This window comes from Rhineura floridana, chromosome 3 (assembly GCF_030035675.1).
Source record: "Rhineura floridana isolate rRhiFlo1 chromosome 3, rRhiFlo1.hap2, whole genome shotgun sequence".
Classification (NCBI taxonomy): domain Eukaryota; kingdom Metazoa; phylum Chordata; class Lepidosauria; order Squamata; family Rhineuridae; genus Rhineura; species Rhineura floridana.
The window spans coordinates 118546882-118823901 of record NC_084482.1 but is presented as its reverse complement, the minus strand read 5'-3'; the positions used below and the strand labels follow the sequence as shown (position 1 = coordinate 118823901).

The 277020-nt window shown below is 41.7% G+C and overlaps 2 protein-coding genes and 1 long non-coding RNA gene across 5 annotated transcripts; 2 read left to right on the top strand and 1 right to left on the bottom strand.

Annotated features, from left to right (window-relative positions):
• Positions 1-75450: 75450 nt before the first annotated feature.
• On the top strand, positions 75451-77810 carry LOC133382272 (zinc finger protein 470-like). Its single transcript, XM_061621957.1, has one exon. It carries the CDS (start codon positions 75782-75784, stop codon positions 77294-77296), a length of 1515 nt encoding a protein of 504 aa, XP_061477941.1. The 5' UTR covers positions 75451-75781; the 3' UTR covers positions 77297-77810.
• Positions 77811-102961: 25151 nt separating this feature from the next.
• Positions 102962-106321, bottom strand: LOC133380362 (uncharacterized). Its single transcript, XR_009761426.1, has 3 exons — positions 106202-106321; positions 103782-103906; positions 102962-103560 (listed from the first exon to the last, which is right to left on the bottom strand). It is a non-coding gene; the product is annotated as an uncharacterized LOC133380362 (long non-coding RNA).
• Positions 106322-130225: 23904 nt separating this feature from the next.
• On the top strand, positions 130226-258019 carry CLINT1 (clathrin interactor 1). 3 transcript variants are annotated; one of them, XM_061617495.1, is made up of 12 exons: positions 130226-130505; positions 200351-200455; positions 201007-201103; positions 202607-202715; positions 203579-203743; positions 206918-207095; positions 218761-219001; positions 231404-231476; positions 247542-247634; positions 250813-251108; positions 251919-252123; positions 256271-258019. In XM_061617495.1, exons 1-12 carry the CDS (start codon positions 130465-130467, stop codon positions 256633-256635), a joined length of 1968 nt encoding a protein of 655 aa, XP_061473479.1. In that variant the 5' UTR covers positions 130226-130464; the 3' UTR covers positions 256636-258019. The 3 variants fall into 3 exon arrangements, with proteins under 3 accessions (XP_061473479.1, XP_061473482.1, XP_061473481.1); XM_061617498.1 differs by lacking the exon at positions 130226-130505 and adding an exon at positions 189956-189973; XM_061617497.1 differs by lacking the exon at positions 130226-130505 and adding an exon at positions 191358-191501.
• The last annotated feature ends 19001 nt before the right edge of the window (positions 258020-277020 follow it).

Sequence of the window (277020 nt, the reverse complement as noted above, 5' to 3'; positions counted from 1 at the left end):
TTAAGTAAAAGCAGTGTCAAGATCACTCTTGTAGCTACTGCCAAGTGCTTGATAGTTGCATGCCTCTGCAACCTAAGGAGAGGTGGGTACAGACAGTGATCCCATTAGCACACAGACTTCAGCCTGCGCAATGCCACTTGCTCTTCCCACACGCACCCCATGCCTCCCCAATCTGCTCTGGATGATTGGGAGGAAACCCAAAACAGATTTGAGGGAGTGTACGGACAGAGAAGGGGGAGAGGAAATCCTACTGCACAGGTGGAAATCCTTGTGCTAGTGGGATGACTTTGATGCATGCAGCCCACAGCTCCTTACTGTGGGAATTCCAGAGTTTGGAGGCAAAAAGGCCCAGTGACAGGCTATCACTGAACATACTTCTCAGCTAGACTTCCCAGAAGATCTCAGTAGATGTTCATAGGAGAGATGTACAAAGCCAAACAAGTTATAACTTGCTGATACACAATGAGAAATGAACATGGATGCATGAATAAAGTGACTCGTTCTGCTACTAGCACCATTCAGATATAAATTTTCAAGACTCCATTGTTTTGGCAGCCTTTTTTATTCTTATGAAAGTCAATGCCTCAGTTGTTGTAAAAATCAAGACTCTTGAATGTTACACACACATATACCTTCATTCACCAATCTGTAAAATGACATCTGCTAATAAGCCTATCAATGCCCCATTGTGAAAGATCCCTACCTACTTAATGTCCATGGCTTACATGGTGTTTGTGAAGCCCCTTATAGTTCTGTGATAAAAGAATCTACAGGAGCACAAAGTAGCATTGTTCATTATTGCTGCCATCAAGTCTGTTAACTGCAGAACTACTGTAAAATGCTAGCAGGCCTCCAGCTGGAAAAAAAGGGGGGGGATGGCTAATTTCTCCCCCTTCACCCATCACTCTCAGATTAACAACTTTCCCTTGTTCGCTAGCACTTCCCTAACTTGCACTGTGTGCTGTTGCCGAATTCTTTACAGATGCAAAGCATTAGTAAAGCCTGCCATTCAGCATCCTGTTTTTCCAGCCACTCTTCCAAACTCCTCCACGTTTCTCAGAGGCTTTATCAGAAAGGACGTTCCTCTGAAACATTGCAGCAAGAGGAACTGACAGCTCTTCAGACACCAGCTGAAATTCATTTATTTTCCACTGCTTCCTGCATGTTCAAAGGTCATTAATGTTTCATCAGGATGGACTGATTAGGAGTTTGTGGTAGCACAGGCTGTGACTATTATAATACTATGGGTACTACAAACACATCTGCATATTAACCTACCCCATAAAAATGCTCACATACATGTCAACTATGTGATGCCCAAATCTGGCTTCCATCTAAACTTTGGGGTCATCCTTAGAATATCCATTGTAGCCTACAGGGAGGGTGCAGCTTATTCAGAAGCTGTCATTTTTTGGGTTTGGTAGTTGTTGTGTGGAGCCTGGGAAGTGATTACAGCTATAAGATTGGAATGTAGCATGAATGGGTTTTATCTGACCACAATGATCAAGAGGTATTTCCATTTATCAGGAATGGGGAAACTTTTCAGAACAAGAGCTGCGTTCCCTCTTGGCCAACCTTCCAGGGGCAGCATGCCATGCTGAGAAAGAACCAAAACTGGCATGTGCACAGACATGCAATCTCTTGCACCTTCCCCATCACCTCCCCTTTAGGCTAGAAAAATCATTTAGCTTTTTTTCAAGCCTAATTGCTGGAGGGATAACCTTTATGGAGACTTCAGTTGAGAGAGGATGATTAACCCTTCTTTCCATAGCTGCAGTATCCACAAAGGGTGCCTTTCCCATGCAGCTATTAGACTCTTATTTATTTATTATTAAATGTATATCCCATCCTTCCTCCCAAATGGAGTCTCCTGAAAGCATCCTTCCATGGGCACAATAGAATACTGTTTTCAAACACTGGCCATTTGGGGTTTACAGGTCAAATTTTTGAGTTGGGCTTAGAAGCACACTAGAATTCAGTAAAGTTCAGGACCTGTTGCTGAACAGTCTTCATAGGCAGCAGTACTTATAGTGCATTCCTACCCTGGAGCCTACCCTGTTTGTTTCCCCCTACCCTGGAGCCCTGATCTATTCTCCCCACCTTGGGGGGGTGGAAGCAGGTTGTCCACTACTTCCAGTGCAGGGCAGGGTCAAGCTCACATTTGATTAGGCAAGCATGGGGGAGATGGAAGGTGGTAGCTGTGGCTTCAACCAGTTGCCATACAGCTGACAATGATCATTGCTGATCACCTTTGTTAATAAGTTTTGGCCCTTATCACTTTAACCGAATACAAATATCTTGTAGGCATGACACAATAGTCTTACCAGGATGTTCCCAGAACTAAACAAAAATTTCTCAAAAGCCATTCTTCTGAGAATTATTTCAGATTTTTTTCATCCACCTAGAAAAAGGCCACTTTGCAGAGTTTTCTTCTAATGTTCCTTGCCATTTTTTAGTGATGGCTGCCATCTGTCCATGCCCTGGAACAATGCTAGGTCCATTGAGGATACAAAATGGTGGCCAGTCTACCAACACAGCTGCTGTCCCTACCAATTGCAATGTTCGCCAAACAAATGAGATCTTAGGGCAAAGAGAGAATTTGTTCTAATGCCACTGCTAATGGTGAGCCGCTCCACTGAGAAATATTTGGAGAATTTCTCCTTATCCTTACCTGCAGAAATCCAGTGAGATAGTCCTGCCAGTTTTGATGAAATCAATCACACCTACACCAAAATTATCTACATAAGATGAGACTGAAGTCCAGACCTTAACATGACATGCCTCTTGACATTTAAACCAACTTCAACTCATTTAAGACCACATCTAGTGTCAACAAGGGAAGAAACAAGAGCATATCAGCTGCAAGAGCTCAGGACCCAGCATAAAAACAAGATATTCTGATATATCCCCACAGCCTTATAAAACTGAATGGCACAGCTCAATGCAGAAGAAACTGTGAGTACTCAAGCATCTAGGCTTTTAGTGTTATCAGCCTTGTGCATTAATCTGCTAATTGCAAAAGAACAAATGTGTAACTAATTCCATGTAGTATAAGACTTATCCAAGTAGCAACAAGACATGGCAGTATCAAAACAGACATGACTGCATTCTTTTTGATATATTATACCACAGCGGTACAGAGTATGTTCTGTTTAAATGGGTTAACAAGCTGTTTCATTGCAACAACAAAAATCCAAGCCTATTTCTAATTTTCACACAGAGGCTGCTTAGTTTTACAGCCATTTATCTCCCACTAGGGGGGGAATTAGGCTGACTTTTTAATGTTAGAAACAAAACAAGGCTACACTTTTCTTTGTTGATTAGCCAGAGAAGCCTAAAAGAATTGTCCATCTTTTTTTTAAAAAAATACCTTTTGCTTTCAAAATCTTTTTTTGGGGGGGGGGTAGTTGAACCATCTGGTGGTTGCAAATGTTGTTTCAGCCCTGGTGGTGTGCTTTATATGTGTTTGATGTGTCAGCTGATGGAAACCACTCTTGATACAATCATGAAAGGCGCTGAGCAGCTTTTTATGTTGTGTTACACATTTAGTCTATGATCACACACTTCAGTATGGAGCTTTCTGTTTGACTGCAGAGATAAGAAATATCCTGAAGAGCCATCATGTCCCCTCATTTCTCCTACTTGAGCAGGGCAGAATTGCTCTGAAACTCTCCCAGTGTTGGCATAACGGCAAAGCTCTACCAGATAATAAATTATGTGAGTGCAGAAATAGCCTTGGGCAAGTAGAAGGCTGCTGCCAGTACAAAACAGAAGAGAAGTGGGAGGAACTGGGGTTTGATGGGGAAGAAGTCAGCCTTAGCTGAAATCCTAAGCTTGGCCAAGGGATAATACCACCCCAATGATGATGTAATGTTATGGCCTCCAAAGAGGTGAAATAAGTGAAAGCATTCCTCTGAAGAACCTCAAATGATTGCCATCCTCATCCATCCCTCTCCAACCCCCACAGGCACAATGGAGGATAGGATTCCAATTAACTTGACGATCACTGCACACCATCAGGAGTATATAAGAGTCAGAGAATATAGATCTCATATCAGGATACACAATACAATCTATTCCTGATCTACTCTCTCTCAGCATTTGGGTAAAGTTTCCTTTTTTCCTTACTGAGTAAGCATGAACAGTCTTAACATAGCCCTCAAGGCTACACAAACACAGTTTCCAGGCAATTTTTTCTTATGAAAGCAGCTGGAGCTTCTACAACAAATGCAACTGCTAAATTGGAGTTTACCTCACACTTGTCCCTATGACTCAGACTCGGGGCAAGGAAAAGGCAAATAAAAGAAGATATAGGGTAGAGACACACTTGTAATTGTGCTGGCTTCAGTGTGTTTCCACCTCCATTTTCTGAACACATGGACACACGATGGTATTCAAAATCCACCCCCTTTTACTCCAAAACTCAGAAGTTACGGCTCCAGTGCGCTTTAACTTGAAGGCAGCTTCACACAGTTGTCAAAACTGATTGGCCATTAATCCCGTTGCCAATCCAGGTGTGTCCAAAGAAAATGCTTTGCTGTGACACAGTGATTGGCTCAGTGCTTTGCTGTGGGCAGTCCTAATCAGCCGTGGGGAATGGAGATGTGTCCAGCCTAGGCAAAGTTGTTTCAAAACGCAACCAGAGAAAATGGTCTGGCTGCTTTTGAAGCAACTAGTGTGTCTGCAGCTATAGAGTTCTTTCCAAAGACCAAATCCACATTCAGAGAGCAATGAATGACAACCTGCAATTCATTCATTCATTCTATGCAGTAGCAGCTGGTGTGGGTGGGGCTCAATTGCTCTTCCCGTTTCCTAACCCCGCAGGCCTCTGCCATTGACCAAGAGGGGAAGGGTGAAGGCAAGGAGCTTGCCTCACCGCCACGTGTGGCAGCAAGACCATCATATTGGTTCTGCCACACCACACTGAGCTCCCTGCACCTTGCCCTGCTCCCTCTCGGGCTGCAGGAGCACCCTACAGTGTTGGGATACCAAGACAGCAACAGAGCCTCACTCTCAGTGCCTCACTAGCCGCTGCCCATTCATTCTATCTGTCTATTTAGTTACTAAACCATCCTTCATCAGTTATGGTTCCAGAGTGGTTTACAGTCCCAATGCCGATACAGTTTAAAAAATCCAGTAATTAAAACCAATATTAGTAGGAATATAATCAGCAGGGTTCTTTGCAGAACAGAGGTTGATAGCGAAAGTACTGGCTCAATAATTGACTAAAGCTGCAATCCATTGGATTCAATAGGACTGACACCTAGGTAAGTGTGTATTAGATACAGCCTAAAACTCAAGTCAGCTCTCAGTTGAGTCTGTCCAGTGGTGTTTTTTTAAAGGACTTGGGCTGGAGAATGTCCTGCAAGTTAGGAACTCAGAGTCACCACCTGCTCACCTAGGGAGCAATTTCTTATTGCTAGTGGTAACCAGGGACTGACAAGCTTGGCAATGTCACTCTTGTATAAAAAGAAAGGATATAATTTCTTTGGATTTTATTTCTATGGATTTATTTCTGTAGATCCAGCCAACAAAGCTGGCCCCAGAACCCACCAATTTGGGCAGTAGTGGCAAAAATGAAAAAGAAAAAAGTAGATACAACATTGGGGTTTAAACAGCTCAGTGCCCTGATGCAGGATGCAAACTGTCCCCTTCCTAGTCAGCAGATCAATAACTTAATGAGTGGGGAAGGGTAATCACCCCCTTCCCTAGCTGAGCCACATGAATCAGCTGAGAAGGGGGCTGTGCCTGTGAGTGGGAGGGAGGGAGGGAGGGAGAGTTGGATGCAGCCCCTGGAGGGATGGCCAAAGGTGAATGCAGCCCTCGGGCAAAAGAAAGGGGGGGAGTTTGCTACCTCTACTCTAGAATATCTGATTCTGTATAACCCTATTTCTCTTTCTTTAGTTCAAAATAATAAATACTATTCAGCAGAGATGTAGTCGTCTGGGGGGCAGTCTTAGACTGCTTACTTTTTTGGGAGCCAGGTCCCAGCAGGGTCCCTATGTCTCCAGCATCCAATGAATCAATCAGCATGAAGGGAGAGGTGCTAGCCACTGAGAAGAGTCTTCTAACATGCTTCCTTGTCTTTCCCTGTTGATTGGAGCCAATCAGAGTGAAAGGAGGTGAGTCAGCCACCAAGACCATTTTCAGTAGCTAACACTCTCCTCTTTCATGATTATTGGCTCCTAGGGACATCTGTTGTTATGGGAGAAGGCATTGACAAGAATATCATTCTCAACCCAGTAGCAAAAAAAAAAAAGGTGGGGGAGTGAATATGACCCCGCACTTCTGAATTTGCCACTCAGCTACTGCTACTCAGATGACAAATTTAACAGCAGATTACAGGGTCAAAGTGTATGTATTTCTTGTGTTTGTAGCGAAATGCATCATCTTTCTAAAAAGAGGGAAGAAACCCCTTAGGGGAGAAATAGCCAATAGACTGGATTCAATAAATTTATTTATTTTTAATCTTTATTTATGTTTAATCTTTAAACAGGATTCGATACATTTATTTATTTCAAATACGTATTGTTATGCCATACCTTGTAACTTTCTTGGGGCTGCTTTCACAAAATAAAAATAAATTTGAAAATACAATAAATCATGGGGTTGGTAACCCTCAGATCAGGGGCCTGATCTGGCCCCCAAGCAATTTTGTCTGACCCCACCCCCCAAGGTCTCAGCAGTGGCTTTTTAAAAAAAATAAATAAAAGTGATACAGAGCTGAGATGAATGGAGCCCAGCACCCTGATAGGGATTAAAATCACCACCTCCCCGGTCCTCAGATCAATCTTTTGATGAGCTGAGAAGGAATGATAATCCCACTCTCAGCTGATCTGCTGAGGAAGGGGGTTTTGTACCTGGGTGCACATGCAAGAGTATACCACCTTTTGCCCACGCCTACTATTTGTATTGCCAAGAATGAATGCAGCCCTCAAGCCAAATAACATTAGCCACCCCTGCCATAAATTATCCAAACCTATAAAGATGAAATTTAGAGCAGGAATAAATAGGGCTCAAGATAGGTGCTAGGTGTACCTCTCTTGGAAGGGCATTTCATAGCTGTGGTGTGACCACTGAAAAGACTTTCTCCACCCACCTACATCTCATCAGCAGAAGCATCCAACAGTGGGCATAGAAAGCTGCCTTATACTAAATCAGACCGTTGGTCCATCTAGCTCAGTATTGTCTACATTGACTGGCAGCAGCTCTTCAGGGTTTCAGAAAGGGGACATTTACAGCTCTATCTGGAGATGCTGAGGATTCAACCTGGGACCTTCTGCATACAAAGCAGATGCTCTACAACTGAGCTACCACCCTTTCCTGAGCTACTGCCGCCTGCTGCTGCTGCTGCTCCTACTACTACTAATAATAATAGCACATGGAGAATAAGGGCCTCTGAAGGAGAGGTGAGGTATTCAGGCAACCAGCTGATCTTTCAGGTAACCTAGTCTGAAGCAGTGAATGCTTAAAAGATCAAAAAACCTCTATGAACTGAGCCCAGAAACCCACTAGGAGACAATAAGGTGGTATTTATGAAGGATAAAGGCTATTAGTAGATATTCATCATGAAAACTAAATGGAGCCTCTTGCTTGAAGGCATTATAGCTCTGAATACCAGTTACTGGGGACAAACAAAAGGGACTGTCCATTACGTTCATGTCCCACTTGATGTCTAGAAGCATCTGGCTAGAAACAGAATACTAGCTGGATGGCTCTGATCCAATCCAGCACAGCAATTCTTGTGAACTTATGGCAAAATGCATCAATGTTTTCATTTCAATCCTATTTTAGGCACCTCCAAGTTTGGAAATTTTCTTGCTGTCCTTTCCAAATGTGGCATCAGAAGTTTGACATTTGTAACGATGCTTATAATGAAAATTCCAACTGAGCAGGTATGCTACACCAAATGGTGCAGTTAGGTAATTTTAGAATTGGACTTAATGGTCTTGCACCACCTACCTCTTTATTGAATAATGGGTATTCCGTCACTTAATTCAAAATGTGATCAGCCAGCCTTGCTGCATTTGAGGGCCCTCCTGCTTATTCTCCTGAGTGGGGTCCGGATGTCTGCCCCAAAGTCCTGCTCTGATGGTACCACTGGCTACACCAGTGAAGCTTCAATTATGCACAAAGGGAATTTGTTATGCATCTTCTGTCCTTTTTATATGCCTACACTACCATATCTTTTCTACACTTTTCCCACTCCTTCTCAGTGCTTATAGTGCAATCCTAAATACGTCTACCCAGACAGGTCCAATTTAATTAAATAGGGCTTACTCCCAGGTAAGTAGGGTTAAGATTGCCACTTCATTCTTGCTTTCTCTCTAGCTATTATCACATTTAAGGCGACATAACTCATGAAGCTGAGATGAAACCTCTTTCTTTTCAAAGCAGAATGCCCTTATCAGCATCTCGCTATCCCTGAGTAATTCCATCCCTCCAGGTAGTGCTCTACCTCACTGTGAGCCTCTAGTACTACCATTGCACAGCCATCCAAGAGCCTAGTCTTCAGTTTGAAACATTATATCCAAATGACTATTAGGAGATTTATGTCAGGTTCTGGAATCCCATGTTTAATTTCCACATACATCATCATCTTTAATATTTGTATAGCACTTTCAAGTATTCAAAGCACTTCACATGCATTATCTACAGACCTGTAAGTCAGGGATAGGGAACCTGTAGCACTCCAGATATTGTTGGACTCTAACTCCCATCAGCTCCAGCCAACCTGGTTAGCAGGTTTCCCATCTCTGCTGTAAGCTAAGCCAGTATTATTGTCCTACATATTGCAGATGGGAGGACTGACTTGTGGCAGAGGTGAGATCTGAACTAGGGACTTCCTAATTTGCAGCTCAGATGTAACATTATTACTGTTGTTGTTTGTTGATGTTGATGATGATGATAACAATAATTTCTGTTCCACCTTTTCACCAACATTGGCCTTCAAGGTAGCTTACAATTCATACTGATAACCCCCCTCCCCCCAAAAAGTATTAAACCAGCTTAAAACTAAAGGGAAGTCACTGCCCACCTGATCTTCTTGATTCATGATAGCAGTAGCAGTAGCAGTGCAAGCAGGGGCTACCACTGCACTCTAACATGGCAAGAGGCAGAGCCATCTGAGCGAACCTCTGCTAGTTTTAGCTGCTCTGCTGAGCCCAAAGGCAATGACAGGAATACTAAACTGAAGATGGTAGACTTGGCATGAAGTGCATATGTGATGAGACTTAGAGACCAGAATTTCTGGACAGCATAAAGAATGTATTATCATTTTAGTCACTTTCAGCTACATTGGTCTGATTACTATCTGTCTTCATCCACTGGTGCTTCAAGAATTAATACAAAGATGGAGAACATTCCCCCCCCCCTGAAGACGAGTCATCAGATACAGGCAAGGAAGCAGCTCTTCATGTCTACGATCCCACAGCACCACAGGATGGAAAATAAGACAAGATCCATTAGGTCCATTCAGTTGAAAATAAGGGTTCACTTTTCAGTTGAGCAATAATTCTCTTTTCAAGGTGGGTGATATTTAAGCAATCATCCCTACAGAATTGGTCATTACCATTGGCTAATGACCAATTTCTCAGCTAATAGCCCAAGGTGAAGTCAAGGGCAGCAAATGCTCTGGCAAACCACTTGCTGACGGCAGTATTAACAAATTTCAAGGGCATCATTGCTATTATAAACTATGTTCATTGATTTATAACAACACTATTAAAAAAAAAAAGACCAGGTGCAGTGAGCCAGAAAAATTAATGGCTTCCTGCTGCTTCACAGCTGATTGTCCACCACACACAGTCCTAGCGTAAAATGTCAACTCTAGAATCACTTAGACTGGAAAACCAAGAACCACAGAGGGAGACTGAACGGAGAGAATGTCCTGCCCAAACTTGAAGAACTCAGACTCGGACACAGCTGTGGTTTTTTCTTTTATTGTAATAACAGACCGTTTCAATTCAGTGCTCTTCATGAATCTACCTATGGCTTACTCAGAACTCAGCATCTCTCTAGGTCTAACTAGGCACAACTTTGCAGTACTAAGACGTTGACTCAACAACTACTCCCCTCCCCACTCACTCGGCTTAAGTAAGGCTGGGAGGGCACCCTGCTTGCATGTGCCAAATGTCACTGTTGGGAGCACACACGCAGGTGAAGACTCTGCCTCAACTGTGTCTGTTGAATCTCCCACTGTATTCACCTCCTGGCACAAGGCGAAGGCGGAGCCTCTGTCACCATCCTTTCTTCCCCCTCCAGGGCTGCCTGCTGGCGTTGCAGGAGTAGGGAGAGGGCAAGCGTCAGGCTAGGAAACAACTGGCTGGTCAGGCTGACTCTCCAAAAGGGTATCTCGAGCTGCTGTCAAAGTCCAAACAGCACTTTCTGATTCCCACTCCATGCTCGGCCCTTCCCCAGCACAAACATCCCACTCTAAGTCCTCCTCCTCTTCATTCTCGTCCATCCTGTCCAGCTGCAAAGAGAAACTGGGCGAGGGGATCAAGGCGGTGGTCAATGCATCCTTGAAGGAGGGTGTAATGCCATTAGCCCTCAAGGAGGCAATTGTAAAGCCCATCTTAAAGAAGTCCTCCTTGGATCCCCAGGTTTTGAATAACTTTCGCCCAATTTCGAATTTACCATTCTTGGGCAAGGTCATTGAGCGAGTGGTGGCTAATCAGTTGTCGACACACTTGGATGAAACGGATTATTTGGATCCATACCAATCGGGTTTCAGGACTGGACATGGAACTGAAAGAGCCTTGGTCGCTCTGGTCGATGATATGAGGAGGGCATTAGATAGGGGAGAATTCACCTTTCTTATCCTCCTCGATCTCTCAGCGGCTTTTGATACTGTTGACCACAGTATCCTTCTACATCGCATGGAGGGATTGGGAATAGGAGGCACTGTATTGCAGTGGTTCCATTCCTTTCTTTCCGATAGGCATCAACAGGTAGCATTGGGGGAGGAGGTTTCAGACCCTTGGCCTCTCGATTGTGGTGTGCCACAGGGCTCTATCCTCTCTCCCATGCTATTTAATATCTATATGAAGCCGCTGGGGGCAATCATTAGGAGATTTGGGCTGCAGTGTCACCAATATGCGGATGACACTTAGCTCTATCTCTCGTTTAAATCTTCGCCAGAGTTGGCTGTGGAGACCATGTCCAAGTGTCTGGAATCCGTGAGTGGATGGATGGGAAGGAACAGGTTGAAGTTAAATCCCGATAAGACTGAGGTGCTGCTTGTGGGAGACAGGTGAAGGTTGGGAAATGTTGACCTGATGTTCAACGGGGTGAGACTGCCCCTAAAGTACGAGGTCCGCAGCCTTGGGGTTGTTCTTGATTCCAAGCTGTCCATGGAGGCTCAGATTTCGGCAGTGAGCCGGGCAGCTTGGTATCAATTACACCTCATTCGTAGGCTGCAACCCTACCTCCCTGTTCATCAGCTCCCACTGGTAGTACATGCCCTGGTCACCTCTCATTTAGACTACTGTAATGCGCTCTACGTGGGGTTACCCTTGAAAACAGTCCGGAAATTACAAATGATACAAAACGCTGCGGCTCGACTACTCACAAATTGTCGCTGCCGGGAACATATCACCCCAGTGTTGTTCGATCTTCACTGGCTTCCTGTTGTTTTCCGGGCTCAATTCAAGGTGTTGGTATTAACCTTTAAATCCCTACACGGTTTCGGCCCAGTTTACCTGATGGAGCGCCTCCAGCGCCACCAATTATGCCGCCTGACAAGATCAGCTACTCAGGGCCTTCTCTCAGTCCCACCAACTAAAACAGCTAGGTTGGTGGGGACTAGGGAGAGGGCATTTTCAGTGGCGGCCCCCACTCTCTGGAACTCCCTCCCATATGATCTTCGGCATGCCCCTTCCCTGAATGTATTCCGCAAAGCCTTGAAGACCTGGCTCTTCAGACAGGCCTTTGGGATTTCCGGGGAGGGTTAATTTTTTAGGACTAATCGCCTATTACTCTGAACTGCTATTGTTCTTTATTCATAGTTTTACTGTTATATGTATTTTATGTGTATTTTATTATGATGCATTTATTGCAACTAAATTGTACGTCGCCTAGAGTGGCCATCGGCCAGATAGGCGGCTTATAAATTAAATTATTATTATTATTATTATCCCCTCTCTCCAGTAGGGCTCACGACAGGGAAATGCAGAGTATTTGAGTTTCTTTGTTTTAAAAAAGTTCCACCCACCTAGTAAGCTCCACCCACCTGAGTCTTTCATCCCCATAAGATATTGCATACCACAAAATGATGGTTCTTTCTCTTTGTTTAAATTACCCATTTGAGATGCTCTTATACAGAAATATAGATTAGTAGTTGGAAGGCGCCTATAAGGCCATGGAGTCCAACCCCCTGCTCAATGCAGGAATCCAAGTGAAAGCATGCCCGACAGGGCCAGAGCCAGCCATGATTGGGCCCTTGGGCACCAACCTGCCCTGAGCCCATGGTGCCCACCCGCATGTGCCACCTACCTCTGCCACTGTGGTGAATGCTGGCCACGCTGTGTGTGCATGCCTGCCATCAACCAAGATGGTGGAATGGGCAGCAGCCTTTTAGGGAAGCCTCGGCTGCCATCTTAGTTGATGGTAGGCATGTGTGTGCAGCGCGGCCAGCATTCACCACAATGGGGGAGGTAGGTGGCGCATGCAGATGGGCATCGCAGGTCTGCATGGTTGTAGGGGGGGGTGCCTGGGAGCTCCCTCTCTGTGATCCGTGGCAGGGTTGGGAGCCAATGCTGCTGCAGATCATGGAATGGGAGCTGTACCCACCCACCCTAAGGACGGGCCCTTCAGGAGCCCTTGGCCAGGGCCCAACCTGGCCCCCCTCTTGTGCCAGCCCTGGGTGGCTGTCCAGCTGCCTTTTGAATGTCTCCAGTGTTGGAGAGTAACTAGTTACTCTTTAGTAACTAGTTACTCTTTAGTAACTAGCAGCTGTCATTGTGTGCCTATAACTGTTTAACAAAAGGGCAACCAAGGGGATGGAGCGACTCCTATATGAGGAAAGGTTGCAGCATTTGGGGCTTTTTAGTTTAGAGAAAAGGCAAGTAAGGGAGGAAGAACATGATAGAGGTTTACAAGATTATGCATGGTGTGAAGGAAGTGCACAGAGTTTGTCTCCCTCTTGGGGCCATCCAGTGAAGGTGAACGCTGGAAGATTCAGGACAGACTAAAGTACTTCTTTTCACAGTGCATGCTTGAACTATGGAATTTGCTCCCACCAGAAACAGTGATGGCCACAATCTTGGATCCTCTTTAATTTTGTTTAAAAGAGGACTGGACAAATCCACGGAGGATAAGGTTTTCACTGGCTACTTCCAAAAATAGTCCCAGAACAGACCTCTGCCTAATGTTACCTCGCTTTCAAGAACTAGAGATATCACTTCTTTTTCACACTACCTGTCACAGGATACTTTCCTCTCCTTACCTCAGATCTTTTACCCTGTGCAAGGTAAGATGGAGGATCAATAGCTTGACATATTGGAATGCTGAAAACTTCTTTATATGCTATGGTCCATGAGTTTGGCTGGCTGACTACTTATGTCAATCATTAAAGGGATTTAAAGGATATTTTTGCTACCTGCCTGGTTGTTTATTTTACATTATTGTGATTATTTTGATTGCATTTGTATTATATTTTATGATATTTTTATAAACCGCCTTGAGATGCCCACATAAGAGGCAGCATATCAATATTTTAATTAATAAGTAATAATATTCAAAGGCATCATTAAAACTAAGCAGTGGCTGATGACACTTGCCAAACTGGCTGGTTATATAATATTTCATCTTTCAGTTTTCCTACTCTGTTAGCATCCCTGTAGTAGAGTTTGACAAATGAAACAACGGTTAGGATGATCTGGCCAATTCTTATATATTTTTCCCACAATGTTGTAAATTATTATTGTTGTCATAGAGGAAACTCGAAGTCCATTCAAATTATTTGCATTGGGATCATGGATTAGATTTCATCATGACCATTTTCCTTTTACTGTAAATGGGAACTATTCCAAGAAAAGTACAGGTTACAAGAGGCTATTTCTCCAGATTAGCATCACAACATGGCGTGTCGGTATTTTGAGTGTTCTCAGGGGGCTCTTGAGAAGAATCCATCATCATGACTCATGAAAAGTCCATCAGGAAGAGTATACAAAATGAACATCAACAAAAATGTAGACTTTACAGCATTTAGCCTTTCCTCACTTGGCAGACTGATATATTTTGGAAATTGCTGCCATATTTAACACAGAGAAAGAACAAGAAACATTTGACAGCTGAATCAAGGATGATTGGCTACATGGCTACTTTTACATATAAAGGATTTTTACTACAAATAACTCTGATCTTTTTTTGTACTGACTCTTCAAGTCAGATCTAAAGGAGCTCAGAACTGGAAAGATCTGGCTCACAGGTTCACCACCCCTGAATTAAAAGAAGGAACCCAATCTGACAACTAATTAAATCCTACTTTCTGTACTTCAAACTTCCAGTTTCATAAAGCTTTGCTGTGATACAGTAATGGTTCTTATAAGTGCAGGTTAAAAGTCAATGGCTATGAGATAGATGTCCATTATGTCAGCAGTTGATTGTTCATGACATAAAAAAGTAAAAAGAATCTATGGCCTTAGTCTGAACTCAGCATAATGTGAAGGAAGGCCAGTGAGGGAGCAAATAAGACAGATGAATTGCTGCCAGAAACAACCAACAAATGTGTCCTGTTGTGCTATTCTATATACTAAGATGTAGTTCCTGGGTGCATTCTACAGTTACCTGGTTCATTGGACTGACCTGCTTCTGACCCTCACTAGCTTTCCCTCACTTTGTATGGAGACTTGCCTATGCTATGGTCCCATATCAAGCCTGCCCTTCATGATCAGGGATCAGTATCCATAGTGGTAACGGACACAAAGCCAACCCAATTGAAACAAAGTCAAGTGGGCTGCTGCTGGTGTATCGTCCACCCTGCTGCCCGGCAGCTTTTCTGACCAAGCTGGCAGAGGTTCCAAATCCTCTCATATGCTGCTAGGGGGACAATGTCATTTTCTCATATACTTACACAACAAATAAAATCCCACAAACAAACAAAAAATGTCCCTCCTGTCTCAATTCTGTGTACTATCTTTATCAGTCAATTTTTCCAGGAGTGCTATCTCCCATACCACCCGGTACGAATATTCCTCAGTTGTCCCTTCCAACTGTTTTCAAAACCTTGCAACAGATAGGTGTGCTGCCAGTAACAGGAGAGTGATCAAAGGTTTATTGGGCAAGTTCATATCTTCATTCAAAAGCAAGTTCAGCATTGCCAATTGAGGTGATGGATCCAATCGCTCGTCCATTATTAGTCCTATCTCCTCAAATATTGCATTCCAAAACTTTGCCAGGAGGAGCCCAGAACGATAGTGCTGGGTGATTTCAATGTCCATTCTGAGGCTGCCTCTAGTGTTCTGGCTCAGGACTTCATGACCTCCATGACGACCATGGGGATGTCTCAAGTTGTTACTGGCGCAACACATAGGGCAGGGCACATCCACGACTTGGTTTTTGCTCCAGATGGAGGAAGTGGTCTGGAGATGGGGGGATGGATGTCACAACCCCATTGTCATGGTCAGATCACTTCTTGGTGAAGTTTAGACTTACGGCTCTGATCCTTCCCTTCAGGGGTGGTGGACAGATTAAGATGGTCCACCCCTAGAGCCTAATGGAATCCACAGGATTCCTGAATGCCCTGGGGGTGTTCCCAGTAGACAGAGCAGGTGACCCTGTTGAAGCCCTTGTCACACTGTGGAACAGTGAGGCACATTGGGCTCTTGACACGGTTGCCCCCAAGCACCTTCTCCGGTACACCAGTGAGCTAAGGGCAATGAAACAGGCTGGACGACAGCTAGAGTACAAGTGGCAAAAGAGGCTGATCGAGCACAAGTAAAACATCATAACCATGCCTACTGTGTGGTGGTGAGTGCAGTGAAGAAGGCCCACTTCTCTGCCTCCATCGCATCCTCAATTAGCCGTCCAGTGGAGTTTTTCTGTATTGTCAGGGGTCTGTTGACGTCAACTCCAGGAAATGGAGTTTTAGACCCTTCGGAGGCCCATGGTGAATTGTTTGCAAGGCACTCTGAGGGTAAAGGTGCTTGTCTCCGTAGCAGTCTTGATGCCCCCTCCACATCTACTGTGGTCCCCAGTGAGGTGTCCAGTGCAACGTCTGCTGCAACTTCTTGGGAATTGTTTCAGCTGATGCGGCCTGATGACATGGACAAAGTGCTTGCGATGATGCGGCCAGCAATGTATCCTCTCAACCCTTGCCCTTCTTGACTTATTAAAGCTTGCCGAGGGGGTTTGACCGAGTGGATCCAGGGTGTGGTCAACGCATCATTGTGGGAGGGAGTGGTTCCAGCCACCTTGAAAGAGACAGTGATCCAACCACTCCTGAAAAAGCCCACCCTGGATCCATTGGTTTGTGACAACTACCGACCAGTTGCAAATACCCCCTTTTTAGGGAAGGTGATTGAGAGGGTTGTGGCACAGCAACTGCAAGTACTCTTGGATAAAACAGATTATCTTGACCCATCTCAGTCTGGGTTCAAGCCTGGTTATGGGACTGAATCGTCCTTGGTTGCCCTGATGGATGACCTTTATCAGGAGAAGAACAGGGGGAGTGTGACCCTGTTATTCTTACTTGATCTCTCAGCGCCTTTTGATACCATTGACAGTGGTATCCTTCTGCGCTGACTTGGTCAGATGGGCATTGGAGGCACTGTTTTACAGTGGTTCCGATCCTATCTCCAGGGTCGGTCTTAGAGAATAGCATTGGGTGACTGTCTTTTGGCCCCCTGGCAGTTGTGCTGTGGGGTGCCGCAGGGTACCATCTTGTCCCCCATGCTGTTTAACATCTATATGAAGCCTTTGGGAGCAGTCATCAGGAGCTTTGGGGTAAGGTGTCAGCAGTATGCTGATGATACCCAGCTCTATTTCTCCATAGCATCTGAATCAGGAGAGGCCATGCAAGCCCTGGACCGCTGCCTGGACTCAGTGGTGAGCTGGATGGGGGCCAATAAACTGAGGCTGAATCCTAGCAAGACAGAGGCACTGTGGATTGGTGGTTCCCGAGTTTGGATAATTGGTCAGTTGCCTGCTTTGGATGGGGTCATACTCCCTCTGAAAGAGCAGGTCCACAGTCTAGGGGTGCTCCTGGATCCATCTTTGTTGCTATAGGCCCATCTCCATGGCTAGGAGAGCCTTTTACCAGCTTCGGCTGGAAAGACAGCTGCGGCCGTTTCTGGACCTGGACAGTCTGACCACTGTTGTCCACTCACTGGTAATCTCCAGGCTGGATTACTGTAATGTGCTCTATGTGGGCCTGCCCTTGAGGTTGGTCTGGAAGCTGCCGCTGGTGCAAAATGTTGCAGCGAGACTGCTCACTGGGGCAGGGTATCATCAACCCCTCTGCTGAAAGAATTGCACTGGCTGCCCATTTGCTACCTGGCTAAGGTTCTAGTTTTGGTGTACAAAGTCCTATACAGCTCGGGACCAGGATACCTGAAAGACCGTCTTACCCCTTATATACCCAGTTGATCACTGCGCTTTGCAGGTGAGACCCTCCTGCAGATACTATCTTATCAGGAGGTTTGTTCTGAACAATATAGGAAACAGACCTTTAGTGTGGCGGCACCTACCCTGTGGAATTCCCTCCCCTTAAATATTAGGCAGGCGCCATCTCTGCTATCTTTTCGGCACCCTTTGAAGACTTTCCTCTTTCAAATTCTGCAAATTACTTGGGAAGACAGATGGACTAATAGCATTTTGGAAGAAGAAAAGACTACCAGTGTTGAAACAATGATCCTTCAACATCAACTTCGCTGGACTGGCCATGTTGTTCGAAAGCCTGATCACCATCTTCCAAAGCAGCTACTTTACTCCCAACTTAAGGATGGAAAACAGAATATTGGTGGACAGCAAGAGAGGTTTAAAGATGTTCTTAAAGTGAATCTAAAAAAATGTAACATGAGCATCGAGAACTGGTAAGTCTTGGCCCATGAACGTCCCAAATGGAGGTTGGCTATTATCAAAGGTGCTATGGACCTTGAAGAAGCACAAATACAGGGCAAACAGGACAAACAAGCTAAGTGGAAGGCACGTCAAACAAATCCTCATCGTGACCATCTTCCATCTGGAAACCTATGTCCTCACTGTGGGAGGCTGTGCGGATCCAGAATTGGCCTCCACAGTCACTTACAGACCCACTGTTAAAGACCTTATCTTGGAAGACAATCTTACTTGGCCACGAGTGATCACCAATGAATGAATTATCATACTTTCACTTTCACAGTTTTAAAGTTCAAGCTATGATTGCTGTACTAAACCTTCACTTGGTTGCACAAAAAAGCATGAACAGGAAGTATGTGGGAGTGGCTGCATCATAAAGAAGCAAGTGCAATTTGGCACATTGCCATGGTGCACAGTGCATCAAAGCCAGCAATAAAAAAGGAGCATTTTTAGTATGAAAAGTTTTGGGATATTTGTTGGAAGCTACAGCCCATGTATGGATTGCTACTGATTTATTTATTTATTCCATTTGTATCCTATTTGTCCTCCAAGGAGCTCAAGGTGGTGTTCATGGGTCTTCTCCCTCTCCATTTTATTCTCGCAACAACCCTGTGAGGAAGGTTAGGCTGAGAGATGGTGACTAGCCCAAGATCACCCAGCAAGCTTTAGGGTTGAGTGTGGGATTTGAACCCTGGTCTCCCAGGTCCTAGTCCAACACTCTAACCACTACACTATACATACTTATGATGGCACAGAGGAACATGAATGCAGGAGCATGTGTGACCACCCCAGTACCATCAAGAGCACAAATCATCCTGAATGCACAATAAAAAGGATGTCTGGAGGGGCCCTAGTTCACTTACGGTACAATCTTATGCACACTTATCTGGGAGAACCCCTATTAAACACAGTGGAACTTCTGAATAAAGACAAACAATATTGTTAATCTGACTAGTTCTGGCCCTTATTCTGGACTGCTGATTTAGGCTTCGAAGCAACATTCCTTACTGGTACCCCTTACTAGATCTAACTGTGCAAGAATAGAGATCCAGCATTCTATAACGCTTAAAGAATTTTCTGTTCTGATTATATTGTGAGACAGGCCAGCACTCCTGTCCTATACAGAAACCTGTATAAAAGAAAACTTGCAACACAATCTTGTATGGGTCTACTCAGAAGAAAGGTTCATTGAGTGCAATGGGGCTTGGTCCCTGGAAAGGAGGTACAGGATTGTAGCCTCGCAGAACAATCCTTTGCATTTTTTCTCAAAAGTAAGTCCCATTTTATTAAATTGGGTTTAGTCCTTAGTAAATGTGTATAGGACTGCATCCTAAGAAATGTTGAGACATGAGAAAATTAAATTTACATGATCACCACATGGTGATGTATAGTAACCCCATAATGGATTCCACATGCACTCTGGATTTGTAAAAAGATCAGCCATGCATAACTCTTGATGAACTGTGTTAAAAAGTTAATTCCACAGCTGGTGTCTTATACAAGAACTCATGAAAGGTCACAATGAAAAACAAATTTATAGAGAAACGGACAATGTTTATATTAGTCTGGAGTATAGATAGATAGATAGATAGATAGATAGATAGATAGATAGATAGATAGATAGATAGATAGATAGATAGATAGATAGATGACACATACATACAGACAAACACACTGATTCATGGGGTAACAGCAAAAGTCATTTGATGGTGGCAGACAGTTAGAAAAAATTAAGATCATACAGGAAGAGTTTTGACTTAAGCCTTAAACTGGTCACTGATAGATTTGCTCAGTTTATTACAGCCTATTACTATCCTGATATTCTGATATATTTTGGCATAAATTAACATCAGCCCATGACTGGACTCTCAACTTCAGTTACACACTAATTTGAAGGTCATCCGGTGAGAGGCCACTGGTAGTTCCTCTCACTTGCCCCTGTAAATCTCCAAGGGACAGACCATTTAACCAGAGATTTCAATATGTACATTTTGCCTGTAAATACATATCAATCATAATAAGAATTCCAAGTGGACATTTCAACCCAGTAATTTTAATGGAAATGAGGCTCTAAATCTGTATTATCCTGCCAAGAAAAATGAAGCTGTTTTCACTTTTCAGTTACCTAATGGACTAGATACACATTTTCCTTTGTCTTGAGGAATGAGCTGCAAGTGACAGACTTTGCTTTGGTTGTTAATGGTGTTTTATCCTATTGGCTAACTCGTGACAGTCTGTAGAGAGGCCTGCATAAGAGCTTGTTTATTTATTTCAGAAATTTCTAGCCCGCTGTTCATTAGAATAATCCCAAAGTGGGGTACAATATAATAACATAATACATAAGAAAACCAAGTGACATAAAACCTGGATCACTTTATAACAATAGCACCAAAAAAGACCAGTGAAGGGCTTACAAAGAATTCTTTTTGAATTGCATTCAAAAAAAAGTATTCTTTTTGAAGCAATGGTAGTGACTTTCTTTGAGCACCATGTTTGCTGATCCTGTAACAGTTGCAAACTAGGAGTTCTACAGATACAACAGGGAGGGCCCTTGCGGTGCAGAGTGTAAAGCATAGGGAACCATGCTCTTGGGGAAAAGCCTAAGGCGGCCCTTCTTCAAAGAGGGTGGGGGAAGAGGTCAATTACTGGTTTTTTTTTCCTTTTTGAAGGGTTTATATAATAGAAAAGTATGCACATTTTTCAGAACAAGAAAAAATGGTTGATGAAAACTCTTTTTTAAAGTATGAAAAGTAGAGCCAGTGAGGAAAATGTTTCATGTTTCTCATGTTAATAGTGATGGCGGCTGCAGGGGTTATCCAATAAATACCCATGCACCAAATTCTGCACTAGAACTCACATAATGGTTTCAATTGGTAGAATCTCATGTCATAATAACTGCAATTTACAAGGTGAGTGCTATGAAAATACAGTTTCCCCCTTACTGTGAGTCCAAGAGGGAAGACACCTGTATCCTTCTAACCAAATGGCTACAGGTGTGACTTGTAAATTAAAACAGAGTGGGCTAAGGTGAAATGCACATGGTGAGATGATCTGATCACTTTGCTCACCCAGGTGATTAGCTCATGATAAGCCACTTGCTCTATGTGGGGCTGCCCTTGAGGATGGTCCAGAAGCTGCAGCTGGTACAAAATGCAGCGGTGAGACTGCTCACTAGGGCAGGGTATCGCCAACATGTCACCCCTCTGCTGAACGAATTGCACTGGCTACCTATTAGCTACTGGGCTAGGTTTTAAGGTGCTGGTTTTTGTCCAGCTTGGGACCAGGATACCTGAAAGACCATCTTACCCCTTATATACTCAGTCGATCACTGTGCTCTGCAGATGAGGGCCTCCTGCAGATACCGTCTTATCAGGAGGTCCGTTCCACACAACATACGAAGTGGACCTTTAGTGTAGTGGCACCTATCCTTTGGAATTTTCTCCCCTTAAATATTAGACAGGCGCCATCTCTGTTATCTGTTCGGTGCCTGCTGAAGACCTTCTTCTTTCAACAAGCCTTTTAAGTAGAGACCTTATCCCTGTCTGCTTCTGTGTTGGAATTGCTTTTTAATGCATTTTTAAAGCTTTTTTAAAAGAGATGTTTTTAAAGCTTTTTTTATTGTAGTGCCAGAAATGTTTTTAAAGATGGTTTGTTTTAATATGTTTTTAAGGATGTTTTGTTTTAATATATTTTAAAGTCTGTTTCTATGATGTTTTAGAGTGATTTTAGTGATTTTGTTTGCTGACCTGGGCTCCTACTGGGAGGAAGGGTGGGATATAAATCTAATAAATAAAATAAAATAAATAATATATAAATAGCCACCACACCAACAACAACAGGAGAACCAAGCCCGTACACCAAAACCACAGAAGTAAAAAGTGTGGACATTGTGCACCCAGATGAAGAGGGTGAAGAAGAAGTCACAGAAAACATCGGGGATGAACAGGTTGCCTGAAGGGAGTCCAAGGACTGACCTAGCATGACATTAAGTCCCACTACCATGTTCCTTTCCACATGAATGAAGAGGTACAGGGGTACCTGACAATGTGTGTTTTTGTTACGCTTTTCATTCATGCTCCTTTGTCCCCAACCCTTTTTGCTATAATTTGGGTCTTGAAGTTTAAATTATTTAACTTTATTTGAGGTTAAATATTTGTGGTGGGATATTCACATGCTTAGTTGGCACCATCTTATCAGAGATGCTAGACTATGCAAATTCCATTATTCTTTTTGTCCCTGGACCACATTTACCTCAGTGGTCATTTACAATAGCAGACAGCACATCTACAACTCTTATCCACAACCATGTCAATTCTTGAAAACAGCAGAAGCTTTGCCTGAACTGAAGCTGAAGAATCTGCTCACATTTGGGTAAAAATGGAAAGCATGTTTGTAGGCCCCTGAGAATCATTACACAAGGCATTCTAAAACTGGCCCATTCAACAGAACTAATAAAGAGTGTTGACTGCAATTAAAGAGCTTTGACGAGTAAGGAAGACAATTGGAAGCATAAATTCATTCTGTTGATCCCGGCTGGCACTCTAACAAACATTTACTGCTTTTTATTCCTCATTTTTCATGGAGCACTTGTTTTAAAAAGAAAAATGACAAAGAATTAACTGTAAGCTTGCAGTTTTATTGGGTTTCCTACAATTTATTGTAGTGCCAGAAATTAATTTATGGATAATAGCAAGCTTGGGATCAGAAGGACCTTGAGGTAAAAAAAAACAACCCTTGGAAATGTTCTAGCTGGCAAAACAAAAAACAAAAAAGGCCTAAACTGTCACCTTCAATGGCAAAAAAGAAGAGCAAATTTTCTATACGGTTCTAAAAATTTATTTTGCACATAATTGTAATTTATAATACTTACAATGCTACCTTTGTCTGACCCAAAAGTCTGTTGGCTTTTGCTCTGCTGGCTATAATAGGTTTGGTTGACTTGGAAGTTGCTTTGCATTTGGGTAGTTTGATTTTAGTAATATTACTTTCTGAAAGAAAATTGTTGGTTATCCTTCCTTTGTCTCTCTTGAGTACTCAGGGGGTATTATTTGGCTTTCAGATAATGAAAGATCTATCCCAAGTGACAACTAGACTCAGCGGTGGCTGGTGATCACTGGACTTGGTAGGGCTGCTAGGAGGTCACAGGGGCATGTCCAATGGGAAGTCATGGGGGTCTGTCCAACATGTTCTGGTTTTCTCCCCATCTTCCTCCCTTCCAAAGATACTGTGGACAGTTGAGCATTGGTTCAGAAGCGATCCCTACTGATACAGTCACTTCTCTGCTAGGAGAAATGTTGTGCGGCCCACACCTGTTCTGCTTCTCTCCCTATCCTTCTACTTTGCAAAGAAACAGTGGCTACTTAAATACTTGGTTCAGAAGGGGTCACTACTGTCACAGTTTCTAATGTGAATACATGCCACAATAACGGTACATTACTCAGAAGCAAACCCCACTGAATTCCATGGGATTGCTCCCTGATAAGTATGTACAGGATTGCAGCCTCAGTTGGTTAGTCTTAAAGGTGCCACAAAGGACTGTTAACAAGGAGCCCCATAAATCTCCAGACCTGTGGGGGATTCCCCCAGGTTATTAACTTCTGCATTTTTTTTCCAGAATGTGGGATTGGGTGGAGGGATATTAAGTGAACTAGAATCTGGGAGATCAGAGTTAAAATCAGCTATTAAACTCTCAGCCTAACCTACCTCATAGGGTTTTTGTGGAGATAACATGGGGAAAAAGGATGATGGAGAATTTTCTCCTTTGGGATCTTTGACTGGGGGTCCTTGAAGAAATTTGAAGACACAGGCTTGAAGCAAAAAGGTAGGCCTTTATTCTTTACAAGCATATGCAGGGTCAGCCTCTCAGAGACATCCAGGAGAGACTACAAGGAGACACTGTGTACAGGCTCTTTTATTGTTGTTGTTATGTGCCTTCAAGTCGATTATGATTTATGACGAGCCTATGAATCAGTGACCTCCAAGAGCATCTGTCATGAACAACCCTGTTCAGATCTTATAAGTTCAGGTCTGTGGCTTCCTTTATGGAATCAATCCATCTCTTGTTTGGCCTTCCTCTTTTTCTACTCCCTTCTGTTTTTCCCAGCATTATTGTCTTTTCTAGTGAATCATGTCTTCTCATTATATGTCCAAAGTATGATAACCTCAATTTCATCATTTTAGCTTCTAATGATAGTTCTGGTTTAATTTGTTCTAACACCCAATTATTTGTCTTTTTCACAGTCCATGGTATGTGCAAAGCTCTTCTCCACCACCACATTTCAAATGAGTTTATTTTTCTCCTATCCGCTTTTTTCACTGTCCAACTTTCACATCCATACATAGAAATCGGGAATATCATGGTCTGAATAATCCTGACTTTGGTGTTCAATGATACATCTTTGCATTGGAGGACCTTTTCTAGTTCTCTCATAGCTGCCCTCCCCAGTGCTAGCCTTCTTCTGATTTCTTGACTATTGTCTCCACTTTGGTTAATGACTGTGCCAAGGTATCCTTGACAAGTTCAATGTCCTCATTGTCAACTGTAAAGTTACATAAATCTTCTGTTGTCATTACTTTAGTCTTTTTGACGTTCTACTGTAGTCCTGCTTTTGTGCTTTCCTCTTTAACTTTCATCAGCATTCATTTTAAGTCAGTACTGGTTTCTGCTAGTGGTATGGTATTGTCTGCATATCTTAAATTATTTATATTTCTCCCTCCAATTTTCACACCTCCTTCATCTTGGTCCAATCCCGCTTTCTGTATGATATGTTCTGCATACAGATTAAACAAATAGGGTGATAAAATACACCCCTGTCTCACACCCTTTTCTATTGGGAACCAATCCGTTTCTCCATATTCTGTCCTTACAGTAGCCTCTTGTCCAGAGTATAGATTGTGCATCAGGACAATCAGAAGCTGTGGCACCCCCATTTCTTTTGAAGCATTCCATAGTTTTTCATGATCTACACAGTCAAAGGCTTTGCTGTAATCTGTAAAGCACAGGGTGATTTTCTTCCGAAATTATTGTTCCATTATCCAATGTATGTTTGCGATATGATCTCTGGTGCCTCTTCCCTTTCTAAATCCAGCGTGGACATCTGGCATTTCTCACTCCATATATGGCAAGAGCCTTTGTTGTAGAATCTTGACCATTACTTTACTTGCATGGGATATTAAGGAAATAGTTCAATAATTACTGCATTCCCTGGGATTCCCTTTCTTTGGAATTGGGATGTATATTGAACGCTACCAGTCTGTGGGCCATTGTTTAGTTTTCCATATTTCTTGACAAATTTTTGTCAAAATTTGGACAGTTTCAGTCTCATTAGCTTGTAGCAACTCTATTGGTATGCCATGTGTTCCTGGTGATTTGTTTCTTCCAAGTATTTTAAGAGCATCTTTTACCTCACATTCTAAAATTTCTGGTTCTTCATCATATGGTTCCTCTGTGAATGAATCTGTCATCCTTGCATCTCTTTTATAGAGTTCTTCAGTGTATTGCTTCCATCTTCCTTTTATTTCATCTGGGTCAGTTAGTTTGTTCCCCTCTTGATTATTCAACATCCCTACTCTTGGTTTAAATTTCCCTTTCATTTCTCTAATCTTTTGGAATAGGGCTCGTTCTGCCCTTTTTGCTGTCCTCTTCTATTTCTATACAGTAACTATTGTAATAGTTCTCTTCGTCCCTACGTACTAGTCGCTGTATTGTTGCATTTAGGGTTCTGACTGAGTTTCTATCTCCTTTTGTTTTTGCTTTCCTTCTCTCTTTAACCATTTGAAGAGTTTCTTCAGTCATCCATTGGGGTCTTTCTCTCTGTTTAACTAGAAGTATTGTCTTTTTGCATTCTTCTCTGATAACGTCTCTGACTTCATTCCATAGTCCTTCTGGTTCTCTGTCAACTAAGTTTAAAGCCTCAAATCTGTTCCTTATTTGATCTTTATATTCTTCTGGGATGTTATTTAAATAGTATTTTGGCATTATGATTGCTTTGTTGGTCTTCTTTGGCTTTACTCTGATTTTCGAAACGACCAGTTCATGATCTGTACCGCAGTCTGCTCCTGGTCTTGTTTTCGCAGAAAGTATGGAACTTCTCCATCTTCTGCTACCAATTATATAATCAATTTGATTCCTATATTGACCATCTGGTGATGCCCACGTGTACAGTCGTCTTTTCTGTTGCTCAAAAAATGTGTTTGCAAGAAACAAGTTATTGGGTTCACAGAATTCAATAAGTCTTTCTCCTGCTTCATTTCTGTCTCCTAATCCCCATTTCCCCACAATTCCTAGTTCTTCTCTGTTCTCTGCTTTTGCATTCCAGTCCCCTATGATTATCAGCACATCTTGTTTTGGTGTGTGACCAATTTCCTCCTGTACTTCTGTGTAAAATCTCTCCAATTCTTCTTCTTCTTTGTTTGCCTTTAGAGCATAGACTTGGATTATGGTTATGTTAATAGGTTTCCCGTTTAATCTCATTGATATAACTTGCTCAGACCTTGCGTTGTAGCTCCTAATTGCTTTTGCTACATCACTTCTCACTATTAAAGCAACCCCATTTCTTCTTGATTTCTCATTTCCTGCATGATTTACTTTGTAGTTGCCTGATTAAAAATGTCCCATTCCCGTCCATTTTAATTCACTCACGCCAAATATTGTAATGTTGATATGTTCCATTTCTTGCTTGACAATTTCTAACTTTCCCTGGTTTATGCTTCTCATATTCCATGTTCCTATTGTGTGTGTTGTATAACTCCGGACTCTCCTTTAGCATCTGTTATACAGTACTAAATATGCATGTGACATCCATACACCAGTCATAAAAGTTCCTTCCCACATAACACAATAGTTCCTCCTCTCTGCAATCTTTCCAAACCAATCAGAAAGCATTAGGTAACTCTACTTCTTATTCCAATATTCTGTCTCTCTTATTAACATCACCATTGTTCTGCCATCCCTCAAAACTAATGTTCTTTCAGGCCTATTGAAACCAGTTACTACCATATATTACATTCTACTATTGTGAATGGGCTTCCATGCATACCCAGTACTTCCATTGTTCCATTGTTTCTGATCGATCAGGCTGACCCAGGTACACCTGCTTGGGTGTGCCTCAACTTAGGGTGGCTGAAATTTCATGAGCACCACAGTTTTAATAGTTTGTTATAGGGGTTCTTATTTCTTACATTTTCTTAGAAATCACATTCCTAACTGTAAAAGTACATAGCTATGGAGGAAGGGTTATGATTAAGGTGCTGTACTATGCCTGGAGACCATACATCTAAGACAAGGCACTGGGTAATCCTGAACCAACTACTGTCTCTCAGCCTCAGAGAAATGGAAAAGGCAAACCACTTCAAAATACCTTTTTACCATGAATATGGACTTACAAAGTTGTATTCTATTTATCAAAAGTGAAACAGAATGCAATGAGTTATTTTAAAATTCAGTATTAAAGCTCAAAGTTTCATCTCATTCCTGCTCTGCTAAGGTTATAAACTTTCTCCAGGAGTTGGGGCTATTGCCCTACAGAATACTAAAACAAAAATATAATTGCCAGGTATGTTTTTCTTTAACAATATAATATATCAATCATAGGTTATATGCTCATTGCTCTTAAACAATACACTTATTGATTATTGTCGGTCACGCACAGGCCTATTCCTGGCATGAGCAGGAGTTCACTGTGAGGTTATTTTGACCTGTTTTCCAGGCCTTTCCTCATAGGCCTGAATTTAAATGCTAAGATTTTAGGGTAACCTAGGCCTGTGAGTCTTCTTTTCTCAGTTCTTTGTGATTTTAAAATATATATCTTCTAATATCTATTTTTATATGTGTGGATATATAAAACGTCTCCATTGAGGAGACCCATGAATGCCACCTTGAGTTCCTTGGAGGAAGGGTGGAATGGATATAATTGTAATACTGATAAATAAGGAATAATCAAAATAAGTCTTGCTCCAGCCTGCCTGCCTCCAATTTTGAATTGGGTGAGGGGGGCAGATTTGGAATCATGAAAAAAGCCCAACCTAAAAACCAAAGAAAAAAAGGGACACAACCGGGATATTCAAGTCTACAAACATTGGACTTTGCACATAGGTCCTCAGCAAATCCAATGTGTGGCAGTCTACTGGGACAGGCTTGCCTGGGTAGGGTGTGCAGGCAAGGTGCTGGTCCTATATGTAGGCTCTGCACAGAGTTCTCATCTGAACCATCCTCTGCACTATCCTACTTTTTGTAATAGAATTTTGGACTTGCCAAAGTGTTGTATAGTCTTTTTATCCTCACAATCACCATGTAAGGTGCAATTTTAGCAAAACAACAAAAAGAACAGTACTAGCATCTTCAAGACAAATTTATTATGACATAAGCTGCCTTGGGCTAGAGTCTCCAGATGCATCATTCTTGGTAATCCACAAAAGCTTATGCAACAATACATTTGCTGCCTTTAAAGTGCTTCTGGACTATTGCCTCCCCAATGTGGAATCTCTACTTGTTTTAATAAGATGATTCAACAGTAACTACAGCCTGAAACGATACATGAAATCACTGCTATTCTTTTATCAAAATGCCAAGGAAAAAAACCAGAAGCAAGTGGCTCTAGCACTGTAATGTTAAGGAAATTCAGCCTGAGCCTAGAGCAGCTCCAGGCCTGCTAATGTTAGCTGAAGTCAGGAACCGGTGTTATACTCCAGCCAAGGAAGATGTGAAAAAATAACTTGTTTTCTTGCAAAACTGTTCCTGCCATTTAACAGAGGCCTAAGACAGGACTCAACAGTGTGTCCCAAAAGTCCACACTTCCCTCTGTTTCCCCAGAGCTCTATTCAGTTAAAAGACAGGCTCAGATTATTCACAGCTAGGCCCTGAGGAAGTTGGAGAGACAGATGTCTGATGGGATTTTCTCATGCCTAATGTCTATTTCAGTTCTAAATGAAATGGTTTGGTTACTATCCTTTGTGTAAAGAATACATCGAGGCCTGGTAACAGCAGGTGGAAAAGTTGGGCCCTGGCCAAGGGCCCTGACACTGAGAGCAGGCCCTACTGCTGTGGCTGGGTGGGTGTCACTCCCATTTCAAGATTAGCACTAGCATCAGGTTGCGGAGTATGCACCTTGCCCCCTATGCTGACACAGATCACGGAGCAGCAGCCACCCTCCCAGGTACCCCCCACTACCAACGGCACATACTGGCCACACAACTTCCTGCAGCGCCACATCAATGAGCACATTCTTGCCATCACCCAAGATAGTGGCGGAGGGGCCTGAAGTCTGTACATCTTACAATCGCCACAGTATTATTGTTCTGTATTCAGTCTCCCCACACCAAACTGATAACAGCAATCAGTACACTTATACAATAAATAATCCCAGGTTAAATCAATCTGCGAGCACCATTTCCATCATCAACTGTATCAACAAGTTGGCAGACTCACAGAATCCAAAAAGACACCCAAAGAACTCTTTCTTGTGGTGGGTGAATTGATAGCAATTTTGTGCACAGAAAGATATTATACACCAGCTATTCCCCTGATGAAGGCCTATGTATAGTGGCTGAAATGCGTTGGGTTATTGAATAAAATATTTTTTTTCTAGCATCTTGGGGTTCCCCCCTTTTTTTCTTTTTTCTGGTTTTGGTTGCTATCCACTTTCATCGGTCAATGATGCTTATTCACACAAATAGGCAGTTCAGTGAAATAAAACTTCAGTAAATAAAAAAATACGCAAACAAATGATCAGGGAAGACAAACATAGTCCTGGGGCCTATTTAAGGCTGTGTGGGTGTGGCCTTCAAGGAAACAGACCTGAACATGCCCAGACTGAAATTTGAAGCAGTCCTACTATGTATGTTAAAGTTGCTACAACAGATGGAGTAGGAGCCTTCCCAGCAGGGGCTAGAATGTAGGCAGACCCCCCCCAAGTCACATGGCTTTTCTGCTTAGAGACACATGGAAGGGACCTCTTTGCCATAGCTATACTTTCAGATTTATATTGTCTAAGTGGGACAGAGACCTGATTGGCCTGAGAAGAAGAGATTGACAGAAATGCCTCCCCAAGCCTCTGGAAGTTCATTGAAATATAAAATGCCTGTGGATCAAGAAAAAGTGTGTGGTTTAGAGATGGGGGGCTTGAAAAAAATGCTTGACATTCTCCTTGTTCACCAGCAGTCCTAGTAGACCAGCCTCCACTGAGTAGCCCAGAAACTCAAGATGCTTGCTACTCATACCTAATGGGTTGCCTCTGCTATTTGAAAGGATCAAAAGAACTAGTTCTGGTCAGAAATTTCCTTCTTTTTCTTTTTAGAGCTTGTATCTACACTCTACAGTGCTTTTATTTGATCAATGGACTAGTTTTCTTTTTTGTCCCTGGACATTCTTTCTTTCATTCAAGTTAATTCCAAAATGCAAGCCCATTCCAGAGAATTCTAGTGTGTGAAATCTATACATGCACAAGCCATTCATACACCCAAATCTTGTGTGGAAATGGCTTGTGAATGTTGCAGACTTCTCCACTTTCATGAACAGCATAGCTACATTGTATCTTTAGGCAGACTGTGTTTTTTAAAATCTTACAATGTGGTAAACAGTGAAACATCTTGACCCACAATCAACAACTTTGATAGACACTGTGAAACAGCACATTTATCTTTACCATTAACATTAGATTCTCTTTGGGGATCTGATACTGTTGAAATAGGATAGTAATATATTTCAGAGGAAAGGTAATTTGTTCTTCATTTGAGCAAACATTTGGTATTTTTTAATATTTAAACATGCTGCACATTGCCCTGCTTTTATGAATAGTGGAGTATATATCAAATTAAAGAAATGTGTATTGGAATTTTACTTCTGTTTATCATTAAAGGATGCTATGTGTTAACTTTCAGGAGCTTTCTTTTCTTTTTAATACTGAAGAGTCTGCAAATGCCACTAAGGTTTTTGGCACAGAAAACAAAAGTTGCTTTGACTTGACATGTTTGTGATCTCTTCTCCATGCCAAACTCCTCCTTGCCAGCTCAGTGTGAGCATAGTAGGGGTCCAGATCAGAACAGAATCATTTTTATAGAGGAATAACAGAATATGGAAAACTGCTCCAGAGATAAGCAGCACAAATGCCATGGAAGGTCTTAGGAATGCCATTGATACTGTTGAAGTGAGCTCTGCATTCATGATTTGTGGATTCATTAAAACCTAGTAATTTTTACAAGGTATGTAGACAAAGGCATCTGACCCTAACAATAGGGCTACCTCTCTTGCTCTTGCACAGCTAATCCCAGTTGATAAAAATCAGCTTCATCCTGCCTCAAGGGATGACTGACATATCTCCCTCGGCTTCCAGACATAATAAAGCCAGAGACAGCAGAGGTGTGGACATCACCACTGATTGACAGAATGAATCTGTGCATTTTCTCTGCTTTTCTGTCTCACTAGGTACCAATCCTGATGTCCACCTTTTCCCTCTTCCATCCAATGAATGACAAGTTTCCCCTAGCATGAGGTTCAGAGAAGTCAAAGTCACTGTGCTATAGCATCCATAATGCCAGTGGGAAATGCAGGAAAGCTGTGAGGAACCATTATCAGCTCCCTTCCATAGCATGGTGGCTGAAGATAGGGTGGTCAGATGCCTTAGAGGACAAGGTTCATCCTGTACCTTTAACAGTTATGTTGCAGAAGAAAGTTCAACAGGTACAACTTCTCATCTCTCCCCCATCTTCCAACAATCCACACCTCTCAAAGCTTCCTTTTCTGCATAGCTATTAAAGAGAGAACGGAGGGGGCTTTAGTTCTTCATTTATAAAAGGTACTTCAGCATAATAATGTAGGTATTTTGCTTGCTAAAAGTGCACACTGGTATTCTGAGAATTCATGAATATTGCCATTTTAAAGGTGGAAAAGAGGCTGATCAAGATGGCTGTCTTCATAGATTGGGGCTGGCCATGAATTTGAACTCGGATCTTCAAATTCCAATGCCTTCTAGAAAATGTGGGGTTGTACTGCAAATATGTATTTACTCTAGGACATTGTATTGCTTTTTTAGACCTTTTTCATGCAGATAAACAAACAAAACTTGGAAAAGAAGGAGGGGACTCAAATGCTTTTAATGTAAGGCTTGTCAATATAGTTATACATCTGTCAGAGTCATAAAGGAGTAATGGAGCAATCCAGCTCTTGCCCAGATGAATTTCCCATGACAGATGATACTGGCTCATCTTTTCTGCTGATGTTCGGACTCCCAGTATTTTCCTTTCACCAAAGCATGGGTAAAAAAAGCAAAAGAGCTCTTGTTTTCCTTGGGACATTTGTTTCTAATTTTGCAAACACCGTGAATGTGGTTATTTTTATAGCCCTGTTATGAAAGCAGGCATTTGAGTCTTCATCTTGTAGTTAATTATAAATCATTTCAGAGCTGCACTGCCCACAACAAAGTTCTCAGACCCTGAAACTGGATCGTTTGTGATCGCTACTCTCTCAGCTCCCTCCTGTCTCATGCTGTCAGATCCTCTTTGAGGAGGGAGAGGGCGTTATTTTAAGATGTTGTTATTGGCTTGGAAATATATAAAGTGTCAGTTCCAAAGGCTTTTTTTCCCAGAGCAAGATAAACTCCTTTGGATCATCCATCATTGGGCTTTTGCCTTACTTGACAGGACCCCACATTTAAATGCCTTTGCAGAACCATATCTGATGGATTATGGGAGGGTTGTCGTTTTTCATGAGGATACATCATGAAAAGCCCCTTTCAGAAGTATTGGGCTTAGTCCCAGGCTTGCTTCTTTAACACTGTGAATAGCAACACTTCTTCTCCTCTGTATTTTAAAAAAAACCCTATCTTACTTGATCTCTACTGATTTAGGTATTAAAAATTGCTACGTGAGGTCCCCTCCCCCTCTGATAATCTGTTGCTTTTGTTTTTAAACAGTCCACTCTTTTGAGGATTTTACTGCTATGTTAAGCTCACACACGCTCTTTAAAGCAGTTTAATTGGTTAAAAATTCAGGTCAGGAGATCGCATTAAGTTCTGCTGAAGGAAGTTTGTTAAAGCTCTCCCACTTGTAACCTACTTCACGTCAGCTCTGATTAGAGAGCATTTACATTAGTAGGGAACTTAATCAGATTCTCTTCCTTTTATTTAAAAACATAGAAATCCAGCTTCTCTTCAGATTTTCTTTGAAATACTTTTAAAAATCAGTAACTTTGTTTTATTTGTTATTTACAAGAGATGTGTGAGCTCTAACAAAGATGGCAGTAAGCTCCAGTCACAGCAATATGCACCAGAGTAGTCCCACTGAAGTCAATGGCAGTACAGCAGTGTAAGCAGTTTGAAGGTTGTGGTCATAAATATTGTTGTAATTTGCAGTTTGAAGATTGTGTGTCCTAGTTTAAATAGATGCCTAGTGAACCCAAGGCAAGAAACATCAGCAGGGTCAGCTCCAGGTTTGAAGGAGCCCAGCACAAAGTGTCCTCTGACGGGTCTCCTCTTTGTGGTGGCAGTGCTCCAAGCAGTGCCAGGCAGCTGGGTCTCCTACCCTTTTAATTTCCTACAAGGTCCTACAGCAGGGATAAAGAATCCTTTCCAGCCCAAGGGCCGCATTCCCTTCTGACCAATCTCCTAGGGGCCACATGCCAATGGTGGGCAGGACCAAAGGCAAAAGTGGGTAGTGTAATGAATGTAAATGCTACTTTTATACAGTATGCTAGTTTCTACAAGTACACATACTCTACATATACTCTCTATCCTCTGCCCAAGCAAGCAAGAGTTCAAGGACTCATTCCAGCCAAGCAAAAAACATTCAAGGAGGGTGCAGAGCAGGACCAGTGAGGGGCATGGCCTAGGGAGAGGGGGTGTGATCTGAGGAAGGTCACACATTGGGGGCCCAGGCCTGTGGTTCATCCCCCATCCTAGAGCAACATTATGTTGGGGGCTCTGTGGGAAATAAAAAGGGTTGCTAGATCAAGCTGCCTGCATTGCTTAGAGTGCAGGGGCTGGGGGATTAAATGTGGCCAGGGGAAGCAACAGCAGTGAGAGCTGCTAGGGGTCTTGAGCCCTGGCAGTTGCCCAAGGATGCTAGGTGCTAACATGAGCATAAAGCAGCGTGGCTGGTGGCTTCATGTCCGTGGGGCAGTGGAATCTGCTCTGGGCTTTAGTTTGAACTTTCAAGGAGCTATGCACGGTGCTGAAACCTATTTCCTATTTCCAGGTTCAGCACCCTGGACTTTCTTGAAAGTTCAGACTATAACCCAGAGCAGATTCCACTGCCCCACTTAGATGGAACCACGTAAAGCCATGTTACTTGGGAACATTGGGAACATTTAGCTTTCTGTGCTTATAAACAATGATGCAGTTAAAAATGATAGATGGTGGATGTCCAAACTGTCCTGGATGGGGTTGCACTCCCCCTGAAGGAGCAGGTTCGTAGCTTGGGGGTTCTCCTAGAATCATCTCTGTCACTTGAGGCTCAGGTAGCCTCAGTGGCACGGAGTGCCTTCTACCAACTTCGGTTGGTGGCCCAACTACGTCCCTATCTGAACAGGGATAACCTGGCTTCAGTTGTCCATGCTCTGGTAACCTCTAAATTAGATTACTGCAATGCACTCTACGTGGGACTGCCTTTGAAGACGGTTCGGAAACTGCAGCTTGTGCAAAATGCAGCAGCCAGATTGGTAACAGGGATCAGACGGTCTGAACATATAAAACCGATTCTGGCCCGCTTGCACTGGCTGCCTTTATGTTTCCGAGCTCGATTCAAGCTGCTGGTATTGACCTATAAAGCCTTACACGGCTTGGGACCACAATACCTGATGGAATGCCTCTCCCGATACGAACCCACCCGTACACTACGTTCAAGATCAAAGGCCCTCCTCCGGGTGCCTACTCCGAGGGAAGCTCGGAGAATGGCAACAAGGGAGAGGGCCTTCTCTTTTTTTATCATTAATTTTTATTCAAATTTTCAAAAACAAAACAAAACAAAAATAATTAAACAATAAAATAAAATGTTGACTTCCGATTTGTCGCAGATCAGTTATAGGTCTACAATATATAACAAACCTGTCTCTTAAATTATATTACAAAATCACTTTCCTCCAGTAGTTATCTTAATTAATCATCAAATCTCATAAACATTACTTTATTCTTTCCACAAAAAGTCAAAGAGAGGTTTCAATTCCTTGAGAAATATATCTATCAATTTTTCTCCAAATAAACATGTTGATTAATCCATCTCATCAAATCTGTTAGGTCCAATAATTTCAATAGCCATTCTTCCATTATCAATGTTAATTCCATCTTCCATCTTCAATAATCCTGTTAAGTCCAGTAATTTCAGTAGCCATTATTCCATTGTCAATATCCCATAATAATCTTGCTGTCATAGCCATAGTCATATAATAAGAGTCTGATGGGAATTTCCTTTATCACAAATATTTCCTTGCCATCAATTCTGAATGTGTTGCTGAAATATTGTTGTAAAGTCATATCTCTGTTCTTCTTTTTTACAAAATGCACTGGCACATCTCTTGAGAGTTTTTCCATTGTCACATATCTGTAATTAATTCCATAGATTTTTTCTATGTCAAGCTCCATCACATCATTCCAGTCCAGAAATTTATCCAAGACATTAATAGCTTTATCTCTAATATCTTCATTAATTTCTTCAGAGACAACGTTGAATTCCAAACAGTAAATTTTATCTCTAATATCCATAAACTCCAAGTCTTTTTCCAGTTCCACATTTGTTCCAATCTCCAGGGCTTGCATCTTCCCTTTAATTTTTCTTTTTTCATCTTCTAATGCTTGTCCAGTTGTATCTCTGATCTCATCAACCTCCTCTCTCACAAGATCCCCTATTTCTTTAAGCTCCTGCTTCATTTTGCCAAATTCAATTTTCATCTCCTGTCTACCCTGTCTCAGGGTTTGTTTCGTTATCTCAATCTCATCCATTATTTTCTGAAACATAGTTACTTCCAGGATCTCAGCCACTTTCTTGATTGCCATTCTTAAAACCACGAAGAAAAAAAAAACCACTTCTTATTCCAGCAACAATTGGGTTAATATTCCAAGCCTGATGACATCACAGTGTAGACAGCACAGCCTGCCTTATCTCTTATATGTTCAGGAATGCAAAACAAATTTAGTTCACAGCATCAAAACAGTTAGTGGCATCGTGAACAAGCAGATTCGTCAAAATGAAATAGACCAAAAAAAATAGTCCCAGACATATAATACTCCAAAAGTTCATAAATCAGATTTGTTTATTTTTTTTCTCCTCGGAATAGAAATCCCTCATCCGTTTGTATCTTTAAAATGCAAAAATTCCAGGCCAGCTTTTTGCAATAATAACAAAGATAAGCTTTTTCAATTTCTTTCCTCCTTAATTTTGTGAATGAAATAGAAGAGTTATAACTCACCCAGGGATTCTTTATAGCTGATTCATTGACAAATCTCTTTTTGCTGCAACAGTTTAAACCAGATGATAAAAATAGAAAGAAGGATACTTGCCTGTTAAAATCCGTTTTCCTTTGAAGAAAAAATAAACGTGTCGCTTAATCAGTTAGAGCTTGTTTGGAAGTCCGTCCGGCACTGCTGGCTGAACCTTCTCTCATAAACTAATGAAATCCAGTCCTCCCAACAAACACAGGCTTTTGTGGTTAATCTCTATGTTTCTCCCTGCCCGGGAGAAAGTCTTTACCAGTAAAAAAAACCCGTTCTGACTGATTTTAAAACTGAAAAAGCTTCCTCTGAGACGAGAGCTCATCTCAAAGGCAGGCACAGGTGAAGTCACCTTTCCCGGAAGTCCCGGAGAGGGCCTTCTCAGTGGTGGCCCCCAAATTATGGAAGGATCTTCCTGACGAGGTGCACCTGGCACCAACACTGTTATCTTTTCAGCGCCAGGTCAAGACTTTCCTCTTCTCCCAGGCATTTTAGCATGTGTTCTATATTGTTTTAAATTTTTAAATTGTGTTTTAAATTGTTTTTTAAAAGATGTATTTTAAATTGTATTTGTTTTTAGTTATTGTAAACCACCCAGAGAGCTTTGGCTATGGGGCGATATACAAGTTTAATAAATAAATAAAACTCATGTGCTATATGAAGCTTGTTTTCTCTTCAGGTTCATTTCTCAAGCCTGCATCAATTGTTTATTATACTTCGAACTTTCATTTGGGAAAATGTTTTTGGACCTAAGAAAAACCTGCATGTGATAGGAAGATGAAGGCCACACTACAAAGCAATTTCTGTAATAGACTGAGGCAGAGAAGGTGGGGTCAGAATGAGACCAGACGCTTTACGGTAAGGTAATTGCTTAGACTTAACACAATCCCTAGCAGCGACATTGAATAAAATCCCTCGTGTTGTGAAGGCTGAGAATCATTAAGGTGTGCTTGTAATGTGCCCTCAGAGCTAGAAGATCCATGCATATAACAGAGCTTTCATAACACTTTAATTTAAATGCATCTATTTTTGCTTATGAGGAGAAAAGCAAAGGTAAGGCTAGACAAAGGCATGCCACACACTTAAATAACAGGATGGGAAATTATTCTCTTGACTTTTCTTAACTGTATAATCAACCAGATTCCCACCTCCAAGCCAGACACAGCTCCATGGCAAATGTCACCAGTCTTCACCGACATGGTGTCTTCTGTACTAGCTGGGGCTGATGTGAGTTGTAGCCCAAAACATTTGAAATGCCCCAGATTGATGAAGGCTGCCCTAAACCATGAGAGAGACTGTCTCCAAGGGTGGAGAAAACGAACACCTCCCCACTAAATGGCTTTTGGGGGGGGAGTGCAGAGGGAGAAGGCCCTGCTGTCACTGCAATGGTGTCTTGCCATTTATCATCCGCTGAGGCCAAGTCAAGCTCCGGATTAGAGAGGTAAACAATCTCACACTCCCTTCAGCTCCCAGAGCCATTGCAGTGACCAGTCAGGCACAGCCACAGGTTTTCTGCTCTGGCCTAAGCATTTCCTTGCTTGGCTTGAGCAAAAAGGCAGCTATCCACAGAGCTGCCTACATGGAGCCAGGAGGTCAGTGTGAGGTGGAGAGGGAAGGTAAAAGATGTGTATGTGCTTTCTTTTCCTCCGCACAATTTTTCCCACGGGTCTACCCATAATTGCTATTAATAACAATACATTCTCTTTATTAGTTCTTTTTATTTATTTCAACAATATATATATATACCTCTTAATACCCTAGTTGCTGAACAGCATATAATGAGGCATACAATCTTCCTGATGTATGCAGAGTTGCTGGGGCTGCAAGCTTGTAGCCCCCAATGGATAATTGGTGATAGCACTGGTCAGCAGTTTGGGGTCAGAGAGAGCAGGTGGGTTTAATTGCTTGTTGGGCTTGCTGTCAGCACCAATCAGCTCACTGATGCTGTTAACAAGCCCCATTTGCAAAAGAACAATCAGGAGTTCACTAAGTACTCAGTGTTGCAGTTGCACCCTTACCTGCCTCATAACTGATGACACATATGATGTCAGGTGTGGGACAGGTGGATGTGGTTTGGGCCAAATTGGAACCCATGTCAGGCTTGATTAGGCCTGCAGGCCAGAGATTTCCCATCCCAGTCTAGAAAATTTGGTTCCCTGCCTCAAACATCTGGTAGATACTATTTCCATTTATCTGAGAAGGGCTATCCAACCACAGCCCCCTAAGTTGACTAGTTAGGAAAGCTGACTAGGCTAGGAACCACACACACTATCAGATTGTAGACATGGTTCCTTATTCAGTAAGGCGTGTGCATGTAAAAAAAACCCAACAGCTTTTATGCAAGAATGCCCTACAGCTGGATCACTGCGACTGACTAGATCAGCCTTTCCCAACTAGTGGGCCACCAGATGTTGTTGGACCACAACTCCCATCAGCCTCAGCCAGCATTGCCAATGGTCAGGAAAGATGGAAATTGTGGTCCAACAACATCTGGTGGCCCACTAGTTGGGAAAGGCTGGACTAGATGGTTGCTTTATAAACAAAAACATAAAGCGATATGAAACCAAAAACTTGTTCATATGCATAGTACATGTGGCTCCAAAGCAATGTGAAACTACTTTTGTGAGTCCCAGGAAATTTTAGACTTGTTTTTCTCAAACAGCAACATACACACTCACGTGCGCGCACATCATTGGTTACATTGCAAGCTGCTTTTGAAGCTTAGGGAAGTTTCCAGTGTTGTTTTTGATACGGCATGGTTCAAAGCAAAAAAAAATTCAGACAGTCCACCAGGCTTTTCTCTGGATCCCAGTCATGGTTTAGATCATGAAATTTAACTGAGCAGAACATTTTCAACCTAAATCCTCTCAAACTGCACTAAGTTTCTTTCTGCCTGCTGCCCAATAATAAGGCAATAAAATTCCAGAAACATCATTACAAATTAGTGCTCTCAAAAGTAATATGTCTAGACAAAGCAAAAGTGACAAAGATATCTGTTCACACTCTGACATAGTTATTGTGTGCAGTTATTGCCATTCAATATAAATAGGAAAATTGAAGCCAACAGCTAAACTATACAAACAACAAATTTGTACAGCCAAAGGAAACTTTTGTCCCCGCCAGTATGTAGTTACAGAATGTAAGAATAACCTCTTTTCTGAGTCAGAACAACAGTATACAGGCATACTCCGCTTTAATGTTCGCAATGGGACCAGAGAGTATACTTTAAGTGAAAATCTACTTTAAGTGAAGCAATTGTCTTCATTTGTACTGCACACAATCACCACTAGATGGCAGCGGCATCATGCCAATAAAATGTACGTTATTGCGAAGCACGCGAACGTTAAGTGGGGTATGAGGACATATGCAGCATGTACGTTATAGCGAGGCAATGTTATAGTGAAGCAACATTAAGCGGGGTATGCCTGTATATCCTTTATTTGCACAGATCCAGATTATTGGGGAAGTGTGTGACATCACAGTGAAACAGCATTCCTTATTGTTTGTTCCCAAATCCCAGTACTTAAAGGTTTGAAGACAACTTAAGCTTGACAATATCTGGTGTTGGAATTTCTTTTTAATGTGTTTTTAAAGGTTTTTTTAAAAAAAGTTTTTAAAGCTTTTTTTTTAAAAAAAGATGTTTTTAAGATGTTTTGTTTTAATATGTGTTTAAGGATATTTTCTTTAAATATATTTTAAAATCTGTTTTTATGATGTTTTAGAGTGTTTTTTTAGAGAGCCAGTGTGACATAGTGGTTAGAGTGTTGAACTGCGACCTGAGAACCAGGGTTTGAATCCCCACACAGCCATGAAGCTCACTGGGTGACCTTGGACCAGTCACTGCCTCCCAGCCTCAGAGGAAGGCAATGGTAAACCCCCTCTGAACACCACTTACCATGAAAACCCTATTCATAGGGTCGCGATAAGTTGGAATCAACTTGAAAGCAGTCCATAAGTGTGTTTAAGTGCTTTTGTTTGCCACCTTGGGCTCCTACTGGGAGGAAGGGCAGGATATAAATCTAATAAATAAATAAATAAGCACATTTTCATGAACAGGGTTATCAAACTTGTAAACTGAAGAGAGAAAAAAACTCTCCCCCCCTTAAACCAGTCTCTTCAAGCAGAAACCCATGGGGCAGGAGGTGAGATGAGTGGTAGGTGAAGGGGTAAACCCAAGGGCAGTTCTGTCAGCACTGTGCAAGTGTGTGGCTGAGGAATGACTAGCAAGTGCCCAGGATGGCCACTGCCATCAACATTCCATCCAGGTCACTGCTGGCTATCCAAACCATGTGTTTCCATGCCGCTGGAAGAGCTGACACTGCTTCAGCTGTCACATGACATCTCCCTCCAGTTACGCATGTCATGGTCTCTTCCCTGCTTGGCTACTGGTCAGCTGACTGTCCCTCACTGATTGTAGTCCTAATCACAGGAGCTGTGCCCCATCTCCTGCATGTTCAATAGGACTTTTTCATCAGCACCAAATGCATGGATGTTGGGAGTTAGGCCACCGGGTGTGTGAGCATTGGCCAGAGGGTGTGATCCCACTTCCCCCTCAGGCATGCATTGGCACATGAGGGGATTCATACAAACACCTCTCTTGTTGGTGACTTTAAGTGGAAAATATTTTCCATATTGGTGACCTGGCATCCTGATGCAAGCATCTGCTGCTGTATTAACAATTCTGCAGTTTATGAGGTTTAGAAATGTATCCCTTTGGGGGCAGGGGTGGCTAAATCATGGCCCTTTAGATGTTGTTTGACTCCAAGTCCCATCACCCCTAGCCAGTATGGCCAATAGTTTTAGGGATTATGGGAGTTGTAGTCCAGTAAAATCTGGAAAGCTAAAGGTTAGCCATCCCTTCTTTCGAGTTTCTGTGGTGTGACCCTCAAGACTCAATTTCCCACTATGCTCGGGGAGCAAGGACAGGGGGAAAGGGAAGGGAAGGGTGGAGGAAGGAGAAAGGAAGGAGCTATAGAAAGAGCACAATAATAAGGCAAAGTTTTGTGTTCCAAATCCCACTGAACTCAATAAACATGCAAATGATCAAACCTGTTCTTCTCCTCCCCTCCCCCTCTTGCCTGCTCCCATCCCCCTCCTCTCCTCTGCCCTTCCTCCCCTCTCCCCTCCTCTTCCCCTCCCAATCCCATGTGGTCAGTTTCACCTATCATCAGCATGATTGCATGGGAGTAAATCCCACCAAACTCAATAAGCATGCAAATGGTCGATCCATTCTCGGCAAGCTTGCACAGGAGCCCATTTCTTACCTCCCAGATGAAAAAGCAGAGAAATTCACTAATAGGCAAAAAACCTACGTACCTATAGCCCACAGATATTTCTATCCAACTTTAAAAAGCAGGAAAATTGGGCAGCTATAGTGAATGCACCAGGGGAGCAGGAGACCTGACATCCTCTCTGAGATTTTGTACTGCCCTACAAATTTGTCAAAATGCAAACACCATTTGGGTTGGTGTTTTACAGTCCAATCCACTTGCTGTGTAGCTTGGAAGAATTTCGTGCCTCTGAGCATGTCTATTTCTGCCTCCCTTTTCCTACACTACAGGAAACCATTATCTGTTCTCCCTCCCGATCTATGATCTTTGACACTTTCAACTGACTGCAATATATTTCACAAGCTTCAAGGAAAAATTTGATATGAAAGCAAATTAATTTATTATTTATTTTATCTTATTTATTTATTAGATTTATATCCCACTCTTCCTCTCAGTAGGAGCCCAGGGCGGCAAACAAAAACATTAAAAACACTCTAAAACATCATAAAAACAGACTTTAAAATAGATTAAAACAAATCATCTTTAAAAACATCTTTTTAAAAAAGCTTTAAAAAATTATGGCATATCTGAATCCCTAACAGCAACTCCCCTCATCCCTGACCATGTTGACCTGGGCTGATGGTAGGGCCACAGATTTCCCATCCTAGCACTAAGCCATCATGGCTAATATAAACCTTACTGGGAGGAAGGGTGGGATATAAATCTAATAAACAAATAAATAAATAAAATGCAAAAGGGGAGAGTGGACCAATTAACATGAAGTATATACTTAATAATCTGGAATATGTGAGAGGTATAACGCCAGTCAGAGTCTATTTTTGCCATGAAGCCTATGCAGATTCCTAGTTCTCTGCTGCTATGTAATTGCTTCTGTTGTCACCTACCCATATCTGGTAGACAGGAAGTTCACATTGCAAACACACAGTTGTCACTTCTGCAGATAAACTTATTCAACATTTGGTCACACTACAGATATCTTAATTTAATTGAGATTTTTAAATAAAACTGCTACAGCATGCTAATTAAGAATAGATTTGATTGTTTAAAAATATTGTGAAGTTTGTGTAATTGGCTGCAACGGAACTGAATTAGCACATACTATCTGTTGCTCTTCTCCTATAATTGGGCTTTTACTGTGCTTAAACAAAATTGAGATTGATGACTTAAAAAAATGAAATTTTCTCTCTTCCATAAGCCACAGCAGTTCTCTTTAATAGGAGCAGGTGTATTTCTTCCAGGTACTGAATAATGATCATGCTAGTCTTAATTAGATACTTCCCCCTATAAGGAAAGCCTGCAACGTTTGGAGGCTTTTGAGTTTAAAAATGCTGGGGAGGGTATATGATACAGGTGTATAAAATTATGCAAGGTAAGAAAGTGGAATTAATTTTTTCTCCCTCTCTCATAATACTAAAACTCAGGGTCATCCAATGAAACTGAATGCTGATAGAATCAGGACAGATGAAAGAAAATATTACCACCCCACAATTTTGTGTACAAAAACCAAATGGATGGCAGCTGAATCTTACTTCAACACTGGTGATGGGACAGTGTCCTCCATTACACCTGGGGCAGCAGCCTAGCCTAGAGTGTCCAGAATAGGCCATGTGGCAAACTGCTCCAATAACACCTCACCTCTGTTCCCCGATGTCAGCATTTGTTATCTCAGGTGGCCACCTCACTCTGCCTAATGGTAGGGCAAGCCCTGAAGTTATCTGTGGCTACTTGTCATTACTGTTATCTGCTACCTCCATGGTCAGAGCCAACATGCCTCTGACTACCAATTACTGAGGAACAAAAAGAGAAGTTTATTTCTCTCATGTTCCCAGTTGCCAAAATTACTTGGCTGGCCTTGGTTGCTGTGTACCTTGATGTATGGGGTGGGCATGCCATATGCTATTCTGCCTCATGGCTGGGGTGGGGAACCTCAGCCTTAAGGGTGCTCCAGTTAACATTCTGGCTGCTGCATTTTGAACCAAATGCAATTTCTGAACTGTTTTCAAAGACAGCCCCACATAGAGTGCATTACAGTAATCAAGCCTCCATGTCACCAATGCATGTGTCACTGTGGCCAAGTCAACTGCCTCCAGGAACAGAAGCAGCTGGTAGACCAGTTTGAGTTGGCGAAAAGCACTCCTGGCTACCACAGCCACCTGATATTCAAGCAGCAGGGCAGGATCCAGGAGGACTCCCAAACTGCAGACCTGCTCCTTCAAGGGGAATCATAGAATCATAGAATAGTAGAGTTGGAAGGGGCCTATAAAGCCATCAAGTCCAACCCCCTGCACAATGCAGGAATCCAAATCAAAGCAACCCCATCCAGAACAGGTTGCAACCCCATTCCTGGTGCAGTTTTTCCCTTGACCAGCAGTACTTCCATCTTGTCTGAATTAAGTTTCAGTTTGTTAGCCCACATCCAGCCCTTCACAGCTTCCAGGCACCAGTTTTGGATGAGCACTCCTTCCCTGCAATCAGGTGGTAGGGAGAGATTCAGAGAGAAAGAGTTTCAGATTTCTGAGATTTTAAAAATGTTTGTGGTTTATTTTTTTAAAAAAATTACATTGTATACTTTTATTGTTGTAAGCCACTATGAGACCTATACAGTGAAAAAGCAGGATATAAAATTTTAAAATAATTAATTGATTAATTAATTTCCCCTGCATAGGTCACTTATTAAATGAAGCTGAGCAGCATCTCTCTGATGCATTTGAGATGTGCATTAATCTATCCAATTTGCTGGATGGGGGAAAGGATCCCCTCAACGGGGTCACAGCTTATACTTTAGAGATTAAAGGCCCTGGTTCAGTTCCTAGAGGAGCCTGGGAAAAGGGGAGCCACCCCTTTTATAGTGATTGATGAATGGCTTGGTAGTTTGGAGATGCACCTGCTGAGCAGAAGCTTGCTGTCCAATTTATGTTGCAGGGCAAACGTGCAGCTCTTTACTCTTGGCAAGGGCACATAGCACATAGGGGTAGAGCACATGCTTTGACTGCAGGAAGGTACAAGCTTCACTCCTTGGCGCTTCCAGTTAAAGAATCTAAAGTGTCAGAGCCAGAGCTTGGAAGTAACTCGTTATTTTTAACGAGTTACTTGTAATTCGTTACAATTTCAAATAACGAGTGGGTAATTCCATTACATTTGGCAAGTAACGGAACGACTAGTAATTTCCCTACTTTTCAGCTGCGACTTTAACGTTTCCATGTTAGGTTGGACGTTACTTGGGGGCGGGAACAAGGGGAAGTCAGCTCCTGGCTGTGATTGGTGAACACAAGACATGTGCCTCACACTGATTGGACCTCTGCGCAGACTCTCTCTTCCCTCGTGATGGTGAATAGGCAGGGCCTGCTAGCGTCTGAGAGGAAAAAATGGACGCTGGAGGAAAAAGCCAGGGCAAGGACAATGGAGGAGAAGGCAGCAGCAGAATGGTGAAGAGCTGTGGAGGTGAGTGACGATGATTTGTGTGTGTGTGTGTGTGTGTGTGTGTGTGTGTGTACCTCTCCTTACCTCGCTGCTGCCTCCGCGGCACCTTCTGCCCCCCCACGGCCTACTTCTCTTCCTTCCCCCCCTTTTTGAACTCTCCCCCTTGTTCCCATGCATACCTGTGTGCTGTATTTATCCAGACAGAGCACTTCTGCCTTTTAAAATGCCGGCTAGCTTTTTATTGTATATTTATTTGAACTCCATCTTTCTTTTTATTTGTATTTTTGTCCTGTTTAATCACAAGACTGAATTGTATGTGGGACAAAAACTGTCTCAGTAATAATAATAATAATAAAAATAAAAAATCATTAGGCATATAATAAATGGCTTAAGGCTGATTTTTTTGTTATTGGCAGAGATGAGGTGAGAAGTAGGGTCCTTGCAGCTCCTCCTCTCAGTCCCCCAGCTCTCAAACTCATGTTCTGTGAGAAAGAGAGAGATTCCCAGTTCCAGAGAGAGACAACTCCTGTAAACCCCATTCTCTCCAACAGCATCCCCAGGCGGGGTACCTGTGAAGATCACCTCTTGTTGAAAAAAATCCATTTATTGCAGCTGAATATCTGGGCAATGTAAAATCAAAATGTTTAACTGATTAATCCTCTCCCTTTCAATAAACTGATCAATTACATTTCAATTGATTTGCTTATCACCAAGACTTCAAATCTATGAGAATTTCCAGAATATAATAATTAAAAGGAGTGCAAGACAATGAAGAATTCAATACAGAAGCTCTAGGGCACACAGTTAAAAAAAATCAAGGCTGATCTTTGTTATTGTTTCATGCATTCCCCGGTACAGTAACACACAAAATTACTCTAAAAACAATAAACAAGTGTCTCATATTAAAACTCATTCTTACCAATAAAAATAGGCCCCACTGATTAATCAACTCTCCTTTTAGTTAATTAATCTGCTGAAAATTAAAGCTTGTAGCCCTAGAGTTGGTTTTTTTAAAATAAAAATCATTTGACCAGGAAGACAAGTACCGTTCAGTTCGCATACAGTGAATTTCAGAGTTGAGATTAATCTGTTCTCATCACAGCCCAGGCTTGTGTATTTATGTGCAAGCCCTTTCTTGATGACATTGCCATGTGGTGACCAAAGCAAGGAGGACAGAAGTCTCAGGCTGTGTGGTGCAGTCACTGCAAGACAATTGCTGCCTAGAAAAGATTGTGCAGGTGCAAAAAGCAGAAGCTCAAGTAAGCTTCAATAAGATGAACAGTGTCAAAGCTGCACAGGCTGCAATAGGCAATGTTGAGGGGTTTCATCATTACTGCTTTTTAGGAAGTGAAGGTCAACCACTGTCAGTGCCGCCCTGGGCTCCTACTGCAAAGAAGGGCAGGATATATATAAATAAATATATATATATATACAGAAAGAAAGAAAGGAGAGATGTAAAGGGGAGTATTTCTTTAGATGTTACCCTACTTTCCATTTTTGCTTTCTATTTGCTTCTAGCCCTATTCTGTCACTCTCCAGTACACATGAAGAAGGGGCAGTGAGGGCAACTCCCAAACCTGGGTGTTGCGCCTCCAAGTTAGTTACTTAGAACTAGGTATGCCTTTCCTATCTACAATGTATTTCTATAAATGAAATAGCTTTTCTTATTTTACTAAGTCTTAAGTCTCAGTGATCTCAGTGCAGGGTAAAAGCCTGCCACAAACACACACATTGGCAAACACAAGACTGTTGACAATCTCTGCTAATATCTATACAAATGTACATAACATGCATCACCTGAACTCACATGATCTAGAGTTACCTTAGATCTTGCAAGATTTGCAAATGAGAAGCAATAGGGTTTTATATTAGTTCTGATTGTCTATTGGGCTATCATAGGTTATATGTTTTTTTCATTTTCTATGGCAAAAACTCCAACTTCAGTGGAATTTATGTGATGTGTTCTAATCATTTGAATTTGGCTAATGAATGCTTTATTCTTTCATCAGAACTTTAGCAGTAGTACTAAAATATTAATAAAAAAGAAAAGGGAAAGAAAAAATACTTTACATACATCATTCAGCTGTATTGCTAATTATAGATATAGATATAAAAGATAAACGGCATTTTGTCAAAAGTATTTTTGTCTACATTTTATACCTCATCCTTGGTTTTCCAAGCTTGGCATGGAATGCTTCTCATACAGAATTAATTTGAAATGCTGCATATTTATTATCATAATAATCATATTCAAAATAAAAAATATATGTACCGCCTTCAAGTTGATTCCAACTTATGGTGACCCTATGAATAGGGTTTTCATGAGGCTGAGAGGCAGTGACTGGCCCAAGGTCACCCAGTGAGCTTCATGGCTATGTGGGGATTTGAACCCTAGTCTCATTTTGTTCTCACAACAACCCTGTGAGATAGTAGGTTAGACTGGCCCAGGCAGGGTTATTCAGTGAGCAAAACTGATGCAAATAGGATCTCTTTTAATTGTGCTATCGACCTGCTTACTTCCACTCTGACTGGGGGATCTTGCAGCATGGGGAAGAGATGGGGGCACATCACAGCTGAAGTTCACCCATATAGGAGCATTATCTCTTGTTTATTACAGAGACGCCTGTTGCAGGTTTTGCTGCTGAGAGCAGCAGTCAGTTAGTGCGGCCACTTGAGTCACAGCTTGTTGATCCTGAGGAGGCAAAACTAGAAAGTGAGGTTCAGAAAGGAGGCCCTGTGCACGAGGAGGAGGAGGGCATGAAGCAGTGCCAGTTGCCCACAGCCACATCTGCAGAACAGCAAGTACCATGGTTTGGCTTTGAGAAAGCTTGTACATTTGTGAACCAGAGTGGGGAAAATGTTGTTGTACGATGCAATTACTGCCTTCCAAGGATCAAAAATCTGAGATCAGCTGTTTCTTCTCATCCAATGTGAAGAAACATTTTGAGGTAAGCCTTTGTCATGCTGGCCCTCAAAGAGTGTCCATTGTCTATTTATGTTTAAATTGTGAAGTTCCTCTTCCATTTTTTCTTGGATTCATGCTTTGTTCTTCTTCCTCAGAGGGCACACCCTGAGAAGCTGAGAGCAATTGAAGAAGCAATAAAGACAAGGAGACGTGGCCTTCCTGAACCAATGCATGACACCCCTCCTCCCAAAATGCTGAAGCAGCAGCAGACAACCCTTGAGAGGTGGGGATCTGGCAGGGAGCCTGTCACCCAGAGCAATCTCGACAGGAAAATCATTGATTTCATTGTAGAGGAGACATTACCACTTCAGACTGTGGACAAACCATCATTCATTAATCTGGTTCGCATTGGACTCCCCAAAGATCTCACCATCATATGTGCCAAGACTCTGAGAGACAGAATTGAGAAGAGAGCATGCCACATGAGAGAAACTCTTGCAAACCGAATGGGTGCTGTGGCATATATAGCAACCACTGCAGATTGTTGGACCAATGGCAAGAAGAGTTACTTTGGGGTAACAGCCCACTGGATCAACCCAACTACCCTGAAACGTGAGGTCGGGGCCTTGGCTTGTAAGCGTCTGAAGGGGCGCCATACATACGATGTCCTTTCAAAAGCACTGCGTGATGTACATGTGCAGTACAGGATCCACAATAAAGTTATGTGCACTACTACAGACAATGGCTCCAACTTTGTGAAAGCGTTCAGAGTTTTCATGGCCAAAGAACCAGTGGAAGCTGCAGGCACCAGTGACAATGATGGTGATAACCAGGAGGAGGAGGAGGCTGAGGTGGAGTTTGTGCCTATCTGTGAGATCCTGGACACAGGACCTGAGGCAGAGGAAGAAGCTGCTGACTCAGGAGAGGATTTTGTTTTACCACCACACCAGAGATGTGCTAGCCACACCCTCAACCTTGTGGCAACACAAGACATAGAGGCCATGCTTTCTGACTCCTCCAAAAGTAGTCTTCTTGGTCCTTTCAAGAAACAGTTTCGTTCCTTGATGGGAAAGTGCAGCAAGTTGTGGTCCAAGCAGAACCAGTCAGCCCAGATTGCTGAGTATATCCGTGCGCAATGTGGTGTGTATCTGAAGGTACCAAATAAGACCAGGTGGAATTCCACCTTTGATGCGTTGAAGCAACTACATGAGCTCCTGTCAACTGTGCCACTAAAAATGCATGCCATAATGGACCGCTGCTCCTTGTCCAGGATCACAGCTGCTGAGATTGAAGTGGTACAGGAATACACAGAGATTATGGAGCCACTAGCCCAGTCCCTAGATATCCTGCAACGGGAGAACGGCATGTTCATGGGGTATTTGCTACCAATGCTCTGCAATCTGGACCGCAAGTTAGAAGGACTGGAAAACAAACCTGAGAGGTACACATACTGTTTTCAGCTGCTGAGAGGTGTGCACAAAGCCCTAAGAAAGCGGTTTGCAGCTATCTGGGAGGACAAGAGGCTTCTTCTGGCAGCCTGCCTACACCCTCGCTTCAAACTAGATTGGCTGGAATCGTGTCAGGCCACCACCCATACCAACAAGTAAGAACATTAGGGAAGCCCTTTGGGTGGATTACTCCAAGGGAAATGTTGTCTCAAGGGAGGCATCAGAGGGCTTAAGGTGGTAGGCAGGGGCTGGGCCTTTTCTTCCTGGGGCTCCTCATCACAACCTTGGGTTGCTGCAGGTAATCCTTAAGGGTCTGCTGTGCTGCCCCATGAGTGTGGTGACTTGGTCACCTTCCTACCTTCCATGTCATCATCCACAGGCTCAGGCTGGACCCTGAACCAGGGGACATGACAAGCATCAGGAAATGAAGAGCAGATGATGGTTTCCTAACATATATGTGTTAACATATCCTCTCTCTTTCTTAGATACACAATGGAAGCCTTGTTAAAAGCTGAAATAAAGGTGAGTGTACTTAATGAGGACAGTGATCAGTCTTCAGATAAAGACCAGGAAGGAGATGACTTAGCAGATGACTTCTTTAACTTTCTGCCCCAGGGCAAGAAGTCAGCAGTGGACACTGCTGAGGAGGAACTGGTGAGGTACCTGAGGTCTCCCAGCAGGGAAGTGTCATCACTCCATGGCTTTCCACGCGTGCTGCGGTGTTTTTTGCAGCACAACACAGGCATGCCTTCAAGCGCCGCAGTAGAACGCCTGTTCAGTACTGGTGGCAACGTAATGACTGTAAAAAGACATTCCTTGTCTGACATGCTCTTTGAGCATCTTGTTCTTTTGAGACATAACAGAAACATATTATAAAAGCATTTCAAGTGTAAAATTTGATTTCAAGAGTTGGGGTATCATCATTGCTTGGGGGGATGTGAGATTCTGTTATGTCGTTATGTTAATCTTCAAGTGTTGGGGTATTTTCATTGCTTGGGGGGATGTGAGATTCTGTTATGCCATTATGTTAATCTTACAGATAATTATTTTTATTCTACTACCCCCTGTGTGTGTGTGTTTATTTTTAATATTGTTTTAGGCCTCTTAGATGTGCAGCAGCCAAGGCCAGCACCTTGTAGGAGTTTTTTTAAAAAAGTAACTGAAATGTAATTGTAGTGATTACTTTTGAGAAAAAGTAAAGTAATCAGTTACTTTCAGAGCCATTGTAAGTGTAACGGTAATTACTACTTTTTTGGATCAAGTAATTGTAACTGTAATTTATTACTTTTTAAAAGCAATCTTCCAAGCTCTGGTCAGAGCTGGGAAAGAGTCTGCCTGAGACCTTGGAGGACACCCACAGCCAGAGTAGATAATATGGGGCTAGACCAGATGGGCCAATGCTACAACTTTTAAAGTGTGTATGTATGTGTAAGTGTTCACAAAGAAAAAGAGACACCAGACTACAGGGCTGAAGTTATCTCATAGTTGTAATAATAATTTAAAAAATCAAACTAACGATGAGTAAAAAGTCCCAGCCTTGCTGGCTACGTGACTCATCCAGAGGGATGCTGCATGCACATCTGCTGCAAACAAGACCATATGACACAAGATCATGTTAAGTTAGCAGCAGGAGCCTGGTTTCCCTGCTGAGAGAAGATCTATTTTAGATGAGTCCAGTGAGCCAAACTGTAGAGTTAAAATAGATATAATGCCTCTTTTATCTGTATTTGGGAAAACTGAGTTGCAGGATATTATTAGCTTTCTAATGTCCTTGAGGATGGAGAATTACCTCATTAATTTATATGCGGCACGTATAACCATGCCTGGTTTCTCAGGAGTAACCCTATGATCAGAATTCCTCCCATGAATTAGTTGTGAAACTTGTGTGTATGTCTCTTCCTGCCAAAAGAATGTGCAATGTTATGTGTGAGCCAAAATGAAAAAGATCAATAGTGAGCCAGTTTCCACACCTTGATTAGAGATGTACAGAAACATGCTTTAAATCCTTTCATAAGAACATGGTACCCTGAGATCAGAAGGCTTGAGACTGCATCTCACAAGAGTTTCATTATTCTGTTTCTAAAGATACAGCAAAGCTGAGCTAGTTAGGCTGCATTAACAGAAGCATAGTTTCCAAATCGCTGTCTCTGTCGTCTTTTTTGTGCCTGTTGACGATGTTCCTCTTTCAACAAGCCTCCTAAGTGGAGATTTTTATCCTAGTCTGTATCTGTATTAGTTTTGAAATTGTTTTTATATGTGCAATTCTTGTATGCATATCTTTATTGTATTGTGAAATCACTTCAAGATGCTTCATAGGAAGTGATTTGTAAATGAAACAACATCTGAAGGATACTACATTGGGCTGTGGACACAATCCGGTCAGAGTAAAGCATTTTTGAGACAACACTGTTTCACTGGAGACTTAAACATACACTTTATCACAGTGACCCGCTGAAATCAATAGGCCTTTAAAGTGCTAAACTTTGGCTGGCTTGTGCCCTGTGTTTATTGTGTGTGACTGTTCAATATCTGTAGCCTTCTGAATCTCTGATACATTTTTAACTATGCCAGACCTAAAAGATTATACTCCTGCCAGCAGAACTGGGAGAAGTTGACGCTTAACAGGGCTGATTTGGTTCAAGCAGAATTCTGTTTAGTACCGTCATTTCTTATATAGCTTTTAAGCACAAAGGAAACTGTTACGGTTGTGTTAGTGATTATTAATGGAGTAAACAGTTTCGTAGCAGCACCACTCATTGAAGCAAGCCTTTGTTTTACATCTGTTGTCATATTCCAATTGCTCCACTAGATGTCAGCGCAAAGCACAGAAGCAGCCCAGATTTTAATAACATCTTCTTACTTGCTCAACACTTTCTTGTGGCCACTGACACATACAGGACTGCTGTTCTCCTTTACCCTCTTCTGACATCAACTATGTTGAAACCCAATTTATAACTTGTGTGCTTTCTGTGTGTCACTGGAGAAATTACAGAGGTACTCTTTTTACAAGGTTTCTAGAACAAGAGATTTGCATGGTTGATTGACTCCGGCAAGGACAGTAGAGTTAAGTGTCCGCTGAATTCTCCAATACACACTGGCTGCTAGGAAACCATAGAACCCCCAGCCAATACGTTGCTGCTGGTGGCACACAATCAACATTAATAATTTAGGTCTCAGCTATGTTTGCAGCCATTTTATTATCTTGCCTTCTTCAAAAGGCATGTCTCTCTGGAAATGCCTTAGAATGCACCTCTCTCATTCAGTATACAATCTCCATTTTCAAGGTCCTCGGATACTACAGTGAAAAATAACAACCGAAGGGGCAACACCAAAGGGAGTTGCTCTTTGGGGAGCCCCTTAGAGAGTCCCAAGGGTGAGGGCACTACCCCCTTCTTTTTAAAATTTGTTTTCAGTTAAACCAATCTAGAGGACATTGGTGGTGAGGAGGGTGTGTGGTGCATGTGTAGTTCCTGCACAGGGTGGGTGCCTGTGCAGTGAACTGAATGATAGGAGAAAGTCACCAGATGCCTTCAGAGTGAGAGTCTGTAACTGGCAGAAGGCCGGCCGTCCCTGGGTGTGAGACAGGAGGGGGAGTAGATGGGCCCTGTGTGAAAAAGTTTGAATGGGTATGACTGTTCCTAATCCTAGCAGAGACCTACTGGGATAATTCGCTCCGGCAGGTTTTGTTGGTGGGCTTGCGTTGGGTCCATATCAGGTGTTTAGAAAGAGTCGTAGTACGGAGGAACATGGGTGATGCCACCCCAATTTCAGTGATTACATGCAGAGGGAAATATAGCCATGTGGGGTGGTGGTGAATTACCATAGAAGACGAGGGCAAGGCTATCTACACCTTGTTCCTCCCTCCCACTCCTCTCATGGATGGGTTCCTCGTTGCTCACCTGCTGTGCCCATTGGCCTGTGTGTGTTAACGCCAGATCGGTACACAATAAGACCACTCTCATCCATGATTTGATTGTGGATGAAGGTGCCGATTTGGTGTGCATTACCGAGACCTGGATGGGTGAGATTGGTGGAGTTGATCTGACCCAACTTTACCCACCTGGATACTCGGTGCAACACCAGCACAGACTGTAGGGATGGGGGAAGGAGTTGTTGTGGTCTACAGAACTTCCATCTCTGTCACCAGGAAACCACTCTGTCTTGGAGCTGGCTGTGAGGGCCTGTACCTGGTGTCGGGCAGAGGAGATAGTAAACTAGGGTTGCTGCTGGAGCATCATCCACCCTGCTGCCAGGCAACTTCTCTGACTGAGCTGGCAGAGGCCATCTTGGCTGTGGTGTTGGAGGAGCCCAGTACGATAGTGCTCAGTGATTTCAATGTCCATGCTGAGGCTGCCTCTAGTGTTCCAGCGCAGGACTTCATGGCCTCCATGACGACCATGAGGCTGTCTCAGGTTGTTACTGGCCCAACACATAGGGCAGGACACACCCTCGAGTTGGTTTTTGCTCCGGCTGGAGGAAGAGTGGTCTGGAGATGGGGGATGGATGTCACCCCATTGTCATGGTCAGATCACTTTCTGGTGAACTTTAGACTTATGGCTCTGATCCTTCCCTACAGGGGTGGTGGACAGATTAAGATGGTCCGCCCATTGGAGGCACCCTATCTCCAGGGTCGCTCTCAAATAATTGCATTGGGTGACTGTCTTTTGGCCCCCTGGCAGTTGTACTGTGGGGTGCCACAGGGTACCATTTTGTCCCCCATGTTGTTTAACATCTTTATGCAGCCCTTGGGAGCAGTCATCAGGAGCTTTAGGGTGAGGTGTCAGCAGTATGCTGATGATACCCAGCTGTATTTCTCCATAACATCTGAATCAGGAGAGGCCATGCAAGCCCTGGACCACTGCCTGGACTCAGTGGTGAGCTGGATGAGGGCCAATAAACTGAGTCTGAATCCTAGCAAGATGGAGGCACTGTGGATTGGTGGTTCCCGAGTTCGGATAATTGGTCAGTTGCCTGCTTTGGATGGAGTTGTACTCTGAAAGAGCAGGTTCGTAGTCTGGGGGTGCTCCTGGATCCATCTTTGTTGCTAGAGGCCCAAGTGACCTCAGTGGCTAGGAGTGCCTTTTACCAGCTTCGGCTGTAACACAGCTGTGGCCATTTCTGGACCGAGATAGCCTGACCACTGTTGTCCACACACTGGTAATCTCCAGGCTGGATTACTGTAATGTACTCTATGTGAGACTGCCCTTGAGGTCGGTCCGGAAGCTGCAGCTGGTGCAAAATGTGGCAGTGAGACTGTTCACTGGGTCAATGTATCGCCAACATGTCACCCCACTGCTGAAAGAATTGCACTGGCTGCTCATTTGCTACCGGGCCAAATTCAAGGTTCTAGTTTTGGTGTACAAAGCCCTATACAGCTTGGGACCAGGATACCTGAAAGACCATCTTACCCCTTATACATCCAGTCGATCACTGCTCTCTGCAGGTGAGGGCCTCCTGCAGATACCAACTTATCAGGAGGTTCGTTCTGCACAAGATAGGAAACAGACCTTTAGTGTGGCGGCACCTACCCTGTGGAATTCTCTCCCCTTAAATATTAGGCAGGTGCCATCTCTGCTATCTTTTCAGCGCCTTTTGAAGACTTTCCTCTTTCAACAAGCCTTTTAAGTTGAGACCTAACCCAGTTTGCGTCTGTGTTAGAATTGCTTGTTAATATGTTTTTTAAAATGTTTTAACCCTTTTTTAAAGTTGTTTTTAACGCTTTTTAAAAATGTTTTTAATGTTGTTTTGTTTTAATGTATTTTAAGGTCTGTTTTTATGATGTTTTAAAGTGTTTTTAGCGCTTCTGTTTGCCGCCCTGGGCTCCTGCTGGGAGGAAGGACGGGATATCAATCAATCAATCAATCAATTCCCTCACCTTAATCTTATGGGTCACTTGAGGGTACTTGGACTCAGATTTTCCACACCCCTTTCTGCTTAAAAGTGGTTGATGATGAGTGTGTTTTTAAGAACATTTTGTTGTAGTTTTCAATAACAAATATAAAAAGAGCATCATTCTTATAGGCCAACACCAATGTTCTTCAGATGTTGACTGTGGCTATGAGGGTAGAACCTACCTTTCAGTCTTCGAGGTCCTCCTCTGGGTGCCCCCTCTGAGGGAGGTTCAGATGGTAGTGACAAAGGAGAAGACCTTTTCAGTTGTGGCTCTCTACTTGTGGAGTGGTCTCCCTGGTGAAGTCCATCTGGCATCATCATTAATATTCTTTCAACTAATCTCTTTCTCCCAGACATTTGATGATAAATGTTTTACTGTTTATTGAGAAAATGTTTTCTGTTGCTGAAGTTTTTCCTGGGTCTGTTTATGGGTCTCTGTAATGGGGTTTATTGTAATGTATTGTTCTGATTTGGTGCTATGCCTTTGGCTCATAATATTGTCTGTGCACCATAAATTTAAAACACATGGCTTCCCCCAAAGAATCCTGGGAACTGTAGTTTACCCTGCACAGAGCTACAATTCCCAGCTTCAGTTCCCAGGATTCTTGCAGGGAGGGTATGCACTTTAAATGTACTTTAAATGTATGGTGCGTACGCAGCCTTTCTTGTAGTAAGTGACTAATAATCCAAATAAATAAATAGGACCTTCTCCAGTGTCTGACAGCCGAAGAAAACAGTCCCACAGTGTTTTGAATACAGTAGGGCCTCATGTTCCAGACCCCCACCTAAAAGCGAAACCCGCTGAAAAGTGGAACTCCGTCAATGAAATAATGCCTGACGCCTGAAAAATGCTGTAAAAGCAGAACAAGCGCCGTATGAGTGGGGCCTTACTCTAATTGAAAGCCGCCATATTAGCAGAATGCTGAAAAGTGGGCTGCCAAAAAGCAGGGCTCTACTGTACAATCACACAGACTCAGATACTGTGTTTACGGTTGCCTATTGTCTCCTAATTCCTGTATTTAGGACTGCTGAGAAGATGCCCATCGATGGCAAGGCAGGCGGCTACCAGGAGCAGGATCTTTTCCATAGTACCATGAGTCCTGTGGAGCACCCTTCCAGGTGAGATCCATCACACCCCATTGTATTCCTTGAGGCATTTTGACTAAAGCGTGGCTGTTTAAGAAGGCCTTTATTTCAATGTTTGTTTAATGGTGCTCTCTTATATGGTTTTCCTATGTGCTGTTTGAAGTGCTGTTTTTATATGGTTATTCCATAGCCCTGGAATGCACACTGGCCACTAGGCTTGACTTTGCCCTCTCTCCATTCTATTAAACTATTACTCCACTGTGTCCATTATCTTCCACCATCTTGTCAGCCCAGTCTGTAAGTTTTGGAAAATAGCTGGCAGGTACAACTTCTATCCATTGCCCATATCATTGTGGAGAAAACTCACTGTTAAGCAGCTATTAAATGAACAAGTCCTCCCTTCCTGTTGAGCGAGACATACTGGCTAGGCTCAAGAATGTTGGTAAGTCAATACTCTGAGACCCTTCCCTTTCAACTCAAATATGTAAGGGCCCTAGTTGTGATAAAGGGGTTTTTCACACATTAAATTCAACAAATATAAAATCTGTCTACTTGCGTACACAGATAGTTGAGTTGTACACTCGTAAAGGGATTCACATGCAACATGGTGTAGAATCTGTGTGTATGTAGTTGACCTGTACTAATCAACAATTGTACATTCTTTCACACAAACACTTGTAGCTGTGTGGAGAAAAGCCTGCACCTGTGTTCAGTGCAACGTGTGATCAAGCCTTTACTCAGCAGTGAAGAAGATTAAGTCAGCATACACTTCTGTATTTACCATTTTCCTTATTCTCAATTTCTAGACCAGGGCTCTGCCATTAAAACAAACAAACAAACAAACAAATAAGAATTAAGCCCTAGACACACCTGGCTCAAGTTAAATCTTTGGGCCAGGAATTGGCAGTCATGTAAGAACTTCTCCCAATCACACACACACAAACCTGCTATTCTGAAACAGCATAAATGTGAAGAATCTGAATTCTTTCATGGTGTGGTGGCGGGTGGCTTTTTTGCCAGCTATGTGACAAAACGCTTTGTATTCTAAAGGTCAGGTCCAGGATGACACCCAGGAGTAGCAACTAGCAGCATGTCATCTCGGACTTCACTCTTTCCTCATGCCTGGGTGCCCAAGCCTGTCCCGGCTCCCCTACATCTGACATTCCAGCTCTTCTACACACAGGAGATACATGCTAAGAGTCCTAGAGTTAGCTGTCAACTTGAAAACAGCACAGGTGACACAGGGAGTATATTGATGTGTATTAGCCCTTTTATTCAAGGTCAGGCTGTACTCTTCACTCAGGGGACCCCCCCTTCCAGCAAGAATGCTACGTACAATCAAGAAGCAGCTTCGCAATCCCAGCTCCTGAATTGTTATTCACACAGAGAGAGAGACCCTGTATTTGGTACTTGCAAAAAGAGACTGCCAGAATGGTGTACACACAAACACAGACACACACACACACACAGAGAGAGAGAGAGAGAGAGAGAGAGAGAGAGAGAGAGAGAGAGAGAGAAGCAGAGATATATTTCTTAATGCTACTGAACAGTCACTATGGAATGTGTAGGGGAGGAGGTTTCCAAGAGGCCTCTCTACCTACTTTCCAACAGGCTATAATTCATGCAAGGAAACACCCGGAATTATTTAACTCTTTACATTTCCATGAGGGAATCCATTTTCCCCAGTGACCTGCTTTGACAATTCATCTATTAGCAGGTGTGAATCTGTCCCCAGCTTCCCCTCATTTTCTTCCTCCCAGAAGCCCTAGGGAGCCACTGATCACTCTCTTAGCAGGAGGAAATGTGTTGTCAGAGGCAAGGAGGGAGCAAAAGACTCCTCAGGAAAAGAAGGAATGTTTTGTTAGGGTCCCCCCCCGCCCACCTGCTCTCCCGCTCCCTTTAACTCAACATAATGGCAAAACATATGTACAGAGAATTGGATGTCCTGACTGAAAGTCAAGGAAGGACTTTCGCTCTGTGACAGTTCTTCCTTTAGAAAAAGTGCATGTTCTGATGCTATGGACTCAGAAAGTCCCCAGAATTTCAGGAGAGGCTTGGGTAACTGCTGCTGTTCAGCCTGTTTTTCATCCACATGTTGGATGTTTGAGCTCTGAGGAATTACTGGACACGGTTTTCAGATATATGGCTGCAGCAGAAGCGCTAAGTAACATTGCTGCATACATTGTGGGACTGGGTCCTGCATCCTTAAAAAACAGGGGGGGAAGGGCTGTAGCTTAGTGGCAGAGCATCTGTTTTGCGCGCAGTAAGCAGGGCCGCTTCTAAAGGACAGCCAGGTTGGGCACTGGCCGAGGGCACTGGAGCCTCACAGGGCCCCATGTCCCCTTCATAAGGTTGCCAGCCCTCCAGCATTCCTCTGGAGATTCCGGCTTCTGCAGGTGCTCTCAGCCCTCTGGCAAAATCACCCCCCTGTCCCTGGATCTCCGGTTTTCTGCTCTGGTGACCAGCCGCACGTGTGTGTTCTAGTCTTCCAGCCACATTGGCAGTGGAGGGCCAGTGCGAAGGGAGGGAGGGGAGGGCTGGCGAGGAGAAAAAGGTGGAAGCATCACCATTTCTGTTTCTTCTTTGGATTTTCCTTCCTTCCTTCCTCTGCCGCCGCTGCCCAAAATCCTTGCTACGTCACACCATGGCCACTGAGCAGGCGCGATGAAGCCCCTCCCTCTTCCAGAGCCGGGTGACTTGGTCTGCTGCCTAGGGTTGTCGCAGAGAGAGGCTTCACCATGTGGCGGACCTTCTTCTAAGCACCTGCCAAATGCCGACACTTCCCACCTCCACCTCCTCCCATTCCAACGAGGGCCGATCAGGATACCAGTTCAACATTTGCTGAGGACTTGATCCCAACAAGCTAAGGTAGTTTTGCCATTTGGTTAATTGCCCGAGAAGAATTACAACGTGTCCTAGCCAAATAGTGCTAAATTACAAGGCAGAATTCTTTTCTTTTATTCTGAATGTGTTTAATTAAATGCTTGTTTGGAAAATGTAATATTTAATAGTCACAAAGATTATCTACATCTGCATAAGTTTATTACCTACTCCTATAAGTGCAAATATCATTTAAATCACACCTAAACACTTTCTGAATTTGTGTACATTTTTATCTTTCCTTCCTGTCCACAATGAGAGGTACATAATACACTCAGTGATAATGGATAATGATAATGGATGTGAAAGTTGGACAGTGAAAAAAGCGATAAGAGAAAAACCAGCTCATTTGAAATGTGGTGTTGGAGGAGATCTTTGCAGATACCATTGACCGCAAAAAAGACAAATAATTTGGTGTTAGAACAAATTAAACTAGAACTGTCACTAAAATGATGAAACTGAGGTTTTCATACTTTGGACACATCATGAGAAGACATGAGTCACTAGAAAAGACAATAATGCTGGGGAAAACAGAAGGGAGTAGAAAAAGAAGAAGACCAAACAAGAGATGGATGATTCCATAAAGGAAGCCACAGACCTGAACTTACAGATCTGAGCAGGGTGGTTTATAACAGATGCTATTGGGGGTCGCTGATTCATAGGGTCACCATAAGTCGTAATTGACTTGAAGGCACATAACAACAACAAATGTATGTTCACAGAAGGCACACCATTTACAACAGCAGACTGGTGATAATTAGGAACATAGTAAGCTGCTTTATATCAAGTCAGAGCATTGGTCCATCTAGCTCATCATTGTCTATTCTGATTTTCCAGAGTTTCAGACAGGAAATGTTCTTAGTCCTGCCTGGATTTGCAAAGTAGATGCTTAGTTTTTAAGCTATGACCTTTCCCCAAAAGCAATCAGAAAAGTCCCAGAGTATGGCCCGGAGATAAATGGGGCCACTACCTTGTTGAAGCCAAACGAGTCTGGACTAATCATCATGCGCTTTACCACTGATCTACATTCCTAAGTGTATGTCTTTTGCACTAGGTTCTTGGTGGATTTTGGAGTGCTAGTTTAAAGCAAATTAGATCCTGCAAGCCTGAAGTCTAGTTTCCCCTATATTAAGATATGTGGTGGAAATAAGATCTAAATGCTCCATGTAGGGAAGAAGGTGCATGGAGCAGAATTCTTGATGATGAGCATAATTCAGATAATTGCTATTGGTAGCTAGCATAATAACGTCAGGAAATGGGTTTGAAGTGGACTTCATTTGATGTGACTGAGATTGTGCCATGACGCCAAACTCTGGTATCTTTTGCAGCAGCCCTTACTTAAATGCATTCTTTCAGTAGACACAATGGATCCTAAGGAGTATATCCACCAAGGATCAACACCTGCAAAGAAACACAAGTCTGGGCACCAGAAAAGAAAGGAAAAGGGTTTACTGGAAAAGAGATCCAAGAAGGCAACATCATCCATTGACCGCTTCCTTCAGAAGAGCAGTGTGCTTGAGAACACCGAGGGAAGTGGATGTTTTGCCTCCACCAGCACATCAGATACTTCACAATGCATTCCACAATGTTCCTACACTGAGAAGAAAGTCACAGCTCTGCCTTCTGGTTCTTGCCAGCAACCCCAGATCCACCTTTCTGAACCATTTCCAGAGTTCAGCGATGATCCCGCAGAGTGGCCAGAGACCATCAGTGATCTGCCGTCTGGTTCTTGTCAGCAACCCCAGATTCACCTTTCTGAACCTCTCCCAGAACTCAGTGATGATCCTGCAGAGTGGCCAGAGACCATTAGTGATCCGCTGAGATGCCAAGCCATCAAAAGAGGTCCTAAGCAGCTGAAAGGCTCTGATATGCCAAATGGAGACTTTCCATTGAGTGACTTTCCTGATGGTTGCAAGAGGAGATTCTCTTCTGCATCTTATTACAGAACTGTGGCCATTGGTTGCAAGGTTGAGAGAGACTGGCTAGTTTACTCACCACTAAATGATTCTGCATATTGTTTCTGCTGCAGATTGTTTGATGCAGATGCTAAGTCTACATACTCAAGTTGAAGAGGATTTAAAGACTGGAAGCATCTCTCTGGCAAGGGGTCTATGCATGTACACAAGCTCTCTAGCTTTCACCTGAATAATTACTATAAGTGGAAAAAGTTGGAAGCTAGTCTAAAATCAAACACTACTATTGACAAAAACCTGCACAGACAGCTCCAGTTTGAAGAGCAGTGCTGGCGTCAAGTATTGTGGCATTTACTGGATGTGATTTGCTGTATGGCAAGAAACAACATAGCCTTCAGGGGGTCATCAGACAAGGTTTTTACAGAACATAATGGACTTTTTCCTACAGCTCCTTCAAGTGTTCTCAAAATATGACACTGTTTTGGGTGAACATTTGCAGCGTGCAGCTAAAGAGAGGACTAATGTCCGCTATCTAAGCAAGAACATATAGAATGCATTTCTTTGTTTGCTTGCAGCTGCAGTAACAGAGACTATTATTAAAAGAGTTAAAAATGCTACATATGTCAGCATCATAGTAGATTGTACCCCAGACATTTCACAGCAGGAACAACTCTCACTTGTGGTCCGATATGTTGTCAGTGGTGAAATTAACAAATCAGTGGAAGTCAAGGAGAACTTTCTGGAATTTCTTCATGTCACAGACACCACAAGAAAAGGTCTAGCCACTGTTGTGTTGGACACATTGACTAAAAAATATGGGTTAGTGCTGTGGCCAATGCTATGACAATGGAGCCAATATGAGGGGACAATACAAAGGAGTGCAAGCCATTATTTCAGAAAAAAATCCTCAGGCTTTCTTTGTACCTTGTTCACCCCACAATTGGAATCTCGTGTTAGTGCATGCTGCAAGCAGTTTTAGCCTAGCAAGAGATTTTTTTTAAAAAAAGTTGAATCAGATTTATGTGTTTTTTTCTGGAGCAACAAAACGCTGGGAAGTGGCCTCAAAACATTTGACAAAGCTGACTCTGAAAGCTTTCTCAGACACGTTAGAGTGCTCGCCTAGATGCAGTTAAATCTGTTCTGTTGCAGTTGCCACAACTTGTCAAAACTTTAGAAGAGCATACACATGGTACAATTCTTGATCAGGATGGGTGCTCTCAGGCAAATCATTTACTAACTTTCATTTGTGAATTTAGATTTATTGTATGTTTATGTATATGGTATGGCATTTTGTTCCATGTTAAACCAAATCAGCCAGGTTCTACAATCCAAAAATATAGATCTCTCAAGTGTTATTCCATAGGCTGATTCTGTGGCTGATGGTGTCAAGGACTACTTACAGTCAGGTTGGAAACAGGCAGAAACCAAGGATGCAGGTATCTGTGAGCATCTTGATGTTCCTGCTGAGTATCCAATAAGCAGACAGCACAGAAAAGTTAGGATATGCTCAGACAAACATTGTACAGAGATAGTATGCCAGCAAGCAGATATGCCACAGTTTTCTGATGCTGCAGCAGAGTTTGAAGAAACATTATTCAGGCCCCTACTTAAAACTGTCCTGGAGGAAATGGATACAAGATTTGCATTTTTGAAATCATTTACTTCTGAGTATGGATTTCTTAATGATATTAAGAAGTCCATCTGTGATGTGACTGAACTTCGAAGCCAGTGCTTGAATTTTTCTGATCCTGCAGTTGATGGGGAGGATATGTTGGAGGAACTGATGACACTGGGCAGAATACTGCCTGAACGTTTGTCTCCACAGGAAACTGTACAATATATTTTTTCTCAGACTGAGCCGGGCATTTCCCAATACTGCTGTAGCTTTGAAGCTGTTGCTGACAATTCCAGTGTCAGTTGCATCAGCTGAAAGGAGCTTCAGCAAACTTAAACTTATTAAGAACTAGCTGAGGTCACAGATCTCCCAGGAACGACTGAATTCTTTAACAGTCCTGTCAATTGAATCGCAAGAGGCAGAACATGTAGATTTTGATTCTGTGATTCACCGTTTTGCTACTGGAAAAACTAGGCGGAAAGTGTTTTAGTTCAGCTGCATGTTAATTTTCTGGAAAATGCAGGGTGGTGGTTAAAAATTATTACAGTTGTTTACAATATGCACATTTTCTGTTTACATCTAAGTTATGTCTCAAGTTCTACCTCTGACAGTGCATTCCTATGTACATGTCTAGTCGGGCGTAAGTCCCTATGAGTCAGTTTATGTTATTTTATTTATTCATTCATTCAGTTTATATCACACCCTTCCTCCCAAAGGAGCCCAGGGTGGAAGGTAAGTGTGCATAGGTTTGCAGATTAAGTTATACTGTTGACAAAAAAATTTAAAAAGCACCTAATGGAACACTTACAATTTGTTTTGTTTTTCTTTGACAATAAGGGGTTGTCACATAAGTCAAAATGTGTTTAGTTTAAAGGGGAGGAGCCAAGATGGAGTGGTGTGGTTTAAGAAGGAAAGGGTATGGCCAAAGGGCCCTCTGATGTCCTCTCCCCAGGGGCCCAAAGAAACCTGGAGTCGGCCCTGGTAAGTCTCAGATTCAATCCCTGGCATCTCTAGGTAGGGCTGGGAATGTCCCCTGCCAAAACTCTGGAGGCTACTGCCAATAAGCTGAGCTAGATGGACCAATGGTCTGAATTGGTGTAAGTCACCTTCCTATTTCCTATGTAAATCTGTAAAGAATTTTTTGAAGTGCTGCTGCACTCACATAGTTGAATGATAAACAGCAGTTTTAAAATAAGTAAAGTATTGCTCACTTGCCAAGATTTCTCGATTACTGGCTCATAACTAATGTTTTTCAGCCGTTCCTAGTTTGCTGAGGGGCTCTTTTTTAGGCCTCATCTACCAATAGGGAAGCAGGAAGTGCCAGCCAATCTGGACCAGTAATGTGCTATGCCATCTAAATAGACTGGAAAGTGTTCAGAAATAAGGAATTCTTTCTTGTGTAGGGGCCTTACATTATGTTGCTTCTTTTAGAATTTGCTTTCAACATAAATTCCCAGGGCAATTTGCATAAATGGAAATATAATAACTGAAATGTAGGTAAAACAAATCAACAATATAAGAAGGAAGAGAACAGGGTGGTATTTTTTTTTTTGTCTTAAGAGATATTTATTCAGAAATAAGAATGTAGTGGCCTTATTTTACCAGTGTCAGGATAACTGAACTTCCTACACCTTTAAGCATGTAAGCACAGCTCAAAAAAGTATGAGACTTGCTCATTGAACAGATGATAGTGGGATAGGTAAGCATGCCCCTGATGTCAGTGCGCCATTCTGACTGCACCCTAACGTTCACATGTTCAGTTGAAGGAGAACGTACACACATAGACCTCTATACTCAGGGGAACCCTGATTGCATGGGATTCTGGATCCCATGGAAGCTCTTATTCAGCTGTATGGGTTCGCATATTCCATTGAAGACAGAGATGTCAGGAGACTCGTGGCCAGAGCACAATGTCAACATGAGTGGTGCAGATAGCACAGTCTGGCTCACTCCTCACACTTTCACTGACTGTATGAGGTGTCTGAGGTTTGTGGGGGAAGAGTGCTATAGTTTTGTTTATTTATTAGATTTATATCCTGCCCTTTCTCCCAGTAGAAGCCCAGGGCAGCATCAAAATGTATTCTAAAAGGCTACTCTGTTTAAAATCATGCTGTATTTTGCTTTTCACCCCACCTGCATGCTGTATCTGACCAGTGTTCACTCATAGGTTGAGAGTAACTTTTGCTGGTCTGAGGTATTAACATATGGTGAGGGTTGTGTGGCCCTTTGATATGCCTTTTTGCTTGTTTTAGTCCACAAAACATGTTTGACTGACTTTGGTGAAGTCTGAACAGATATTTTGTTCCAGACAGGAAATTTGGGTCTCCCTTTTACAAACAATCCTTTTAAAGGCAGGCTGCAATAATAGCCAGGAGGAGGGACTCCCGTTGATCATAGTGGGACTTACTTCTAAGTCGGAAAGGGGGAGAAATTTGATTCAGTTCACATTTAAAGGCAAATCTACCTAATTTGAACTTTCCAAAACAATGAGAACCAAAACACAGCCATCCTTTGAAATTTGCACTTCTCCAAATTTTGCAAGACAGTTCTCCAGCCAATTAATGTGAACAAAAACACAGATACAAGGGTAAAGTGTGCTATAAAAATGTAAATGTTAGCAAAATAACATACAAAAATGTGTTATATTAGGGGAAATTGCTATGCAAATATGTGTATAAGTACACAAAATTACATACAAACCTTTGTATATTACTAGAAATGCACATGAAAATGCTAATGAATTTTCATGAGGACTTTTTTTAATGCAAACTGTTGTGGAAACATGGAGAACTGAACTTAAGATTGAAAAAATGAGAAAGTAAGAAACTATCATTAATGGATTCACCAATCCCTACTTCTGAGTAAATACGCACTGCACATGATATAGTTATGTACCTCAAGTTTTTCTCTTCTGGTTTAAATCTTAGAAGATTCTAAGAGTCTCCCTTTTCTTATAGCGACTTCTCCTTTTATGATTCCAACTTGTCTTCTACTCCTAATCCCCATTTGTCTTCACCTGAGGTTTTTTTTAATGCTTATTGTTTCATGCATTGCCAAAGAAGAACAATAGTCAGAAGAATGTAAGATTATTTATGGCTTCCAAAATCTTATGCTAACACCATCCTTTATAAAAGAACTTGTGTCCAAATGAACTGATTTCAAGCATGTATATAATACCTGTTGGCCGGGTGGATTAAAGTAGAATGTAGGTCAAAGGCACAGAGAAAGTGAAAACTTCACGTCCTAATTAAGGCTGCCATTCTAAAAGCACATTTACCTGGGAGTAAGCCCTAATGAACACAGTGGATTGCACTGCTTATCTAAATCATCTGAGAGAACCTGCAAGGTAAGTGAGAAGGTTCAGTTCTCAACCACCCTTTCATAGGAAATAGGGACTAGGGGTGGGGGGAATGTCATTAATGATGCAACCCTATATACATTCGCTTGGAAGTCAAGGCTTAATGCAATGTATAGGATTGAAATCTAAAATGGTGGTTTGGGGTTTGTTTGTTTTTAATAGAATTATCTAAAAACTATGACTCACAGTGTTTCCAGATAGGGGCTTAAACTGGAAACAGGTCATGAAAATATCACAAATGGGTCATTGGCAACAGCTCTTTTTACTTATTAGATTCCCCCCAGAAAAGGCAAATCCAAATTAAATAGGGAAAACTATTCCCCATACAGACTGGCATTTTGATACCATTGACAGTGTGCCGATGCCATGAGTGGCCAGGATGGTGGCATGGAGCTGCCTTTCTGACACCAGCACCAGCAAAAATTTCCTAACTGTTTGAGCCATACGACAATGGAACCAATTACCTAGAGATGTAGTGGGCTCTCCAACACTGGAGCATTCAAGAGGCAGCTGGACAGCCATCTGTCGGGAATGCCTTGATTTGGATTCCTGCATTGAGCAGGGGGTTGGATTCGATGGCCTTACAGGCCCCTTCCAACTCTACTATTCTATGATTCTACTGGACGGTGATGATGGCCACTGGGCAGTGCAAGGCAGGACAGGTTGCAAGGACAGGGCTGTGCAGGTGCAACAGCATCTGGTTGACCACTGTGAGAACAGGATGCCACTGGCCTGATTCAGCAGGCTCTTCTTATGTTCTTAAGAGCAGGAGTGCCCATTTGACTCTACTAGTATGCCAGCACAGCTCTGAGTTCACCAATGCACTGCTCCTGCACCATCCACAGATGATCTTGGCTGGTTCTTCTGCTGACCATAGCAACCATCAGAGGCAATCATTTTACAGTCACCCAAAGGCTTTTGTCCATGTAGGACTATGGACTACAGTGAAATGCAGGATTCTGGCATCTTCTGCTGAAACAGCAAGGTGCAATTCTGTCACTTCCATGCTTCTTTAATATGATAATTCTTTGTCTTAAGACCAAGCCTTATGCCAGAAACGTAGGGGTAGTTACAACTCCACAGTTGCTCAATTGATTTTGCAGTCAGATCCTGATATATTTCATAAATACAAATGTCATACAGAGCTCCAAATTATAATTATTGGCATTCTTCATCAGTAATAGTAATTGAACATCAAACTCAGCAACCTGTGGTAAGGCTCCTGTAAATGGTTTAATGGTTTATTATGACTCCAGGCTGCCAATCTATCTCTTTCTCTTCCTACTTGAGTCACTTTTATGTTTGCAGTCCACATGTAATGTGTTCTTTTCTGAAAACAGCTTTTCTCCTCCTTTAACAAGCCTCCAAGCCAGCAGGAACATGCTGTAAATGAGATATGGCATCTCAGTGTGGCCATCCTAGGAACACATATTCAATAAATATGCAAATCAATTCAGATATACATCTCTCCTCAGGTGGGAAAAGGTGTGTGTGAATACAGTCAACTTTCATTTTAAATTGCCTTTGCTGTTGAATAGAATAACACTTAATAAAAAAAGAGTTTAGGATGCAAAGGAGAGGAAATTAAAGTTGGTTGAGGGGGAGAGACAAAAATGGGTCCTATTACTCTATGCATTTTGTACTAATACAAAAAACTAGTTTGCTGATGAATAGAAATCCCCTTGAGAACTATTACTGGCAAGACAGTGAGTGTCATCCTAGTTGTCCGAGCAATGGGAATGTGAAAGCAGTGAGAAGTCTTCACTAGTTCTCAACAATGTCATGTAGACAAATCTCAGACTATATGGGATCAAGGGAAGAAGAAAGAAATCCTAAAAATTGTGATGATACAGAAGCATTTTGGGATTGCTAAAAGGCATGAAAAAAGCCAAAAAAGCCCTCTAAAAATGTTCAAGTGAAAAACTTCAACAAAATACTGTAATCAGACTATTCTAAACTTAAGCATTTCTAAACTCTATTCATATTTTGTGCCTTGTTCCTAGAATAGAAGCCTTGCTGGGTATACCCAAACACATCTTCTATCTGCTTCACTGTACTTTCTTAATCCTAAACCTCACTTTTACCTTTCCCTCATGCTGCTCCAAGTAACACAAATATTTCAAATGCCTTATGCCATCACAGTTCCTTTAGGACTGACCTATGTTGTGGACCCTAACTATCCTGCCAACACTGGAGGGCTGAAGAAAAAGGTTTTCGCCGCAGCCAGGTGACAAAAGGCCACTGGGAGGCTGCACCTGCTACATCCCCTGGAAGGAACATTGTGGCAAGGGGTAGATCAGGTTTGCCTCATCCATCAGCCAAAGCAGCAGCAGCTACATGAAGCTTGCTAGCATGCCTTTGAATGCCTGTTGCTGGACATCACAAGTGGGGAAATTGCTGTTGCATTCAGGTCCTGCTTCCCATAAATATCTAGTTGGCCACTGTGAGAACAGGATGCTGGACTAGATGGCCTTCAGTGATCAAGAAAGACATGTACACTTGGCTCCAACGAGAAGTTGCCTTCAGACTGCAGACCTGAAAGGAAACACACTCTGGCCCCTGCCACCAGGGCCCGAGCTAAGAACCGCATGGGTTTGGAGCAGTGGTATGGCAGTAAGTGCTGAAGTGCAGGGGCTCTTCATGATAACCCCTGTAGAAACACTCCCATAGCCACACACCCAAGACTATGCAACAATGCAGACATGGTGGTTTCTATATCCACCCAGCTTTTTTCTCTCATGCACACCCCTGCTTTGTTTAATATCCAGCCTGATGAAGAGTTCTGGTGGGCTCAAAACATTGCTCGCCATTTTGTGACATTTCGGTTGGTCACAATAGAGGGACTTTGGAATAAAATGTATCCCTTATTATTATTATTAACTTTATTTATACCCCACCATTTTTCCAGATTGGAACTCATGGCGGCTTCCAGATAAAAGACACATGCAATTAAAAACCTATCAAAAATAAAAGCATGTAATACATAAATGAATAAGTATAAACAGATATAATTAAAAATGAACTCTAGTTTAAAATAGCATTAAACTGTTTCTAATAATTAAAAACCACAATAATAAAATCAGAATAATTAAAAAAATAAACTGGCAAGAACAATATAACATCCTTTTGGGCCTATCCTTGGCCGCCTTCAGAATCAAAGGCTTGCTGAAATAAGAAAGTTTTTAACCGTCGGCGAAAGGACTGCAGGGAAGGGGTCATTCTTATCTCCCTAGGGAGGGAATTCCAAAGCCTAGGGGCCACCACCAAGAAGGCCCTATCTCGTATTCCCACTAGTTGTACTTGTGAGGATGTAGGTATCGAAAGAAGGGCCTCTCCTGAAGATCTCAGGGTCTGGGCAGGCACATAGAGGGTGATGCGATCTGACAAATAGCCTGGACCCAAGCCATATAGGGCTTTATAGGTCAGCACCAGCACTCTGAGTTGTGTCCGGAAACAAACTGGCAGCCAGTGGAGCTTTTTTAACAGGGGAGTTGTATGGTCCCTGTAATCAGCCCCAGTTAACATTCTGGCTGCAGCACGTTGTACCAACTGAAGTTTCCGAGCAGTCTTCAGAGGCAGCCCCACGTAAAGCGCGTTACAGTAATCTAAATCCCTTAGCCATGCATGCTAACATAGCCTACCTCTATTCATTTAGCATGCAGAAATTTGGCAAGTAGCACTCTGAATGATAACATCAACATCTCTTGCTGTGAAATAAGTCGTGGTACTTTGTCCCTGCTCTGCTACACTACTGGTTTAGGGTTCGTATGCACATGTGTATTATGACAATCAGTTGTAAGCTGCGTTGTGATCTAAATAAATAAATCATCCTGTGAATGCAATAGTGTTCATGTTCACAGAATGGAGCTTTCCTGGTCCTCCTTTTCCTCTACAACTCCCTGTGCCTCTCAAAAATCTGCTTCTATGCGTTGGGGGATTCTGCTATGTGGCAGATGGTGGGGGAAGGTTGCAGGTGGAGTGGGGGGAGTTGACAGAAATAGCCCTCCCCCTTATGTTAACAGAGGAGCAACTTAGCATGCAAACCTTTGTATTTGAGAGCTAGAAAACTTTGTAGGATCCTAGGGCATTGGTAGGGGCTTAAATCCCAAGTCTTTTGTGCTGTGTCCCAAATTTCCAACCCCTTCCTCCCTTTTAATTGTTTTTTAAAAAAACTTTGTATACAGAGCTATCAGACATGCTGCAAAGCCACCTACTATTTTTATTTGTGCGGAGACCTAAATTAAGTAAGTAAGTAAAAAGTAAGTAAAATTTAATTTTTGTGTTGCCTATCTGGCCGAAGCCACTCTAGGCGACGTACACATTGAAATTGATAAAATACAATATAAATACAGAATAAAATACAATGCAGTCAACCATAACCATTTTAAATAGCAGCAGTATAGAACAATGTAGGGCAATCAATAAACAATTTAGAACAATCATAGAAAAATTAGCCCACCCCGGGGATCCCGAAGGCCCGTCCAAAGAGCCAGGTTTTTAAGGCTCGGCGAAATGTATCCAGGGAAGGGGCATGGCGGAGATCGAACGGGAGGGAGTTCCAGAGAGTGGGGGCCACCACTGAGAATGCCCTCTCTCTAGTCCCCACCAACCTAGCTGTTTTCGTTGGTGGGACTGAGAGAAGGCCCTGTGTGGCTGATCTAGTCGGGCGGCTTAATTGGTGGTACTGGAGGTGCTCCTTCAGGCAAACTGGGCCGAGACCGTATAGGGATTTAAAGGTTAACACCAACACCTTGAATTGGGCCCGGAAAACAACTGGAAGCCAATGTAGATGAAATAACACTGGCGTGATGTGATCACGGTGGCGGCTGTTTGTAAGCAAACGAGCCGCCGCATTCTGCACCAGTTGTAGTTTCCGGACTGTTTTCAAGGGTAACCCCACGTAGAGCGCATTGCAGTAGTCTAATCGAGAGGTGACCAGGGCATGTACTACCAGTGGGAGCTGATGAATTGGGAGGTAGGGTTGCAGCCTCCGTATGAGGTGTAGTTGATACCAAGCTGCCCGGCTCACTGCCGAAATCTGAGCCTCCATGGACAGCTTGGAATCGAGAACAACCCCAAGGCTGCGGATCTGATCTTTCAGGGGAAGTCTCACCCCATTAAGCTTCAGGTCAACAACACCCAACCTTCCCCTGTCACCCACAAGTAGCACCTCGGTTTTATCAGGATTGAGCTTCAGCCTGTTCCTTCCCATCCACCCACTCACGGATTCCAGGCACTTGGATAAGGTCTCCACAGCCAACTCCGGTGAGGATTTAAAAGAGAGATAGAGCTGCGTGTCATCAGCATATTGGTGACACCGCAGCCCAAAACTCCTGATGATGGCTCCCAGCAGTTTTACATAGATGTTAAATAGCATGGGAGAGAGGATAGAACCCTGTGGCACTCCACAAGTGAGGGGCCAAGGGTCTGAAACCTCATCCCCCAATGCTACCTGTTGGTGCCTGTCAGAGAGAAAGGAACAGAACCACTGTAAAACAGTGCCTCCTATTCCCAATCCCTCCAGGCGATCCAACAGCATACCGTGGTCGACGGTATCAAAAGCCACTGAGAGATCCAGGAGGACAAGAAAGGTGAATTCTCCCCTGTCTAATGCCCTCCTCATATCATCCACCAGAGCGACCAAGGCTGTTTCAGTACCATGTCCAGTCCTGAAACCCGATTGGTATGGATCCAAATAATCCATTTCATCCAGGTGTGCTGACAACTGGCTAGCCACCACTCGCTCAATGATCTTGCCCAAAAATGGCAAGTTCGAAATGAGGCGAAAGTTGTTCAAGACTTGGGGATCCAAGGAGGACTTTTTTAAGATGGGTTTTATAATTGCCTCCTTGAGGGCCGGTGGCATTACACCCTCCTTCAAGGATGCATTTACCACCGCCCTAATCCCTTCGCCCAATTTCTCCTTGCAGTTCATAAGGAACCATGATGGGCAAGGATCAATCAGGCAGGTGGTAGGCTTCACCGTTGAAAGTACCTTGTCCACATCCTCAGAAGGAAGAGGCCGAAACCGATCCCACTGAACTGGATTGCAACTGGTCAACTCTGGATCCTCTACTGCATCCACAGTGTACGGAATCGAGTTCTTCAGGTGTTCGACTTTATCGGCAAAGTGCCTTGCCAATTTGTCACAGGAAGCCTTAGAATGCTCCAAGGGTTCCTGAGCAACTGGACCGACCAGGCTTCGGACCACTTGGAACAGCTTCCTGGGACAGCACTCTGCGGATGCAATAGAGGCAGCAAAGAAATCTTTCTTTGTTGCCTTTATTGCCACCTGGTAGGCAGCTATTGCTGCTCTAACCTGTGTCCGAGCATCTTCAGAGCGGGATTTCCGCCACCGGCGTTCTAGTCGTCTCACCTCCTGTCTCAGACTTCGCAACCGGGGTGTATACCACGGTGCTGTCTGAGTTCTGTTTCGGGGGGAGAGGACGTTTCGGAGCCACCTGGTCTAATGCCGTGGTGATTCCCTCATTCCACTCCATCACCAGAGTTTCGACTGGGCGACCTTCAGCAGGTTCCAATTCCCCCAGCGCAGTCAGGAATCCATCCGGATCCATCAGGCGCCTGGGGCGGACCATTCTAATAGGTCCTTTACCCCTGCAGAGGGTATGTGGCATCGAGAAGTCAAAATTCACCAGATAGTGATCTGACCATGACACAGGGGTGGAAGAAGCCACCCCCAACTTCAGAACACTCCCCACCCCTCCCAGGACAAATACAAGGTCGAGGACATGACCGGCTACATGGGTGGGCTCAGTGTTACTAAGGTGCAGTTCCCAGGAAGCCATGGTTTCCAGGAAATCCCGAGGGGCTCCGATGAGAGTGGTCTCAGCATGTACGTTAAAGTCCCCCAACACTAATAGTTCTGGGGTCAATGTTCGCATCCATACAGATTAATTAACAACTGCAAAATTGGTATGCCAATGTGTGTGCCCCCAGGTTTTTTAAGTATCTAGTGATGCTCCTGGTAGGACCATTATGGTCATATCAGAGTCAATGGGATTTGAGTTTCCTCTAAGATATCAGCACCCCAAACTATTAGCAATATCATTGTTTATGATGATAAAACACTGACATAATGCCCTGTCTTGTGGCTCTCCACTTGGGTTGTGTGCATGTACATATTTTGATACAAGTGCTTGCATGCTAAGAGAAAACACTGGGAAATCATTCCCTTACAGATGCATTGAGATGATGAATACATCTCAAACTGCAAGAAGCCTGGGTGATTTGGTAGTGGATCTTCTATAACATAGCATTTATAGGCAAGATATAAGTCTCTCTGTGTAATAAAGAAAAATTGTTAAGCTGTGAAATTCTCTCCAGCACTACTTTCTCCAAGACAACAAGTTACACAAGCTATTCCTTACAGGTATATAACTTTTTAAGGTATTGATCATATAAAATCAATGTGGGCTCTTTCTCTCTTCTCCTTTTTTCCATGGACAGTAGCTAATATGTTTGCAGTTGTCAGTCACTGGACTGTGATGTTCAGTTCAAACAGCAGAGTTGAGAACAGCTATAACTCTCAGAGAAGCTGCTCAGTCCTTTCTTCACACATATACACACAGATGCCAGTATGTGACTGGATTGAAAAATATGCTACTTTTTCAGGATGTTCTAATAACCCTATCTGTACAGATTTCTCAGCAGCCAACTCATTTCCATATTTGCCAGTTGCTTGCTATGTTAATGTCAATTCATTTGAGGGCAAATGAAAAAAGATGCTACTGAAGATTCCAAACCCGATGTATGTGACATGTTGCCAGAGAGAATAACTGGAACAATGGGTTGTATATGAATTCAACATCCCTGTAATGGATCTGAAACCAGATCTAGCAGTTTCAGAAAAAAACAAGGTGGGCAGAGCAATCCTAACCTGGGCCTGAGAATAACAAAATGGTGGATGGTGTGGGGCAGATTCTTTCTCTCTCTCTTTCTTTTCTCTTCCTTTTCTTTTCAATATAGCAGCTCTAGGCTTGCACAGCTGAGCTGTCCAAGGACTGGGCCCCTCAGTGAATTCATGGGTCTTTGGATTCAGCATAAATATATTGGAAATGTGTAACCTTATATGGGACACATATTATCTCTTTACAGTTACTGAGATTATATTACAAAAATGTTAAATTTCTGAAGAAGCACTTGCTGTGAAACAGGATTACACTGGGATCCTGTAAAGACCTACCTTCACATTAAGACCAATATTTACATATCTGTATACAACATGTCTATCATTAAAGTGGTGTCCAACCCATTTGTATAAAGCATGGTTTAATTTTTGTATATGTGTGTGGATTTCATCAATGTTTTTGAAGTCCTAATTCAGTATTTGTTCGTTATTCCCCATATTTTATGAATTATATATTTATGAATATATTATTTCTCAATCTGTGTGCTTGTTAACATTAGTGTTTTGGTTTTACATTCAAGTGGTACCCGTTTGTGTTAGTGCACCACCACCACCTTGCCCAAAAGACCCCATTTCAAGGCTTTCCACACTGAACCACTACACTGGGAAATGCCTACTACTTATTCAGTGGGTGGCTGAAATATTCAGATATGAGGAGTTCCATCAATCGACCCACGTCAAGTTCCTCCAACACTTTCTCCCTGGCTGCTAGTACAGAGAGGGAAAGGCGCCTGCTTTCTGCTAAAGGTGATGCCTGGCTTGTCGGCAGCTTATAATAGGAGGACACAAACTCCACATTGCTTGGGAGGGCAAGAGAAGTGGTGCTGCCACCCTTGCTACCCCTCACCTGCTACTCTATGTAAAGTCACACTTGGGGTCCTCAGCTCTGAAACAGAAGGATACCTCCTCTCTCCCTGAAAAATAAGAACAATCCTTTAATGTCTTCACAAGCATGGAGGTTTTAAATGTTTGGTGAATAGTTGCACAGTGAGCACAGTTGCTATTGTATTTTTTATACTTCAATTTTATTGTAGGGCCATAGGCCAACACAAATACAATACGCAATGCGAGAATATAACACAATATTATCATAATAGATCGGTTAAAATTGTTGGCTAATTTGCCAACACAAGTACAATGTGCAATACTAGAATAAAACTCGGGATTGACGTAGTAGAACAGTTAAAATCCTAAACCTGATGAGATGGGGCCTTCACAGATGAATCCTGCAGGGCAGGGCAGATGTAGGAGTCAATGTCCAGGGGTTGTATTTCTGCATATTTGAAAGTTCATGAAATTAGTTTATTTACTATCTCCACCTGGATGGAAAGAGCCTTCTGTAATGTGGCCCTCTGGATGTTGCTGGGCTACAACTCCCATCATCCCTTTGCCTGAGCTGGATTTAAATTTGAAGTCCTACAAATTCCAGGGCAGGGGGGCACAAGTGATAGCTAAGACACCAGGGAGCCATTTGTGATGTCATCAGAAAAAAACTAAGCAGGAAATATGAAAAGTGACATTTTGAAATCAAAGGAGACCTAAGAGGCACAAGAGGAGCTAACCAAGTAATGGGATGAAGAAATCCTCAAGTTCTCGGGGTGCCAACATCCATGAACTCCTAAATGCAGATGATCATGAAGGAAAGAGAAGGAAAAAGGGCCCAGTGTATGTGGAAATATTCAAAGACAAATCAGTATTAAATAGACATTTCAGAACACAAACAAGGGAGAACCCACTGAAATGCATGCAGTATGGAAAGAGTAGAAATCTCACTACACATCAAAGAACCTACACAGGGGAGAAGCCTCATAAATGCATTGAGTGTGGAAGGGTCTTCAGCCAGAGAGGAAATCTGAATATACATCAAAGAACCCACACTGGAGATAAACCATATAAATGTATGGAATGTGGTAACAGCTTCAGCCAGAGTGGAAATCTAAAGAAACATCAAAGAACCCACACAGGGGAGAAACCATATGAATGCTTGGTGTGTGGAAAGTGTTTCAGTCGGCGTGGTGCCCTTACTTTACATGAAAAAACCCACACAGGGGAGAAACCATATGAATGCTTGGTATGTGGAAAGAGCTTCAGTCAGAGGGTACATCTTAATACACATCAAAGAACCCACACAGGGGAGATGCCTTTTAAATGTGTGGTGTGTGGAAAGAGCTTCAGTGACAGCAGCCATCTTGTCGTGCATCAAAGAACCCACACAGGAGAGAAACCATATAAATGTATGGAGTGTGGAACGAGCTTCAGAGTGAGCAGCCATCTTGTCGTGCATCAAAGAACCCATACAGGGGAGAAGCCATATAAATGCATGGAGTGTGGAAAGAACTTCAGTCGGAGTAGTCACCTCAATTTACATCAAAGAACCCACACAGGAAAAAAACCATATAAATGCTTGGTGTGTGGAAGGAGCTTCAGCCAGGGTGGAAATCTTAAGAAACATCAAAAAACCCACACAGGGGAGAAATCATATCAATGCCTAGTGTGTAGAAAGAGCTTCCGTGAGAATGGAACCCTTGCTTTACATCAACGAACCCACACAGGGGAGAAGCCATATGAATGCACTGAGTGTGGAAAGAGCTTTCGCCATCGTGGAACCCTTGCTGTACATCAACGAACCCACACAGGAGAGAAACCATATGAATGCATCGAGTGTGGAAAGACATTCATTGATAGCGGTAGTCTTGCTAAACATGAAAGAATTCACACAGATGAGAAACCATATGAATGCTTTGCGTGTGGTAAGAGCTTCCGTGAGAGTGGAGCCCTTACTTCACATCAAAGAACCCACACAGGGGAGAAGCCATATAAATGCATGGAGTGTGGCAAGAGCTTCAGTCAGAGTGGATCACTTGTTCTGCATAAAAGATCCCACACAGGGGAGAAACCATATAAATGCATGGAGTGCGGAAAGACATTTAGTGATAGCAGTTCTCTTGCTAAACATCAAACAATTCACAGTGGTGAGAAATCATATAAATGTATGGAATGTGGAAAGAGCTTCAGGAGTGGTACCAACCTTACTTCACATCATAGAACCCACTCTAGGACACAGTCATATAAATGTGTGGAGAGTTGATAGTTGATAGGCATTACCATAAGAATACACATCATATGGGACCCCAGGGTATCCACATAAGTGGGAAGACATTTAAGTGCATGTGGTGTGGAAGGGGCTTGAGCAACACTCAAACCTTATTAGAGATTACAGACCCCAGTCAGGAGAAAAATCAGTAAATAATGGGAGATCTTACTAGCAGGCAAACCATAGAACAGCTCACTCTGACTAAAGCTGCTGTGGGAAACCATGACTGATTTTCTATTTCACCTTCCCTCTGTGGAGAAATACTTTATATATGTCTCCACAGTGTGTTCCTAGGCCTGGAACTTCTGGGAAGATGCAAGTAGCAGAACTTGCCCTCTGAGACCATGGGGCAGGGCAGTGGTGGATGTATGTAATTTATTCTGAGTTTCTTTCCTGGACATTTTTTTTTCTTAATAATGTTATTTGGTATTTAGGTTAATTTTTGTAAATTGTATTGCTTTCATTGATGTATTTTTATACTTGTGTTTATTTTTCTTTGTAAGACGCCTTGAGGGCCTTTGGCCGAAAGGCGGGGTATAAATACATTTTAATAATAATAATAATAATAATAATAATAATAATAATAATTAATTAATTTGATTAAATTTAATTTAGATAAATTAGTTAGTTGCCTAAGACAAAGATGGCTCTTAATTTCTGAGCCGCCAGAGCAAAGAGGGATACCTTATGTGTTATCTCATGATTTAAATCAGATAATAAAGATAATATTTTTTCCTCATCTGTAAGGATCTCGCGGGAATCAAGCCATTTCTGCAAAAAAATTACTCTCGGGTTCTGATAGATTGGGCAATATAGTATAATATGCGGGAGATCTTCCGCTCCGTCAGAGCCACAGACACATTTTCTTTGGTCCTTTGGGGTTTTGGATATTCTGCCCTCTCTATCAGAATTAGGTAATGTGAAAAAACGGAGGGCCGTGAATGCACGTCTGAGAGGCACTGGTAAAGCCTGTAAGAGGTATGGAGAGCAGACATGGTCTTTTTTGAATTTCCAATACCATGTGGCAGTGCTACAGTTAATTAAAGTCAGATGGTCTAAATAGTTACAGTGGTTAAAAATTAACTCACGAAGTCTCTTGTTTGTGTCTATATGGGTAAATTGCTGGCGAGTTATATGATATCTTTGTAGAATACCTTCAATTCTACTATTCCAAGTAGTGTGGAAGAGAGGGTGAGCAAAACATATATTAAGTAGTTCCCTGCCTTCGTTTAAGGTGGGCGATCTCGTAAATTTTAAAAGGGCTAAATGTATTCGCGCACTCAGTGGTGGGAGGCCAGTTTCCGCTCGGAGCATGGCTGCTGGTGTTCCTTGGGGTAAGAACAGTAGGCGCCTTAAGAAATTGTTTTGGATCGTCTCTAGGGTTAAAGTTGCTTTTTCTGCCCAGCCCCATATCATTGCGCCATATAGAACTTGAGGGATTACTTTGGCCTCGTAGGTTTTTAAGGCCGGGAGGATCAAATGGCTTCTCGGCCTTTTGGCTAAGATCAAGTGTAGTGTAGTTGCTATTGTAAAGCCATAGTGATGAACTGGGCTTTTGAGCTCTGAAGCAAAGTGAGAAGTACCTGTACCCTCTCTCTGCATGAAAGAATTGGTGGCTGGTGCTCTGAAGGCTTTAAAGTAGGCAAGGTGGTATAGTTTGTACAGAGCTTGGAAGTAACTCATTAGAAATAACTAATTACTTGTAATTTATTACTTTTTACAGTAACGAGTGGGTAAATTCATTACATTTTGCTAGTAACAGAACGACTAGTAATTTCCTTACTTTTTAGCAGTAATGGTAACGCTTCTGGTGTTACTTTAGGGCGTTACTGGGGGGAGGAGAAGCAGGGGAAGTCTTCTGCTCCTCTGACTGGTGCAAGAAAGACGTGTCTTGCACTGGGCTTCTGCGCAGCAGCGCTCTTCCTTCATGCTCTGTGTTAGGAGGCACGAGGGAGGAAGCAGTGAGCAGACTGCACAAGAGGGCAAGGATGAAGTAGGAGAAGGCAGAAGCAGAATGGAGGTGAAGAGCTGAGGTGAGTGACAATGGTCTGTGTGTGTGCCCCACCCGCTCACCCTGCCACCTACCCCTTTGCGCCTGTCACCTTCCCCCTTGTCCCTGCCATGCCTCCCCCCTCACACCTGCTGTGCCTTGCACCTCCCCCCTCGTGCTTACTGCCACCTTCCCACCCTTGCACCTGTCGCCTCCCCCCTTGCACGTACAGCCACCTTCTCCCTGCACCTGTTGCCTTCCCCCTTGCACCTGCCACCACCTCCCTTCTCACACCTGCCGCACCTCCCCCCTTGCGCCTACCGCTGCCTCCCCCTCGCGCCTGTCGCCTTCCCATCCCTCATGCCTGCCACCTTCCTCCCCTCGCGCCTACTGCTGCCTTCCCCCTCACGCCTGCCACCTCCCCCCCTCACGCCTGCCACCTCCCCCCCCACGCCTGCCACCTCCCCCCCTCATGCCTGCCGCCTTCCCCCCGCTCCTGCTGCCTTCCCCCCTCATGCCTGTCACCATCCCCCCTCATGCCTGTTGCCTCCCCCCTCATATCTGCCGCCTCCCCCCTCATGCCTGCCACCTTCCCCCTTCGCGCCTGCCACTGCTTCCCTCCTTGCGCCTGTCGCCTCCCCTCCCTCACATCTGCTGCCGCTGCCACCCCCTCCATTAAGGTAAGTTGATACATTACAATGCTCTGAAGAAGGACCTTTAAGGACCTTTGAAATTAATCTGTGGGACATGGTTCAGCCAGCATGTTTTAATCATATTTGGCTAATTATAGTGCATCTTTGGCCAATAGCCACTAATATTTCTAATGAAGGTATTGCCCAGCTGTGGATTTTGCCATTTCTTTCTTACGGACCAATCAGCACAACTACTTTTGCGTTTATTTTACACTTCTAATGTACTTGAATCTCATGAGTTCTTTTTAAGAACCCAAGTACATTACCAGCTATCACCCCCTCAAGAAGTAACATAACTTCATAACATAACATAGGTTCATAACTTCTCTGTACATGTTTGCCAGCCTTTGAAAATCATTGTCGAGCAGAATGGTATTTACTTTTTCTATCATATTTTAACTCTTTTAAAAAAACTGTGCCATGCTTACAAGGATGCTTTTTTCAGCGTTGAATACCAAAATGTTTACTCCTTAAAAAATGATGATCATTTAAGCAAGGCTTTATTTCTAGAGAAAAGAGGGGCTGAGTCTCTCAAAAAGATGGCATATCAGTTCCTGGGAGGATGGCATATCCTCACTCTCAGGGACACTTGTGGCCACATTTGGAATGCCCACACAAACAGCTACTAGGCTTTTAGCCACTTGGAGTAGCTGTTACCTCTGTGTGTGTGCGTGTGATTTTGAAATGGAAAGGCAGCACTTGGACCTAGGGAAGAATGAATCTGTCTCAGCTTCTCTCAGTTTCTCATTTTCCAGCCTTCAGTCCACTGCATTTCCACATTAATTTGTGAATTCATATACATTTTTGTGCAGCTTTCTCCTAATATACACATTTTTACAATCATTTTCCTTTAATATAATGTAGTTTTGCTCATTCTCTTTGCTAATCTATGAATTTTTGTGCACACTTTTTGGTTGGAGAACCGCATCACAAAATTTAGAGAAATGCTAATTTTTGAAAAATAGTGTTTCTGTTTGCTTATTGATTCGAGAAGTGCAGATTAGGTAGGTTTGCTTTAAAATGCAAACTGAACAAATTTATCTCCCATCCCTATTTAAAATCTGTATTTGATAGTTTTTATTTTTGAATCTTAATGTGGCATTTTGCTTTTGAAAGCTCTCAAACTATGAGACAGAATGGAATGGACTAGGATAGGAAGGAGTGCCTATGCATGAACGATAACACACATGTTGTTGTTATTATGTGCCTTCAAGTCGATTACGACTTATGGTGACCCTATGAATCAGTGACTTCCAATAACATCTGTTATAAACCACCCTGTTCAGATCTTGTAAGTTCAGCAGATAGTTCTGGTTTAATTTGTTCTAACACACAATTGTTTGTCTTTTTTGCAGTCCATGGTATCTGCAAAACTCTCCTCCAACACCACATTTCAGATGAGTTGATTTTTCTCTTATCCGTTTTTTTCACTGTCCAATTTTCACATCCATACATAGAGATCGGGAATACTATGGTCTGAATGACCCTGACTTTAGTGCTCAGTGATACATCTTTGCATTTGAGGACCTTTTCTAGTTCTCTCATAGCTGCCCTCCCCAGTCCTTTGTTGTTATGTGCCTCCAAGTCGACTACGACTTATGGCGACCCTACGAATCAGCGACCTACAAGAGCTTCTGTCATGAACCACCCTGTTCAGATCTTGTAAGTTCAGGTCTGTGGCTTCCTTTATGGAATCAATCCATCTCTTGTTTGGCCTTCCTCTTTTTCTACTCCCTTCTGTTTTTCCCAGCATTATTATCTTTTCTAATGAATGATGTCTTCTCATTTTGTGTCCAAAGTATGATAACCTCAGTTTCATCATTTTAGCTTCTAATTATAGTTCTGGTTTAATTTGTTCTAACACCCAATTATTTGTCTTTTTTGCAGTCCATGGCATCTGCAAAGCTCTTCTCCAACACCACATTTCAAATGAATTGATTTTTCTCTTATCTGCTTTTTTCACTGTCCAACTTTCATACCATACATAGAGATGAGAAATAACATGGTCTGAATGATCCTGACTTTAGTGTTCAGTGATACGTCTTTGCATTTCAGGACCTTTTCTAGTTCTCTCACAGCTGCCCTCCCCAGTCCTAGCCTTCTTCTGATTTCTTGACTGTTGTCTCCATTTTGGTTAATGACTGTGCCAAGGTATTGATAATCTATGACAAGATCAATGTCCTCATTGTCAACTTTAAAGTTACATAAATCTTCTGTTGTCATTATTTTAGTCTTCTTGACATTCAGCAGTAGTCCTGCTTTTGTGCTTTTTTCTTTAACTTTCATTGTCATCATGGTCTGTGGGTGGGTAGGAGGCGACAAGGGAGGAGGTGGAGAGTAAGATGGGTGGAGTGGAGAAAACAATTTTTTAAAAAAATGGAATGGAGGGAAAAAGAAGCCAGAGGACAAGAACATGGATAAAGGAGGAGAAGGAGGCAGCAGCAGAATGGAGATAAAGAACTGTGGAGGTGAAAGATGAACAGTGTGTGTGTGTGTGTGTGTGTGTGTGTGTGTGTGTGTGTGTGTGTGTGTGTGTGTGTGTGTGTGTGAATACTGTGTTTACACTTGGCACACAAAGTGGCCTCCACCACCCTCTCTGGCTACTGTGCTGCATTTGCAGTATTAACTTTTTTGCATCTCAGGGGAAAATGTTTGCTTGGGTGAGTGTCCCTTAGTTGGTGGCAGGGCAGGGTCCGGGAGGTGATTAAGTGAGAGAGAGTATGCTTACTGGCTGAGGGGGGGTGGCACTTGGTTTGACGTGCAAAGATCTGAGTAGTGGCCTCTGCCTCCCTCTCCACCTTCCTTACCAGCGGAGAGACCACCATTGCTATCATGGATAAAAAGAATAATTCTACTACCTCTGTATGTGTGTGTTTATTTTTAATATAGTTTTAGGCTACTTAGATGCGCAGCAGCCAAGCCCAGCACCTTATAGGCGTTTTTTTTAAGTAACTGAAATGTAACTCTAGTGATTACTTTTGAGAAAAAGTAATCAGTTACTTTCAGAGCAATTGTAACAGTAGTTACTACTTTTTGGGCCATGTAACTGTAACTGTAATTTATTACTTATTAAAAGTAATCTTCCAAGCTCTGAGTTTGTACTATGTGGATGTGCACACATGTGTATACGTAACACAGTCACACAATATGCACAACAAAGAACACAGCAAGTGGCCCACAAAACCACAAACAATAATGGCTACCTTTGTACTTGCGCACACATCCATATATTAATTTATCAATAAAGTGTCATCTGTTGATTCCTTCAAGAATGAAACACTTACTGTGACTTCAGTGCCAACTGAACAGAAAGCAAACAGAAAATCTCAAACAAGCCAATTGTTTGTTTTGCCATTATAGTTAATGGAGAATGAACTGAAGTGAGATGTCAGTCTGAAGCACTGAACCAAAGTAACTCACTATCCAAAGCACCTAAGTGGATTCTGAAGCATTTTCTTTTCTGTGCATACTCCTACAATTTATTCACAAAATTGTCCAAACACCTGAAATGGATGTCTGTAGAACAGAGGTGCATTTGGCTCCAATGCTGCAGATTTTAAGCAGGTTTTAAACCCATGCATAGCAGCCTGCCTTCTCCTCAGTAAGGCTTTCATTTGATAGAAAAGTTATTCATCTTAAAATATCTAAGACTGCTGGAATTTTATGTTTTTAGTGGGCCTCTGTTTTTAAATTATTGTGAATTCTGCTATTGTAAGGTTTTTGAATTGTGTTTTGATGCTGTGTAAGTTGCCTTGAGTGGACTATGCCCCAAAAGGGGGCCTATAAGTAACTTTATACATTATTTATTTATTTTTATTTAAATAAAATAATTAACTTCATGCAGACCAAGCAAAAAAGAATCACCCTGGCCGTCTTCGGGGTATATTTGTAACCCAACAAGATTTCCAATGGAAGGATGGGGTTGTCCCCCAGAGACCATTTTTTTCTTTGTTGTCAGCAGAAGTGTGCTTGACAATACCAAAGCACCTTGAACCAAATAACACTTATTCAGAGGAGGTAAATTTTTTCTGAACTGACCCCTTCCCCGTGCATATTGAGTAAACAACATAATTTGCCCTCAGGACTTTTTGCTGGGGTGTATATGGACCCCAGTTGTTGTTGTTTTGTTTTGTTCATTTTTGTGTTTTGTTTGTTTGTTTCCAGAAGGAAAATGACATGATAGAAGTGTATAAAACTATGCATGGCATTGAGAAAGTGGATAGAGAAAAGTTCTTCTCCCTCTCTCATAATACTAGAACTCGTGGACATTCCAAGAAGCTGAATGTTGGAAGATTCAGGACAGACAAAAGGAAGTACTTCTTTACTCAGCGCATAGTTAAACTATGGAATTTGCTCCCACAAGATGCAGTAATGGCCACCAGCTTGGATGGCTTTAAAAGAAGATTAGACAAATTCATGGAGGACAGGGCTATCAATGGCTACTAGCCGTGATGGCTGTGCTCTGCCACCCTAGTCAGAGGCAGCATGCTCTGAAAACCAGTTGCCGGAAGCCTCAGGAGGGGAGAGTGTTCTTGCACTCGGGTCCTGCTTGCGGGCTTCCCCCAGGCACCTGGTTGGCCACTGTGAGAACAGGATGCTGGACTAGATGGGCCACTGGCCTGATCCAGCAGGCTCTTCTTATGTTCTTATGTTAATGGTAAGTGGTAACTGGTTAAAATTTGGAGACATTGTACAGGTGACAGTTTGTAAAAATGTCCAGCAGGACAACCTGGTAGATCTACCCATGTGTAAAATACACAATAAAAGTGCACCTGAGGCAGAAATTTGCCCTGGGGCTTTTTGCTGGGGTGTTTTTTTTGTTTTGTTTCCAGAAGGAAAACAATAAGTGGTAACTGGCTGAAATTTAGGGATGTTGTACAGGTTAAAATGTGTGACAATGTCCTAGGAGGACAGCCCTGTAGGTCTACTTATGTGTAAATACACAATGAAAACTGCCTGGGGTCCAAATCTACCCCAGAGATCTATATGAATGCTACCAAATAGGTTCTGTATGTAAGGAACCAATGGATCTGTATTTCAGGCCAGACCTATTAGCAAGAATATGTATATTAAATCAGATTTGTGGCAAGTTGACATGAAGCTGGAGCGTGAAGAAACTTGAACAATTTCTCCATATTTCTACTGTGCCTTGCTAACAATGCATGTGCATGTAGTTCACTCACATGCACACACACACACACAACCACCTCTGTCAGACAGCTGTTCTGTTTCTGTATCAGTTCTGTAATAGTATATTCCCCTTGCAATGGAATGCCATTGCCTCTGGCAAGGTATCCCTTTTACCGAGGTGAATGTGAAGCTCAAAAGCCTTTAGGCATGAAAAAGCAAGTATTCTACTGGCGCCTACAGCTAGTTGTGCCTTTGTGTCTTTTCTTCATCACTGAATGTTCATATTCCTTAAAGATTCCAGTCAGTTCATCTCCATTCCATGGTAAAGTTGATTCATTACTGAACAGCACCAGGACACTGTGAGAGCAAACTGTAACCATATCATGAATTTAGCATTCAGTTTAGTAGGAAACTGTTGATTTCCTGCTAATTCTCATCCAATTTCTACACTTACATCTGATAAAATTCAATACAACATCCATTGACAGAATGATTGTATATCTCTTTGCAACATCATGGTCTGAACCCATAACTCTTCCAAGTTGATGAATGAAGAAAATGTTTTTTTTCTGATAATGTTATGTGTGTGTATGTGTCCTTGTCTATTATCTCTTTTCCTTTAATTTATAGATCAAGCATGTATGTTACACGTTATCACCTGCAATTAAATTGTGGAATAGGGACCACATTCAGACCTGCTGCCAGCCTTTATGGATCTTCGGACCCAACCCCACCTGGGGCTTCTGTACAGAGTGTGCACATGACACAACTGCTTGCTGCCACCACCAGTCACTCATCTCAGCCCCCTCCTCCCAACAGCTGTATATACTCAGTGGTGGATATTGCGTCCTGGAGAATCTAACAATGTGGCAACCCGCCACAGAATGGAGGTAAGTGTCAACTCAGCTCCCAACAGAAGCACTAGGGGGTCAATTTGGACCCTGATTTGGCACTTCCAAAAATAATCTATCTCAGTCCAAAATTTCAACTTGGGTCCAGGTCTGCTTCAGAACAACGAAGCTTCATTACTATCCCCATCATTCACTATTATATGGAAATAAAAATGCCTATATTTATTTTTCAGTTTGACAGATGTGGACAAAACTTTCAGGCATAGCAGGCACCCCATAAATAAAGCCTGCCAGATTACACACAAACATGCCGAGTGTGTTTTGTGTTGACCACCTTTAAATTTTTATTTCTATACACACACGGAACAGTCTTTAACATTTTTTTAGAAAAAAATGGCAGAATTGTATAAAATTTGCAGGCATGGTAGACCCTCTGAGAGGATGAATCCACCCAGCGTTTAGAAGGACAGCTGCACTGTTTTTCTACAAGGGCAGTCTTTAGGATTTGGAGATGGTTAAAAAGGATTCACTTTACTTCTCCTGTTGTTGCTACTAACATGATACATTTCTCATGATCAGACACAATAACGGATTGTTAACGATATGGGTGTGACTGTCTAACAATAAAGATGCTGAAAAGTGACAAAATGTGTATTGTGTGATGCTTTGCTACTCACAACAGTAAGTGCTTGTGCACACACAATAGCACTTCAGTAATGAATAGTACTGTCACACAAAAGACTAATTTTGATCCTATGGCAGATAAATTAATAAAATAATAACATCTCTGAAATAGAATATATACTTACAGTGTTGGTAGTACAAAACAAAATATTTGTGTGGAATAGGCACACACAGGCAAAGAATAATTTGATATAAGACACTACAGCAGAGCAATTAATAAAATAATAACATCACTTGAAACAGACTAAAAAAAGACTATGCCCTGAACACTCCCATAACTAAAGGGAAGGGAGGAGGCATCCACTGATTCTAATAAGAACAGACAAACAACACTCAAACAAAAATGCAAACCATAGCAAGATTAAATCCAAAGGAATAAATTAAAAATGGGGCAGTAATGATTTGGAGAGAGCCAGTGTGGTGTAGTGGTTAAGGTGCTGGACTACGACCTGAGAGACCAGGGTTCGAATCCCCACACAGCCATGAAGCTCACTGGGTGACCTTGGGCCAGTCACTGCCTCTCAACTCAGAGGAAGGCAATGGTAAACCCCCTCTGAATACCGCTTACCATGAAAACCCTGTTCATAGGGTCGCCATAGGTTGGAATCGACTTGAAGGCAGTCCATTTCATTTTTCAATTATTTGGAAGAAAATGAGTGGAATATAAAAAATGGAACTGGGTTGGAATGACGAGTGTCAAAGTAACCTCTCCAACATAACGCTTTAATGTTGCTGCTCCTCTGAGGCAGAACAACTTACACACAGCAAGAAGCAGAAGACCAAGAGGCTATTTTCTTTCTGTCAATATCCCTCCCTCACCCCCCAAAAAATCACTGGGATTGAAGATCCTGAATAAATAATTCCCTCTGATTCTAGTCAAAAACAGAACTCTTCCTCCTAACTCTCCCTAACGTGGCATTTGCTCTATCCCCACAATGGTGTTTTCCATATATGATTAAGTTTAGAGGCACTAAATTCACTTTTTCCAGGAACTTGTTGGCAGTGTTTTTGTTTTTGTTGTGCATTCTAGTTGCCCAAGGCACCATAAAGGTACCTTGTCAAGATTGCAATTTGCCTTGGACAAGCTCAGAAATCCTCAGAAGCATCCTGCTTTGGCTCAGGATTTGCGATTCATCTAAAGCTGCTGAACACCCCTAATAAGTACACCTGCCAAGGAAATGTGTCTGTGGGGAAGTGGTGAGTGACTAATGGCAGTGGTGACAATTCCAATGGCAGCAGGATAAGGGTTGGCAATGGGCCGTTCTGAGACCCCAGGCCCTCAGCAGGTGCTCAACCCTGGCAACCTCCAATTCCAGCCTACATTGCCTGCTTGATTCCACACCTGCTGCTTTTACATAGTTTTCATAGGAAGCTGTATTTATATCAGTTCATATTCTCTGAAGTATTCTCTAACTGGAATTCCTGCAGGGGTAGGAGCTAACTTTGACCAGCCATCAGCCTGAGTGATATCCACTTGTACAGAAGTTTTTAATGCACACAGTGGAACTCCTCTTCCTCTCCTGCCCTCTCCAGCCACCCAAACACCCTCAAAATCAACTCCAGAGGGTTGGGGGACCCTCCAGAGTAGATTTTGAGGAGCACGGGGGAAGAGACAAAATGGAAGTCCCATTCACAAGCTGAAATCTCCTGTTGGATAGAATCTCTTTAATGCTTCCGTTGCTGAATCAATTTAACAATCCAAGGAAGTCTGGATAAGGAATTTTTCTATGCCTCGCTTAGCTCCCAAGGACCACGGTATTCCCTTGCTTTAATGGGCATGTACATGAAGAAGTCTTGCTGGCATCTTGCAACCTGGACTGGACAAAACAAGCTTATGTTGCTTAAATGTTACAAAAATGCCATCTATAGACTAAATTTAAGCAATACTCTGTAGATTTTCACAGAAACTGGACATTCTTGCAGATTTTTACTGTTTGCTGAAGAAAATGCCTTAGGCCAATGAATAATAAGCATTTTAGAAAAAGGCATAAACTGTCTTGCAGGAGGATAAAATTGGTGCAAGGAGACAATACCTACTTTTGGAAACAGTTTACATGGTTAGGAGTGAAGATGAGGCAAGCCTTGCTGGATCAAACCAAACACCTATTTTCTCTAGGTTCTTGTTTTCCACAGTGGCCAGCCAGATGCCTATGGAAAGCCCATAAACCCACAAGCACAACAGCACTCTTCCCACTTGTGATTCCCAGCAATTCAGAGGCGTGCTGTCCCTGATACGGCAAGTAATATATGTACCTATCATAGTTGATAATAAAAAGTAAAAGATTAATTAAAGCAAAAGATTGACTATAAGCAGCATACTACACTGGCAACTTTGGGATTAACTTCAGGAGGTGGTTCAGCAAGGAACAAGAGCAGTCAATGAGGAGGGTCAGCACCGCACACCTGACCTCCTGGTAGTGGAGTCGCTGCTGCTTACTGGGAAGCAGTAGCATAGTGGCAAATTAAGAATAGTAGGCTCCCTACGTGATAGTCAAGCCACACCCTCTCAAGCCGTACCTGCTTCTAATATTATACAGCCTTCTACAATTCTAAAATAAAATGAGCTTTCCGTTTCTTACTTTGTTTGGAGTGGTTTCTCTTAGTGATGCATCACAACGATCAATCATCCCATTAGCCAGGGTGAGGCCAATGGGTGCACTACTCCCCTAGAGCTGTGCTTCACCCCCCTCCCCCGGAATTTTTTTCCAGAAAATTGTCTGTTTAATTTATGACATGACAGACAATTACAGCTTCCATTTAAAGAATGTCAGCTTGATTACAGATCAGGAGCAATTTAAGGATAGGGTCGTCTAAAAACATCAGTGAATTAGGAAGGGGAGTGCACAATAAAAGCCCCATTGGCAAGGTCCCGCTGAAAGTCTATTCGCTCAGGACTTTCCTGACTGAGGGTAGATTTTTCATGATCACAATCACCCTATAATTACTTAAGTAATCCCGGTGGTGGGGGAAGTAGCCTGTATATTATCATGACCCTTGAAGAGTTAAATAATATAACTTTGTATTATGGCTAGATGCAACTTCTTGGACTGTCCTTTGCTCTGCCTTTCAGTTTCAGTTTCAGTTGTGTTCTCTACTCAGCTAGCAATAAAGAAGCATGTTTGTTTGCCTGCGGTAAGAAGTAAAAGGTATTTTCTGCAGTTTCTGCTGAGTGGGACTGGGTGCTTATTGCTAAAGGGTGAAATAAAGAGATAACTTAAACTGACCACACACACTTTCTCCCCCTCTTGAATGTATTCTCCCCCTCCTCGTTCCTACTACTCCTGGCTACAAAACCACACATCTTCCCCTTTCCCCCCTTTCTTTTTGCTGCTGGGTTGAGAATAAGATCCAACAAACAGGAAGCTGTGCAGCAGAGAGAGAGAGAGAGAAACATCTCCTCAACCCAAATTCTCTCCTCCCATACCTCCTTTTCCACTTTACCTTGCTTGTGTGCTCTATGTCATCATCTCCACATTTCTTAGTCCTTCCTGTGGGTGCCTTCTCCCACAACAGTAGATATCCCTAGGAGCCATTCAGCATGAAAGGGGTGTGTGTTAGCTACTGAGATTAGCCTTCTCAGTGGCCAGTTCGTCTCCTTTCACTCTGATTGGCTCCAATCAGCAGGAAAAGACACTGAAGACACTGGGACCCTGTACGCAAAAAAGTAAGGGGGTTAAGACCCCCTGGGACCCTGGACAACTACACCCCTGCTGGGAGCGAAAGGGAGACATGGCAGGGAGGTCAGTATGGGCACACTGGTGGAGACAATCCCGCACTCCCACCAATGCACCTGCACAGCACCATCACATTGTTCTAAGTTTTAGCTGTCCATGTGTTCAAAGTGAGAGGGACATACTTCCAAATGTGCAGCAGCTTCAGTCTTCTCTGTATGAAGTGCATTTTGGGATACCATCTATACTATTTCTTGTTGTGAATAACTGCTCAGAAACCTCCATTTAATCCAAACATTGACCCAAAGCCACAGTACATTTTCAAGAATGTATTTTTTCTTTAATTCATAGATTTATCACCTGTTTTTCAAGAACAAAAAAACTTCATAAAGCGATTTACACATTCATTGCGAAAAACAGAATCAATAAAATATAATTTACTAGGGCTTCCGCCCCTGTGCACTCTGTGCACCAACCTCAGCACCTAACCCCAGAAAACCAACCCCACATCCCCAGGTCTTGCCAAACTCTTCCCTTAGATCTGACCAACCCTCCCTCCCAGCTCGTCAAGCACCCTCCCCCCTTTAGATCTTCTTCTGCGATGAAGAGGGGGAAGAGGAGGGAAGCAAAGGAGGAAGGCAACCGCCAAGACAAGCTGCACAGGAACAGCTGCCCCAGCCTGTCCTGACTACTCCTCTGTGGCTCATCTGACCACTGCCGCTGTCTCAGTCACTTGCCTGCCACACCTACCATGCCTGCTGACCGCCATCGCTCTGCAGCATCACCCCTGCTGTCTTGCTCACCCCCTGCCTTGATCATCACTGCCGCCATGCTGACTCACTCTGCATGCCCACCACCCACTATCCTACTCACCTACCCACAGCTTGGAAAAGTTACTTTTTTTGAACTACAACTCCCATCAGCCCAATCCAGTGGCCATGCTGGCTGGGGCTGATGGGAGTTGTAGTTCAAAAAAAGTAACTTTTCCAATCTCTGCACCTACCTCCCCTGCCCCTCCCACCACACCTACCCCACCAGCCACCCTGGATGGTTGTCACCTAAGAAAAATATAGATATAGGAAGAACAGCATTCAAAACATCAATTCATCATTCACATCACTAGTAAAAAGCCAGTGCAAAACTAGCAATCACCCAGTATAACATAAATCTTCATGAGAGTGGATGGTGAGCAAAACAAGAGAAAAGATGAGGTTTCATGCTATTTACCCCAAAGGCTGCAGTTTTAAGATCAAATGAGGAAGAAGTTGAGGTGGCATAATTGGATTAGTATTACTCACTAGGTACAAAACAGATTGCAGGTTGCACCCAAGGCTACCGGGACAAAGAAGCAATAATGGCTGTTCCCCAGTTTTATAATATAAAATCTAATCATTACTTGATTCTCTCTTGAGCCCTAATCAGAACACACAGACCCAATTCAAATAAATCCCAAAGTTTTCTGGTGTTCACCTTAAAAAAAAAAACACAGATTACTGTGCAAGTATTCAAAGTGAACTTTAAATGTTTTCATTAGCTATATAAACATTTGTCAATATGGCATTTTGAAAAATATATTCTTTTTTAAAAAAATTAAAGTTACTTCCTTGTGGAGGACATAAAGAAGAACAACCCCTTGCTCAAAATACATCAGGATGTTGGGGATTTCCTAATAAATATTGATTTGCACCATCCTGCAATCTCCTTTTCTGCTGTGTTGACTCTAACACTGCCAATATTTGCTAGTTTGGTTTGAGATCTGAAAATGATATTGCATTCAACATCATTAAAAGTCCAATATCCAACAAAAACACAAAAAGGATAAAAAACAAGTCTTTCAGAATTAACAGTCAGTCTTGAATTCTTGGCTTGTTCTTCATCATAACTATCTGGAATCTCTGTGCTGGGTGGAGCCTGTTTTCGCCACAACTTGCTGTTTACTGGTAGAGAAACATTTGCTGCCCAGCAAATGTTGCACATGGCTGCCTCTGGTCTTGGCAGCATCCCAAATATCTTGTAAATCAAGTTTCTCAAGAAGCCAATAACAAGTAGCAGAGTGTAGGTCAAACCAGATATGACGTTAACAATGTTCTTGAATCTCATTATTAGAATTCTCCTTTTTTTATAGCAGCTGTGGGGGGGGGGGAATCTGGAGTTTTGTTTTTTTTAACCCTCTCACCCTTCAGTACTGTTTTGCAATGAATTTTACCCCACCTCCAAACCTCCTATTTGCTACAAATAGCTTTGAGGACAATTTACAGCTGCATAACTTTCTGTGGGACAGGTTTGAAAAACCCCCTATAGATACCAAGGTCCTAATCTACATCAGGATTCCCCCCAAGGTACTCTCAATCTGAAGCAGATTGTCCTAACTGTGGGATGCAAAGGCATGTCTAATCTCTTTCTGGTATGACTATGTAAGTCACATCTAACTTTTAAACGGAAAACAGATGATAAAAGCTGATAAATTATTCAGCTAGTAAAATTATAGTTAAAAGCAAGATTGACTCTACTAGTCGAGGTAAACTAAACTGCAGGTGTGGGGAACCTTTGGCTCTCCAGACGTTGCTGAACTGCAACTCTCATCATCCCTGACCATTGGCTATGTTGGAAGATGTAGTTCAGCAACATCCGGAGGGTCAAAGGTTCTCCATACCTGCTGTAGTGGAAGGACGTAGGTCACAATCAAGTGCAGAGTTAAGTGCACCCAACACTATGCTGGATTACTACCATGATATGTATAAACTGTGCATATGTACAAATTGTCATACTAGCTTAACAGTCTTCACTGAAATTTTCCCTCTAGTTTTTTAAAAAATGTTTTATTGAAATATAATGTATGGGAGAATCTGCAAGAAAAACTTTAGCCAATTATTCAAATCAAAAATTCAAATCAGAAAATCCGGACAAGTGAGGATCTCGACTAATCCTAGCAGAAAAGCATCTGTTCAGACCCCTGGACATGTACTTCAGCCAGCAGCTTTGGTTCCCCAGGCAAGGATGGGGAATAATCCATTCTCTCCTTGCTAGGTGAGACTTGGGTAAGTCCCTGGTATACACACCAAGACCCCTTTATACTCACATTCAACTAAATTCGCATGCTCAGGCCAAGAGCACCCCCCAGGTCCCCCCAGGCCTGAACAACTGGCAGATACCTAAAGAGTGCTCTTAACCCAATAACACTTGAGCAAACCAAAATATTTTTCCCCACCTTCCTCTCCTGCCCAGACTCAATGCCACAAGAGGTAAACAGCTCATGCTTGTACACCTTATCCCAAACCTAACAAGACCAACAAACCCCTGTGCAGATCCTCCAAAAAGAAATGGCACAAATGAGTTGACAAATGGAACCCATCATCCTGAAATTAATGTGCCAATGAGGTGTGTAACACACATACCCAGCCACTACCTATTTTTTTATCACCCGGTTCAACCCCCCTGCCTCACCCTATCGATCCTATTGGGGCGAACCACTCCTCTCCAGACCCTGAGTTCTAAAAGTGCTAACCAGACCACTAGCACATCTGGGAAGTTGTGCTTGATCCAGCAGCGATCATAGGTAACCCTATGCAATGTCATGGCCCCGTCAGAGGACTCTTCAGATGAGGATGACTCGGGAGTAACAGCAGCAGACCCAGGAGCAGCAGGAGACACGGAGGAGCCTCCTGAGAATCCAGCTCCTTCTGCCCCTCAGCTGCAGAGCACCCCAGGGACAGCAGAGGCCCTGCAGCCAGACACAGACAGTGAACAGGATACTCCCCCCTCACCTGCAGAACGTAGACAGCAGAAGGTCAGGCAGAAGAGAGGCAGGCCTGTCTCCTTAAGGCCCAAACGCTGAGGGCTCACACCTGCTGTCCATCCTGCTCTTTATAAGGCACACCTTGGCTGCAGCTTGCTGCTGACTGCAACGTCAGGCGTGGCTTTGTGTAGACCTAGTTTCCCTGCAGCATCTCTTTGACTGACCTCCTTGGCAATTGATCCCGGACCTCCACTGACCTCGCTTCTGGACTTCTGACTCAGCAAGTACGCTTCGGATAGGCCTGGCAGATTTACAACCCGACTGCTGGCTAAGGACTTTCCTTCCCTGCCAAAGACCCAGGAATTTCCAGCCCCCCCTGACACTGCTGAGGCAGTGTAGAGCTGACAGGCAATAGATCCAGCCCAGTACGCTAAACCGACTCATTCTCCAGAATATTAACCAGATTACCAGAATATTAACCAGGCCTGCCTGGGACTGCCTTCAAGTCGATCCTGACTTATGGCAACCTTATGAATAGAGTTTTCATGGTAAGTGGTATTCAGAGGTGGTTTACCAGTCCTTCCTCTGAGGCTGCAAGGCAGTGACTGGCCCAAGGTCACCCAGTGAGCTTCATGGTTGTGTGGGGATTCAAACCCTGGTCTCCTAGCTTGTAGTCCAATATTCTAACCACTACACCGGGGACCCTGCAAAAAAAGTCAATACACTGTGGGCAGGAGTTCACTCTATAACATATCCTGCTTAGCCTTCAAGTGCACCATAGCCCTGGCAGAAAGGCGAAGCTATATTCCCATCACCAAAGAGCTTGCACACCTCAAGGCCCAGAAGAGAATGAAATGTCAACAAAGCACATCTTGAGCGAGATCCAAGAAACAAGGGAGGAATAATCAAAGACAGAAAACCAACTGCATATTTATCCAGGCCAACACTTTGCATATCGCTATCTGCCCATGGCCAGCTTGCAGAACACGTCAACAGAACCTGCCTCCACCAGAACAAGAAAAATTGCAGATCACTATCTGCCCATGGGCATGACCCCCAGACTCCATTAGAGCCGAACATAGGCCTTAAACACTGCACCTGAACAGTGCTTTCAGACACTTGTCAGTCATTGAAAAGTAAGGCCCTGTCAAGAGGTGTCCCACTTGGAACCCGCCAATAACTCAAGGGCTGGAAGGCTCCATAAAAAGCAGTCAAAGCCACACCCTTGAACAGCGTAGCCTCAAAGGCCTAGGAGCATAACCTAGTAAACTGTGACAGAAGCTGCAGAATAACATCAGGAATTAATGGTGGCTGCTTGTCTTGCACAGATGGACATTCCCTAGACCATCCCTCAAGAGTTTTGTGGATCTGGAAATCCTAAGTATTGTCCTGCCCAAAGTGCGAGACACGAGACAGAGGCGAGACTGGAATTAATTCCTGTTTTATTAGAGTAATGGTTACTTCAAAGGCAGTGTGTTTCATAGACTTAGCTATGCTCACTACAGTCCCTAGCTAAGCTACCTAGGTGTACTCTGCAGCATGTTAAGAAAGTTGACTCAGCAACCGAGTCAGGGGGGCGCTGCCTTAAGTAGGGAAGGACTTCGCTCTTAATCTCTGACTCCTTCGAAGTCTCACCTTCTCACTGACCCACTTCTCGCGGCGTCTCGCACAAGGCGAGCCTCCGCCAGCTCATCTGACAGTACAGGTTCAATATGTGCCGGCTCGGCTTCAGGAGGCGGGAAAGCATTTGAAGTGCCAGGCAGTGAGTCCTGGAGGGTGGAGTTGGAGGGCGTGCCAGGTCATCCCCCAATGTCTCTGTTGGGGAATCGGTAGGTAAAGTGAGGTTTGCTTCGGTGGGAGAACTGTCTATGGGAACTGGCAGACTGTCAACTACACCCCTTCCTTCATTGTCCTCGAAAGCCTCATCTACCTCTGATTCTTCCCCCTGCTCTATCTGGGGAAGCTGGGGCTCGACCGACTTCCCTCCCTGATCCTCCTGGGAGAGCTGGGGCTCAACAAGTATACTCAGGGAGGACATTCACCCGTGACTGGAAGGCTAGAGCAGACAAATGCCCTGCGAGTATGCTAACTGTCCTCTCTTCCACCTACAGATCAACCAGAAAGTGCCTCAGATGACCCGCTGGGATGGGCCATGTCTGCTGAAGGCCTTGGGAGACTTGTAATTCCCCAAAGACAGGACAACTACTCTGATAGGCCCTCCTGGTGCTGGGTGCCAGCATTAAGGCCATAGTAGCACTCGCCTCCACCTGCCAAAACTCCATTAGTTGGGCAGCAACTAGACCAGGTCAGAGCAGCACCTGGAGCCAGCTCCCAGAAATGGTCCATCTCAAAGCAAAAAAGGGCATCAGCTATGCTGTTCTGCAGACCAGGGGCATGGTTAGCCACAAATAAAATGTAAAAAAAACAGCATGGAAGCCCTCATCAGCCACATCACCCAAGATCAGCACGTCTGAGTATTCACAACACAAAGAGGGGATTGGTTGTCACACCAAAATTGCACCGTGCAATTCTAGCAGTCAAGATGAATGGGCAGAAAAATGGCAAATGCAATTCAATATAAACAAGTGTAAAATTATGCATATTGGAGCAAAAAATCTGAATTTCACATATACGCTCATGGGGTCTGAACTGGCGGTGACCGACCAGGAGAGAGACCTCGGGGTTGTAGTGGACAGCACGATGAAAATGTCGACCCAGTGTGCGGCAGCTGTGAAAAAGGCAAATTCCATGCTAGCGATAATTAGGAAAGGTATTGAAAATAAAACAGCCGATATCATAATGCCGTTGTATAAATCTATGGTGCGGCCGCATTTGGAATACTGTGTACAGTTCTGGTTGCCTCATCTCAAAAAGGATATTCTAGAGTTGGAAAAGGTTCAGAAGAGGGCAACCAGAATGATCAAGGGGATGGAGCGACTCCCTTACAAGGAAAGGTTGCAGCATTTGGGGCTTTTTAGTTTAGAGAAAAGGCGGGTCAGAGGAGACATGATAGAAGTGTATAAAATTATGCATGGCATTGAGAAAGTGGATAGAGAAAAGTTCTTCTCCCTCTCTCATAATACTAGAACTCGGGGACATTCAAAGAAGCTGAATGTTGGAAGATTCAGGACAGACAAAAGGAAGTACTTCTTTACTCAGCGCATAGTTAAACTATGGAATTTGCTCCCACAAGATGCAGTAATGGCCACCAGCTTGGACGGCTTTAAAAGAAGATTAGACAAGTTCATGGAGGACAGGGCTATCAATGGCTACTAGCCGTGATGGCTGTGCTGTGCCACTCTAGTCAGATGCAGCATGCTTCTGAAAACCAGTTGCCGGAAGCCTCAGGAGGGGAGAGTGTTCTTGCACTTGGGTCCTGCTTGCGGGCTTCCCCCAGGCACCTGGTTGGCCACTGTGAGAACAGGATGCTGGACTAGATGGGCCACTGGCCTGATCCAGCAGGCTCTTCTTATGTTCTTATGTTTTTAAAAAATTCCAGGAAGTTCAAATCAGATGTAATTCCAGCCTCTTGCCATTCCTCAGGCTACCACGCTGCATACCACCAAGTCCAGAAGGGGAGCCCAAGCCCAAGCCTTCTAAAAGAAGATCCTGCCTCCAGAAAGACACCCCCATTGAACCACCAAGAAATATAAGCCACATCTGTAGATCTTCCTGTATCCCCCTGGACACTCTTATGCAGTGGAACTGCAACTGGACACCCCACATGGTGTCACACAGAAGCTTGAGGAAGGCCCTGCTAGGGGAAATTATCCAGGAAGCAAACACCAGGTGGCTAATAACCTCCTGAAGGCACAACAAGATAAGTTTCTTGGCCACCACAGTGTCCTGCAGCCTGGCCTGCAAGGCCTAGAACTTATCAGCCGGCAGCCAAGAACACTGAGTCTTCATGTCCAATTCAATCCCCAGGAAAGTCCCCAGAAAAAAGGTATCCAGGCCCTCAGGCTTCTCTGGGGCCAAAGGAAATCCCAAGTAATTGGTAAGGGCCATGAAGGTATCAACCAAGTGCAAACACTGGGCAGTATTGGCAGGGCCAATAAAAAAGAAATAATCTAAAGAATGTATAGTGAGGGAGGACTCTGACCAGTCCCTCACTACGCATTCCAAGAAAATGCTGAAAGCTTCAAAGGTGGAGCAGGAGATGGAGCAACCTACCGGTATAGCCCTGTCAACACAGCACTGACCTTGGAACTGGAAATCCAATAGGTCCACATCCAAGGGATGGATCAGCAATACACAAAAGGCCCACTTTACGTCACACTTCACTAGCAATACCTCATGCCCGCCCTGATGAACCGCTCTAATAGCCTCATCAAAGGACGTGTACTGAACTGAAGCACTTTCCAGAGGTATGCCATCATTCACTGAACCCCTAGGAAAGGAAAGGAGTGAATGAGCCAGTATTCGCCTGCCTACTTCTGGAGGACAATCCCAAAGGGGAGACCCAAAGTTTAGGTAGGGAGGGGGTCGGAAAGGGGCCAGAGATCTTATTGGCAGCAATCTTTTTGGCAAGCTTAGTTTGCTTCCAAGCCCCAAACTGAATCCTGATTAGGAGAATGAAGGGAAATCCAAGGACCCACATATGGAATCCAGAGGCTCTCAGAGAAACCCGCCGAGAGATAAGCCACTGTCCCCTGATTGGGGAGAGTTGCAAGCAGCCTTACCAATGGGGCAATTTTAACTGGGCTACTGGCCTTGTAATATACCAGGTCCCCTGCCCGGCCCTCTCCTGGACTGGTGCTGGTCCCCACCAGCAGGCTTTGCCTGCCATGCTTTACTGTAGGCTGAGAGCTTGGAGAGAAGACTGCCATACGTGAGAGGTGTGGCAACTATTCAGTACATTCCAGTTAATTATGGTGAGTTTCTGTGGAATACAAATCCCCATTTTGTATACTAACAGTTTATTTTTATGTTCATTCTCCTGTTCAGTTTCATGCTTTTAAATTAAAATAGCTTTCTGCATTGTTTTATATTATAGATTATTTCCTGTGTTCACTGATGTTATGATTATTTTTTGTTGTTACTCATTTGGTATGTTGTGAGCCGCTTTTGGCACAAAATGTTTCGTTTTCTCTTGCTTTTTGAGATTTTGGTTAGATTGGGGTGTTTCTAATGCTAGTCCTACTCAGAGCAGACCTATTGAAGTTAATGACCATGACTATCTTAAGTTTATTAATTTAAATGGTTCTACTCCAAGTAGGACTAGTATTGGACATAACTCATGGCTTTTTAGCCTTAGCCTATTTTGTATTATTCTATTGATTTTTGTGGTTTTATTACTCATAACTTCCTGTTATTGTAATTGTGTTCTGTAATTTTTAGTAAGATGTTTGTGTATATGAACCACTTTGAGGTCACATGATGAAAACTGATACATAAACAGAGTAAATAAATATTTAATGATGGAGTTCACTGCCACAAGCAGTGGGGACAGCCACCAACACAGCTTTAGAAAGGAATCACACAATTCATGAAGCTATCAACAACTACCTGTCATGATAGCCATATGCTACCTCCAGGGTCAAAGGCAGTATATCCCTGAATGCCAGTTTCTGGGAAGCTACAACTGGAGAGGGCTATTGCCTTCCAGTCCTGCTAAATGAGCATCTGGTTATCACAGTCAGATATAGGATGCTGGATGAGATAGGCCTTTGATCTGATCCAACAGAGTTCTTCTTCATGTGGGGGCAGCTTCCCCCCCATCATCAGCCTGCCCCCTTTCTCCAGAAACTCCCTCTTCAGAGTACCAAAGGACTACCACCAGATGAAAACTCACCTTTTCATATCACACTGCTTTCCATTTGGGAGGGGGTGGTGGATCCAACCCATTGCATTAATATGTCTTTATTGTGCATGCTGTAAACAGTTTTATATATTTTTTAAAAAAAACAAGCTCAAACTGTTTGGGGGCAACCATGAAGATCTTTCTGGGCCATCTGATTATTATTTTTTCCTGAGATTGTTTGTGCTGCCCTGCTAATGGTTTTGAAAAGATAACTGGGAATCTCTTTGTCTTTCAGAGCCTGAGGAAAGCAACATTCCTCTAGCTAAAGTGGAAAGTGATGCCAGGTCTGTGTTCGTTGGAGAAGAGCAGTAGGCAGTTTGGAAAAGGCAGAGAGAAAGACAGAGAACTGTGAGATGACTGCACCTTGGGGATGTGGGGAAGCAGATTGTTAACTTTTTGAAGAAGTGCCTGCTGTTTGCTGTTGACACACTTGTAAATGATGCAAATGTTACAAAAATGCAAGAAGGATCCAGCCCTCTCTCATCCAGGATTAAACCCAGGAAGTGCTGACCCTGGAATTTACCATTCGGGGGTCTGCGGACTGTGCAACATTTAATACTATATAGCCCCCAGATATTTTTACACACATAGACCTCAGTCACAGTGCATGCACAGCTATCCAAGGCACTGTGAGTAATGGCAACATCTAAGGTCTTTATAATATTATAGAAATGTTATAGGGTTAAACATATTAATCTGTTTCAGCAAAAACAACACAGTGTCTTGTGGACCCTCAAAGACTAATAAACAGAGATACAAGTGAAGCCTGCCTAGCTCATGTATGAGCTTCAAGAGCTTTTAAAGTTTACCTCAAAGGAGAAGGGGTTTTCAAAGTCCCAAAATTATTCTGTCTTGGCTTTCTGGCTACCACAGAAAATTTCCAGCTCCCATCATGCCTTCCCCAGCAAACACTCTCCCCATCAGACCCACAATCCCCAAAACATTATCCCACTTCTCCTTAAAGTCTTCAAAATCAGCAATAGCACATGAGGGGAGGGGAAAATGAGGGGCTGTCCTCTCCCCATCCCCCATCCCTCTCCAGGGCATTTCCGAAAGGTTATTGGGATTTTTGTTCCTGAATCACAAGGTGCCAGAGAGGGAGAAGACAAGAGAGAGACCTCCTTCATTTCCTCTCATCACACTGCTGCTGCCGCTGGCTAGTAAATCTTTAAGTGGAAGAAGGGAGGTGCTCAGGGGTTTGGGGAGGGCAATGGGCTTATTTTCTAAATGTTAAATTGGCTCAGATTATTTAAAAAACAGTAATTTGGTTTATTTTCTGAGCCAATCTCTCATTAACAGGAGAGGCGTTCTGCTAATATATTGTAGCATTAGCTTTTCTGGGCCAAGGTCTCCTTTATTAGATGCCTCACTAAGTTTCAATACTATTTTAGTGCAATTCTAACAAAATTGTACTTTTGCACTTCAAATTATTTTAGGTAGAATTCAGTATAATGGCTCTGAACTTCACTAGCAGGCACCTAAACAAACTATTTAGCTGAAGCTCAAACCACAGGTTACATTACACAGATTTCCATTGTTGTGTGCCTCAACCTGGGCAAACTAACACTTGGAGCAGAAGAAGGGCGAATGGAAAGAGGCCGCTTCAACTTTTGCATCTGGTCCTTTTTCAGCTCAAAGTCATCCTCCCCAAGCTACGTTACTACTTTCTGTGACTGAAAGAGATGAAATATCTATATCTTCCCCATTTTCTTTATCTCACACATGAAAAAGCAGTTTGGGAAGTGTGATTTTGAGCTAGAAAATTACAGCAGAGGAAAGAGCTAGATACCTTTCCTGCCCAGATGCACCCTGCTCCAGGCTGATTTGTACTTTACAAAAAAAGAGAGGAAATGATGGGGGTGGGGCGAAATGCCATATAATGTGTAGTTTCAGCCTTAGGCTATAATCCAATACCTACTTGAATGGGAGTAAGTTATTGAACTCAATGAAGTTTACTTCTGAGTAGACATGTATAGGATTGCACTATTAATCCCTTAAAACCAACTAGGTAGTTAAAAACATGGAGCAACAACAAGAAAGGATAAACTTTTTTATGTAGTTTATGCAAGCAGTGGCTGAAACAGTGTCAGATTTGAGAGGTTTCTTTAACCGACACTTGAAATATGTGTTTGTGCTTCAGAACAGCTCCAAATGGCTCAGCACTTCTGATGGTGTCATTGAGGTTTGGCAGGGAAATACATGTCAGTGACAGCAAGCACTCAGTGTAAAAAGCCAAACAGTTTTGAAAGATCTGATTGCCAAATGCTTCCCTTTTATTGGCCATGTGCTTAATCCTGTGGATGCCTTCACTGGATATGCAACCATAAGTGCATTTGGTGACTTAAGTGCAGTCTCTTGTCATGATAGATTTTTCCACAAATGTACATTTTTCAAGTTTGCATGTCTTTTGTCAATACCTTAGCTCTCCAAGGGCCAGAACGTCAGCTTTCTACACTCTTATGTTTGACTCTTACTAAAAACCCGTCTGTGATGGTTCTCTGAAGCCTGTTTGATGCGGAAAGGGTTTTGACAACTACTGCCTCTCTAGAATTCTTACCTTGCTGATCCTCTTCTTCTTTTATTCCTTCTTCTCAATAACAAAATCTTTTATTCCAGGAGGCACCATTTATCATCATTTCCCCACTCCCTCCCAATGTCTCAGTGTGTACCAAAAGAGATGTGCAGCAAATAGGTTCCCCATCAGAAAACACTGGCAAACCAAGTAGCTTAAGAGATTAACATTTTTCCCTCGAGGTCTCAAATCTTAGAGGCTGAAGGCTTTAACTCTATGCCAGCATGAGAAGTAACAAAACCCATTCTATTTGAGGGCAAGGGAATTAAACCTATTACAAAATCATTGGGACTGCTGCTGTCTTATGAGCAGAAAGGCCGTGACATTTCTTCAGTCTGTATGGTTTTTACTGGATATGTTTTCAGGCAAGGCAAACCCTTGCAATAATACTAGACAAAAGGCTGGGCTGAGCATTGTTTTGCTCCATTAAAACAAAAACACTCTGGGACGAAGGCAGTGGGCTGTAGCAGTCCAGCTACTAAGTATTTGTTCTAGCCCCTACCAACAGATTCAGACTCAGGACTCTTGGCTCAATTATTGCCAATGGCTTTAATCCACAGTTTAGCACATAATTAGAACATCGATCAGATTACAGTTCACACAGAGTTAAGATCAGGACAAGGCACTACTCAGCTTAGCTAAACAAGTGAAGATGTTGTCACAACACTTGACATGCCCTCGAGTCCCCCTTGAGAAGGATGGGGTGGGCATGACTACTTGCATGGCATTCATCTCCCAGCTCAGGACAGGGCAAACCAATCAGCTCTCCCATGAGAAAGCTGGTTAACAGGCTTGGTCTGTTCATGCCTGCTCAGTCTCTGGTGCATCCACGGTGACAGAGATGTTGATGACCTGGTCAGATCTTCATCTCCGGCAGCCTCTCCTGCACTGGAGGTGGGTCAACAACAAGAGGCTGGCTGGAAGGTAGAACAACTGCTGGAAGCAGGGTAAGAGGAGGAGACGGAATGGATTGACAATTCAGCCCCTTCATTCATGTAGGCTGACACCTTGGGGGGGGGGGCTGTTAATAGGCAGATCACTTGACCTCTTCCCAGCATCCTCAGCCATCACTCCTCATCAGACTACTGGGCTCCTCCCCTGGATTCCAGATGTCCTCCTCAGACCAGTCCTGCCAAGAGTTCTCCACAAGGTTCATGGCAGCATTTTAAGTAGATTCATCAGCATAAAATCAATTACATTATAACACACACACACACTTTCAACAGTTAAGTTAGTAATTCACTCAAAGGGTGGAGTCCTCAACTACTCCAGAATCTTAAATATTCAAAATACCTTGCCAGGGTATTCAGACAACCAGAACTTCATAACATTGCAAAGGCTTAAACTTACCATGTCCTAGAACATGTCCTAGAACCTAGATGATTATTTGCCTTGTGAGTTGTGTGTCAGAAGCTAGTCTCCACAACACCCTGCCAATCGATGAAGAGATGTTTAACACGCTTGTATTACCTGCACTATAGTGGAAAACAGGGGAAGAAGGGAAGGGGCAAAAATTAACTTCACCACTTTGCAAGATGTTATAGGGGCTCAATACAGATGCACATTTCCCCAAGAACCAATTTGCCACAGTGATTCTCCCTGCCAAGTGGCAAGGCAAATTTTACTTTGCTTCTGTACCCAAACAGAAATGGAGTAGGGAGAAGAGCAGGGGAGTGGTAAAAACATCTGCAGAACATGGCAATATCTTGCCAACAATTGGACTACTAAATGGTTCAGACATACCACAGTGAGCAACCACAGAATAAATGATCATTGGTATGTGGCCAAACAACTGGTGGATTAACAGTTTGCATACATAGTATGGAAATTGTATTCTGTATTCATTCACCCAATGTAACGAGAACATGCAATGCAAACTTCAAAGCACAAATCCACAGGCAATTTGGAATTTTGCAAATGGATTCAGCACACGTGTTGTACCCATCCCCCAAAGGGTTATGTCCTGCATTGACAAAGTCTCTGCTCTTGCACTAGTCAGAGAATCCAACTTTCACTGATTCCCCCCCCCACTACAACTCCCCTGAAAAGCTAGCTGCTCCTGAGGTTTGGAGAGACCCTTAGTAACCATACATAGGAGTATGGGCTGTAGCACATTAAGTCAGAGGGAAGCTGCAAAAACTGAATGCCCCCTGCCTTGCATGAGCATAAGCACTATCTGCTAGTGCAAAGCCACCACTGGATAAAGCCCATTACCTTCAAGACTTGTACAGTTTTAAACTCTCAAACCCAGATAGCTTGAATTTGTGGACTGCACCTTAGCTACAAGCCCTTTCCCTTTTCTAGCCTAGTGTCCCTTTTTAGAAGATTAATGGACTGTTCAGTTAACTAACCTTTTCTCTGTCAGTCAGTAATTCTATGTTATCTATCACACACTTGGGCTAAAATTCTATGCACACACCTGGGAGAAAGCCCAATTGAATACAGTGGGATTCATTTCTTAGTAAGCATACATAGGACTGTTCAATACAAAACACATTGATTTGCGTACTGTAGCACTGCACAAAAAACAGGCATGCAAATCTGGTGACTAGGCTAAATTGTGTAGTGACTTAATTTACACTTTTAAATAAAAACCTCCATTTGACCTTGGCTATGAAACTCCTAGTGACTTTTCTGATGCTTCTCAACAGTCCATCCTTCAGTTTTAAATAATAATATTGCACGCCCCACGCCCCCCAATCTCCAGGGGTCCCTACACTTACCCAAGGCTTCGTTTCCTTGGAAAGAAGGTCAACGGAGACTGTAGTGTCTTTATGAAATAAGGTTTATTTATTTACACACATTCCAACCTGAGCTAAGATGGAGGAATGCAAAGCATCAGCAGTTCAAAAAATCTTGCTTTTCCATCAGGCTTACAGGAGGCATCATAAAGCCATGGTGCAGGGAGCCAGCCTCTCTGCATGTCTCCAGTTCCCATCCTTTCCTCAGACTCTACTTAAAACACAAGCCTCTCTTTTTGGCCTTGGGGGGGGCTGTGTTGAAAAGTTTCAGTAACAATAGGATCCCCCTGGCCCATTCACCAATTAATGGGCACTTGGCAGACCCATTAGCCCACCTGACCACTCTATTAGATTAACAAAAGATACTCGTCTGACCAGTACAGCAGGTTTCTCACCTCCAGGTGCAGGGTTTCAAATCAGAGGCTGGAAGGGGACTCACAGAAATCATCAATGTCAACCACCAAACCCATAACACATTGACGTGAATTTGTTGGTGGCTGATGCTAATAGGGCCAAACCAATTTAAGTTAAACCCGAGCTTGTAAGTAATTCATTAGGAAAAACGAATTACTTGTAATTTATTACTTTTTTGAGAACCGAGTGGGTTATTTACATTTTGATTGTAATAGAACAAGGAGTAATTTCATTACTTTTGAGCTGTAATTGTAATGTTTTCAGCGTTACTTTTGGGCATTACTTGGGGGGGGAAACAGGGAACACATTATGCTCCTCTGATTTGTGGATAAAAATCAAATGCTTCTGCGCAGTGTTGCACTTCTCTTGTGCTCTATGGGTTTTTAGGAGGTGATGAGGGAGGAGATAGAGAGTAAGACAGGGTGGAGAAAAATGGTTTAAAAATGGACAGTGGTGGAGAAGAATGGAGTGGAGGGAGAAAGGAGCTGGAGGACAAGAAGGCAGCAAGCAGAATGGGCATGAACTGTGGAGGTGAGAGATGACAATGACATGTGTGTGTGTATTTGGTGTGCAACGCTCTGAGCAGTGGCCTCTGCCTCCCCCCTCCCCTCTTACCAGTGGAGAGAAGAAAGCCAAAAGCCTCCTCACAGCTGTAGCTTCAGGGTGAGCCAGGGGCAGGCAGAAGTTGCAGCAGCAAGCAGCCAGGGTCCTAAAGAGCTGCTGCTTCCTGTTTTCTTTTCTGCCCTTCCTTTCTTCCTACCAACCAGAATGCATCGTCATCTTCTGAGGAAGGCATTCCCTGGAAGTTCTTTTGTGCAAATTAAAAAATCCCCCTCCCCATGGCAAATGCAAAGAGTTCCAAACTGGCACATGTCCAGGCACTTGTTAAAAATTATTGTATAGTTGACTTACAGTACAACGTATACAAATCTATTCAGAAGTAAGTCTCTTTATGTTTAATGGAGCTTACTCCCAGGTAAATCAAATTGGGTTTAGGATTGCACTAATTAGGCAAGATAAGGACTGGTTGAAGCCTTGAAGCTGCATTAATTTGCGGGGGGGGGAGAGAAAAAATATGACATTTTATAGTATAAAAATGCATCAATTTGGTTAAGGCAAGTAAAATTTGATGCCTATAATATAGGACTAGCCAGCAGTCCAATACATGTATACTCAGAAGTAAGTTCCATTGGGTTTAATGGGACTTACTCCCAGGCAAGTGTGTATTGGAGTACATACTTACCTGGGAATAAGTCCCATTGAACCCAATAAAGCTTACTTCTGAATAGACGTATTGGATTGCAGCCTTAGTTTCTTTTTGCAGCCATTTTAATTCTGTTTTCTGTATCTTCACAACAGCCATGTGCAGTAGGTTAGTCTGAGAGTTAGGGACTGGTCAAAGGCAGTAAATAAGCAAAAACAATTATGGGTAAAAAATTTAAATGTGAAAATGCTCATGTTCTGAGTATTTTTGTTGCTGTTTGTCAAGGCTTTGTATGTGTGTTTTTATGTCTACTGTCTCATAACTTTTTTTGCCCTGAGGATGTCGTATTTCATACTGTTACAGATGTTCTTTTTTTAAAAAAATATTGCCCAGATTCTGTGGTTGGGTTTTTTTCTTACTTACTTACCTATTGCATTTGTATACCACCCCATAGCCAAAGCTCTCTGGGCGGTTTACAACAATTAAAAACATTAAAAACAAATGTACAAATTTAAAAACACATTTTAAAAAAGCAATTTAAAAACACATACAAAAATGCCTGGGAGAAGGGGAAAGTCTTGACCTGAAACCAAAAAGATAACAGTGTTGGTGCCAGGCGCACCTCGTCAGGAGAATCATTCCACTGAGAAGGCCCTCTTCCTTGTTGCCGTCTGCTGAGCTTCCCTCGGAGTAGGCACTCCGAGGAGGGCCTTGGATGTTGAGAGTAGTGTACTGGTGGGTTTGTGTCAGGAGAGGCGTTCCATCAGGTATTGTGGTCCTAAGCCGTGTAAGGCTTTATAGGTTAAAACCAGCACCTTGAATCGAGCTCGAAAACATACAGGCAGCCAATGCAAGCGGGCCAGAATCTGTTTTATATGTTTGAACCGTCTGGTCCCTGTTACCAATCAGGCCACTGCATTTTGCAGAAGCTGCAGTTCTTTGCATGGTTTAGGATTGGAATTGCAGGAGATCAGGCTCTTGTGCATTTAACAGCTATGGGGCAGGTAGAAATTAAATGGAGTAAGCCTTTTCTACTACGGAAATGCAATTATGAAGAAAGCTTCACCTGTTAACATTCTGTCTGTCAGACATCTTATTACTTGTGTGCCCCCCTCCCCAGATTTACTTTTGATTTGTGAATGTCATGATCATTGCCATTCCCTCCCCGTTTATCTTTGCAACAACCCCGTGAGGTAGCTTACGTTGAGACAGTATGGGTACATAAGCAGCAGTTGGTAGTTGTAGCTAATAGTTGTAGTTAATAAAGTATAGCCCCTGAAATGCTGAAATGTATTCTGATGGAGTCCAGTCCTATATATGTCTACTCCGAATTAAGCCTCATTATGTTAAATGGATAAGTATATAGGATTGCAGATTAATTATTACCTCTGAAAGGAACGTGCTGTCAGACAGAATTTAGGAGACATACTTTTCTGGACATGTTTGAAGCAGGTGGGAAGGGAATTGTGTATCTAACTGGGTCTTCAACATAGTGTCCTCCAGATGTTGTTGGACTACAACGCCCATCAATCTCAGACAATATAAGCAATTATCAGGGATGATGGAAATTGTAGTCCTACAACATCTGGAGGGCACCACATTGGCTATCCCTGCACTGTAAGGCTCCACAAGTAACTTTTGTTGTTTGTTGCAATACATACAAGAACATAAGAAGAGCCTGCTGGATCCAACCAGTGGCCCATCTAGTTCAGCATCCTGTTCTCACAGCTGCCAATTGGATCCCCTAAAGGGAAGCCCACAAACAGGACCTGAGTGCACAAGCAGCACTCTCTTCACTTGTATTCCCAGCAACTGATATTCAGAAGCATACTGTCTCCGACAGTGAAAGTAGAGCATAATCATCATTGATGGGTGCTATATCCTCCATGATAGCTACATCCTCCATGAATTTGTCTAATCCTCTTTTAAAGCCATCCATGTTGGTGCCCATCACTGCTTCTTGTGGTAGCAAATTGCATAGTTTCACCATACGCTGAGCAACACTACATTTTTAATTGCGGGAGAAGGGGTAATGTTTATTCTGTTGGATTAATTTTGGTATGTGCATTTTCTGTTTACCTACGTTATGTCTCTTAAGTTCTACTTTTGACAGTTCAATCATGCATACGTGTCTACCCATTGAGTTCAATGGGACTTACTCCCAGGTAAGTATGCACAGGATTAAGTTACCTCTAAGTTAAACTGTTGACAAAAAAGATTACAAAGGCAACTAGTAAAGTACTAACGTTTGCATTTTTCTTTGATGATACGGGATTGCCATATTGATAAAAATGTGTTTTTGTTGAAAGGGGTGCTGTGTTGTTTTTTTGCAGCACAACACAGGCATGCCTTCAAGCACCGCAATAGAATGCCTTTCAGTACTGGTGGCAACATAATCACTGTAAAAAGACATTCCTTGTCTGATGTGTTCTTTGAGCAAAGATGAGACATAACAGATGAGACATAAATGTATTGTATAGCAGCATTTCAAGTGTAAAATTTGATTTCAAGTGAAAAGTATACGTGTGTTGGGGTATCACCATTGCTGGGTGTGTGTGTGTGAGATTCTGTTATATCATTCTGCTAATCTTATGAATAAAAATTGTTTTTGCTACCCTCTATGTGTGTGTGTTTATTTTTAATGTCGTTTTAGGCTAGCTGTGCAGCAGCCAAGGCCAGCACCTTATAGGCACTCCATTTTTTAAAAAGTAAGTATAATTGTAGTGATTACTTTTGAGTAACAGTAAAGTAATCAGTTACTTTCAGAGTAATTGTAATGGTAATTTATTAGTTTTGGGGGGCCATGTAACAGTAATTGTAATTTATTACTTTTTGAAAGTAAGCTTGCAAGCTCTGAGTTAAACTCTTTGCATTTCAGAGGCACATATTTTACCAGTACACTGAATGGTCATAGTAAGATGCAACCCCTCCTCCCAATTTCCTTATTTAAAAAAGAACATTCTTTTCCTAGAATAAAGTTGTATTCCTTTTCATGGTATATAATTCCAACATAACTTGCAGTGCTCTTAATTAAGATGGCCATGCTGTTTCACACCTGTCTAGTCTTGTTCTGTTGCTTCCAAATAAGCTATTTATGCCTTTGAAAGTCTTCTTATATCATGCAACAATTATACATATACCTATGCATGCTACCTAGACATGACAGAATAGCAGTGCTTGAATGATCATCAGTCATATGGCATTAAATCTCATGAAGGAACTTGCCTTCCCCCCCCCCTTTTTTTTTTGCTGCCTTTTATGACTGCCAATAAACACTTTTCCCCTTTCTGGCTCCCATTAATGCGTCCATGCACAGTAAGTAGCCTTAAATATGCTTATACCTTGACTGTGGCGGCTTCTAAATTTCAGCTCTTTTTTCTTTTAGTTTCTGGGAAATTTCTCTCTCCCGTAGTCAAAAATCTTTTCCACCCTCCTCCTAGAAAATGCAATAATTTCAGTGTTCATGTATATATATTTTAACACAAAATATAGTGCTGGTGAAAGACATTGGGCTGAAGCTGGATCCTAAGGCAGAAGCAGTGGTGGCTTTGGGTAGGAGGGGACAAACTGGGCAGCCTCCCGAGCCCCCAAACTTATCTTGTGCAAAATTCGGCCTCTCTGAAATACCTGAAAGACCACCTCCATCCCTACCCTCTTAAGTAAGATATGGTGATGGGGGCTCTCCTGGTACTTCTGCCACCTTAGAAGTGTGAGGAATGGGGCCCAGGGGAGTGCTTTCTCTGTGACAGCCACAAAATTAATTGTGGAACTTCCTCACCACAGAGTTGCATCTAACATCTTTATTGTATAGCTTTTGCTATATGCTGAAGACACACCTGTTTACCCCAGACTCTCACAGTTAAGGTATTTTGTTTTGTAGGACCCACCTTTTTTGCTGAATTTATACTGTTCTGTTCTGACTGGAATTGTTTTACTTGTTTTTATAACTGTAACTGTTTTATCTGTTTTTATAATTGTATATTGTTGTAACCTGGCCTGCAACCTTATGTTGATTGGTGTGGGTAAGACATAGAATCATAGAATAGTAGAGTTAGAAAGGGACTACAAGGCCATCGAGTCCAACTCCCAACTCAATGCAGGAATCCAACTTAAAGAACATCTGACAGGTGGCTGTCCAGCTGCCTCTTCAATGGCTGCAGTGCTGGAGAGCCCAACACCTCCCCAGCTAATTGGTTCCATTGTCGTACTGCTCTAACGATTAGAAGGTTTTTCATGATTTTAAACCGAAATCTGGCTTCCCACAACTTGAGCCCATTATTCTGTGTCCTGCAGTCTGAGATGATCGGGAAGAGATCCTGGCATTCCTCTGTGTGAAAACATTTCAAGTACTTGAAGAGTGCTGTCATATCTCTCCTCGGTCTTCTCAAAGTTAAACATGCCCAGTTTTTCTCCCTGATCATCCTTATAAATAAATAAAATATCACTTTAACCACACACAAAACAGCAAATTATACATTGAATTCAACAAGATCTTCCAAACTGCGCTTTAAAATTAATGTTTAACTTCAGTAACTCATTCTGATAAAGACATTTTTCATAGATATTTTATCTGTCTATGACCACCCGGTGTCAATCGCAGAGTATCAACACAGAGTATCAATAACATATTAATCATAGTAGAATTATATTTGTTATCAAAGACATGTTCAACACCATTACAGAACATGCGGTTTAAAAGAGCCACATAAATCCTAATGTTCTAACAGATCCCCACCATACACTCATCCTAACATTTTCACCAATCATTTCCTCTCTGCCAGGGCCTTTGCTCATAGAATGGTTTTTAAATTTGTATATTTGTTTTTAATGTTTTTAATTGCTGTAAACAGCTCAGAGAGCTTCGGCTATGGGGCGGTATATAAATAAATAAATACATAAATAAATAAATTTCAAAACAAAACCTTACAAAATTTATAGTTCTGAACTCTTGCTTAACAACTCTGTACATTTTCATGGTGATACATAGAACAGTCAGAGAGAATTGAGAGTTCAAAGTGTAAAAAGAGAGAGAGAAAAAACAGACCCCTTTTGGACATTTTTCTGTCAGAGTTCTCATAATTTGTTGAAATTAATTAAAAATGAGCCATGTTCACAGAGTACTTGTAATCCTATTACTGACATTGCCCCATATGCTGACCTTCATCTTCCGCAGTTTAAAAGTTTAAAAAATGCCTGGCTGATTTTAATTAATTTAATAAATAGCATTGAACTCAATGATAAGGCTAGGCATGCTCAGTAAGAACCAAGTATCAGTGTTCTAAAAGCCAGACTCACAGCTGCTGGGCTTGCCTAATCAGGGGGCCACACCAGACTTTGATTTCACATGAGACAGGCATAGCTTCCCTCAGAGAATCCTGGGAAGTGTCGTTTGTGAAGGTTGCTGAGAGGCGACTCCTATTCCCATGACAGAGCTCCAGTGGCTAGAGTGATTTAACAGTCAGCTGCTCTGATTGAAGCTCTGTGAGGGAAACAGGGCATCTCCTAGCAACTCTTAGCACCCTTCACTAGCTAAACTTTGCAGGATTCTTTGGGAGAAGCCATGACTGTCTAAAGCAGCCTTTTTCAACCAGTGTTTTTCCAAATGTTGTTGGACCACAACTCCCATCAGCCTCAGCCAGCATTGCCAATGGTCAGGAAAGATGGGAGTTGTGGTCCAGCAACATCTAGAGGCACACTGGTTGGGAAAGGCTGGTCTAAAGTGAAATAAAGGTCTGGTGTGGAAGTGGCCAGGGACTGCTTTGGTTGAAAATTTTTTGGGGGGAGAGGCTACATGTGCTTGCTGTAGAATAAAAAGGTGGGGGGCACCCTGAAAAAGAATGATACTGTTCACAATGTTTTCCTTTCGGAAAGGAAAGGGGTTTCCACTCTGCCCAGTGCACACCAATCCAATCTCCTCCCCTCCCCTCCCTGCCCTCCTCCTGGCCTCCCTGCCCTCCTCCTGGCCTCCCTGCCCCTCCCCCAGGTCAGTTTCACTTATCCTAAGCATGATTGCACAGGAATAAATCCCACTGAACTCAAAAAGCATGCAAATGATAAAATCGGCCCACCCTTCCTCCTCCCTTCTATCCCCTCCCTCTTGCCCCTTCCCTCCCCCATCCCCTTCCAATCCCCTCCTTCCCCCTCTCCCTGCCCCCGGTCAATTTTATCTATCCTAAGCATGATTACACGGGAGTAAATCCCACTGAACTCAATAAACATGCAAATGATCACACCTGCCCTCCTCCTCCTCCTGCCTGCTCCCATTCCCCTCCTCCCCTCCCCATCCCCTGTGGTCAGCTTCACCTATCCTAAACATGATGGCAGGGAGTAAATCCCACTGAACTCAATAAGCATGCAAATGATAGATCCATTCTCAGTAAACTTGCACATGATCCCATTTCTTACCTCCTGGATTAAAAAGCAGGGGAATTCACTAATAGGCAACAAAAACCTTGCAGTTTAAGAACGTACCCATAGCCCACAGATATTTCTATCAAACCTTAAAAAGCAGGGAAATTGGGCAGCTATAGTGAATGCACCAGGGAAGCAGGAGACCTGACCTCTCTGAGATATTGTATTGCCATATACATTTGTAAAAATGCAAACACAATTTGGGTTGGTCTTTCACAGTCCAATCCACTTCCTGTGTAGCTTGGAAGAGTTTGGTAACATGTGCCTCTGAGCATACGGTGAGTGGTGGCAACACCTGCAATCAGTTCAAATAACAGAAACAAGACATGTGCTGTGCTAATCTTTTTTTAGCGGGGAGGAAGCAACTATTAAAACAGTTGATAGAGTTCAGATAGTCACTTTAAATATGTTTGATTTACTTTGCAATTTTAGTGAAGTTTCCTATAGTAAATAATTTTCTTTTGCTTCTGTTTCTGTGAATATAGGAAGTACAGCAACATTTTGCAACACTAAAAAAAACTCCAAAACCAATTGTGGAATAATGGTACTGACTATTCTGCAGAATAGTTTCCAATGGATATGAAGAGTGTCTCAGTTTGCACAAGATAAACAGTAGGAGGTGAAATATATTCTAGCAAAATTCTAGGTGGGCTCTGTCTTTAATTGACCATGTCCATCTTTCCTTAAGTGAAGTAGTTTAAGCATAGCATCTTGGGCAGGCCAAGTCTGTTTTTTTCCAACAGCTAGAGTCATTGCTTAAGTAGCAACATATTGTAATCAGTCTGATTTTACATCAAACTGCAGTTTCAGATTCAACTGTTAATGCACCCAAAATAGAAATAGAGCATAACCTCCAGTTTGAAACACAAAAGGCTGTCTTCACCATCACATAACACTGACAAATATAAAGGCTTTGAAATTAATACAAATAAATTTGACACCAGTTTTTAGGATGAATAATGAGGGAAATATAACTTTCTAGGTTACATTTTCTGTAGAAATAGTAGTAACACGGAAAAGAAGCAAAGTAAGAAAAACACCAACAAACATACAAAAATGTAATTCTCCATCTTTGTTGATGGCAGGTATTGCCACCACTCACCATATACTCAGAGGCACATGTTATCAAATTCTTCCAAGCTACACAGGAAGTGGATTGGACTGTGACAAATGTGTTTGCATTTTTACACATTTTTCAGGTCTCCTGCTCTCCTGGTGCATTCACTATAGCTGCTCAATTTCCCTGCTTTTTAAAGTTTGATAGAAATATTTGTGGGTGATAGGTACGTTCTTAAACTGCAAAGTTTTTTGCCTATTAGTGAATTATATCATAGAAGAGGAGTTATAATAGCTGCTTAGTACTCCTGAACAGATAAGTAATACCTGAAGACAAATCATGGAATGTGTTGTTGACAAGTAGAATGGATTCGCATTCTCTTGGGATAGTTTTAATGCATGAATGTATATACTTCATTTCCACTTGTTTGCTATTTCATGAAAAGAAAGAGAGGCTCTTGCATGTATGGCATACATGATCCTGACAATTATTATTATTTATATTATTTTATTTATTAAATTTATATACTGCCCGACTAGCAATAGCTCTCTGGGTGGTGAACATAGAAATACAAAGCATAAAAAATACAATAAATAACACAATATGATACAAAATAACACAATCTAAATCAATGCAGTAACATTTTAAATTTAAATCAATTTAGATTAAAATGCTTCGGAGAATAAAAAGGTTTTAACCTGGCGCCGAAAGGAAAGCAGCATCGGCGCCAGGCGCACTTCCTCGGGGAGACCGTTCCACAGGTCGGGGCCACCACCGAGAAGGCCCTAGAACTTGTCATCACCCTCCGGGCATCCCTATGGGTTAGAACCCGGAGGAGGGCCATCATAGCTGAACGTAGTGTACAGGCGGGTTCATATCGGAAGAGGCGTTCCGCAAGGTAACGTGGTCCCGCACCGTATAAGGCTTTATAGGTTAATACCAACACTTTGAATCTAGCCCATGTTTAATCTCAATTTTTTTTTCTTTGGGGACTCAAAAATTCCAAAACAGTCTCAAAACTGTTTCTTGAATAGGTTCATGTCTTTTGAACTTCAGTATACCTATCCAGCTCTCTTCCCTCTTCCACCCATCCCTAATATGTGTCAACTTCAACTTCACCCTCTTATTCCTCCTTGTTGTATTGCTTGGACCAGTCACTGTTATGAGCTTATTTTAAGGACCAGGATTTTGTGACCATCATATTTCTCATCTGATATGAGGGGAAATAGTTGAATAGCTTCCCAACACTTCCAAATTAAAGTCCATCCTCTGTGAATGTAATCCACCAAAGTTATGAAAGTGCTAAATAAATGGAAGTTTGCAGACATAAACATCGGCAAAAAAAGACAGCTCCCTGCTCGCCGGCCTTACAATTTAAATGTTGATGGAAAAAGAGACAACTGAAGGAATGGCAAATGATGTTGATACACACTTTTCTATCCAGTTTTAACTACTTCCATTTCCCCCAAATTGTTCCCAGGTCACTTCTAATGCACAATGAAATGCTGCATACTAACCCTATGCATTTTGGAATGAATAAATAGTTGCTCTGAATCCCAGAAATGTCTGAATTCTCTAACAGTTACTAGTCTGGGGCATTCTGAAATTTGGCTCATCTGGCAGTAATGAAATCTGACTGGAGAAGTGCGAATCCTTCAGGGACAAATATAATTTAAGTGTTGTAAACCAGCAGTATAGTGACATTGTAAATACAAGCACAATTCTCTAATATGCATTGCAGCTGTGAATTTTTTCCTTGATAACACTATGACTACCTCCAGTTGCTTTGCAAATTCTTCTCTTTCTTGGTATCAAATCACATACAGATGGAATGTTTAAAGAAGAGGACAAAGTCAGTTGAAATAATCTAAAAGCCCTTAGAAGAAGTGAGGCACAATATAGTCTCATAACTCAAATGTTCTATGCTGCCACTGCAGTTACTAAAATGCTGAATATCTCCTGTAAAATCACAAAAAGGGACCCTTTTCAAATATGTTCCTCATGTTGGCAAGTGAAGGGTTCCTGAGAGTATTTTTTCCATGGCAGAGTTACAAGGCCAAGACGCTCAGAGTCCGTGCAGATCTCAAGGACAAGTATCCAAGGCAACCAGCTGGCCTTATCTATAAGACTTGGCAGATCTGGCCAGTTGGTGTGGGGGCAAGAGAAAGGAGAAAAGCGCTTGTATAGAGAGAGAGCTTGTACTGTATTCTAAAAACCTCTAATGTCAGTAAAAGTGACTCTTAAAACCTATGTCTTGTCTGGCTGAGTGATTCCACTGGGATCTAGCCTGTCACTATTCTGTTCTGCATCCTGGGCATCTGCTTGTGCCCGATCCAACATCCAACAAGTGGTAGCAGAGGATGGTTACCTGGTGCTGATGGTTACCTGGTGCTGAGGATTACAGAAAAGCGGCAGAGAAAAGCCAGAACTGCAGACCAGCGAGTAAAACAGCAGAGAGACGGAGAAACCGAAAGCTGAGCTGAAAGCTGTGAGAGAGCCGTGGGACTGAAGGACAGAGGTGAGAAGCTCTAATTACAAAGGCGGTGAACTGTGAAAAGTGAAAGTATGTCTGTTACGTTATCGGCCGGGATTCCCTTGGAAAGGCTGACAGGGAAAAATTATGGCACTTGGAAACAGAGAATGCAGGCTTTTCTAGTGAAAGAAGACCTGTGGAAAGCTATCACAGAAGACCCACCCGCCGGGGTGCCTATTCCAGCAGATTGGAGAAGGCTGGATGAGAGGGCAAAGGCGTTAATTGTTCTTGCTACTGATGATTCTCAATTACTGCACGTGCGTGATGCAACAACAGCTAAGGAAACCTGGGAAACTTTAAGAAATATTCATGTGAAAAAGACTGCCAGTTCTAAAATATATCTTGCCAGAAAATTGTATCAGATGCGCTTATCTGGAGATACAACCATGTCAGAGCATTTGTTTGAAATAAACAGACTGTTTACTGAGTTGTCAGAACGTGAAATTGAACATTCTCAAACACAAAAAGTGTATATCACATTATCTTCACTAGATTCAAGTTATGATAGTCTGGTGAGCTCTTTGGAAGCAATGGACGATGCTAATCTCAATATGGATTATATTGAAGGAAAACTTTTACAAAAATTGAAGTGCAGTTTGGTGTCAAAATACAGAGAATAAGATCAGATCAAGGAGGAGAGTTCTTAGGATACTCTTTTACTGAATACTTGGATAAAAGAGGAATAAAACAGGAGTTAACAGCCCCTTATAGTCCTCATCAGAACGGGTTAGCTGAACGCTGGAACAGGTTGCTTCAGGACTCAATAAGATCAATGCTGTGTGACTCCTCTTTAACACAAGGTTTCTGGGGAGAGTGTGTTCTGTATTCAGCTTACATTCAAAACAGAATATTCCATAAGGCCACTGGAATGTCTCCTTATCAGAAATTGTATGACAGAAAACCCAGATTAAAACATTTGATTAGGTTTGGAGCAGAATGCTGGGTACATGTTCCCAAAAATAAAAGGACAGGGAAGCTGCAAAGGAGAGCAGACAAAGGGTACACGCTGGGATTTGAAAACACGTATTACAGAATTTGGATGCCAAAACAAAGGTCTGTGGTGTTAAGCAGAAGCGTGCAAGCAATAGAGCAGGATTGGGAAGAGAAAACATATGTGGAGTTGGGAAACACTGAAGTTAGTAATGAACAAGAACAGGCAGATACAGTACCAATAAAACAAGAAGAAACAGGCAGCAGTAGTGAATCAAGTTCTAGCTCTGAGAGAGAAACAGAGGAATCGCCTGACACAGACACAGACACTAAGGCAGAAATACAACCACGCAGATCAGAGAGAACAACCAAAGGTATTCCACCTGTTAGATTTAAAATAAATTCCATTAAACATATAGACTTCAGTGACTGGAAAAAGTGGGATGATGGAAATCAGGAAGAGTAATGAAATATAATGACAATAATGCTGAGATTGCAATGGAGTAACTGTCTTACAAATGAAAGTGATGTAAACTGAAATAAAAGGAAATGTATCAGAAGTATAAAACCAAGAAATGTAAATGACATGAAAAGAAGTGAAAATGTGAATCTGTAACATAATCTGAAATGTATTGTTGAAATGTGATATAATGTGTGAAATGCTAAGCAAGAAGGCTATGGAAAAAATAGGTGGGGGAATGTTGGCAAGTAAAGGGTTCCTGAGAGTATTTTTTCCATGGCAGAGTTACAAGGCCAAGACGCTCAGAGTCCGTGCAGATCTCAAGGACAAGTATCCAAGGCAACCAGCTGGCCTTATCTATAAGACTTGGCAGATCTGGCCAGTTGGTGTGGGGGCAAGAGAAAGGAGAAAAGCGCTTGTATAGAGAGAGAGCTTGTACTGTATTCTAAAAACCTCTAATGTCAGTAAAAGTGACTCTTAAAACCTATGTCTTGTCTGGCTGAGTGATTCAACTGGGATCTAGCCTGTCACTATTCTGTTCTGCATCCTGGGCATCTGCTTGTGCCCGATCCAACATCCAACACCTCAAAGTGCCATCAGTCTTTTAATACACTGCAGAGATGTGCCTGTTATTGCTAAAGATATGAGAAGTAGCTATAAGATGAAGGGGTTAAATTTCACATAATAATTTGAGCCATCTTTAGTTCAAACTTTGGTAGAGGTCTATACTTGCAAAAGAATACTGTAGCTGGCTTGGCCAATTTATAAATGATATATGGTGCCATTTCCCAGCCATGGATGGTTTGTGAGCTGTGATGATGAGGGAAATAATCCCCATGCATCACAACTACCATGGGTTATTATTTATCAGGTACTCTTATTTGCGACTAAAGCACTTCTAGATAGTTCAAACCATTATGTGAAATTGGAAGGGACCATGGCTCACTGATAACAGCACATACATTATATGCCAAAGGTCCAAAGTGTAACCCTTGGTATATCAAATTTTTAAAAAGATCAGGTAACAGCTGATATGAAAGACATCTGCCAAAGACCCGGGAGAGCTGCTGCAGGTCAGGGTAGACAATAGTGAGTTAGATGGACAAACAGTTGATAAGACAACTTCTTATATTCTTAAATATAACCCCTTTCCCTGTTAGCTTCCTGCAGCTCTTGTCTCCCTGGCCTTCCAAACTCTGAAATTCCTCTGCTTGTCCCATCCTGCCGCAACCTCTTTCTCATATCCCAAGGCTTGTTGTGATGATTGCCCCTTTTATATCTTTTGCTTTGGAGCCAGGAATCTTGCATTCCTCTTTGCCTCCATCACCCATCTTTCTCTCAAGCCCATACTTCCTTTTCCTATACCTGAAGTTATCATAAGCATTCATTCACAAGGTACCACAGCAGACAAAGATATTATACCCATTCACCACAATAATATAATCTAATAGAAAAAAATCACAAATAAGCTAACTGCAACAAATTATTGTAGAATTTCAGCCTGGTGGTTGGGTGAAAGAGGCTGACTAAGTGTATATAAGAACAAAGAATCTGAAGAGAAAGGTTTAATGTAAACAACAGTAATAATGACATGAACAATCCAGTGAGAGCCAGTGTGGTGTAGTGGTTAGGGTGTTGGACTAGGACCTGGGAGACCAGGGTTCAAATCCCCACTCAGCCATGACAGTGGATGACCTTGAACAGTCACTGCTTCTCAGCCTAACTTACCTCACAGGGTTGTTGTTGAGATTGAATGAGGAGTGGGAGAACCATGTATGCCACCATGAGTTCCTTGGAGAAAAAGGTGGGAAGTAATTGCAGTGAAAATGGAAATGGACTGCCTTCAAGTCGATCCTGACTTATAGGGACCCTATGAATAGGGTTTTCATGGTAAGCGGTATTCAGAGGGGGTTTACCATTGCCTCCCTCTGAGGCTAGTCCTCCCCAGCTGGCTAGGGCCTGCTCAGCTTGCCACAGCTGCACAAGCCAGCCCCTTCCTTGTCTGCAACTGCCAGCTGGGGGGCAACTGGGCTCCTTGGGATTATGCAGCTTGCCCACAGCTACACAGGTGGCAGGGCACATAAACCCTGAGCCACTCACTGTGGGGGTGATCTTTAGCTGGCCCTTTACACCCAGGAGACACAAGCGGAGATTTGAACTCACAGACTATGGACTCCCAGCCAGGCTCTCCTCCCCACTGTGCTATACCAGCTGTATATAAATACACAAAAAATGCACTCTGGAAGTAGCTTCTATTGAGCTTGATGGGACTTAACTTCTCAGTAGGTATGTTTAAGTTTATAGACTAATAAAACCCAGCTCTAGTTCTAGAAAACAGGAAATATTTATTTGGCCGCCATCCCTCAAATAACAAATGTAGCAGGGCATACTCTATACTTGGTTTTTGCAACTGGACATGGAGATGGTGATCTGAATGTGGGGGGTCTTACATCAGTCCCTCTGTCATGAACAGATCACTGCTTGCTGAAGTTTAGACTTACAGCGGCTTTTCCCCTCTGCAAGGGTGGGGAACCTATTAAGTTGGTCCCCCCCCCGAGACTAATGGATCCGGATGGTTTCCAAAGGGCTCTGGGGAGTTTTCCAGCTGATAGGGCTGGTGCTCCTCTAGAAACCCTGGTTGAACTGTGGAACACAGAAATGACCCAGGCAGTTGACATGATTGCTCCTCAGCTCCCTCTCCTGCGTAGAGCTTGTATGGCTCCATGGTATACCCCAGAGCTGAGAGCGATGAAACAATATAGGAGACTGCTGGAGTGCAGATGGAGACGAACTCCTGGTGGATGCAATTACACACTGGTAAGTGCCTATGGTAAGCTGTATTTAGGGGCAGTGAGGGCAGCGGAAAAAAACAATATTTTGCTGCCACTATCAAATCATCAATCTGCCACCCAGCGGAGCTCTTCAGAATTGTCTGGGGGCTATTACACGCTGGCTCCAAGGACATGGTGGAACCATCTGAGGCCTGCTGTAATAAATTTGCCAGGCACTTCCAGGATAAAATCTATAGCATCCGCTAGGACTTAGATTCCAGTGTTAAAGCAGATGAATTGGGCGGGGTATCCAGAGCACAGCCCTGTCCCGATTTCTTGGATATGTTTCAGTTGGTACAGCCTGAACACGTTGACAAGGTGCTTGGACAGGTTCGTGCAACCACTTCTTTGCTGGGTCCTTGCCCTTCTTAGCTAATACAAGCTAGCAGGGATGGAACAGCCGGCAGGGCCATGGAAGTGATTAACGCCTCTCTACGAGAGGGGGTGGTCCCTGGCTGCCTGAAAGAGGCGGAAGTAAAACCACTCCTGAAGAGACCCTCCCTGGACCCAGAAAAATCTTAATAACTATAGGCCAGTAGCAAATGTTCCAATTAGGGTTGCCAGATCTCCGGCAAACGGACGGAGTCTCCGGCCCCGCCCTTGCCTTTCTCACCTCCAGCCAGAATTGCCTCCATGTTGTATAATCTCCGGTTTTCGGCTGGGGTCTCCGATTTTGGGGGCGGCCTCCAGCTCTCTGGCTAGCACCCCTTACTCTCCGGACTCTCAGCTTCAATTTAAAAAAAAATGTACGTTTCTAGGTGGTCAAGTTCCCGAGATATACACCAAAATGTCAACCGCCCCCCCGCGTGACTTTTTTTAACAGATCCTTGCTCTAACTACAACTCCCATCAGCCCAATCCAGTGGCCATGCTGGCTGGGGCTGATGGGAGTTGTAGTTTAAAAAAAGTAACTTTTCAAAGCTTTGGCTGTAACCCCGCCCTTTCAGAATTGTAGCAAATGAAGCCAGAGTTGTGACTTGTTGATCCAGGCATGCCTAGGCTGGACGTCAGAAAATGGTGGCTTTAAGTTTTTTGCAGTTTGCGTAAGTAATATGGCTTAATGTTTTTTTCCCTCTTCTGTCCAAGAGTCAGACCCTGGGCTATGAAATATGAAAGTATTTAATCCAATATCTGCTTTTCTGGGAGTAAAGTAATTTCTGGGAGTAAAGCATGTACCTGGAGTAAACCCCACTGAACTCCATTAGGACTTACTTTTGAGTAGACATGGTTAGGATTGTGCTGTAAATTAATGGAACTTGTGAGTAAACATAGCACAGACTTGTGTTTGTGTTGTAAATCTTTCTCTCTCCCTCCAACCCTATTTTTAAAAAATTAGGCAGGGTTTATCACAGTTTTTATTATGTAGGAAACTAATACTGATTTTTTAAAAAAATGAATGAAGTTTATTTATTTATTTTTATTTATTTATTATATTATTTATATCCCACCCTTCCTCCCAGTAGGAGCCCAGGGCGGCAAACAAAAGCACTAAAAACACTTTAAAAATCATAAAAACAGACTTTAAAATATATTAAAACAAAACATCTTTAAAAACATTTTTAAAAGCTTTAAAAACTTTTTTTTTTAAGAAAAGGTTTAAAAACATATTAAAAAGCAATTCCAACACAGACGCAGACTGGGATAAGGTCTCAACTTAAAAGACTTGTTAAAAGAACAAGTTCCTTATCACTTCAGGGTACAGTTTTCCCTGGTTGAGTAAGCCCCATTGAATACATTGGGACTTGCTTCTGAGTAAACAATCATAGGATTGCACTATAAATATCTTTACAGGTTGTATAAATAATAAACATATTTGATAGTCATGCTTATATAAATATTTTCATAGAATCACAGAATAGTAGAGTTGGAAGGGGCCTACAAGGCCATCAAGTCCAACCCCCTGCTCAATGCAGGAATCCAAATCAAAGCATTCCCGACAGATGGCTGTCCAGCTGCCTCTTGAATGCCTCCAGTGTCAGAGAGCCCACTACCTCTCTAGGTAATTGGTTCTATTGTCGTATGGCTCTAACAGTTAGGAAGCTTTTCCTGATGTCCAGTCGAAATCTGGCTTCCTGCAACTTGAGCCCATTATTCTGTGTCCTGCACTCTGGGACCATCGAGAAGAGATCCCGGCCCTCCTCTGTATGGCAACCTTTCAAGTACTTGAAGAGTGCTATCATATCTCCCCTCAGTCTTCTCTTCTCTAGGTTAAATATGCCCAGTTCCTCCAGTCTCTCCTCATAGGGCTTTGTTTCCAGTCCCCTGATCATCCTTGTTGCCCCCCTCTGAACCTGTTCCAGTTTGTCTGCATCCTTCTTGAAGTGCAGAGACTAGAACTGGACGCAGCACTCAAGATGAGGTCTAACCAGTGCTGAATAGAGGGGAACTAATACTTCACGATTTGGAAACTATACTTCTGTTAATGCAGCCTGATATAGCATTTGCCTTTTTTGCAGCCACATCACACTGTTGGCTCATATTCAGCTTGTGATCAACGATAATTCCAAGATCCTTCTCGCATGTCGTACTGCTGAGCCAAGTATCCCCCATCTTATAACTGTGCATTTGGTTTCTTTTTCCTAAGTGTAGAACTTGGCATTTATCCCTGTTGAATTTTATTCTGTTGTTTTCAGCCCAATGCTCCAGCCTATCAAGGTCCCTTTGAATTTTCTTTCTGTCTTCCACGGTATTAGCTATGCCCGCCAATTTTGTATCATCTGCAAATTTGATAAGCATGCTCTGTACCTCCTCATCCAAGTCGTTAATAAAAATGTTGAAGAGCATTGGGCCCAGGACCGAGCCCTGTGGTACCCCACTCGTTACTTCCACCCAGTTTTGTCATGCTGTGTTCCTATAAGTATCCGATTTCACACTATGGTTGTACAATACTTCCTTTACATTTTAAGTATGCCTTGGGGTGGTCATGGTTCTCCATTGTTTTCATCCTGAGGGGCAGATAGGCTGAGAGATGGTGAGTAGACCATGGTCACCCACTACAGTTTATAGCTCATTTCCATTTTGAAAAATTAATTAAAACAATTTACATACAGGCAAAATTTATGAAGTGGATTCACACAATATGTGTAAAGCACATCCAACTCGCATTTAAAGCGCATGACTTCCCCTAAAGAATTCTGGGAAGTGTCATTTCCCCCTCACAGTTATAGTTCTCACCACTCTTAACAAACTGCAGTTCCCATGATTCTGTGGTGGGATTCATGTGCTTCAAATGGGTGTTGAATGTGCTTTAAATGAATGGTGTGGATCTGCCCTAGGTATGATGTTCATTCAAGAGTGAATTGAAAAGAACAATTTTAAAAGATATTTCTTACTCTTACTCATTTCTCAGACGTCTTTCTGAAGTAAAGGGTCAAATCTGTAAAAACGTTTGGAGCAGCCACGTTAAAAGATAAGGGCAGGGTATTCCAGGCAGGGGGTTGCCAACCCTGCTTGGATATGGATGTCTTTGCGGAAGAACCCTTGTCAAGGTTTACCAACAGCACAGCCCAAACTATATCACTTAGAAGTCAGTCCTGTTGAGTTCTATGGGGCTTAATCCCTTAGTAAGCGTGTTTAGAATTGCAGCCTTCAGGAGCCTCCACCTTTACTCCCCAAAGCTCCCATCTAACATCTCCACAACACTAGGCTCCATTGTCTCTGCAGTGGCCTTCTGGTGACTGCCCTGGCCTGAAGGCACTTAACCCTTCTTGCTGAAAGCAGGTAGGCTAGATTAAATGTTCCCTACCCAGGCTCCATCTTTTAGCTAAGATATCTAGCTTAATTTCCAGTCAGATATTTTTTTTAATTGTACGCCCCAAGCAACTGTGAATGATGCTTAATGTATCATGCTTAATGACATCACTAGGGCCCGCCCCATGACATCACTAGGGCCCGCCCCATATCACTCGGACCTGCCCCATATCACTCAGGCCCACCCCAAGACATCACTAGGGCCCGCTCCATGACATCACTAGGGCCCGCCCCTCAAATCTCAGGTTTTGGGATGCTTCTGACCTGGCAACCCTAGTTCCAATCCTGGGCAAGGACCTTGAACGAGTGGTGGCATGCCAGCTCCAGACATTCTTGGATGAGACCGATTATCTGGATCCATTTCAGCCAGGTTTCAGACCTGGTTTTGGCACGGAAACAGCCTTGGTCGCCCTGTATGATGACCTCTGTCAGGAGAGAGACAGGGGGAGTGTGACTCTGTTGATTCTCCTTGATCTCTCAGCGGCTTTCGATACCATCAACGATGGTATCTTTCTGCGAAGACTGGCTGAGTTGGGAGTGGGAGGGACTGCATGGCAGTGGTTCTGCTCCCACTTGGCGGCTCGGCTCCAGAAGGTGGTGCTTGGGGAACATTGCTCGGCACCCTGGACTCTCCAGTATGGGGTTCTGCAGGGGTCACTTATGTCCCCCATGCTGTTCAACATCTACATGAAACCGTTGGGTGCGGTCATCCGCTGATGACACGCAGCTCTATTTCTCCTTTTCATCTTCTTCAGGTGAGGCTTTCAATGTGCTGAACCAGTGCCTGGCTGCGGCAATGGACTGGATGAGGGCTAATAAACTGAGGCTCAATCCAGACAAGATTGAGATGCTGTTAGTGGGTGGTTCCTCTGACCGGATGGTGGAAATCCAACCTATTCTGGATGGGGTTGCACTCCCCCTGAAGGAGCAGGCTTGTAGCTTGGGGGTCTCCTACAACCATCTCTGTCACTTGAGGTTCAGATAGCCTCAGTGGCATGGAGTGCCTTCTACCAACTTCAGTTGGAGGCCCAGCTACGCCCCTATCTGGACAGGGATAACCTGGCTTTAATTGTCCATGCCCTGGTAACCTCCAAGTTAAATTACTGCAATGCGCTCTATGTGGTGCTGCCTTTGAAAACGGTTCGGAAACTGCAACTTGTGCAAAATGCAGCGGCCAGATTGGTAACAGGGACCAGACAGTTCGAACATATAAAACTGATTCTGCCCCGCTTGCATTGGCTGCTGAGCTTGATTCAAGGTGCTGGTTTTAACCTATAAAGCCTTACACGGCTTAGGACCACAATACCTGATGGAACGCCTCTCCCGACACGAACCCACCCATACACTACGCTCAACATCCAAGGCCCTCCTGCGGGTGCCTACTCGGTGGGAAGCTGGGAGTCTGGCAACACAGGAGAGGGCCTTCTCAGTGGTAGCCCCCAAATTATGGAATTATCTCCCTGATGAGATAACACTGTTGTTATCTTTTCGGCGCTAGGTCAAGACTTTCCTCTTCTCCCAGGCATTTTAGCATGTGTTTTTAAATTGTTTTTTTTAAAATTAAATTGTGTTTTTAAATTGTTTTTTGTGTTTTAAAATTTGTATATTTGTTTTTAATGTTTTTAATTGCTGTAAACCGCCCAGAGAGCTTCAGCTATGGGGCAGTATATAAATGTAATAAATAATAAATAAATAAATGAGATGGGAAACTTGTGTCTAGACTGTACCACTTCAGATTGCAGATGGGTTCCCATATGCTTCAGCATTCCTCCAGAAAAATGGCTTACCATCTCATCCATTGTTTGTAAGAACAATGCCTTTATTAAATGGTCTGTCCTACACATCCTCTTACATTTCTCAGGTGAAAATGTGTACTCCTTTTTAAATAACATGAGGGAATAATTCCATATGGTGAAATAGAGAACAAATGAGGTCTGATAACTGTCTAGCCTCCACTAAAGGAATCTGAAAATGTTAGCTACAAATGTGCCTTCCTCATTACATGGTATCTAAATTTTAAACAAAATTATGCATTTTTTCAATTTCTCACGTAACTGAATGACAATTGTCAGATGTTATTATTTTACTTATTTTACTAAAACATTTGTAGTGTGCCGTTCTGTTGGACATAGGTGGCTAACATAAAGCAATCAATAAAAACAAAAGATTAAAAGAATATAACCAGCAACAGAGAAGAAGAAAAAAGTGGCCAGCAAGTCAACAGAAATATCTTTACTCCAGCCCAAAAGCTTTGTTGAAAATCGAGGGGTTGTAACCAGGATTTCCTCCCGTGCAATGAGGCTTCCCCTCCTTCTTCTTGCCCTCCAAATCTGCTCCAGAGGGTTGGAGGGAAAACCCCAGGTCAAATTGGGGGATGCAGGGGCGCATAAGGAGAGAGGAGAGGGAGCCGTTGTGCAGGTGGAAGTCCTTGTGTTAATGGGACAACTTTGTTGGCCAACCATCCCTCCCTTTTAGGGAGCCGTCAGTATGGGGACTGAAAGGGACAAAGTTGGAATCATCTGCGGTAGGGTGTTATTGGAAAGGAGGAAGCAGGGCGCACTGAGGAAAATGGATGAAAAGAGCTGAACAGATGGAAGTGACAACAGAAATGAACAGACTGTCAGTTGAAGACCTGAGGCTGTGTACACACCATACATTTAAAGTTCATGACTTCCTACAAAGAATCCTGGGAACTATAGTTTGTTAGGGGTGCTGGGACTTATAGCTCTGTAAGGGGTAAATTACAGTTCCCAGTATTCTTTGGGGGAAGCAATGTGCTTTAAATATTTGGTGTGTACATAGCTTTTAGTGTATGATGTGAACACAGCCTGACACTTTCTCTCTACTACCTTAAGTTATTTATTTTATTTATTTAAAACAATTATACTGCTATTCATAACAAAAATCAAAGTGGTTTGAAATGGTAATGGACTGCCTTCAAGCCATTCTTGACTCATGGCTACCCTATGAATAGGGTATTCATGGTAAGCAGTATTCAGAGGGGGTTTACCATTGCTTCCCTCTGAGGCTAGTCCTCCCCAGCTGGCTAGGGCCTGCTCAGCTTGCCACAGCTGCACAAGCCAGCCCCTTCCTTGTCTGCAACTGGCAGCTGGGGGGCAACTGGGCTCATTGGGATTATGCAGCTGGACCACGGCTGCTTGCCCTGAGCCACTCACTGTGGGGTCATATTTAGCTGGCCCTTTACACCCAGGAGACACAAGTGGGGATTTGAACTCACAGACTCTGGACTCCCAGCCAGGCTCTGCTCCCCACTGTGCTATACCAGCTGTCAAAATGGTTTACAGCAATCATATACAATAAAAACATGCTAAAAATTAAATTCAGAAATCATTAACTTACCATTACAGAAAGACATGTTCTTAATCGCCTGCATAATCCTGGTGGCGTACAAAAGTTTTGAGCAGACATTTAAAAGTTAAAACAGAAGGTGCCTGCTGAATATCTCTTGGCAAAGCATTCCATATGACTGGGCTAATGGCACTAAAGTCTTGATTTCTTGTTGCTGGCAAATGAGCCTTGCCAACTCAGGGGATAACCAACGATGCTCCTGCAGATGATCTCAGTGACTGAGCTTCAGGTCAGTCCCTAAGGTACCATGGACCAAAGTTGTTTAGGGCATTGTAAATTAATACAAGGACCCTGAATTTGGCTCTATAGTAGTAGATGGAGAGTGTGTGTATGGCAGCTACAAGCTGAAGGGTACTCAGATAGCTGAAGATGACATATGATGGTACATCTGTGCTTTGGTTCATGGCCATCTTATTCCTCAGTTCCTTCATGGAGGCACCTTTTGCCAATTTTGATCATAGCCCACCTCCCTCACTCCCTCTTATCCCCAAGAATCAGGTGGCATTGAAGGCTTCAAGCTTTAACCTGCAATGGCAGTTTTAACAACCTTAAGTTGTACACAATCTCCTCTTAATAATAAATACAGAAGACGATGATTCCATATCTTTCCTGGGCAACTTTGCTATTGTTGAACTCTTTGTACACATTTCCTGATATCTTAGATACATTTCATTCTATGAATTTTGAATCTTTGTTGTTTATGCCCCTGTTACTGGTCCTGGCCCTTTCTCTTCAGCCTTATAGGACTGTAGAGATGATATCTGTGAGTCCCCTCCCAGCCTATGTTCTGTGCCTGTGGAGATGCAGTTTGTATTGGAGAGACCTGCTTAACTGGTCATGAGTTTCCTTCCATGAGTTAATAGTTCTAGCGATGTCAGTCTGTGAGTTAATGGGCCTGTTGAGTCCCAATCTACATGTCAAAGGATACGGTCCAGAATAATCCTGTTGCTACAGGAACTCTGGCAGAAGAGTGATTTCCCCCCACCCCATCCTGGGGCCAGCCGCCAGGATGTGGTGTCTGTGTGTTGGTAGGTCAGTTGTTAAGATGGTAACACACGGAAAGGGTTCCTTCGCTCTCTGTGCTGAATCCCAAGTTATGGCTTGGAAGACTTCTCTAGAAACCTAATGGGGAAAGCAAGATCTGTTGGACTTGGATCGGTAACGCTGAGAACCTCTCAAACTTATGCTCAGGTTGTATATATGTGTAAATAAACCATATAAAGATACCAGAGCCTTTCAGCTGACCTTCATTCCAAGGAATCCAAACCCTGGGTAAGCACTAGAACCCCTGGAAGTCTCACACCACTTGGAGATTGGGGTGTGCACAACAATACTTCAACAACACTGAGGTGAGTTTCCAAGTAAGTATGAGTAGGTGCTGTTTAACACCTTATTTCCACTGATAATAAAATGAAAACAAATTTCCAAGTCCAGACTTCTATGACACCTCAAGGGCAGTATTCAACGAAATAGTTGCAGGTGCACAAGGACTACCATGAGCACAATGGGCCTTCCCCCCCTTCTCCCTCTGTGCTGCCCCCAAATTTCCTCAGGATTGGAGAAATCGCCAGAACAGATTTAGGGAGTGTGCGCAGGTAAGACAGAAGAAAGAGTTCCATTGCACAAGGAGAATTCATACTTAATAGTTCCTATCTTTGTTGCAACTGTATACTTCAGTAGTGATAATATATGCATTTTTAAAATTAAGATTTTAGTTTTTGTGCTTTCAGCAAAGAACTTCAGATCAATTAATCTGAGCAACCTGGAAACCAAAACACATTTCAGGAAATAAATTTCTTCCCACATTGGTTGCTGCAGACAAACATGGTCCTATAAAAGTTCAACTCCGGAAACGTTTAACCTATGGTTTTCCTATGGACGCCGCCACCGCTTCGTCTACGCTTCCAATAAATTCAAGTACTATACATCTACGATAAGATTCCAAAAAAACTCAACTCCCAGCAAACAATGCCGAGAATATACGTTTAAGTTTTTGCCTGGCCTGAAGGACTACAACTCCCAGGATGCTGCGCGACGGAATGCCTTTGCTTTTCTCTAACAAGGAACGGCGTTCCTACCGCCTTGCGGCCGGACTTCTTGTCCCAGTAGGCTTTGCGGCCATGAACTGCCGGTTTCCGGAGGCAGTAGCGAGTCTATCTCTCTCCCTCTCTCTCTCGCTGTGCCGTTGGCGAAGCTGAGGTGGCAGCGAGGCTAGACGGGCCTGGCGGTGCCGTGGCTGAGAAGCGGCTAGCTGGGCTCCTGGAGAAGGAGGAGACTGGGGTACTAACAGGGGCCTAGGCCGGGAGGGGATCTCTCGGCGCCACCACGACCAAGATGCTCAATATGTGGAAAGTCCGGGAGCTGGTGGACAAGGCGTGAGTATTATGGGGTGTTGGAGGAAAGATCTGGATATCTGCCTGGCTTCCCCCCAGCCCACCCCTCTTACTAAACTCTTACTAACCCCCACCCGCAATACCTGATCGCACTTCATTCCTCTTCCTTTCCTCCACTGTGGCTTATTTCTTTCTGTCCGCCTTTTTGTAACGTCAACCTTTACGCACCCAGCCCCCGTTCTGAGATCTCACGGTAACCTTCCTTCCATCTATCCACCCCGCCCCTGGTCCTGTTCAAGATTTCTCCCGTGCTGCCTCCTGTGCCTGTATTTCCTCCTCGCCCTATTTTAGGGCTCGTTGAAACTTCTTGCGTTTCACTTGCTGTAACTGATAGTTACCTGCTGGCTGCTTATGAGCTGATCTTTCACTTCTAGTCGGGTTTAAGCCTTTTTGAAGCTGACTCTTCCCTCTCCACCGAATGATCTTTTGTCACTGTAGGGATCTTGGCCCTTTTAACTCCCACGGACCTTATGTCTCTGTACTTGGGTCCTCTATTCTGTTCTCCAGCTGATCAGTTTCTTCCTCTCGCAGCACCACACTCATATTAGCATAATGGTTGTCTTATCTTATCAGGTCTGTTTTCTCACCAAGTATACTCATACTCAACCTTTGGTGGAAGCGCATGACTTCCTGAACCTTGGCACATAGAAAGGTGGCAATGCACACTCCTGTTGGAAATAGCCAGGCTACTCAAACCACCACTCCCACTCAGTCTTCTACCCCCAAGGGTGCCCTTTCATTACTGTGCCTTTCTGCCAAGAATTACTGGAGTGGAGGAGGAAAAGAAACGTAATGCAGGAAGTAAAATAACTTGGTATCTTAGCAGAGGTGGGGTGGAGTTTCCCATGTGTACAGATACCATTTTGAGACCATTGTATTCCTTTAGATTAACTTGTTTCACGCACAGCTGTCATAGTAACTCAAATCTGCTAGTAAAAAAATATGGGATGGGCAATCGCATGCTGGTTTGCACCAACCTTGCTTGTGGGCAGGGAGCAAAAATCTTCACACATACTCGCTCCACCTGAAAGCACAGTTCTTGTGTAATGCTTCTCAAAACATGATATTGTTAATGTAATTCTCAAGAACATTAACTTTCAGGAATCTGTGTCTTCATCAGTTTTAGAAATGGCAAAAGAAGCATATGTTGAATCCATCCTACTATCAGCACCTTGTACTAATTTGTGCAGTACCCAGCTGAGGCTTCTGTAGAGTAAGGAGCAAAGTTGACTTTTAGAGTCTTCTGTAAAAAAAAAAAAATTCCTAAACCAGTTTACCTTTACTTCTGGTGGTTCAGCTTTTGGCTGCTGCAGGAGGGATGGAGTTCTTTGTGCCTCCACTGCCAGCCCCCATCATGCTAGCAAATTTTCTTGCAGGCTAGTAAATTTTGTGGGCTTATTTATAAGGCTGAGCTAAGTATTGTCATAATGTGTTTCAAAGTTATATTGCCAAGGGTGTTCGAGAGACTCGATGTGATAAGAGAGCTCTTCCTCAATATAAATCAAGTGATAAAGAAAAAAGACAACATTTTCCCAATAAAATTTCAAGTATATAATGACAGCTGGTGAACTTTAGTGGTTACAGTGTTGACTGAATGTCAACATTTAAAGAGACTATATGGTGTTTAATACATTAAAATACATCAGTGTTTTAATAATTGTGATTTTCAGCTGCTCCTCTGTGGTGAAAACATATCAAGACAGTCGCGATATCAATTAAAACGTAAAATGCAAGAGAAAAAAGCCATAGTTTCTTAGCAGTCAAGCAGAGCATCAAACATTTCTGTACACATAGTCACACTGATAGTGGAATAATGTGAATGTTTTCAGATTTAGTATTTGCCTTGTTCATGCATCTATTATTTAGGTAAAATTTGAAAAAATATATTAAAGGCTTGATTTCTGTTCCTGTAGTGATTTGTATGTAAAGGTAAAGGTGTCCCCACACTTGTAGTGCGAGTTGTTTCTGACTCTTAGGGTGACGTCTTGCGACTTTTTACTAGGCAGACCGTATATATGGGGTGGGATTGTCAGTTCCTTCCCTGGCCTTTCTTTACCCCGTAGCATATGCCGGGTACTCATTTTACCGACCACGGATGGATGGAAGGCTGAGTGGACCTCGACCCCTTTTACAGGAGATTCAACTTCCTTCTTCCATTGGAATCGAACTCCGGCCGTGAGCAGAGCTTCGGCTGCGTTACCACTGCTTACCACTCTGTGCCACGGAGGGTACAGATTTACAAATACATTGTAAATGAAGTTAAGATATCATTGTCTGTAACTGTATAGTAGGGATGCAGAATATATAGCCCTCCAGATGTAGTTGAACCCCAACTCCCATCAGCCTCATCCACTATAGCCAATGTTCAGGTATGATGGGAGCTGTGGCCCTCCAGATGTGGTTGGATTCCAGGTTCCTTATTCCAGATGTATAGGAATGCTGAATCTCATTTGGGAAAAGCCTTGCCTCTCCAAAAATAACATTAAGAAACCCAAGACTCAATACAAGTCAGTGTGTCAAAACCTTCCCCAAAAAAGTTTGCAGAAGACATGTGACTGGGTTTTAGATCACTTCTCAGAAAATAATGCCTTTAACGCTGTTTGGGGCAGTGCAGAATATTATACAAAAAGAACCCTAAATTAATTTTAGCAGAATGTAGGTAACATTTTACTCAAAGAATACGCTCAGTTCTAAGTGAAAGCAACATTGCTTTGATATACATTGATACTAGCTTTAAAAGGCTTGCTTATTTTTAAACCTATTGTACTGTGGGCTTGAAACCACACAGCATATGTCGTACTACTTGCTATTGTATATTACTGGATTCTTATATAAAGTCATGGAAACAATGAATTTGAAAATATATAGATTGAGAAATGATCTCAGTGTGCCCATAAAAATAGTTTTTTTTAATATGTTTAATATTTTTTGCAAAGTCAGGGGTCTGACTTGGCTGTGCCTGTTAGATCCTGCATTTGGTCGGAAGATATACTAGATTGTGGACACTTGCATTATAATAAAAGAAACAAATTATCATAAAAACAATAAACTCCATATCAAAATTGGAACTACCAATGAAAGCTGCAAATAGCATATAAAAACTGAATAAAAATAACTTAAATATAATTAAAAACACAAGAACACAGGGCAGACTGAGTCTAAACACAATGAGAGGAAAATTCTACAGTATGGCCACCATCACAGAAAAAGTTCCCCTCACTGGTTGCCATCCACCTAAACTCTGAAGATGGGGTACCTGCAGAAGGACCTCAGACAGCTTATTCAGTTCATAGGCAAGCTCACATGGGAGTTGGTAGAGTTTGGTCTAAAGATGGTTTAAGAAAGGGGCAGAAGTTTCTGTTCTGTGTGCTTGTTACTTCTGGTTTTTTTTACTGTTAAACCTTACATTTGTGAAATGGTTTTATCTGCTCATATCCCCCAGCCGGGTATAATTCCTGTACAAATTCTGACTAAAGGTGGCTAATGTTGCTGCCTCCTAATTCCTTGAGGCTGCAATCCTGTTCATATTTACCTGCAATTACATCCCTTTAAACACAGAGATTGTATAAGTCATTGCTCAAGATGAAAATGTGCAGCTCAATTTTAACAATATACAGTACCATGTTGAGTAAGATTAAGCAGTAGCAAAAGAAATGCCACAATCCTGCACATGATACCTGTCACAGGATGGTATGGAGTAGTTTGGGGCTCCAACTAAACAGCTATGTAGCTCTGTTGCTATATATAATCAAGAGGATTTTGTATCTTTCATTTTATCCTGTCTGCTCCTAATGGAGTAGCTCACATAAGAGTGGAGTTTAGAAATAATTCATCATGGAAATAGTGCCACATACCACAAGAGTTATACAAGAATTCCTCTAATATGTTGATGTTAGAGTGAGGTAGTGTCTGTCTTAAGATGTAATTGATGTTTGCAATCCTTTCATTTGAGTAGACTTGTCTTTTCTGGGCTAAATTACAGTCTTTAAAGTTAATTTTAAACTTTAACATTTGAAAAAACATAACCTTTGATTTTACGAGCTTGAAAGAGTTTTTATTAACTGGGCAAAAATTCAAAGCAGGAACTAACAATGCAGAAATTTTTTTTTCCTAAGCTAAGTAGAGTGTAGCCAAGGTGATAACTCTTTCTAACCTACTTCATCAGGAATAGTTCAGGTATTGCATGCTGTGAAGATGGTTGGCTCATGCAGCACCTCCATGCTGAATACTGCTGTGCTGATCTCATAGTAGATTCTGTTAGCCGTACTGAAGAAAGATTTCTTTCCCCATTCTCATGCATTCCAGTTCTAGACTTTTGTTGCACGGTTATAGTTAGCATTTTGTAATATGTGTGTTTAGAATTTCCTCATTTTCAGACTTGTTGAGAAAGATACTTGCACTTCTGGGAAGGATGGCTTCGCCTGTGCTTGCTTTTTGAGACGAGCTCTCGTCTCAGAAGAAGCTTGTTCAGTTCTAAAATCAGTCAGAACGTTCTTTTTGACTGGTAAAGATTTTCTCCCGGCCAGGGAGAAACGTAGAGATTAACCACAAAGCCTGTTTTTGTTGGGAGGACTGGATTTCATTAATTTATGAGAGAAAGTTCAGCCAGCAATGCGGACGGACTTCCATCAAGTTCTTACTGATTAAGCGACATGTTTATCTTTTCTTCAAAGAAAAACGGACCTTAACAGGCAAGCATCCTTCTTTCTATTTTTTTTTTCACTTGGTTTAAATTGTTGCAGCAAAAAGAGATTTGTCAATGAATCAGCTATAAAGATCTTCTGGGTGAGTTATATATTTTTTTTTACAATAATTTTTATTCAAATTTTCATAAAACATACAAAACAAAATCATAAAATATTCAAAGACAAAAAACAAAACAAAACAAAAATGATTAAACAAAAAAAATAAAATGTTGACTTCCCATTTGTCACAGATCAAATCAGTTATAGGTCTACAATATATAACAATCCTGTCTCTTAAATTATATTATAAAATCACTTTCCTCCAGTAGTTATCTTAATTAATCATCAAATCTCATAAACATTACTTTATTCTTTCCACAAAAAGTCAAAGAGAGGTTTCAATTCTTTAAGAAATATATCTATCAATTTTTCTCCAAATAAACATGTCGATTAATCCATCTCGTTAATAATAATAATAATAATCTTATTGTCATAACCATAGTCCAAATAAACATATCGATTAATCCATCTCATCAAAATCTGTTAGGTCCAATAATTTCAATAGCCATTATTCCATTATCCATATTAATTCCATCTTCCATCTTCAATAGTCCTGTTAAGTCCAGTAACTTCAGTGTCCAATCTTCCATTATCAGTATTCCATAATAATCTTGCTGTCATAGCCATAGTCATATAATAAGAGTCTGATGGGAATTTCCTCTATCCCAAATATTTTCTTGCCATCAATTCTGAATAAGTTGCTGAAATATTGTTGTAAAGTCATATCTCTGTTCTTCTTTTTTACAGAATGCACTGGCTCATCTCTTGAGAGTTTTTCCATTGTCACATGGCTGCAGTTAATTCCATAGATTTTCTCTATATCAAGCTCCATCACATCATTCCAGTCCAGAAGATTATCCAAGCCATTGATAACTTTATCTCTAATATCTTCATTAATTTCTTCAGAGATAACGTTAAATTCCAAACAGTAGATTTTATTTCTAATATCCATAAACTCCAGATCTTTTTCCAATTCCACATTTGTTCCAATCTCCAGGGCTTGTATCTTCCCTTTATTTTTTCTTTTCTCATCTCTGATCTCATTCTCCTCTCTCACAGGATCCCCTATTTCTTTAAGCTCCTGCGTCATTTTGCTCAGTTCCATTTTCAGCTCCTTACTGCCCTGTCTCAGGGTTTGTTTCGTTATCTCAATCTCATCCATTATTTTCTGAAACATGATTACTTCCAGATTCTCAGCCACTTTCTTGATTGCCATTTTTAAAACCACAAAAACAAAACAAAACAAAAATAAAGAAGAACCACTTCTTATTTCAGCAACAATTGGGTTAATATTCCAGGCTTGATGACATCACAGTATAAACAGAGCAGCCTGCCTTATCTCTCTATGTTCAAGAATACAAAACAAATTTAGTTCCCAGCATCAAAACAGTTAGTGGCGTTGTGAAGAAGCAGATTCGTCAAAATAAAATAGACCAAAAAGAGAATAGTCCCAGACAATATAATGTTCCTCGGAATAGAAATCCCTCTTCTGTTTATATCTTTAGAATGCACTTCCAGGACAGCTTTTTGCAATAGAAACAGAGATAAGCTGTTAATTTCGTGAATAACAGAGAAGAGTTACAGCTCACCCAGAAGTTCTTTAAAGCTGATTCATTTGACAAATCTCTTTTTGCTGCAACAATTTAAACCAAGTAAAAAAAATAATAGAAAGAAGGGTCCTTGCCTGTTAGTCCGTTTTCTCTTTGAAGAAAAGATAAACGTATCGCATTAATCAGATAGAGCTTGTTCGGAAGTCCGTCCGGCATTGCTGGCTGGACCTTTTCTCATAAATTAATGAAATCCAGTCCTCCCAACAAAAACAGGCTTTTGAGGTTGATCTCTACGTTTCTGCCTGCCCGGGAGAAATTTCATCAGTCAAAAAAAAAATGTTCTGACTGATTTATATCTGAATAAGCTTCTTCTGCGGCGGGAGCCCGTCTCAAAAGCAGGCACAAGCGAAGTCACCCTTCCCGGAAGTCTGGGTGAGTTATAGCTCTTCTCTTTTACTCACGAAACTAAGGAGGAAAGAAATCGAAAAAGCTTATCTTTGTTTTATTGCAAAAAGCTGGCCTGGAAGTGCATTCTAAAGATACTTACGGAAGAGGGATTGCTATTTCGAGGAGGGAAAAAAATAAATAAATTTGATTTATGAACTTTGGAGTATTATATGTCTGGGACTATTTTTTTTTGGTCTATTTCATTTTGACGAATCTGCTTGTTCATGACGCCACTAACTGTTTGAAGCTGGGAACTAAATTTGTTTTGTTTTCCTGAACATATAAAAGATAAGACAGGCTGTACTGTCTACACTGATGTCAGCAAGCCTGGAATATTAACCCAATTGTGGCTGAAATAATTTTTTGTTTTTGTGGTTTTAAGAATGGCAACCAGGAAAGTGACTGAGACCGTGGAAGAAATTATGTTTCAGAAAATAATGAGTGAGATTGAGATAACGAAACAAACCCTGAGACAGGGTAGACAGGAGATGAAAATTGAATTTAGCAAAATGATGCAGGAGTTTAAAGAAATAGGGGATTCTGTGAGAGAGGAATTTGATGGGATTAGAGATGAGAAAAGAAAAATTAAAGGGAAGATACAAGCCCTGGAGACTGGAACAAATGTGGAATTGGAAAAAGATCTGGAGTTTATGGATGTTAGAAACAAAGTTTACTGTTTGAATTCAACGTTGTCTCTGAAGAAATTAATGAAGATATTAGTGATAAAGTTATCAATGTCTTGGATAATTTTCTTGACTGGAATGATGTGATGGAGCTTGACATAGAAAAAATCTATGGAATTAACTACAGATATGTGACAATGGAAAAACTCTTAAGAGATGAGCCGGTGCATTTTGTAAAAAAGAAGAACAGAGATAGGACTTTACAACAATATTTCAGCAACATATTCAGAATTGATGGCAAGGAAATATTTGTGATAAAAGAAATTCCCATCAGACTCTTGGAAATATTTCTGATAAAGGAAATAAGAACATAAGAACATAAGAAGAGCCTGCTGGATCAGGCCAGTGGCCCATCTAGTCCAGCATCCTGTTCTCACAGTGGCCAACCAGGTGCCTGGGGGAAGCCCGCAAGCAGGACCCGAGTGCAAGAACACTCTCCCCTCCTGAGGCTTCCGGCAACTGGTTTTCAGAAGCATGCTGCCTCTGACTAGGGTGGCAGAGCACAGCCATCATGGCTAGTAGCCATTGATAGCCCTGTCCTCCATGAATTTGTCTAATCTTCTTTTAAAGCCATCCAAGCTGGTGGCCATTACTGCATCTTGTGGGAGCAAATTCCATAGTTTAACTATGCGCTGAGTAAAGAAGTACTTCCTTTTGTCTGTCCTGAATCTTCCAACATTCAGCTTCTTTGAATGTCCCCGAGTTCTAGTATTATGAGAGAGGGAGAAGAACTTTTCTCTATCCACTTTCTCAATGCCATGCATAATTTTATACACTTCTATCATGTCTCCTCTGACCCGCCTTTTCTCTAAACTAAAAAGCCCCAAATGCTGCAACCTTTCCTCGTAAGGGAGTCGCTCCATCCCCTTGATCATTCTGGTTGCCCTCTTCTGAACCTTTTCCAACTCTAGAATATCCTTTTTGAGATGAGGCGACCAGAACTGTACACAGTATTCCAAATGCGGCCGCACCATAGATTTATACAACGGCATTATGATATCGGCTGTTTTATTTTCAATACCTTTCCTAATTATCGCTAGCATGGAATTTGCCTTTTTCACAGCTGCCGCACATTGGGTCGACATTTTCATCGTGCTGTCCACTACAACCCCGAGGTCTCTCTCCTGGTCGGTCACCGCCAGTTCAGACCCCATGAGCGTATATGTGAAATTCAGATTTTTTGCTCCAATATGCATAATTTTACACTTGTTTATATTGAATTGCATTTGCCATTTTTCTGCCCATTCACTCAGTTTGGAGAGGTCTTTTTGGAGCTCTTCGCAATCCCTTTTTGTTTTAACAACCCTGAACAATTTAGTGTCATCAGCAAACTTGGCCACTTCACTGCTCACTCCTAATTCTAGGTCATTAATGAACAAGTTGAAAAGTACAGGTCCCAATACCGATCCTTGAGGGACTCCACTTTCTACAGCCCTCCATTGGGAGAACTGTCCGTTTATTCCTACTCTCTGCTTTCTGCTTCTTAACCAATTCCTTATCCACAAGAGGACCTCTCCTCTTATTCCATGACTGCTAAGCTTCCTCAGAAGTCTTTGGTGAGGTACCTTGTCAAACGCTTTTTGAAAGTCTAAGTACACTATGTCCACTAGATCACCTCTATCTATATGCTTGTTGACACTCTCAAAGAATTCTAATAGGTTACTGAGACAGGACTTTCCCTTGCAGAAGCCATGCTGGCTCTGCTTCAGCAAGGCTTGTTCTTCTATGTGCTTAGTTAATCTAGCTTTAATAATACTTTCTACCAGTTTTCCAGGGACAGAAGTTAAGCTAACTGGCCTGTAATTTCCGGGATCCCCTCTGGATCCCTTTTTGAAGATTGGCATTACATTTGCCACTTTCCAGTCCTCAGGCACGGAGGAGGACCCAAGGGACAAGTTACATATTTTAGTTAGCAGATCAGCAATTTCACATTTGAGTTCTTTGAGAACTCTCGGGTGGATGCCATCCAGGCCTGGTGATTTGTCAGTTTTTATATTGTCCATTAAGCTTAGAACTTCCTCTCTCATTACCACTATTTGTCTCAGTTCCTCAGAATCCCTTCCTGCAAATGTTAGTTCAGGTTCAGGGATCTGCCCTATATCTTCCACTGTGAAGACAGATGCAAAGAATTCATTTAGCTTCTCTGCAATCTCCTTATCGTTCTTTAGGACACCTTTGACTCCCTTATCATCCAAGGGTCCAATTGTCTCCCTAGATGGTCTCCTGCTTTAAATGTATTTATAGAATTTTTTGTTGTTGTTTTTTATGTTCTTAGCAATGTGCTCCTCAAATTCTTTTTTAGCATCCCTTATTGTCTTCTTGCATTTCTTTTGCCAGAGTTTGTGTTCTTTTTTATTTTCTTCATTTGGACAAGACTTCCATTTTCTGAAGGAAGACTTTTTGCCTCTAAGAGCTTCCTTGACTTTGCTCGTTAACCATGCTGGCATCTTCTTGGCCCTGGTGGTACCTTTTCTGATCTGCGGTATGCACTCCAGTTGAGCTTCTAATATAGTGTTTTTAAACAACTTCCAAGCATTTTCAAGTGATGTGATCCTCTGGACTTTGTTTTTCAGCTTTCTTTTTACCAATCCCCTCATTTTTGTGAAGTTTCCTCTTTTGAAGTCAAATGTGACCGTGTTGGATTTTCTTGGCAATTGGCCAGTTACATGTATGTTTAATTTAATAGCACTGTGGTCACTGCTCCCAATCGGTTCAACAACACTTACATCTTGCACCAGGTCCTGGTCCCCACTGAGGATTAAGTCCAGGGTTGCCGTCCCTCTGGTCGGTTCCATGACCAACTGGTCTAGGGAATAGTCATTTAGAATATCTAGAAACTTTGCTTCTTTGTCATGACTGGAACACATATGCAGCCAGTCTATGTCCGGGTAGTTGAAGTCACCCATTGTTCCCCAGTGCCTAACAAATCCAAACCCTTCCACCCGACACCATCGTCTCATCCACGCATTGAGACTGCGAAGCTGGGCCTGTCTGGCTGGTCGTGCGCGTGGAACCGGTAGCATTTCAGAGAAAGCCACCTTGGAGGTCCCCATCAGACTCTTATTATATGACTATGGCTATGACAACAAGATTATTATGGGATACTGATAATGGAATAATGGCTACTGAAATTACTGGACTTAACAGGATTATTGAAGATGGAAGATGGAATTAATATTGATAATGGAAGAATGGCTATTGAAATTATTGGACCTAACAGATTTGAATGAGATGGATTAATCGACATGTTTATTTGGAGAAAAATTGATAGATATATCTCTCAAGGAATTGAAACCTCTCTTTGACTTTTTGTGGAAATAATAAATAATGTTTATGAGATTTGATGATTAATTAAGATAACTACTGGAGGAAAGTGATTTTATAATATAATTTAAGAGACAGGATTGTTATATATTGTAGACCTATAACTGATCTGCGACAAATTGGAAGTCAACATTTTATTTTATTGTTTAATTATTTTTGTTTTGTTTTGTTTTTTGTCTTTGAAAAATTTGAATAAAAATTAATGATAAAAAAAGAGAGAAAGATACTTGCATTGTTTCCCCACTTAACATAAAGCATTGTGCAGACATCTGTTGTTAACCTTTTCATCTTTTAAAATGAGATTCCATGGTTTAGTTCACATAAATGAAAAAAAATTGCTTCACTTCCGGTAGTAAAGTCCTGCTCAAATATGTTTCACCAATCTGAATTTGTATGTTTAATAGCTGGCATTTAATCCATGCAGTGACATTAATAGTGGAATGGTGGTACCAGTTCAAAATTCACTTTGTGAAAGTCCTTTTAACGCTCTGTTACTGGTTTTCAATATATAATTACAGCATTATTCATCCATGTGTAGTATCCTTGATGAGCTCAGTTTGTCAAAGTACAAAAAATACATGTTAACTTATGATAATGTGGTAGTTCACTCTGACCTATCAGTGTAAATTTTTTGAAAAAAACAGTCTTTGTGAGTTGATTGGTTAGATCAAGAAGAGTAAGCATGCTACTTACGTCACAGACTAATTATTTTATAATTTTTTTTTTTCAATAATTTTTATTCAGATTTTCATAAAACATACAAGACAAAATTATAAAACATTCAAAGACAAAAAACAAAATAAAAAATAGTTAAACAAAAAGAAAAAAAGAAAAAAAAATAAAAAATAAAGAGTAAAATATTGACTTCCCATTTGTCAAAGATCAAATCAGTTATAAGTCTATAATATATAACAATCCTGTCTCTTAAGTCATATTATAAAATCACTTTCCTCCAGTAGTTATCTTACTTAATCATCAAATCTCATAAACATTACTTTATTCTTTCCACAAAAAGTCAAAGAGAGGTTTCAATTCTTTAAGAAATATATCTATCAATTTTTTTTTTCCAGATAAGCATATCGATTAATCCATCTCATTACTAATTATGATAATCTTATTGTCATAACCATAGTCAAAATAAACATTTCGATTAATCCATCACATCAGAATCTGTTAGGTTCAATAATTTCAGTAGCCATTGTTCTATTATCTCTATTAGTTCCATTTTCCATCTTCCATCTTCAGTAGTCTTGTTAAGTCCAGTAATTTCAATATCCAATCTTCCATTATCAGTATTCCATAATAATCTTGCTGTCAAAGCCATAGTCATATAGTAAGAGTCTGATGGGAATTACCTCTATCCCAAATATTTTCTTGCCATCCATTCTGAATAGGTTGCTGAAATACTGCTGTAAAATCATATCTCTGTTCTTTTTTTCAAAATGCACTGGGTCATCTCTTAAAAGTTTTTCCATTGTCACATGGCTGCAGTTAATTCCATAGATTTTCTCTATATTAGGCTCCATCACATCATTCCAGTCCAGAAGATTATCCATGCCATTGATAACTTTATCTCTAGAATCTTCATTCATTTCTTCAGAGATAACATTGAGTTCCAAACAATAGATTTTATTTCTAAAGTCCATAGACTCCAAATCTTGTTCCTGTTCCACGTTGGTTCCAATCTCCGGGATCTCCTCTCTCACAGGGACCCCTATTCCAGTCTCCAGGGTCTCCTCTCTCACAGGGACCCCTGTTCCAATCTCCGGGGTCTCCTCTCTCACAGGGACCCCTTCCAGGGTCACCTCTCTCACAGGGACCCTTATATCTTTAATCTCCTGCTTCATTTTACTCAATTCAATTTTCGTTATCTCAATCTCATCCATTATTTTCTGAAACATAGTTATTTCCAGATTTTCAGCCACTTTCTTAATTGCCATTTTAAAAGAAAAATATAGGAAAACCACTTCTTATTTCAGCAACAATTGGGTTAATACTCCAAACTTGGTGACATCACAGTATAAACAGTGCAGACAGCCTTATCTCTCCAATAGTTAAGTAAACAAAATGCAGTTCCCAGGATCGAAACAATTAATGGCAATCGTCAAGAAACAGATTCGTCAAAATAAAATAGACCAAAAAGAGAGTAGTCTCAAAACAGTATAATATTTTTCAAAATAAAAATCTGGAATAGAAATCCCTCTTCTGTGTATATCTTTAGAATGCAAATCCAGGACAGCTTTTTGCAACAAAAACAGAGATAAGCTATTAATTAGTGCGTAGCAGAGAGAAGTTATGGCTCCCCAGTGAGATGTCAAAAACTGATCAATCTGGCAAATCTCTTTTAAACAGCAACAATTTAAGTCAAGTAAAAGAAAAATATAGAAAGAAGGGTGCTTGCCTGTTAGTGCGTTCTCTCTTAGAAGATAAGATGAACGTTCGCTTTAACAGATAGAGCTTGCTGTTGAAAATCCGTCCCACCTTCGTCGGCTGGACCTCGTCCCATAAATTAATGAGATCTGGTCGTCCCAACAAAAATAGGCTTTGAGGTTAATCTCTTCGTTTCTCCCTACCCGGGAGAAGTTTAATCAGTCAAAAAAAAAAGAAAAAACTGACTGATATATCTGAATAAGCTTCTTTTGAGGCAGGAGCCCGTCTCAAAAGCAGGCACAGGCTAAGTCACCCTTCCCGGAAGTCACTAATTATTTTATAATTAATGATGTCTTTCTCTTAACATATACAAGACATTATAACCCAGCATGCTTGTGTCTCTGACAGAGAAGCATGAACTCCAATGTTCACTATCCGAGGGTGGCCTGTGCCAGCCTTGTATTTAAGCACTTGCCTAGTAGCCCTAGGCAACGAAGGTGATGTGTTCCATCTGTCCTCTGCAGCCAGCATTGAAACCTCCCTCTTCTATGCCCAGTCCAAAAGGCTGCTGCAGGAGGGATGGAGTTCTTTGTGCCTCCACTGCCAGCCCCCATCATGCTAGCAAATTTTCTTGCAGGCTAGTAAATTTTGTGGGCTTATTTATAAGGCTGAGCTATGTATTGTCATAATGTGTTTCAAAGTTATATTGCCAAGGGTGTTGGAGAGACTTGATGCGATAAGAGCGTTCTTCCTCAATTTAGTGCTCTCCAAATGTTTTGGTCTATAAACCTCATCGACCCCAGCCAGCACAGCTCATTTGTAATGATGAGCTATACACCAGGTTGTATAAGGCGGTGATGTAGAGGAATACTGTGGCAGTGGGGTACAAGAGTAGAGTTACAGCTGCATCATACATAAGATACATGAATTGGGCTCAGCTTCATCTCTGTTTCAATTGTCTGCAAATCACTGAGCACATACGATTGCACTGTAGTAGCTGACTTGGCCTCTACACTGACTGAAAAATCTTTACTATTTAATTAATTAATTAATTAATTGAATTTTTATATTGCCCTGTAGCCGAAGCTCTCTGGGCAGTTTACAACATAAAATCAGTATGCAATATAAAATATACAGTTCATATTTGATACAATTGCTATTAAAAGGAAAAAACAATACATCACATTTTAAATAAACATAACTAAACAATAAATCTCAACAATGTACATAACATAATAACTGAATAAACAAAACAAACTGAATATAACAGTTATAAAAATATATAAAAATATTCTCCAATGTCCTATTGTGCTTCTCATTGTACAATGGAGTGGCTAACCTCTGGCTCTCCAGATGTTGGATTTAAACTCACATCAGCCCCAGCCAGCATGGTCGATGATCAGAGATTATGGAAAGGATGGAGGCTAGCCAGCCCTTCTTTAAGATTGTATCTGACTCATCTCCCACATGCCCTGCTCCTGCCTGTTACTTTGTCATTTAAAATGGCTGAAGACAGATAATAGGGTTTTTTTCAGTGGTATGAAAGAGCCATATCAGCCTGTGGTCAAAGCACTATTCCATCCTCCTGTGCCACTTTGTATAGCTTCCACTTACAGATAAGAGCAAAACATAATTTGTTGCGAAACTGGAATTAGACATTGGTTTGGGATTCCAGTTTATGGATATTTTAAGATTTGATAAAAAAACATAGGGCACTATTCAACTGTGCTAGTACAAGGATTAGGGCTAGTGCAGCGGGATTTCCTTTGCCGTGCCCTGCATGCGTTCTCCTCCAAGTTGGAGTGTTGGGGGGGAAATCCAGAACAGATTTAGGGAGTGTGCGAGAGGAGAAGAGGGGATAATGTTCTGTTATGCAAGGAAAAATCCTTGCGCTGATGGAATCAGCGACTTAACACTACATTGAATACAATCCCTTAATTCACTGCTAAGCAGAAGTTTCTTATCTTCTTTCAGATAGTGTTAGTCCAAGTTTTACTTGAGTCAGTTGATCAGAGAAAACAAGGAAATGCACTGTGAAGGTTGATGGCTATGTCATATTATTTCATCTTTCTGTAGAAACATAGGCCATCTTTGGTATATAGTTGCATCTGATAATTGTGGAGGCTCCTAGCATTGCAACACAGAATTGTACTGCTATGCTGTTCATAGCATCTTGCAGCTGCTTGCCAAGCTGATGTAATGTCACAGGTTGTGATTTTCAACTGGTATAGGGAAATGGAAAAATGATTTTAAATCCACATAAATTCAAGACTAAAATAATAAAAAGCAAGCATTTTGTAGGAAAGGCCAGTCCACGTCTTTCTAAGAAGTGTCCTTAGATATTAAAGGGGGGGGATGATCCTGTACCTCGTCATTCATTTCCTGGTATGATCAAGGCTCCTACAAAATAAGAGATGGAGAAAAATGCCTCCCCTTATAGAGTTTAACCACAGTTTGGAAACTCCTTAACAGAGATGTAGATAGATCTGTGAGGACTTGATAATCTGACCCCCATTTACATTAAGACATAATTTTCCATCACATATGGAAATTTAGGATTATATCCAACAAAGCAGTCCCATTGGCGCAATGACTTCTGCATATGCAGTGTAACTTTTCCTCTCCCTGTGTGCCCATCTCAAATCTGTTCTGCCCCCCAAGCCTTTGGAACAGATTTTGGGGGGTTACTGGGGGCATATGGGGAGAGGACAGGAGTCCCATTGTGCAGGCAGAAACCTTTGCACTGATGGGATAACTCTGTTGAATATAACTCTTGGAGTCTAGATTGTACATATTAAAGGCATACAGGCCTATACCAGATGGAGAAACTCAAGAGTCTTTTTCAGGTGCTCTTAAATTGTATCTGGGCATGCTACCTCCACTCTTGACCTTCTCATGATGAGCTGCGCACTGCTGATTTGGGTATAATTACAGGGAAGTGACAGCACTTTATGGAGTAGCATAAGGGCTGCTTTTTCTGAAGAGGCATTATTGCGGCTTTAAAAAAAGCATTTTGCTTTAGAATTTCTCAAGATACTGTTATTTCAAGTAACTTGTGTATCTGGGTGTTCACTTAAATTAATCAAAGACCTGATGTTTCTGTAAGTGAGCCCCTAAGAACTACAGCCAAGTGGGATGGTATTCTGAAGCAAAAGTTAACAAGTACTTTTTGGTCACTTATTAACCCTTTATGGGGAAGATAAAGTGCTTAGCAAATGAATTCTGTATCCTTTGAATTACAGTGCACTGGTATGCTCAAATATACCAAGGTACATTACCCTATCCCAACTATGGGATTAATGGTTGAAATGGGAGAATCTTGCCATTGTTTTTCTTCAAGAATCTTTTGTTTCCAAAATACAAACATACAGTGTAATCTCTAGTACTGTACTGTTGTGAAGTAGATTTGTGAAGGCCTGGAAAAACCTGAAAAACTTCAGGGAGGAATTTTTTCCTCTGTCTTCTGATGGCAGAAAGAGAAAACACTGACATTTTGGGAAAACTAGGGGAAATGCTCTCACATTTTTTTTACTAATGAGTGAAATAACTTTTTAAGCAGTGTTTTAAAACAATGATGTTAGCAATTTTATACTGCTGCTATAAAGCTCAGAGGCCCAAGATTCAGAGGTAGTAAAATCAACTACTGCTTTTGACTAGATTATGAAGTCAAGAACCCTCTTAAGTCTTGATGGTGGCAAAGTGCTTCCACACCAGAAGTGCAATCTATGAACCTGCCAAGCATATTTATTTGTTTATTTGTTTTTGCTTATTTATTTATTGCATTTGTATACCGCCCCATAGCTGAAGCTCTCTGGGCGGTTTACAACAATTAAACACATTAAAAACAAATATACAAATTTAAGAACACATTTTTAAAAAGCAATTTAAAAACACATGCTAAAATGTCTGGGAGAAGAGGAAAGTCTTGACCTGGCGCCGAAAAGATAACAGTGTTGGCGCCAGGCGCACCTCGTCAGATAGATCATTCCATAATTTGAGGGCCACCACTGAGAAGGCCCTCTCACTTGTTGCCAGACTCCCAGCTTCCCTCGGAGTAGGCACCCACAGGACGGCCTCGGATGTTGAGCGTAGTGTACGGGTGGGTTCATGTTGGGAAAGGTGTTCCATCAGGTAATGTGGTCCTAAGCTGTGTAAGGCGTTATAGGTTAAAACCAGCACCTTGAATCGAGCTCAGAAACAGCCAGTGCAAGCGGGCCAGAATCAGTTTTATACGTTTGAACCGTCTGGTCCCTGTTACCAATCTGGCCGCTGCATTTTGCACAAGCTGCAGTTTCCGAACCATCTTCAAAGGCAGCCTCACGGAGAGTGCATTGTAGTAATCTAACTTAGAGGTTACCAGAGCATGGACAACTAAAGCCAGGTTGGGCCACCAACTGAAGTTGGTAGAAGGCACTCTGTGCCACCGAGGCTATCTGAGCCTCAAGTGACAGAGATGGTTCTAGGAGAACCCCAAGCTACAAACCTGCTCCTTCAGGGGGAGTGCAACCCCATCCAGGACAGATTGGACATCCACATCCGGTCAGAAGAACCACCCACTAACAGCATCTCAGTCTTGTCTGGATTGATCCTCAGTTTATTACCCCTCATCCAGTCCATTGTCGCAGCCAGACACCGGTTCAGCACATTGACAGCCTCACCTGAAGAAGATGAAAAGGAGAAATAGAGTTGCGTGTCATCAGCATACTGATGGCAATGCACTCCAAAGCTCCGGATGTCCGCACCCAACGGTTTCATGTAGATGTTGAACAGCATGGGAGACATAAGTGACCCTTGCAGAACCCCATACTGGAGAGTGCAGGGTGCCGAGCAATGTTCCCCAAGCACCACCTTCTGGAGCCGACCCGCCAAGTAGGAGCAGAACCACTGCCATGCAGTCCCTCCCACTCCCAACTCAGCCAGTCTTCCCAGAAGGATACCATCGTTGATGGTATCGAAAGCCGCTGAGAGATCAAGGAGAATCAACAGAGTCACACTCCCCCTGTCTCTCTCCTGACAGAGGTCATCATACAGGGCGACCAAGGCTGTTTCCATGCCAAAACCAGGCCTGAAACCCGGCTGAAATGGATCCAGATAATCGGTCTCATCCAAGAGTGCCTGGAGCTGGCCTGCCACCACTCGTTCAAGGACCTTGCCCAGGATTGGAACATTTGCTACCGGCCTATAGTTATTAAGATTTTTCTGGGTCCAGGGAGGGTCTCTTCAGAAGTGGTCTCACTACTGCCTCTTTCAGGCAGCCAGGGACCACCCCCTCTCGTAGAGAGGCGTTAAATCACTTCCCTGGCCCAGCCGGCTGTTCCATCCCTGCTAGCTTTTATTAGCCAAGAAGGGCAAGGATACAGCATAGAAGTGGTTGCATGAAGCTGTCCAAGCACCTTGACAACGTCCTCAAGCTTGCTATTGTTCCTGGGCTGTGGTTGTAAAGGTTTCTGTGCAACACAGTTTCTGACTCTTGCATGCCACCTGCTCTTCCATCTTCTGTATCAGGGTCAGAAAAATAACCTGCTGATGAGCTTTTAAAAATATGTGCATATGCGTGCCTACATGTAAAATCACAAACAACCTATGAAGGAAAACATATACAGGTGAAAATTTCTGAGTCCACTAAGCTTAACTTCAGAATAAGAAGCTCTTTCAGATGCTTATTTCTCTAATTTGCTACTATGAGTTATGCTAGTATTTTCAAGGATATATTATTTACTTGGATGAGGCAGGATATAAATAAATATGGGTTGAGGATGGCTAATTTTGTCTGCAGTCACTATCACATTGTATACGATAATGATGTACTTACTGGAGCTCAGTCTTAAAAAGTTTAACTGAATACAGTATCCAAATTTATTGCTACTCAGTAACTGCATTATAGGAACCTTCTTTTATTTTTCTGTACTTTTTTCCTCTTTTTTTAAAAAAAATCTGCATGCATGCATTGTTTGTTTGTAAACCCAGATAATGATACCAACTTATAGTGCACAAAATGAAGCTTTTTATTTTCAGCTTTTATCCTGCTTCCCTCCATCCCTCAATATTTCCAAATGGCAAGACTAAGAAAGATGAGAGTTGCAAACCGTTGTGGGCGTAAGTTCCATTGAACTTGCTTGAGCTAACTTCTGAGTAGGCACTTACAGGATTGCATCGTAGGATTGTATCCAACTATGTTGTTCAGCTGATGTTAAGGCGTCTTTCAGTGGAATGGAAGAAGGAAGCAATTTTCAGTGTCTCTCCCCTCTCCCTGAGCACAGCTCCCCCTCTCTAAATGTAATCCAGAGGGTTTGGGGACTCTCCAAAGCAGATTTAAGGAAATTGACAGTTGCCTCTTTTCCTGTTCCTCTGATGGAAGCCTTATCATCAGCTGAGTAACAGTTCAATACAATACATAGAATGCAGCAGCACTATTTTTAACAATGGGTGTATTTGTAATCTGCCTTCAAGTCGATTCTGACGTATGGTGACCCTATTAATGGGGTTTTCATGGTAGAATCATAGAATAGTAGAGTTGGAAGGGACCTATAAAGCCATCAAGTCCAGCCCCCTGCTCAATGCTGGAATCTAAATCAAAGCATTCCCAACAGATGGCTGTCCAGCTGCCTCTTGAATGCCTCCAGTGTTGGAGAGCCTACTACCTCTCTAGGTCATTGGTTCCATTCTCGTATAACACTTAGGAAGTTTTTCCTGATGTCCAGTTGAAATCTGGCTTCCTGTAACTTGAGCCCATTATTCCGTGTCCTGCACTCTGGGACGATCGAGAAGAGATTCTGACCCTCCTCTATATGACAACCTTTCATGTACTTGAAGACTGCTATCATATCTCCCCTCAGTCTTCTCTTCTCCAGGCTAAACATGCCCAGTTCTTTCAGTCTCTCCTCATAGGGCTTTGTTTCCAGTCCCCTGATCATCCTTGTTGCCTCCTTTGAACCTGTTCCAGTTTGTCTGCATCCTTCTTGAAGTGCGGAGACCAGAACTGGATGCAGTATTCAAGATGAGGCCTAACCAGTGCTGAATAGAGGGGAGCTAATACTTCACACAATTTGGAAACTGTACTTCTGTTAATGCAGCCTAATATAGCATTTGCCTTTTTTTGCAGCCACATCACGCTGTTGGCTCATATTCCGCTTGTGATCAACGACTATTCCAAGATCCTTCTCACATGTCATATTGCTGAGCCAAGTATCCCCCATCTTATAACTGTGCATTTGGTTTCTTTTTCCTAAGTGTAGAACTTTGCATTTATCCCTGTTGAATGTCATTCTGTTGTTTTCAGCCCAATGCTCCAGCCTATCAAGGTCCCTTTGAATTTTATTTCTGTCTTCCACGGTATTAGCTAAGCCCCCCAATTTTGTATCATCTGCAAATTTGATAAGCATGCTCTGTACCTCCTCATCCAACTCATTAATAAAAATGTTCAAGAGCACTGGGCCCAGGACCGAGCCCTGTGGTACCCCACTCATTACTTCCACCCAGTTTGAGAAGGAACCATTGGGAAGCACTCTTTGAGTCTGATTCTGGAGCCAACTGTGGATCCACCTGATAGTTGTTCCATCCAGCCCACATTTAGCTATCTTGCTAATCAGAATATCATGGGGCACTTTGTCAAAAGCTTTGCTGAAGTCGAGATATATTATGTGCACAGCATTCCCACAGTCTACAAGGGACGTTACCCAGTCAAAAAATGAGATAAGATTAGTTTGGCAGGATTTGTTCTTCATAAATCCATGTTGGCTCCTAGTAATCACTGCATTGTTTTCAAGGTGCTTACAGATTGACTGCTTTATCATCTTTTCCAGAGTTTTCCCAGGGATGGATGTTAGGCTGACTGGTCTGTAGTTTCCCGGTTCCTCTTTTTTGCCCTTTTTGAAGATAGGGACAACATTAGCTCTCCTCCGGTCATCTGGCACTTCACCAGTCCTCCATGATTTTGCAAAGATAATAGAGAGTGGTTCTGAGAGTTCTTCAGCCAGTTCCTTCAATACTCTAGGATGCAGTTTATCAGGCCCTGCCAATTTAAACTCGTTCAAAGTGATTAGGTATTCCTTGACCTTTTGTCTATCAATCTCAAGCTCCAATCCTGCCCCTTCCACTTCATGTTTCCTGGGAGGATCATAGACCCTTTTTGGGGAGAAGACTGAGCCAAAGTAGGAATTGAGCACTTCTGCCTTTTCTTTGTAATCTGTTATCATTTTGCCATCCTCATTGAGTAGCTGTGCCACCATTTCTTTTCTAATAATAATAATAATAAAATAATAAAATTTTATTTGTGAGTCGCCTATCTGGCCGACTTAACGGCCACTCTAGGCGACGTACATTGCCATAATAAAATACAATATAAAACCCAAAAATACAATAATTAAAATTAAACAGCATTAAACTAAACAACATTAAAAGCTGACCCACCCCCGGAGACCCCATAGGCCTGCCTGAATAGCCAGGTCTTCAAGGCCCGGCGGAAACCTGCCAAGGAGGGGGTATGGCGAAGGTTGAAAGGAAGGGAGTTCCAGAGGGTGGGGGCCACAATAGAGAATGCCCGCTCTCTGGTCCGCACCAGCCTAGCCGTTTTAGCTGATGGGACCGAGAGAAGGTCTTGTGTGGCTGATCTTGTCAGGCGGCATAATTGGTGATGCTGGAGGTGCTCCTTCAGATAAACTGGGCCTGAACCATATAGGGCTTTAAAGGTCAATACCAACACCTTGAATTGGGCCCGGTAGACAACTGGTAACCAGTGTAGATCTACTAACACCGGGGTGATATGATCACGGCGATGGCTATTCTTAATCAAGTGCGCCGCCGCATTCTGTACCAGCTGTAATTTCCGGACCGTCTTCAAGGGTAACCCCATGTAGAGCGCATTATAGTAGTCCAAGCACGAGGAGACCAGGGCATGTATCACCCGTGGGAGCAGGTGAACAGGAAGGTAGGGTTGCAGCCTCCGTATCAGATGTAATTGATACCAAGCTGCCCGGCTCACTGCCAAAACCTGAGCCTCCATGGACAGCTGGGAGTCAAGAATGACCCCAAGGCTGCGAACCTGGTCTTTCAGGGGCAATCTTACCCCATTAAACACCAGGTCTATGTCTCCCAACCTTCTCTTATCCCCCACGAGCAACACCTCGGTCTTGTCGGGGTTCAGTTTCAGCCTATTCCCTTCCATCCATTCACTTACGGAATCCAGGCACTTGGACATGGTATCCACAGCCAACTCTGGTGAGGACTTGAACGAGAGATAGAGCTGGGTGTCATTCGCATATTGGTGACACCACAGCCCAAATCTCCTGATGATGGCTCCCAGCGGCTTTACATAGATGTTGAATAGCATGGGGGAGAGGATAGATCCCTGTGGCACTCCACAATTGAGAGGCCAAGGGTCTGTAACCTCCTCCCCCAATGCCACCCGTTGATGTCTGTCTGAGAGATAGGAACGGAGCCATTGTAAAACAATGCCCCCTATTCCCAATCCCCCCAGACGATCTAAAAGGATACCGTGGTCGACGGTATCAAAAGCCGCTGATAGATCCAGGAGGACGAGGAAGGTATATTCTCCTCTATCCAACACCCTCCTCATATCATCCACCAGGGTGACCAAGGCTGTTTCAGTTCCATGTCCAGTCCTGAAGCCCGATTGGAATGTATCTAGATAATCAGCTTCATCCAAGTGTGTCTGTAGCTGTTTGGCCACCATGCGCTCCATCACCTTGCCCAAAAATGGCAAATTTGAGACTGGGCGAAAGTTGTTTAACTCTTGGGGATCCAAGGAGGGCTCAAGATGGGTTTTATTACTGCCTCCTTGAGGGCTGTTGGCATTGCACCCTCTTCCAAGGATGCATTTACCACTGCCCTGATCCCTTCGCTCAGCCTCTCTTTGCAGCTCATAATGAGCCATGAGGGGCAAGGATCCAACAGACAGGTGGTTGGCTTCACAGTGGAGAGCACCTTGTCCACTTCCTCAGAAGGGAGAGGCCGAAACCGATCCCACCGGACCGGAATGCAACTGTCCGCCTCTAGCTCACTTCCTGTGTCCACGGCGTACGGAATCATGCTCTTCAGGCATTCGATTTTATCGGCAAAGTGTTTAGCAAATATGTCACAGGAAGCTTTAGAATGCTCCAAGGGTTCCTGAGCAACTGGACCGACCAGGCTGCGGACCACTTGGAACAACCTCCTGGGACAACACTCTGCAGGCGCAATAGAGGCAGCAAAGAATTCCTTCTTTGTTGCCTTTGTTGCCACCTGGTAGGCAGCTATTGCTGCTCTAACCAGTGTCCGATCGTCTTCAGAGCAGGATTTCCGCCACCGGCGCTCTAGTCGTCTCACCTCCTGTCTCAGACCCTGCAGCCGTGGTGTATACCAGGGTGCTATCTGAGCTCTGTTCAGGGGGAGAGGACGTTTCGGAGCCACCCGGTCTACTGCCCTAGTGAGCTCCCTATTCCACTCCGTCAGCAGGGATTCGACCGGGCGTCCTTTGGCAGGCTCCAAATCTCCCAGTGCATTCAGGAATCCATTCGGATCCATCAGGCGCCTGGGGCGGACCATCCTAATAGGTCCTTGTCCCCTGCGAAGGGTATGTGGCATTGAGAGGTCTATATTCACCAGATAGTGATCTGACCATGACACGGGGTTAGATGAAATAGCCCCTATTTTCAGAGCACTTCCCTCCCCTCCCGAGACAAATACAAGGTCAAGAGCATGACCGGCTACATGGGTGGGCCCTATACTACAAAGGTGCAGTTCCCAGGAAGTCATGGTTTCCATGAACTCCCGAGGGGCTCCAGTGAGGACGGTCTCGGCATGCACGTTGAAGTCCCCCAAAACCACTAGGTTGGGGGACAGCACCCGTACAGCCGAGACCACCTCGAGCACCTTGGTCAGGGAGTCTGCTGTGCAGCGGGGTGGGCGGTACACAAGCAGAATCCCTAAACTGCCCTTTGGGCCCAACCTCCAGTACGTGCAATCAACAAACTTGGTCTCATGGAGAGGGGGTCTGGCAAAAACCAAAGACCCTCGATAGATGACTGCCACACCCTGTCCCCGCCTACCAACCCTCGGCTGCTGTGCGTAACAGAAACCGGCTGGGCACATGGCCTCCAGCGTAGGAGCTGAGGCCTCATCCAGCCAGGTCTCTGTAATACACACCAGGTCTGCGTTCTCATCCAGGATCATATCATGGATGAGTGTTGTCTTTTGCACCACAGACCTGGCGTTACACAACAGCAGTCGAAGGTCGGATGGAGTCCTGCATCCCCCAGCCTTTGTCTGGTGATGGACAAGCCTGGAACAGGGGATAGATATGCATCTATCCCTTGTTCCTCTATACTGATATGGCCTGCCACCCGCACCCTTCCAGGATCTGCCGCCTAGCCTTTTAATATCATGGCTTCCCACCCTCCCCACGGTAGCTCTGTCTTTTACTATGGACATACCTGAAGAAAGCTTTTTTGTTGCTTTTAGCATCCCTCGTTAACCTCAGCTCATTCTCAGCTTTAGCCTTCCTGACGCCATCTGTGATACCTGCCTGAACTCTTCCTTTGTGGCCTGGCCTTCTTTCCACTTCCTGTATGTGTCCTTTTTTGTTTTCAGGTCCTCTCTAAGCTTTTTGTGAAGCCACATTGGCTTCTTCTGCTGTTTCTCGCCTTTTTTCCTTGTTGGAATTGCTTGCCATTGCACTTTTAGAATTTTGTTTTTTAGAAACTCCCACTCATCTTGGACTCCTTTTCTCATTAGGGTCACTTGCCATGTAACTGTACTTTAAGTTGTTCTGAGTTTATTAAAATCAGCTTTCCTGAAGTCCAGGGTGCGCGTATGGCTACTCTCAGCTTTTGCTTCTGTTAAAATCAAGAATTCAAGTACGGTGTGGTCACTTTTCCCTAGAGTTCCCGTAACTGCCACTTCATCTACCAAATTATCTCTGTTGGTTAGAATCAAGTCCAGGATAGCTGATCCTCTGGTTGCTTCCTCCACTTTCTGTAGGAGAAAGTTATCTCCAACACAAGTGGTAAGCTCTATTCAGAGGTGGTTTCCCATTGCCTTCCTCTGAGGCTGAGAGGCAGTGACTGGCCCAAGGTCACCCAGTGAGCTTCATGGCTGTGTGAGGATTCGAACCCTGGTCTCCCAGGTCATAGTCCAGCACCTTAACCACTTTGCCACACTATAAAAAGCTTTGATAAAATAAATATTGTTATATTTTCATAAATATGTGAAAATATTTTGTTAAAAATGTATATATACAAACACACAGGTATTATATTGTGTTGGTTTATTCTCCTCCCCCTCCGAAGATTCTGTTTTCAAAACAGAACCTGGGGAAAAGGTTGTTCAGAATTTGTGAACATGTTAAGATATATCTGTGAAGTAGTGGAGAGTATGTGGCAATATTCAACTACCATGTCCTGTCAGTGCAAGGATTTCCTCCTGTGCAGTGGGACTTCCCCCAGCCTCCCCCATGCGAACCTCTCCCCCAAACCAATTCCACATGGTTCGGGGAAATCGGGAAAAGATGGTTATGGGGGCATGGAGGGAGGAGAGGGAGAGAGCATTCAGTTGTGCAGGGAGAACGAGGGACTTAGCACTACGTTGAATTCCACCCATAGTATTCTTTAAAGCACCCTGAGATTTATACAATAGATCAGTAGTAGATTTAAGTTTGACTTCATAATCTCTTACTTTTTCTTTACATTTTCCTATGTTTTGGGCTGTACATGCCAGTAATTTTTCTTGTAACCATGTTTATTTTCTTTCAGCCACCTGTTACTAACTATACCATGGTTTGCCTCAAAGTGGGGGCTGCCTGTAAATTCCTTGTTGGTGACTGCAGCCATGTGGAGAACCAGTTGCCTTCCAACCACATTGAGAAGCCAATTTTACTATGTTCCTGCTGGTCTCATTTCCATGTACTTTTTGGGCATGATCAAATTTGCTTTGATGCTACCAACATCCAGTTCACCTTATAGCTATAGGTATCCTGGAATGGGGTATCATTGCATTAAAAACTGTTTTATGTTGTTACCCCAGTAGGGAGAGAGGAAGTGAAATCTGTTTCAGAAGATATTCTTCATTCACAGTTTTTACTTTTGAGGGCAGGTATCTCATGGAATTGTCTGCCTGGTATTATGCGCTATTCAGTGACTAAATTCTGCTTCTTGGTCTAGAAATAGTACATATTTAGATTATGAGTGATCTGTCAGATTATATTATTCAGCTGATTGTAAAATTATAGCTTCATATTTATCTCCTGCTATTTGACCTACCTGAAAACTTCCTTTTTTACAGGGTCATCTAATTTTACTTTGTATTCAAGATTTATTTTGGTCTGCATAAGTGGTCAGTCTTAAAGCCAGGGTCAGTTTTGATCATGGTAGATAAGGGGCATTTAACTCTGCTCTGTGAGCTATCCTCTTCAGCTGCTGATAGTGCTGAGGAACAATGATCTATTTTGGTGCTTTGAACAATGGTGCATTTACAAGCAAGGTGTTAGTTGGTGGTGTCTCCAGCCTAGTGATGTCCTCTCAGCTCTGCTGCAGCACAAACAAGAGAAGGAAATTAGTGTCCCCTCTGTAAAGAGATTTTGGAAAACACGTTAGATGATGCATGCAAGCACAATAAGTTTGTGTATAAAGTTGTTGTCACAGGCAGTATTTTTCTCAGGGTCCTTGTATTTGGAAGCTCAACGAATATTCAGTGTTGAGAACATAGATCTAGATAACATGTTGCAAACAAAAGTTTAGTTGTTCTACTAATAATAAGGGTAATACTTGGTAAAGCACTGACAGGCTGCTCTAAGGCTCTGGCACTTGTGCATGTGCTGCTTTTGTGACTACTTTTAGAAATGAAGTGTGTACACCTTGGATCTGCCGCTAAAATAAGAGGCTTTAACAGGTGGTTATGGTATGTGTGTGTTTTGCCGCCCTGGACTCCTGAGAGGAAGGGCGGGATACAAATTCAATAATAATAGTATTTCTTGGGCTTTGTTAAATCATGCCTCAAATTATATTCTCTCTGCAACCTCGACATCTCTTTGGTTATATTCACTAATAGGCAAAAAACTAATAGGTATGATTTAAGACATACACATAGCCAGCAGATATTCCTATCAAACCTTAAAAAGCAGGGAAATTGGGCAGCTATAGTGAATGCACCAGGGGAGCAGGAGACCTGACCTTCTCTCTGAGATATTGTACAGCCCTACAAATTTGTCAAAATGCAAACACATTTTGGGTTGGTCTTTCACAGTCCAATCCACTTCCTGTGTAGCTTGGAAGAATTTGGTAACGTGCCTCTGAACATATGGTGAACGTATCTGTTGGCTATAGGTACGTTCTTAAACCACTAGGATGGGTTGCCTATTAGTGAATTTCTCTGCTTTATCATCCAGGAGGTAAGAAACGGCATCCTGTGCAAGAATGGATTGATCATTTGCATGCTTATTGAGTTCAGTGGGATTTATTCTCATGCAATCATGCTTAGAATAGGTAAAACTGACCATGGGAGAGGAGGAGGGGGAGGGGATTTGAAAGGGAGGGGTGGGAGGGGAGGGCAGGTTTGATCATTTGCATGCTTTTTGAGTTCAGTGGGATTTACTCCTGTACAATCATGCTTAGGATAGCTGAAACTGACCTGGTGGAGGGAGGAAGAGGGGAGAGAGGGGAGGAGATTGGGTAGGCAGGCACTGGGCAGAGGGAAAGCCCCTTTCCTTTCCAAAAGGAAAACATTATGAACAGTATTAATTAAATATCAGCCATGCATTTTTTTACTTTTGAACTGCAGAGGATGAAGGTCAGAGTATGGGGCAAGGTCAGTAATAGGATTACAAGTACTCTGTGAACATGGCTGGTTTTTAATTAATTTCAAAAAAATACGAGACCACTGCCAGAAAAAAGTCCATCAGGGGTCTGGATCTTCTTTCTCTTCTTTTACAGTTAAATCTCTCGATTCTCTCTGAGTGTTTTGTGCATCGCCATGAGAACTTAGGTTGTTAAGCAAGTATTTCTGAGTTCAGGACTATAACATTTGGAAGATTTTGTTTTGAAAAGTGCTTATGGGAAGCAGCAGAATGGCATACAGGGTACTTTCAATTTAACATTGCGGAATGCAAAAAATCCATAGTGGCTATAGTATATAGCCACTCTCATGCCTGTATAATCTGCCAGGCTCCTGCATGCCCTGTGTGGCTTTTAGCCTCTGTTCAGTTCCTGTCTCCTTTAGTGCCACTTTACTACATATATGCAAGCTTTTCCTCTAAACCTTTGCACCTTAAGGCAGAGATCTTTTCATCCAGCTAGAAAATCTTGTTTGAAAAAAGTCTTTGATGATTTATGGAAAGTCCAGGTAGGGAGCACCTGCCATATCTCAACAGGGATGCTGTTCCACAGAACAGGAACAGCTACACTGAAAGCCCTGTCTGAGTTAACTGTGCAGTAGGCTTCTGATAGTTTTGGGACTTAGAAACCGGCCTGCAGAATGCAGTGACATCCTGGGCATATAAGGAGTAAGGCGATCTCTCCAATAGCTGCTGTTTGTTGTATTTCCTGTGTTCTAAATAAGCTTAAGCCAATAATCGGAGTCCATGGCTTTTATTAAAAAGCCACTTCTGGAAATCTAGCAGAATATAGTAGAAGCTTAGTGCTCATTTCCTTGTTAATTGCTTCTGAAAAAATCCATTTGCAACCCCATGAACCCAGAAAATTGTGGGAGTAAAGTGATAAAATTTGGAGTGGAATACCGGCATATAGTTCTTTCCCGCCAGTTTCATGGGGGAATCATGGAACAGAAGTGTGCATGTGTGGAAAGAGCGGAGGGATAGCAACATGTCCAATGATGTTCATTGTTGTGTCATACCACTCCCTCTGGTGTGAATGAAATTTAGCGAGACATGGCAGTATATCAGTCAAAAAGCCACAGTTCTACAGTATTACCAGTATTGCAGTGGAAAAGGAATGTTAGAAATTGGGACAGATGTGCTACCAATATAATCAGTAAAACTAACACAATAAACCCCATGTCTGAATGCTTCCATTGTCAGTTTCAGAACACCTACCCTTTAGTGCCTTGTGATGCAGTGCATTAAAATCTGGTGACAGGGGACATTCCAGGAAAGATCATTAGTTGACTGAAATCTTGATACGGGCTTGTCAAATGTCTGTCCCAAAAGAGTCATGATGCTTGTGGCTGGTTTTAAAATGCTGTGCAAGCCACTTAATAAGTATGCCCTCAAGTAGTTGTAGCACCTTATTACTATAGCTCAGGCCATCACATCTTGTGACCCACTAAGCTGAATGCTACTCACTTACCATTTATTATGATCTGCTTAGTGTTAGTAATCCCAGACTAATGACAAAATCAGGAGATCGGTCAAGAATCTGGTAGGCATAAGGTATATATGCCTGCTGTAAATGCTCTGGAAATAACCAATGAAAAGAAAAGTTGAAGTCGCTGGATAGTTACACGGCATTACATTTGCATCAGAGGCATGGTTAAACTTTGCTGAACCAGGAAATGGTTAATTCTTCCAAGTCATGTGGCCTTCTGCTGTGCATTGTAAGTAAGCCAGTGTGCACACGAGGAAGGCATTTGAGCATAACTAATTACTAGCATGTCTTTACAACAAACTTTCTGATTTCTAATCAAGGTTGTTATTTCTTTCGGTAAATATCGTCTTTGCAATCACTGGAGTTGTCTGAATTTAAGCTAAATAGTTTGACTTCCTCATGAAGGCTTAAATTAAAGGGCAGCACGGGTTGCGGAGTTAGTGAAAAGACTAGCTGTTAAGTTTAGATTAATTGATATGTGGCCGCATGAGCTGCTTTGTTCACTTTAAGTGAAGATGTTAAAGGGGAACATTAATTCTCCCTGACCCTTTATTGGCGAATAAGCTCTGTTATTGAGGTGAGAGAGTAGAATTTTTCATGGTCTGTTTCTCCCTGTAGTTTTTGGTAACTACATGATGATGGTTTCATGCAGCCAGCAGTGAACTCCTCTGAATGGCTTTGTACTGGCTTAACATTTCTTACGTACATCAAGGGGAGTATAAATCCCTCCACTTCTTGCTTAGGGCCTGTTTAAGAAACCAGTCATCTGTTCCAGGACTCTGGACTTCATGTATTTAATTTGACAGGTGAGAGTAAGAATAGTGGTGATGCTGATAGTAATGGCCTAACAGGACAGCATAAAACCACCGTGACAGTATGTGTGAGGTAAAATTAAAGGCCATCTGCTAGAAGTAATAATTTAAAGGGGATTTAGCAATACGCTGTTAACATGCAGAGTCATTTTCAAATTCATAATTAAAACTTAGTTGTCTTTATTTCTCAAGAATTCAAAACTAGTAAAATACCAAGGCATATAACTACTGAGTAAATAGTCTGACTTCATTTTAACATGCCACTGTTCTACTGAAAGTGTATACTCTTCTTTGAGTTCAGACCCCCCCCTTTCTTATGATACGCTGGCTTATTAGTATGTAAGTATATTATATTAGTATATTATACTACATATTAGTATATTAGTTATTCATAACTTTTTCAGATTAGTGTGCGGCGCTGGTAAATTCTTAGGGTTTTTTGTTCATGTTAATTTCATGAGTCCTCTGTACATTAGGACTTCCAAAAACCTGAGCAGCCCTAAAAACCCATAGTACCCTAGAGGGTCTTACAACCTTATGGCTGTGTTCTTATCTTCTGTCTTATAGCATAAAATATGTTTCACATTGTAGCCAAGGGAGAGATTGACTACTGAGTGTATTTCTTCATTTGACTAATGAATACTTTGGTGAATGAAAGGGAGCAGTTAAAAGTAGAACATTTCTTCAAGTTCAGTGCAAGTTGAAATAACAGCTGGGTAAGGAAGAAATTGTAGTAATGCTCCCCAGACATATTATGCAGGAAAAAAGTTGGGCTTGTGACCACCTGTTTCTGACCATCAAGTTTCCCCCAGACAAAATGATAATTGATTTCATGTGTGTCTGCAAATTCCCTCATGAGCTTGCTGCTGTCCCCTGGACAACTATCTTTATGGGATAGTTCTTGTGAGCTTTCCAGAAGAATCTGGAGAGAGAATCTTGAACCCTTGGTCTGAGATAGCTGTACAGTTTCTATATTAACATAAGTCCTCTATACGCATTCATTGTACGTGCCATGAACACACAAGGGGGTTAGCATTGCAGAAGTAGGCTCAGCCCCCTAACTGTGTATTCAGTGGCCTGATTCACACACACATCATGCTAAACTAACTATTTTTAGCTTGGCACAGCAGCTAGCCAAGGTTGGTCTTAACGTGTTGTCCAAACGTGGCATCACAAGCTCTCTCCTTCTTAACCATGATCTGGTACCAAGGTTTGCTCTTAGCTGTGTATCGTAATTAAAGAGCTTAACCACAAAGCTACATTTGGACAACATGCAAAGTCAAATCTTGGCCTAGCTGCAGCCCTGTGTGGAGCTTAAAGGACCAGGGATGAGCAAAGTGGCTGTGATCTCCTCCCTAGGAGTCAACATGTGCATGGTTTGGCTTAGCATTATGAACAGTGTAAGACAGTGTAAGAACTGAAAAGATCTTTGTGCGCTGGGGAACTCAGCTTTTCTAGAGTTCTTCAGTAGTTCTACATGTGGAGGTAATTTCAGACCTTACAGTGAGTGCACTTAAATCACGTGGTGAAGCCTGCCACTGTAATGTCTCCCCATTTCTAATTTTCATTCAGGTTCATAAAAGAAAGTATGGAAAAGACTTGAAAGAACTGGTGTGTTATGCAATTTCTCCTTGATGTAGTTTTCTCAATCCCAAATACTTGTTCTGAATAATTCATAATATTAATTTTACCATATCACATTCCTGTTTTCTCCAGCCACCCAAACATTGTAAATCGAGCCATTTCAAATTTCTTTTGAGCTAAGGAGAATATTGGCCTTTGCCCTCAGTAATGGAAATAAAGATGGTTCTAGATGGATAACAGTGCAAGTCTGTATGTGCCTCATGCTTTTTAGGAGGCCTTAACTCTCAAAGCATGCATAGAATTGCAGCCTAAGTTGTTCATCAGTGTGAAGTAAAGGTTCACATTTCTGAAATACATAGGTAGCTCTGTCCTAGCATTGTGATATGGAACACTTACCTGAAGGTATAGCGTGCATGTTTAAACCTTCAGTTTCAGCAATGTTATGCATTTCACTTTTGTGATGTATGGAGTAATTCTTATGCTCTTTTGATCCCCCCCCCAGCCCAACTCAATGCCTTCCTCTTAGAAATGGGCTTGAGGCTGAAGAGTTTAATTTGCTTTATCTTTATTTACTTTTGACTACTTTTATATTATGGCAGGCCCATTCCTGGAGATGGATATATTATGTATCTCATCATAACATTACTGCAAATGTAAATATTTCTGAATGAATGATGTATTTTTGTTATCTTCATGAGTATAGAACTTCTGTAGCATTTGTAGAATTGTTTCCACAAGATAAAGCAATTTCTTTTCCTCCTTATACATAGTCACTACTCTCCCCCCCCCGCCCCGGGGAAAAATCATTTCCCCCTGGATTAGTTAAGGGTGGATGTTGCCTTTGGAGGTGGGGGGAAGGCAGTAACATGTTGGTGGCTATATCTTTTAGGGGCAGCTGTTAATATACAAATTTTCAGTTGCACTGTGCTTTTCATTAATGACTACTTGAAGACTCAGAATCCCATGCCACACACAGAACTTCATGAGAAAAATGGAAAGTTCCTTATCTCATTCAGACGGGGCAAAAATTATACTCCTCAAATTCACAAAGAAAAAAAAAGTTCTTCATTTCCCTTATGGCGTTGGGAAGCAGAAATGTGACGTGGGATTCGATCTCTTTAAGTCATGGCACCCTCTTTATAGAACACCTTTCTTCTGAGATATAGTTGGTGCTGATGTTGAAGACATACCTCTTCACTAAGGCTTTTGGAGGTTGTTGATGTAATTAGGCCAGTTACTGAGTGTATTGCCTGCTGTATTGCTGTAAGACTTTTTTATCTAATATTTTAAAATGCTTTATATTGTTATGGTTATTATGATCCTGATTTGTTGCACATGCTTTATGTTATAAACCGATGAAGGGAATTGGTGCAGGACATGGCACAAATCCAAAGCTTGTCCCCATTCCACAAGGCATAAAGGGAACCAAGCTGAGCTCTGCCCCAAATTAAGCCTTGCACTTGGCCACTATAAACTTTCACAGAATTCTGTGAATGCTAGCCATGACGGCTATACTCTGTCTCCATAGTATGCTTCTGAATACCAGTTGCTGGAAACTGTAAGAGGGGAGAGTGCTCTTATGCTCAGGTTCTGCTTGCAGGCTTCCTATAGGCATCTGTTTGGCCAGTGTGAGAATAGGATGTTGAACTAGATGGGCCACTGTCCTGATCCAGCAGGCTCTTATAGTCTTATGTAATGAGGGCTATCAACCCTCTGGCTGGAAGCAGCTTGTAAATAACTAGCTATTCCTGAAGAATAAGAATTTGTCTTCAGGCAGCCTGCCTTTGGAGACTGGAATACCCTTTTGTTTTCCAGGTAGTCAATGTATGCACATCTTACATATTATTATCATCATTTATTACCCACCCTCCACCCAAAGGTTACAACAATTATAAAATACAATTTAAAAAATAATTTTAAAACAACCTAAAATCCCAAAATAGGATGGGTCCTAAAAATGCATGTCTCGGGTGTCAACGGCCAGGGTAAAGAGGTGCATCTTCAGTTTTCACCAAAAACTATACAGTGAAGTTGCCAGATGCGTCTTGGTGGGGAGAGAGTTCCACAACAGGGACCTCCACAGAGAATATCCTCCCCCCGGCCGCCACCACCCGAGCTTCTGAGGGTGGTGGAAATACCCAAAGGGCCCCCTCTGTTGACCTCAACACCCGAGAGGGTCCTTAGGGAAGGAGGCAGTCTTTCAGATATTTGGGACCCAAGTTGTTAGGGCACCTTGAATTGGGCCTGGAAACGAACTGACAAACAATGTAGCTGTTTTAAAACGGGTTATATGAGATTTAAAAGGAACCGCAGCCAGTTATCTGGTTGCTGCATTTTGGTCCCGTTGAAGTTTCCGAGTTGTCTTCAAGGGCTGCCCCACATAGACTGCATTGCAATAATCAATCTGGAAATTACCAGATCATGTATTACTGTGGCCAAGTCATCTCTGTCCAAAAGGGGCTAAAGCTAGCAAACCAAATGGAGCTGGAAAAAGGCACTCATAGCCACTGAGGCCACCTGAGCCTGCAGTTGACACTGTTGGATCCAGGAGTACCCCCAATCTGCGAACCTGCTCCTTCCAGAGGATTGCAATCCAGAACAGGCTGTCTCCTCAACTCCCAGTCATGAGAACTCTGGACACACAACACCTTTGTCTTTTCAGGATTCAACCTCAATTTATTAGTATCAAAAGTCACTGACATCCCAACAGATGTCATCTGCCAGAGCAACCAAGGCAGTTTCAGTGCCATGGCCAGGCCTGAAGCCAGACTGGAATGGATCCATGTAATCCGTTTCCTCTAAGCATGCTTGGAACTGGACCACCACCACCTTCTCAAACACCTTGCCGAAAAAGGGGATATTTGCCACTAGGCTGTAGCTGTTGTACACTTGCGGGTCTAGGGAGGTCTTAGTTGTACACACAATCCAGATGACCACTTGTGAGCAATATTACAACATACAGAATTGTTGGGGTGATTTTATTTATTTATTTATTTATTTATTTTATTACATTTTTAAACCGCCCTATAGCAACAAGTTCTCAGGGCGGTGTACAACAGTATAAAAACAAATTAACATACAAATGAGCGTGGGTACAATAGACTATAAAAGATACATAAAACAAGATTAAAACAAAAAAAATTAAAATTTTACAATGGTGACGTATGCTATTTTAAGGGGTGTTCTGAATTTATCCATCTTACCACACTGATAATATATTGCCTTGCTTGTGGGTCTATATCAATATGAAAAACACTAAAAATGTTAGATACAAGTGTAGAACTGGATTGGAATGTAAGCAAGTTTACACCCTAAACCAGCCTCTCCCAACCAGTGTGCCTCCAGATGTTGTTGGACCACAATTCCCATCTTTCCTGACCATTGGCAATGCTGGTTGAGGCTGATGGGAGTTGTGGTCCAACAACATCTGGTGGCCCACTAGTTGGGAAAGGCTGCCCTAAACTGATTACCATTGGTTTAGGAATTCCTATCATGGTTTTGCTTGGTTGACTATTGAAAGAAAACCATGAAGGGGGAGGAGGATCTGCCAAGCAGGGAAAAAAAGGTTGGAGACCTTAGACAGAGGTAAGGCTTCAATCACATTTCCACTTGGACAATTGGTCATTTTTTTAGTAATACATAATAGATGACACTGAATTGGGAAGACATTTCCTTGAGTGTTATAGATTGAAACCTTTTAAGGAACAGCATGTCTGTTTTGCTTTTTCTGCATGATTTTCAGATTTTCAAGCTCAGATTTCTATTCTAAATATTGCTTATGTGTTTTTCTTCAGTCTGGATGAGTGAGGCCTGTGTGTTTATGATAGATAAGAACATAAGAACATAAGAAGAGCCTGCTGGATCAGGCCAGTGGCCCATCTAGTCCAGCATCCTGTTCTCACAGTGGCCAACCAGGTGCCTGGGGGAAGCCCGCAAGCAGGACCCGAGTGCAAGAACACTCTCCCCTCCTGAGGCTTCCGGCAACTGGTTTTCAGAAGCATGCTGCCTCTGACTAGGGTGGCAGAGCACAGCCATCACGGCTAGTAGCCATTGATAGCCCTGTCCTCCATGAATTTGTCTAATCTTCTTTTAAAGCCGTCCAAGCTGGTGGCCATTACTGCATCTTGTGGGAGCAAATTCCATAGTTTAACTATGCGCTGAGTAAAGAAGTACTTCCTTTTGTCTGTCCTGAATCTTCCAACATTCAGCTTCTTTGAATGTCCCCGAGTTCTAGTATTATGAGAGAGGGAGAAGAACTTTTCTCTATCCACTTTCTCAATGCCATGCATAATTTTATACACTTCTATCATGTCTCCTCTGACCCGCCTTTTCTCTAAACTAAAAAGCCCCAAATGCTGCAACCTTTCCTCGTAAGGGAGTCGCTCCATCCCCTTGATCATTGTGGTTGCCCTCTTCTGAACCTTTTCCAACTCTAGAATATCCTTTTTGAGATGAGGCAACCAGAACTGTACACAGTATTCCAAATGCGGCCGCACCATAGATTTATACAACGGCATTATGATATCGGCTGTTTTATTTTCAATACCTTTCCTAATTATCGCTAGCATGGAATTTGCCTTTTTCACAGCTGCCGCACACTGGGTCGACATTTTCATCGTGCTGTCCACTACAACCCCAAGGTCTCTCTCCTGGTCGGTCACCGCCAGTTCAGACCCCATGAGCGTATATGTGAAATTAAGATTTTTTGCTCCAATATGCATAATTTTACACTTGTTTATATTGAACTGCATTTGCCATTTTTCCGCCCATTCACTCAGTTTGGAGAGGTCTTTTTGGAGCTCTTCGCAATCCCTTTTTGTTTTAACAACCCTGAACCATTTAGTGTCGTCAGCAAACTTGGCCACTTCACTGCTCACTCCTAATTCTAGGTCATTAATGAACAAGTTGAAAAGTACAGGTCCCAATACCGATCCTTGAGGGACTCCACTTTCTACAGCCCTCCATTGGGAGAACTGTCCGTTTATTCCTACTCTCTGCTTTCTGCTTCTTAACCAATTCCTTATCCACAAGAGGACCTCTCCTCTTATTCCATGACTGCTAAGCTTCCTCAGAAGTCTTTGGTGAGGTACCTTGTCAAACGCTTTTTGAAAGTCTAAGTACACTATGTCCACTGGATCACCTCTATCTATATGCTTGTTGACACTCTCAAAGAATTCTAATAGGTTACTGAGACAGGACTTTCCCTTGCAGAAGCCATGCTGGCTCTGCTTCAGCAAGGCTTGTTCTTCTATGTGCTTAGTTAATCTAGCTTTAATAATACTTTCTACCAGTTTTCCAGGGACAGAAGTTAAGCTAACTGGCCTGTAATTTCCGGGATCCCCTCTGGATCCCTTTTTGAAGATTGGCGTTACATTTGCCACTTTCCAGTCCTCAGGCACGGAGGAGGACCCGAGGGACAAGTTACATATTTTAGTTAGCAGATCAGCAATTTCACCTTTGAGTTCTTTGAGAACTCTCGGGTGGATGCCATCCGGGCCCGGTGATTTGTCAGTTTTTATATTGTCCATTAAGCCTAGAACTTCCTCTCTCGTTACCACTATTTGTCTCAGTTCCTCAGAATCCCTTCCTGCAAATGTTAGTTCAGGTTCAGGGATCTGCCCTATATCTTCCACTGTGAAGACAGATGCAAAGAATTCATTTAGCTTCTCTGCAATCTCCTTATCGTTCTTTAGTACACCTTTGACTCCCTTATCATCCAAGGGTCCAATTGTCTCCCTAGATGGTCTCCTGCTTTGAATGTATTTATAGAATTTTTTGTTGTTGTTTTTTATGTTCTTAGCAATGTGCTCCTCAAATTCTTTTTTAGCATCCCTTATTGTCTTCTTGCATTTCTTTTGCCAGAGTTTGTGTTCTTTTTTATTTTCTTCATTCGGACAAGACTTCCATTTTCTGAAGGAAGACTTTTTGCCTCTAAGAGCTTCCTTGACTTTGCTCGTTAACCATGTTGGCATCTTCTTGGCCCTGGCGGTACCTTTTCTGATCTGCGGTATGCACTCCAGTTGAGCTTCTAATATAGTGTTTTTAAACAACTTCCAAGCATTTTTGAGTGATGTGACCCTCTGGACTTTGTTTTTCAGCTTTCTTTTTACCAATCCCCTCATTTTTGTGAAGTTTCCTCTTTTGAAGTCAAATGTGACCGTGTTGGATTTTCTTGGCAATTGGCCAGTTACATGTATGTTTAATTTAATAGCACTGTGGTCACTGCTCCCAATCGGTTCAACAACACTTACATCTCGCACCAGGTCCCGGTCCCCACTGAGGATTAAGTCCAGGGTTGCCGTCCCTCTGGTCGGTTCCATGACCAACTGATCTAGGGAATAGTCATTTAGAATATCTAGAAACTTTGCTTCTTTGTCATGACTGGAACACATATGCAGCCAGTCTATGTCTGGGTAGTTGAAGTCACCCATTACTACCACATTTCCTAGTTTGGATGCTTCCTCAATTTCATATCTCGTCTCAAGGTCTCCCTGAGCATTTTGATCAGGGGGACGATAGATCGTTCCCAGTATTAAGTCCCTCCTGGGGCATGGTATCACCACCCACAACGATTCTGTGGAGGAGTCTGCCTCTTTGGGGGTTTCGAGATATTGATTTCAAGGTGTAAAACCCATTTTTTAGGGGTTTTGTCATCTTAAATTTTCTTTGTTCTGATCTTGATGTATACATATATGAGACTGCGGCGTGCATTTGTGAGATCCTGTTCATATAACATTCTGGGAATGTACTGTTGTACATTTCTGTAGATTTTAAGAGGAATGAAAACTGCATCAAAAAAGTCTGATAGTCCTCTGCTGTATAAACTTAGAGATGTGTGTAACCTCTTACCTGTGTTAGGGCCAAAGAAGAACTATGTCGTGGTTAGGTGAATGGTAGCAGCACCTTGTAGGCTGTTTCATCAGTGTGTTTTCTGCACTGGACCTAGAGATGTGCTATTGCAGATATGCAACGTGTTTGCAAAGATGCAGATGCTTCGCCTCAGAATTTCTGGCTTATGCTGATAAAATGTTGGGTTTTCATTAGATGATAGGGATCATTACGAAACAATACACAAATATTTGTGCTAAACAATGGAGTTGTCCCACCTGCACGTGCTACTGTTTTTATTTCAATGGATAATCAGATTCTTACATGTAGCTCCATTTATGTGCAGTTTTCTTCTGTACTGAAGCAGGGTTGATTTAATTTAAATCAAATTGATTTAAATCATGATTTAAATCACTTCTCAGGAGGACTCAATTTTAATGATTCAAAACACAGTTTAAATCACTAGAGAGGAAGATTCTATTTAATCATCATTTTTAGTAGAAGTACATTATTGTTTAATATGACCTTTATACATATTCAGAGATGTAGGCTTCTTTCAAAGGTAGGTACACACTAAGCAATTATTCTGAATTGCTTTCAAGTTAATTTTCATCAAAAATGGGATGATCATTTGGTCATTTTAGTACTAAAGCAGAATGAATTTGTGAAATCATTCAGGAGATGAACCTGCTCTAACTGTTCAATTACAGAGCAAACCAACTCAGGGGAAGCCAGTGCAAGAGGATCTGGTGGGAAGGTCCGCAGCATCCATTTGCCATTTGGAAGCCTCTGGGCCGACTGAATGTCGGCTCAGCCGGGAGCTGCACACGGGGACTGGAAAATAAAAGCCAGCTCTCACAAATACCTCTTTCAGGGAGTAATTACTCTCCATTGACTTCCATTGCAGTTATTTTCTTAGACCAACCTTTTTCCTGGTGTTACTTTTGCCTAGATCAGGACCTGCAGGAGTACTCTGAACATGAGTTGGACATGGCCTAAGTCCCTCCTCCTCCGACATGCCCTAGGAATGCCCTGTTTTCAGGGCTTCTGCTGGCTCCCCTTCCCCAGGGGGCCCCCACTGAGCCAGGTTAAGGGGCTTCTGCCAGCTGAGCCCAGCTGAGCCAGGACCCCAGCCGGCTCAGCCAGGGGTCCACCATACCCAACTCTCCCCAGCCCTGTGTAAATAGCAGTTGGATTGCACATGATTGATATTTTTATCATGATGTCACCACCACCAAACAGGCTTTTAAATTGTACTAACAACATTGTTTATTCTTCTAGTTATAATTAACAAAACATGGATTTTAAATGGTTAACTATTTCAGTTTTTAGATAAATGTAAAGTTCTTTAAAAAATAAATCTAGGCAGTTTCAACTAAGTCAACATGAGAAACTTAAAATGTTGAGTGGTATGGTTAACTCAGTCTTCTTCCTCTGCTTCTTCTTTGTCATTGTCCTCCTCCTCCTTCATTGTCTGGAAAAGATATTAAAACTTTCCTGCTTTTTCAGTTCCCAACTTATTTCTCAATTTAGAATGAATTAGTCCAAAGGTAAAAAAAATCTCCACCTACAGAAGAGGCTACTGCTGTTAAGAGCTGGATTGCCACTTCAGTGGTCTCCTCTTTGTTCAGATCTACTCCATCTCCCCAAATTTTCTATTAACTGACCTTCTCTATCTTTGCACTTGCAAGGCCTTGAAGGGGGGGGGAGGCAAGGCCTTGAGGCCAAGTGAGCTTGTACTTCATGTATACCACCTGCAGAATAGGACCGATCAGGTTATCTCCCATCTCCATAAAGTGCTGTTAACATATTCATATGATGGTATCTTTGACCTAGGCTCTTTTTTTACTAATTGTTTAAAGAAAATATTGAAATTTGATTTACATAAAAAAATCTCATTTAATAAAATCAATTTTTTTAAAAAAAAAATCATTGATTTTTATCAACCCTGTACTGAAGTGAACAGAACAGCCTGTAGACACAGAATCTCTGTGTGGACTAGACTCTAGATCAGAATAAATAACTTTGAAAATCAAAAGTTACAAATATCTTGTATTTAATTTCAATTTTTTTCCTTGTTAAATTGTTTGGTTTTTATATTTGCTACCCTGGGCTCCTTCGGGAGAAAGGACAAGATATACATTCAGTAATAAATAAATTCTCTTAAATGTATTGGCTAGTTTCTTCAAGTGAAACCATCGTATGCTGTCTTTCTTAGGACTCTTATGGATATTTAATCTACTAGTGCAACCAGTTTCACAAATGTTCTCTGAAACAAGAGGAGACTTCACATTGTTCTGAAGATAAACAGGGTGTAGCCTCTTAAAGAAAAGAACTGTGTAAAGAAACATGACTGGTAAAGGATTATTGACGGAGGCTAGTTGTTTTGCAGGCTCAGTTGTATTTATAGTTAGTTGAAATAATAAAAAGATTTGAAATGAAACTCATGACATACTGAAAATACAATCACTGGCATAGTTGCTGCAGAAATGTGAGCCTGTCTCTTATTATGAGACACACTGTGATTAAAAATCACCTTTTTGATTCAGAAATGGGCTGATGTGCAATGATGTAGAGCTATTGCTTGTTAGTAAGCATTTTGTTTAGATTTTTTACTAACAAAAGCCACATTATTAATAAAATATAAAATAAAATTACATATTAGCAAACATCGATATAATGCCTTTTAGAAGAAGGGCAAAGTTTCTCTCCAAGGCAAGAATATACAGTTTTATATACAAAAGTTGCTACTCATTGATAGAAGGAAAGACTGTATCTTTATATAGTTTCAAAAATGATGAACTAAGAACAGGTTTACTCCAAACATGACCAAGAAACAATCCAGGGCTTTGCTATGCATTAGCATTTCTGCACTCCTAGTTTCCATGTTTGCTGAACAAGGGCAGAATCTGGCTAGGAAAAATAGGCCTCCCCTGTCCCTTCTTCTGATGGAGGCAGAGTCTTTAATGAGTGTAAAGGTGTGGAGTGGAGCAGAGAAGTAGAGAATTGTCTTGGTAAATGGCCTGAAACTCTCCATCCAACCCTTTCCTGTTAAACAATGGGTCTTTAGCTAGGATAGACTACTGGTATGCACCAGAGCCAAAATGACTTCAAAAATGAATAAATTTAGAGCCTAGCAAGACACTGGATGGCTAGGATTAAGGATACCAATTGAAACCTGAATTCAGCTATTCGGTATCACATTTAGATTCTTGTGGCGATTGGAAGCAGAAGCATAATGACATGATCTTTGAGTTTTCCTTTTGTGAACAGAAGGGATTCCAATCCAGTGAAGGTTCCCACTGGCAGAAGGGGGTGAAATGTGATTTTCAAAGATTTCCCCTTCTGCAGCCTCCACCGCCACTTCCTGTGTTACTCAGGATGGTCTCCCAACCCTCCAGAACAGAGTTTTGAAGGGCACAAGGAGCTTGAAAGGGGAATAGGGGACAATCTCCTCCACCCCACAACCAGCAGTAGTATCCCATGAGCAGGTTCCACTCATGGGAACCTAGAATCCATGCCACTGATTTCATTCTGGCAAGCTAGTAATAATAAAAGGTAGAATAATTTAATTTTAACCGTGCCCCTACAAAAAGAGAATGCATATGCTTAGAAGTGAGTTAAAAATCAGATGTGTGTTCTGTTTACTTGAAGACATAAATAGTTTCAAATATTTAAAAACTTAAATAGTTCCATATTCTTGAATATTTAAAAATAGAGGCTAGAGAAGCATTAAAACAGAGTTGAGGAGAACCATTCATTCATTCATTCATTGGAGATCACTCGTGGCCAAGTAAGATTGTCTTCCAGGGTAAGGTCTTTCACAGTGGGTCCATAAGTGACTGTGGAGGCCAGTTCTGGATCCACACAGCCTCCCACAGTGAGGACATAGGTTTCCAGATTGAAGATGGTCACGATGAGGATTTGCTTGATGTGCCTTCCGCTTAGCTCATTTGTCCCTTTCGCCCTGTACTCGTGCTTCTTCAAAGTCCATAGCACCTTTGATAATGGCCTACCTCCAATTGAGATGCTCATGGGCCAAGGCTTCCCAGTTCACGATGCTTATGTTACATTTTTTTAGAATAGCTTTGAGAACATCTTTAAACCTCTTTTGCTGTCCACCAATATTCCGTTTTCCATCCTTAAGTTGGGAGTAAAGTAGCTGCTTTGGAAGACAGTGATCAGGCATTTGAACAACATGGCCGGTCCAGCGAAGTTGATGTTGGAGGATCATTGTTTCAACACTGGTTGCTTCTTTGCTTCTTCCAATATGCTAGCATTAGTCCGCCTACTTCCCAAGTAATTTGCAGAATTTTCCAGAGGCAGCGTTGGTGGAATCTTTCAAGAAGTTGGGAGTGATGTTTATAGATGGTCTATATTTCACAGGCGTACAGTCAGGTCGGTAGTACAATGGCTTTGTAAATAAGCATTTTGGTCTCCCTGCGAATATTCCGATCCTCAAACACTTGCTGATGAAGCACTTTGGGTTTTTTGGATGTTAAGCGAGAGGCCAAGCTTTTTATATGCTTCTGAAAAGACATTTAGGATAGTTCGAAGATGTTCCTCTGAATGTGCGGAGACTACATTATCATCGGCATATTGAAGTTTTATGACAGAGGTTGTGATTACCTTTTTTTTTGCTTTCAGCCTACTGAGATTAAAAAGCTTTCCATCTGTTCGATATGTGATTTCCACGCCAGTGGGAAGTTTCCCCTCAACAAGGTGTAGAATCGTAGCGATGAAAATAGCAAATAAGGTTGGAGCAATGACACATCCCTGTTTGATGCCTGATCCCACTTTGAATGGATCACTTTGAGAGCCATTGTTATCCAAAGTTGTTGCCGTCATGTTGTCATGGAGGAGTCGCAAAATATTCACAAATTTATCAGGGCATCCAATTCATTGCTTATGGAATTGATATTTCCATGGCAGGTTGTGAAGAATTTCTAGAGCAGAAACACAGACCTTGGAAGAGAACTAACTGCTCTTGAGATTGTAATGGTACTTGATATAACTTCATCATTGTTCAGGAAACGATATGAAGATAAAGAGAGGCAATGTACACAAAGCTAGCAAATACTAGGAAAACTCTGGAAACTAAATGTTGAAGGGTGTTAAATAAAATGAAGCACTGTCTGAGGGGGCTGTCGTTGGTGAATAAGAACGTTCAGACATTAAAATCATCTTTGGAATATTTTCGTTCTGGTCAGAAGTGGGAAATATAATGGTATTTGAGGTCCTCTGACATTAATGATATAACTATGCTAATGCTTTGCTAGAATAATTTAATCTGTCTAGGATTTACATGCCACATATTTATAAAGTGCTGTACGAGGGCTATAGGTAAGAAGGATTAGCATAGAGGTAATTGATTTCATAAACATTGAAATATTGGAAATATACAATGAGCTTTAACCTGCTTAGAACTGTGTTGTGAAATTCTGCTGCAAATTCTCCATTGGCTTGCTTCAGTTCCTATCATTTTATTTCATATATGTACGGTGGCGAGAGACAGTTTGTGAACCTCTTAGGATTGTCACATATTTCCAGTGGTGTGCTGGAGCTGGCTTGTACTGGCTTCTGAGAGTCGATTGTTACATTTGTGGGGATTTTGTGAGCCGGTTGTTAACTAGGGTTACTTTGATCTCCGGTTTTCTGGCATGTCCAAGAGGCAATCCCTGCTCCCAAGTCAATGGAGAAAACAGCCAGACGCACATGGGTAAGACTAAATCCCTCTCAGCCACGCCCCTAGTAAATAAATAATAAATAAATAAAATTTTATTTCTGAGTCGCCTATCTGGCCAAAAAACGGCCACTCTAGGCAACGTACAATCCATTAATAAAATACAATATAACAATAATTAAACACAATAATTAATAGGTTAAAACCAAGAACTATAATTAACAGCAGCAGCAAAACTAACTCGCCACAGAAATCCCATAGACCTGCCTGAAGAGCCAGGTCTTTAAGGCCTGGCAGAAAACATTCAGGGAAGGGGCATGACGAAGATCGAACGGGAGGGAGTTCCAGAGAGTGGGGGCCGCCACCAAAAATGCCCTCTCTCTAGTCCTCACCAACCAAGCTGATTTAGCTGATGGAACTGAGAGAAGGCCCTTTGTGGCTGATCTTGTTTGGCGGCATAATTGGTGATACTGGAGGCGCTCCTTCAGATAAACTGGGCCGAGACCGTATAGGGATTTAAAGGTCATCACCAACACCTTGAATTGGGCCCGGTAAGCAACTGGCAGCCAGTGTAGATCTACCAACACTGGGGTGATGTGATCATAGCGATGGCTGTTCTTAATTAAACGTGCCGCCGCATTCTGTATTAGTTGCAGTTTCTGGACCGTTTTCAAGGGTAACCCCACGTAGAGCGCATTACAGTAATCCAAGCAAGAGGAGACCAAGGCATGTACCACCGGCGGGAGCAGATGAACAGGAAGGTAAGGTCGCAGCCTTCGTATAAGATGTAATTGATACCAAGCTGCCTGGCTCACCGCAGAAATTTGAGCCTCCATGGACAGCTGGGAGTCAAGAATGACCCCAAGGCTGCGAACCTGGTCTTTTAGGGGCAATCTTACCCCATTGAATACCAGGTCTATATCACCTAACCTTGCCTTGTCTCCCACCAGTAGCACCTCAGTCTTGTCAGGGTTTAGCTTCAGTCTGTTTCTTCCCATCCAACCACTCACGGATTCCAGGCAATTGGACATGGTCTTCACAGCCAACTCTTGTGAGGACTTGAACGAGAGATAGAGTTGAGTGTCATCTGCATATTGGTGACACTGCAGCCCAAATCTCCTGATGATAGCCCCCAGCGGCTTTACATAGATATTGAATAGCATGGGGGAGAAGATAGAGCCCTCTGGCACTCCACAAGTGAGAGGCCAAGGGTCAGAGACCTCATCCCCCAATGCTACCCGTTGGTGTCTATTGGAGAGAAAGGAACGGAACCACCGTAAAACGGTGCCCTTTATACCCAATCCCTCCAGACGATCCAACAGGATACCATGGTCAACGGTATCAAAAGCCGCCGAGAGGTCCAGGAGGACAAGGAAGGTGTATTCACCCCTATCTAATGCCCTCCTCATATCATCCACCAGAGCGACCAAGGCTGTTTCAGTTCCATGTCCAGTCCTGAAGCCCGATTGGAATGGATCTAAATAATCCGCTTCATCCAAGTGTGTCATCACCATTCTTTCAGCCCCACCCTCCCTCCTTCCTTTTCATTTCCCATCATACCCCCAGAGCTTGGAAAATTTACTTTTTAAACTACCACTCCCATCAGCCCAAGCCAGCATGGCCACTGCATTGGGCTGATGGGAGTTGTAGTTCAAAAAAAGTAACTTTTCCAAGCTCTGCATACCCTGGATTGAAAACAAAGTCCCACGTGCCTGACGGGCACCGTGAACCCAATAGCAACATGGCATCTCCCAGGGGCAGACGTTGGTCTGGTGTGGTGGCGGCACCAGCAGCAGCAAGGACAACCCAGTGTTATGGCTCCTGCCGCCACTGAGGGAGCAGGGCTCCCTGAGTCCGGGACTGAGGGCCTGTCATGGCCATGGAGCGATGCCCACTCTGCAACACCACGCACGCTGCTTGACCTGCACCAAATGCATCCGCGGCAGGGACTTCATCTTCTTCCACGAGCGGGACTCAGAGTGGTGGGTGAGTGACCCTGAGGAGGAGAAACGCTAGGCCGTTGCTGCTTCCCTTCTGCTGGGACGAAGCGTCAGCTGGGAAGCCCCTTTTCTATTTCCTTCCCCCCCCCAAGTCTCTTAGATGGTGCTGGATTTCGCTCAGAAATTTTGTCGGTGTGGGTGGGTGTGTGGAGAGAGAGAGAGAGAGAGAGAGAGAGTCTATATATGTGGTTGAGCCATAATTTTTAAATATGGGAGAAAACTAAAGCTAGCATCAGAAATGCATCTTGTCTTCACCACTATCAAAAGCCGGACAAGCTTCTGCCCAGGAGGATGTTGATTTGTTACCTTACTCCTTGGGTATTTGTATGTATGTATGTGTGTGTGTGTGTGGATCTTGTACAAAGTTTATGTAGGGGCATTTTGGGAAAATGTACATATCTCTTTAGAGCATAGTTTTATGTTGGAGCTTAATAATAATAGTAGGTTTTTGTTGGAGGAAGATGGGTATATATTTAGCTGGAATCAGGCCCAAATATATCTTTTGCATATTTGTGCACCTTAGTTGAAACAGAAATTCTCCTGATGAAGATAAGTAGCTTACCCACGTGCTTGTTCTCTCCTCTGTCTGTAAGGGGTTGGCTGCTGTCCTGTGTTGCTTCTGGTCGCGTTCCAAGGCAAGCAATGTCCTCATTCTCTCACACCCATGTAGCATTATGAGAACCATTTCTGTACGATGCAATCCCATGCTGCTTGAAAGTGTGTGTGGATGATAACGTAGCCTTCCTTCCTGGGCCTGACAATAGCCGTTTGAGAAAGATCCACCAAACTGGCCTGCATATTTGGTTGTTTCATTTATACATCCTTTTGAGCAATGTGAGATGGCACCTCATGATGCTGCGGGTGTGTTGTGAATGGAACCTTGTGAGCTTCAAATTGAGTAATGACCCACTGTCTTAGATTGACCTGCTACTTTGAAATCAGAAATTTGTGACACAATTCCCATCCTTTCTCTTTTTATACTGGTTTAGTATTGGAGGAATCCCAGATGCCAGTTGGCACAGATCACATATAAATGTTATGGTGGTTCCTAAGAATTGTTTTTTAGAATATTAGGTCTGTGGAGAGATGCTGCCTAACCTCTTAATGCTGGTTTTTAAAATTTTGTTGCTTATAAAGATATAAAAGTATTTTTAGCTCTGCAGATTGGCAGATCAGCTTTTATTGGGAGCATTTCTGCTTCCATATGGGAGAAATTCCCAGAAGAAATTTGAAGCTGATCAATCAATACTCGGTGTGTGTGTTTTGGAACATGTGCCCCAATGCATTATTCATGTTCACCCTGTAAGGACTGTGAAGGTAGACTCTGACCTGTATTCTCTTGTGGATGTTTGTTCCAGGATCCACTCCAAACAGGACTGACTGATAATTAAAGGGTTAATACCACAGATAATCTCTGTGGAATTAACCCTTTAGACATTCCTTTCCCCTCCATATACATGCACACATTTACACATGAACCCACTTAATTTGAATATGCATGCACTTACTTTGAATGGGGGGGCAGAAGTTAGTAGAAATAACACAAAGACAGAAGGGAGGTGCATTTCAATTTGACGGAATGTGAATGGGTCAGAACTAGCAAGGGGACTCCAAGGATCCTGAGAGTTCTTAAAGAGTTCTCTTTGAATTCTTCCCTTTGATTTCTGGGAATTACGAAAGTAACTACCATGCATATTGCAGCGCCTCCAACATACATCTGATAAACTATGATATATTTGTTTTAGTTTGACAGGAATACAATACCACCTATCTATGACTTCTAGCATGGTTTCTCTAACACCAGCTGAAACAGTTTTCAGGGGAGGCTTAGTCCACATAAGCAGACATTGTACCACTTCAATTTGTGTGTTTAAGTCATCTTCCCATTTAGCCTTTAATCCCGTCAGAGCTGAGAGTGAATCTGCCAGTAGTATGTTATTTAAGAAGGAAATTACACCTTTAAAATTTTTGTCCAAATTAACAATAGTTTTCAAAGAAAGTCAGGCTTTGTGTGAAGCAGGTAGACGATTACTTTTTATTTATTGATTTATTTATTTTATATCCCGCCCTTCCTCCCAGCAGGAGCTCAGGGCAGCAAACAAAGCGCTAAAAACACTTTAAAACATCATAAAAACAGATCTTAAAAGACATTAAGACAAAACAGTGTTAAAAACATTTAAAAAACACTTTAAAAAGGGTTAAAAACATTATTAAAAAACATATTAAGCAATACTAACACAGACACAGACTGGGATAGGTCCCAACTTAAAAGGCTTGTTGAAAGAGGAAAGTCTTTAAAAGGCGCCGAAAAGATAGCAGAGATGGCGCCTACCTAATATTCAAGGGGAGGGAATTCCACAGGGTAGGTGCCGCCACACTAAAGATCTATTTCCTATATTGTGCAGAACGAACCTCCTGATAAGATGGTATCTGCAGGAGGCCCTCACCTGCAGAGAGCAGTGATCGACTGGGTATATATTTCTGTGTATATGTTTTTATATTGAGTGTATATCTTTTTACTGTACGTTGCCCAGAGTGGTGCGACAACCGGCCAGATGGGCGTCTAATAAATCCAATAAATAAATAAATAACCGGTAAGACGGTCTTTCAGGTATCCTGGTCCTGAGCTGTATAGGGCTTTGTACACCAAAACTAGAACCTTGAACTTGGCCCGGTTGTTTTTATGTGCCTGCAAGTCGATTATGATTTATGGCGACTCTATGAATCAGCGACCTCGAAGAGCATCTGTCATGAACCACCCTGTTCAGATCTTGTAAGTTCTTGTATCATCTACATATCTTAAATTACTGATACTTTCCCCTCAATTTTCACACCTTCATCTTGGTCCAGTCTTGCTTTCCATATGATATGTTCTGCATATAAACAAATAGGTTGATAAAATACACCCGTCCCACACCCTTTCCAATGAGGAACCAATCAGTTTCTCCATATTCTGTCCTTACACTACCCTCTTGTCCAGAGTATAGGTTGTGCATCAGAACAATCAGATACTGTGGTACCCCATTTCTTTTAAAACAGTTCCATAGTTTTTCATGACCTACACAGTCAAAGGCTTTGCTGTAATCTATAAAGCACAGGGTGATTTTCTTCTGAAATACCTTGGTCCATTCCATTATCCAGCATATGCTTGCAATATGATCTCTGGCGCCTCTTCCCTTTCTAAATCCATCTTAGATTTTTTTTTTCCAGAGAGCCGGTTGTTAAACATTTACCAGCACACCACTGCATATTTCCATCTTAAAATATTAATAGATCTTAATCTAACCCCATAATCCTAAATAAAGAAAAATAGAAAACTGATTAACAAATGACACACAAACATGATGTGTCTTCAACATTTATATATCCACAACTGATTCAACAATCAATATCCATGTGTGAAAAAGTATGTGAACTTTTAAAATCACTTTCTGGTGACACCCCCTTGAGCAGCAATGAGTTCAAGTAAGCGTTTCCTGTTAGTCGTGACTTTAAGGGGTTTGTTTGCTGCGCCCCACCCCCCGCTGAATGTACTGGATGTTGGATGCTGAGATCAAGAGGGGGTGTTGTTTTTCGGTCTTGCATATGGACTATCACCCACACCGGTCTGTATGAAAGGGTGGGAAGACTCACATCACGAGTTTCCATCTGAAGGCGCACGTTTTGGACTATACAGATGAGAAGCCTTACTGTAACTGAATTAGTTTTTATGTTATTGTTTAGCTTTCTTGCTTAGTGTTTGGTGTTTTTGATGTTTTATATGTTTTTTGCTTTGTATGTCGCTCGGAGTGGCTGGGTAGCCAGCCAGATGAGCGACTAAGAAATCGAATAAATAAATAAATAAATAATTGTTGATCAGTGTCTCACATCAGTTTTGAGGAATTGTGGCCCGTTCCTCCTTACAGAACTGCTACAGCTCAGTGTCATTTGAGTGTTCCTTGCATGAACAGCTTGCTTCAAGTCCCGCCACAACATTTCGATTGGGTTTAGGTCTGGACTTCGACTAGTGCATTCTAAAACACAGAATTTCTTCTTCTGCAGCCATTCTTTGGTAGTTCTGCTTGTATGTTTAGAATCATTGTCATGTTTCGGTTCAGGTTCAGCTCTTGGATGGATGGCCTGACATTCTCCTCTAGAATCTTCTGATACACTGCAGAATTCATGATTGTGTCAATGATGGCAAGTCATCCAGGTCCTGAGGCAGTGAAGCAGGCCCAAACCATCACATTTCCACTACCATGCTTGATGGGGGTTGGGGTTCTTCTGTTCGAACTCAGTGCTAGGCTAAACAAATGATGGCTTAGCATTATGTGAAAACCAAACATGATGTTTCTCATTGAGGCCAAAAAGTTCTACTTTTGACTCATCTGTCCAGAGAACATTGTTCCCGAAGTCTTGGGGATATCTATGTGATTTTTAGTGAACTTCAGATAGGCAGCAGTGTTCTTTTTAGAGATAGTTGTTTCCTTCTGGCTATCATCCCATGAACACCATTCTTGTTGAGTCATGAACACTCACATTAGCCAAGGCAAGAGTGGCCTGCAGATCCTTGGATGTTACTTTAGGATTCTTTGTGATTTCCTCGATGATACACCAGTTTGTTCTTGGAGAGATGTTGGTAGGACAACCGCTCCTGGGTAGAGTGACTGTGGTCTTGAACCTTCTCCATTTATAGACTGTCTGTCTGACAGTGGATTGGTGGAGCCCTAAATCGTTAGAAATGGTTTTGTAACCCTTTCTAGACTGATGAGCAACAACAGCAGCTTTTCTGAGGTCCTCAGAGACATCTTTTGATTGTGGCATGAAGTGTTTCCACACAACCGTATAGGGAAGACCAAATTGACAAAGTGTCTGATCCTTTTATAGGGTGGGGCCTCCCAAACTCACCTCTGCAGACCTGTCTAATTACTTAAGCACCTGATTTTAATTATTCCCTTTAATTGAGGAGATGCAGCCAGGGGTTCACTTACTTTTGCATCTACCCTGAATCTTACTTACTCATTGTTTGCCTAATTTATACATCATTTTATTTCACAAGACACATAATTGGTTAAGATAAACCCTATTGAATATTTAGAAAAGGACTGGTTTTGATTCACAAAGGCTATAATGGTAAAACTATGGAATTTCCGTAATTATCATTAGGGTTCACAAATGTTTTCTCATCACTGTACTCTCTTCCCCTCCCTTCAATAGCTGGAATTCCTAATGCTGTGCAGTGATGTCTGCTGTATTCTAATTATTCAGCTTATACTCTCCCCCCACCCCAGTATTTTTTTTCAGACTTTCTGTGGCATCTTCCGTTACTAGTAAACTGGTAGTAGAAAATAATCACATGCCATTGATCTCCTTAGCAAGGTTTGGTGTAATCTCTAATGGAACAGGACCACGGGAGCCCATTACCAGCCATCAAAAGGCCAATATCCTCATGATTTAAGACTGCCCATTGAACAACTTAGATCTGTATGAGAATCAAATGCTTGGATTAGAAAAGCACCATACTATACTCCTTTGATGACAGCAAACTTCACAAAAGATTTCATGCTGGATAGTTATTTATAAACACTTCTGTGTGTCTGTTTCTCTTACCTTTCTGGATATATAATGCAGTGAAGATTCTGAAGCTCAAGATGTTAATTTATAGTGTGTTGTTATGATTACTTACAAATGGGGCAAGCAAAAAAGTTGCATTGTATCCTCATCCTATAACAGGAGTGCTGCTGTTCAAAGTTCCAGCTGGAACATTCTCACTGAAATGGAAATGGACTGCCTTCAAGTCGATCCTGACTTATGGGGACCCTATGGATAGGGTTTTCATGGTAAGCGATATTCAGAGGAGATTTACCATTGCCTCCCTCTGAGGCTAGTCCTCCCCAGCTGGCTAGGGCCTGCTCAGCTTGCCACAGCTGCACAAGCCAGCCTCTTCCTTGTCTGCAACTGCAAGCTGGGGGGCAACTGGGCTCCTTGGGACTATGCAGCTTGCCCACAACTGCACAGGTGGCAGGGCACGTAACCCCTAAGCCACATCCTGTGGGGGTGATCTTTAGCTGGCCCTTTACACCCAGGGGACACTAACCATAGTTTAAACATGCCTCCATTTTCCTAAGTTTGGACATCATAGAGAAATGTGCTTTAGTATAAAATGGAAAGCAGAAGCTTTTGATCTTCTCTAAAGCATGAAGGGGATGGATGGGAGAGGAGGAAAGGCATGTGAGCTCAACATTAAGGCCAGCTTTTTCACATAGGCCAGTTTCCTGTTATGTCTGAACCAAGTCACTACCTTTATTTGGACCAACTGGTGTATCAGTTGTTGGAATTTTTGAATCTTGCAGTTATTGTCTTCAGACTAAATGTACAATGAAAAACAAACAAATGTTACTGTGGTAATTTGTGGTATCTATAAAAATTCAAAAGGCATGTTATCTCCCATATTCTTTGGGCCTTACAGAACTCTTGAAAAACATAAAACAGGGCAAAAGCAAAATGCCATTGCTTTGCTAGCACAGCTACAGATTAATATTGAAAGCTCTCTTGTTATAGGGTCAATTGAATCCAAGATAAATGGCATTACCTGCATTGGGGATGGGGGGCAGACAACAGTATTGGTATAATCATCCTTATCTTTCATTTACCTGGAATATTTAAAGTTATTGCTCTGTCAACAGTAAGACAAAAGGCAAGCAAAATGCTGGCTTTGTTACAACTAACATCATGATCAGGCCATAATCAAAACAAAGTATATCCAAGCATTTAGCTGCTTGGAGGCTCTATTATGAAGCTGAAGGTGGAATATAAATACTTTAATAAATATGGGGCTGGGTGTTCTAAAACTATATGTGAGCATCAAAAAAAATTACAGAATGTGGCAGTGGGGCAGGTTTAGTTGCAATATATTAAAAAAATCTATCCTATGCAATTTTTTTATATATTTTAATTTTTTATTCAAGATAAAGTAGAAGTACATAATGTTCCAATTCGATTACATAAAAGCATTAGAAAAGAGGATATGGGATAAACTATGCAATTATGAAGATATGTTTGGGCTGCTTGCTGAAACTAATCAACCAGTTCAAATTACTTACCACCACCAGTCATTGCAATAGTGAATAAAACAGTGGACATAACTTAGAGGTTTTGTTGTGTTTATCTCGGTATAATACATAAAAACAATGAAAAATAAAACAAAATTGAGCGCAGTCAATAAAAACTTAATTTAAATTTGGTATTTAACCTTCAAATGATACAAACCAGTTCAACCACCTGTTTGCCGAAGTGTAAGTGTCTTATCATACCAGTTCCTAATTTTAATTTGTAGGTATTGGCTGTAATGAAACATACCAAAATAAAACATACCTGAGACACTGAAAGTTCTTCAGTACTGTCTTTTCCTTGTAAAATTTTGTTAGTACTTTGGCTTGTGTCATTAAAAATGTGGCTACTCTTCTCATTAATGTAATTGTCAAATTGAAATCTGAAACATTAACCAATTATCTGATTTTTAACAGATCAGCAAAATATTTTTCTCTCATGCCTTGTGTCAGCAAACAATTGAACAGATAATGGTGCAGGTCCTTAACCTTATCTAGACCACAGTGGCAGAAGTGTAGGTTGTATGGTATCTTTGCTAAAGGCTCCTTGGCATTCTTATCACTGGCATGAAAAGATAAAAAGGCTGAATTTTTGTAACTTACTGTACTTGCAGAATTCAGCTTTCCTCAGCACATAGGATTACTTTGATATTTGTCTCTTTAATTGCAGAGTATACATTGCAAAGTATGCATAGACAGGGTACAGCCTACCTGATCAGAACCCCTTCGCTAGACCAGTAACATGAAGTATGCACTTTGCTTTAAAACCCAGTGTCCCACTTTCTGACAAGTTACTGCAGACTCGGTGTGGGCCCTTGGCTGTGAAATGTCCTGCTGCAATGAATCATTTAGTCTCTGAGGTGCTACAGTATACTTTTCCTTTAAAATTTGTTACTTCACCTGATGCAGAATGCTCCACAAGAATATGCCTTGAAATATAATTCATGGTTGTACTTAAGGCTAAAGTGACAAAAACCGTGAATGAGAAGATGGAGGCTTGAAAGGAAAAGAATTAAAGGAGCTAAAGTGCTAAAAGGACAAAGTTCACATTCTTGTCCTATGTTCATTCTCTATTCATTGGTGAAAATGAGCTACAATGGATAGGAAAGATCAATCTGATGGGATTTTCTCCCCTCCACCAAATAACTTTTAAAATCTTACCAGCAGGAGGCAACTTCCTCCCTTTCGATACAGGAAGCAAGCTCTTTGTGGCATTTAAAGTTCTCTGCCAAAAAAAATAACAGCTTTAATCAAAGGGCTATCCAGAAGATCGCACCTTCATATTTAATCTTTCAAACTTCTCTAAACCATTCTGATAAATGTAGAAGCAGAGAGGCTGGTTTCATAACCTGAACACTCAGCTTAGAAGGGAAGCTCTTAACGGAGAGTTTCTAGCACTGTGGGCTGAAACCAGAATGAAATCTATGATCTCAGTTTTCAGCTGTTCTGAAAGCTTAGAAAGGGGGGTTCTGAATAATGGGCTATCTTATTTTCTTGGTACTTTTTTAACCACAAAAGTTGTGAGGAGCAGGAAATAGCTTTTATAGTTCCTTTCTCCCCCAAGTCATAACTCAGTTGTAGACATCAGGATGTTTTTCTTGGCCTATCTCTTTCTCTTCAATTTGTCTTGCACATCTGCCACATAAATTATCGAACTGTTACTTCCAAAGATGGAAATGAAAAATTGGATTCTAACAGTGTTGGCTGAAAGTGGCATTGTTGGCCAGAAGGGATGATTCTTTGGTATTTTAGTACTGTAATATTACTGGGTATTTCTTGGCTTGGTGGCAAGCAGAAATACTTGACAGCACACTTACTAGGGGGCGTTTTTGGATAGTTAAGAATAACATTTAAAATTCCAAGTTGCAGTCTTCACAGTGTTGCTGAAGAGCCAGTATGTACATGTATATCGATTGGGTTTTTATTCCTCCATATGATCCCTGTGCTTGCAGGATCACAAGGAAAAACTCCATGGCTGCATTCGCACGTAACACTAAGCCGTGCTTGGTTCAACAAACCTCGAGTCCTCTCACAGATAAGCAAATAAACCACAGCTTGTTTTTTTTCCCAAAGCTTGGGTGGTTTTCCAGCTCTTCTTGCCTCACATCTTTGTAGCTTGACAAGTATCTGGGATGAGGTGGCCAAACAAACCATGGCTAAACAAGGCTGTTGAGTTCAGGCATAATACCAAACCATAGTATGGGCAAATCAACAACAAATCATGGCTTTGCATTGTGGTCTGTTGGCAGAAAAACCATGGTTAGTTTGCTGGGATGGGTTCACACACTCCATAGTTCCATAAATGTTCTACAAACCATAGTTAGGCTAAACAATTGATGACTTAGCATTATGTGAAAACCCGGTTAGTTTGCATTGGGCAGACCACGGAGACACTGTCGCAATAACCTAGTTCATACCAAATTTGTAGTCCCTTCCATAAAAACTGGTCTGAACAGCCAGAAACAACCTCTCTTTCATCAGGTATTTGAGCATGGATGATATACTGCTTCCAAGGATGTTGGCTGTGATCCAAACAGCCATATATATATGGTGGGGGAGGGGGAATTGTCACTTGCATGGATTGGTGCTGATTTTTTTCTTCTGGCTCCTCATGCTATGATTCAGCTTAGAGGGTCCCTATCCTTCAAGAAAGGATTTGTGTGTTTGGGGTGGGGGTGCAAGCCTAAAACTGTGCACAGGGAAGGTGCCACATGTATTTATTTCAGATACCATTTGTTCGTTTTAAGGTTTTCCATCCAACTGTTTATACTCTACATAAGCCTGTTGGCTTTAGGATGGAGCAAGCCAGCTGATTTTGTCATGGCCCAGGGGAAGTATGACAGGGGAGATGAAAACTTTTAAGAGTGTAGGGCAGGGTTGGGGAACTGTTTGCCCACAAGGCCTCCCTATTTGGCCAGCAAGATTGTTTCAGCCAAGCCACACCTATCTGCCCCTACACCTGTTGTCATATATTATGTCAAATGTGGAGCAGGTAAAGGCAGATCTTGGTCAATAGTACTGTAAAGCCCCTTGCATAGCAACCCAACAAGCCAGCTGATAGTTGGGTGTTTGGGAAATGTTTAGCAAAGCACTTTGCAAGTCCTGTGCTTGGCGCTTTCTAAGCCCTGACATGGGTGCTTGGAAAGTGCTGTGAAAGTGGCTTTGTAAGTTGCTTTCAAAAGAAAAAAACACTTCATCTTTAAATGTTTGATTACAAGCTGTTTTCTCTGCAAAAGGGAAAATGCTCCAGTTTTAGGAGCCTTTTGCTCTCTGCAGACACTTCAGAGAGGCTGTCTCTACCATCAGCTGATTGCCGGTTAAAGGAAACCTTCTTTGATTGGCACTGGGAGCATGTCTTCAAAGGAGGTTGCACTACAGTGACCTTATTTGAACTTTGTCAGGTGGATGATCATACACACCTGCCAAAGTTGGCCTGCAGTGGGTGGAGGAGATAAAGAACTGGGTCGCTGGGCTTGAAACACTTCCCCACCACTGGTATAGATTAAGCAATTGGTGCTTGAACTATTTATTAATTTTTATTTATTAAACTATAAGCTACACTTTTCATAAAAGTATATCAAGGTGGCATTACAACATACAAAAACATAATAGAATTAAAAACAAACAAATCATTAAACAATAATAAAAGCATCCATAAGTACTGCATTGGTTGGAAAAGAAAATTAAAAGGCCTATTTAAAAAGTTCAGTTTTCAGGAGATGTCTGAAAGAAAGGGGTGGTTCCTGCCAAATCTCTCTTGGTAGGGAGTTCCACAGGGCAGAGCCTGCCACACTAAAGGCAGGGTCCCTGGTGGAGGCGAATTGAAACTTGGGCATGAGGAACCACTAAGAGTGCTCCATCAGATCTCAGTGATTGAGATGCAACATTCCTCTTGTCTTGGAGTTCTGAGGCTACTGGCATCACTACTTTCACTACTGCTGATTAATGCAGGATTGATGGCAAATGCAATATTTATATGACTTTACATACAATACAAAATGCATTATTCCTCATAACTGGATATACATTTCTAGACAGAATAAGGTGTCTATTCCAGCCTACATATGCTGCACAATATCAGTATGACAGGGTAGAGTGGAGTATTGAGGCAATAGTCTGTGAAGACACCTAGGCCTATGAAAGCATCTAATTCACCTCTGTTTAATATGTGTATTTCTATTATTAGAGGTATTGGCATGCAGAAAAATCTGGATTTCTAGGCATCACCTGCAACGGAGATTTCCTGCCAAATCTTGCACAGTTGACCTCTTGGAGGTGCTGATGATGAGTTCAAGAAGGTCAAGGACCCATTGGCTTTTTTGTAGCCATTAAGGATTTATTGTAAATATCTGATGTGCCAAATGGATTGATGTTTTGGTCCAGCCTTGAAGTACAGGCTGTAAATATTAGGATTATCAAAAAACATTACTCTTTTAAAGCTCTTATGATAGTGAATCTTCTGCATTCCACTCAAAGTTTGTATAGTAGCCCTCCTGTCCTCTTCTTCTTATGCACCCATACCAAAACAGGTTCAGTGATCAGTCAGATTCTGAGACAGATGCCTATTGATGTGGCTTGTAGTTCTGTCGGTGCCCATTACTTCTGACTGGCTTTGACTACTGACATACATGCTACTCATCACACTGGTCAGCAGGTGGAGCAATATTTCACCTTTACAGAGGTAATTAAAATGAGACTAGATGCATGAATTCATGTATGGTACTTTTCCTGTTTCTGTGCAAAGTGCCTGTTTGTCTTTGACAGTAAAAGGGGCTCGTGAAAGATGGTGGCTGAACTCCTCCTCTCTCATGCCTTACTTTCTTTCAATCCAGGTCTCTAGCCAATGAGTCAATATTTTTGGGCAATATTTTTAATAGCCAAACCAAGGGTGAAAAAACCTTTTTTGTTGCCAGACTTCACTCTTTGTGTCTGATCTCATGATGTTCCTCCTCATGAGGCATCACATTTAGAATAGGAGAGAGGGTTATGGATCATCTTCACAGTTGTTCTTGGCTTCAGAAGTACTTGGAGGGCACTGGCATCTCAGTACAACTGTGGGGGTAATCTCTGCCCCTCTGTCAAGTTCCAACCTTGGAGCTGGGGTGGTAAGCAGATACTTGTTTTTTTGCTTGATTGTTGAGGCCCTTGGAAACAATTTGAACCTGAAGAAGGAGGGTATCTTCTGTGTAGCTATGTTGTGCTGTGCTTCAAAGCTGGAGAACAAGGCTAGGTTTCCTCTCATGCTCTTCATAGGGCAATTGAACACTTGCCATAGCAACTAGAATTGTAGACTGCTGCTCCAGCTGCCTGTTGCTGTTATTGATGAGAGGAAAAGATGAAAGTTCCTGGAGCAACCATATGCAGTAACCTCTCCCTCTGGTGCATTTCTCTTACTGCATGAAGACAGGTGCATGTTTTATATGTGAACACAGGAAATACATCAATGATGCCCCTGTGATGTTAGTGTGTCCTGAAGCTAAATTTAAATTCTGAATACAGATGAAAGGCACAGATGTTACTGTCCAGCTTCAAGGCTCTGGCTTTTGTTTGTTTGTTTGTCTTATATGATGACGCACACACTCCTCCTCCTTGTACATTCTTTAAAAAGAAATGAAGCAGAAGTGCTGCTGTTTATGAATCTGCTGTTATGTTGTTATAGCTGTTAAGATTCGTTTCTACCACTTTTTATGATTTTATAATTTCCTGGTTTGCAGTGTGTGTGTGTGTGTGCCATGACAATCAGTTAATAGGAGATAGAAAACAGCTAAATGACAGAACTTTACTTTTTTGTTGATGTTAATATTTCTCACATGGTTTGCTGGCCTCTAGTGGCTCATAAACAGTGCTGGAGTTCCTAAGCCCAAGTTTCTTGTGTTACTGATTAAATGCTCTGTTGAAGACATTTCAGGCTCAGCTGGAGAATATTACATAAGTTATTTTCATAGCAAATGAAAAAATATTCTTGTCGACAGGTGGAGATGGTTTAGAAGAACGTGGGTGGGAGGACAGTAACACCATCCATGCATGTAAGCAAGTTAATGACCGGAATAGACCATCTAAAATTTGGGATGAGTTTCTTAGCCCAGTAGGAAGGAAAAACTTTAACCCATTAAAAGATTTTTAAAAACTAGTAAGGATACACTTTCCCCCTACATTAGAGTAGAGGAGGGCAGACTTCAGGCCTGCTAAATCCACTTTATTTTTTACTAGAACACAGAGATCCCTCAACCAGAGCCAGGTACAAAAGACAGACAGACAGAATTAAAGATTTCTGAGGCTAGTATTTTTTTAGTACAAAAATTGAATGGAGCCCAATTCTTCCACACAAAAATCCATTTCTAGTCTCTCACACACCCTTTCTTCATGTTAGCAGTATAATGGGGAAAGGGAGAGTATTTTGTTTCCCTTCAAATGTTTGGGAGTTGGAAATCCTTGCTGGTCTGCTTCTGATAACCTCTCAGTAGATCCTAAATCCTAATCTATCTTTTGCCCACCCTTGCATTGGACTACATTTTAAAAATAGCATTTCCAGAGCTTGATGTGCTTTGAATATATTTTTCATTATATGCTTATATCTGTGTATAACATCAACTGTGTAATACCTTGTAATCAGTTGAGTTGATGAAAGTTAATAAAATGCAAACCTTGATTTTGATTTAAAACAAATCTTTCCATGTTTTATATACTATACTTGTTTGAAAATGCAGTTTCAGTGTTTGAAGAATTTTAAGAACTGAAATATTAAATGCTGAAAATGGTTCTTAAGGAATTGTGAGAATATCCGGCCTTTTCAGGTAAATGCTGTCTTAATATTGCAAAGCATTTAGGTAGGAAGCTCTCCACCCTGCTGTTTTGGTGCCCCATTACTGTAATAAACAAGTGATATATCAGTTACTATTTTCTCTTGTTACTATCCAGCATTTGCAATTCATAGCCCAAACCTGGAAGTACTGAAATATATAAACATGTTAAGTGCACACTTAAAACTATAACTGTTGTCTGCATTCCTGGATGGTAAAAGACAAGCAAAATGTATTATAGAAGCTGTTTAATTCTTAATGCAGCTTTTTTACAAAATAGCATGAAAGGCTAACAAAAATGTAATATACCTGTTCAATAGAAGTTCCAAGCATGAACACTCCCATAACTGTTTTATACTATATAAGTTTAGACAATATAACGTTTGTCTGTAACCATGCTTCCCATTTCCACAGCTTGTTTCCCCAGCCATTTCAGAGGCTTCAGAAATGTTTGTAATTAGCTTTGTTCAATCCAATAATTTTCAACTATATTTTAAAATAAACTATTAGAAATATGTTTCAGCTGTATCTTACAGCTGGTTCTTACAGGGTTAGATAGGGCATGTGACACAACCATTAAAGATCTTATGCCTGCACTAGCACTGAGGCATTGTTAATATTAATCTCCTAAACTTTGTCTTTCTGCATACCTAAAATGCTAGCCTGGACTTTCCAGTTTCTCCTAATACTAGAAGGATTATTGATGTAAATAAGATTGAAAACTTTAGTGAGGGTGTCTTAAATCCATTTTCAGGTTAGTGTGCCTTCTCTCTGCTTAAGTCTTAATGTCATTTTAGCTGCTATGTAGTCATGTTGATTTATAGTTTTGATAGTTTTAACTGATTTTAATGTACTTGTGTGTTGTACCCTGCCCTGGGAGCCATTGTGTTGAAGGGTGGGTTAAAAATGTTCCAAGTATGAACAAAATGGAACATAAAATCAGATTTTATGCACAATTACTTGGATGTAAGTGCCCAGAACAGAAATCCAGACCACAAAAGGGAAAGATACAACTCAGTTTTATTTGTTACAAACCAATGCAAATGCCACAAGGCATTTGCACTGGTTTGTAATAAGCAATTTAAAACCAATAAGCAATTTAAATCCAATGTCCATAAGCCTTCAACCACAACAGGGGGTATAATTACCTGTAAGAGATGGCTCACTGCAACCAAAATTACATCATAAGCTAAGGAGGATGGACAGTCCTCTGAGCTTCAGACGGAAGTGAATCTTGAAATGTTCTGGTGTTTCAGAGGCAAGACTTCACCAGTGGAACAGTCTGTTGTCCAGGGAAGTCTTGTCTTCAGTTGATACAGCCAAAGCTAATTGTATCAGATGTTCTCATTTGCTTGCTTTCCACTTGTTCTCTTCCTCCTTTTGATACCGTTTTTTTCTCTTTACATTAGAACTTCCCTTTGTTCTACCAAAAATTGGCTGATGACCTCACCGTCACATTGTTCCTTTAGCTGCTGCTTATAAGTGTGGTAGCACATAAAATGTTTTTGTAAGCGTCTGAATGAAAGACAGTCTCTCTAAGATATTGAACAAACCCATAATATTTATCCTGCTTCCCTAATGCCCTATAACCATTGGCTTGAATATCCCTCCCCCCAAAAATCATTCTCTTGACCTTTCCCTCACACATAATACTTTCTGTGCGATTCCTTACAGTTTAAGCAAATTCTGACTTGTCAACATCCAAACTAACCATGATATGCGTATCCCACTCATATATTTGCTACCTGAAAGTGTAAGCATAACCTTCACACATACTTGGAGTATGTCAGGCTATCTTGACCAGGCCTACACATGTTTGATATAGGCCTATTAAATAGTACTAATTGAACCCATAGCAGAGCTCAGCTAGTTGGAGGGCATAAAATTGAGATCTACTGGTAGATCACAAGATGATTTGCCGTAGATCAGCAAGAGTTTCTGTTTAATAATAGCAAAAATAAAAATGCATTTTTATCTGGATTGACCTGTTATAAACCCTGTTCTGTAGTTAACTCACATGTAGATTTGTGTAAGGAGTGTGTGACTCATGGGGTGTAGTAGATAATTGTTTCTACCTCTCTCAGCCACTATTTTCATCTGGCTCCAGTCCATGGACTTCAGGGTTGTAGTAAAAACAAAATAGACCCCAGATGTCTGCCCTCACCTGACTACAAAATGATATTTGCTGGACAGGTCACTCATAAGTATAAATACAGTGTGGTATTTATAATGCTTAACATTTCCAAAGTCTTGTTTCACCCCAAGTTATTTTCTGTATAGAAACACACCCATTAACTCAATCTTGGTGCCATGGTTCAGTTTTAAGAGATTACAAGTATAGGCTTTAATATATTTTCATTAAATTCAGATTTAATGTCAGTTCAGGATATTGTTTAAAGAGACAATGGATTGGATTGAGACAAACTCACACAATGTGCTGCTGGATGGAAGGGATTTCCACCAGCTGCTCCTTCTCCTTGTGCCTCCTCTCAAAAGCTGTTCAGGGGGTATGGGGACCCTCTGAAACAGTATGTGGGGATTGGCCTCTGCTCGAGCAGAGTGCTGGCACAAACAGAAGGAGCCCTTCCATTCAAAAGAGGGCAACTCTGGATAAGTGGGTTTGTTTTTTTATAACCCGCCGTTCCTCCCAGAGGAGCCCAGGGCAGCAAACAAAACACTAAAAATACTCTAAAACATCTTTAAAAAATTTAAAATATACTAAAAACAAAACATCTTGAAAAATATTTTTTTAAAAAAGCTTTAAAGACACCTTAAAAAGCAGTTCCAACACAGACGCAAACTGGGATAAGGTCTCTACTTAAAAGGCTTGTTGAAAGAGAAAGGTCTTCAGTAGGCACCGAAAAGATAACTCAGATGGTGTCTAATATTCAGGTATTTGTAATTCAAAAACATTTATTTTTATCTGCCTTGAGGAGTCGCATTGAAGTGACTGGAGACTGTATATAGTGCCAGAATAGTGTCTGGCAAGTATTTATATTCACATGGGTGTTTCTGAGGCCTATCACTTTCCCCTTCTAGTGGACTCTATCAGTTGAGCTCATTTTTCAAAAGGGTGTTTCTTAGGCAAATCCTGAATGTGGCAAGAAGTGCAGAATGCACATGCCCTTGAAGACAGTCCTCATGCATGAGTCTTCAGGGGAAGCCCTGTTATCCAGAACGATGTATAATCTCATGCTTCATTATCACAGTTGCACCTCACAACATTTAAAACTGTTCTTTCTCCCCAGACCTATTGTTTTGCTGGGAACTAAAAAAGTGCTGCTATTTCCCTCACATTAATGTAATGGTTTTCAGCCACGGGATACATTCCACTTCAGTGTTTGTTTTAAGAGAGTTGTATGATAAGCTCTTTGAAGACAAACTGCCTCAGAAAACCCTAGAGGTACTCTTAATACACCATGCAATTGACCCCCTGTGGTGGCTTTGAGTACATGTTTTGCAATTATAACAATAGGTGTCCCTCAGTCATGAGGTTGCTCTGAGTAGATCAGGAATCGTAAAGGTTAGGAAGATTTCTCTCTCTGGCCCCATCTGCACTGTACATTTTAAGCACTATTATGCCACTTTAAACAATCATGGCTTCCTCCAAAGTTCCTGGGAACTGTGAAGGGTGTTGAGAATTGTGAGGACATCCCCATTCCCCTCACAGAGCTACAATTCTCAGTAGTTTAACAATCAATACCTCTTCCCAGGGAACTCTGGGAACTGTAGCTCTCAGGGGAATACAGGAACTTCAGTTCCCAGGATGCTTTGGGGGAAGCCATAACTGTTTAAAGTAACATAATAGTGTTTTAAATGTATAGTGCAGATGATCTCTCTCTCACTCTCACTGTCACACACACACATGGGCGCGCGCGCAAATGCGCGCACGTGTGTGTGAGAAAGAGAGCCCCTGAACTCTTGAAACGGAGAGTGAATTGAGTATATACACTACAATATACTTTTATCACCTCTGATATTGATTCTTATGTTTACTTTATTTCCCCAAGGAAATGATGCCCCAGGGCAGTATAGATGAGAGTGATGCATGGTGCTTCACAGGTTGCTTTTCCTGTCAGAAGGTATGCCCCTTGAAGAGAAAGGAGACAGTTTTGTAAGGAAGTGAACAGTAGTCAAGACTAAATTTTAAGAGATTAGGGACAGAACTACATATGAGGAAAATGTGTTTCCAAGCCTGACCTGGCTGGAGGTCATTTTCAGGTGAGCAAGAAGGGGTGTGTGTGTGAACACTTCAGTACTCAAAAATTATTCTGAAGCTCTCTGGAAATATCACTGGAAATCTGTAGTAGCTTGTCTGCTCACCTTTCAGTTTATATACTTTTAAAGAAAACCACAGTCAAGGAAATTTTTTGAATATTTGTATATGGGTACTGTGTTATAACTTTTGAAACTTTTTCTGGAAAAAAGAGAAACACTTTAGTGGGCAGATATTTACATGATATAAAAGTTTTTCAGACTTTAGTAGTCAGTCATAGACTTATACAGGGAAAGTAGCAAAAAAGAGGAACCTTTTAAAATACTAGATATTCAACTATTCTGGCAAGAACCAGACATTCTTGGTACAGAAATAAAGAGCCTTTAGTTGAAAATTTCTATGTGGCTCTGGTATATACTTTAAATGCTGATGATTGAGTTAGGCTGGTTACGCCAAATTAGCTACTCTGTGCAAGTTTTCAACCAAACAGCAGGGCACTCTGATTTGTTTATCAGAAATCTATCTATAAACTTGACTCAAATTCTCTCTGTGGTCTTGTCATATACTTCATATGTTATATAAGGCAGACAAAACAGATGTGTGAATCCTATACAAATTCTAGGTAACTAGTTCACTAGGTGTTGTGGGTTCATAGAATCATAGAATAGTAGAGTTGGAAGGGGCCTGTAAGGCCATCAAGTCCAACCCCCCATAGGTTTTATGGAACCTATTTCATGTTGGTCTCACAAAAGAAGCTGGTGAAAATAAATATGAAAACTTCCACCTATCTCAAACTTCTCTTTTAGTTATAGCTATACCACAGTGATTTTGCCTCCATTTGGGCTGAAAAAGTAATGGAGTTGGAAGCGAGTTTTGTCTAGGTTTTTGTTTTTGGTCAACATCTTTTTTTGATGGTCCATGACAAAGATTCTAATTGCTTAGGTTTCAAAATAACAGGCTGGTCCCTGCCAGACAATGTCTTGGATTACAGAAGGCTTTAAGCATAATACGTCAGTCCGTTTGTCAATCCACCAATTGTGTAGCCAGTCCATTTTTGCAAAGAATTCTGTCCACGAAGTCCAACAGGATTCCTTGGAAGAGGCCCAGAATAAACTAACCAGAGAGCTCCCCCTGGTGTCTGAAAGTGTCCACAGATATAAAATTTATATCAATCACAGGACATCTTAGCAATCAAACCAGTCACTTTCCCCCTTCACATCTGGAAGTAAAAAAAGTTCTGCTTTAAAGGTCATAGGAATCATGGGTAGGGCATGGATTGAGGGCCATAGAAAACATGGGAAAGGAAGTATAAAACTAGATTTCCACCTTTTTTGAAATAGTTATTTTTAAATGACCTGGAACGTGGCCAAACTACACAGCCTTCTCTCCCCCCCCCCCGGTTTATGTTTAGTGAATGAAATGCAGCTGAAGATTTTGTTATGGAATGCTAGATCTCTTCTTGGAATTTATGAGTACTTTCTCCTGTTTTACTGAGAACAATGTTTTTTATAGCAGGATGGATTCAATAATTGAGTGTGTTGCCCTACTTAATGCTGTTTATAACTTGTAGTTTTGGGTTGCGTAAGAGGAAGGCCAAACAAGAGATGGTAAAGGAACCACAGACCTGAACTTACAAGATCTGAACAGGGTGGTTCACGACAGTTGCTATTGGAGGTCGCTGATTCATAGGGTCATAATAAGTTGTAATTGACTTGAAGGCACATAACAACAAAAATTGTTCTAACTTTCTCCAATCTCCTCCTTTAACTTCCTCAGAGATTGCTTTACTCCTGAACTTTTTAATTGCTCCTAACTGAACTGATTTGCGTGTGTGTTAATGGATGTTTGTGGCTTTTCTTTCTTTCATGACTTGCAATCTTGAGCTTTTAACATGGAGAAATAAGGGAAACACTTCATCTTAGTATTTTCCTCCAGCCCTTCAAGCAAGAACTTGGGGGAAGGTTGTAAAAACAGAACCTTTCCCATTTGCTCCACAGGTATTCCTTACATTGGACAAAGAAACTAACTAGTGCGCGGAAAGCTACAAAACCTCAGAAGCCTGTCTTGAAAACCAATTCCATATGATTAGGAATTAAAAACAGCATTAGGTTAATATGTGTCTCTAGTAAAAGGGGATTGCAGAACCTTAGGCTTGAACTGTATGTTTTCATGAGATGATAGTAAAGTGAATAAATACAGTTCTAATTGCAGCTATACATAATGGTTTTTATTTGTTGACTGGCCTTAATTCAACCTTGTAGGTTACATGTTCTTTAGGCATGGAATGGGTAGAACTGAATTTCAGCCTTTGGCTTCAAGGATTTCTAGCTATTAAAACTATAATTTAAAAACAAAAGTTCTGTTGCTGCTTATCTCTACAATCCTTACAAAGCATGTGCAAACATCAATAAAATTAAATTAAACCAAATGATAATGTCAGGAAATTAAACATTATATATCAGTAAACCAGCCCTAATAAAATGGTCCTAAAATAACCCCCAAAATAACTGTTGAAATAAAAACTTCTCATATTTCTTCCTAATGAGGTGATTGTGTGTTGGGGAGGGGGGATGTTGGCAGATTTTACCTTGGAATGTTTTCTGCAAACTTAAAGCCATCACAAAAATGAGTTGTCTTCTCTGTCTGGCAACTGTTTTAATCTCTCACAGGAGGGACCCTGTTAATTGCATTCCTAGCTTATTTTAACATGGGGGTATATGGAGTACCCATAGGGGGCAAGACATCCACTGATTAATGCAGGCCGTGAAATCCTTCATATATATATATATTATTATGTCTTCCTTCAACTGCCAAGAAGTGGACAGCATTTGGCACAATTTGAAGACTAACAATTTTCAAGTCCCATGTAGAATACACTGCAGTAGTTAACCCTCAGCTATAAAGAAATGGATGGTTGTACCAAGATCCTTTGGAAGGGTCATCGCTAGGTATTGGATGTTGCTGACTAAACCTTACTATTGGCCACAGCCATCACCAGGTTGTTCATGAGGACCATAAGAGTGAACGTAGGAAGATTCCCTGCCTGCAAATGTAGTTAGCATTAACATCTCCAACATCTGTTCAAAAAACCTCTGGATTCTTGCCACCAGCATACTTCTGTCCTATTTGGATTCAGTTTCCAGAGTTACATCTGGTTTGTCAAACATAGTTGATATCCCCACAACACCTAGCATCTAGCAGTAGGGTTGATTCCAGGAACACACCTCACTACAAACCTGCCCATTTAGGGAGAGTGTTATTGATCCAGAACCAGTACAAACACTGAATTTTGTGGGAATCCACTATTGACTTCCTTGGATTCAACTTTTGTTCACTGAAAATTAAGACCTCATAGGAACCGTGAGGTGGTACCTACCAGTTCCCCCCCAATGACAGTAAAATAAAAATTGAGTGATGGTATCAAACGTTGCTGAAAGATCCAGAAATACCAATATTAGGCCAACCAAGGCTGTCTGTGACTACAAACTGGCCTGAAGCTTTGTTGAAATGGAATAAGCAGTACCATTCAGTGGGCGGCATGGGTGGGGCTGTATTACGGTCCTGGCTTCCCAACGCTGCACATTGCTGCCACTTACCAAGAGGGTGTGGGACAATGCTCAGGGAGCTCAGTGTGGCACACAGCCACAGGAACATTAGATTGGCTCTGCTGTCGCACATTGTATAAAGCCTACTGCGCCTCGCCCTTTCCCCTTTTGGAAAGCGGCAGCAGTGCCTGGTGTTGGGAAGCTGGGAGAACTACATAGCCCTACCCGTACTGCCCTCTGGCCGCTACTGGAAATAAGGAATGTCTGGATGTGAGCCACAACTACCTGCTAAAGCTTGAGTGGAAGAATAGAAAATGTGGGAGATTGGCTAGTAATTACCAAGGTCTTCTAGATATATCCTGCAACAACTAGAGTTTCAAGATTGGTAGCAAAATGTTCTCAAACAGCATAGTAATTTCTTCACCCAGCACTGACAGAACTTTCACTGAAGGCTCTTCCTCTGGGTGGGAGGATCCAGGAAACCTTGCCTTTGCATATTTTTTCATATCATAAAATAAATAACTATAATCTATAGAGTCTCTTTCCTCTTGTCTATCGCATATGTCTATAAAGGGCACATTATACATGGGAAAGCTTTGAGAGGACTGAGAAAAGCATATGATATACAACATTGCATGTATTCTTGTGTGTAATGTAAATGGAAAAAATACTGCCACTTTCCCAGTAATAAGACTTATCTGAAAGCACATCTCAGTTTCTTGTCACTCTGACAGTTTTTAGCGTAGAGAAATAAATGTGCGTGTTTTCCTCTTCCTAGAGTTGGGAGATACCTCTTGTTTTAGACTCAGCAGCTCCAAAGTGACCCTCATTTTGAAATTCTCTTGTGGCAATTCTCTCTTTCATTCTTTTAGTTTCCTACCCTATGCAGCATAATCTTTGGGGATGAGTCTGTGTTTCCAGGTGTGTTTGAAAATGTTAAAGGTATATTAATTAGCCAAGTCTTCCCCATAAGGATTTATGTAGACATACAGGAAAAATAAAAGGTTTTGTATCAGCTATAAGGTACTAAATATAGTTGATACTAAACCTTTTATTTTTGTTTCTTGCATTTCTTTATCAATCCCTACAATCATGATTTGAATCTATAGATCAGCATTTCCCAACCAGTGTGCCTCCAGATGTTATTGGACCACAACTCCCATCAGCCTCAGCCAGCATTGCCAATGCCTGAGGCTGATGGGAGTTGTGGTCCAACAACATCTGGAGGCACACTGGTTGGGAAAGGCTGCTGTAGATGATAGTTAATATTATTTTTCCTGAAGGCAGGAGTCATATGGGTTTTGCCATGTTGTCCCACCTTTCTGAGGTTGTAATACTTGGTACCTCTACTCCAGTTCTTGCAGTTGTGTTGGCATTTGCTACAATAAGCCCTACTGTTTCATTTTCATTATTGGGTGGTTTGAAAAAGTACACATCTTTCATTAGATTAAAATCTAGAGGTTTTAACCAAATAGAGCAAAAATGTGTGTGTGTGCTCGTGTGCGCAAAATAACAATGGTTGGTGATGCTCCTGTTCTCTTTAGCAGTTCAGTTTCACTTTTAATTTGACCAAAAGCCATTTTTAGTGGACTGGTTCCAAGTCTAACATAATCCCTAGTCTCTGATCTATATTCTGGAAGGCTAATAGAATAGTAAAACCTTCTTAAAGATAGTTAAAAGTGCTATAGTGTCCTCAGGGTAGCTCCTTCACTAAAGATGTTTTCTTTCCCACCCTGTAGAGGTATCTCATTAAGGTATCCACTAGTGTCATTATTAAGTTTTCATGTGTTTGTCAGTATTGATGCTAATCTTAGTGCATGTCTTTAATTCTGTTCTTTACAGCACCAATGTGGTTATGAATTATTCAGAAATTGAGTCTAAGGTTCGAGAAGCAACAAACGATGATCCATGGGGACCTTCAGGGCAACTCATGGGAGAGATTGCCAAGTAAGTGATAATTTGACTCAGCGGTGAAGAAAGGTACATCTCTATACAGAAATATATAAAAAATGTTCCTGCTTTACCACTTCTGAAGAATAAATGAGATGGAGAGATATGTATTAATGATACTCACAATGATGGCCACAAACAACGGTTTATTAAAAACTATTTTCACGAAGTGTTATCACTTATAGGATATAAGATTTCCTTTGGGTAAGTGTCTAGCAAAGCATTTTTCAGAAATACAAAATTAGGAAGTTGAGGCTCCTACATAAACAACACTTTCTCACAAAGGGCAAATGAATGGCATGATAGACTAAGATAACAAGGAGCTCCTAGTTCTTCATTATTTCCGTCGTTGGGGTGGGGGGAACTTATCAGCATTGCTAATCTACTGAGTAATTCTATATCTGAAATTCTTCTACACAAATGTCAGGAGTTCTATATACTGTATGTGAAATGAAACTTTAGTTTAGAGCAAGTCTGCCATCTGCTGTCAAATGCAGGTCCTAACAGATCTTTCCAGAAAACAGAAAATCCTTTTCTTTTCTTTTTAGGGCCACCTTTATGTATGAACAGTTTCCAGAACTTATGAACATGCTTTGGACACGAATGCTGAAAGACAACAAAAAGAACTGGCGGAGAGTTTATAAAGTATGTATATGAAATGACTTTTTATGAGCCTTTTCAAGGTTTAATTTTGTTCTAAATATTGCTCATACTGAATGTTTTAATGTTATGAGTGTTCCATTAATAGTTTTGTGCTGTCATTAACATAATATCCATGCTAAACTTCATAGCTTTTCAGATCCTCTGTGTGCAATTAGTACAAGCTTGATTTTAATCAAGTTGATTTTTCTGTGTATGTTTTTAGAGAAGAAGCCTCTGTTGATAAACAAGGGTTTTCTTGGTTTTTCTCTGAAAAGGCTCTTAAGTGAATGAAAATTTTTATTTTTATTACCACATTAAACGCTGAATAGAGGATCATCAGTAATATGATTTTTTAAAACTAGTAAATAACTCTCTTACTGGCCTACTAGTGAGACCCACATTTTGATATTTATTATGTCTTTTTTGAAAGTGAACATACATTTGAAGCAATTTGGGAATGGGCACATACATTTACCACCAATACCTTTCACACATTGTACTGGCCTCCTCACAAATGTGCAACTTTATTAATTATATAATGTGTCTAACTGGAGAGAGGATCTGATATTTGTTCACCACAAACTATTAGTTTCTATGTGTTCTTTTAGCTGTATTTGTAATTAAATTTAACATATGCATCACCATACTATGCTTTCTATGTCCTGAAAAAGGCCTTTACATTGAAAATCTTATATATAGAACAAAATTAATTCTAAGGCAAGGTTCCTCCCCCACACCCTTTTTGTAGGCATTTTTTGTAGGTTTTGCCTTACAGTAATTGTTTTCCTTGAAGCATAATATAAATTAATTTTAATGCTATCATATATATTATTTATATGTTGTTAAGGATTCTTGGAATTTATCTGCTGGCTTTCAGTTCATTGCCATTTATAAACATGCTTCTGCTGGCATTAGAATAACTTATTTAGACATGATTTAAAAAGAAGGGGGAAACCTGGAAGTTGCAGGAAGTTCACAAAATTAAAATACTTTTCAACTTATTTTTGTTTTGAAGTTTGTTTAAATTTACCCGAAAATACTGAGTTTCATACATCAACACATTTCCTGCAGAAAGCTACATAGATAAATTGCCATTAAAATTGCTTTTAAATGGAAAAACACTGGGGAATAAGGCAATTGCAAAAAAGAGAGACACAAAAGAAAATTGTTTCATTCTGTTGAGTTCATGGTGTTTTTTTCTTCTTAAATTGCCTTAACCATAATTTTTCCCCTCCTGGAGAACAGACATTCTTCAGGCAAATAACTTATGATTTAATGTTCTTCGCGGTTTTTTTTATCTTAGTGAGTAAATGCAGTTTTAAATTTGTACACTGTATAATGGGTGGTTCTTGCTTTAAAGAGCAATAGGCTTATACCTGGCTTATTCAAATAGGAACAAATCCTGCTTTTGTTTACTAATTTTTGTACATTTAGGCTTTTTTATTGCAGTTAAAAATACTGATGGCTTTTGTTCATGCAATCATAAGGTGCTTTGTATTTTTATAGTCTCTGCTGCTCCTATCTTACCTCATAAGGAATGGATCAGAGCGTGTTGTTACAAGTGCCAGAGAACACATTTATGATTTGCGATCCCTGGAAAATTACCACTTTGTAGGTGAGCGATAGAAAAATCTTATACGCAAATTAAAACAGTAGTTGGAGTTGTCAGTCACCTGAACCAGCTTAGAAGCTTCCCCTCTCTAATTAGAATGTGACTGTTGCCGGTTGTGTGAAGAGTGCAGAATCCAAGACGTGGGACCCTAGAGTATTAATTAGTGAAGACAAGAACTTGCAGAAAAGACTGGCTAATAACAACAGAACCAACACAACATGAGTGTTCGGGTTTATATTAAAATATGCACTAGAGACTGGTCCCCTGTGGTGTGTGTAAAGGAATAGCTTTAATCATATGGGAAGAAAAGGTTAGAGCTCCAAAACATACACATCTGTTTGAAGCTGGGGGGTTTTTCCTCCCACCAAATAATATTTACAGTGGAAAGGCAGCAAGACCAGTGTGTGTTCTGAATAAGAACGAGGCTTAGAGAAGTGAAGCAAATTTTAGTTTGTCGTGCACTCAAGCTGACAGCATTTTAAAAACACAGTTTTGAAGCAAGACAGAAATCTAGCAATTAGCTTAAAAAAAACTGCCTTCCCAAAAAGGTTAAGAGAGAAGGTTGCTTTAAATGGGTTGAAATTGGCAGAAAATATGTTGCCAAGCATCATGTTTTTAAATCTTTTTTAACTAATATTTTTAATAGATCAGCATTAGTTAAAAAGGTTTATCAATTGCTTTCAAATGCTTACGATGAAATTTTGGTTATAAACAATTGTTGTGTTCACTCATTACAGAGAATTGCTTTGGAATACTATAATCTTAGAATATTTTGTGTTCATTTTATATCTAAACTTCTCCAGGATACTTAATGCTTGTGGTTAACTGGTGTTACCTAATAGCTTCTTTTTTATGCATTCATGCAGATGAGAATGGCAAAGACCAAGGTATAAATATACGCCAGAAAGTGAAAGAAATGGTAGAATTTGCCCAGGACGATGACAGACTTCGTGAAGAGAGGAAAAAGGCAAAGAAAAACAAAGATAAATACATTGGGGTTTCTTCAGATAGTGTTGGAGGTTTCAGATACAGTGAGTACAGCACTGTGATCAGTAATTGGCATATTGTGTTGTTTGCTTGGCTTTGTGGGTATGCTATAAGGAATAAATGTTCTTTTACAAATACATGGGAGCCATCATCTATATACATAGAGGCCATTATTTGAATGTAGTAGATCTTTATATGACTAAATAGTGGGAGGAAATTAACAAACTGCAATTTCATCACAAGACGGGAAAAAGGGAAGCAGGGCTACTACATCAGCTTCACTGACAGACTGGCTCTTTTTGGCTCCCCCTCTCTGTGAATTGTTTCTACCCAAGCTGGTCCTTCTAGAAACTTGGTAACTTTAAGAAGCGGTGCCTGAGCTTGCTTTTTTCCTTCTCTCTCCATATCTCTTTTTCCTTTTGTGTTGTGTCTTTTGGATTGTAAGCCTGAGAGCAGGGGCTGTCTTGTTTTTATTGACCGAAAACCTTTTGAGTGAAGAGTGAGTAAATGAGCTTTAAGTTATGTATAAGTAAATAAACTTTCTCCATAACATAGAGGAGATAGTAAGTATATAGTGGAAGAGGTTTGCATTAAGATTCCTTTCAAAATGCTTACAACTGGTCAGAGAAAGATAAGCGCCTTGGATTCTCTGATAACACAGCTTGTTTGTATCAACACAGTGATTAGCTTTGGACTCTTAATAATTTTGATCACTTTAGACAGCAAACGAAGCTGTCTCCTACCACCACCCACTCAAGGGACCATTTATCCTTGATGCTCTCCTATGTGGCTCAGATGTCTCTGTGAATATGACAATCATATAGGCAGGCTGGCCATGTGGATATTTCCTAGTTGTGACATACATTGTTCTTGTTGTTATTGTTTTTGTTAATAATAATTGAATTTATATCCCACCCATGACGGCAAACAAAAACACTAAGAACACTCTAAAACATATTAAAAACAGACTTTAAAATATATTAAAACAAAACATATTTAAAAACATTTTTTTAAAAAGAAGCTTTAAAAAATCTTAAAAAGCAATTCTAACACAGATGCAGACAGGGATAAGGTCTCTACTTAAAAGGCTTGTTGAAAGAGAAAAGTCTTCAGTAGGTGCCAAGATGGCACCTGTGTAATATTTAAAGAGAGGGAATTCTTTTATATATATATATATATATATATATATAAATAAAAAAAGGGGCTAGAATTATTCACTATTGTGTGTGGAAGGGTATTGATCTCAAAACTGCAGATAATGTTTGTCTTACATTCTAATCAAACACTTTTTAAATAGGTCCCCCTCAGGCCTGATGCTTATATTTACCATTAAACTGTGGGAGCTGCCTCTGTGTGGCTCAGTCCCATCACACAAAAGCTTGCTTTCCAGCTACAAAGAGCAACAGTGAAAGATCATGTTGAAAAATCTTTACTGTGGGGAGGAGAAACACTTGGAATCTTTCCCAATCTTTTAAAATAGAACCTAATTTAAAACAAACTTTAATATAGTAAAGGATATAAAAATAGGGGGGCTGGCAAGTGGGTGTAGGCTGATGTAATGAGAAAGTGTTAAACCTTCAGTATATTAGCTGTTACGATCTTTTTTTAAAAGGAAAAAACCAAACATCTGAAGATACATTGAAGATTTAAATTCCAGAATGGAATTCAGACCTAATCACTTGAGACACTGTTTAAAACAGGGCTATGGAGTCTGAGGCGGAGTCGTGGAGGCAGAGGCGGGAGCAATTTTGGGTGGAGTCTGAGGCAGAGAAATGTTCCGACTCCAGATTCAAAATAAATTTTGATTGACAAATTTTTTAAAATATTTTTCAAAATGTCAAAGAAGCTTCCCATGAAGTGAGCTGTATTTGAGCATTTCATCATAACTCAAGATGTATCAGTGTATGACACAGGACCCAGATGAAGACAAATGCTGTGATGCCAAGATTAGTGCATATTCCGGCAGTGATAAAAATGCTCCTACGAGAGCTTCCAATTTAAAAAGACATTTACAGCCCTTTCCAGGGCTGTGGAGTTGGAAGCAATTTTGGGTGGAGTCGGAGTCGGACAGTAGAAAAATAGAGGAGTCGGAGTCGAAGGTTTGGCGTACTGACTCCACAGCCCTGGTTTAAAACAGCTGAGCAAAGCTGCCGCCTACTTGTAGTTAACAGCTACTTGGAGTTGCTGGTTCTCTGACATTATGAAGCAAACTTTGTTTAGGTGGCAAGTGTTTGGTGGTGATACAGTGTGTTGAGAAATTAAGGAGTCCTAACCAGCACATAAGGGGATGAGATGCTGCATTTTCCTTAATAGTTTTTGAAGAGCCTTTAAAATCAATATAAGTTTTCACACTTGTCTTGCAAGGTTTGGTACAGCTTCTTGCATTTATGAGGTTTGAAACACATACAGTCTGTGAAAGGTTTCCAGTTTCCTGTAGCAGCCTGATCAGGAGTGGAATAGTGAACATTTATAAAACAGATGAGCTTCATTTCTCACAAGTTGTTCATATAGCCAGTAGCATAGTGGCAAATTCAGAAGTGCAGGGTCCCTTCATGATAGTCACACCATGCCCCCTCACAGCCACACACACTTTACCACTTTCCCTTGTCTCCCTTGCTCATCCTGTTGTCTTGCAAGTCCACACTCCACTACAACAGACGTCCCTGGGAGCCAATCCGCATGAAAGGGGAGGCTGTGTGTTAGCTACTGAGAAGAGTCTTCTCAGTGGCTGACTCACCTCCTTTCACTCTGGCTCCAATCAGCATAAAAAGACAAAGACTTCTCCATGGCTAACATACTCTCTTTTCATGCTGATTGGCTCATACATAGGGACCTGGCTGGGACCCTGCTCCCCAAAAAGTAACAGGTCTACAACACACACACCCCAGACCCTGGACGACTACACCCCTGCATATAGCCAGGTTTCATTTATTTGGGTGAAGGAATTCTTTTATGCTGCTCCTACAATGTCTGGTTCTATTCTGATGTGCTGTGTCCTGCATTACAGTTGGTAGTTGTCATAACTAACATCTTTTGATTGCATTTTTTGCCAATTAATTGTTGGCTTTGCATGCTCTCCCTTGGCGATAATATTGCTCTCTTGGTAATAGTGTTTGTTTTGAAAACTGTTGGGGTAAAGGTCTGTTTTCAAGAATTAGTGACATTTAGGTTTAATCTTTTTCTCTCCCCCCCCCTTATTCTCTGCTTATGTTATTTAGGTGAAAGGTATGATACTGAGCCCAAGTCAAAGTGGGATGAAGAATGGGATAAAAACAAAGGCGGATTTCCGTTCAGTGATAAACTAGGTGAGCTGAGTGATAAAATCGGGAGCACAATTGATGACACCATCAGCAAGTTCCGGAGGAAAGACAGAGAGGATTCTCCAGAAAGATGCAGGTATTTCTAAAGCAACTTTTTTTTTTACATTCTTGCCCCCTTGATTACCCTTTAAATAACCTATTCTTAGCTTTTATCCGTTTATGTCCTGAATAAAAATAATCTAATGGTCTTACTAGACCATTGGTGGGGAACCATTTTGTTGCCATGGGCTAGATCCTTATCAGGATCAGTTTGTGGGCCAAACTGGCCAGGTGGGCAAGGCTGCTCACCTGTCAATCACCTCTTGTCCCAGTGATGTCGGGACTTCAAAGCAACTCGTAAGCAGCAAGACACTGCTAAAACAAAGGCTTTTTTCCCTTTTCTTTTAATAGCAGTTTCAGTGCAACCTCCCCAGGAGTTAAATCCTGCTCAGTTTGGCAAATTCAGTGAAAATCTCTTCCTGATTCAGGAAGGGGTTTGCACTGAAAAGGCTGCAAAACAAAAGAAAAAAAACCTTCATTTTAGCAGAGGTTTCCATCATGTTCTGCATTGGGTTCGGGTGTGTGAGAGAATTGCTTGCAGGAACCCTTCCTTGCACCCAGACTGAACGGGATTGACCTCCCCTCCCCGTGGCATGGGAGTCCAGTCCTATTTTATGCAAAACTTCAGAAGCCAATTGTGCCAATTGGCAGCTCCTGCAAAGCCCCTTTTGGCCAAGCCCAGCCCTTACTTGCTCCACATCTGACGTTATGTTTTTTAACCTAAAGGAATGTATGATGTCAGATGTAGGGTGGGTGGGCATGGCTTGCCCAAAGCAGAGTTGAGGGTCAAATGGGGAGGCCTTGTGGACCAAGTTTGGCCTGTGGGCCAGAGATTCCCAAACCCTGATTTAGCATCTCGTCTTAATTTAAGAATTTGCATGGCTGTAGTTGTGGGATGGACGGGAAATCCTGAAAAATTTTGTTTTTATCTTTTAAGCATTGTAGTCCTCATAGTTATGGAACAATAATTGGAAAACATGCAGGCAGACTTTCCCATGTGGTTTAAGCATCTGATAAAGGAATGGGTACCTTGGTGGACCAGGCTATGTTCACTCAACGTAATGCCATCTCTTCTTCTGGGCCCCTTCTGTTCTGTAAACAAATTTACTGTTTTTATAAGTCCTTCATCAGACCTGTATCTAAAAAAATGGAAGGTGGCTACTTAGATGTGGATTCCAAGTTGCACTTTTGCAAAAGGAAGAGCTCTTTTGTTTATGGAACAACTTTTGATCCTCTGGAGACTTCTGAGGGAAAGGAGTGAGATGAAGTTTGCCAGTTCCCTACAAACCCTCTCCCATGCTGTTGTGGAGGGTCCCCCAACCATCTGGTGCAAATTGGGAAGGGGAAGGGGGAAACTGCAAAATTAATCTTCCCTTGCCTTCCATCAGTGGGAGCATGATGAGTAAAACTCTGCTTATGGGATCTTTCGATCCAAACCCTTATGTCCTAGAAAACCTGTATTTTAACCAGTGAGAATAATACTTAAGTACACTGATGTAATGTCTGTGAAATTTTCAGGTCATTGACTGGGTGATTTGGTAGCACGGAATTCTAGATTTCCTTCTTGTACATCATTTACTGAAAAAAGTTAGCCTTTAAATGGCTCAAGTATCAAGAGGAAATTGCACTTAAAGCAGTGAAAAACTTACTTGAGTCAACTATACAATCCTTATCCTACTCTGCAATCCCAGCTATTAATCATTTCAGAGTAGTTCAAGAGATGCTATAAATTATGAGTAATAGGCTATAATTTGGATTCTGCTGTACTTTTGTCTCTTTTACATATTCATACCTCTACAGTTGACACTGTTATCTCAGTAATAGGGGGTGTGACTATCTGCTTTCTTGCAGGCTGGCAATCTCTAGATGGGATAACAAACCACATAGAACATCCCAAAGCCATGTGGTTATATCTAGCCCACAATATTTCTCGTTGCCCTCTACAAAAATGGTTGGAGGTTTGGCCAAAGTATAGGTTGCCAACCTGTGGCCTTGAAGCAGTGCCCTAATGGATATTTTATTGGTGGTGGTGGGGAGTGTGTCATCTTTCATTTCAAAAATGAAACTTTCACATTGTTGCATTTAGAAAAATGGCAAAAACTCTGATATAGCTCCCTGTGGTGAAGCTGTATGGTCTTACCTTGGAATGAATGAATGAATGAATCTTTATTTTTACCTCGCTCTTTTTCCAAAACTGGAACTCAGTGCGGCTTACAAATAAAAACTACACATAGGTAAAAAAAACCATACAAAAATATACAATTAAACTAGAATTAAACTATTCGTGACATTAAAACCATGAAACATACACTTAAGTTACTAAGACAATTTAAAACATTAAGAATAGGACCATAGAACAATACAACAGACCTTATGAGGCCCTATCTTAAACATCTTCTAGTCCAAAAGCCTATCAGAATAAAAAAGTCTTTGCCTGCCGACGGAAGGATAGCAAGGAAGGGGCCATTCGTGCTTCCCTAGGAAGAGAGTTCCAGAACCTGGGGGCAGCCACCGAGAAGGCCCTATCTCGCGTCCCCACCAATCGCGCTTGCGAAGGTGTTGGGACTGAGAGAAGGGCCTCTCCTGAGGATCACAACGCCCAGGCAGGCTCATATGGGGAGATACAGTCTGACAAATAGCCTGGACCTGGGCCGTATAGAGCTTTATAGCTCAAAACCAGCACTTTGAATTGTGACCAGAAACAAACTGGCAGCCAGTGGAGCTGTCGTAACAAGGGGGTTGTATGGTCCCTGTAACCAGCCCCAGTTAGCACTCTGGCTGCAGCTCTTTGTACCAGTTTAAGTTTCCAAACAGTCTTCAAAGGCAGCCCCACGTAGAGTGCATTACAGTAATCTAAACGGGATGTAACTAAGGCGTGCATCACTGTAGTCAAATCAGGCGTCTCCAGGAATGGGCGCAGCTGGCGCACCAGTCTTACTTGGGCAAAAGCACTCCTGGCCACTGCAGAGACCTGGGCCTCCAAGTTCAAAGCTGAGTCCAGGAGCACACCCAAACTGCGAACCTGTGTCTTCAGTGGGAATGTAACCCCATCCAGCACAGGCTGAATCCCTATTCCCTGATTTGCCTTTCAACTAACCAGGAGCACCTCTGTCTTGTCTGGATTTAATTTCAATTTGTTCGCCCTCATCCAGTCCATCACTGATGCCAGGCATCGGTTCAGGACCAGGACAGCTTCCTTGGCTTTAGGTGGAAAGGAGAAATAGAGTTGGGTGTCATCCGCATACTGATGACACCGAACCCCAAACCCCCGGACAACCTCACCCAGCGGTTTCATGTAGATGTTAAATAACATGGAGGACAAAACTGAGCCCTGAGGGACCCCATATGTCAACGGCCAAGGAGTCGAACAGGAATCCCCCAGCACCACCTTCTGGGTTCATCCCTCCATGAAGGAGCTGAGCCACCGCAACACAGTGCCCCCAAGTCCCATCCCGGCAAGGCGGCCCAGAAGGATACCATGGTCGATGGTATCGAAAGCCGCTGAGAGGTCCAGTAGAACCAACAGGGACACACTCCCCCTGTCCAGCTCTCTGCGTAGGTCATCCACCAAGGCGACCAAAGCCGTCTCTGTCCCGTAGCTGGGCCTGAAACCGGACTGAAATGGGTCAAGGTAATCCGTTTCATCCAAGAATCTCTGGAGCTGGGCAGCCACCACACACTCTATTACCTTACCCAGAAATGGAATGTTGGAGACTGGCCGATAATTACCCATTATAGAGGGATCCAGGGAGGGCTTTTTCAACAAAGGTCTTACAACTGCCTCTTTTAGGCACATTGGAATTCTGCCTTGTTTTAAAGAGGCATTTACCACTCCCCTCACCCACTCGGCCAGTCCCCCGCTGGCACTCTTAATGAGCCAGGAAGGGCAAGGGTCTAGCAGACATGTGGTGGCTCTCGCCTCTCCAAGGATCTTGTCCACATCCTCGGGCTGTACAAATTGAAAAGAATCCATTGTTATTGGACAAGCAGGAGCCAAAGTTACATCCCTTGAGACTGTATCAATTTTAGCGTCCAAGTCGGAGCAAATCTGAGTGACTTTATCTGCAAAGTGCCATGCAAATTCTTGACAGTGGGCTGTTGAGTGGTCTATATTACCCTCTCGGGGGCCAGAATGTAAAAGACCCCTGACCACTCGAAACAGCTCTGCTGGACGGCTCCCGGAAGAGGCAATGCTCTCATTTCTCAACTGTAATAGTGGCCTAACGTTGCCTCTAACAGTAAAAGGGAATGAAAAGGTATGTTGTTTGTTTTAGATTATCAAGAGTAGATGGAGGAAAATAGCTACATTTTTTGTTTTTATCATGTCCAAAACACAAAAGTAGAAGAACTTTTTACTACTTTCACCTTTAGCTTTAAAGTAATGGTTGCTTACTCTGCAGATAACCCTTTCATATAGTACGGTGGACATTTGTTTATCAGATCATTGCATGCACACTGTGTTAAAAGAAAACCATCTTGGAGGTTTGGCCTGCTGTGCAAACTCCAATAGTTGATCTATTTCAACAAGTGGATTGAACATTATAATCAGTAGATCAAACTGATACTTAATAGTTTCTGATACTGCTGTGGAAGCTTTTACATAAATCTCATCTGGATGAGATTAAAGCAGTAGGAGCTCTCATATATTTAATGTTTTTCATAACAGCATGTTGGAAGAATAAAAAATTCATTAAGGTGCTAAAGTTCTACCATTGGATTTTTTTTTGAAGGTGAATTGATTTTGAGAGGGAAATTTAATAGTGCATTAAATGTTAAACTAGATGGATCAAGTTAAACTCAATCTACAACATTTTAGGATTCCAGTCCATTTAAAATCTTGCCTGGAGTTTACATAATGTCTGGAGATTTTAGGATGGCAACGCATGTGCACATATTTATATTGGCCCTACTTCATACTTCTACTTTTTTGTTTTTTTGAAACAAAATATAAGAGATAAGATATTTCATTGAACTTCAACTGAATGTTTATTCAACATGATCTGTGTGTTTTCAGGATTGTTTTATAAGCATTGATGCTTTTTTCTTTTTTCTTAAGAACAGAAATTATAAAAGAAATTCAAGTGATGAAACAGCAAAAAAAAATAGCCCATTTCTAAAGAATTTAAGAATGAAGTTAGAATTGGCCAGTAAGACTCAAATTTAAAGATGTATCTTCCAAATATAGTAGTAGTATCCCTAGTTAAGTTACTTGTAGTGACATTGTTAGAATAGCAATAGTCAAAGGCCTTTCTGTTTACATGGAGAAAAATGAGGGTATGTAAATGTACTTGAAGGGAGTATAAAGGAATTTTAAAACTATTCTGAAACTCTACAACCAACTGAACTTTTAGCAGAAAATACATAAATTATTCAAACCTATACACGCACACCAGGGCTGTGGAGTCGGTACGCCAGACCTTCGACTCTGACTCCTCTATTTTTCTACTGTCTACTGTTCTGCTGTCCCTGGGGCTGATGGGAGTTGTAGTTTTAAAAAAGTAACTTTTCCAAGCTCTGGATTCATGTGGTGGTGATGAAATGCCTTGTGCTGCCATTTTACTACAGTAAATTTGTTATTACTAGTTAATATACATTTGCCATTTATGAAGGAGTCGGAGTTGGTACATTTCTACTGACTCCGACTCCACCCAGAATTGCTCCTAACTCCACAACTCTGACTCCCGACTCCACAGCCCTGACGCACACCTTAAATTTCGGATTGGGAATGCATAAATTCAAGCAGCGATAGAAGGGGTAAGGATAGGAGTGTGACTTTCCATCCTGCTGTGTTCCAGGCAGGATGATAGCAGAGAAGTACATTAGCTTTTCCTTTCTGTTACTCATGATCAGCTTCTTCTTACTGTTAATATAACTTTTTTGTGTGTATATATATACACACACACTAAATATTTACATGCATATTTTATACAAATGAAATAGCCTTCCCCTTTTTATTGGAGTCCACAGTAAGCATGTTTTGTGCTTTTAATACACCCCATGAGTGTGCCTCCTCTTCACTGTGCCAAGTTCTATCCTCCAGAGCCTTGACAAACTGACATACTAGTTGGAGCAGCTGCGCTTGTATCAGTTTCTGACTGACACTAGTCATGTTGTAGACTTAAGCTCTGCCTGAGTAAAAGCTGCTTCAATCAAGTCAGCCTCTATGCAAGGACAACCACAGGGCATAAAAAGAAAAAAGTCATGTCAAAACTGGATGCTGAAAGATTTGCTTGCTGTAGCTGTTTGTCTGTGTCCTAAATATTCAGCACTACCAAGATTGATAATGGATGCCTGGTATGTTGATTAAGATATTTTAGCAGCAGCAAGCTGTTCTATATCGATCCACCCTTTTTGTAACAATGGCAGCTTTCATCTTTATCATCCCTCAGACAGATGGTTCACAGAAATCCCTCTTCCGAGGCCGTGCAATATAAACCCTATGCAAATGTTCCCCCATTGTGCATATAATTTGATCAGAATTGTGCCACAAAATCAAGATGTCCTAACCAATAGACAGGGCATTTGTGCACTGGGCTCTGTGTGCTTTCGTGCAAATGTCGGGGGGTGGGGGTAGAGCAGAGGGGGGTGCAGTGAGGGCTGTCATGATCCTGCACAACTCACATGCACACTGGGAGAATATCTGCATGCGATATGAAGTCTTTTGCTGGAATAGATCATGGACCAGCTAGTCTTAGCATTCTTTACAATCCTAGCAAGCATCAGACACCAGCAAATATAGTGCAATCTACCCCCCTCCCTCCCCTGATTTAATGTTTGTCCCAGCCTTGGCTGAGTGTGTTCCCACTATACTAGTTTTCCAGAATTTATTCCCTACAGTGTAAATACTTTAAAGAAAATATTGATGTGTGTAATAATGTAAAAGTTACAATGTAAAAATGGTAAAATAACATAAAATATGAAACTCATCTGAAAGGCATTTGAATACATACAGTATCAAGTGCTATGATATCTTTGTGCATGCAGAAACTCTCCTTTAAATTCAACAAAACTAGTTAAAAGAAACTCTGCTTGCCAATATTGCTGGTTATTTTCTGACCATGCCTTTTATTTATCAAATTGGTTTGGCTTTAGAAGCACCTTTCTCTCGAAATGCAGGACTACCAGAGAGCTATCCGCATCTACTAAATTAGTTCTCTAACTTTCTGTTCTTAGTCTTGTTTCTGCAAAACCAAATAATAATTTTGAATGATACAATTTGTGTGTGTGCATGCACATGTATTTTCCCTTCTTACTGAATCCCTGAACTTTATGAATCCCTGAATGCAGCATTTTTATTTGGAATTGGAAAGTAATTCACATCAGCATCTAATAGTGCTGAGCATGGTACCCCTACCTCAAACTGCTGCCAGATAAGTTTGTTGACACAAGGAGTTGTATTCATTTATGAAGTGCTTTCTTTCCTAATTAAATCCACAGCAGGCAGAAGGTTGTATGTGACACCCTGGATTGGTTTTAAATCAAGTTGACATTCTTTGCATAATCTGCAGCAAAAAGGACATTGCTGTATATGCACCCAAGAATTTTCAGTGGTACAGTTGTGTGGTCAGAGAATATATTCGTGAGGTGACAAAAAATTATGTTGGGTATTGTAAAATAGATCTAATCTTCCAAGTCGTGGGCCTGACCAATCCCACCCAAGCATTTTTTCTGCCTCCTCAAGACAGAGTGCTGGGTTGGGTATCAATACTCCCCCCCCCAGCTGATCTGCATGGATCAGTTGAGGTGGGGGTGTGCCTTTGTGAGTCCTGTGTATATGCTGACCACACAAACTGATGGCTTGCTGCTCCTGTAGCGTTGGCCAAGGGTGAATGTGACCCTCAGGCGAAAAAAAGGTTAGCTACTCCTACAGTAGAATAATGCCTACATATCCCTTATTTTCTGACAAAATTTAATATCCTGTCCTGGTCTTTTCAGTGGAGTGCAAACAGCCCATAAGTCCTTAAAAGGTTATTTATGTGGGATATTCATGTACGAACCTGTTCATTTTCTAAGGTGGTCATCAGAGCCCATTCTCTGGGTGCTTCACTTAGGGTTGCCAGAAGGATTTTCTGGGCCCAAAACACTGTATGTGGATTGGGCCCTCTGATCCACTTGCAAAAGAGAACCCAGAATTGCATAAAATGTGCATGTGCTTTGTGTTGTATGCAAATTTGTGTCGTCTTTTGCAGGTGGACTGGAGGGCCCAGAAAAAAATCAGTGTCTACACATGTAATAAAATGTCTGACAGGCATGATTAAAAGAAAAATTCCACCTGTTCACATTATTTCCATAATAGAAAAGGTTTAACCTGTTGAATTTCTGCCTGCTCTGCTGTTCTTAAAGGGGAAAACAGTGCCAATTGTAAGCCAAATCGTACGTTATAACACTGAACCCATGTACCTGGGAGTAAGCCCTGTTAAACACAAAGAAACCTACTTCTGAATAGACAAGTCGACTGTTACACCGTAACTGAATTATGCAGTGAATTCTTAATGAGTGCCTAGACCTCAGCTTCTACACAGCATGAGAATGCCTAAACCTTTTTGCAAAGTTTTCTCATTTTGCATATGCCGTTGGTGGTGGTGTCTTTAGCATCCACTCACATTAGTAGTATTTGCTAAAATTAACTCCTAGGGAGTACCTAATCTCAGACAAGCCCACCACAGGAAAGATGCATCTTGGTTGCTACAAAAAAAGGAAGAGAGAATTACAGATTCTAAGGACTAAAAAATGAGACCGAAGGAGGAGAAGTGCTCTAAAAGGAAGGGGGAAACAGCAACTCTTTAGGACCACAGGAATTTCTAATGCCTGGTGTCCAGACAACTCACACATAGCTTTGACTTCACTCATTAGCTAAAAACAATGAAAGGTAGAAGCAGCTAGGCAGGCTTATCTCACAGAAATCACTTAGAAGGGTACTTGCATATTTTATTTCATTACTTTCTTTCTAGAATGGCCAGAGACTTGGGTTTTTTTAATGAAAGCTCAGAGTTGGGGAGTCCGGCAGGCCGTGGGCCCAGTACATCAGTACCCCCTACATCAGTATTCTCTGTACCTACCTCTAGGCTCTGGCTCCACCCTTGGAGGTTAGGCTGTTGATGACAAGAGGCAGGGCCTTTTCCGTGGTGATGCCCTGGCTTTGAAATGCCCTCCTAGGGTTGCTCACACTGATTGAGATCAAGACTGTATTTTGCGCATGAACTTTTAATGAATGGTAAATTTAAGGGTTTGAGGACTACCTGTTTTTACCTTTCTTCTGCTGTTTTTGTTTTGGTGTTTTATTAGCTATAATTGATAATGATTTGATACTGCTATTATGTTTTAATAACACTTTGTAATCTAATCTACCTTTGAAAGGATTTCTGAATTTAATGGTAGGATATGAATGATAAAATCAAATTGTTATGTGGGAATCTGGCAATGTATTTTCCTTGGCATGTACCCTGAAATGGTTACTACATTATTTCTCCATTTCATTGGGGCTTGTGTTTCTGCACAAAGTCTCAAGAAAGAAAAAGAGTGTGCTTTGCAGCAGTACTTAGTGGATTTACTCCCTCTACACTTTGATGGGGTTGTTAGGCCCCCTTATTAGTTTGCATCTGTAATCTCTGTTGGAATAGAAAGAGAAATGTTGGGTGTTCATGTTGACTGATCTTAATGAATTAAACGACGTTTGCAGGCAAGTAGATAATATGTTGAGATGCAGTGGAAAGCATAACTAAGTAATAATAATAATGGGCAAAGTCTGAACCATTGTTAGTCGAGAACAAAGGCACAGAGCATAATGCAGTTTGTGTTACCTCCATGCTGATAATAAAACAGCATTTCTAAAATTAGGTGGTTTAGTACTCTGTTGCTTATTGGAACATATAAACCTTTCACAGTTATCTTTTAAGATATCTTTCAGTGTATTATTCAACAATGTTTGTTCTGTATAATTTGCATACCTCAATAATGAAATGTAACACAATGTAGAAATTTATTACTTTCCAAATAAATGTACAACTGTGGATAATATAGTTTTGTTAGAGACTTTTAACCTATCCCTTTTCCTAAAAGCACTGGTCAAGTAATGACTTCAAAACAATTTATAAAGTTGCATGTGTGCATGCAGGCCCAGTATAAATGTAAGGCTGGCTTCCTGCATGGTGTGGTTTCCAAGTTCCCTCCAGCATGAATTTTCAATTCCCTTTCTTTATAGGCCTCAACCACAGTATCTGTACCAATACTACTTTGGGTTCCTTCCTCTCCTAACTGTGGTTTGAAGCACATTTGCAAATCTTGGTTAAGACAGCATTAGTGTTAAAATTAGTTGCCATCAGTGTAGCTGTAATGCTGAATCATGATTAAGGCTGGCAAGAGAAGAGAAAAGGAATTTGCACTGGAGGTAGTTGGGAGAGAATGCCTATTTATACTGACCTTCAGCTTGCATGCCATGGTTAGCAAGGGGCTACTATATGTATGTGTACATTTCATTAGACTTATTTAAACTATCCCTTTCTGATACTCAAGATGCTAAATATATGACCAAATAAAAAGATTTTATACTGCTTCTAGTAAGGTTGGGTTTTAGAATTTTGAGGAAAGGGAATTCTAAACCAGGATGTGGCTTCCAAGCACAGTTTGTGAAGTGTACACAGCAGATGATTTGTCGCACAGAGAATATGCATTGTAATTTGTAAAATCCCATGATTATGAAGACACAAGTATTAACAATATCAGTGTCCAAAAGAGAATGAGATTTATCACCAAATAGGAGTGATAGTGACTGTTCTGGGGCAGCGCTTCAGCTGATCAGCCATTCCAGCTGAATGTAGGGAATGCAACCTCTTAAAAGGAAATGATGCTGACAAAGTCTTTGTCATTTAACCCAATAAGAAGCACATAGTAGATTTGTATAGTATCATGCACTGAAGCTTGATCAGCATTTTTTCATAATTGTCTAATTGAGAAAACAGCATGGTTGCCTGTAATGGGGCTATACAATTTCCTCAAGACCAAAGTAGTCATAAAATGGATGGTGGGTTTGGGCAGCTACCTTAAACAGCAGCTTTTATAACAGGGATGTGGAACCTCATGCCCATGGGCTGAATGTGACCCGCAGGCCTCTCTGGCCCGCTGCCTTCTCCCCAGGCTATACCCCCCCTCACTATCCCTGCCCCACACCCTCCTCAGATGCTTTTGCCTGGCTGGAATGTGAACTGTGATAATCCCTCTTGCTTGACTCAGTGGAGAGTGGGGGTATATACATGGGGGGAGGTATAGAAACCTCTGACTTTTACCTGGCTGGAATGTAGGCTTCAGTATAAAGATAAGAGACACTTCATTGTTTCAGCCACTTTTGCCTCTGGTGCTGCCCACCACTGACCTGCAGCGCCACGGAAGGTTCCCCAAGAAGGGTGTAGCCACGGGGCTGAAAAAAGTTCCCCATATCTGTTTTATAGACTAAACAGTAGTTTCTATCTTCAGTTCAAGTGAGGTGTTCAGGTAGCAAAGCTCACCAGCATAAATACAATGCAAATTATCTAAATGCATGTTAGAAGTCTTGCTTGTTTAGAAACTCTCCACTTAAACCTTTGCTTGGCTGAAATTTCTCTAGAAGGTGTTGCTCACAAGATTATTTTTCAGGACACGTTATCAAGCTCTTTAGTTCCCCCTTATATCTGTAATGTAGTTTGTCATTTCTTTTCTTCCTCCCACAGTGATAGTGATGAGGAAAAGAGATCTAGAAGAGGTAAATCACCCAAAGGGGAGTTCAAAGATGAAGAGGAGACAGTGACAACAAAACACATCCATATTACACAAGCCACAGAGACCACCACCACCAGGCACAAACGCACAGCAAATCCTTCCAAAACCATTGACCTGGGAGCAGCTGCACATTACACAGGGGACAAAGGAAGTCCAGACCAGAATGCCTACACTCAACAATCTACAGCTAAGGTAAAAGGGCAACAGAGGACACTGCTGTACATTTAAATTTGTATTCTTCCTAATCAGAGCTGTTTTCATTGAAAGTAATAAATGTGGAGTTTTCAAATGTGTCATGGGGGAATAATTGACTGACAGCAGTGGGACTGCATTTGGGTTAAACAGTTGCCCTCACCTCATGTGGTTTGGGCATTTAGAGCAGGCTTACTCCAAAGTGTCCATTACAAGTTAATTTTCATATTTTTGCTAATGGTGTTTCACACCAAAGAATGACACAGCAGCTAGTTTGATATGGGATTTGGCAGTCTCCAGGATTTTTGAGTCCCAAGCCATGTAGGGCTTCAGAGGTAAGATAAGACTTGAGCCCTGAAACTAGCTGGTAACCAGTGCAAGTTGTCGCAGAATAGGTTAAATATGTTCTGCCTTCCAACATCTATCACCAGTTAGGCAGAAACACTGTGCACTAGGACTTCTATGTTGAGCAACTCCATGCAGAACAAGTTAACAATACTCGATCCTAGAAGTTACAAAATCATGATCAGCTGACAGCTCTCTTGGATTCAAATATGTTTGTTTGCTATGTGTACTGCAAGCAGGCTTCTTCCCACTTTGAGGAAGAGCACCTTGACCATACAGGGCCGGATTAGCAAGCCTCTTGACACCATTTCCTGCTCCAAAATAGAAAAGAGAGGGGGGCTTCCTTAACTGCTGCTGGACAAAGGTACTCTGACAACCTTCACCAAATATCATCCAGCCTGCTAAGGAGGGGCAGAAGCTGGAACATGGCTAGCCAAAAATTGTGGACACCTATATCAGTCCATCTTGTATTGCACGTCAAATTAAGCATTCAGCCTCTACAGTTCAGTTGCAAGTTTTTTATATTGCATGAAGTAGAGGAAGAGGATGAACTCTGTTGCCACACCTTTGCAAGCATCCACAAGCCATGGAAGAGTACCTTAATGGCTAAAGACTAAGGGCATCAGAAATCATTGTTTGATGGAATCTGTGAAGCTCAAAATTGCAGAGAGGTTGAAGGTATGAAGTGGGCAGTTTTAAAAACTCCATGTTAGCCTCGGAAGTGAGAATGGTAGAGATTTTATCTATATTACATAGGTAAGTACACCAAGGCCATGATGTGAAATGTTTTAGTTCTGTCATACTGCAATGTTTTCTTTTCTTGTCCGCATAGATGGGAAGAAAGAGGATGTATATTGCTTTTCAGGCACTGATGAGTCTGTGCCACACAGGTTGTGGTGAAGGGAGGCCACTTATGAGGGGAGCCAGCAAACAATGAAGAAAAGCTATAGTGTTCCCTTTCCCACTGTAACTGTTTAACCGTTTGAGTTAGTCCAGTTGTAGAAACAGCCATTTGATAGTTCTAACGGTGTAATCACATGGTGCAAATTTTAAATATTCCATAAATTTAAAGGCAAGTTTATTTCAACCATATGGTAGTACATTGATTCACCAGCAAACAGGTCCTTTACATCTAAATTGTCTGCAATTAAATGTACACATCTAATGTACCCTAAAGTATCTCTTTGTAATAACTTGTTTTAAAGATGCCCATATACGAGCAAGGAACTCTTATTAGGAAGAATTTCACCTTACAAAGAAGGAAAACAAGCTCAGACTCTGACAAACAAAGTGGAAAATCTGTGTTCTAGTAGCGGAAGTCCTGTTTAATTTATGTTAGTTGTTATTTTTATTGTATTTTTTTCCTTCTGGAAGCAGTCGCGTAAGTACAAATGTTTTAAATAAGTACGCTCTCTGTCAGTGCTGGAACCCCAGAAGACTCTATTCAAAATTATCCAAGGGCATCTCTAGATCACCTTCATGTCCACTGTGTACTTTCTCAGTAGTGTAGTAGAACTTTGAATAATTTAGCTAAATATTTTTCAGGTCCTCTCTCACACATACACACACGCTAATAGTTCTTCACAATATACTGTATAGTTGTGTGCTATAAAGTCTGAGCCAGAAGCCTGGCAAGAAGAGATCAAGGCTGGATTTGCAGGATTGATGCCCTTTAGTCTGTAGACCAAATTCATGAAGGGGTATCAGTGTGCAGTTTTCTTTAAATGCCCTGCTTAAATAAAATACCCATTCTGCTTCATCAGAATATTAGAGTTATTTCAATAATGTATTCTGAAATGTTTAATTCTGGGTCTACCCTGTACTTCTACGCTATGCTCAGACATGTGCATTAGTACCAATGTGTATGTGGCACAGGGTGAGCAAGAAGAACTTAACCACATGGAGTTGTGCAGATCTAGAGGTCGTGTTTTAAACTGGGTCGCTTTGCCTGCTTTTTTCACTGTAGTCAAGGCAGACACGGTGCTAGTGTGATAGTACTACATATGTAGTGGTTGGAAGCTCAGCTTCAAAGAGAAGTTGGGTATGCGCACTGCTGCACAAGTAAGTTATACCTCTTCCAGTGTCACATTTTAATTGTGCTCTGGGTTCAGTATCTTCTCCAAAGCAGGAGTACACATTTTGCTTCATAGATGGGACAGGTCATTCTCTGGTATCTCCAGGTTTCTTTAAATCCAGAGTTGCACTTATAGTGCAGTCCTGTGCATGTTTACTAACAAGCAGGTCTCATTATATTCAGTATGCCTTACTCCTAAGCAAGTGTGTATAGGACTGGTACCTTTTTTTTTGCTTCCAATTTTTTTATTATTTTCACCATCCACCCAAGAGTGAGAATCTGCAGCAAGTATACTGGAGGGAACTTCTTGAAAGGAAATTAAAGTAAGTCCTTTGTCTGCATAATCACTAATGTTGTTATGAGCAGGTTTTCTAGAAACCCCTCAAGTGCATATCACTTACCATAGAAGCATCTGAAGCCAAGATTCCTAGAATATTAAAAATGGCAGGGTGCTCCAATAAAAACAACTTTTCATTTATTGCCATCCTTTGTGAGCATATACAGAAATCTAGAGTTTAGTCGTAAATGATAAGTACACCATGGCTGTATTATGTGAGCTGTGCAACACAGCAGTATTTTGTTATGTAATCCATGGATCATGCCAGTAAATACATTCTCTTCTTTGTGGCAAAAGAAAACATTGCAGTACCTCAAATACTTGATGGAAATTTCTTGAATCTTTGCTTTTAGTATTCTGGGATCTACCTTTTTGTGTGTCTCTAATTTTATCAAATGAACAAAACCTAAATATATCTGCCACCTTTCGTACAACAGCCATTTTATTCCAATTTCCCCAGTAATGGACATGGGCCTACCAGGGATGGGATGCAGTTCTACCTTATACCTGCTTGGAATTATATACTTCTGGAAGTAAGGGGTTACTTTCAATTAAATATGTTCAGGTTTGGGATGCTGAGTTCAAATCTCAAGTCAACTATGAATTTCTCTCATGCCTTTAGACATCTAAATCAGCCTTTCATTTTAATTGGAATAATCCCAGAGGTAATGCAGTAATAACAAGAGGATTAAGAACTATTGTAAACTACTTACAAATTATTTTTAAGTAGAAAGAGATACTTTAAAAATCTGGGCAGCTTACAGTTCACCAAATGAGAATGTTTCTAGTATTTTGAATGTTTCAATATGCTAAGGCATGTTGGTACAATTTAATTTCTCTTTTTTGTGTGTGTGGTTTTTGGGTATGTTTTTAAAAATAATATTTTTGCATCCCTGCAAACGCTTTTTCTCTGTGGATGATAGTCTATCAAGTGTGTATAGGGCACCACCTAGCGTTCATAGGCAGGAAAGACAACTGAATCACGGGGAGTAGGCTGCATCAGGCACATGATCTCTCTAGTCCTTCCCTGCCTCGTGGTCCTAGGCAGTTGTCCTTTTCCTTCATCCCGATTCTGTTTGCCTCAGCTTCTTCGTCCTGTGTGTATCCCTATCTCTGCATATTTCTATCTCAGTGTGGTGAGTTATCCCTTATATATATGTGTTTTTTTTAATGAACTTTTTCCTTTCCTGTCTCTCCCCCCCCTCCCCCGCCGCCGCTGCCTGGGCTGCTAAGAGCAGGTGGTTTACCCACCAGGCCGAATTAGATCCTTTTTTTGTGAAGCTTGTAAAAGCTATCATGGAATTCTGCCTGTCACTTTGCTCTGCTTATCCTCGAGTCTCCTCCACACCCCAGCAAGGCGCGTGTGCATGAGCTGAGTGTGATGGGTGCTGCCACTATCCTGCCAAAGCTGTTACACCCTGATCCTTCCTCAGGCGCCTTGAATTTGGCCCCCACAACTTTGTCAGCAGCGGAGAATGGATTGCTTGTGTGCAAAGTGTCGCACTAGCAGTCGCAGCAGAGAGCGGGCTAGGGCTGCAAAAGGCACTTAAAAAATCTAAGCATTGGACGGCTCCCTCTTCCACAGCAGAGGTCAGCAGCAATAGCTCCCACCGTTTTACATTTGGCTGCCTCAGCAGAGCCTGCCAAAAAGAAGATGGCTGCCATTTTAGATGCGGCTCCCTCAGTGGCGGCTGTGGCTGGGCCCCCCCATGGTTAAGTCCATAAACGGAACGGCTGTTATTCAGGCTGTAGCAGTCAACAGTCCTCTGGCAGAGGCTACAGCTCCAACAGCTATCTCTAAGCCAGTGCACAGCTCCTTTCTCCAGCTCCAAAAGTAAAAGTCAGAGGGCCCTAAAGTCCACCTTAGGGGTCCTTCCTCCCATCTTCCTGGCAGTAACCCTGTCAGGGAACACACCTGGGAGCCCTTGTTAGATGATGAGGTCACCAGAGATCCAAAGCTCATAACACTATTTGATTCTCCCACTGCTTCATCAGAGGAAGGCTTCATGGAAGCAGGAGGTTCCCAGGCTCAGACCCCCTCTTCCAGACCCCAAGGATCAGGGGTGGCAACCCTTGGGGCTTGATACACTTCCAACTAATGCCCGAGGCTATATCTCATATTAGAGAGACTCTTACCGGAGCCCTGACCACTGAACTGCTGGTTCCTGCTTCCAACCTGAGACCTGCAACTATAGCTACAGGGCCAGCCTCTAATCTAAGGCCAGCTACAAATCAAGGGCCCCAACAGCCTTTGTCAGACTTCAGGGGTCCCAGGCAGCCTTTGCCCACAGAGTTTGTGGTGCACATCAGAGGACAAGGACTCACTATCTCCAGATCCCTTTGCAATCTCCATGGGCCATCTAGCCGACATGTCACCCAGATACCCCTTGGATCCATTCGTTGACCCCGAGTGCGATGAGGAGGAGTGCAGCGCAGGCTCATGGATAGAGGAAGCATCCTCTCCCTCCAGATCTGCTTTCTACAGGCTGTTCCATGAGGAGCATTTTTTGCCTCTCCTGTGCAAGTCGCTGGCAGCGCTGAACATCAATTCTCCATCACCAGATCCACCATCAGCCCCATCAAAAGAGGCATCTGTTCTCAAGGCTCCTAAGTCCACCATGATTATTATTCCGGTTCCGGAGGCCTTTAAAACAGTAGCTCAATCTGAATGGCAAGCCCCTCTGCAGCTAGGCGCGCACCCACTCTGGCCACACACTTCTACTCGTTGGAACCTACCTTCATGGACCTACTCAAAGTTCCCAGTGTAGATAGGCCTATATCTATATAGTTTCTCGTTCCCTGTTACCCAATAAAGGAGACGTGCAATTCAAGGACATATCAGAGCAAAGACTAGATTTCTCCCTCCGCAAGTCACATGAGGCAGCTGCCCTAGCAGTAGGGCTTCTTGCATGGCATCTATCTTTTCACGAGCCTCCTTGGTTTGGCTGAATGAACTGCTGGATCCTTCACCTCAGGATCTCAACAGGGATCCTAACAGACTCCACAAAACAGTTCTTAAGCTTTACAGGGTACAGCATTCATCACAGATGCCACTTTGGATGCAGTTCAATTCTCCACAAGGTCCATAGAGGCACAAATTGTTCCAAGATGTACATTGTGGCTGCACCACTGGGATGCGGACTCAGGAGCATGGGTCAATCTGTCCACCACCCCATATGTAGGACTAAACTTTTCAGGGAGCAGGCTCTCCAGGAGGTCCTGGTGGACTCTAAAGAAAACCATAAGCTATTCTTAGCTACTTGGCACTGGGATGAGCAGAGACCCTTTTGCTGCTATGCCCTCTACCAGTCATCATTCCAGTCCTTCTAGACCTTTCATTCCAATTGTTCATCAGGTAGAGGATGGGATTACAAGCTTAGTCAACACAACTGGTCCAGAAACCGCTTTCCCAGAAAACCCAATCCACATGCCGGAAGCAAATTCGCTCTCGTGTCTTCAGGATTCAAGGGCAGCAGCGCCCGCAAGCATCTCATCAGTACTGACGCCGATGTCCCCCCAGTGGAGGCTCGGCTCGGCTCCTACTTTTTTCTCAAAGTTGGTCTCGCATAACCACAGACCAGTGGGTACTGGAAGCCATTCGGGAAGGCTCCACAATAGAACTGGAAAGATTTCTTCCAAACCACTTCATGCCTTCCCCCATCTCCAGCTGCCCCCAGAAACGGTGGGAGCTGACAGAAGCCATATAAACCTCCTCCAGATTCGGGCAATAAAGGAGGTGCCCACCGAAGAATGATTCTCAGGTGTCGACTTCGTTGTGCCTAAATACAACAAAACAATGTAGACTTGAGATTCCTAAACCAGTTTGTCAAGTACCGGAGGTTCAGGACGAAGTCCATCTCATCCATCAGGGAGGCCATCCACCTTTGCAATTATCTGGCACCAATAGATCTCCAGGAGGCCTATCTGCATATCCCTATTCATCCACAACACAGGAGGTACCTCTGCTTCTTCTACGGACGCCATCACTATCAATGCCCTTTGGCCTCTCATCCGCTGCTTGAGTTTTCACAAAGGTGCTGGTCACCCTGGTGGCCCATCTACACTGCCAGGGTGTCCACCTTTACTCTTACCTTTGCAACCTGTTAATCCAAGTGGAGAGCTTTTCTCAAGCACAGCGGGCTGTTTGCCTCTCCCTTCAGGTTGTAGAATCCCACAGGTTCCTGATCAACTGAGTCAAAAGTCACCTGATGCTCACACAGTGGCTCCAACATCTGGGGGTGGCCCTTGACACTCAGGCAGCCATGATCCTACTGACACAAGAGAAGGTAGTTAATCTGCAGGGGGTCGCAAGGAATCTACTCACCTCAGAGTAGATTGTCCCGTGGGCACATCATCACTCCCGCCCACTGTAGTAGTTCTTACTTCCCTATCAGCAGAACATCATGGCCTGCAGTCACCATCAGCTACACATTCCCATGCGCCTGAAAAACTCATTCAGATGGTGGACAGCCTCTCCCAACCTTCAGAAGGGCATTCCTTTCCAAGACCCACCATGCACCATGATTACCGCAGATGCCAGTCTCTCAGGATGGGGTGTGCATTGCCTTTCCATGGGGACAGTGGTCAGCAGCAGAGGTACATCACAGCATCAACTGGCTGGAACTCAGGGCAGCCAGCCTAGCCATTCAGCATTTTGCTCCAATACTGCATCTGCGCCACATTCTCCTCCATACCGACGTTAGCACGAAAGCTCACATCAACAAACAAGGTGGGACGTGGTCACGGAGTCTTCAGCACGAGGCCGCTCTGCTCTTCTCTTGGACAGAATTTCACATAGACTCAATGTCAGCAGAGCATCTCAGTAGGGAACACAACCTCACCGCGGATTGGTTGAGTCGCCAGTGCTTCAGGTGGGGGAGTGGATGCTTCACCCCGAGGTGTTCCTCCTGGTACAGCACAGATTCAGGAAAGTGAATGTGGACCTCTTTGCTTCTCCAGCCAGTTGTCAGCTTCCCCAGTTCTTCGCCCGTTATCTGTCAAGCCATGCAGCGGCAATAGACACCCTCTAAGCCGGATGGCTTTACACCTTTCCTCCAGTTCCTTTGATAGCACTCAACCTGAGGAAGTTGATGGAGGAGCGTGCAGAAATAGTTCTCATACCTTCATACTGGCCACATTGCCTGTGGTTTTCGGAGCTGCTACGCCTCTCGTCCGAGACCCCTTGGAAGCTCCCGTCTCAGCCAGATCTCTTAACGCAAGGACCGATTCACCATCCGGATCCAGGCTAAAGCTGACAGCCTGGTGATTGAGCGGCACTGCTTAAGTGCAGCGGGCCTATCGCAGGAGGTGATATCTACTGTCCTAGCTTCACACCGCGCATCTACAAAACAGATTTATAGCTCCACATGGCGAAGCTTCATCACCTGGAGTCTCCAAAAGAACATCCATCCAACCAAGGCCTCGATCTCGGACATACTTAATTTTCTGCAGGATGGACTCAGCATGGGATTGAAGGTCAACACCCTATGACGCCACGTTTCAGCCTTATCGTTGGTGCTGTCTCTGTGCTCGGGAAGTAACAGGCGCTTATCAACACTTCCTCAAATCTGTCCACCCACAGTTCACAGATACCCTTCATGGATCCTTCAAACAGTCCTGACTGCACTTCAGAAACCACCTTTCGAACCACTAAGTACCATTCCTCTTCGCCTCCTGTTCTTTAAGGTGCTCTTTCTAGTGGCAATTACGTCTGCCAGATGCATCTCAGAGATGAATGCATTATCAGTGGCAAAGCATCTTTGCATCTTTCACAAGGACCGGGTCATCTTAAGAACGAATCCTTCGTTTGTGCCCAAAGTGAACAAGAGCTCGTCTTGCCATCCTTTTGCTTGAAGCCAGTCCATCCATGAGAAAAGGCCTGGCACTCTCTCAATGTTAGGAGAGAGTTAAAGGTTTACATCAATAGAACTAAGGACTTCAGCTGTCTGATTCGCTGTTTGTCTCCTTTCATTCTGCATCTTTGGAAAAACGAGTATCTAATTCCACATTGTCTTGTTGGCTGCGAGCCTGTATTAAATTAGTGTATGATGCTCTAAAGGTACTTGTGCCCAAAACCATAACTGCACATTCAACATGGTCAGCCACAACCACAGCTGCGTTTGGACTGTTGGAGATTTGCCGGGCAGCCTCTCCCAGTACATTTGCATCTCATTATAAGATGGATGCTTATGCCACAGCCAAAGCTGCCTTTGGTCGATGCGTTCTGCAACATATCGTTATATCCTGAGCCACGTTACATGCTCGCACCCCGGTCTGGGTGGGAACTCCTTGTGTCATTTTCATTGGTGGTCACTCATGGCCGAGTAAGATTGTCTTCCAAGATAAGGTCTTTAACAGTGGGTCCGTAAGTGACTGTGGAGGCCAATTCTGGATCCACACAGCCTCCCACAATGAGGACATAGGTTTCCAGATTGAAGATGGTTGCAATGAGGATTTGTTTAATGTGCCTTCTGCTTAGCTCATTTGTCCCATTTCCCTTGTATTTGTGCTTCTTCAAAGTCCACCGCACCTTTAATAATAGCCGACCTCCATTTGGGACGTTCATGGGCCAAGACTTCCCAGTTCTCAGTGTTCATGTTATATTTTTTTAGATTCGCTTTAAGAACATCTTTAAACCTCTCTTGCTGTCCACCAATGTTCCGTTTTCCATCCTTAAGTTGGGAGTAAAGTAGCTGCTTTGGAAGACGGTGATTAGGCATTCGAACAACATGGCCGGTCCAGCGAAGTTGATGTTGAAGGATCATTGTTTCAACACTGGTAGTCTTTGCTTCTTCCAAAACACTAACATTAGTCCGTCTGTCTTCCCAAGTAATTTGCAGAATTTTCCAGAGGCAGTGTTGGTGGAATCTTTCAAGAAGTTGGGAGTGGTGTTTATAAATGGTCCATGTTTTACAGGTGTACAGTAAGGTCGGTAGTACAATGGCTTTGTAAATAAGCATTTTGGTCTCCCTGCGAATATCCCGATCCTCAAACACTCTACGGTTCATTCGGGAGAATGCGGCACTCGCAGAGCTCAGACGATGTTGAAATTCAGCATCGATGTCAGCTTTTACAGAGAGATGGCTGCCGAGATAGGGGAAGTGATCAACGTTCTCCAACATCACACCATTAAGCTGGACTGATGGTGCTACAGAGGGACTAGTTCGCACCTGTTGATGAAGCACTTTGAGTTTTTTAATATTAAGTGAGAGCCCAAGCTTTCCATATGCTTCTGCGAAGACATTTAGGATAGTTTGAAGAACTTCCTCTGAATGTGGAGAGACTACATCATCATTGGCATATTGAAGTTCTATGACAGAGGTTGACATTACCTTACTTTTTGCTTTCAGCCTACTGAGATTAAAAAGCTTTCCATCTGTTCGATATATGATTTTCACACCAGTAGGAAGTTTCCCCTCAATAAGGTGTAGAATCATAGCAATGAAGATAGCAAATAAGTTAGGAGCAATGACGCATCCCTGTTTTACTCCTGATCCGACTGAATGGATCGCTCTGAAAGCCATTGTTGTCCAAAATTGTTGCTATCTTGTTGTCATGAAGGAGTCACAAAATATTCACAAATTTATCAGGGCATCCAGTTTTCAGAAGGATGGTCCAGAGAGCAGTTCGATTCACAGTGTCAAAGGCCTTAGTCAGATCAATGAATGCCATATATAAAGGTCGATTCTGCTCCTGGCATTTTTCTTGAAGCTGTCGTACAGTGAAGATCATGTCCACTGTCCCCCTGGAAGGGTATATCCCACTTGATGGAGGGAGAGAAGGGGATTTTGGTACTTACCTGAAATAAATTTATCCTGGATGATAGTCCATCAAGGCCCACCTCAGTGTGGCTTTTTTGTCTAATTTTTTAGGAACTATATTAATTACCATGCTAGTTAAGCTATGTATACATTTGTTCTTGTTTGTTCCATGAGGGTTTTTTTCAATGCAATTTATTTGGTTGAACTGTTTTCTCATGGTTTAAGTGTGGTTTTTTATTACATCTCAGGGGAGTAGGTCTTTAAGGGTTTGGATCTTACATGTTGCTTGTTCCTTGGAGTGCATCTAGGTTTTTATAGTCTCTGACTCATCATGAAAGGACTGGGGAGATCACGTGCCTGAGGCGACCTGCTCCCCGCAATTCAGTTGTCTTTTGTGCCTATGGACACTAGGTGGTGCCCTATACCCACTTGACCAGAGGACCAAAGTCCCTGTCCTATAGGAGCGAACAGCTTTATTACAATCCCTGTTACCAAATTGTGCAATAATTTCTCTCTTTATATTGTTATATTTTGTAATACTTTTAATATAAATTGGTTTCCAGTAACAGCCAATGTTTCATGTTTGTCCTGGTTGAATGAAGTGCTATATAAATCCATTTTTTTTCTTTCTACAACAGTTATTCAAGTTTTCCAGTTTCTTCTCACAAACTGTCCCCTTTCAAATGCCTTACAGAAAAACAACAACTTTGTATATTCATTGACCATGCTATCCTCCTGGACTGGTTCTGTGAGATGGGTATTGGGGGCACTGTTTTACAGTGGTTCTGCTCCTACTTTATAGTGTCGTGCTCAGAGAGCGGCACTGCAAGACTGTGTTTTGGCTCCATGGTCCTTATGATATGGTGGTCCACAGGGTACAATCTTGTTACCAATGCTGTTCAACATCTATATGAAGCCACTGGGTATGGTTATCAGGAGTTTGAGGGCAAAGTGTCATCAGAGTGTGACAGCTCTACTTCTCCATAACAACTGAGGCAAGAGAGACAGTGCATGATCTCGACCATTTTCTGGGCGCAGTGGACTGGATGAGGGCAATAAATTGACTTGAACCCTGGGAAAATGGAGGCACTGTGGGTTGATGGTTCCCATGCCCAGGAGATTGGTCAGATCCTTGTTCTGGATGGGGTTGCACTCTCATTGAAAGAACAGGTTTGGAGTTTGGGGGTGCTCCTGGATCCATCATTGTTGCTGTGAAGGCTCAGATAGCCTAAGTGGCTAAGAGTGCTTTTTACAGCTGCAGCTGGTTCATCAACTATGGCTGTTCTTGGACGGGGATAGTCTGGCCATAGTGATTCATGCATTAGTAACCTCAGGACTCATTTATTGTAGTACACTCTACATGGGGCTACCCTTGGGCCTGGGGACAGACTATCATCAGCACATAATTCCAGTGCTCAAAAGCTTGCACTGGCTACCTGTATGCTACTGGGCCAGGTTCAAGGTTCTTGTATTAATTTAAAAGGCCCTTAACAACAAGGACCACGTGATCCCTTATATCGCTGCCTGATCACTGACATCTTCAGGGGAGTCATTATTAGTGGTCCCCCAAGGGTTAGATGTGTGGCTCAGATCCACTAGGAGCTGTATCTTCAGTACTGTGAGCACAGTTTTATGGAATTCAGTTCCAGATTGTCAGACAGGCCCCCTCCCTGTTAAACCTCCAGCACCTAACTGAAGACTTTTATTCCAGCAGATATTTTAACTGAATTATGATTCTATAGTTTAATTATTTTGATTTTTATTGTATTTTATACCTTGTACCCTGCTTAGAGACAATTGTAGTTAAGTGGTATGTAAATTGTCTAAACAAATTAAAATAAAATAAACCATATTTCTTAAAACAGTTCAATTGTGCTTGTCCTTAGGTTTCTGGCAGCAAGTCATCTGGTGGCTTGGTCGATCTTTTGTTTGATGGTGCTGATCAATCAGTCTCAACAGGTAAACTATATTTCTGTGTTCTGATTGAACAGTTACAGTAGCTTTGAGCCTCATATGTTTTAGTCCTGGTGAAATCAAAGAATGTGCATTATGAAGCTAAGGAAAATTGTATGAGTCATTTAAATGTAGAGCTGTGCATTTATTCATAGAACTGCATCCATATTACCATATTATGTAGATTAATAATAACCATAGTACCTTAGAAAGATTCATAGCTAAGTCAGTCTGTCAGGAACCGCAGTGGCTATTATTCATAATTAATTCCAAAGATGTGGTGTTATTCATAATTAATTCCAAAAGCATGTAATCTAATCAGATTTTCAACACTTTTCATGTTACACATTGAGAGAGGGGCAGTGGTGAAAGTAGCTGACTTCTATTCACAAGTCACATCTAATGTATGCAGTGAAAGTGACCTTACTACTACTACTTATTGTCTGTCCAATGACTCCTGAGTGACTTCAGCCTAGAGTCAGAAATGTCATGTTCCTTGATCATTTCAAAACAGTTGTTAAATCATTTCACTCCATTATAGGCTGCTAGCTGAAACTGAGCTTCATTAGAGTAAGTTTTACTTTACGTAAAATAAAGTAAATAAAGTATATGTTTAGTATATTTTTTAAAAAAGACAAGTAGTCCTCCCAAGACAGGGTAAGAATGATTACCTGTGGCTGGCATGAAATATTAAAATGATTCTCCTTGCATATCGTCACTATTCCACTGGTGTGGTCCTGGAATCTTCAGCCAGATATTAGATAGCTGGATGTTGATAGCTGTAGTTGTATAATCCACATCACCTGTGAGCAGATAAAGAAAGTGATTAAAACTGCATAACTTGAAGGAAGCATTTCTGAACAGATTCAGCACACAGCATTAACCAAGTGGTGGCAGATTATTTTTTCCCTTTTACAGTCCCACATTTACATTGCCACAAGTTTTTGAAAGGGAGTGGCTTAACTTTTGAGCTATGTGAACTGCATACATTCTGCCAGAATTTGTTGCTCCTATGCAAGTATTAAACAAGGGGCTTAACATGTGAAGTCTCAAAGGAGACTTTCCTGCCATCTCCTTCCAACTGCAGTCCCTGCCTCCACTGAGAAAATGCTCTTGTGTGACAGGAGTTGCTCTGGAATAATAAGAGGAGAAAATCAACTGAAATTGAGGTACCTTGCCAAACCTGACCCTATACAAATGGCTTTTCAGCGGCCTTTGGTGGGCCTTGCACAAACATCCTTGTGTGAATGCTTGTCAGGATGCAACCACCCTGGGGTCCTGCTGGGAGGAAGGGCGGGATATAAATCAAATAATTAATAAATAAATAAATAAAAACCAATGTATTTGATGATTAGATAAATTTGAAACTTATGCTATGTATTGAAACCCAAGCAATATCTCAAAACATTTGCAACAAAGTTTTGGCCCGAAAATGATTTATTTTTAATTTGTTTTGGTCCTGTGAATGCGAATTACATAATGATAATAACATGAAATTATCTCCTCATAAGTAGAATATTAGGTTACTTCCTGCTTGCAACAGGGAGGCAGTTACGAGGGAGCTCTTCAAAGGGAGGGGTAGAGAAGGATAAAGACTTTGTTTTTCCCCTTCTTTCCATCTCACTGCTGCTTTACAGCGGTCAATAGTAAAGATTCAGAAAAGCCATGATTAAGGCAACTGCCTCTCCAGCGCATCCTCTTACTGTGGAATATAGCTAGACTCACATCTTCTCACCTGCATGAAGGCAGGTGTTAAAGAATCTCAGTGCTTCAAGCTAGCTGACTCAGCATACCTGATAGGAGTCTTTTTGGTAGAATCTCAACCTTTGCCTTTGCAGCTCTTTAGAGAATTGTCCTACCCAACTTTCATTTTGCCAGGAAGGATAGTGAGTTGATGCACAATAGGCTCCTGGATGTCACCCCCTCTTGTTTTGTACAACTTTGGCAAGTACCTTAAAGCAAGTACCTTAATTGTTGAAAACTGCCCAAAGAGCTTCAGCTATGGGGCAGTATACAAATGTTAATAATAATAATAATAATAATAATAATAATAATAATAATAATAAAGCCACTCTCAGCTATAGCCTTTCTAAAATCCAGGCCAGAGCCAAACATCATTCCCATTCAAGCAGTGGCTCAATTTCATTGACGTGCAGCACCTCATTAGGGTGCTGCTCCTCTCACTCTCAGAGCTGAAGAGTGAAACCTACAAGCTCTGACAAATAAGGCAGTTTATCTCTTTCCCATCCCAACCCAGGCGCATTGGCAGAAGAGAGATAGTTTCATTGCCTGTACTGCTGTAGGCACATATACTGTTCACAGGACAGATCTTGGAATGTGTGATTCCCGCAACACTTCAAAGCTACATCTCACCAGCATCAATTATATCCCTCTAGGGCAGGGGTGGTGGCAAAATGATAACAGATGACAAAGAAAAGGCGGAAGTACTCAATTCCTACTTTGGCTCAGTCTTCTCCCAAAAAAGGGAGATTTGGAGGCTTTGCAAGGAGCAATTCTGCTACAGAATCATTCTAGTTGGTTTCCTCTGAGTTGATAGGAAGAATGGCCTTCAAAGTTCAGTGGTGCACTGGGGCAACCACTTTGGTATCCTCAAGTCTAGCATGATCTCCAAAAGTGTCTAGAACATTTAAAAAGACAAAGGTGTGCTTACTTACACTCATTACTGAGCACACCTCAAAGGAGGTGGGAAAGGAACAAATGGCCATAGTTGGTGCCAAAGGGTAGACTGCAGGCTTGGACAACTTGAGGGTCTTCAAATGGGGAAAAATCCACCTACAATTCCCATCATCCCCACCAATCATGGCCCATGGGCAGGGATGATGGGAGTTCATAGAATCATAGAATAGTAGAGTTGGAGGGGCCTATAAGGCCATCAAGTCTAACCTCCTGTGCAATGCATGACTCCAAATCAAAGCATTCCTGACAAATGGCTGTCCAGCTGCCTCTTGAATGCCTCCAGTGTCGGAGAGCCCACTACCTCTCTAGGTAATTGATTCCATTGTCGTATGGTTCTAACATTTAGGAGGTTTTTCCTGATGTCCAGTCAAAATCTGGCTTCCTGCAACTTGAGCCCATTATTCTGTGTCCTGCACTCTGGGACAATCGAGAAGAGATCCCAGCCCTCCTCTGTGTGACAGCCTTTCATGTACTTGAAGAGTGCTATCATATCTCCCCTCAGTCTTCTCTTCTCCAGGCTAAACATGCCCAGTTCTTTCAGTCTCTCCTCATAAGGCTTGGTTTCCAGTCCCCTGATCATCCTTGTTGCCCTCCTCTGAACCTGTTCCAGTTTGCATCCTTCTTGAAGTGCGGAGACCAGAACTGGATGCAGTATTCAAGATGAGGCCTAACCAGTGCTGAGTAGAGGGGAACTAATACTTCACGCGATTTGGAAACTATACGTCTGTTAATGCAGCCTAATTTGCCTTTTCTGCAGCCACATCACGCTGTTGGCTCATATTCAGCTTGTGATCAACGACAATTCCAAGATCATATTGCTGAGCCAGGTATTCATGTCATATTGCTGAGCCAAGTATCCCCTATCTTATAACTGTGCATTTGGTTTCTTTTTCCTAAGTGTAGAACTTTGCATTTATCCCTGTTGAATTTCATTCTGTTGTTTTCAGCCCAATGCTCCAGCATATCAAGGTCCCTTTCAATTTTGTTTCTATCTTCCATGGTATTAGCTATGCCCCCCAATTTTGGATCATCTGCAAATTTGATAAGCATGATCTGTACCTCCTCATCCAAGTCATTAATAAAAATGTTGAAGAGCACTGGGCCCAGGACCAAGCCCTGTGGTACCCCACTTGTTAGTTCAGCCAAGTTTGAGAAGGAACCATTGATAAGCACTCTTTGAGTACGATTCTGCAGCCAACTGTGGATCCACCTGATAGTTGTTCCATCTAGCCCACATTTAGCTACCTTGCTAATCAGAATATCATGGGGCATTTTGTCAAAAGCTTTGCTGAAGTCGAGATATATTATGTGCACAGCATTCCCACAGTCTACAAGGGAGGTTACCCAGTCAAAAAATGAGATAAGATTAGTTTGGCAGGATTTGTTCTTCATAAATCCATGTTGGCTCCTAGTAATCACTGCATTGTTTTCAAGGTGCTTACAGATTGACTGCTTTATAATCTGCTCCAGTTTTCCCAGGGATTGATGTTAGGTTCACTGGCCTGTAGTTCCCCGGTTCCTCCTTTTTGCCTTTTTTTGAAGATAGGGACAACATTAGCTCTCCTCCAGTCATCTGGCACTTCACCAGTCCTCCATGATTTTGCAAAGATAATAGACAGCGGTTCTGAGAGTTCTTCAGCCAGTTCCTTTAATACTCTAGGATGCAGTTTATCAGGCCCAGCCAATTTGAACTTGTTCAAAGTGATTAGGTATTCCTTGACCACTTGTCTATCAATCTCAAGCTCCAATCCTGCCCCCTTCCACTTCATGTTTCCCGGGAGGGTCACAGGTCCTTTTTTGGGAGATGACTGAGCCAAAGTAGGAATTGAGCACTTCTGCCTTTTCTTTGTTATCTTTTATCATTTTGCCATCCTTATTAAGTAGCTGTGCCACCCTTTCTTTTCTCTGTCTTTTACTATGGACATACCTGAAGAAAGCTTTTTTGTTGCTTTTAGCATCCCTCGCTAGCCTCAGCTCATTCTCAGCTTTAGCCTTTCTGACACCATCCCGGATATTCCGTGATACCTGCCTGTACTCTTCCTTTGTGGCCTGGCCTTCTTTCCACTTCCTGTATGTGTCCTTCTTTGTTTTCAGGTCATCTCTAAGCTTTTTGTGAAGCCACATTGGCTTCTTCTGCTGTTTCCCCCCTTTTTTCCTTGTTGGAATTGCTTGCCATTGCGCTTTTAGAATTTTGTTTTTTAGAAACTCCCACCCATCTTGGACTCCTTTTCTCATTAGGTTGGCTTGCCATGGAACCATACTTACAATTGTTCTGAGTTTATTAAAATCAGCTTTCCTGAAGTCCAGGGTGCGCGTATGGCTACTCTCAGCTTTTGTTTCTCTTAAAATCAAGAATTCAAGTATGGTGTGGTCACCTTTCCCCAGAGTTCCCGTAACTGCCACTTCATCCACCAAATCATCTCTATTGGTTAGAATCAAGTCCAGGATAGCTAATCCTCTGGTTGCTTCCTCCACTTTCTGTAGGAGAAAGTTATCTCCAACACAAGTCAGAAGTTTCTTGGAGGGGCTGTGTTTGGCAGAATTTGTCTCCCAACAGATATCGGGATAATTGAAATCCCCCATTACTACTACATCATGCGTCCTCGAAACATTGGCAAAGTTACATTCTCGTCTTCTCCTTGATTGGGTGGTCGGTAATAGATTCCAAGCACCACATTCCTTTTATTACTTGCCCCATTAATTTTAATCCAGAAACTCTCGGTAGTACTACCAAGCTCATCTTCCTGTATTTCTGTGCAGGGATATATATTTTTAACATACAGCACGACTCCATCTCCCTTTTTATTCCTTCTGTTCTTTTTGAACAAGTTATATCCTTCAATTGCTGTATTCCAGTCATGGGAGTCATCCCACCAAGTTTCAGTTATACCTATCAAGTCGTAATTGCCCTCCTGTATTAAGAGTTCAAGTTCGTCCTGCTTGTTTCCCATGCTCTGCGCATTAGTATACAGTACAGGCATCGAAGACCATGTGATTTATGGCTTGGCTTCCTTACTACATTTTTCTGAGGACTGTCACAGGTCCCTATTACAGCAGATCTCTCTGTTCCCGTTACTCTGCACAAGACTTCATCAGTTGTTACCACCAAGTTTACGTCTCCCTCCCTCTCAGGATTCAGTTTAAAGCGCTCTTGATGAACTTCTCCATGCTGTGGCCAAACACATTCTTCCCAGTCCTTGTGAGATATAACCCATCACTTGCCAGCAATCCATCTTCCAGGAAGCATAGCCCATGGTCCCAGAATCCAAATCTCTCCCGACAGCACCACCTTCATAGCCATTCATTCACACAGAATATTTTTCTTTCCCTTTCTACTCCTCTTCTAAGTACTGGAAGGATGGATGAAAAAACTATCTGGGCCCCAAAGTCTCCTTCCTAGAGATTCAAAGTCTGATGTGATTTCTTCATAGCTCCGTTTGGCAGTGTCATTTGTTCCTACATGGATGAGGAGAAAGGGATACCTGTCAGTGGGCTTGATGAGTGATGGCAACCCTTACGTCACATCTCTAATCCGTCCTCTTAGTAGACAGCATACCTGGCGAGTCAATGGATCTTCTCGGCATACTTGGGTTTCGATCCCACGCAGTAGGGAGTCTCCTACTGCTAGTACTCTTCTCTTGTTGTTGTGGGGCGAGGTTTCATTGGTCCTGCTTGATTGAGCTTCAGCCTCTTGCTCGTTGTCGCATAGGGTCTCTTGTAATTCTTCCTCCACAGGCTGTCCTCCAGTCTCCTCCTTGAGTGATTGAAAGCAGTTCCATAGTTCCACTGGTGAAGGGTGTCTTCTAGCTCTTCTGCTCCTGTCACCATTTCCCACGGAGTTTCCTCCACTTCATTGTTCCTCTCCAAAGCAGTCTCCTCTTCTGCTACCACATGCTGTTGCTCTTCCACCTCCACATCTTTTTGCTGCTGTTGTTCCAGCATTCTGTCTAAGAACTCTTCCATCTTCTCTTACAGTTCTCAGTGTGGCCACCCGCCGTTCCAGGCCTCTCACTTTTTCTTCCAACAGTGCCATGAGCTTGCACTTGTTGCAGGTGTATGCCATTTTGTTCTCAGGCAAGAAAACAAACATGGCACACACCTTGCAGGTCACAACCACTGAAGTATCCTTCCCATTCATACTCTCTTCTGTCTTTTGTTTCCTTCTAACTACTTGTTTTGGAGTGGCCTGTCCTGTCCTACTGCAGGGTAAACTTGAGAGTCCCACTGGTATGCAGTGCGCTGTACAAGGAGGATTAGTAATTTGGTTTTTGGGGGGGGGTTAGGGACCTTCCCCTTGACCTCCCCTGTGGAACTCCTTTGTCAAACTCCTGTTTGCTGTCCCTATTCGCTTGCTCTGTTCGCTTGCTCTCTGAAAACTGGCTTGCTTATACGTCCTCACCTGTAGACCAACTGAGACAGCTCTGCTCTGCTCTGCTCTGCTAGGAGTCAGGAAACAGAATCTTGTAAGCTTCCTGACGACTAGATTTCTTATATACGTCCTTTATCTTCCTTTGATCTCTAAGATGATCAGGAAGATCAAAGCAGGAGGTAGATATGAGTCTCATCTGTCAGATGCCTCTAGTTTTCCAGTCATGGCAACTGCCAGTAATAACAGACTTGCTTCACCAGGGTCATGTCCTTTGTCCTCAGCTACAACTGTTCCATCTCGGTATTTCAAGGTTAAAGCTAACTGTTAGCCATTAGATCCCAGAGTAATCGCCATTTTCCTGGCCTTGTGCAAATCTTCTATTGTTTAAGCCTACTACAATACTTCTAATGTCTTCTTTTCATGGTATTGCCATTTGGCAAAGGTGATACCAAACACCATTTTATTTTTTTCTTCAAGATGATCTGTGACTCAGTATCCACCCACAAGGTGTCAGGACTGCAAATGTATTCTCAGGGTTGCCGGTTCTGTATTTTTGTCAGAACAGCAGGACAATCTTCCAGTCAGATGGATCTTTTATTCCTAAATTAAATTGACTTCTGATAGGGCTTGGGAGCTGCCACTACAGTTCTTTTGCCCATACTCATCTTTTCTGAGGGAATAATATACTTGCTGGGAATTGCTGTTGCACTTAGGTTCTGCTTCCAGGCTCCCCAAAGGCACCTGGTTGACCGCTGGGAGAACAGAATACTGGAATAGATAGGACTTTGGTCTGATCCAGCAAGTCGGTTGTTTACTTATGCTGTGCCTGAAAGTTGTACATAGACTATTCTAAGTCTATTTGTTTCCTATAGACCTTGTTGGGGGGGGGGATATTTGCACAGCAACTCTGTCCTGCTAGCTGATAAAACATTTTTCCCTAACAGGTGTCCAAGTGAGTTACTGACTTTATTGTTTGGATGGCTTTGGACAACCAATTTATGTTAAGAGCTCATTTCTGACAATCTGTTCTTCTATTGATAGAGGCAACAATTATATGCAGTGTTATTTGTGACCTTTCACAATGAAAGCTTAAACAGAAACTAGGTTATTGTTTTAATAAATAGTTGTATAAATGCACATTTACAGTGCAATCCTAGAGATGTCTCTTCAGAAGTAAGCTCCCTTGATTTCAATGGAACTTACTCCCAGGTAAGTGTATATAGGACTACAGCCTTAGGAATGCTTTTAGTAGCGTATGTGTGTCTAAATCTCTGGTCATGCTGTCTTGTAATGTATTAGATAAATAAACTTGTCTAGCACCTTAAAACTTTTCTGAGGCACAGCAATTCTCCATAGTCAGAGGCAGTATGCTTCCAAATATCAGTTGCTCTTGTGCTCAGGTCCTGCATGTAGACTTCCCAGAGGCACCTGGTTGGCCACTGTGAGAACAGGATGCTGGACTAGATGGGCCACTGGCCTTATCCAGAATGCTCTTCTTATGTTCTCGATGTATTGGAAGATGAAAGTCAGCATTATATCTTTAGCATGATTTGATATTCTGAATTCTTGTGTGTATGTGTATTTTAAATGGTAGCAAATGTGGCCAGAAACACTCTCTCTCTCTCTCTCTCTCTCTCTCTCTCTATCTCTATCTCTCTCTCTCTCTCTCCCCCTCTCCCTCTCCCTCCCTCTCCCTCCCTCTCCCCCTCTCCCTCTCCCTCTCTCTCTCTCTCTCTCCCTCCCCCTCCCTCCCTCCCCCTCCCTCTCTCTCTATATATTGTGACACCATTCCTGCATTAACAGACAACTTTAGGGAAGGGGAAGGATTAAACATACCTAAGATCAAACTGTTTGTGGATGTTAAAAAGCCAATGTGAAAATTAAAGTAGATAAACTGAAGAAATATTTAATGGGGGTGGGGGATCCCAATGCACAGCAACAAAGATGCATTCTGGCAAACCAGAATGTTTAATCCTTCCCCTTTCCTAAAGTTGTCTGTTAATGCAGGAATGGTGTCACCATCTTTATGTTCTTAATCTCAATCTTCTTAAAAACGTGCTACTTTTGTTTTAATTATCTTCTTTCTCTACCATCTGCTTTCATAATTCCCTTAAAACCTGGTCATAACACAGTGCAGACAGGCATTGTTTATTTTTTGGCATATGGAGTGATACAGTGTCAGAATAATAGGAATACATTATTTTCTATTTATGTTTTACTGAAACTTTGTGTGTGTGTGTGTGTGTGTGTGTGTATGGATGGATATATGGATGGATGTTAGACTTTGTAGGGAGTATCATTGCATATATGACCCATACCTTTCTACTACTGTGGGCTTTATCTGGGAAAACTGTTCAGAAGCTAGTGGGTTCCCACTAGTTCCAGGCACTCACCAGAGTCCTGCTAATTTGAAAGGCACAAAGCCATCCCTACGCATATCTGCTGGAGCTGTAAAAGAAAGGAAGCAACACACTTTAACATGCTATGAGGGTCCCTTTAGATGAATCTGCAGCCATGTGGGAGGCACTTTTCTTTGAGTGGATCCTGTGTCACACAGGCTGCACTGGAATGACATTCATGTGGCTGCAACTTCATCTAAAGGGCATGTTGGCTGAAATGTGTTAAGTGTTGTATACTTGCATCTTTTTGAGCTCACTTGCATTCATGCTGTATTGTCTGCCTTTCCCATCTTCTCATAAAACATATGTAAATGACATGTTACTAGGCACAGATTGCTCAGTCCTTCTTATAACATTGCCAAGAACACATATATGGATGTATTTGGCCTTACAATTAAATATAGGAAGATAAATATATATCTGGAAATAATAAAATGTTTTGTTCTCATTCCAGTTATCGACAAATAGATCATCTATTATAAATAATGTTGGTAGTCGTCTGTATCTTCCCTCATCTGTATTTGATGTGATAATTTAAACAGATGAACGATCCCAGGGGGCATACAGACTGCGGTTTCCAAGCCCCTGTTCCCACTGCAATCCCTTGCAACTTCCAAAAAAGCAGCTTCTGAAAGTTGAGGGATCTCTGGTGAAGGATTCAGTGTGGTTCAGGTGTAGCCCTTCCCCTCCCCCCAAAAGCAGGAATACTTTCCAGTTGTGTATGGAGCTACCACCTATATCCCATAATTTGAAGGAGTTGTTTGCCTGTTGTGCTACATAAAGAATTCAACTGTTCTTTTAAATCCATATCAGGAGAAACCCTAAACTTAAAAGCTGTCAACTGTGAGACCAGAACATGCAGATCTTTCATCCAAGATGTGTTCCTGTTGTTGAGAAATCTTTTCTGGGCTTGCAATTTGACTAATGCCAGTTACTCTGCTTTCACTGCTTTATTGGAAGTTAAGCTTACCCCCTCTTTCCACATCAGCATTTCGAAGATGTCCTAGAGATGAGACGTGTTACCAGATGGCCACCATAAATAAAGTCTTCTGCTGCCCTAAGGAGACAGATGGAAGGAGTTAATTTATAATAACAGCTCTCATTTGGGAGACTTCAAGGCCAGCTGATGATATTGTGAAGATTAGCACTGTCCTTCATAAGGAGGTCACTTTGCCTAACCAGTGTGCCACTTGCTGTACAGGGTATGGGCCCATAGCTTGTGTCATACATGAAACAGCAAAGAGGCCAAAATAGACTTTGATCCCTTTCATAAAATAATGGCAGGGAAACCCTGTACTTTTATGAATTTGTGGATGTTTGCCAAGGAGCTAGCCCACACCAAGAAATAAGAAACGTTTTCCCCCAAGAAGGGCAGACATTTTGAACATAGCTTAATCCTATTAATATGGTATAAGCTACATCATTTTATGGAAGGTGAAAAAGAAAATGAGCACCTTTGTGCAATGCTTTCATATGGAAACAGTAACGGCCCATCCTGCTGCGTGACTGGCAACCACAGGGGGCTAGACTGGTACTGCATTAGTTGTGCTGCCTCCTAAGTATCCCATCTTTGCCATTAACTTGGCAGAAAAACATGGTGGGCAATATTCAGTTAACTCGTTGCATTAGCACAAGGATTTCTGCTTGCACAACAGGACTTCCCCCCTTCTCCTCCCCCTGTACATGGCCTGTGCCATCCCCAAATCTGGAGGCTTGAGGGAACCCCTACAACAGATTTAGGGGGCACATGGGAGAGGAGAGTGAGGAAATCCCATTATGCTACTTGTAATCCTTGCACTGATGGGGCGCTTATTTAACACTACGCTGGATACTAAACCCTGTGTTTTGAGGAAGTAGTTAGATAGAGCACGAGACCAGAAACATAGGTGCAGAAGCTGATTAATCCCAAACAATTTCACCTTGATTTTTACCTAGTTTAAGAATTGTCATACTGTTTTTACTTTTAAATTGGTTATTTGGTTTCATTTACCTATATTGTCTAAACCAGCACTGCTGGATCCATGTTTAGAAAACCATGGTCTTGAAATTTCCAATTACACAAGTGTCCTAGTGTTCATGCACATTGTGTGTGCACATGCCATGTAATACTATGTCAATACTGTTTGCTTTCATTTTCTGGATAACCAAATGTATTGTATATCCTCAGGTGGTTTGGGTAAATGGGATGATAGCTTAGCTTTTCATAAAATTTGATTACAACTTCCCATAGTTATTTATGATGATGATGATGATGATGATGATGATATATTAGATTTATATCCCACCCTTCCTCCCAGTAGGAGCGCAGGGGGGCAAAAAAAAGTAATAAAAACACTCTAAACATCATTAAAACAGACTTTAAAACATACTAAAACAAAACATCTTTAAAAACATATTAAAACAAAACATCTTTTTAAAAAGCTTTAAAGATCTATTTAAGATCTATACTGGTAAATGCTCAATCTCTCTTTTGGATAAGCACTCCAAAATAATTCACCTGCTCTTAAGAATTGAGAGGGATCTTGTTACTGCAGTTGTTATCTTCTATTTGATAACAAGCCATGTACATTCCAAAGGAAGATACTCCTATATGAAGATGAAGTATGACTTCCCAATATTAACTGATATAAAATAGTATTAAAAAGAAATAGAAGTATACATGTAGTAGAAAACAAAGTGTTCTTTTTATTACTGCTAGCCATTTATTTAAAAGGTGATGGTTCTAGTTTAATTAACCGAGTTGAGAGCAGCAGATGGAGCAGAATGTCTTGCAGCGATAAGACAATTCAGAAATGGCACCAGATGTTGGAAGCTGTCCCTGGTGGTGTTTGAGTGCAACACAGATGTTACAGTCCCACCTGGCTAGTTTCTAAGCACTGCAGGCTAAGCAGCTGTGATGTTACCCATATAATGTACGCAAACACTAAAAGCAGAATAATTGAGCTGCTAGTACTCCTTGGAAGAATGTGACCACTCAGAAGTGAAATCTTTTAAGGACAAACTGTAACAGCCAAGGCCAACTCTTTTCAGTACTTTCAGGGGGAGAAAGTGCCAACTATACTCCTAACAGCCCTTCATTAAAGATAGGTTGACTGAGAGTTGCTTCGCCTAGATGTTTTCCTTCACCAAAAAAAATCTGTGCAAAAAGAAACAAGTATACAAAATAGGCACTCTCAGAGGGCCAATTAATATACATAATTTTTAAAATTTGAATGGGGGCTTCTATTCTGGGTTAATAGCAGTTTGGGAGAGGGTGATTTTTGTTGAAACTGTGGCATTTCTAGTTAAAGGAAGCCCTCCTTATATATCACATTCCCATTCCTGCTTATTTACAGCCACCTGCAGCAATTATTGTACCTAGTTTGGCATTCAGACTTGACACAAAGAGAAGTGAGGTAGCAAAAGCTATTAGGAGTTTCAAGGCAAGGTCTGAGCGAGTTATATCTATGAGATTAAACGGAAAACATATTAACATAACCATCATCCAAGTCTATGCTCCAACGGCAAATGCAGAAGAGGAGGAATTGGAAAGATTTTACGCAGAATTGGGAATTGTGGGGAAATGGGGCTTAGGAGACAGAAATGAAGCAGGAGAAAGACTTATTGAATTCTGTGAAGCCAATAATTTGTTTCTTGCAAACACGTTTTTTGAGCAACCAAAAAGATGACTGTACACGTGGGCATCACCAGATGGTTAATACAGGAATCAAATTGATTATATAATTGGTAGCAGAAGATGGAGAAGTTCCATACTTTCTGCAGAAACAAGACCAGGAGCAGACTGCAGTACAGTTCATGAACTGGTCATATTGAAAATCAGAGTAAAGAAGAACAAAGCAATCACAATGCCAAAATACAATTTAAATAACATCCCAGAAGAATATAAAGATCAAATAAGAAACAGATTTGAGGCTTTGAACTTAGTTGACAGAAAACCAGAAGAACTATGGATTGAAGTCAGAGATATCAGGGAAGAATGCAAAAAGACAATACCTCTAGTTAAAAAGAGAGAAAGACCTGAATGGATGACTGAGGAAACTCTTTAAATGGTTAAAGAGAGAAGGAAAGCAAAAGGAGACAGAAACACAGAACCCTAAATGCAACTATACAGCGACTGGTACATAGGGACAAAGAAAACTATTACAATAGTTATTGTGTAAATATAGAAGACAACAAAAAGGGAAGTACAAGAGCCGTATTCCAAAAGATTAGAGAAATTAAAGGGAAATTTAAACCAAGAATAGGGATGTTGAATAATCAAAAAGGGAGCACGCTGAGTGACAGAGATAAAATAAAAGGAAGATGGAAGCAGTACACTGAAGAACTGTATAAAAGAGATTCCAGGATGACAGATTCATTCATGGAGGAGCCATATAATGAAGAACCAGACATTTTAGAATATGAGGTGAACGCTGCTCTTAAAATACTTGGAAGAAACAAATCACCAGGAACAGATGGCATATCAATAGAGTTGCTACAAATTGTCAACAAATATGGAAAAGGAAACAATGGCCCACTTACTAGAAGCATTCAATATATATCCCAATTCCATAGAAAGGGGATCCCAGGGAATGCAGTTATTATTGAACTATTGCCTTAATATCCCATGCAAGTAAAGTAATGCTCTACAACAAAGGTTCTTACCATATATGGAGTGAAAAATGCCAGATGTCCAAGCTGGATTTAGAAAGGGAAGAGGCACCAGAGATCATATCGCAAACATACGTTGGATAATGGAACGGACCAAGGAATTTCAGAAGAAAATCACCCTGTGCTTTATAGATTACAGCAAAGCCATTGATTGTGTAGATCATGAAAAACTATGGAATGCATTAAAAGAAATGGGGGTGCCATAGCATCTGATTGTCCTCATGCTCAACCTCTACTCTGGACAAGAGGCTACTGTAAGGACAGAATCGGTTCCCAATCAGAAAGGATGTGAGACAGGAGTGTATTTTATCAACCTATTTGTTTAATTATATGCAGAACATATCATACGGAAAGCAGATTGGACCAAGATGAAGGAGGTGTGGAAATTGGAGGGAGAAACATCAATAATTTAAGATATGCAGACGATACCATACTACTAGCAGAAATCAATAATGATCTGAAATGAATGCTGATGGAAGTTAAAGAGGAAAGCACAAAAGCAGGACTACAGCTGAATGTTAAGAAGACTAAAGTAATGAGAACAGAAGATTTATATAACTTCAAAGTTGACCATGAGGACATTGAACTTGTCAACAATTATCAATACCTTGGCACAGTCATTAACCAAAATGTAGACAATAGTCAAGAAATTAGAAGAAGGCTAGGAAGGGGGAGGGCAGCTATGAGAGAACCAGAAAAGGTCCTCAAATGCAAAGATGTATCACTGAACACCAAAGTCAGGATCATACAGACCATGGTATTCCCGATCTCTATTTATGGATGTGAAACTTGGACAGTGAAAAAAGCGGATAAGAGAAAAATCAACTGATTTGAAATGTGGTGTTGGAGGAGAGCTTTGCACATACCATGGACTGCGAACAAGACAAATAATTGGGTCAGAACAAATCAACCAGAACTATCATTAGAAGCTAAAATGATGAAGCTGAGGTTATCGTACTTTGGACACATAATGAGAAGACATGATGCACTAGAAAAAACAATGCTGGGAAATACAGAAGGTGGTGGAAAAAGAGGAAGACCAAACGAGATGGATTGATTCCATAAAGGAAGCCACAGACCTGAACTTACAAGATCTGAACAGGGTGGTTCACAACAGATGCTGTTGAAGGTTGCTGATTCATAGGGTCGCCGTAAATCATAATTGACTTGAAGCCATATTACAACAACAACAATATGCCTCATGTTACCTAGGTTTGAGTGGTATTGCTCTTGTGTTTCTGTATCTAATGTGCATCTTCTCTTTTCTATGTAGATTCTCTGTCACATTTCTGGATCAATCTTTATATTTTATTTATTTATTATTTTATTTATATCCCACCCTTCCAGCAGGAGCCCAGGGCGGCAAACAGAAGCGCTAAAAACACTTTTAAAACATCATAAAAACAGACCTTAAAATACATGAAAATAAAACGTTAAAGACATTTTTTTAAAAAAAGTTTTTAAAAAGCTCTTTCATGGTGATCTATTATTTGCATCTCAGAATAGTGCAGTTGTGCAAAAGTACAAGGTGAAAATGCCCCACAAACTGGTCAAGACAAAGCACAAAGATATGATTGCCTATACACAGTATACAGGATCTCCATATACTCCAGTTTTTGTAGCATGACAAAATGTTGCAGAGAACTGTTACTCCTCTTGCACCAACACAGATTCCTATATGTCATCAGTACATGTGGACCAAGTTGGATGCATGTTTTGCAAGCTTCAGATTCATGCTGAGACACATTAATCATCAAAGCAAATAAGGCCTTAATATACAATCCATCAAGCACTGTAGGGGAGCAGCACTTGGGGGATTGCACCATTTACCAAAGCTGTATAACTTGACTCCCCACATAAAAGTAATTTAAATAGAAAATTAAATGTTTTATGTGGACTGCTATTGGCGTGGGAATGCCTGTACTAGTTTAAAACAAGTCTTTTGATTGGTTGTAGGTGGATCCACTGACCCCTTTGGAGGATTTGCAGACTTTAGCTCAGCCGCCGCTGCCTCTGCCTCTGCCGCTTCAAGCTGCCCCATTCCACAAGGTACAGTGCCAGGAGAGTGGAACAAAAAGCTTACCACTTTGAAATTTTACTCTTTGTTACTTGAAAGTGTATTCTTTCACAGAATAGATACAATTCTATGTCGAGGGCTCCTTTTGATGGTGCTAGATACTTTATTCTGCTGCGTTGTACTGTGATTCAGTTTTATTTTAAATTGAAAAACAAGTTGATCATCAGCTACCTATTTGGGGTAGATGGATTCATTTTGGGGGGAGCAAGGCTTTCTTTTGACCCTTAGCCCAGCAGTGGCTTACCTTTTTTGGCTTGACGGCCTCATCGAGGTTTTGACACCACGCATGCTCACGGAAAGCATATTTGCACAGCAAAGGAAGGGAGACAAGCAACATACATACACTCAGCCGAGAGGGGATATGCATGTGCGTACACGCACGCGTGCACACGCTAATAGAAATGAATTAATTGCTCTGGAATAATCTTATAAGTACCAATAATGAATTCAAATGAATTAATACAGCTAATAACTACTGTTATGCCTCCCCTTACAAGCACACCTTTGAACATTAGTTGAAATAAATTGAGACATTGGCCTGGAATGATTTTCACAGGTGCCAACAATGAATTCCAGTGAGTTAATACTGAGTAGTAGATATTATGCATATATAGTAACTTGGGTACTCCATCCCTTTTTCCCAAAATGTAATGTGCAATAAAACGTAAGAATATATGCGGCAAGTCTACATATATTAAAGTACTCTGTGTTGGAAAAAGGTTAAAATTAACCAAAGTAATATTTAGAATAAGAGAAGAGATGCCGTACTTTAGACAGATTGCTACATGTCCAGGGAGAGAGCGTGAGTGGGGGATTGCTCATTTCTATGTACTGATTTATTTAAGTTCCATGCAAACTAAAAATTGCCCATTGGGGAGAAAAAACATTAAAACTTCACATTATGAGCCCCTTACAGAGGTGAAGAAGCTTATACAAATGTTATGATTGGCCCTAAATTATTGTCTTTTGATTTCATCTTGCCACACTACTATAGTAATTGCTGTTATCCATTGACAAAACCCTAATGAGTTAATGTTTTTCTACTGAGGAAAGATAGCTGATCAGCAGAGCTATGATTGTCAAAAAAAATTGAACCAAGCAAACAGCTAAAAAAATGTAGCACCACAAATCGTATCGTTATAGAGTATAGTGTTTCTTGCAGCCATCAGTAATAAAATACATTGTATTGAAAGACGGGATCTGACTTGAGAACTGTGCTCTTACATACTTTAAGCTTTAATGCTGTTCTGCCTTGATTTTACCAGTTATTGAAAATTGAGATTTGTAGTGTTTGAATCCTATTATGCTAATAATGCAGTCTTAGCTTGATAATATTCCTTTATCGGTATTAATATGATTTATCTGTACCAATCACTTTTATGCAAGCAGCCAGCAATGATTAATCATTCTTGAACAATAAAATGCCCCCTATAAATCTTTTGTTGATTAATCATCTTTGGTAAAGTTCCCCAAAGAATGGCATCAAATACCTCCTTTCTCCCCCTTTCCTTATATGTGTTTGGATATAAGCATCCAGTAAGTGGAGAATCAGCATGTTCAGCATTTACGTATCCATCAGGAATACTTTAAGTGTGCTTAAATTTTTAATAGACAATACTAATTGAAATACTCCCAATAAAGTCCCTTTTGTAAGGGAGATCAAAGCAAAATGTGGCCCCAAGCTAATGAATTCTAGCCTGGTACTTGCATTAAAGTGAATTGTAGCACATAGATAAGTGTAGATGTTCTTTTCCCTCTCTGTGCTTCCTTACATAAATTTTAATCCACCTGTGGAGGTAGAATTAATTAAAATAATGGTTTTATACCCAGCTGAACAGGTAGTATTAACAATTATTAATGTGAGATGTAAATTATTGCAGTGTTTTTAAGATCAGGTGAGTTAGATTCAAAGTAATAGGCAAGTTTGTAGTTCGCTAATTCCTAGCTAGGTGTACAGGCCAGATTATTCTGAAATCAGCAGGGTCTCATTTCTCCAACCTGAGCCTGTCAGACGTTCATGTGGTCATTGATTTAAAATTTGAATTATTTTTCTGTTTGCACTGATGAAGCCTAACTGTTAAATATAAATGGCAAATTGTTCATCTGTGTAGCAAGCAATACTAGTGTGTGTTCATATGTGCTTCTATCTGCATGTCAAGCCAAAATGGTAAAATCTATTTAATTTTTGACCAAACATTCTACATATGTCTCAAAACTGAAATACTAATCACTGGCTAACAACTGATGATCATATCAAATGCTAGCTCACTTTAAAAACATAGCAAACTCCACTTTCATCAACAACTTTAAATCTTAGAGTTTCACTCGCAAGTTTTATTCAAGTAAAAAATGTATATTTAAAATATAGGAGGACAAGCAAATTCTAATAAAATAGAAAATATCTTCCAGCTCTTTGGGTACTTGGTGTACAAAGATTTGAGAGCATGTGTGAGCTTTGAATGCATATTTATCAAAGCACCTGGAGAGTGCTAAAAAAATACTACACAATGCTGTTAAGCACAACAGAGGTGAGATAAACACCCTGAGGCAACTGAATTTGAAAGCCCATTATCTTATTGGTATCCCACTTAGCTATACTGGTTTAATAACTCTTTATACGGCAAGTAACGTATATGTAATCAGATGAGTTTGAACCAATTGCTGTTTTTATTACTTCTTATGACTGTGAGACCAGCCTTGTTCACAGTGATTGATTCAAAGCATCAATGTGTTAATGCTTGCAGCATTGCCTAAGGCTCCCAATTTTGAGGTACTGGCAGTTTAGACACAGAACTTCTGCTATGCTCCAGATGCCTCTTATGTGTGCCACATTCTTGTTTATTTGTATCCTGCAGATTTGCCTGTTAGGAAATCTATATCCTGCTATGCGGACTCTACAGGCGGTACATAACCCAGATATTCTTTTTAGCATTAGTGTGGATGTTTCAGTCTCTTCCCCTCCCCCACTCTTTTTGCTACCCTGTTAGATTGTTGGAATATTCATGAGGGAGAGTAATGTCCAGATGGAGAGTCTACCTGCAGATGTTAATCTGGATGGACACACATCAGCTCTTACTTGTTTCATTTCATGGAATGTGCATTTGTTCTGTGCCTTTAACAAAGTCTCTTACCTTTCTTTCCCCTCCCCAGGTACAACTACAAGTGGGAATGGAGAGTTTAGCGACTGGAGTGCCTTCAACCAAGCCTCTCCATGCCCTGCTGCTTCAGCTGGAGAGCTCTTCAGTGGCTCTGCTCAGCCAGCTGTTGAGCACTTTGGTGGTTCTGTTCAGCAGAGCCTTGGCCAGCCTCCAGCTGCTTCAAATTCTGCTGACTTTTTTGATTTGATGGGAACCTCCCAAGCCACCATGACCTCCTCCCAAAGCATGAATTTCTCTATGATGGGTTCTAACACTGTCAGCATTAATCTACCTATGTCAAGGTCACAGGTATGATACTATTCTTCAATCTCCTAATTACTGTTTCTTCCATGGATAGTTTTGACAAACGCTTAACTTAAATAATCTTTTCTGTAGGTCTCGAAGTGTTTTCTTGCCTTTTTGCTTCAGTTGTCACTGTTTTTATTTTGAGGTTGAGTAAATCGAGGAAAAGTAATCCAAGAGCCGTAGAACATAAAGTAGACTTCATACCTGTTGCACTTTGATTTGTAGTGTGGGGGCAGTATCACCTGTTTCTGACAAGCTAATTCACATATGTTTTTACCTAGTTGGTGGGTAATTGACTATTGAAAACAAGTCTTTTGACTTTGTAAACTTTGCAAGTATTTTATCAAGTATGGTCTGAAGTCACCACCTTCCTGAAGCTAATTAGGTCTGGGCCTGTTCAGGGCATGGATGGAAGACCTCCTGGGAATTACTTGTATGGGTTCCATGATGGAAGCATGGCAGGATATAAATGTAAGCAGAAAAAAATATAATTTCTCCAAAAGTTCCAGAATGGGGGGGAGTAAATAAAATTTGTGGGGGGGAGTAGGACATTTCTGAGTTCCCACTTGTGGCACAGCTCCAGCAGGCTACCAGATGATAGGTAAAGTACTGAAAGAGATGTTCTTTAGAATTTTATGAGCATGAACTTCAACTTTCTGGCTTCTTCAGTTCTCTTAGGAGAACATAAATGTCCATCTGTTTCTCCCTATGAAGACTGGATGAACTCCTCTCTCTGAGAAATTATAGCAGTAAAATATGGTTGACAATTAACAGCATAACTCTAAAGATCTTTTTCTTTTTTAATGCTTCTAGCCTTTGCAAAGTGTTAACCCAATGATACAGAAGCCTAATCCACTTTATAACCTGGGTACAGAGATGGTCCCAAAAAATGTAAGCAAAACTCTGCCATCCACTTGGTCAGACCCCAGCGTAAATATCAGTTTGGACAATTTAGTTCCTGGTATGCAACCTTCCAAGCCTCAGCAGCCGTCACTGAACACGATGATTCAGCAACAAAGTAAGTAATCTCATTCTTGCCCTGCAGGTATTTAAAAGAGGTCAGTCTTCAGAACATCATGATCCTCTTCTGTATAAAAATTAAAAATACCAAAACAAATACTAGATGCCCTCAACTCCTACAGATTTTCCCTTTTCTATGACCAGAGTATGTTGTACATAGAAAGGAAATATAGGATTGTATTCAAAGTAGCATTAAGTACTGTGTCCCGTCAGAACAAGGATTTCCACTTCCTCAGTGGGACTTCCCCCTCTTGCCCCCCCCCACATCCTCTAAATCTATTATATGGGTTCTCCCAACCCTCTGGAGAAGATTTGGGGAGGGGGGAAGGAAGTCCCATTGCGCAAGTGGAAATCCATGTGCTGATGGGACAGGTTAATTGAATACCACCCGTAGAGATGGCCCATAGCTAGTGGTAGATCTCTGGCTCAAGATTCTGGCAGATCCCTCTGCCTGAAACTGGAAAGCTTCCAGTTAGGCAAGATTTGTGCAAACTGAATTACAGAATAAAACATTTGCACAATTTTATATGAGACAGCCTCACCATTAGAACTAGGCTAGATGGAGTAATAATCTGTCTCATTGTGTGTCAGCTTTATACAAAACAGCACACATGTTTTATTCTGTGATTCAGCTTGCACACATCTAGATGTACAAATTTCATTACAGAGTTGTTATTTTTAATTAGGATGGGGTGGACAGTGTATAAGAAGCATTGGGAAAATGTTGCTCAGGGAAAAGGGAGACTTGGACAGAAAATGTGAGAAGTGAGTAAGGCTGACTTGGAAAGTGGTAACTAGACTGTCTTTGCCTCATAACAGTGCTATTTTAAAGCTCTCCTAGTTTGGTTCTGCACAACTTGTGATACACAACCAGCCATGTATTGGATTCCGCCAGGTGCTTGACAACCTGATGGTTTTTTTGCTCCCTGGCAAAAGCAGTATGTGGCTGGTGAGCAACCATTGTCAGCTTAATTGATTACAAATTGTATAGGCCTGCTTATGCTTTGATTTCCCCCACCCCACCCTAATCCAATGATACAGCACAGCCCTTAAAATCTTTTTGCAGTGTCTTCTCCCAAATTGCCAGACCCCAGGCAATGAAAGGGGATACTCAAGATAATTTTCCTTGCCCTCTCCTACTACCAGGCTTCTAACCAGGGGCAAGAGAAGTTGAGAATGAGAAAAAGTAGTACTTAAGAAGATCTGCTGTAGTGGGAATACACTATATTTGTGGGTCCCTGAGCATAATAGCTCAAAAGGTATGAGGGCTGTGCTCTGTATCTGGACAAAGCCCGAATTACAAATCAAATCTGGCTTATCCAGGACCTATTTGTGAATGTATAGAGTGTGTTCAGTCACTTGCCTGTGTGAGGTGAATAATGCATTTATGGATATTCATCTACAAATAAAAGTTTATTTGAAGTTTTTTAAAAAAGCAACTAGTGCTCATGTGCCGACATCTTCTAGCTGGCTCTTAGGTGCTGCAGTACATTCCAGTCCCACACATACACACACACACACCCCATAATGCTGGGAGGGGGGACACTGTTTTATTGACAGCTCTTCTGTAAATCAGCACAGAAAGTCCCTTTGGGAAGAGGGAGGCTTGCCTTCCGATCATTGTGTTTGGGGTGGGTAAAGAAAATGCTCTGTCTCTCCATTTTTATTGACAGCGATTCCTTCAGATCAGCACAGAGAAATGATTGGGAGAAGAGGAGTGGGGCTTTACTGTCCAATCATGGTTCTTGTGCGGCTGGATAAGACTGATTCTTAATTCTCTGCCTGGCTCAGTCTGTTAGTTCTCTGAGCAGCGAATGCTTATAGTAGCTGAGCCTGTAGCAATTAATAAATCTTGTCTTTTACTCTTAAGCCTATCTTATCTGTTTCTTTTATCTTTTCCCCATCTCTCTCTCTCTCTGTGTCTGTGTGTGTGTGTGCGCGTGCACGCACTCAGCTTTTTTGAAGGTTCCTGTGTTTTCTTTCCATACCTCCCCCCCCCATTAGCTGTTCTGTATTTGTGTGCACTGCAGCCTAATTCTTTAATGTTTTAGGAAGCAACAGCAACACAATACATGTTGGGTTTGTTTGAATTGTTTCACTCTTACCTCTATAGTTTATTTTCCAAAGTATTCTGCTAAGAAGTATTAGTAGCCCTGTGGTCTTTTTTCCCTTGTTTAAAGAATCAATCTTGATTATTTCAGGGTTTATTTGGACTACCAGACATTTTGCAATATATTTTTTAATTTCCAACAAACAGCTTAGTTTTCAAATTATTGATAATTTTCTGTCTCCACTAAGATGTTAACAATTGTTAAGAATTGTTATTATTATTATTGCTGCTGCTGCTGCTGCTGCTACTACTACTACTACTACTACTACTACTACTACTGTTAATTACAAACCATAGGAAGCAGCCTGCTTGTGTGATACATTATTACCTAGCCAGCTAAACCTTGTGGGCATGTCTTAGCCTGATAATTGGCTTGATTGAATGTGTACTCATAGTCTTTTTTAAAAAAAACTTTTTTTGAAGGTGGCTAGCATGAAAAATCCACCTAATATATGGAAAGGTTAATCCCTCTGTGGCAGCAACCATGTCTCCAAATTTAAAGTCCCAATATGAAAAACAAAAAGAAAATGCTTATGCCCATTTTAATTTAAAAATATTTTGAATTTTAAAGGTGGCTAGCATGGAAATCCCTGGAGCTCCACGCCTAAATTTTGGCAGAGTTAATCCCCTGTATAGTGGCTGCCACTTCCCCAAATTTCATGTTCTTACATGCATATATTATCTCCAAGTGCTGCCTGATGCTACGTACCTATGCCTAGTATCACAAGCCTATTTTAAAAAAAAACTTCAAGGTTTTTTTTTCAAAATCTTGAAGGAAGGAACAGAGCAAACACAGGACCATTAGAATTCTTTTAAAAAATCTTTTTGTGAAAAAGCAAAATTTCAAGATTGCTAGGATGAAATCCCCAGGGGCTACCCGGCTGACATTTGGCAGGGATAATCCCCTCTTTGAGAGTTGTCATGACCCCAAATTTCATTTCGCTATGTCAAAAAACAAAGTTATGGCCATTATTGTTTTGCAGTGCAGATTAATGGGATTTCGGGATATTTGTAATATCCGGATCCATATTCAGATCTGGATAGGGTCGGGGCAGATACAAATATGTGTGGACTGATTTATATTTACAAGTTGAGGCCACAAATCAATGTGTAGTCCTAATAGGTATCTAGAAAAGGAAGGGAAATATGAGAACTAGGAGATATGGTGGACTACAACTGTCAGGCATGTAGAAATGTGTTGGATGGTGCTGTTAAGGATCTGGGTATTAGTACATTAACTGTGAATATTTAGCAAGTATATTTTGCTACCAGGACAAGTTCAAGGTTCTAGTTTTGGTGTACAAAGCCCTATACAGCTCAAGACCAGGATACGTGAAAGACCGTCATACCCCTTATATACCCAGATGATCACTATGCTCTGCAGGTGAGGGCCTCCTGCAGATACCATCTTATCAGGAGGTATTTATCAGGAGGTCTGTTCTGCACAACATAGGAAACGGACCTTTAGTGTAGTGGCACCTACCCCGTGGAATTCCATCCCCTTGAATATTAGGCAGGCGCCAACTCTGCTATCTTTTCGGCACCTTTTGAAGACTTTCCTCTTTCAACAAGCCTTTTAAGTTGAGACCTAACCCAGTCTGCACCTGTGTTAGAATTGCTTGTTAATATGTATTGTTTTTCAATAATATGTTTTAACCCTTTTTTAAAAGATGTTTTTAAATCTTTTTAAAAATGTTTTTAACGTTGTTTTAATGTATTTTAAGGTTTGTTTTTATGATGTTTTAAAGTGTTTTTAGCGTTTCTGTTTGCTGCCCTGGGCTCCTGCTGGGAGGAAGTGTGGGATATAAATCAAATAATAAATAAATAAATAAATAATATTTATTTCACCACCACAGACTTATTTAAGGCACTGATGGTATATTAAAAATATTGCTTATAATAATTCTAAATATACCACCAGTACCTTAAAGAAGTCCATCTGTGTGTGTATAAATATACTTGCATTTTCTTTGAATGGTAGAAGTAAACTAAAAGTCAGCTTTTAATTTTAAAACTTCACATTTTTTTCCTGTAGATATGCAACAACCTATGAATGTGATGTCTCAGAATTTTGCAAACTTGAGCCTCAACTCGCCACCTAGCATGATGCCTGTTCGACCTCCAGCAAACCCATTGATGGGTGGGCCTGTTCCTGCGGGGATGGGAATGCCTACTGTGATAACTGGCACAGTGGGGATGGCTTCCATGGGAAGCACACCTATGATGAACCAGGGCATGATGGGAATGAATGTGAACATGACAGTGCCAGCTACTGGAATGGGTTTGTCGGGTACGATGGGCATGGGAGTCCCAAATATAGCTGTGGCTTCCTCCATGACTTCTGGAACTGTGCAACCTAAGCAAGATGCCTTTGCAAATTTTGCAAATTTTAGCAAATAAAGATTGTAAACCAATCAGATGGAATGAAGGATTTTAGCTGCACAAATAAAGCTGGGATAAGGGTGGAAAATGCTGATTAAATGCTTTTTTTCCTTTTATTGCTTACTTTAAAAGGACCCACACAAAGAACCCAAAGGTCATTTTGTAAGCTTTCAAACTACTTTTGTTCAACCTTTGGTGAACAAAAGGTCCTCCACTGAATCAAATGGTTGGCATTGCAACAACTAGGCCTTGTTTTGTAACGAGAAAATTACAAGCCTTTCTTAGATGGCAGAACCAGTTTTAACTTTGAAACTATGGGAAAGTCTGGAATTGGGGGGGTATATCTGTGTGAATCTAATTTTATACCTGATTTCTTTTTTCCCTCCTGGAATCTGTTTATCATAATTGGATCCATTCCTTTTCCTACCACTGAGTCAAATTTGAAGTCAAAGTATGCTGATCAATTTTTTATAAGAATATATATATTTTTTTGTCCAAAAATGGCTTACGTGTGTGATTATGGCTAATTCAAGGGGACCTGGAATGTATATACACTTTTGCTACTCTTACAGCAACACTGCTGTACTATCCAAATTTTTATTATAGACCTCCTTAAGCAATTTGCTGATGAATAAGGTTAGTAAAGGGTTTCCTGCCTCTTTCTGCTGTAATACCAATGCAGAATTGGTTGAAACTTCATCCAGACTGCTGTATGGTTTCCTTTCAGAGAACTCTAGAGAATATATATATATATATATGGTTGGGATTTGGTTGAGTTGGTTTTTCTGCAGTCCTACTTCAGTGAAAAGTAGCATGCCCCCTTGCACTCTCTGGGTCACTGTTTTACATCACTGATAGTCAAAAGGCAACAATATTTATTACTTTTCTTGCAACAACAACAAAAGACTAACGGCATCTTTTAAGTTAATATTGAACACCTCTAAACTTTTTTGTTAATCCTATAGCATTGGATTTTAGATTTTATACATTTGGTGACTTGTAAATATGGCCTTAGCAATTGCAGAATCCAATAGAGAGGGGTTAAATAAATAAATATAAATATATATATTATTATTATTATTAAAGGAAACCTCTAGCAGTCAGATTTTATGAATTAATGAAAATAAAGAAAATGAATGAATTTTCTTTTTCTTTTCCTGCTATAATTCTGCATTTAGATTCACACACAGATCATGATTTTTAGTCTGGAATGCAGAGGTTCAGTTTATATTCACAGAGCCAGGGCTGCTATTGAGAATAAGTACTATATTCTAGGTATGAAACTTTATTGCCTCCCCTTTCTTACGTTGGATATTTTTTATTATTAAATTGATAAAACTTTATTTCCATTGTATTCATAATGTTCTGTTATACATAACATTAAAGTGTTCATTAAAAACAATGTTGGGGCTGCTTCTCCTTTCATTCCATTTGGTGTTTCATGAGAGCAGTTGGGCGGGGAGAAATAATTATAAATTGAGCAAAGTGATTTTTATAAATAATTTAAAATTGTTTAATGACTTTTTATCTCTCGCCTTCCCTATCTGACTCTACTGTTAGGAATTAAAAATGAAGCAGCACAGATATCTTGACCCACTCCAGCCTTGCTAATGCTCCATCTACAACGTTTCTAATTAGGCAGAAATTCATGTACTTCAGCTAAGTGGTAATGAAAAGTGATTCATTTGCTGAATAAGAGATGAGAGTGAGTGTAATTAGCTGACTGCGGTTTTTAATCTTTCAACAATTCAGTGTGTTTAAATTGGTTTCAAATAATAGCTTTCAAGTGTTGTTACATCAAAGTAATCAAGACAAGCTTTACTTGCTGAATGGGACAGATCACCTTCTTTTCAGCTCCAATTTTAAAACCCTTGAACTTTTTGTGGAAATTGCCTTCATAACTTTGTCTCCTGATGGATGTTGAGAAGCAAAAAAAATGTTTTTATATAAAAATGAACCTATGTAATGGCAGGAGGTGGGAGCAAACTGGTTTTCATGGAGGAATGGAGACATTGTCAAACCTGTTTTTAAAAATCTGATTCTACTGCTGTGATGTCAATGCACCACCGTCCAAGACTAAAATGCTGAGATGTGCCTCTTCAAGCTTTAAAATAATGCTTTAAAAAACAATTTGGAACTAAGTAGTGTTGAAGCTGGACTAGATTACATCTTTGGAAAATGTTATGAAATCCTTCAAGTATTTTGGTGGTAGTTCTGCATTTTGATTGTATCCTGTTGCTTTCTAAATGGGTTCAGAGCAAGCACTAATGCATTCAAAGCAGGCGTAAAATATGGTGAAAATATTTTTGGCAACTTGCCAAGCTGTGCCTCTTGAAAGCTGCCCACCAAGTACTAAGTCAAACAGTTACTTGTGTGCGTTTGTGATGTTTGGCAAACCTTCAAAAAGGGGAACAACCATAAAAATGGATACTCCCAAAACATGCTTCTTTTCATGGTCTTGTTGTTTGGTCTTATTTCATGGATGCTGGTATCAAGAGTATCCATCTCCGCATGCAAATAAAATGTCACAAATAGTCTAGTCCCCCAGAGCAATGTTCAGAGAAAAGAGAAATAGCAAATAATTATGGAGCCTCTGGAGGGGCTTGGCAAAATAATATAACCTTAAAAGCTCATATTGGCAGGTCTTGTTGGGTTGCCTGTTTTGCAGCTGAAGAAATCACTATCAGAAACTGGTGTCCAACCTGTATCATATTCTTACATCATGAGACTTGGAGGGGGGAAAACTTCGTAGTGAGGAAGCAGTGAGGCACACATTCATAAGGTACTTTACATGTTTCAGATTTAAGGTTTTCACCCAAAAGCTATATGATTTTGTTTGCAACTTAAGCAAACAAAAGCTCTTTTTGTAAAACTGCCTTTTAGAATGCATTTCCTGAGCCATCACATAACACTAGGAGCCTAGCAAAGGCATAAAAAGTGCAGGTGCAAGCTTGCTGATAACCTGAGCATTCAGTGTGTTCGACAAAACAGAAACTGCATCTGAAACTGCTAAACAAGAGTATTTATGGTAGCATCTGTTTCATCTCGATTCATCAGCAAAGAGGAGCTTGACACTTCTTGTGGAGAGAAGGGGGTGGGAGGGATTTATCAATGAAGTATTTGCATAATGTAAACACGCATCCCACACTCAAGATGATATCAACAATAACAGTAGCAAACACTTCAACCCATTTATATTCTTAAGTCTCAAGTTCCCAAAGACATGTTCCAGGGCACTTCATTTTGCCTATGTGTTCCTCCATGATTGCAACAACAATCATCCTATAGACTAATAGTGGACTCATTGTTTGATTCTAGATCCTTAAGTAGCCTAAACTACAAGACATCAGCAGGCTTGGGAGAATCCTAAGGTTTGCAAAAATTATTTTTTTGTTAGAAAAACCTAAAAAGGCGGGGGAGAGAAGAACCAAAAATAGCTCAGTGAAGGATTCACTTTGAAATAGACTTTTATAAGACAATTCACAATTCAAGCATGGCATATATGACAACACAAATGTACATTTCCCTTTGTGTGATCTATTGTGAGACTATAAAAGTTCTAACTACTCCTCGAAATAAGCACATGCATACATTTTTGTTTTGTTTGTTTTGTTCTTGTAGTCCTTTATATGCCTTGAGTATTTATGTAAAAAAGAAGATATGAGAAAAGACAAAGTGTTGAAAATAAAATAGTTCAACAAGGAGTAAACCTGCTCAATGGACGCAGAATGCTGACTGTTTGAACAAGAGCTGGGGGTGAAGTGCAGTGGAATGGACTATCCTAGAAAAGGGTATGGCTGGGTAGCTAGAAGCTTGAAAGGGACCTCATCACACTGCAATATCGTATTGCAGGTCTACTTGTAAGTCCATACTAGGCTGTTACTTGGTTCTGATTAATACTTTAGTTTCTGGAATCTAGAAATTTTAGGTTTCTTTTAAAGGAAGTTTCACTTGAATTTGATCTCCAACAACATTTGGAAATCCAATACCTCCCTTCAGCATTCCATGGCATTCAACAATGGCTATGTCACACTTCCCCTAAACAGGTTGTGTACTAGGTCCTTATGCTCTCACGCTGAAGTTACATCTTATTTTCGCAAAAGTGTAATCCACTTTCTATTCATGGTAGCAAGGCACAACTCTATAAGCTAAACATACATGGAGCTTTTGTGTCTGTAAAACATGTAATGAAATAAATGCTTTGATTTGGAATTTACCCAGGCTGTCATTTTTCTATTACAAATTTTTATGGAAGGTAAATTTTCTCATTTTAATTTGCATTCCAGTTGTTATGATGGTAATCCTATGCACATTTACCTGGGAATAAGTCTCACTGAGCCCAGCCAGTTGACTTACTTATGATTCAATAAGCATCCAACAGGGCGGTAAATTTTCAGCTGTGAAATTGGTAAGAATCTGATACTTGTGACACTTGGTTACAAAAAATAGGGGTTGGTGTATAAAAGCTGTTTCAATACCATTTTTCCTTTTCACTAACTAGGCTGTGGTTTCTTTCTCAAATGAGTATCAAGAATATTCTGCTTGTCTCAAGTAGGAGGAGGGAAAAAACATCCCTGAGAGGGAAGGGAAGGTGCCAGGCGAAAATACCTCTCAAATACCCCATTTTGTAATTCTCATGAAGTGCTGAAACCAAGTTCAGGAACTTAAGTGACAGTACCAAAGTACAATGAGTTTGATGACTCAGTGCCATTAAAAGCATAGCAAATGTTTGTTGCATAACATATTTTTTAAATTTTCATTTTGTGTTTAATCTTTCTACCTTATGCTTCTTACTGCTCGACATTTTTTTTTACCTTGCAGAGGGGGATGTTCTACCATGGATATCAAAATCATCAGTCGGATTGGGAACCAGTGGCCCTCCAGATATTGGTAGACTCTTACCTCCCATAAGGAGCACCCAGCATGGCCAATGGTCAAGGCTCCTGGGAGTCAAACAACATCTGGTGGGCCACAGGTTTCCCACCCCAGCAATAGAGTGGTCTTAAAAATATTCTACTACATATGGAAAACATGACTTGCAAAGCAAATAACTGGAGGTGGTGTATCAGTAGTTGTACTTGCTGATTCATATGGTGCTGTTTCCTTACTGGAAATGGAAAGAAGGGGCCCGATCCTTCTGCCAAAAAAAGCAGCAATTGCAGGAAGCTCACTTCCCCACCACCACAAAGAACACTCTGCTCCAACTGCCTGTTTCTATGGGACTGAAGAACACTCTGGCTCCATCCATTGGCCAAAGGGACAAGAGCCACCAACTGCTATTCGAGCAAGAACATCAACAGGGGAAGATCAGCCTGGCCTGTACTGGATATAAATGCTTGCTTAAAGTTCAGCACTTCATTCTAGCCTTGAAGAATCGCTGTCCCTCCTCTGCCTTTCCTCTTCACTCTCCTTCCTCGTGGATCATGCCTTTGGTTGGGACAGTGTCTTTTTTAATTGATGTCATTTGTTAGACAATAATTGTCTGAAACATGGGATAGGAATATAGTAAGGCCTGCCCATAGTATCTTTACTGTAAATGCTGCTACTACCTATAGAATATCTTCCCAACAGGAGCAGACAAATACTGGTGTCTATAACCAATGCTGCATGTATTCATGTTTCTGAGCCTCTGAAATGGAACTGTAATTGCTACAGTGATAATTATCAAACATAGTCAATTTATAACACCTTCAAGAGTTCTTACAAAGTAGTATATGCTGATAATGCATGCAATACGTAGAATGTTGTGTCTTGGACCACCATTACAGAAAAATGGCTTCAGAAAATAATTCCTAATTAAAACTGCCCTTAGCCAGTGCTAGTGTAAAACTAGCGCAAAGCATAAGGCAGCTGCACTATAATAGTTATTACGAAGTAATTTTTAAAAAGAGACTCATATTATTGGTTGCGTAGCCATGCAATAAGGTTTTACTTAGGCAACAGAATCAAGCTATGTTACTGTTCATACTTTGCAGTCCCATGGTTTATCAGCCAGTAGATACTAGGGTCCTTCTATCTATCATTTAGAGTTGTTTCATCCCCTTTCCATTTGAGCCATCTCAACTCTAAACCCGTGATTTGCTCAGGCAAAGGGAAAAAATGAATGGAGCAAGGCACGGCTACTGGAAGCAATTCCTGTGATGACAGCTATTATATCTGTACAGCTCCTCAAGTTTCTGCTTCCCTATTCAATTGAAGGTATGGCTGGTGCTGAAGATGAACTTGGAGCTGTTCAAATGTCAGCGAAATTCACCATGTAAAGCAATCTTAAGTCATTACAGAGGTGCCATTGAGCCTCCTCTCTTGCTTGCTGCATAGATTCAATGTATTACTCCTGCATATTCCATAACTTCCCATAGTCAGAATAGAATTTCTCCATGCATTTTCCCCCAATAGTAGGCAATAGTAGAGATGGAATGCAATGGTCTACTTCTGTTTCCCTAGGCTGTTATGCCAAAGTCTTCCACCCCATAGTTTTGAGAAGCCATGCCATCTCTAACCTCAGCCCATAACATATAACCCAACTATCCATTTAGGTGAATTCTTCTAATATATACAATTAAACAAAGTCTAAAATTCTGTAGTGCTTCATTTTAAAGTATAGAATGACTTTTTTTAAAAAAAGAAGTCCCCAGGGTTTTTATGACTCAAATCATAAAAGGGGACAAAAATGATTGGGTGACATAAGGTACCAGTTTAGTAATTAACTAGCTCTTTTAATAGGCCTGAATTACTTTGTTTCACGATAAGGGGCTTAAAAAATAACATCGCACACACATTCTCTAAGACAAAGCTACACTCGACATCTGGGAACCTCTGAGCAGCTGGCTACCTAATGAATATGCATCTGCTTAAGAGGCTGTAGACCATTAATAAACCAATAGATATAAAACAGAAACAATCTTCGTCAGCTTCAAATGAGATTGGATGCAATGTGCTGTGAAGTGTCACTGTCAGATTGAATTGGGCTGGTGAGGGTAAAAACCAACTGTTTGGTACCCGTGCCTTTGTGTCTACAGACAGAACTCCGTTTTCCTTCCATTGTGAGGCATGGGAAGTGTTGGCAAAGTATTTGTTTCATTTTGTTCCTTTTTTATTTTCTGATGCCTGCCTGCATGTTAGGTGCTGGTATCCTTTCACTGACATCTCCCCTTTGCACAACTAAAATATTGCTCTGCATTCTTGAAATGCAGCTTACTTTAACAATGCAAATTAGCTAAAGAGATGCTATCATTCCATTACACAAACAAACAAATAGGTAGGCGGTGGCTGAAATAAAATATGCTGGTATGATAGAGAACGGCAGATTTCCACTTTAGAGCCCTTCCTGGAAATGGTATGTTAGCAAGGACAAAGACATGCATTTCATTATTTTTTTCTATTGTGGTATAGAATAACCAGATTGTAATGGCTACATAGCAGTGTCTGATCACTGATGCCAGCGTAATGCATATTAATCTGCTATGATGAGAGTATTCTCTATGTTGGAGGCAATGCATATCTCTCTGCCTCCTTTTGTGATTCCAAACCAGTAAGATTTCAGATAGGACCTTTTATCCACTACTGCAGCCTTCCCCAACCTATGTCCCTCAGATGTTTTGGACTACAACTCCCATCAGCCCCAACCAGCATTGCCAATAGGAACGATGGAAGTTGTAGCTCAACAACATCTGCAAGGCACCATGTTGGTAAGATAGCACTACTATCTTCAAAAAGTGATGCTATATATTAGGAGTGGACAGAAGATAAAATTGGGATCTTCCAGTAGATCTCTGGGTGGTTAGCAGTAGATTGGCCAGGCTTTCACATCTGAAACTGTGTAACAAATAGCAATCCCCCCCCCCAGTTAGGATGGTGAAATGAAGACAATGTGAGCAGTGGAGAATCAGGTTGTGTGAAAAAATCTTGAACTTGCTTCTGGTACTTAAGACATAATTCCTGAATTGAGCATGTGTTCAGAAATACCCTGTTCCTTAATTCTAGGAGTCTGTCCACAGCTATTGTATACCTGCCCCCCCCCAGCTAACAGGCCTTAGTGTTCAAGTAAAACATATCACCTGGGTAGGGTAGAGACCCTAAAAGGCAATCTAAAAATCTATTACACCAAACCAAACAAAAGAGTAACTTAAAAAAAACCCCAAAGTTGATCTCTTAAGTCTTCAATCTGCTTACCCCTTTTATATATGGACAGGAGTAGGTCAACCAGCTAACCTAGCCTTCCTTTTAAAAGATAAAACATTTGTAATTTGAATGTTTGTATACTAAGGGAGTTAATACTGGCATTGTAGTGCAATCCCTTTAGCCTTAGTAAAATGTTAACTTTTTTTTCCTCACAAGGTAGTGCAGGGGCTAATTGATCACATACTTGTGATGTAACAGAAATTTACAAGGCTCTCAAAGTGATTACTCTGGCATTTTGCTGGAGTTGCATCTTCCCTAGTAAACAGACCTGACTAGGACTTATTTTCCCAACATAAACATTGTCTTAATAGGACTTAAGCAAATACTAGGTTGTGATCCATGTAGGTGCTAGGAAATAATGTTATGGATTTGGGGGTCGAGATTTCTATGAATCCCCTTCCAGCCTCTGATTTGGAACCCTGTACCTGGAGATGGGCTCTGCAGCTGAAAAACCTGCTCTGCTGGTCAGATGAGTCTCCTTTGTTAGTCTCACAGTGGCCAGGTGGGCTAATGGGTCTGTCAAGTGCCCATTAACTGGCAAATGGGCCAGGGAGATTTTATTGTTATTGAAACTTTTTAGGAGAGTCCCCCCCCCTTTTTCCTGGGGCCAAACAGAGGCTTGTGTTTTTAGTTTAGTTTGGGGAAAGGCTGGGAATTGGAGAGACACAAAGGGGCTGGCTCCCTGCATCATGGCTTTTGGGTGTCTCCCATAAGCCTGATGGAAAGGCAAGATCTATTGGATTGCTAATGCTTTGAAACCCTCCATCTTAAGCTCAGGTTGGAATGTGTGTAAATAAACTATATTTCATAAAGACACCCTAGACTCCACTGACTTTTCCAAGGAAACCAAACCCTGGATAAGTGCAGGGACCCCTGGAGATCTCTCACCACACAAAGATTGGGATGGCATGCAACACTATTATTTAAAACTAAAGGAGGCACTGTTGAGAAGCATCAGAAAGGTCATTAGGAGTTTCATAGCCAAGGTCAAATGGAGTTTTTTATTTAAAATTAAACCACCAGACTACATAATTTAGCCTAGTCACCAGATTTGCATGCCTGCTTTCTTGTGCAATGCTACAGTAAGTAAATTAATGTGTTTTGTATCGAACAGTCCTATGTATGCTTATGTATGGAGTGGCGCACAACACTGGTGTTAGCAGTGGGATTGAGTCTCCTGGAAGAAGAATTAGGAGCAAGATGTGCCTGAGTCAAAATGGAGAGAACTAGCAGCATTCCTGGAGCAGATAAAATTGTGCCAGGAAGATCAGCAGCAAAGGCCACTAGAGTGCCAGAAGGACCAGCAACGAGTTGAGGAGAAAATGGAAAGCCTCTTTGGAGAGAGAAAGGAGACCACATGTGAGAAGGTGAGAGGCATGCCTGATCAGCTGCTACAAGGGGTTGAGAGTGACCCAGGAGCCCAGCTGCAGAGCACCCAGACTGGGCTGGCTAAAGAGATCCAGGAAATGGATGAGCACCTGAAGGGCTTGGACTGTGTGGAGTTGCGGTCAGTAGCGGCAGAAGAAGAGACCTTGATTGTCCAGGAGCCTGCCAGTGGGGAAGACAGCAGAAAGCTGGAAGTAAAGCACCAAAAATTGAAGGAAAATAGGCTGGAAAATGAAGAGGAACATGCCTTGGAGGAAAGTGAAGTACAGACTGGAAAAGAGAAGCTGCACGTAGATTTCTCTGCTCCATGTGTGCCTGCTGTTGAAGAAGTAATGCAGGAGGCAGAAAAGGCCTTGGAGAAAGGTGAACTAGAAGCTGGAGAAGAGCAACTGTTGATAGATTTCTTCACCCCGTGTGTGCCACCTGTGGAAGAGAAAGTGCAGGAGGGAAAGTTGGAGGCTTGTACGCAAGAGGAGCTGCCAACACCTGGAGGAATGGCTGTGCAGGAAAAAGTGCAGGGTGAGAAGTCTGAGGTGGGAGTGCAAGTCCAAGAGGAGCTCCCAGTGCCTAGAGAGATAGGTGAGATAAAATCTCCAAGTGACTTTGCCCCTTGGGTGCCCCATAATGGCCATACAGTGTGATCCAACTCCTGCAGTGGGTACAGCCCCTGAGCAAGCTCTAGCAGCAAGAGGCAACCAGGGTCCTGTGAGTTTGGAGGACAAGAGGCACTAGGAAGGTTACCTGCCTCTATTTGGGCCCATGATTTACATCTTTGTGCCAACTTGGGTGGACTCGGCTAACTAGTCCTGAAGAAAATGCCCCAAATGAAGACTTGTGGCAGGACTATGATTTGCAGTTTGGGGCAGGAGATGAAGTGGACTGGCTTAAAGACTTTTCCCAGAGCAGAGAGTGGGAGGAAAATGGCTACAGTGTGCTGTATCCTGACGAGAAAACAGATGTGCTCCTGGAGAGATGTCCCAAGATCCTTCATGCAGCAACCAGGATCAACTTGGACTGGGAACTCCATGAAGCTCCAAGACAAAGGGCCATGTGGGCAACTGCTTGGTTTGGGGGTGGGGTGTGTGCTTATGGGACTGTGCACTGATTTGCTGTAGGAATTCTTCTGATGGTTTTAGTATTGCCCTTTGAAATGCTGTTGATTTGTGCTTTTTTGCACGCTTTGGGGATATGAACTGTTTAATTATTTTTTAGGAATTATGTTGATAGGTTTTTGCATTGCTATACTATGCCTGTTAGATTTTGTGTGTGTGCAACTGTTTAGGAAAGGAAAGGAAACATGTTTGTGTTTTTGAGGGCTGCTGTGCTGCAGTGACACAAGGCAGGACAAAGGAGCTCCAGTACTGCGGCTGTAATCTGGCTTAAACATGTTGGGAACACATTATGTTGGGCACTGCCAAGGATGAGGACTGGGTAAGCGGTTTGGAAGCAGAACTATGACTAGGAGCTCCAAGACAGAAGAGGAAGCCTAAAGAGAGAGTAATTAACTGAATAAAGGAATGGACTGTTTTTGTACTGGTGTTGTGTGGAAATGCAACCATACTATGACTTCTTGTTCTTATGTGCCTTCAACTCGATTTCAATTTATGGTGACCCTACGAATCAGAGACCTCCAATACATCTGTTATAAACCACCCTGTTCAGAACTTGTAAGTTCAAGTCTGTGGCTTCCTTTATGGAATCCATCCATCTCTTGTTTGGCCTTCCTCTTTTTCTACTCCCTGCTGTTTTTCCCAGCATTATTGTCCTTTCTAGTGAATCATGTCTTCTCGTTAGTCCAAAGTATAATAACCTCAGTTTCATCATTTTAGCTTCTAGTGATAGTTCTGGTTTAATTTGTTCTAACACCCAGTTGTTTGTCTTTTTCATCCATGGTACCCATAAACCTCTCCTCCAACACCACATTTCAAATGAGTTTATTCTTCTCTTATACACTTTTTTCACTGTCCAACTTTCACATCCATACATAGAGATTGGGAACACCATGGCCTGAATGATCCTGACTTTAGTATTTAGTGATACATCGTTGCATTTGAGGACCTTTTCTAGTTCTCTCATAGCTGCCCTCCCCAGTCCTAATCTTCTTCTGATTTCTTGACTATTGTATCCATTTTGGTTAAAGACTGTGCCAAGGTATTGATAATCCTTGACAAGTTCAATGTCCTCATTGTCAACTTTAAAGTTACATACATCTTCTGTTGTCATTACTTTAGTCTAGAGCCTTTGCTGTAGAATCTTGAGCATTACTTTACTTGCATGGGATGTTAAGGAAATAGTTCAATAATTACTGCATTCCCAGGGATTCAGTTTCTTTGGAATTGGGATATATATTGAACACTTCCAATCTATGGGCCATTGTTTAGTTTTCCATATCTGTTGACAATTTTTTGTCAAAATTGGGACAGATTCAGTCTCAGTAGCTTGTAGCAACTCTGTTGGTATGCCATCTGTTCCTGGTGATTTGTTTCTTCCAAATATTCTAAGAGCAGCTTTCACCTCACAATCTAAAATTTCTGGTTCTTCATCATAAAGCTCCTCCATGAATGAATCTGTCATCCTGGCATCTCTTTTATAGAGTTCTTCAGGGTATTGCTTCCATCTTCCTTTTATATCATCTTAGTCAGTCAGTGTGTTACCCTGTTGATTATTCAACATCCCTACTCTTGGTTTAAATTTCCCTTTAATTTCTCTAATCTTTTGGAATAGGGCTCTTGTTTTGTTGTCCTCTTCTATTTCTATACAATAACCATTGTAATAGTTCTCTTTGTCCCTATGTAGTAGTCTCTGTATTCTTGCATTTAGCGTTCTAACCATGTTTCTATCTCCTTTTGCTCCATTTTAAGAGTTTCTTCAGTCATCCATTGGGGAGCAGTATGTGTGTGGCCACCCGAAGGCCATGTAATGAATGCATTATGGCACAAGTAACGTTCAGAACTGAGGCTTCCTGATTAATAGTTCAGTCTTTCTGTCTCTGTGGCTATTACATTAGGCTACATGAGTAACGCACAGAACAAGAGCCTGAATTCATTTCTGTGTTTTTTAAAATGTCTCAAATATTTCCCCAAAGTATTTTTGTTCAAGGACCATGTCTCAGGATACCAGCATAAGAAAAGTGAAAGAAAAACAAGAATTATATGACAGATGACATATTATGAAGGCATAGAAAACAGTATAGTGCTTACCTTAAGAGTCTGACAATATGTACATTTTCAGCAAAAGGAAGCTAAAATGTGGTGATAACGTATGGTCCCAGTATGATCTGCATATGCTTAGTAAACTAAATGTGGAACACTATCTTAAGTTCCACTTGCATGGAAACTTGGAAGAGTCAATAAAATTTTAAAAAGGGATCCACTTCTCTAAGAAGTTATTGCTACATGCAGCCAGAGGAGGCTGGTGACTCCAATGTTATTGAGGTAGTGATAAAGTTATTGGGTCAGTGAATCCACCGGGTTTTACTCCAAACTTTCAAAGAGCTGTCCAAGGATTCACTGCCACGCTGACATTGGAGCCACTAGCCTCCACTATATGCAGCTCTTGAACCTATCTTCAGCTGTGGCATCAAACCACCTTTTCAATTATGTGTTTCTACCTGGAAGCAATTTGTAAGTTGGCAACTATTGATAAGAGAATAATCAGCTCATTTTGAATTTGGGATAGGGGTGTCAAGTGTGTACAGTACCCAATAATACAGATGCAGGTGTGAGGGGTAATGAATAAGCTGTGATTTTTCCAAATGTGATCAAGGATTATTTGGATCTTAGCACATGACGACCAACAATTGGTTCATTTGATGAGGGGCGGGGAGTCTGCCAAAATTATACGTCTCCTTGTAAACATTGTTGCCCTTTGAATTAAAAAAAAGATTTGAGGGTTGTTAGTTGTTTTTAGGAGTGGGTCTGATAAGTCATACTGACAGGAATTCAAGTATATTTGCTGTATATTTTTCTCCTTCCTATATGGATCAATGCCTGAACATATTTATGCACTTACTGTATATATTCATGCCATTTATTACTGATACTGCTATTGGCATATTTCTATATGCTTCTGCACTGCTATGCTAAGGATTTACTAGAAATATTATTCTACTATTTTATTCACATTTATAATTGTATCTTTAAAACATAAGAAATGCTCTTAATATTGAAATTGACAGAAATACAGTATTTGAGATAAAGCTAGGAATGTTTATAACTTTCTCCATCTTGTTTGTAAAACAAAGCTCACTGTCTGTTAAATTGCTTGTATGCACAATGGAACCAGCTAGTTGCCCAAGGCCACGGATAACAGAGTGGTCTATGGTATGGTAACATGTAGCGGATGTGTGGGAATGAAATACGAATGATTTTTTTTCTTTCTAGGGCTTATGGCTGAATCTGGAGGCTTGGAGCTGCTGAAGGTTATCAAGATGACAACTGGGCTATGTGTGTCTGGAATACATCAAACATAAACAAATGTTATAATTCTAATGTAAGTCTGAGTATCCTAAAAGAGATCTTGTGACCAGCACCCTTGACAGGTATCAGAATGGCATGAGAAAGAGGAGATGCAGTCTTGAGAACAGAGATGTGCCAAGGGACTGACATCACTACAAGTGCCAAGTGACCAATAGATGGATGAAATACCAGGGCTCAGTGAAGATATCAAAAGAACATCAAAACATTATTTGCCTATGAAGACACCCCAGCTTCACCAGAAGATTTGAGAACAGCTACCACCCGAGACTCCTGTGAGCATGCCACCTGCTTCTCCAAGTCTCTTCTCCCTCACTACAGTAACTGGCTGCCCCTGGCTACTTGAATGATTTTAGGTATGAAAGATCAAGACTATTGGGCATATTTAATTTTGCATTTTACTATTCTTGCAATGGGTGACTCACAAGAGTACCTCTGGCTGTGTCAATTGGACATCTTTCCATAAACTTTTAAAACCTTTTATATTGGTGTGGTCCCAATACTACTCCTTCTCGTTCCCAGTATCTCCTGGCTTGATCACCCAGAAGTGACTTTGGGTTCATTGGTAAGACCTAATTCCCAACACGCAATGTCAATACAACCTTGCTCTATTTGACATAGTAGATTTTAGTACTTCATGAACAAGTGGAGCCCTCAGCAAGTCACCTCCTACAGATCTTAATGTATGAAAGGAATTCTTATGGGGAAAGGTGTTCTATAAGAGATGCCCCCAAGCCATATAGATGATTGCAGAGAAACCAGTTTTTAGCCATAATAGTCAATTGGAACCTCCATGTTTAGAGGAAGTATATCTCTGAACTGAAATGGAAAATTGATTGACTTCATGCCTGCTTGTAGGCTATTCAGCAACTTTTGGTTGGCTGCAGTTAGAAGCAGGATGCTGGACTAGTTAGACTTTTGATCTGATCCAATAGATCCTGAGGGTGTATGAGGTAGACTCCCTGGCCTGTGGATCCAAATCTACATTTTGAACATATTTTTTGGTTGGAGAACTGTATTGCAATATTTGACCACTGCTATCCATGCACTGGTAGCCTCCAGGCTGGGTACTACAATATGCTCTATGTGAGACTGCCCTTGAGGGTTGTCTGGAAGCTGCAGTTGATACAACTGATCACTGGGGCAGAATATCACCAACATGTCACCCCACTGCTGAAAGAATTGCACTGGCTGCCAATTAGCTATTGAGTTAAGCTGAAGTTTCTGGTTTCGGTATATAAAGTCCTATATAGCTTGGGACCAAGATACCTGAAAGATAATCTCACTCCTTCTATAACCAGTCAATCACTGCGCTCTGCAGGTGAGGGCCTCCTGCAGATGCCATCTTTTCAGAATGTCCATTCTGCACAATATAGGAGTCATTGTGCCACCTACCCTTTGGAATTTCTCTCCCATCCTATATATCAGGTATAGAGAACCGTTGGCCCTCCAGATGTTGCTGAACTACAACTCTCAGCAGCCCAAGCAAGCATGGCCAATGGCTGGAGATGATGAGAACTGCACATCTGGAGGACCATAGGTTTCCAATACCTGCTCTGTGTACCCTCCCCCCCTCTCTGTGTGTGTATATACAAGCCTTTGAATGTTGTAGGGCTGCAGTGTAGTTACTGTACAGAGCTAAAGAGTCACATCCTGTAATCCACACACTTTTAGTGCACATTTCTCCTAATATACACATTTTGTATGCAATTTTGCCTAACATCCCATTTTTGCAAAATATTTCCCCTAATACATTTAATATTTTTCACATATATATTTTATGCACACTTTCCCTTAATGTATGCATTTGTTTTGCAATGGATTATAAAGGCGTTTAAGAGGTGTGCTGTATTGTTTTACTGCCTTCATTGCACTATTTTTAAACTGTGTTTGAATCATTTTAAGTGTATGTTTAAATGTTTTAATGTTGTATATAGTTTAATACAATTTTAAATGTATTTGTTTTTATTTGTAAGCTGCCCTGAGTTCCAGCTTTGGAAAAAGGGCGGGGTAAAAATAATGATATTATTTTTATTTTATTTTTATTATTATTACTACTACTACTACTACTACTACTACTACTACTAATAATAATAATAATAAAAGGGTTTCTAACTCCCAATTGTTTACCAATAGCAACAACAAAATGACTCTATTCATCCAAATTGGGCTGATGAAATGAAGAAAGACGTCTGTGAAAGGACTGTGAGCTCAGTTCAGCTCTGAAAACAAATGTATAGGCTCAGAATGGGCTCAGAGGGACTGTGTTCTTTCTTTCTGTGTGACTTATGCAGCTGGCTCTCCTTGGCGTTTGTCTGAAATATTTTTAAGTCACTTTTTAGAGCTAAATCCTCCCAAGGCAGCTTTCCCCAACTTAGCAAGAATATATAAATATGCATTTAAAACTAGAAATACACAACAGTAAAATGAATAAATAACAGTAACCAACGGTAATATTTAAAACAGTAAAACCCATTAAAACATTAGAATTGCAAAAGTAGTCAAATACAAAACAGAAGTAAAACAGTGTAGCTCAAATAAACTTTTGGTACAGCTTGGAGTTATAGTAAAAACAGCAACAACAAACAAGTAGCTCCAACAAGGCTGAAGTCTGCCCACCCCTGTGATAGGGCTCCTATTATGGCAAAGGACAGATTGATGCATGTTCCTGGGGACCCACCATCCAGGCAGGTGCATTTCACATCAGATAGCCTTCCAACCATCTTGAGCAATCCCACTTAAAGTGCACTGTAGTAATCAATCCTTCAGGCCATCATGGCATGAATGTGACCACTGCCAAATCCCTGTTCTCCAGGACACACAGACAGCATATCCTATGATCTTTGAAAGGTAGAAAGTACTTCTGGCTGCTACCACTGTCTGTGCTTTCCAAGAGCATGTGCAGGCTGATCAGTAGCTGTAAGATTTCATTTACTGGAAAACCCTAGATTAATATTATGACTTGGGGACAATCTTCCTCTTTATCCAGGGGCCTCTGAGTTGTGCAACTGAGCAACTTTGTCTATCAAGTGGTTAAGCCTCTGAACACAGTAGTTGCTGTTTGGGTTTTGCTTTTCCCCCTATAATTGATTTATCAATGGTAGCATCTTAACGATCTTTAAAATAAAGAAACCATTGACACCTTTTCAAAGGTATTTTGCAAGGCTCAGCTAATATTAAAATAGCACCAACCTTACGTGCTTTTTCAGCAAGTGACCTAATTAGTTAATAAAGTAATTGAATATTAAAAAGGATGTTGCAAGTGATTACAATTTAAGAGCCTTCAGAACATTATTAAAGCTATAAATCATACATCACTGTTTTAATTTGCATAGATACGGAATTGCTAATGGTCCCACGTGCATATGGTAGCTGGCAATTAGTCTTTTCGACAAAATGTTGGTGATGGCGGGTGGGTTACCAAAATCTCTCTTTTGTGTCTCTGTGTGTGCGTGTACTAATTTCTGATTTCAACACATAATCTGAGATTGTGGGGTTGCTTTTCAGGGCAAATGAGCTTTAGGTTCCTTTTTGTGCCTGAACAAAGTATCTCCAGTTACTCCAAGATCGCCTGTTGTTCTCTGTGCCATCTTGATAGTGGTGTTTTCACTACCACAGCTATGAGTTAGGAGAACACTCTCCTAGGATGGGGAATAGGGGGTTTTTATTTCTGCTCTGAACAGTCCAATCATACTTTCTTAGCTTAAGCTGTGGGGGTGAATTTCCCAGTCCAAAGCTTGCAATGGTGAAGTACAATCAGTGTTGTGACAAGGTGCCAACGCCTTCAATCCACACCACTTTACTCAGTTGAAACTGTTATTGTCCTTAATACAACAACCGCTTATGAAATCCTGATGTTAAGAGACTGACTTCCAAGGCCATTGCTTCCTGCCAGCTCTTTCCTAGATCACAAGCTAGTCTTTCAGGGGTGGGTTCTGCACTTTTTGTAACCCCAGTACAAAGCAGTAGGTAGAACTGTATTTTAATATAGTAAAGTATTTTAGCAGTGGCATTATGGATGGCCAAAGGTCCTTATTGTAAGGCAGCATTACCATCAAGCTTTAGTGACTCCATACGAAAACTGTGCATTGCCATCACCAGGTGCACCCAACCAGTTAAATGGGGCCCAATGAGCATTGGTGTATAGCCTTCAGATTTGCATTACATCCACCCTAGCTGTGTAAGCAGAAACTTGTTTCATTTACTCTAATTGGGATCCTTGTCTTCAACGAAAATTATACATCCTTTATTTCAGACTGCCACAGTTCTGTAGAACATACCCCAGATTGCTATAATACCCCCTTTTTCCTTAATTGCACTATCAACCTTAGCTTTGATTTACAAAGAAAAAATAGACAATGGCTAGTAAATGCTAGGCGCTGCATTGCTAGCATGTCTGTTTCACCTGTAACCATGGCTTATTTAGTTATTAAAACATTTCTATCCCCCCTTTCCTTAAAGGCAGCTAACACAATTAGTAAAATCAATAACAAAACAATGTAACAGCCTTTCCCAACCTTGTGCCCTCTAGACAGTTTAGACTATAACTCCCATCAACCTGAGCCAGCCTGGCCCAAACATCTGGAAGGCACCAGGTTCAGCAGGCTTAACACATGTTTCTGTGTAACAGCGGAACAAAGGGTAACTAGTTTCATGAGGACTAGGGCCCAAGAAATATGGCACTAATTATTAAATGACTGGTTCCTCTGAGATTCGCTGCAAATTAATCTTGAAAATGCCTCCCTTCTAAACACTGTGTTGTAGTCATATGCATTATAGTTGTAACATTATTGAGATAGTCCTGAAGAAAAGCTAATATGGATAGAACATACTTTAATTTTTTATACAAAACAATCTAACGAAACAAACACTTCATAAATGATAAATAAGCATGAAATCACTTGTAGTTTGTTTAGCACTATCAGACAACAGTAGAACTCAATTATTTTGCATTACATTTAAAGGTTGGCTAATATTCTCATTCTAAAACATACCTTTCAAAATATTTCCATGTGATTGCAGTGCTTGTCTCAGATTGCCCTGTCTAGTCATATGCTTCATAAAATGCATCACACTTCTGAAAAGTGTCCTGTTTTCATTTTGTCTTAACATTCTCCAATCAAAGTGCTTGGAAGGGTTGAAGTCTTAAATCTTTTATAAGTTCTTAGTAATATTGCTTAGAAATGTTTGGTGGGGGTTGGAAAGGTTGTGTATGTTTTCTATTCTTTCCCAGTCAATCCCAGTCCCATTTTTTTTAAAAAAGAAAGTTTGTTGTCTAGGCTATTTTTATTTTATTCTGTTATCATTGCTAACAATTGTTATTAAACCTTCTGGGCATATTTAGCCCCAGCTTTCTGAAAGTATTATCATTATCGTCATCATCATCATTGTCATCATCATCATCAACAACCAGCCAGGCAGCCAAACCATGTGGGCATATTAGCCAGCATTTTGAATTAAGAATTGTTGTTGTTTCCAATTGCTAACTGCCAACAGCAGGGAAAAATAAAAATACTGTTCAATAGAATAATATTCACTGCAATGTGCCCCCTATATGACAGGGTATTTTTTTTAACAAAATCTTTCTTGGAAAAAGCAAAATTTTAAAGGTGGCAACCTTGCCTGAAATTTGGCAAGGTTAATCCCCTCTATAGGGGATTTCATGTCCCTATGTGCATATTATCCCCATTGTGCTGCTAGACCATGCCTGCCTGATGCCACCTACATGTGTCTAACATCACAAACCTAATTTTAAAAGCCCTCATTTTTTTTTACAAAATCTTGAAGTAAGGAACAAGGAGAATACAGGAGTATGAGAACTGACATGACTGAGCACTCAGTCTAAAAAAGATTGGAAAAAGCAAACTTTAAAACTGGCTAGCATGAAAAACCCTGGAGCTACCAACCTGGAATTTGGCAGGGTTAATTCCCTCTGTAACAGCTGGTATAGCACAGTGGGGAGGACAGCCTGGCTGGGAGTCCAGAGTCTGTGAGTTCAAATCCCCACTCATGTATCCTGTGTGTTAAGTGCCAGCTAAAGATCACCCCCACAGTGAGTGGCTCAGGGATTACGTACACTGCCACCTGTGCAGCCGTGGGCAAGCTGCATAGTCCCAGGGAGCCCAGTTGCCCCCCAGCTGGCAGTTGCAGACAAGGAAGGGGCTGGCTTGTGCAGCTGTGGCAAGCTGAGCAGGCCCTAGCCAGCTGGGGAGGACTAGCCTCAGAAGGAGGCAATGGTAAACCCCCTCTGAATACCGCTTACCATGAAATCCCTATTCATACGGCAGCCATAATTCGGGATCGAACTGAAAGAAGTCCATTTCCAATTCCCTCTATAGGGGCTACCATGTCACCAGATTTC

Excerpts from the sequence above, each read along its gene's own strand:
- CLINT1 (XM_061617495.1), top strand. The coding sequence starts at position 130,465 with ATGCTCAATATGTGGAAAGTCCGGGAGCTGGTGGACAAGGC. Across the intron at positions 203,744-206,917 it reads TGTTGGAGGTTTCAGATACA|GTGAAAGGTATGATACTGAG; the intron begins GTGAGTACAGCA and ends TATGTTATTTAG. Across the intron at positions 247,635-250,812 it reads AAGCTGCCCCATTCCACAAG|GTACAACTACAAGTGGGAAT; the intron begins GTACAGTGCCAG and ends TCCCCTCCCCAG.
- LOC133382272 (XM_061621957.1), top strand. The coding sequence starts at position 75,782 with ATGAAGAAATCCTCAAGTTCTCGGGGTGCCAACATCCATGAACTCCTA.